The 228,112-nt window shown below is 39.9% G+C and overlaps 11 protein-coding genes across 14 annotated transcripts in view; 7 read left to right on the forward strand and 4 right to left on the reverse strand.

The window, feature by feature from the left end:
- Positions 1-1,122: 1,122 nt before the first annotated feature.
- Positions 1,123-20,322, reverse strand: bmal2 (basic helix-loop-helix ARNT like 2). Its single transcript, XM_023295979.3, has 17 exons — positions 19,909-20,322; positions 11,337-11,466; positions 11,186-11,239; positions 10,888-10,929; positions 10,575-10,732; positions 9,739-9,818; positions 9,278-9,370; positions 8,454-8,571; positions 8,225-8,374; positions 7,748-7,991; positions 6,571-6,677; positions 6,134-6,284; positions 5,974-6,044; positions 5,750-5,861; positions 5,487-5,577; positions 4,647-4,746; positions 1,123-4,516 (listed from the first exon to the last, which is right to left on the reverse strand). The coding sequence occupies exons 1-17, from the start codon at positions 19,964-19,966 to the stop codon at positions 4,359-4,361; spliced, it is 1,917 nt and encodes a 638-aa protein (XP_023151747.1). The 5' UTR covers positions 19,967-20,322; the 3' UTR covers positions 1,123-4,358.
- Positions 20,323-21,562: 1,240 nt separating this feature from the next.
- On the forward strand, positions 21,563-23,987 carry LOC118469311 (uncharacterized). Its single transcript, XM_035941863.2, has one exon. It carries the CDS (start codon positions 22,199-22,201, stop codon positions 23,207-23,209), a length of 1,011 nt encoding a protein of 336 aa, XP_035797756.1. The 5' UTR covers positions 21,563-22,198; the 3' UTR covers positions 23,210-23,987.
- A 3,089-nt stretch (positions 23,988-27,076) lies between these two features.
- On the forward strand, positions 27,077-39,425 carry slc17a8 (solute carrier family 17 member 8). Its single transcript, XM_023269964.3, has 12 exons — positions 27,077-27,648; positions 29,218-29,473; positions 29,621-29,739; positions 31,611-31,725; positions 32,557-32,644; positions 33,337-33,423; positions 34,521-34,663; positions 34,739-34,888; positions 34,985-35,117; positions 37,004-37,114; positions 37,485-37,612; positions 38,045-39,425. Exons 1-12 carry the CDS (start codon positions 27,551-27,553, stop codon positions 38,372-38,374), a joined length of 1,758 nt encoding a protein of 585 aa, XP_023125732.1. The 5' UTR covers positions 27,077-27,550; the 3' UTR covers positions 38,375-39,425.
- A 2,948-nt stretch (positions 39,426-42,373) lies between these two features.
- On the forward strand, positions 42,374-63,055 carry nr1h4 (nuclear receptor subfamily 1, group H, member 4). Of its 2 annotated transcripts, XM_023269957.3 has the most exons (10): positions 42,374-42,628; positions 43,367-43,540; positions 48,332-48,709; positions 53,750-53,890; positions 55,575-55,717; positions 55,831-55,929; positions 56,110-56,209; positions 57,026-57,172; positions 61,708-61,821; positions 61,956-63,055. In XM_023269957.3, the coding sequence occupies exons 2-10, from the start codon at positions 43,444-43,446 to the stop codon at positions 62,192-62,194; spliced, it is 1,458 nt and encodes a 485-aa protein (XP_023125725.1). In that variant the 5' UTR covers positions 42,374-42,628; positions 43,367-43,443; the 3' UTR covers positions 62,195-63,055. The 2 variants fall into 2 exon arrangements, with proteins under 2 accessions (XP_023125725.1, XP_023125727.1); XM_023269959.3 differs by lacking the exons at positions 42,374-42,628; positions 43,367-43,540 and adding an exon at positions 47,010-47,221.
- Positions 63,056-63,326: 271 nt separating this feature from the next.
- c1qtnf13 (C1q and TNF related 13) lies at positions 63,327-67,058 on the reverse strand. Its single transcript, XM_023269955.3, has 2 exons — positions 66,909-67,058; positions 63,327-64,987 (listed from the first exon to the last, which is right to left on the reverse strand). Exons 1-2 carry the CDS (start codon positions 66,937-66,939, stop codon positions 63,927-63,929), a joined length of 1,092 nt encoding a protein of 363 aa, XP_023125723.2. The 5' UTR covers positions 66,940-67,058; the 3' UTR covers positions 63,327-63,926.
- Positions 67,059-69,645: 2,587 nt separating this feature from the next.
- On the forward strand, positions 69,646-78,793 carry ube2na (ubiquitin-conjugating enzyme E2Na). The gene is made up of 4 exons (XM_023269956.3): positions 69,646-69,771; positions 75,194-75,440; positions 75,904-76,044; positions 77,540-78,793. The coding sequence occupies exons 1-4, from the start codon at positions 69,742-69,744 to the stop codon at positions 77,584-77,586; spliced, it is 465 nt and encodes a 154-aa protein (XP_023125724.1). The 5' UTR covers positions 69,646-69,741; the 3' UTR covers positions 77,587-78,793.
- A 5,651-nt stretch (positions 78,794-84,444) lies between these two features.
- Positions 84,445-103,387, forward strand: nudt4a (nudix (nucleoside diphosphate linked moiety X)-type motif 4a). The gene is made up of 5 exons (XM_023269960.3): positions 84,445-84,999; positions 90,870-90,980; positions 94,498-94,542; positions 94,689-94,776; positions 101,740-103,387. The coding sequence occupies exons 1-5, from the start codon at positions 84,901-84,903 to the stop codon at positions 101,952-101,954; spliced, it is 558 nt and encodes a 185-aa protein (XP_023125728.1). The 5' UTR covers positions 84,445-84,900; the 3' UTR covers positions 101,955-103,387.
- A 79-nt stretch (positions 103,388-103,466) lies between these two features.
- On the forward strand, positions 103,467-125,664 carry eea1 (early endosome antigen 1). Of its 2 annotated transcripts, XM_023269961.3 has the most exons (30): positions 103,467-103,626; positions 107,344-107,421; positions 107,545-107,657; positions 107,762-107,816; positions 107,909-107,974; positions 108,101-108,131; positions 108,216-108,320; positions 108,620-108,741; positions 109,901-110,056; positions 110,970-110,984; positions 111,255-111,371; positions 112,784-113,122; positions 114,212-114,361; positions 114,790-114,909; positions 115,109-115,312; positions 115,462-115,662; positions 115,803-115,916; positions 116,114-116,269; positions 116,376-116,515; positions 116,695-117,025; positions 117,176-117,277; positions 117,367-117,561; positions 117,734-117,916; positions 118,155-118,340; positions 118,431-118,562; positions 119,869-120,054; positions 120,136-120,374; positions 122,571-122,691; positions 122,782-122,880; positions 122,969-125,664. In XM_023269961.3, exons 1-30 carry the CDS (start codon positions 103,603-103,605, stop codon positions 123,089-123,091), a joined length of 4,203 nt encoding a protein of 1,400 aa, XP_023125729.1. In that variant the 5' UTR covers positions 103,467-103,602; the 3' UTR covers positions 123,092-125,664. The 2 variants fall into 2 exon arrangements, with proteins under 2 accessions (XP_023125729.1, XP_023125730.1); XM_023269962.3 differs by lacking the exon at positions 110,970-110,984.
- Positions 125,665-126,750: 1,086 nt separating this feature from the next.
- On the reverse strand, positions 126,751-142,104 carry plekhg7 (pleckstrin homology domain containing, family G (with RhoGef domain) member 7). The gene is made up of 17 exons (XM_023269965.3): positions 141,822-142,104; positions 140,521-141,285; positions 139,881-139,903; positions 137,509-137,627; positions 135,387-135,427; positions 134,979-135,080; positions 134,397-134,546; positions 134,067-134,162; positions 132,729-132,827; positions 131,064-131,177; positions 130,523-130,697; positions 128,815-128,930; positions 128,456-128,543; positions 128,282-128,361; positions 128,034-128,187; positions 127,143-127,240; positions 126,751-127,038 (listed from the first exon to the last, which is right to left on the reverse strand). Exons 2-17 carry the CDS (start codon positions 141,148-141,150, stop codon positions 126,928-126,930), a joined length of 2,196 nt encoding a protein of 731 aa, XP_023125733.1. The 5' UTR covers positions 141,151-141,285; positions 141,822-142,104; the 3' UTR covers positions 126,751-126,927.
- A 4,159-nt stretch (positions 142,105-146,263) lies between these two features.
- itpr2 (inositol 1,4,5-trisphosphate receptor, type 2) lies at positions 146,264-214,974 on the forward strand. Of its 2 annotated transcripts, none has more exons than XM_023269953.3 (57): positions 146,264-146,652; positions 151,128-151,198; positions 151,443-151,561; positions 151,652-151,738; positions 152,771-152,929; positions 153,687-153,785; positions 153,926-154,009; positions 154,125-154,271; positions 156,361-156,456; positions 156,749-156,793; positions 159,222-159,376; positions 161,812-161,911; positions 161,999-162,159; positions 162,244-162,385; positions 163,324-163,482; positions 164,747-164,919; positions 165,135-165,254; positions 165,485-165,667; positions 165,776-166,027; positions 166,114-166,261; positions 166,410-166,557; positions 167,763-167,950; positions 168,043-168,166; positions 168,267-168,324; positions 168,606-168,771; positions 169,101-169,268; positions 169,814-169,900; positions 169,993-170,118; positions 171,539-171,661; positions 171,828-172,028; positions 172,594-172,845; positions 172,976-173,101; positions 173,294-173,422; positions 174,327-174,447; positions 174,722-174,903; positions 175,783-175,925; positions 176,468-176,576; positions 189,339-189,459; positions 189,754-189,941; positions 190,023-190,203; positions 190,882-191,135; positions 191,209-191,409; positions 192,585-192,695; positions 193,057-193,152; positions 193,239-193,358; positions 194,569-194,697; positions 196,969-197,161; positions 197,337-197,462; positions 201,386-201,561; positions 201,649-201,813; positions 201,921-202,104; positions 203,664-203,750; positions 204,491-204,612; positions 204,798-204,963; positions 205,056-205,216; positions 211,773-211,934; positions 213,671-214,974. In XM_023269953.3, exons 1-57 carry the CDS (start codon positions 146,561-146,563, stop codon positions 213,749-213,751), a joined length of 8,067 nt encoding a protein of 2,688 aa, XP_023125721.2. In that variant the 5' UTR covers positions 146,264-146,560; the 3' UTR covers positions 213,752-214,974. The 2 variants fall into 2 exon arrangements, with proteins under 2 accessions (XP_023125721.2, XP_023125722.2); XM_023269954.3 differs by having other exon boundaries at positions 159,225-159,376.
- A 3,561-nt stretch (positions 214,975-218,535) lies between these two features.
- The window catches only part of sspn (sarcospan (Kras oncogene-associated gene)), a 13,238-nt gene continuing 3,661 nt past the window's right edge, over positions 218,536-228,112 (reverse strand). The window contains exon 3 of the mRNA XM_055008934.1: positions 218,536-219,058. Coding sequence (XP_054864909.1) covers positions 218,903-219,058 — 156 coding nt within the window. The 3' untranslated portion in view covers positions 218,536-218,902. The remainder of the gene's footprint in view (positions 219,059-228,112) is intronic.

Below are 228,112 nucleotides of genomic sequence, written 5' to 3' on the forward strand. Positions count from 1 at the left end.
CTTCTGGAGCCTAAAAGTCAAACATGTAATAACTGGTGGTACGACAGAGGCTCTTAACTGCCCAGTATACAGTGCATATGCAAAATAAAAGACTATAGTATCCTATTTACATAAGTATTAGACATTTCAATCAGTACTTGGTTAAAGCACCATTTGAGAGCAGCAGCTTGACCAATTTTGGAAGTTTCTCACATTTTTGCAGAATCATTCCAGCTGAACCAGTTTGGCTGGGGAGCATTGTTTCAGGTCTCTCCAAGTCTGCTCTTTCAGGCTCTGGCCTGGACTCCAGCTCACACCCATGTTGTGCTTCACTTTGTTGTCTTGTGTAATGCAAATCGATTCCAGAGCCTGAGATCATGAACACTCTAGAAAAGGCTTTCACTCAGGATTTCTCTATATTTTTCTATCTTGAATAGTCTCGCATTTATTGTCTCAGAAAAATGTCCTCACACCATGATGCTGCCACCATCGTGTTTGCTCCAGGAATGGTACAATGTGGTAATGCTCTGTGTCTGGTTTCTTTCACACACGCCAGTGGGATTTGTAGCCAAATAACTCAAGTTTTGATTCATCAGACCAGAGAATTTTGTTTCTCGTATTCTAAGAGACATTCAGAGGCCTTCTAGTGGACATCCATGTGTCTTTTAGTGATTAATTGCTTCAGTCACACTGGCCACTTTACTTCTAAAGACTAGATTAAAAGTCTGATGGGATGACATCAATGATTGTCTTTCTGTAAGATTGTCTTCCATCACAAAGGGACTGTGGAACATATTCAGTGACCATTGGGTTCTGGTTTACCTTGGTTGGACTGCCGATATAGGAGACCTGTTGAATGTTCCAAACTTCTTCTATTTGAGAATGGTTGTTTATGCAGTCGTGGGCATCTTCAGTGCAACAGAAGGGTCTACGCACAACTGTCTTCACCGCATGAGCTGGTTTTCAATCCGACATAGAGCATCAGTTATTATAGAGAGATATGTGACCTTGCTGATTCTCTTAAATCAATTCACTATACAAAGCTGGACTCCAAAGGAGTTGGCCAGAGATCTCAAGGACCACTGACAGAAAATGCACCGGTGTTAAATTGCAAGTAACAGAAATAACAAAGGGTCTGAATACTTTTGTAAATGGGATGTTTCAGTCTTTTTATTTTTAATAAATAAACACTCCAAAACCTGTTTTTGCTTTGTCATTGTGGAGCATTGTGTGCAGATTGATGAAAAAAAAAGAAAAAAGAATTGACTCCACCTTAAGATGAGCCTGAAATATAACAAAATGTGGAAAGCATTTAAAAAAAAAAAAAAAAAAATGTCTGAAAACTTTACTTATGAACTGTAATCCCTAAAGTTGAGGTCCTTCCTCTGGTGCAGTGACTGCTGGCTGTGCTGGTGCATGCACAAACACCAGTCTTAACTTCCCATGTCTAATAATGAAACAAATTTTAAAATACTAACAAACGAAACCAAAACAACATGCAACTATACGTATAAAAAAAGGGCATGAAATCAAAACACTATGTTCCCTAGCTTACAAAAACTACTTTTTTAAATTTCAAATGAAGACAGAAGCAAAATATATGACCTCTTAAGAAGGTTTATCCCTCAGTCACCACCAAATAAGCTGACATGAGAGTAATATTTTAGCTTTCTAGGGAAATGACTGCCACAACAGCGCAATGATTGACTGAGAAGAATGGGAACAAAAAAGTAATACAAAACTGACTTTTTGCCTTTTGAAGGACCAGCCTGTGTCTATGGCACAACTCCACAGTTCTGCTTGTTTGGTTAGGTAGTGAGTGCTGAAGCCAAAATATACAGCCCGTTTTATCTCAGAACAAGAATCCACTTCATTCATGATGTGCACAGTATGTCATGTTGCGTCAAGTTAATCCAATTACAGATTTTAGCCCTCCTTTCAGTCTGCAGAGGTGCCACTTGGGAGGCGTTCTCCGAAAGCAACACAGGTTCGTTGTGTGTCCGAGCAGGAATGTCCAAAGGCACATCGGACACAGGCAGGAAGGTTCCTTTTGAGTTCAGTTGCTCCAACTGGCTCCTCATAATTCAAGCATTACAGAGAAAAGACAGTATTCTTCGTAATTCACAACCTTTTCTGTTCTTGAAGCAAGAGTCCTTAGTGAAAAATCCTGAACAGTCCTCAAGAAACGACTATAAATCGTGGCCCAAGATACCAATATGAACAATGTCATGGCATTAAAACTACACTGTTACATGTAATGTTCAGGTGAGAGTGGTTCAGACACTAATCACTGAGGTTAAGATACAGGTACACAGCCTTTCTGAAAAAAACTTGATGTTATTATTATAAAAGAAAGAAAACAAATCAGTTAACATACAAATTTTGCCTTCCATTGCATTCCCTATGAGAGTCAGTGTACAGCACGTAAAATGAAACAGGAAAATGTAACTACAGTCACCAGGATACAAAAGAAGTTCAAAATCATGCCATGTGCCAAAATGATAATTTCACTGGATTTCAGTAGTTTATCATCTAATTTCCTTAAATCATTTATAGCTAATATATTTTGTATTCAGTACATGTTGAGAAATATTCCATTTTTTCAATAACTTCAAACAGGGAGAGTATACCAAAGTGCTTACATCTGATAAAACAGCCAATATAATATTTTTTTAAAAACTGAATCTATGAGGAAAAATAGGATATCTATAATATTAGGCATAAACAAGACCTATAACTGCTTTAGCAGTTTTATTTTAAATTTCACTGTGAGAATACTTTGATATACTTTGGTAATTTCATAATAAAAATGAACCCACATGACTCTAAGCAGTGGATCACATAATGGCTATTAATGGTTGTTTTATGTAGTTCTTTTTAAAGTAAAAGCTAAAATGTGCAACAGCAAGCATGGGCAAGACAAAACTCTAGATGAGGTAAATCCATACTGCTCAGTGACTTATTCAAGTTCTCACCAAATGTCATTATCACAAGTCAGCAAAAGTTCTTACATTTTTAGGAGTCATGCATGTTATTATTACATAAAGAAAATAAAGGAAGATGCCTTTAAGTTTAGAATTTATGGAATGATAGTTCTGCATAGCACAATCCCTTAATAAATGTATGTATGACAATGCTGTGTGCTCCTACAAGCACATAAAACATGAACATGTCGCTGCATAACAACACATGAAAAAAAGCTAAAGCTATGGCTTACCTGCATGACTATAAAGCTGACAGTAAGGACACAAAAGCACAAGTGAACATGTACAGACTCATTACGCCACATACCAATGCACAGTATGTAGGGAAGTATGAAAAACCTTAAAATGGATAACTCCCTGAGTTATCGCTTCTACCATCAGACTCAGATCTGCCTCAACCATGTACTGATAAAATGTCACAGATGTGGAAAACCTCCATTTCAGCACCTCTAAAGTGCTTTTTGCACTGCATGAAGTCAGACTGTAGTGCTCCTAAATCATAGGAGTAAACGGTCTCCAACAATTTATGAAGATGGACTTTTTCAGCCAAGAATTGTTAAATATTTGAACTTAGAACAAAATCCAGGGATACCGAAGCAAACTATCTGTTTAAGACACATGTGGCCTGAAGACATGGTGCTCGCAATAATACCAACTCCACACAGATACAGTATGTTTAAGTCAGTGTACAAGAGAAGAGGTTACTAAAGTGTTTCTGTGGAGAATGTTCAGATACTGACAGGTCAAGAGCAAATCTCTGAGTGCCACATGTTTAGGTGACTCTCAAAAGAGCAGAGGTTATGGAAGTGTGGTCTGCCGTGGTACACCATATACCTACGGTTTGGATCCTGAGCGGTTTCAGAGATGGGCCAGGTTGTCTGGGGGTCTTCGTCCCATTAGAATTACACATACAGTACCAAAGGAAATCACAACCTTGTTAAAAACATGAAATCAATTCAGTGCAACTTTTTTGCATCACCACTCCCAACCTTTGTTCCCGAGCCATCATGATGAAGGTCATATCGCTGTCACTTTGTGTTCATGAGGTCTTGAACTTTGTGAGGCTGACAGTAGATTTGAGGAAAGCAGTGAGGAACAGCGTTTCAGGGCAGGCAGACTGCTGTAAGGCTTTAGAGGCACATCCTCTTTCGGAAGAAGGAAATCAGGTGTGCCTTATTGTTGTCAGTCCTGCTCCTGTTAGAGCAGCCACCCAAACACTACACAGCTTATGTGGAAAAGGGAAACTAATAAATTAACTTTAAGAAAAAAAAAAAAAACAAAAAAAAAAACAACAGGATGCTTCTTCTTGGAGAAAACACTGAGCAGTTTTTGCCATCATCAAAATGACAGTCCAAGTGTTTTCAGCATACTGCTGGTCATACTGTAATGCAGATTCTATAAGGACCAGTGCATCTCTTCAAAGTCCACAGCCTCTCCTAAGTTTGTGTCGGTCTCCAGGAGACTCATGATCACTGCCATGGCTGCTTCATCATTGCTAAGACTACTAAGGCCTGGTCCAACCACACTGTCCAAATCCAGTTGGGAATTCTCCCCTAAGGTGAAGTGGAATGACAGAGAAAAGAAAAAATATATTAAAATTGATAGAGTTATAATAGGGGACCAGTAAATATAAAAGGTCAGGAAGTGTATACAGATGTTGTTTGACATGGTCAGAGAGAGTACCCATAAGCGTTTCTCCTCCTGAGAATGCAGCCCCTTGAGGTTCATCCTCTGAGCTGGACTTTCCTGGAATCTCCATATCAGATGTTTCTCCATTTGGCACCTAGAGACCAAAAGAGAGGCAAATATTAACACTTGCAGCAACATGGCAGGAGTTAACAAATTATCAAACAAATCCAGTCTTAAAATGATGTTATACTTTTAAAGCAAATTTATCAAACATTTTCTAACAAACACACAGCTGTGATTGATTCATATGGTCTAAACCTCTAAAAAAAAGTCCTTTGCATGAGATTTTGAAAGATGCAGCAAAGCATCTCAGTCAGATTGAGCATGTGTAAAATGTCAGCTTGAAAAATATTTCTCTGCAAACACTTCCTGAGTGAGGAAGGGCAGGTGATAGACTTAGGTATGAGCCTGAATCCTACCCAGACAAGGTAGTCATAATTAACAGCATGTTAAATGAACAACCGTCCATGAGTGGAGAGATTATTATTGCTGCATTTCATAAAATTACCTACACTTCTGAAAATATATTCTTAATTATTTTTCCTCATATTAATTTCTATCAAAATGGTGCCATGCTGTAACAAAATCTTCCCATTTGTCTACTACAAAACTAAATATTTTACATATAATCCACCTCTTATTTAGGTAATGATAGTTATAATATCCAAATCTGACCAAATATTTGGTATTATTTTAACTACTACAATGTAAACAGTGTGAACTTTATGTTATGATTACCACTAATTAAAAAAATACACACTGTAAATGTTAACAACTGAACAGTGAGAGTCTGCAAACTTTCATGCAGTTTTGTGGACATGTAGAAAGACTTACATTGTTGCTGAGTTGATTGTGAGTTTGTGGAGACTTATCCTGTGGTAGGCTAAACGGGCTGACGTTTCCACTGGAAGGTGATGAGTTCAATCTAAAGAAACCCACAAAGATCAACTTAAAACTACTCCATGTAACAGCTGGAACAACTGACAAGGATAGAAAATATTGTTGTAAAAACACTGCTACATGTTACATATAGGTTTATCTCAGCTGGCCAGACTAAAGAGGACCTGCTCTGTTGCTTTTTGTTTTGTTTGCCACACCTGTTGAAATCCAGCAGCTCATTGGCGATCTGGGTACCAATGCTTCCAGCATAAATCATAGTTCCTGATGCGGTGGAGATGCCAGGTATAATTGGAAGAGACTTCTTGCAATCTTTAAACAGAAAAAAAGTTACAAGTGAAAGAAGAAGAAAAACTGCTGATACAGGACATCGGCGATAACAATGATACAATAAATTTCTACACATTTTTTCATTTCAGCTGACCTTCAGAAGCCTTGGCGTTGCTCGACTGTTCAGACTTATTCGCAGGCCGACCTGTTCGACTGTGATCATGTCTTGTTATGGGATGAAAAGATGATGATCTGATTAACATACATCTATATAAACTGAGGTAATTTAAAAAGGGACTGAAAGATATACTCACGATATGACTGTGTTAGTTGACACGATGTATTCTACTTCTTTGGTCCAGGGATTTACAAAACTAAACCACTGACTTTGCAGAGTGACAAAAGAGCCATATTTTGTTTTGAACTTGTAGCAGTTGGTCTCTATTTTCTCTTTACTCCGGAGAACTGTGGAGGCAAAAACAGTGAGAGGATGAGCTAAAGAAAACACTGGAAAATAAAACTTTTTGAGATCACAGACAGCAGAGGGCTGACAAACATTAGCAGCATTGTGACCTACTTTAAAAAACATATTCAGAGGCACCGACTTAATTATGAGATTGATCTGAGCTTCAACACTATAATAGGCCTGCATAATTAAAGCATTCTGGTAGATAATGAAAGATGCTTTTAATGCATCCAAGACAATTAAAAAAATATAGGCAATATGTGGCCACTGAAAAAAGTAAATTACCTTTTCGATGTCTATCAGCTAAATGCGGTAAGTCGTCTTGATGGAAGTATTCATAGCATGATGTCCCAAGCAGTTCTTGGGGAAGATAGCCAAGAATGGTTGTTGCTCTGTTCAAGGAAATTCACACATTATTAAGATAATTAAATAATGGTTTCAGAAGTGTTATTACTATTTATATATTTTTTGGTTTCCAAAAGGCAAATTACACTACACTACATTACAAATAAAATCATGACATAGAAATTCATTTTCCTGTCATTGTTTTAAATCGGGCAATTCATGAAAAACTATTTCAGTGTTTACTGTAGTATCCAACTACCTTAAATTCTAAGCACGGCTAATGTGTGTAAAGTTCTGATTTTAATGTTGAGGTACTGGAGTTACAGGAGTTCACACTGCTAGTGCAGAGCAGGCTGGGCAGGAGCTGGACTTTGGGGATGCTCCTGATAGTGCCTCATGTTGTTCTGAGCATCAGTAGACCTCTAACGCCTTCACACCCAAAGTTTCTAATTTGTGCACCTTGTCATTTTTTTTTTTTTTTTTTTTGCACAAGGTGCAGTGGGGCATAAAATTAGTCATTTTAAACAGGCTCCATTTAATTACGACATTCGCTGTTCTCCAGCCACATGTGATTGACCTTTCACTTCCTCATCGTAGATTAAAGTAATGTTAACAAAAACACCCCATTCACCGCATCGTGGTAAACTAGACTGACTGGGCTTAGAGAGTTTGCATTAGTTATTGGTTCCATGTTGGTTTTGTTTTGTAGTTTTTTTGACAGTGTGATCAACACAAATTTTCCTCAGAAACCCATTTTAAACTGGGACTGAAATGAATGCAACTTCATAAATTGCATAAATAAAATTGTATAAATGTTGACTTCATAATTACCTTTCAAAACTTATGAAAAAGATGTTTAAAATATTTTAGGGCCTTTTTAAAATCCCTCAGAAACCCTGTTGTTACTAATGACACAGACTGCAAATCTAAACTATTACAATCTGTCTCATCAATTTCTTAAGCACATCTTCAGCATATCAATGAATACATTATTCTGCTCCTTGAGGAAGATAAACCCACACTGATTTGCAAACTAGAATCACCACATGTGCTGCCAAACGTCCAAGGACAAGAAACCCCAACCCTCCAACACCCCCTTCATGAAATTCAATTCTACCTTTGATCAACAAAGGTGAACTTGCCATCCATGGCATAGCGTGTGATGAACTCTGTAGGTTTAACTCGGACTTCTCCATTAGCCTGGGGAGACGAGTGGGAGTGGATGCGTCCCACCGCCACCAGGCAGCTGAAGTGGGAGCTGTCCTGCTTGTCTCCTTCCCCCTCCCCCTCTGCTCCCATCTGACTAGTTGGCCAGCTGCGCATGTAGCCTGTACAGTGGACTGTGCAGTACTTCTGCGACTCTATAAGCAAATGGAGACACAAAAGACATGCATACAGTAACACACACACAGAAAGACAATACAAATATATTTGTATATATGTTTGTTTGTTTATATTTGTTTTATTTGTTTTACAAATATATTTATAAATTTATAAATATATTTATTTTGAAACTTCTTGGGAATGAAAAAACAAACAAATTCAAACCAGAAGGCACACAGGTGATTTGTAGTCTATTGTATAATGTCCCCACCTTTCTTTTTAGAGGGGTTTCCCTGGGATTCCTTCTCTTCTACTTTGATAGAAATTTTGTTGTACTTCATACGGCAGAAAAAAGAGCGGCGTGCGCCTGGACACAACCGTGCAGCACCGACTGGAAGGTCAGCCTGGACCTGCAGACCAGCTGAAGACAAGAGTGTTAAAAGCATTCTATACACAAACACAGACCAACAGGCAAGCAGAGACAAAAATAAATGCTTTACTTTTAGCATCTATTAGCCGTTCACGCGGGTATAATTCAGAAGCCGACAGCTGCTCCTTCACTTTTCCCATGTCCTTAGGGTGTATGTAATCAAACAGGCTCTGTCCGATCAGCTCCGCCTGGAGGAAAACAAATAGCTCATCAAAGTGACCTGAACAAGATTCCCTTGCTGATAAAAAAAGGAACGTCAAAGCCATTCTGCATCTAAAGCAATTCTTGCTTACGGCAAATTTAACAAAGTACACTGACTGTGGGGACTGTTGTCCCCAAAACACGCCAGACACTGTGTGCAGTAGAGACGCTGTCAGGTTCAGATTTAAAGGTAAAACTATGACATTTCTACTCCAGTAATCAAAAATATGGTTTATTAAATTTCACTGTACTCAACAAAATAGTGTGTATGTATCAACATGTTATTTTTTTAATCACTAAAACAGCCATGAGTCTACTGTGGATTTCATTCCAGTAAATATCTGAACAGCAATTTGGTAGTTTTTGGAAAAACCTAAACAATCAATCAAGTGCACCATTAGTAGCGCTAGCCAATACATAGCATGACATTTATCTTGACATGAATTAACAAAGTGCACTGATGTACAGTTTTGATGACATAATGCAAAAAAAAATCATCAGTTTAGTATTTCTAAACTGTACTTCGATCAGAAGTGTGCACACCACGCCAAACAATTAACTGCTGAGCCACATGAGGCTTCTGATCGATTAACGTTGGTACCAAGACAACACAACTCATCTGGTGAGTCCAGAGTTTTCACATAAACAGAGACACCGCAGAAGCAGTAGAAAATATAAATGTACAAGTGTTACCCGACTGTAATTTAATATCTTCGTGACGGACTCTGAAACAAAAACTATTTTCCCACGATCGCAGCCCACAACAAACAGGAAACCATCTGCAGCCTGAAAACCAAAGAAACATGAAGGAGAACGGGGAGTCAATGAGATGACATGTTTTGTACAGAAATATGAGGCCACTGAGTATTTCTCCATTTTTAAAAAAAAAATATTATAAATATCTAGGCCCATAATTCATCTTTCTCTAAAAGTATTTATTTACTGTAATAACAGCAGAAAAGCACAAAATGAAAAGATGTGTTCCTCAGAAATGCTATATGTTGTATGAAATTTCTGAAAACCCAAATAGCATTCTCCTTGTATCAAATAGCTTGTGGTGCAGCTTTTAAATGAAAAGTCTAAGACATCCTCAAGTGGTTGACAAGATTATTTAGCATAGGATTGACTGGTGGCTTGGTCAATTCTATGTTTACCTTAAGGACAAGATGTTTAAGCTCCTCATCAGGAAGGAATGACGGTTTGTAGTTGGCTTCAGAGAAGGAGCTTCCCGAACCTGAAAACACAATAATATTAGTAACAATCATGTAACGGTGAACTTTCCCCACTGTAGGATCAATAAAAGCTTATCTTATCTTATCTTAATGAATTTGTATAGCATCGTTCAAAACAAGTTTAAAGTGCTACACAAACACAAAAATAGACAAGTTAAAAAATAGAAAAAAGAGTAATACATGGAAGAGATACATAAATGAAACAAAAAAGCATTATAAGGCATAAATTAATATTCAAAGTATAATACAGAAATATGAATTATAATTAAAAGCTACTTTACAAATAAAAGCTTGTAAAAGAGTTTTTAAAAAGGGCACTAAGGCAGCATGTCTGATCCTCAACATTTAGAAAACAATGTTACACAACCAGTCCCATGTCAAACTACTACGATTTAAAGAATGAGTTGTGTTTTCTCAAAACTGGATTTTAATTTTTAGAGGTATAATCATCAGTACTATTGGTAATAACATATTAGTCACTAAACTGACTTCTAGGAAAATCTCAAAATAACCAATAACGAGTCAGACGAGGTATGAAAAATGTTCAATCAAGTTATGAAAAAAAGGATTGGTGAAGCATGTTTGCAGTTTTGCCAACACAAATATTATAAAAATCTGTCTGGACTGTTGACTTGTTTATCAAAGCCAGTAAAAGCGATGGTCAAAGCAAAACCTAAGCTCATTCTTTAACTAACTGAATACATCTGAGTAAAATTTTTTTTTTTAAATAAACTACTGTTCATTGATTGATTTCATACCTTTGAGGGATTTCAGGTGCTGCACAGCCATTCTGAGCACGGTGAGTTTGTCCAGCTTGCGAGACATGGGGTTGCAGGTTGGGATCATGGCTGACAGCTTGTCAATGAGATTGTTCATTTTGTCCCGTCTCCTCTTCTCAATTTGGCTATGTGGTTCCCTGCAGAGGCAAGAACGAAGAAGTAGTATCAAAGTTTCAAAGGAGATTTCAGCTTTGACTTCACAGACCGTCTGCAAATAGTAGGGCAGTCACATTATCATCAATTAAGACTGATAATAACAGTACAAAGACACAGGGATGTTTAATACATTTACCTGAAGCATTTAATTTTGACATGTTGGTCGTCTCCATCAGACCTATAAAGGAGCAAAACACACATGTGAAATGGTTTATTGTTGCCGAGCAATAATAAACAAATGTATAGGAGCACAAAAGAGGTGTGTTTTTGATGATTATTTTTGTCAACAACTGCCATGAAAAGACAAAAATCAACAACACATTTGTCCAGCTGAGTAATATGTAAGTAATAAAAACAGCCTGATTTAGCTTATTTCTCTGTACCATAGAGTTCTCTTTTTGTCTAAAACTATCAACATAGAACAATCACAGTACCCGTTCTGGTCCTCTTCCATATCTGCGTCAAGCATTGAAACAGATTTTGAATCCCTAGGAAGAAAAACAACCATCAATATCACTGCCAGCACCAATTTCTGTCATTTAGATTTTCTTAAAACCAAACTAAAGCAGTCGCTCTCATACTTACTGGTTGTCTATGCTGCCCTTGCGCTTCCGGGGCATCTCCATGCTTAAGGACATACCAACAGCTGAGGATGGGGTCATCAGGCTAGACAGTGACACAGAACTGCTTTGTTTTTCCTCAACCAGCACATCCTCTGAAACACACAACACAGTAAACTGCAACTGGGCAGAAATGGTGGGGACTTGGTTTTATTTGCAAGTTCACTACGGCATCCCACGCACTACTGTATTTTAGACCACAAATCAGATCGCACCTTCACACATGCAAGTGATAAAGAACAGTTCTATTATCATAAGCAGGGGCTGCCCAAAAATGATCACCATGTTCTTATTAAGAGCTCACAGCCAGCACATATGAGCAGTTTGGAGAGGATAGCATCTGTCGCACCACTCCTACCAAAAGCCCCACATCAGTCTACTAACAGCAGGAACAGTGTTAATGAGGCAGCTGGGAAAATGCAAGATTATAAAAATTTTCAATTAATGTACTTGCAACAAAACTACTACACTACCATAGCAATCTATTTTTAAAGAAAAATACATTTTTAAGTTACATATTTTACACGTGCAGACACCTACGGTTGACGACATAAATGAGTGATTGATAGGGACGTATAAAGTTGATTTAAATGAGCTGTATTTTCCCTAACTTTCATGTAATACTGTCCTAGTTGGACAAGCCAACACACAGAGATGAGACGCTACTGCAATGATTTATGTGTCTGTGTTGTGTGCAGTACAGCGTTCGGTGTTATGTTTTTTGTATATTTTTCCTCAGATACATGCGTGTCTATTAAAAGTTCCTCCAGCTGGCAAGTAGTAGATATTCACTTGATTCATGATGGCCTTTAGTATTTAAAGTGAAGCTACCTTAAACATTAAATCTGCTGGTGTGAATGGTCAGCAGCTGAGGTCCACAGAGCATGAAATAAATTCTACTAGAAGTGAGTAAAAGCAACAATAACAAAGTCTTTTTCACCTTTTCAAGACAAAAAAAAAAAAAAACAACCTTGTGCCCCTGGAAGAGAGGACTCCAGAGGTGACACTCTTAGCCTCCCTTAGTTAACATCTGCCAAATATACACTCTCTAAATGTGTTTGTCATGGGTGTACCTTCACTGATGAAGAATCAGGAGTAATGAAAGGCTTGGTCGCAACAGGTGGACTTCATGAAGCATGAATCACACTCATGTTGTTCATAAAAGTACGTACATCAACACAGTCACTGCTTGCTGTAACTCACTGTCAGGAGCAGGGCTCAATGATTTATTGATTTCAGATCAAAACTGTAATTTAAAACAACACCATTCGTAAATCTCAAAAGTTGCAATTTAGGATCTACGTGATGAAGAGGTTCCATCCTAGTCATGCCAGCGGTATTAGAAATTCATGCTGTTCTTCTTGTGTGACAGTCAGGCTTTGGTGGAATCTTATGTGGTAATGCTCCATCATATTTTAAATCAATTACACAGTGTATACTGAACAGAAGCTTGACTTTAAAAAAATGAACAGAAAAACAGCGTAGATTTGCAATACAATTCAAATACAGTAACATAAAACTCATTTGTTTTACTCTACACAGACCAGTCATGCTTAATGTCATGAAGTCACCTCCTAAAAAAGCCAATTCTGATTCTGATTTGCTAGCATTTTTTTCTATTGGAGTATAAATATCACTTTAATGCACTTTTTTAAAAAACTTAAACGTTTTTCATACAATCTTACTGTAATGACAGTTCTTGAAAATAACAGCAATATGACCTGATACCCTCAGTAAAAGTGTTGCAGTCCTCACGCCTTCAAAAAGGTGAAGTACTGAATCTGAGTCCATGTGCGAATGATAAGCAACAGCCAACACTACAGAAATAACTGACTGTTCAGGTGGACCTGCTGGAACTTGTCTTGCAATAATCTTGGCCACTCTATATTCTCTTTAACCTAACAAGTGGTACCAGTACTGTTATTACAGAGGTTTCATTCGGGCCTTAATTCCTCATTCAGTTAGGACTGCAACAAAAAATTAACATCACTGTAATTTCTTGTTGTATTTATCATTTGATGCATAGATGGAACCTACAAAATAGTGAAAAATACTTACATAACTACAATTAATATTTTTAAAATAGCTTGCTTGTCAAAAATCTAGAGATGTTTATATTCATATGATAGAAAACAGAGAAAAGGTTACATTGGAGTGCAAATTTCCCCTTGCAGGACTAATAAAGGATATTCTCTTCTATTGTGACAATGGGTGTTTCTACATTTTGTCTAAGTTTTGGTGGAACCATTTGCTAGAATAATATAGTATAATAATATAAAGTGAAGGTTTACTATGAATGCTTTGAGATCTCCCTTCTGTCGTGTCCCTGTGTTCAAATGACATGTGATTTCCTTTTAAAATTGCTCACACAAAGAACACATCACAGGCAAATGGGCAAACGTTTCACACCAAAGAAGGTGTAGCCACTGGATTTCAGAGCATTCTTCTAGCTAATCTCCACAGACAGGAAAAATGATCACTCCCAAGGAGCTATTTAACTGCACACATTACGAACACCATTCTTCAGTCATGGTACCATTGCTGGCTTCATCAATCAGTTAAAGTGACAGCATTAGGGCATTTTTTTCCTTAATGCTCCTCACAGCATCATTCAGATGAATCCTTCACTCCAACAGAGAGCTACAGCATGCACACAATAGTTGTCATTTACACCAGCTTAGACAATACATCAAATGGTGAATAATGCATAACAATGCAAAAATAAACATAGGACTAAATCTAAAGTAATAGCAGTTTATCAAAGTGTCCAACTGACTACCAGCGTAGATTATTTATGATTTCATAAACACTGATTTTTTTCCTATGTGTGATAAAAGCCTAACTACTACATTACCAACAGTTAAAGAACTGTGACTTGCAGATAGATCTTGATCGATTCTGTCTCCATGTTGCGGATGATTTATAATTTAAACTAATTAATGAAGTCACTGCTGTTGCTCTGTGCTTACTCTCTCACTGGTCATAGGTATTTCATAAAAACTCCCCACTACATGGATGCATATAGGTACATGAAACACTAATGTCAATAGTTTTTTTTTGATAATAGTTTACACAAAAATACAAAAAAGTAGGTGTAACAGGCACCACAAAACCATATCCAAAAATTTGTTTGTTATTTAGTGACATAAATAAATTACATTTACAATCAACTGCTGTCAGCTTAGCCTGGTCTGTTTTTGTTCAATTAATCCAGAGTTCCTTTTTCACGTGCGCTGGAGACACAGGTATCCGTTCTACTACAAGAGTATTAGGCAGAGAAATCGCCTGCTGTCATCTCAGCTGCAGTGGAAACTGAGAGCAGAACCCTGGATAGAATAATCCTTTCAGCCAACATCGTATGATCAGCACACACCCAGATGTCTGCATAGTGAGAGGCTGCGTGACTCTGTGTCAGCATGCAGTTCAGACAGAGCTTTTTTTTGCATGTCACTCTAGTTACAACAATCCATCAGGGTTAGTCAGCCTTCAAACAGGCCTGCATGTTATAAGTGACTGAATGCAGTTCTTTGTGCACAAATCCATGTGAATGGATGCCAGCATGTATTAACAGAGACTATTAAAATCTAAACTGTTGTGGCAGCTCTACTGACATCCTCTCTTTACCTCCACAGCCCATTCTGGCACAACATGAGCTGCCAGGACTATGATTTAGCAATGCCCTCAGAGCTACGAGTGTGTGGATGAGGGAGGGAAACTCGAGAGAATGGCACGAAACAAACCAAATGTGGCCGATATCCATAACACCTATTTTTAACTGTGTTCTACAGACCCTGTGACCCAAATAGTCATTACCAGATCAGCACCAATCTGACTTTTAATCCTGCTCTCCCTGTTAAGATCTGTTGGCCTACAGCTTACAGAGAAGGCAAGTAGCTGACTAGACATCAGGCCGTACATACATCCCTCTGCCAGGTCCCACAATTCTTCTCTTAAGCTCATGCGTTCATTTACTCACCCATTCAGTAAATACCTGAATGGGCAACTGCTGCACTGAAATAACCCAGCTCCTTGTGCGTCCTGCTCACAGTGATAGCGCTGCAAGGAATGACTAGCTTTAGAATTCATTTCAAATCTCTAAGTGAATTTTTAAACAACACTGCAACAGCAGCTACAAAAATGCAACTGCAGGGTGTTTGTATTTATGCATAGGAATTATGCACAGGAAAAAAATGTCAGCACAAATGTGGAATTTTTTTTTTTTTAAAGGTGAATTGCGTGGCCAAAGTAGGTTGAGCTGCCTTGCGCCTGCCTACTTCACATAAATAAAATTAATCATTCACATACCAGGGATTTACCCAGTAAGTCCACATTCTTCAGTTGTTACCAGCTCCGCAGTTTAATGTGATAACACTCACGTTATTAAACATTTATGCCATTATGGCATGCAGTTAAATGCATGGTGATAGATAGAATAGTCAGTTAAGTAGATCTGTTGTTGTTTTACTCAAGTCAAAAACACAATTTACTATCACACAAGTTTTCCATCATATGAGAAAAGAAAAAGCAGCTAATCCACACATTTGACAAGTCTAGAGAATATTAGAAATTTTTGCTTGATAAATGAGTAAAATAACATAATCAATAAGCAGTAATTAAAAAAGGTTGCCAGTGTGGCACCTTTGATCACAGCCGTGCTACATAAAATAATTTAAGGCTGCTTTTCCCTGAAATGACTCATTACTTGGGAGTGTCCTTATTATTTGATCTTGTAGGGCAAAGGTGGTCAGTTCAGCTTGTGCACTGTGTTCTACAAACTGGTATGGATCACTCAGTTCAGACAGAATTCAGGACATACGTGACTGCATTCTCAGATTTTGTTCAGAGTTTACTTATTTTAAAGTCAGGCAAAACAATTTGGCTGGAGCGTATCAATTTCACCCTAAAAAGAAAAGCATAACAATATTTACAATTAAATGCTATCAGATCAGTCTAGTTTATTTCTGCTCAAGTAATCCAGAGTCCTTTTCTCACGTGAGCTGGAGACACAGGTCTCCTTTCTACTACAGGAGTATTAAGCAGGGAAATCACCTGCTGTCATCTCAGCTGCAATGAATCCCAGATCGAATAATCCTTTCAGCCAACATCGTATGGTCGGCACAGACCCAGCTGTCAGCATGGTTGGAGGCCAGGTGTTTTGACACTACGTGAGCATGCACTTCAGACAGAGCATAGAGCCTACTTGCAAACTAAATTCAGGAAAAATGTGGCTGCACCATTTTGTGAAGAATTTACTTATTTGGGACCCGAAACTAAGTTTGGCATATTATTTTGGCTGAATTTTGAGAACTGCATTTTGACCCTGAAAACACCCTTGTACCAGGGAAGCCATTTAAAAGCTCAATATCTCCAGAAATATAACTCCAACAGCCATGAAACTTGTTAATTGCACTGTTAATTACTTACCCTAGACGATGGAGTACCGAGCAACATTTTTAAATGAGGGTGGCAGTGGGGCCCCTAAAAGCTCCTGTAGGTGTACATATATGGGCTTATCCATATTACCGACTAAAAATACTGTCTTCAACATTTCTCCAACACCAAGGGCTCTGACATCGCTAGAATTTTACAGTGGCAAACACCTTAATCCATAGATCCATTTTTTTGCTATTTTGAAATGCCAAAATGGTGACGTGGACTTTTCTGTCTTACCAAACATTCCTATACATCTGGTTGAAAAACATCATAAATTTCAACATGAAGATGACATGGAAGGAACTTGTAGCTCTGCAGCGAGTATAAGCTTCCAAACCTCATTTCACTCAGCTTTGTCCTTGCTATGAGCATGTTGTTTGTTTTCAGGAAACAACTTTCAAAGAGCTACCTACCACACTGAAAATTTCAAGTAAGGTAGCCCTGTTCCTTTCTTTTTTTTTTGGTGGATTAGTGATTTTAATGACGTCACCTTGCAAATGTTCTACCAAATCACTTCTGCTTGTCAGTTTGAGGAAATACCAAGGACACAAACTGAATATTCTCTGATGAAGAATGCTCCAACTATGCAAGGCTACCTAGATAGGGGAAAAGCAATTGTATAATATTGTTGGGCTCAAGACAGACAGTTTTCACAATCTTACGTTGCCTTTACAGGGTAATTAACAGTGAATAAGCAGACATGGGGCATGAGGGTTGTATGACAGGCAACACTTGCCTCTAGCTAGAATTGAACAGGAAGCATTTATGGGGCATGCACTGTGCCCACTGGGTTACTGAGACGCTTTCTAAGGCTAGTATTATACTTCCTGTATTGTTCAGCATGCAAGTGTCCAAATTTACAATTTTGTCGTTAGAGAGTCAGATACCCTCCAATTTGTTTCGGCCGCATGGTTGTTCCACACAACCACTTGGCTACAAGAGTACTGACAGCCCATGTGGTGGAAAAACAAAATATGTCATTTTGATTTGATCCATACTGCAGATGCCTGTTCAAGAACTTTATTATCATACACACAGCAGAAACACACTGATTACCCTGAGTGATGAAACCAGGTTCCAAGAAATAAGAAAACTGAAGCAACAGTGTCAAAGATAAAATTTGTCTTCTCTTGCACATCCATGGTCCCTGTTATTAGACAATACAATTTGACTGCTAACTGCTCAGAAAGATTTGGTTGTGATACGCTATTAACGACTAACGTAGCCTCACGTTGCCTGGCTCAGATGCAGATGGACTGTTGCTGACTCAGGGACATAACCTGAAAACATCTACATGATCCGCAGCTCCCCCTAGAACCACAAATGTCATTACGCGACTGCATACATATACAAATATGACTGTACCTACATTGCAGTACGCTCCAAAACAGACTTTGATGTGTGAAAGTGCAGTTTCACTTCAACTGTAATAAAAGAACCTACGGGAGCAGACAGTAATATTTCTGACTCACATTTTAGGGTCAAAGAAGAAGACATGTTGTAACAGCAGCACTGAAAGCTCCAATGCTGTATTTGTTAATGGAGGAAAATACTACCAGCCAAAACACTTTGTTCTGTGATATATTATTTCACATTACTTTATACTTAGTTATAGCTGTTTGACAGTAATCTCTGAAAGGAAAATTGAGTGCAGTGACATACTCTGTAGTCTCTCGGTTTATAACAAATTTACAACACATATTTAATGAATAGCAAAATTTGCGTATCATTTACAAAAACCTATTCATCCCTTAACAATCAACTCATGCACAGTTGTTGTTCTCTTCAAAAACTTCCTCTGCGAATGATTGTAGCTTTATGATCCAGTCCCATAAAGATACGTGTTTTGTGCATACATCTGCAAGCAGTCCAATCCATACCAAACCATCAGTCTTTCATATTACTAATTCATCACTACCGCATTTTATTTCCGAATGCTGCAGAATTTGAGGAAATCAGCCTATCGGCAACAACTAAAGTTAATGATAGTGCTTGACCTACATTTTATGTAACTCTCTGGGCTACACAAGTGGCAAATGATATTGTGTTGACAGTTGAAGCTACGCAATCTTGTGTTTATAACGAGAAAAACACCTTTACATCGGCTCTACTGCATTATTAATCTGATTTCTATGTTATAGCTGCTGTTAATTATCTCAGGACAGACATTTATTGATTTAAAGTTAAATAGAGAACATGCATGTGTTCAGTATAAACACTGTTGACCAGAGTGCTCATCTTAATATATGCCTTGCAAAGATTTGAACGGTCCAGTCTCTTGGAGGAGCCGTGTTGTTGGACAACCTGAGGTCAATGCGTTCATCCATAGATTTTCATCGTGAATTTATCTCAGCAAATTACACGGCACTGTTTGACACGGGCGTGTTTTTTGTTTGTTTTTAGCGGACCTGAGCTTTAATAAAATGATTTCAGGTTAAATTAAAGGGCTATTGACTTTATTTTGACGTCGCAGTGCAAAAAGACCGTGACAACGGACCGACCAACTTGCTCCGTCCGGGCTAGCAGAACACAAAAAAAACGGCTAATTCAACCGTCGGTGCTAGCAACCGTAGGAGGGCCCACAAACCACAACCATTAATGTCGGTTTAACACCACTTCTGTCGGAAAACACTCACTATAAAAATGTGAGAAATTCGCCACAATAACAGGCTGTTGGAGGCTGTTAAAAACACCTTGTCTTAGCTGAGACCGTAGCTCCGGTAAACAGGCCTCGCTGCCGTTACTAAGCTAACATTTGCGAGGTTTGGTCGCTCGGCTGAACGTTAGCGGACATTAAACACCGTTCACGTGTAAATAATTTTAGAATTATTGACGAGAATTGTCTAACTCGGTGATATTGTGTACAAAACGATAGGCGGTGCGAGAAAACAACGACGTGCAGCGTTGCATAAACGGTGTAGCGTTAGAGGGCGAGCTTGCTCTACTGATCTACTGACCTAGTTTTGGAATAGCGCAAAGTTACGGTCAACCGGAGGGAAACTGCCAGAAACACCGCCGCTCTTCTGAACCCTTTTCTGGTAAATATCGACACACTTCACGCGTGGACACACAACCCGCTAATTGCTTTTGTGGCGTTTAATTACCTGCCGGTTCGCCTCCCACTCTGTCACCGCCGCCAGCCGCTGCATTCCTGGCCGACATGGCTAGAGCCGGAGCCGGTGCGCTGGGGCCCGGGACGACAATGCATGGATGAGGCGGTGGACTACTCCCGGATGTTGTTGTGTTAATAGGACAGGTTGGAGGGAGACGCCGAGTGTTGTTCGACCGCCTTGTTTTTTGCCAGATAGAGGGGGAAAAAACAGAGGGCGAGGACACAGAAACGTGCACAAAGGTACCGGAGTGCGGTGCAATTAGGACAGAGAGGAGAAGCGGGGGAAACGCGGAAGACAGAGCACAGTCTCCTCCTACCGGCTCACCGGAGTCACCGCCGCAGCTCCTCCGAGCTCCGGCTCCCAGAAAACCTCCGGGTCCGAGGCTGATGGACGTATTTCCATCTGGTAAAAATAATTACACAAATATCCCGGAAGATGTATCGTCAGAAAATTTAAAAAAAAAACCAAAAAAAAAAACCTATAATTTGTGGGATTAGAGGTGGTACAAACTCAAAGAAAAACCATCAAAATAAAATGAAGGCGATATAAATGGCGTAAATAAATGTTTTTTTTTCACATTTAAAAAAAATCTTAATTTTATCTCGGTTTTCTCTTGTGAAAGAAGAGTCGCATCGGGTATAATTTCTCTGGCATTCTTTGAGAAAGAAATAAAAACTAAAAAATTAAAAATGCCATTTTCATTTGAGGTTATTACATCATGTAATGTTGTTATTGTTATTACAGGACATAAGATAATTGATTGAGGGTGTTTTAATGTAGCCTGGTGCAGTGGCTGTTGTCTTTGTTTGAACTGTTCTGTGCCAACTGTGACCTCACAGTGATTAGAAGGGTTTTTGTAAGCTCATGAGAGAGGCAAGGAAATCAGACAGGAAGAGCAACAGAACAAACCAACTTTTGGTAATTTATATGTGACAGTAAACGCAAGATACATAGCAAGATAACTTCTTTCTGCGTGGTGGTGACTGCATGTGTCAGTGAAGGGGGAACTTTTTGAGCCACAGAAAATTCAAGACCTCAAGGTAGAATTGAATGGGGTAAAGGCCACAAAGGACTACTAGAAACAACAATGCTGAAGTTCAGAGGATGAGCTCCAGAGACATAAGGGCCTTCTGGAGATTACACCTGAGCAACTGAGACATGAGAGCTCCTTGGAGATTCCAGCTGCAGGACTTTAACGGTTGGACCATTGACATGAAATCCTCTTACAAAATCAGCAGCTGGAGACACCCACCACTGAAAGTTGTGGATTAAGTGTAGTCAAAGCCTACTTACAGTCTCTTTCAGTAATATGATGTGTATTCTGTTGGCAGCATTGATACTAAACCCAGCTGCTGCATCAGGGACAGTACTTATCTGCTACACTTGAAACTCACAGCACCTCTTCCACTTCTAAACAAGTACGGATGATGAACTCAGTCTGCAGACATGCAGGCTGAATGTGAGTGAAAATGAGTATGAATGATGACCTCTCACATAATACGGATTGTTCTCCAGCGTCCTCCCACAGTCCTAAGATATGGTGAGGTTAAAAATTGATTTTAAATTGTTTGTAGGTGTGAATTGTGTAGGTATTGTTATTACAGGACATAAGATAATGTGACAGTGCTTGGTTGTCTGCTCTCTATGAGGCCCTGTGATAGACTGGCAACCTGTCCAGGCTGAATCCTGCCTTCACCTTCAAGTCAGCTGGGACAGGGTCCAGCCCCCCACGAACCTACAGCAGATAAAGGGCTGTATAGATTGTTTAGAAGATGTTTTAGGAATTCTCTCTCTCTACATATATTTTATACTGGTATTTTAGGACAGAAGCAAGGGTAAGTATGGCATCATTTTCATCATCTATCCAAGTAAATGAGGGTCACTGTGGACTCCTCTGCAGTTGTCTACGTGATCGTTGCATAGAATGAGGACCCAAGGAAGGGCAATTTCCAGTTGGAAGTGGACTGGATGAAAGGTGGCCATTGTGTTCTACAGTGGATCTTGGATCCACTGAGGAGCCAAGGTCCACTGTGGGTGGAGCCTGACTGTGGGCGGAGCCTGTTGAAGTGGCAATCAAGTATGTGATGACATCAAGTATGACATCACAATGAAAAATCTATGATGTCAGAATGATGTCACATTCAGAGTGTATAAATAGGCCAGATCTCAGCTTCGCTTCATTCCAAGTTTGCTGTGCGGTGCTGTGCGGAAGCAACATTACAGTAGGAATATACAATTTCATCTCCACCACCACGAAACATTGAGAAGAAATCAATCTACCATGTCTGACCAGGCTCTCACTACTACCAGTCTCACTACTGAAGTGGCTCAATTTCAGTCTATGTATGCCAAAAAACAGGCTGAGATTGAACAGCTGAGGGAAAGAGTTTGTCAGCTTGAGTATCAACTGGAAGATGCTCAAGACCAAACTGAAAAAAATCAGCTGTTGCAAAAAGTTGCTGAACTTGAGCACGTGATCATAACACTGAGGCTCCAGAACCAAAACCTTTTGCATGAACTGGAGGATCTGCAGGAGGGTAAGGACTCTCTGACTGAAGAGAAAGACAGCATCAGTGCTGAGTTAAAACAAGCAAAATCTCAGAAGGACACAAAGAAAGCACTAATTGAACAGCTGCAGGAAGAAATTCAGGCTCTGGAAGAAAATGAAAAAGTCCTCACTGAGAAGAACAAAACCCTCAGTGCTCAAGCAGCCCAGCTTGAAGATCTGACAGAACAGAAACACAGACAGATCTCAAGTCTGGAAGAAGAAATATCTCTCTTCAAGGTGCAACTGAAAGAGGTTCAGCATGCACACAAAAGGCTGACCAAGGAGGAGTCACTGATGGAGGCAGAGCTGGAAAAGCTCAGAAGAACAGTGCATGACCTTCGTGAGAAGGAAGCCTTCCTGAGCGAGCAGAACAGTCGGCTTGCCGAGGAGTTGTCCGCAGTTGTGAGCCAGAGAGACAATCAGAAGGGAGAAAATCGACGTTTGAAGATGGCTGTTGAAAATCTTCAGCTCCAAGTGGCAGAAGCTAAGCATGTCATTCGGACTCATGAAGAAACTATAACACAGCTCAAAAAAAATATATTGACTGGTGCAGAGAATTTTACTCCTGCTCCAATTAAGGCTGGATTTTGGAAACGCTGTTGCCAAGGCCTTTTAAAAGTGGCCTGGCAGGTTGGCAGCACCTGTGTGGGCCTTCTGCTGGCATCAGCAGTTGTCAGTTACGCCACTGATTTATGTAGCTGTGCCTCCGCAGAGCTCCATTACATTGACATACCGCCATTTTAAATATTTCATATAATAATAATAATAATATATTATTTCATATATAATAATAATAATATAATAATATTTATAGTAATTAGCAATATAATCAATTCATATATAATATAAAAATATTTTACACTAAAATAATAAAATTTAAAAACAAAAATCCCAAATCTCTCCATGGTGTGTTTTCCAACAAAATCAATATTTGTACATGTGGCTTGTGAGAATTTAAGTTTGTCCAGCATGTTTGAGGAAATTCATAAACAATTTTTGCAGGACAGGAGGATAAAGGCCAATTTATGGTTTTCGAGTCCGTGTCTCTGAAAGAATGACATAAATTCTGTCCTTCACAAAGTTCTTGAGGGTCCTCATGGATCCTCCGTTCATGCAGAAGCCTAAAGCTTGTGGTAATCGTGCGCCTATTGTAGTATGAACACAACTGCATGCACGTCTGCTTTCAGACTCTACATTTGTCATGTGGAAACCATGAATTGGCTTTAATCATATTTAGCCAAAACTCTCCTCTGCTGTGAACTGAATTTCCTCTCACTTCATGTCAGAATTCTCTCTCCTACTGTTTGTTTGTTTTATTAAGATCCCCTATTAGCTTTTGCAAGGCAGCAGCTATTCTTCCTGGGGTCTTCATAATTTCATTTGTGACAACACCAAAACGCAACATGTACACATAATGCATACAAATCAGAATTACAGAATACATAAACAATACATACAAGAATACAGATATACAATACAAAAGACATACATGTACACAAGTCACACTAAACCAAAAAGCATACAACACACAGTACTCCCATACTGAATCATCATAAAAATAAATTTTGTTCTTCTTCAAAGATGCCATGACCCAACAATAATAATTATTAAAGAATAATCTACCTCAGAACTAACCATGATATCAGTCTCTCGAACAATGAAACACCGAACCTTGCATCCTTACTATTAATTACATTCACAATATATACAGTATAATTGGAATCTGTCTTGCTATTGTAACATTGCAGCCACTACATTTAAGTTTACAATTTAATTTTATTTAATTATTGCATTTTGCCAGCTTCTGCTCCCCCAAGCGACCAACCCATGGATATTAATAACGGAAATTTTGTGCTAAGTAATAATCTTTTAGTTTTATTTTAAAGTTTACTATGTTCCTCTGTTGAGTTACATAACTGGGGAGTGAATTCCATTCTTTCATTGCTCTGTACATTACTATATATTGAGAAACTGACTTAGATTTAGATATGGTAAAACGATTTCCAACAGCATGTCTTGTTGAGTAATTATGTGTTTCTGTACTGAAAGACAATTTATTATACAAAACATTTGGCATTTTTGTTGTGATTATATTCCTAATGAACACCATCAGCAAGTACAGCTATCTATTTTTCACATCTAACCAGTGGAGACTATCATGCATTTTAGAAACATTCGCCTTAATTCCACAGGAAAGAGTAACACGTGCTGCTTTACTGTGTACCAGCTGCAGTTTTCTGATGCTGCTTAGTGAAGCATTGGACCATACAACTGTACTGTAATTCAAGTGCGACAAAACCAAAGCTTGAATTACTTGTATAGTGTGGTTTGTGGTGTCAGATATTTGGCACATCTCCTAATCTTTGACAAAATATTTCCAATTTTAGTTACAATTCTCTGTATTTGTTTCTCCCAAGATAATATATGATCAATAATAACTCCCAACAGTTTAACTTCCCTCACTTGTTTGATAGATTCATTATTAATGGTTAGGTCAAGCTTTGGATTAGAGCACAATGTATGTTTTGTTCCAATAACCATACTATTGGTCTTCGACACATTCAAAATAAGTTTATTGCTACTAATCCACTTAAAGACTAACTTCATTTCCTCTCTTAAATTTGTATTTAAGTCCCAGATTGTTGGTTCTGCTAAATAAATTGTGGTATCATCGGCATACATAACCATGTGAGCTTTATTTTATACTAAGGGAAAATCATTTGTAAAAATAGAATAAAAGAGAGGCCCAAGGCAACTTCCTTGAGGCACTCCATGTTTCACAGATTTAAGGTCTGACTCACTTCCATTAAAACAAACCATGTGTTGTCTCTTGGTCAAATAACTGTTGATTGTTAATAAAGCAGAAGACGAAACTCCGTAGCGTTTTAATTTTTCCAACAATAACTCATGATCAAGAATATCAAAAGCTGCCGAAAAGTCTAAAAAAATGGCTCCAATCAGCTTCTTTTGTACACGATCATTATACCAATCATCAACCATTTGAATTTGGGCCATTGCTGTGGAGTATTTCTCTCTATAAGCATGCTGGAAGTCAGTAAATAAGTTATTATTTGAAAAGTATAACTGAATTTGTTCACACACAATCCTCTCCATTACTTTACTCAAAATTGGCAATAAACTTATTGGTCGGCTGTTAGATTCAGAAAACTGCAACTTTTAGTTTTTTGGTATTGGTAAAATTTTTTGCAACTTTCCATGCCTGTGGCCATTTATTTTTGGTAAAACATAAATTAACTATATGAGTGATCACTGGAGCAACAATAGCAACAATAGGTTTAAGCAGCCTTCCATCAAGAAAATCAACCCCTGGTGGCTTATTCTTACCAGTCATTAACATTAGCTTAACTCTTGGTACAGTAACAGTAGCTTCATTCCAAATTTGCAAAGTTTTACATCACATGCTGTGTGTGGAATCGACATGGTAAAAATAAACTGCAATTTATTAAATTTTATTTGTGTTTATTGAACACTTTTCTAAAAGTCATAAATAAGCAGCAATGTCTAACAGTTGTTTGACTTCCCTTATCTAGAAATGGAGCCAACCAAACCATACAACAACACACTTTAGATGAAGATTATGCTCAAGGACTGTATTTTGTTTAATTTGATTCACATGCACCTTCAATTTCTGTCCAAACGACTGGCTAGATGACATAATATAAAGCATAGTGGTTGTTGGTGTTTTTCTAGTATTAAATTATGAGAACATGTGTCACTTCCTCATTCAAACACTAGATGGTAGGCATGGCTTATTTGGAAATGGAAAGACTTCATTGTCTTGCTGTGTTTGGCTTCATAATCAGATATTACTTTCTTACTGCCAAGCTGACTGTCTAGCTGAAACAGATATTCTGGTTGAGATCTTAATATTAATTTAGACAGGTTTATTAATAACAGTGCATGTTCCTGAGCCTAACGATGCATAATGTAGAAACCAATAACGTCCAAATCACTCCAGTACAGACCTCAAACCATCTCGTTCATGCTTCATGTAACAAAGCTCTGATATTTCCGGTATGAAAAGAATCTTATTTATCAAAAGTGTCCATTAGAGACCAAACTCTGGAGAAGCAGTAGCACAAAGTCGCTGTACAGAAGCATGTCACTACACCAGGCTCTGAAGGCTCGAGGCCACACCATCCAGTCTGCTGTTTAAATTTTAAAATTTCAATTTCTGTGTTTTAAAATGCTGCATATTTAATGACCTGCAAAGAAAGATATTCCCTCCCTGCTGCCGAAATATTCAGGGAAATGTCCATCAAACGGTTGGAGGTGTGCTGTTATTGGCAGGTTTATGAATTTTGTCGCTCCTTCATAAATATACAAAGCAGATATGGAAAAGCTGTCAGAGAGCAGGAGTGTAAACCTGGAGCTCGATGGCTCTGTCTTGGGTTTCACCTGCTCCCATTTTACACCACAGCAGTCCAGTTACTCCTGTCTCTCCTCAATGCAACATGTCAAGCTCATCAATATTTAATGGTTGGTCCACTGGGGCTGCTATCAGATGAACCTAACTAGCTGAAGGGGTGGTGCCAGGGAGATGATGAAGATGATGATGTACAAAAGCGAGGGGCTGGGTTTTGGACAAACCAGCTCCACCTGCCCCTCCTCACCAGGAATGGAGGAGTTCTGAGATGTAGAGGGGATCTAAGGAGCTCTTTCAGTTCAGCTGCAGACAAAAAGGGGATCACAATGCCGAGAGACTAAGAAATGGATTCTGCGCTTTCATTTGTCGTCAGTCTTGGATGGATCTTTCAGAGATGAAACAAGTATCAGAGACTCTGACTACATGGTACTTTGCACATTGAGGAATACTTAAACATCATCCTCAGTTCCACTTCTTTACTGATCTGTCCCAAAAGTGGAGAAGAAAAGTCTTCATTACCTCTGAGGGACCCTTGGCACCACGGACAGGTGGAGCCAAACCCCAGTGCCACAAACTCAGGGAGGATGAGGAACAGCATCTAGTGGATATTTGTTTCCTCTCTCAGAACAAAGTGTGCTCGTGAGGTATCAAGACACTGTTTTGGGATAAAGGGGAGAAAAAAGACCAAAAGAAAGAAAATGCCTTTTGGCTTAGCAAGTTTGAAAGAGCAGGTGTTTAAACCTGGGAAGGAGGAAGTGAAGAACACAGTGGGAGACTCTATGGGAAAACTGCAAAGGTAAGAGGGTTTCTTTCACTCACTGTCCATGTTTTACATTCATTACATTGGTGGAGATTCATTTTGGAGCAACTTTGTAAGAATGCTCAGCTAAAACGCTGAAACATCTGCTGTCAGAGACCATGTGAGCACATTGAGCCCACTGTGTTCTCCGAAATGCTGACGATGAATAAATATTTGATTCTTGCGCTCGCCAAGCAATGCCAGTGATGTAATCACAGATTCTTTTTTAAGACATTGATACATATTTCATATCTGATACATATTTCACAGAAGGGTGTGTGTGTGTGTGTGTGTGTGTGTGTGTGTGTGTGTGTGTGTGTGTGTGTGTGTGTGTGTGTGTGTGTGTGTGTGTGTGTGTGTGTGGACAGGGAGCCTCCATATATAAGAGAGATTGTAGTCAATTCAGGAGATAAAGCACTGAGTAGGTAATTTCCTGGAAAATGACTAATGTGTGTGTTACAATAAAATATGTCATGTAAATTAGACTTACATTATGAACAAGTGGAGAATGGAAAATCTTTACAATTGTTGAATAATAATTCGAGAAATAGCCCACATTTGTAACACATTTCCAAGTTAATGTCATTTAATCTGAATCGACTGAAGACAAATTCATCAATTTGTGCTTTTGATTTTTTTCATTTTCATTTTCAACAGGCATAATATTTTTTTTTAAAAAAACAACGGCCCAATATGCAAAATACTTAAAAATAGCAAAATATATCAATGTTCAGATGCTGCAGATATTTTTGAACCATATTCTTAAACCTCAAACAATCTGATCAGAGCTGCTTAGCCCCATTTGGTTTATATATATATATGTATATATATATATATATAGAGAGAGAGAGAGAGAGTCTTGTAACATATTTTTGTAATTTATGATTAGTATAGCCTTGCCTTTACCTTGCATCAACTGCAATACGTATTATCCTGTCTTTAAAAAACACCATCTCTTACCCATCATGTGCTTTATTATTTAAAAAAAGAACTAAATTAAAGCTTAATTATTTTGCTTATATGAGCTTGTTTTGCTTGTGCTTCCTGAAGTGTATTATTTCACAATACATATTATGACAGGATGCACACTGTAAAGACACCTGTAGCTTCTCAGGTAGGAAAAAAGTCTGTATTTAAGCGCTTCGTAGCAAAAGCTGATCACTGTTTCTTTTAATGTTCTTGCTGGAGGAGAAGTGCAGTACGTCATAGATCTTCTGTAGGTGGATTAGAGCAGGGGCCAGTGAAAGAGGTGGATTCTGGGTGGTGGAACAGGTGTGGAGGGAGATGCACCTGAAGGCAAACAGCAGCCAATGACCTTTTTTCTCTTCTTTTCAAAGCAAGATGTTGCTTTGTTACTGTACTATTTTTGCCTAAATGCTTTGATAAAGTTATCGAAAAAAGTGATAGGATATTATAATGTGAATATAGACAAACCACAGTCTGTATGACTGACTGAAAATTCAGCTTTAAAAAAAGAATGTAGGCACACGGGACAATGAAAGTAAAGGGAGAATATGGATAAATATAAGCTCAACAGATGACTGTTCACTGCTGTTTGCTCTTTAGGAAAATAGATGGCAGTAACGTGGAGGAAGAAGACACCATTGAGCTGACGGAAGATGGTCGTCCGGTGGCATCGACGCAGCGCTCTCCCCCGCTGCTGGACTGCAGCTGTGGCGGCCTGCCCAAGCGGTACATCATCGCCATCCTCAGCGGTCTGGGCTTCTGCATCTCCTTCGGCATTCGATGTAATCTTGGTGTGGCCATTGTGGAGATGGTGAACAACAACACCGTCTATATTAATGGGACTCCGGTGCTTCAGGTAGATGGAGTTATCAGATAAGACTCCTGCATTGCTGACCTTCTAGGATTTTGTATAACTGTGTTTCTTTCAAACAGAAGAAAATTAGGCTTTACATGCAGGCTAGATTGACCTATTTTCGCGTCCGATCTTTTCCCCTTTTTCCAGAAAGCTCAGTTTAATTGGGACCCAGAGACAGTGGGGCTGATCCACGGCTCCTTCTTCTGGGGCTACATCGTCACTCAGATCCCTGGTGGTTTCATCTCCAATAAGCTGTTTGCCAACAGGTGAAATGCACTGAATGACTTTATGAGTGTACTTTCATGTTAACACTCTAATCTCTGTTTTGCATCGTCACCAGCTGTATTTTTTTGGGTCTTTGGACTGCTGTTTGGGGGAAAAAAAATGTTACGACGTTGCAGCATTTTCCACCTTGTCTGACATTTTATAGGCAGAATTAATAACAAGTATTGGAAATAATTGTTGGTTGCAGCCCTGAACACACTGTGGAGACAAACTGATGCTATTAATAGAAACAGTTTCAGGTTACATGTGAGGTGAGATGTGGTGACACACAACTTGGTTTTTGAGGGTTTTGTGTCCTGATTATGTGAAAGGTTCATAAGAGAGAAGAAAGTTAATAAATAAATAAAGGTTTTGGGGGTAGCGCCTCCTTAGCCCGTGTGGTTCTAAAGGGTTAAAGCTGTACGGCGTGGTGAGCGGTGCTGATGGAGCAGATAGCGGTCCTGTAATAAAAGCTTCACAGGAAAAGAGGACACGCCACTGACAGAGTTAATAATGAAAGATCCTGCCTCTGATTTCTTTCTGAAACACCAGCCGCTGGAATATTACAAGTGTCACTTACACACTGTTTTAGAAGAAGAGGAGGAAGGGGGGATGAGGTGAAGGAGAAAGGAGAAGGGGGGCTAAGCGGCACCGTGGTGATGAAGCAGAAACTTGGGGATTGAATGGGATGTCTTTATCTCAGCTGGTGAAAGGCAGAGGCGTGAGATGTGTCTCATTATAAGGCTGACTGTTGGCTTTGGCCAGCAGATATTTGGAGATATAACACCAGACAATATTAGACACCTGCAGTAGCTTTCAGAGTCTGGGTAGCATATGTTTGTTGTGGTTTTACCTGTCATGGACAGATTGGGACAATATGTAACAGTCAATGTCCTGAATTGTTAAATCAGGAGTCCATAATTTTCAAATATTTTATCATTTAAGTTTCCTAAAATTGAATGTGGGGCAGACGCAGAAGAAAAAATAAAATTTAATTGAAACAAGTTCATTCTTCGTGTTGAACTCTACGTTCAGCTAACCTGCTAATAGTGTCTGATTGATTATTTCACATTAATTCACATTTTTTGAACATTCTATCTATTTCTCCTAATTAGTATTTACCTTATAGGAACAGTTTGATGTTTTAGAAACAAAAATGGACATGTATTTGCTTTCTTGTATCTATTTTTTAATTATGTAGCTGGAAAAAACATGTTAGCGTAACTTAGCGTACAGAATAGAAATGGAGGGAAACAGCTAGCCTTGCTATGTGTGAAGATGGCACAATCCACCTGCCGCCACATATAGTTAGCAAGAAAGTTCACTATTTACCTAATTAATTTTAAAAAATAATCAAAAAAGATAATTTTCTGTTTTGCAGGAGGTTATGTGTGTGTGTTTTTTACACTGCAGTTTTAGTGGACATTAAACAAACATGATAATAAGTGACACACAGAGCTGTGGATTTTGTCACCATTTAACAAGACAAAATTGCAGTTTTTCCCCGTGTTTTCTGTTTTCTTACTAAGGTAAGCCAAAGGCCTTGTAGCATAAATAATAGATGCTTGTATGCTTTACTGTCAGGTTAGGTGAGACCATTTGCTGTGTCATATCTGTATGGTAATCATGTAGCTGAAAGAAAGTCAGTAGGGGCAAACAGCTAGCCCACCTTTGCACAAAGAAAGTTGGAATGTTCAGTAATTAACTAATTAATGTTTTTTTTTTTTTAAAGCTGTACTTAGAAAAAAGTCCCCTGTTTGCTGTCTTTATGCTAGGCTAAAGGCCTGGTGCTTGTGGTTAAGAAGTACTGGTATATTTCTCAAATGTTTCATCATATTAGTGATTCAGATGGACTCCTCTTGGATTTTTGCAGGGTGTTTGGTGCTGCCATCTTCCTGACATCAGTGCTGAATATGTTCATCCCATCAGCGGCGAGGGTCCACTACGGCTGTGTCATGTTTGTTCGCATCCTGCAGGGCTTAGTGGAGGTAAAAAAAAATTAAAAATTAAAAACTGTGGAGAAAACAAAGACTATAATCTGCTGACAGGAATAGTTTGACATTTGTGAAAATATGCATATTTGTTTTTGTTCTGAGAGGAACTGCAGGGGAGAAGATTTATGCTGGGGGGAAACAGCTAACTTGACTCTGAAGGAGACAAAATGCACCTGCCAGAATCTAGAAAAATCAGTATTAGTTTAATTTGTAGTGTAAAAAACACAGGTTGTGGATTTTTTTTTAGAGAACAATGATGGACTGATATTTTATGCTTCAGTTTGTATGCAGATTAATCTCATAGCAAAAATGAAACAAAGTCTTCATAATTACATTTTCATTTGTGTAAAATCACCTGTAACTAAAAGTCATTGTGTTTCTGTTAGCTTAGAAGCTTTTCATGTCTAATGTAGTGGTGGTACTCCACAGCTTTCATGGTGCCGCCTCCATGCTTCTACAGTAGCCCGGGATGGACAAATCAAGCACTTGCTCTAGATTGGTCCTTTTATGTTTTTAAGCTGAAGTGGCAGACATCATAACTTGTCCTACAAACTTGGAAAAAGAAAAAAAGGAGTTGGGGACCTGCAGCTTCACCAGTATATGCCACTCAATCCTACACACTGGACCTTTAAACAACCAAATAATAATGTGTTCATTATTGATCTTTAGAGGAGCCAGACTCGCAGTTTTTGGTTGTTGGAATGTATCAGTGTAATCATTCAACATATTTCCCAAAATGTCAAACTTTACCTTTTAAGCATTTCTATTCTGTCAGATTAATCCCCTTAAATCATTTTTTGACCTTGTACATCTTCTTCCTGCCAGGGTGTCACCTACCCAGCGTGTCATGGGATGTGGTCCAAATGGGCGCCACCTCTTGAACGGAGTCGACTGGCCACCACATCCTTCTGTGGTCAGTGGCGCCTCAGTTTTCCTTTTATCAGAATAATCTGCTAACTTTCCCATGTGATGACAACACAGAGTTTTTCACTGATGCAAACCTGTTTATTCACACCACCTTACAAGCCAAAGTGTGGCTGGTCGGCAAATGGACATGAGAGAGCGTATTTTGCTTTGCAGATCCAGTCCCCCGCTTGTCTCTGCAGAAATGAGAATATCCACGTTGCACTTTAAATTGGTACCATGACAACCCATGAATGAAAACCCTCTTGACATTGTCTGTAGATGAACAGAGCTCACCTGCACACATTGAAGGAGCTTCTCCTTCTATTTACCTAAATGAAGTGTCACGTTGTTCACTGTCCAAATGCACTCTCACACTCAGCTCTATTCAGTGCAACAAATCTGACAGATGCTAGTCAACACTATAAAACATCCTTCCTCTAATGGCAGTGCTAATGACTCATTTTGACAGCATTTATTCAATAAAACTAATGTGCTTCTTTGATGTGTTTAGTTCTGTTGCATTAAATGAAGTTGCACTGTAACCAAATAAAGATTTCAGTGGTAAAAAATACTCAAACTTGTAAAGAAAAAATAAACAAGAGGCAGCATATTTTGTGATAGTTAAATGTCACTGTAATCCAGTCTTACTGCTGGAAAAATAACGCACTGACACTGATGTCTGACTCCCATTTTTCCCAGGATCCTACGCAGGAGCAGTGATCGCCATGCCTTTAGCTGGAATCCTCGTACAGTACGTCGGCTGGTCTTCGGTCTTCTATATTTATGGTGAGACTGATTTTTGAAAGAACATCCAAGACATAAAATCACACACAGAAAATTACCAATAGTTTTCAGTTCTATGAGGACACATTATACCAGCAAGTTCATTTTACGTCAGTTTTGTTGTGGCCTCTGGAAAAAAAACATTGCTTGTATATGTTTGTCATGCAGGAAATCTAAAAGGAATTTCTGGTGACATTATCTTAAGAAAGGATTGTCTAATGAATTCATTTAGCACTGCTTCACTGTCTATACACAATTATTTGTTTATTTAAAAATAATGTTTCATTGATAGTTTATTTAAAAGTCAAATTTAAACCATTAATAACACAGTTTGGGCCTGCTTTTGAGAAATTGCTCTGGCTGTGCTTTGTCATCTGGAAGGACACTTTTAAAAATCTTTTAAAGTTTATCAGTTAATCAGGAAAACCCCCAAATGAACCACTTAACTTCTGGAGAAACCTGCAGAGAATCTGGAATGAAAATGGACTCATTAACAACTTATTAACACGTGTAACTGTTGATTATGTGTATTGACTGATTACCAACAGTATTAACTGCATTATTAGCAATGCAGAGAGTAAACAAAAAATTGGGAACCATTCATGAAGCTGTTTTAAAATAATGATGAATATATACATAAAGTGAACAGTTAGGTTCATCAAATACACAGTTTAGTGTCAGGAAAAGTGGCTTTCATCATCCGTGACAGACTTGCTGCTCTGTAGCTGTTGTACTTAGTATGCTTTAGCACAATAAGCATTATCTGAATTGCTTTGGAGTTTGATTAAAATGATTAACGCTCATATCACATAAAATTCATACCTTGGCAAACATGTTTTAATAAAAACCCACTCTGGTGCTGCCACGATACAATCTCATGATTTATTGATGTAAATTAGCATTTTCCTGTCTGGGCCCTGTGACTCATGCTGGTTTCATTTTTAATAATGAAAAATTGTTGTGGTCCAGAGAAGGTTTGGGTTTCTTTTAATTAATCTGTCCTGCACTCAAGCCACTCTTTCATACTTTACGAAGCCTTCACAACAGAGATAATCATCTATGAAGGAATGCACTCAGTTTTTGTTATCATTTAATGAAAGGTGTTTTTGGGATCATATGGTATGTCCTGTGGCTCCTGCTGGCATATGGAAGTCCTGCTGAACATCCCACAATCACGGACGAGGAGAGGATGTACATCGAGTCCACCATCGGTGAAACAATCAACCAGCTAAGTGCAACTGAGGTGTGTAACAAGCTGAGTATCCCACAGAGACATAAGCATGAACACCAAGGACTAACTTCTGTCTTCCACTTGCAGAAATTTAAGACTCCATGGCGACGTTTCTTCACCTCCATGCCCGTCTATGCGATCATTGTGGCCAACTTCTGCCGCAGCTGGACCTTCTACCTTCTGCTCATCAGCCAACCGGCGTATTTTGAGGAAGTGTTTGGTTTCCCCATCAGCAAGGTTGGCCTCAAATTTTCACTACAGCTGTTGAACTGATAATGACAGATGTCCTACAAAGACAGATTCTTCACTTTGGTGTTGTACTGCTGCTTACAGGTGGGGATCCTGTCTGCTGTCCCTCACATGGTGATGACAATTGTAGTTCCTATCGGCGGACAGCTGGCCGACTTTTTACGCAGCAACAAAATCATGTCAACCACAAATGTGAGGAAACTCATGAACTGTGGAGGTACGGCTGTGGAAACACATCTTGTTCAGTCTTGATCCTGACTTGTGCTGGGAGAATGAAAATTATATATGAGCTGATACACACCAATCAGCTACCTGCCTAATTTTGAGTAGGTGCCACCTAAAGAGAGTGACTCATCAGATCATAGACGCTCTTTGGGAGTCCTGTGGTGTCTGGTATTGGGATGTTAGCAGCAGATCCTTTGGGTCTTATGGGCTGCAGGTTGGGGCCTTAATCAGGGAGTTTCTTTTTAGACTTTGGGATCTTTGTGTGTTCCTCAAGCAGTTTTTGTAGAGTGGTAGGTTACATTGTCCTGCAAGGGGAGATGCTGTTACCACTGGCGTGTTTAATGTGGAACAATCTGTTTAGATTGCTGGTACTTGTCCAAGTGACAACACCGTGAATGCCTGGACCCAAGGTTTCCCAGCATAACATGAGATAATGAGATAGTGTAATTCTCTTAACCTGTCAGTGGTTTTATTGTTTTGGCTGATTGATGTAAATACTGAAATCTAAAGTGTTTTTGTACCTTTTTTGATATCCGTTGACACAGGTTAATATACCTGCCTGGTACTCGACTCTTGAAGGGTCACATGCGTGCTACATTTTCCAGACTGGATGACCAAACAAATAACTTAAACTTTCCAAATAAGTGTTATATTCACCTATTGGTACGTCTCTTTCTGTATTCATGTCTGATGGGTACACATAGTCCCTGATACAGACACCGATGAATCCTTAAACAAATGCTTAAAGCAAGTACTTTCCGTCATCCACACCTTGAAAATCAATAATTAAAAGAATGGTAATCGAAGTAGTGGCTGCTGGACCTTGGAGGTGCTTTGATCTGTACAAACCCAAACACAGTGGGAAGTCCCAAAATCACCGGAAACCCTGTGCTATGCCTATCCACCGGGCTAATCTCAGGAACAATCCCACCGACGCTGTGCTAAAGCCCAATCTGTAACCTAAAAGTGCTAAGTCACAGTCAGCCTTTCAGAAACATTGGTAGAAAACCTACAATATATTTGGAGCAATATGACTGTTCTGTGTAACATATGGAAAGCATGAATTGACAATAATCTAAGCTAAAGGTGAATTTGTACCATTAATTCAAACTGTTCAGAATGAAAAAGAACACAGACACCCCTGTTGGTACAACTAATTGTAGTGTAGTACTCTGGCACTAACATGGCGCCTGTTGAAGTAATGTCGTAGCCATGGAATCCTATAGTACTTACCAAGCTGATGTCTCAGATTTTATGATAATAATAATGGTACACAACATTTTAAGTCAACTATAGTGTGTGACTTTTTTTCTGGAATTAGAAATCAGCTCATACATGACCAGTTTTACCCCAAATCTTGTATTTCCTGTAAGATTACAGTTGCTATTTTGTTTCAGGAATCACAACATGTATTTTTCTTTCACCTTTCAGCCGCATTGTGGGAATCTTTTTCTGCTGTAATCACTTTCCTGACTTAGTTCTCTGTCTATTCATTATGAATGTTGCAAGCCTCCCAGCTAACTGATGTTCTGAAATGACATTAATACTTTATAGGTTTTGTGTATGACTCCAACCGCAACATTAAATCATAAAACATTTGGCATATTTGGCATATTGGATGCATACCTCTGTAAGCTACTGTAAATGGAAATGAATGATTTGTTTCTTAAAATCTGACTTAAGAAGCTGTTTTTTTTCTCAGCTAATATGTTGATTAGACTTTCCTTTGTAAGGCATGTTTATACAATTTTTGGAAATCAGGCTAGAATGGTTTTAAATGATTCAAAACATGACTTTACAGTGTTGGGAGAACACAAACACTTCATGACTATTGCATTTTGAGTAGATAACTGTTATATACATCCTGTTTTGTCACAGGATTTGGCATGGAGGCGACTCTGCTGTTGGTTGTTGGGTTTTCTCACACTCGAGGGGTCGCCATTTCCTTCCTTGTGCTGGCTGTAGGCTTCAGCGGATTTGCCATCTCAGGTATTTTACACAGAAACCGTCAGTAGTTTGGTAGATTCAGTTCTTTAAGCTTCACTGTACACAATGTGAAGGTTTCTTCCTCGAGGTGAAAACACTCAACTGCACACGATGAAGACTTTTTTTTCTATTGTGCCTTTTCCTCTGTTTTCTTTTGGACGTCTTCTAAAAAGTGAAACATCCTTCTCTTTTGGGTGTGATGCAGTATACATGTCCAAGCTTTCACAGAGGCACTTCTGCTGAATATTTTATAGACCGTTGTCAAGGCAACCAAAAACTTAGAGTGTGCATGTGGATCCGAAACAAAATATTTATTGTGTTTTTGTGTTAGAGCTGCAACAATCCAATGGCCTTGTGTGCACTGTGTCGTTAGGGTTCAACGTCAATCATCTGGATATTGCTCCTCGCTATGCCAGCATCCTGATGGGGATTTCTAACGGTGTGGGAACGCTGTCTGGAATGGTGTGTCCCCTAATTGTTGGAGCTTTGACTAAACACAAGGTACAACAGGTCGTTTTACATACAGTGTGTGTCAACATATATTGATTTGCTTTAGGTATTTGGCTCTTTTCTCAGCTGTAATTGAATATTCCTCGCTTAAGTACGCTGTTCGTCTCCTATTCTGAAATATATACAAAAAACATCACAGGCAGACACTCCCTCTGTGAGATTGTCTTCATCGCATGTATAAATTACATCAGGCATAGTTTTACTGTGTGTCATTGACTTGCTGTATGTAATCTTGCACCCATCAGAGACTATTATTAATAATTTATGGCACTCTAAAATTTATTATACACATTGAAACTGTAGTATTTCCAGTGCCATGAGTAAGGCAGTAGATTTACAGCGTTACCTCAGTGGTGCTTCACTGTAGGATCAGTAAGTCTGCTTCTGAGAGGAAATTCAGCGACTCTGTTCATCTCCCCACAGACTCGTCTGGAGTGGCAGAATGTCTTTGTTATCGCGGCCATGGTGCATTACTCAGGGGTCATCTTCTACGCTCTCTTTGCTTCGGGAGAGCAGCAGGATTGGGCCAACCCCGAAAGCACGAGCGAGGATAAATGTGGCATTATTGATGAGGACGAGCTGGCTGAGGAGTCAGAGCTCAACAGCGAGAGCATGATTGCTCCCAAGAAGAGCTACGGAACAACGGACAATTCATCCGGCCGAAACCAAGGCTGGAAACAGAAGAGAGGGGTGACCATGCAAGAGGAGGAGGAGCATTACGGGAATGGGGACTACCAGGATCGGTACCAGTGAGACGCCCAGCGGGCCAAAGGACTTTCTGCCTATTCAGACATGGTCAAAGCTGAAGGTTTGAATTCACTCCTGCGGAAAGTTCAGAAACAAAGAAATGACAGGAGCAGCAGCATCATATGTACCTCAAGATGGTCCTTTTTCATTTTTGGTCATTGCACACATTTAACTGTGATGTATGAAAAAAATCTATGTTTAGTTAAGCATAATTTTATTAGAATCCCAACAGAGAAAAACAAGAAAGAATGTACCGACAACAAGTAGACGATATAATCAGAAACAAGTGTAATCTATGCTCACGTGTACTGTATGCTAGTAGTAATCCAATGGAAACCACAGAACAACATTTATGGACCAACTAGTCTTGTATCACATATCAACTTCCAAACTAGACTTGACTTTTCCTGTAGATCATCCTGTTCTGTCCATCTGTACAAGCAAACAATGACTGAACTTTTGTTAGCTTACTGTGATCCGTGTGAACACTTCATGAACGTTTTGTGTCAGCTATGCAACGTGAAAAGAGACTGGAATGTAATAATGGGTTTGACAGCAGACCACAGTGTTAATGTAATGAGGTTTATTATGTTTTTTTTTTTTGCTTATAAGTATTTGCTGTTGCTGAATGATTGCATTCTGTCACCGCTTCACTCGCTCTCCTCGTCTGAGCAGGTCTTAGTTCACCATCTGTTTGTGCTACACCTCTTATATCAGCTTCATTATTTATAGAGCTTTGAGCTCATAATGGGACAAAATGGATAGTGAGTTCAGTTTTGGAGCATTTAGTGTAACTCTATTTATTCTCCTGGTGTTTGGCTTTATTGCAATTTCTCAGTGTTGGCTACATGGAGACCCAGTTTAATTCTTCAAATAAGGTGCAGTAAAGTTTCACTTTGATCATAAGATATCATAAGGAATCGACACTAACTGAGTATTACTGTGTAAAAAAGAGAACATCAATTTTGTACAGTAAATTATTATTGTTTGAAAGAGCATTGATTTGATTTGCAAATGAACACATTAGACATGTAATAAAATACATTTCTATTCAGTATTGAGACTGAAAATGCATAAATGACTTCAAGGTTCTGGATTTCTGAGCAACATGCATGAATTTATTCAACCTTTTATGTGTGTATTCAAACAGATTACATAAAAATTCAGCAAACTGCAAGTTGTTCAGTTGGACTTGGTAAGTGGGAACATTTTAGCAACAATTGCTAAAATGCTAATGTTTAGCAATATTAACCATATTCACTATTCACTGTGTATTTGGATTATATTATTCATGCTTTTATACAATCAACATAGACATCTCCGTTACACGTGCTTAAAGTGTCTACAACCTGCTGTTCTTATGCAATTCCAACGAAAGTGGCAGAAGTGAAATGTTACAACTTACCCCAAAGACAAAAGACAAATGATTAGTTGTAAAAGTTGCAGTAAAAATCAGTTTAAATGCAAATAATTCCAAATATATACTATATATTGATGTCATTTGTGGTTCTATTTGTGATAGATCCACACATCTATCATCGAAAGATTTGATACATAGATATATATATATATATGGGTAATATCTATTATATAGAATAGAATAGAATAGAATAGAATAGAATAGAATAGAATAGAATAGAATAGAATAGAATAGAATAGAATAGAATAGAATAGAATAGAAAAGAATAGAATAGAATATCTTTGATGTCATCATACATGGGGACTTGATGAAAATATCCGTAGCTGCCATTGGATGGTGCATTGAAACAAGCTAAATTAACAACAATAAATAATAAAATCGAATGTACATATACAACAAAACTATATTGAGAGTTCCAACATATGCAAAAGAGGCAAGATATACACAGTACAGTGAGGAGGTAATGAGATCAAATAAAAACCAAGAAAATAGAATAAATATGGGCAGGAGATTGCATGTAAGCAGCATTATTAAAAGTGACACTGTGAGTTGTTGTTTTGAGTTGAGAAGTCTGATGGACGATGAGTAAAACTGTTTCTCAGCCTGTTTGTCCTGCATTTTAAGGATCTGAGTTTCTTCCCTGATGGCAGCAGGATGAATAGCTGCTGTCTGCCCACATCTTATTTCCTCTACTGATGCAGCAGGAGGTCACGATGTCTATATCTGTTCATCTGTGATACATCGACGATACAAGATGGACCACTAGGTACAATACAGGTGTCCATGCAGATGTATTTATCCATCATCTGTTGGTCTATCATTAAAAGACGTTCAAATAGATGATATGATATGGAGATATGGAGGCTGATGAAGCATATTCACAATGTCCACACATGAAAGTATATATGTATGTATATATGTCACTAAATCTGGGTCTTGTCTCTGCTAGTGTTTCAGTTTGTCTTCTATGCAGGAGAAAACTATCTCTTTGCCTACCTGCTGTCCTTTTCTCTTTCTCTTTTACCCTCACCCCAACAGGTCCAGATGGATGTCTGCCCTCCCTGAACCTGGTTCTGCTGAAAGTTTCTTCTTGTTAAAGGGGAGTTTTTTCTTTCCACTGTCTCCAAACAGCTGCTCAAAGGGAATCTTTGGATGTTATGAGTCACGTGAACTGCCGTTAGATGATTTAAGTTGTGAAATGGAGCTGTATGAATAAAACTGAACTGAATTTAGCTGAAATTGAACATTTTTTTCTACCTCTCTTCTTGGATGATGTTCCCTTAAATTATCATAAGACAAAATGTGCCATCTATATGAGCCAGATTCTCATTATTGGTCAGAATGAGCTGTCCCTGCTTGTTTATGTCAGTGTGCTCACATGAGACATTTTTGGGTCTGTTTCCCATCACACTATAAACATCCTTTGTCTTATCTGTCTTTATGCGCCTGCTTCATTTTCAGCCGCAAAGATAATTACCGCGCAGGATATTCCTGGCCGGTCTTACGCTGTCTTGCATGAGCAAATTCCACTTGAAAAACGCTTAAATAACGCTTTGTGTGATTTGGCCATGAAAAGTCCACTGATTATTCGCTTTCACATAGTGATAAGACATTTCAAGGTTATGGACTTTGTTGCCGGTCGTCCTCGCAGCGCTCTAAAACTGTGGCAAACATGTGGCCCGTTGTGTCACTTTCCATGTTTTGTTTCTGGTTTTTCATGGGTTTGCCGCTCACAACAACACAACCTGACTGGAATAAGTAACAAAACACTAAGGTCAAAGGAAAGACCAACACCTAATATCTCTTCTAGTCGTCATGAGAGCAGATAGAAAAAGACAATAAAATGGCTTTAAATGCACTTGTAAAGAGCAGACTACTAGGTGTAACTTATAAATATGTTCGGAGGAGTTGTGGTTGTTGGAAAGAGGCCATCACTGCCAGCTCATTCCTCACATGCTCTCAAACACAGACCAGATAGTCCACAAACAGACAGCAGGCAATGGCAAAGGTTCTGTTTATTTCAGAGTCTGTCTGTTGACTCAGAAGGGCCTCTTTGGATGGAGCAACAACCCATCAATGATTAAACTATCGTTTTCAGCAAATTAAGGATTATAAAGAGACGAGGAATTGGATTTTCCGTGCATACGTGTTCATCTTAGAGAGCATAAAGACAACAGGGCAGGTACACCGAGGCCTGAAGGTGCCAACGTAAACAAATGTGGTGCAGACTGGCACAACACACTGCCATGGCACCGTTATACGGCTTTGATCAGTTCAAGGACGGATGGCCACTGTTGCCACACCGTCTGCTTTCAGATGTTTACTACGATAACCTCAATTTATTCTTGTAGTGATGATAATAAATGTACAGGAAAAAGACACACATTTCCCACAAAAAACACCACAATCGTCTGTTTTCATTCAAAGACAAAACCCTAAACTTTCGGACTGATAGTCGATTGTACTCGTAGCAGTTTTGTGTGTTATGCTTGTGGCTGGATGTATGTTCCATGTGTGTGATGTTTGTCAGTGTGGGTGGGAATTCATGAGGCAGCCCGTTGCCTTGTTAGAGATAAAGAATGGGGGTTTTTTTTTTTTTGGGTGGGGGAGAGAGCGTGTTTGGAGGGATGACATAGACACGAATGGACAGTTTAATTAATAACCACCATCCATTTCTCCCGGACCTCAACACATGCGCTCACTGGAGGCCAGACACAAGCAGCTTAATGCTCGTTAGCAGATATTGATGGAGCTGTAGCTCACACCGAAGGATATAAGAGGAAATTTGGAGGAGGATAAAAAAAAGTCAGCAGGCAGGAATTCAACACAACCAGGATAAGGTAAGAACTGTGAGATCCAGTCAAAACATATTTCACAGCTGGCTTTCTTATGAGGCCACGGTGTGCTGTTAATTTTTTTGACAGGTAGAGACGTATGTTTGGCTGCTGTGTTGGCTGGAGGTTTCTGAATCCTTGTGGGTGGCTTTTATATCTCAGGGGAAATTACACTGAGTTAATTAAAAACTGTGGCAGGTGAGGTTGTAGACTCACATGAGACTGTGGCCTTGGCAGAAAGGCCATGAACATGTTCACCAACTCTGTTATAGTACAAGATTCTCCAGTTTCATCTAGAGAGCAGGCTTTATGATATGATTGAATAAGCTGTTTTCAATCTAACTAACACTGAAGGCTTGCATATGTTGTAGTTAATGAAATTACATTTAGAAAGACAGCATTGATCTTGTTATACATCCTGTCGACTGAGTCCTAAAGACTCTTAAATATGTAATGGGACAGGACATAGAGGAGAATAACTGCTGTAAAACAGACGTCTTTCCATGCTTTGCTCTTCCCAAGGCCTTGTAGTCAACTGATCTTCATCCCCTCCTCCCTGGAAGCAGCTTCTGAACATTTCGTCTTTGTGTGGGTGAACAGACATGTCCGGCGGGTTGATGTGTGGGATGATGTTTAATTACATTAATGTGCAGGTGTCAGAGGATCCTGCAGATCTACAGTCTATGCGTGTTTAGCAGATCTTCACCATTGTGTACAAATCATATTTTCATCCTTGCTATACAGGTCAACAAAGGCTTACGGCTACTTTTCATCCCAGTCCAACCTGTGTTTTCTGAGTTGGTGCCCGACAACCATCCTGAATGAATGAGTGGGTGGGCCCCGACATCAATGTGGTGGGACCGCTACAAATCCCACCCAGCGATGAATTCTCCATCTCAGAGAACTCGCACTTGTTCGGTAAGTCTGCTTGGAATCAGTTTAGTGAAAGACAAGACAAGGTTGCAACCACCCTGCAGTGATTTGAACTAAATGCTAATGGCAGGATGCTAACATATGGTCACACTGATGATGGACAGCATGTTGATATTTTAGCACACATGCTAACATTAGCTCGTAAGTACAGTACCCATCTAAGACTGGAGGGAATGTTATTCATTTTGCTGGTATGTGATCATAAGCAAAAGTACAGGACAAATTGTAGTCCTGACATAAGATTGGAATTACATTTGAATGGAGCTGGGCAGTTAACCAGATGTGTTTGTAAAACAAAAGAAAATACTTCTCAACAGCACTTCCAATAAAGCATAATTCCCGCCTTTATGCCATTTGCTCGTGTAAGTTCTCTAGTGTGCCTTCTTCTTTTCTTAGTGTTGTGCACACAGTAGTCTTGGACATTTCTGCAGCATAGAATGGTCTGGTTGCACCTTAGTATCATTTTGCTGTCCAGGAAAAATGGTCTGGCTTGTTTGTATTTCTTTAAACCAATCACAATATTCTTGGTCGAAGCTAAGCCCAGGATGCAGCAATGGTGTCCCTTCAAAATAGTGAAGGAGGGTTGTTTCAGTGAAAACCTTACTGTACGATCCAAATCCTATGCAAAACATGACATTTTTAGTGTGTACGTTGCTGCCTGTTGTCATTGTTTCCCATACTGAAGGGGATTTTGAAAGTGGTGACACATAGCACAGATGGCAGGATTATAGACTATGCACATAATGGTTACTTGTGGTACTTGAACTAAACTGCCAAGGGGTCCTGTTGCATGTTTTTGTCCCCTCAAGTAAAAACTAACAAATTTGTTAATCACAGGCCCAAGAATGAGATCATAGTGTGTCACAATCACCCCTCTTCCTTGAAAACATAGGTCTGTTCTGTGTGCATTTTCAGGAAAACGGCCACTCAGGTCAGTTGGTTAATGTCATGTTTGTCCCACATGTCCTGTGTAATATCTTCTTTATAAGAGAGAGCTTTTTACCCTCTTTCTTTCTGTTTCATTCATCCCCAATTCCGCAGCATACAAACAACAATATAGTTTAGTCCTATAACTTCTGTTTCATGTGCTGTTTATAGTTGTGTGCCAGATATGTTCATTATTGGTTCATATTTGATCATTTGCATGTTTGTTTTAATTTTGATGGTAAAAATGTTGCTTAGATATAGAAACCAGCAATCATCTAAACATCTGGCAGTTATTGGGCGTTTTTTTGCTTGAATTGTGATTTTTATTTTATTCTATTTTACTTTTTTTTTTAAAAATCTAATTTATTTATTCATTAATTTTCTTTTTTTTTGCTGCTGTCACATTTTTACTCACTGTCAACTAATTTTTCACTGGAATTTAAAGTCCTGCTCCTCTGTAGAAACAGCAGAGCTGTGGCTAGAAGGAGAGAGAATTGTCTACTGTGCCGTATAACATAGTTCTAATGACATAAATATTCAGAAATCACAGTAATGATCATCAGAAATCCAAAAACTAAAGTTGAATTTCTCGCATAAATTTTTCCCAGGTGCCCTCTGATGTTACCATTACAGAAAAAAGGTGGCTCCAAATGCTATAGATCTGTATAACTATTGACTTTTCTGCAGTTTTCACAAACTACAAGTTTTTCAAATTACTCTGCACATCAGCTCTAGAAAGATATTAAATTAAGAAGTAAGTAGTAAGTATTAAGAAATTAGCCCTTTATCCATTTTTAAGGGTCAATAGTTATTCATTATGGCTATTTTGTGACAATTTTGAGCCGTTTGTGACAAGCTTCAAATCCTTTCTGACAACTTTTAGTAATTTTGGACAAGTTAATTTTCACTCCTAGGAAAGTAAAAAATCTGACATTTTTTTCCAGTTTAGTTTTTGGCTTAAAAAACGGTGTTATTTTGGTGATTGTTTTGATGATAGAGTTTTATGTGTAAAAAGGTAACATTTATTCTCATTTATATGTACAGTCTATGGCATATAATGCAGATTTGATGTGAATTTCATAGTGCTTGTAAATGGAAGAGGGCAACCCACAGTTGCTTCCCTGTTCATTTCTGTCTCCAGTGCCGTGGAGAAGACTCTCTAGTGGGTAAATCATCATCTGTGACTGGGTTAATTGAAGATATACTGACACAAGCTTGCGATACAAGGAGGTGTTTGTGTCTTAGCTGTGAATAGGGTGGACAAAATAATAGAAACAACTGTCAGTATGGCACAATGCAATTCAAGAGCTTCCAACAGAATCAGCACCTCTCTCAAACCGATTCAACAAAAAACGAACATTATAATGCATTAGACTGTATTAGTTTAGTGTACAAAATAAACAGGCCACTCAGTGTGTATATGCATTATATATTTGCATGTTTTTGTTAGGGAGACCTGCATACACATACATAAATAGCAATATACAGGGGTGTAAGCTAATCTTTGGGACATTTACAGTCGTAATACCCCATTAATTACCAAGGTTCAAGACGTCTCCAATTAGTTCAAGTTTGGTCTAGCACCTTAAAACCACATGTTGCAGGAATAAAAAGAAAATCAACAATTTCAAGATCACTGAACTTCAGGGGTGTCAAACTCTAAAGTTCAAGGCCACATTCAGCCCAAATTGATCTTAAGTAGGCCGGACCAGTAAAATCACAGCATAATAACCTATAAATAACCACAACTCCTAATTCTTCCTTTTGTTTTAGTGCAAAAAAGTACATTCTGAAAATGTTCACATTAAAGGAATTGTTTGTTTTTTTCAAAACATTATGAACAACCTGAAATTCTGAAGAAAATTAAGTTCAATTTCAATCATATTATGCCTCAGTTTATCATTTACACATTACAATTTACAGAACACAGAGGATCTACAAAGGAACACAACATTTAGTCATCTGGAACTGAACAATGTAGTACTTTACTTTTTGATCAAAACGACAAAAGTGAGACAAAAAACAAAAAAACAAGAGTCAAAAAACGAGACACAAAATGACAAAAGTGATAAACGAAATGACAAAAAATAGACAAACTACGCAAGCGAGACAAAAACGAAATACAAAACGACAAAACACGAGACAAGCAACAAACATCAGACAAAGAAAGACAGTGATTTTTACACTTTACAAAGTCGCCCTGCAGGCCGGATTGGACCCTCTGATGGGCCGGTTTTGGTCCATGGGACGCATATTTGACACCCCTGTTGTACGTCATCTATGGCATATTTTATAACTGGACACATTTAGATCAAAGTTAAACCAAGCAGGGAGCTAATTATCACCCAGCACCTGTAAAGAGTTCCTCTTAATACATTCATTAGGCAGCTTTTAACGTCTCCGTGCACACAGTACAGTAGCAATCAGTACCCAGACTAGGGAATGACTAAAGACAGCTACTTGTAATGATGTGAAGAAGTAACTGTGTGGTTAATGAGTAGCTGTGGCAACCTTTGCTCCTCTTTGGATTTGTCAAGCAAGTGCCAAGTAGCTGGGTGCTGTTCTCAGTCTTCAGAGAAAGAGAAATACATGGAACATGATTTCTTTTGGGCTAGATGCAAAGAAAAAGGACTGAGCTTCAAATCACAGCGGGACTGTGAGGTCCGGAGAGTAAAATCTCAGAATAGTCTGTGTTTGTTCACACGGAGATGGCCATGGTCCAGACCAAGTCTTCAAGAGGTCAGTGTGACGTTTAACTTTACAGATGTTGGGTTTGTTAAACTCCTGACAGTATTTCAGCTGAGAAATGAGTGTTCTAGATTACATGGACGTTGATCATCTGCTCTGTGTTGTTTTTAGAGGAAATGAAAGCTGATGAATATGACGCAGCTGCTCTGGTTATAAATAATCATGAAACAACGTTGGGACCCCGCTAATATCCTCATGTTCAACTTAGTATCAGTTTCAAAAGTGTCAGCTCGTCCGGCGTGGTGTTACATGTCATTCTAAAAGACACGGTGTTCTCTCTGCACGCAGGCTGTTAATCATTTATGGGTTTATAGTATACAGTAAGTTGTGCAGGTTGCTGACTACTGCAGAGGCATGTTTCAAGTCGAGTAAGATTCAGCAGCTTGATAATAGACCGTGTCATCTGTTGCAAAATCTTGACTGATATCGAGATAAAAGTGTCTTGACATGAGCCATTTAAGCTCCATCAGTCTGATTAACACAAACTATTAAATCTGCAATATGAGGTATTTTATATTCCCAATGGGTCCAGCGATGAATCCACAGATCGCTGTAACCAGCAGTTATTGAACATTGTTTAGATGTACAGAAACACAACTGGGTCATTCCACCTCAATTCACCAGTTTTTTAAAACGTTCAGGGTTGACCATCTCATATTAATCAGGTCTTTTTTCTGTGCAAGTTATTAAGTAAAGCATCTGTAAAATCTGAGATCATAGATGACATTAGATTTTGAGTTAAAATTTTTTAAAGAGGGGTGGAATCCACTGATGTTTGCGTTGTTTTCTTCGCACCAATCTGTAGAGCAATATTTGTAATATATTTATGTTTCTAAACTTAAGAAATAATGTCGCTAGAGCCCTGAAATTTCATCTTTGGTTTTTGTTATGTACAAATGGTCTTCAGTGGTGCAACCCTGCTTTAATTTTGCACAACTCAATCAATATTCACCACTTTGAAAAAAAAAAAATCTGTAAAATAGAAGATGTTTCTGCGTCGGGAATGACCCAACTGTAAATGAATGAAAATGTTCTGTCTAAATAATCAGTTGTCAGCTTATCCACATGTTGTTTCATCTTCTTTTTGCTCTCTCCTCTTAGATATCCTGGCAGATCAAGGCAGTCCTCTGCTGCAGGATCACGACATCCTGCCCTTCTCCGGCTACCCCAGCATGCAGTACCCGCCCATGGAGCCCAACATGTCTTCCACTCCGTACTACTCCACTCAGAACTACTACCCTCAGTACAATGGAGACGAGTGGTACTCGCACACGGGGATATACGAACTGAGGAAAGGACCCCTGGAGGGCAGCTATGAAGCCGAGATGGAGGACAGGTCCTCTGTTGTGCCGGTGGTGTGCAAGAGGACCCGGCACATGTCACAAGCTGGAAGGGTCAAAGGGGAGGAACTGTGTGTTGTGTGTGGAGACAAGGCCTCCGGATATCACTATAATGCTCTCACCTGTGAGGGATGTAAAGGTGAGAGGACAGAACACCGGTCATGTGATTTATAACTGTTTATTACAGCAGAACAGCTGGCATTCTTTACACGGAATTTAACAAAATTCTTTTTAAAAATGAAAAATTAGAATGTTCTTTCTTTACAAAAACATTATTAAATTATAATGAAACATGAACACTATGAAGTAATAATGATAAAAGTAGTAACTTGTAGAACAAAAAAAACTACATTCAGTTCACAATTTTAAGCTAAAGAACACAGAATAAAAGGATCAAAATATACATTTGTAAACTAATTAGCTGTCTCAATAAATACTTTCTGAAAATCATTGATATTACCAATGAATAGGGTTCTTATGGGAATTCTAAACAAGTTACAGAACAATATACATCGGTTAACTATTTTGCTTTCATGCAATGTGTAGTTCTAGTGAGAAAAGTCCCATGTGTGGACAGTGGGGTTACAGTATCAATTAGGCAACAACTGCAGTCTTTCCTTTTCTGTACAACTCCTCAAAAAACCAGACTCATTCCCAGATGTAACCTGAAGCCATATCAGAGTTTAGGCACTCCTGCAGCAGGGAGGAGACAAGGCAGCCATCAAGAAGATGTTTTAAATCCTCCTGCTTCCTCCTTGCACATTGCACAGGCCTTTTGGTGCTTTTTTCATACATTTGAATTCATTATCTGTTACTTTTATTATCAGTTCCTCAAAGTCCAAGTTAACAAACCCTATGCTGCTTGTTCTTTTCAATGAACCGTTCAAAACTCAAAGACATTTATGTAGATGTCACTCATCAAAATCAAATATAGCAAATATTCAGACATGAAAAGCTGCAACCAGGGAGGAATTGACTTTTTTTCCCTTAAAAATGACTTTAATTCTTCAGATAACCAATGTCAGGAAATAGCTGCTGATTTATTTTTGGTCATATTTTGTGCCGCTTTCAGATGAAATCTACTAAGTCCTGCATAAAAGGTGCTTCATTTCAGCTTGTGTATTCATGATCAGCTCAGTGTCCGTGCTTTTCCAGTGTATTTATCTGAGCCAGACTGAGTTTGTACTGTTTAAAGTACAAATCCAGACAGTCGTACTGAATAGCTGAATGACATTTGGCCCACTTACCAGGAATGATGTCTCTGTCTTTAGCTGTTGACTTTAAGGGGCCAGTCATGACAAGGATGAATATATCTACAGTCACACAGCAGGTGAAGAGTAACGTGAGCATGTGGCAATTAGGATGTTGTTAGCGACTAAGCTCTTCAACATCAGTTCCTGTTACGGTTTTTGTTGAAATTCTTCACAAAAGAGATAATTTTGTTAATTCTCTAATGCTACAACGGACTCCTTAATTTGATGCTGCTGAAAGAAAAAACATTTAGTTGTTTTTGTAATTGCACTTTCCGACTATTTATTACCACTGCTGTACACTGTGTACAGATGCTATTGATTTTATGTTTAATTACCTGCCATTATCAGGCAGTAAATCACACACACAGACAGGTCTGACTGCGTCTTCTGTAGCTTTAGGAAAGACTGAGTCTGATTTTAAGAGAAAAAGAACAATAAAACGAGGCCATACTATAGTAAGAGTATGAACTTTGCAACCCTTTCTCCATGAACAAATGATTAACTCTGTGACAGTGAAGCCTTCAGCAGCTCCTCCCAGGGCTTTTTTTTTTTTTTTTTTGATGCTGTGAATTTGGTGTGATTCCTGTCAATCCAACGGCTGAATGGATGTGAGTGTAATTCCACACGCTGAGTTTGGACAATGCCAGGAGAGCGGCAGCTGACCTGTGCTGCCATTTGACTGAGAATAGGCTCAGGTCTACCCGGTGCTGCTGCCAGATTGGGTTCCCTCTCAGCTTTCTGCAGCACAAAGCAGCGAGCAACCTGAGCTCAGTTAGCTTAATGCATGTCATTGTGCTTAATGATGTCAGAACGTCTACTAACTGTTCCAAAGTGTGTGTGTGTGTGTGTGTGTGTGTGTGTGTGTGTGTGTGTGTGTGTGTGTGTGTGTGTCTTCTCTGTTGTTGTCTGGATCAAAGCCAGCAGGGTTCACTGGTGTCTCTGCAACATTGTCAGAACAGTGTGTAAACTATAAGGCAGCAATTCTATTTAGAATTTTTAAGGCAAAATTAACGCGTTAGTGCAGATTAATCCATCGTCATAGTTAATCTGATTAAAATTTTTAATGCAGTTAAATCATCTACAGCGCAGAATCACTCAGAATCCCTGAAACGTCTCTGTCAACGCATTTCGGGCAGTTTGTCCAAGTAGACTTATGCTACGTGTCCACTAGATGTGTTTTTCCCGCATGTAAACGCGCTGCATCTGAAAATCGCCTGCTTGGTGGATGTGTACTAGAGGCCAGTAGCCAGTGCTCAGCTCCTGCCGGCCTTCTTCTCCAACTATCCTGCCCTTGATTGGACAAATGCATCAACTTGGGAGCTGTCTGCTCCTGGATTTCAAACCGGACCAACATGGTGGCTCGGTCGCAAACTTTCTCTTTTATTACAAAAACAGTTCACCCTCGTGTCCTGCGAGTCAAAATTGAGCCGTTTTAAAGTTTGAAAATGTGGGAAAAAAAAAATATTTTCACAGTGAAACTTCTGATGTCCGCATTTTCAACATTTTTGGGAAATCTCTGAACATTTTTTGGTGGAAAAAAAGAAATTTTAAAAATGTTTCTTTAAGAACATTCATGAAAAAATTAACCAAAATCCAGCAAAATTCTCTGGACTTTGGTTGATTTTTTTGTAAACGTTCTTAAAGAAAATATTAGAAGTTTTACTGATATATATGGAATCACGAGATATTTTTAGGATTTTTTTGGAAGATTTTTACAAATTTTTTAAAAATATTGACAAGAATTTTCTTGCCAAATTTAGGTGATTATTTAAAAATAAAACTTTTAAGGGAAACTTTTAAGGAATTATTGGAATTTTCTTCCTAAAGGTTTTGCAAATTTTCAGAAATTTGGGGAATTTTTTTGCTGAATTTTTGGACTTTTTTCAGACAAGGAAAAAATATTTTGTGGTGCCTGTAAATGAGGACAACAGGAGGGTTAAGCGAAAAGTATTTCTGAAGGCATTTGAGCTGTGCAGCAGCTGAATCTGTCCTCATTTTAGTTCAATGACGGCTAGTTTAGACATTTGACGAAAGTTTTGCGAAGCCTCAGATCTCCACACACCTCATCGAATTTACAGAAGTAGAAACTGAGTCTACTTTATGCAAATGAGCTGCAGCCCGATGCAGGAAGACGCACCGGAGCGCAGCTTGAAACGCACCGCAACTGGACCAGCATCTAGTGGACACATAGCGTTACTGTTGTGCACGCTGCCACACATACGCAAATGGGCAGTCGATCCAATCTAAGGAATATATACACACACACACACACACACACACACACATATATATATATATATATATATATATATATATATATATATATATATATATATATATATATATATATATATATATATATATATATACATATATATATATAAATATAAATAAATATAAATAAAAATATAAAATTTCGATCAATTAATTACAGCGAAAATAACGTGTTAAAAATAATAACGCAATTAATTGCACCTTCCTCAGTTCCCTCATTTCTGGCACACCGGTAGCTCTGATGAACACTCCAGCCCAGTAGGTGGCGGTAATGAACCTACAGTCTGTTTGTAGCCATGAAGAAGAAGCACAGGAAGCACTGAGGGAAGTCAGGCGCTGGTGAACAGTGAAGGAAGACGAGATTGAGCTTGTTGGGCAGAAAGTTTTCTTTTAAAAATCTTCCCGATGGCAGCTTGGATAAAAGCCTGGTTGTGTGCAAATTGTACAACAAAGAGTTTTCTGATCACTGCGTCACTTCAAGCTGACGGTATCACCTCAATGTAAAACATGTTGCTGTTAGCACCAGAGCTAACGTTAGCTACGAGTCATTCTAACGGTGTAGCCATCCCATAATAGACCACTTTTCTAGACAGTGCTTGAGTTTACAGAAAGTCTTAAAATGTTGAATAAAATCGCTATAATTGCACTTAGATTTGCAGTAATCTGTGAGTGTAGCAGACAGATGAAAAATGCAGATAAATAGAAATGAAACATTTTTGTGGTTTAAGTTTTTACTCCGTCAAGGCTCTGCCTCCTTGGAGGAGGAATAACCTAAACAACAAAAATATCTCTTTTAATAACTTAATCATAAACTTTCTGTTTATGAAAAAATTACATAAATAAAAATTGATATTCCTATAAAAAGAACCATCAAAATTACACCATTTATCAGACCCAGAAAAGATGAAAACAGAATGAATCTGTGGATTTTCAACTTTCTGAAGCTCCTTGAACTACTTATGCTGATTTTATGTGCCATACAGTGGAAAAAACAACTAAATTCAGGCTTTAAGTCATCAAAATCACTTTTTTCCATATGTCCCATTTTCCTTTTTTAAAATAAATTTTCTGTACTATATGGTGGCCCATAACAAAGCAGAAATAGTCTCAGAAGTCTGTGGGATATATCTTGCATACATTTTTATTAAAACTTAAAAAAAAAAAAAAATTAAAAATAAAAAATAGTGTTTTTTTGTATATTTTGATATATATATATATATTTTACAAATTCCATCATTATTTATTATGGAAACAAACACTTATTAATAAAAAATGACTGGATGTCACTAAAATGTCAGCTAAATAACTGTCCCAATTTAATAACAACCACCTTCTAATAGACTCCAAGGCTTTCTGAGTTACTTAATATAAAGTAGTGTGTGAGTCAAGTGTGGATTTATCGCGTGTCAACAGGTTTACTACAATATCTTTATAAAGAACTTTCAATTTTATTCAATTGTATATATAATATTTTAGAAGAATCTTTCTGTAAAAATGCCATGTGGTGTTTGGTTATAGGCGGCCATGTTGATTTTATTCCTGTAAACAGCAATAATGTCAGCTATGATACAAAAAATTTCGCAATTATATATTGAGCCGGCAGCGTTTTCTGTACCTCGCTCTTGATAATTCCATGTTCTTACCATTTTCAGGTTTCTTCAGACGGAGCATAACGAAGAACGCTGTGTACAAATGCAAGAGTGGCGGGAACTGTGAGATGGACATGTACATGCGCAGGAAATGCCAGGAGTGCCGGCTGAGAAAGTGCAAGGAGATGGGCATGCTGGCAGAATGTGAGTGTTACTTCTTGTTCAGAGATTCTGCTTCACACTGAGAGTAGATGTATTTTAACCTACTTGCACTGTCTGTTTAGTTGTATCAAGCGAAGCTGTCAAAGGTCAGCCCTCGTTTTCCATCCTGACACGGTGTGTTGGATTTTACTGTCACAGTGTATCGCCCCATACAAAAGGCCCAGCTTTTGTTACAGGAATAGAAGCAGTTAAACAGAAACCTTCAGCTCCATTTAGACAGAATCCACACCTTCAAAGTGGTTGTGGTCATGAAAATGAATTTTTTTGTGTCACCTCTGTTGTCTCTTATCTATTTTTTCTAACTAACTGTACATTAATGTGAGCACAGAAGCTATACTTTCTCTGACGGCGGGTCATTAGAGGATTATTAGTTATGTGGTCTATTATAAGCTGTCAGCTGAAAGGAGCAGGAGGAGAGACTGGACTCCTGTTGCTCATAAATAGTGCAGGGAGGTTGTGATGAATATTGCAGGGTGGAAGGCTTTCACGACTCTGCAACAAGAACTCAACAGGTTGGATGTTTTCAGTCATAATGTGAGTGTAGTTTCTCAGACATCCATGATATGCAGGCGAAGAATAAACGTCCGCTGACACCATCTTGTTTGCAGAATAATCATTTTATTACAAAGAAGACAGCATCTGATCAGGCACCGTGGACTGCCAGATGGAGAATTCTCAGCCAATATGGACTTCTCCGAACAACATTCTGAGCTCACTTAAAATTTAAGCAAATACATTTTCGAATCATGGAAATAAAAAATAAATCAAAAAATTGTCCAAAGTCAGGCTGCACCTCCCTAACACTACTTTATGCTAGGGAACGAGAAAAAAAACAAAACACCTGAGATCCCATTGTGTTTTCTTCATAGCAGAAAACATCATTCTCAAAGCAATCAGTATGTAATAAAAAAAAGTATCTATCAGTGTCACAGAGTACAATATAATCCAACAAAATGTATAGCATCCAAATGTACCAAACTGTTGCTCCTCAGCAGCAGCTTTGGTTGTAGACGTACTCCTTGATGGTATCCTAAATCAATAAGTAACACATGTCTCAAGTCAGATGCTACATGAGAAGACAGATGATGATTTAACAGAGAGATTTATTCATTTATATTCATTGATTACTGTACTTCCCTCCTCTGGCTGTTTTCTTCGGATGAAATTCTTTCACTATTTATTTAAATAGAGCAATACAAAGGTGAAGGAATGTCAGTGATGTGGATGTATTCTGTTGTTACTGAATAAAACAAGAGGAAACTCAACAATTAAAATTAACAAAGTGTTAGAATTATAAATATGTATATTTTTAATAGTAAAAACTGAATCACATGTTTGACAGAGTGGATGTGCTGTTAAAATATGAAGTCATATTATAATATAAAAGTCAAGTCACATTTATTTATGAAGCACATTTTAAACAAATAAAATAAAAAAGCAGTAAAATAGAGAAAAAATAAACACACAGGACAGTAAATGATGACGTCAGGGTGTCAAACTCTACTTGAAAAACACAATTATGACTGAAGTTGTACATTTCTTGTACAAAGATGGTTATTAATTTGATCAACAGCATCATCGATGAAATTTGACATTCAGAACTGTTGCTGTGTTGGATCTGTGAAGTATTTAACACACAAAGTAAAGCCTTCGTCAACGCCGACAGGCCTGCTGACGGAGATCCAGTGTAAATCGAAAAGACTGCGAAAGAACACCAAGGCCTCCCCCGGACAGTCACCTGGAGACGAAGCAGAGGGAGGCGACAATGCAGACAACAAACAGGTCACCTCAACCACCAAACTGTCAAAGGTAAACACAACCTCTGTGCTGTTTTCGATAAATTTATCCAAACTTTACTGATTCTGTCATTTAAACTGTGACCACTGAATAATGTGCTGTTTCTGTTTTCTTTCCAAATCAAGGAAAAGGTTGAAATCACCAAAGAGCAACGGGCGCTCATAAAGCTCATCGTAGATGCTTACAACAGACATCAAATTCCTCAAGATGTTGCCAAAAAACTGGTATGTACTTTACTTTTCTTTAAATCTGTTATGAATTATTGATAAGAAACGATCCAGCATGCTGTCTGTGGAGAGCAGCTCAGAACCAGCTCACACAGCCTCAGCCTACATCTGTCTGCTAACTGACATACATCACTACATGCTCAGACTGTTGCTGTTCTCGCTGTTCTTCCTCCACAGCTACAAGAACAGTACAGCGTCGAGGAAAACTTTCTCCTGTTGACTGAGATGGCAACAAGTCAAGTTCAAGTTTTGGTGGAGTTCACAAAAAGTATTCCAGGTATTATTTGCAGTTTTTGAAGAATACACTGTAGAGTTTTACCTAAAGAGCACAAAAAGTGTAAAATAAATTAAAGCTGCAAGCAGCGTTGAATGGGTCCTTGCATCTTTGTCAGCAAAAGTATGTCCACCAGGTGGCGCTGCAACTGAGAGCGTATTTCGGCCTGTGGATGTCATCAGGGCATGACTCTGATCATACATGTAAACTTTGAGACAGACTGAAGCATGTACAGGCCAGTTAAACACCATTTCCTGTTTCATGGCGTAAAGTTGAAATTCCAGGGGCCGCCATTTCCACGCCCTCAGACTTTTGCGGAGCATTTTGCTAACTTTTGATCACTCATGCCTGGAGTACATGCTTGCCAAATTTGAGCTCTGTGGAGTTACCCAACTTGAGTGTATAGCTTTTGGAAATGTGCAAACATTAGTCGAAAATCGTCCAAAATATGACACATAATTCAAAATGGCTGACTTCCTGTTGGGTTTTGGGCATGGTTGTCAATTACAATTTTTTGCATCTTGATGAGTTACATATGTGTCCCAAATTTCATAACTCTAGGTGACACGCACTGATCGTAGTAAATGTTTAAAATTTTCCAGGTGGCGCTATGGAGTGATTTTGGCTCACACCTATGAAATTCCCCTAAAATAGCAAATTTTTCGCCAATCCTGATGTGTGTGCAAAGTTTCACATGTTTTTGAGTGTTTTTAGGCTGCCAAATTTGAATTTCAAAAATCGTGAGAATAATTCACTATTCAGTGCTCAGACTCTACTTACAAGTAAACATTTTATTTCCTGTTTTTCCTCCTCTGGAAGGCTTTTTGTCTCTGGATCATGAGGATCAGATCGCTCTGCTGAAGGGCTCGGCTGTGGAGGCCATGTTTCTGCGCTCGGCTCAGGTTTTCAGCAGAAAGACGCCCAACGGACACTCAGAAGTTTTAGTGGAGAGGATACGCAAGAGTGGTGAGTCCACTGAAGCCGTTCCCCTAGATGTTTGTGTCTGTGCTGAAAATCAGGTGAAGCATCTTTGAAAAACTTCCAAAGCTTTCCTGCAGCAAAGTCTAGTGATGCTCTATATGTGTTTTAATTCCTGATTCATGACCTTCAGGAGATGCAGCAGCCAAGTGAGTGTAGTCAGATCCTCCTTTAATATTTGATCTGCGTGATGCGGCCGGGAGATGAGTGCTGACCTGCTGATCTCTGGTTGGGTGTAGGTTTCTCATCCACGCACGGCCTGACTGGGTCTAGTTTCACTCTCTTTACGTGGGTCAATATATAATTGAGGGACTTCTGAAGTCCATGGGATGTATCTTGCATACATTTTCATTAAAAGTTAAAAAAATGTAACTAAACTACTAAACTTTTGTGTTCATTATGATCATGTCTTTACAAATTCCATAATTATTTATTATGGAAACAATCACTTATTAATGAAAAATGACTGGATATCACTAAAATGTCAACTAAATAACCGTCCCAATTTAATAACAACCACCTTCTAATTAGCTAAACAATAATAAAATGAGCTCGTTTAAAAATAGTTTTGATTGTGTTCTTTTTATTTAGTTGAGATAATCATGACAGATATTTCTTTTTTGGCAATATATTAAATTTTACATGGAAAATAACAAATTGTATCAGTGTTTGAGAAATCACTTTCAACCCAGTTCAAACCCATTACAAAAACACCTCTCAAGGAAGTGTGTTAATTCCAGATCACATGACCTGCTCCACATGATGTCATTTCCTCCTGAAGAAAAGACTGTAGAGACTCCAAGGCTTTCTCACTTATTTAATATAAAGTAGTGTGTGATCAAGTGTGGATTTATGGCACGTCAACAGGTTTACTACAATATCTTTATAAATAACTTTCAATTTCAATTTTACTCAATTATATATATAATATTTAGAAGAATCTTTCTGTAAAAATGCCATGAGGTATTTGGTTTTAATTGATTTTAGACCTGAAAACAGCAAACATGTCAACTATGATATCGGTCAACTAAAAAGTCCTGCAATCATATATTGATGAAGGACAGCATTTCAGGATTCATGTATTAAAAACACATTAAAAACTCATATTTAATGCTGTTTTGCTGCTTTTCTATTTCCACATATATGAAAGCGTTTACCCGCTTGCTGGTTTAAAAACTGATTTGTATGTGTGTGAGGTGTCATTATGTCAAGCAGGCTGGACAGTTAGACGGACAGCAGGAGTGTGAGTGTGTCACCAAGTCCCTCAGTGCTGCTCTGCTGTGAATGCTGGGGATAAGAGATATTCAATACTAAAGGCCAGTCGGGGAGAAAAAGGGAGCAAAGCTGTCTGAGGAGACTATTGTTTCTTATCAAAACATCAAGAGTGCTATTGTCCACTTCTCTCCCTCTGAGCCCCACTGGCATTTCTGAATGCTTGATGATGTGTCCAATCAGACAGACACCCGCTGCTAGTTTTGAAGAGCAGCCAAAGTGTGGACTGTTGCCAAAGTGCCAAAGCAAACCGAATGAAAACACTTAAATTATATAGAGAAGATTTAAAATATTCACCTGCACTAAAAAGAAAAGCTTTGTTATGTTATGTGCTGGAGACCTCGGGAGAAAGATTCACAGTTTAGATTAGAATGAATGTGATCAAAGGGGAGTCAATGCAAATCTAAATATTTCAGTCGCAGTCATCTTATGAAATAATTCTGCAGATGCATTTCACAGTAATGACTCCATATTACAGCCCCAGAGCAGATTTTACATTTTAAGTGATTTTTATTTCCCTCAAGTTCAATTCCTTTCTTCTCTCATTCAGACTAGTAAATGGATTGATTTTGCAGTACAGTCATGAACGTCAGGAATAATTTGCTGCATGTTCCTTGTTCCTCTCACATTCCTTCCTCCTCTTTCCTCCTCCTTTTATCAATAACACTCACCTTAATACAGCAGAGCCACCTAAGACCCTCTAAAACCTTTAAAATTAGTGGCTTACAATTTTTAATTCAAGCCTTTTGCATCTGAGAGAGACTTTACCTTTAAAATGGCAAAAGCATTTTAGAAAAGTGTTGCTTCAGCCTGTATTTAGTGATCATTAACGATATACAAACATATATACATTTATATGATAGATAGATAGATAGATAGATAGATAGATAGATAGATAGATAGATAGATAGATAGATAGATAGATAGATAGATAGATAGATAGATAGATAGATAGATAGATAGATAGATAGAAACTTCCAGAAAATTCCTGTGTAAGTACATAGAGATCAATGAAACAATCGAGTCAAGTTCCTTATATGTGTGCAAATCCTTGCCCAAAAACGTCTGATTCTGCTACTAGCTGTGTTAAAACATAGAACATATTATAAATCAAACACTAGCTGTGCACTTTATGTATTATTTTAATTTCAGTTGGACATTTGCAGGCGAGGAACAGAACTGCAGACCACAATAATGCAGATGAGACAAGACTGCTGATTGAATGTCCTGGTGCAAAGTGCAGAGTGTTATGTAACACAGGTTCTCTCTGTACTTCTTACTTCTCCTGGTTTCCTCCTGCACCAAGTGGGGTAAAGGACACCTTACGTCTGTTGGGATTATTGTTATTATCATCATTAATATTACGCACAAATGATGGTTTTGAAGGGCTAAATATGCTGAGAAATTGAGGAAACTCAGTACACGACCCACAAAGTGGTGAAAATCTTTTATTTTTTGTGGTTATTTGCTATTCATGTGTTAAAGTTACAGCCCTCACAGTAGGTTTCGCCTGGTCTGACTCACAGGATATAGATTGTAGGTACACAGGGTTTATAAAACGTATTCACCCTCCTTTGGACATTTTTTTCCTGTTATTGCTTTTCAACATAGAATCATATTCAATTTAATTTAGCTTTATTTGACATGTATTTACAAAAAAGACTCTTTCTTGTCAAAATGAAAACAGATTTCTACAAAGTAGAAGTCTTTTTTGTAATTAAAAAGAAATAAAATTAAATAGAACATGGTGATGTTGAAAAGCAGTAAACGAGGAGAACTTTCACAGGTGGGAAATACTTTTTAAATGTACTGTGAGTTCGTCATGCTGCCTAATTTTACACAACTTTGTCCTTCCCAGCCACGATCTACATGTTCCTGCTTTCAAAATCCCATTCACTATTAGAAACAACAAAAGCAACATCCATGCTGCAAAATACAGGCTGAAAATTTAAATTTTACAGAAGATTTGGATCATGCAATAAAGCCTGCTAGTTTTTTTCTCTGAATTATCCATTTTAAAGAAGCAAAAGTTCTACCAAAACATTACCCCTGTCACCTCTTTGACTGAACATCATGACTGCATTCTGTTCTTAGACCCGCCCAAGACATTGTGATTGGTTTAAAGGAATACAAACAAGCCAGAGTGTTTTTTGACCCTGTAACAGAATGATAATGAGGTGCTGTCAGACCATTCTACACAGCGCTAGGAAATGGTTTGGCTATGTGAGACAAGGTTTCACCTTCATACATGACATTTTGTCACCTGTATCATGTCCAGGTGTATAAAAAAAGCATCCTGCAGCCATGTCTTCAGTGCCCCACAAAGTCAGCTGTATTAAATTCACTGTGCCATTTTTACATAGTTTTCTCAATTAGCAGCTCTGTACTAACAAAAAAACAAACAAAAAACTCTTGTAATCCTGGATGAATCACATTAATCTCAGATCTGGTTGGTATCATTTTAAGATATTTGGAAGCCAAAAATATCAAAGTGACTTGATTTGAATTTTGATGTTTTGCCATCCAAAGTTGTTGAAATATTTGAACCTTCACATGCTTGGTCAGAGTCCAAGTCTTAGCACACCTACATGTCAATATTGAGTTATAGTGATAGTGACACCTACTGGACAAAGCACAAGCAGAGAGTGATGGTCACAAAAGTGCGTATTTGCTTCAACCAGTATACCACCAAGACCCCTAATGTGTCCAATCATCTGTGCTTACAGCTTTAAACTTGTATTTGTGCATCTATAAACTATAAAACTACATTTTTTCTTAGCATTTTTGATGACTGACAGAGTTTTTGTTCCAGTTTTGCTCATTCATTCATCGGATTAGTTAATCTCATGAGGCAAGAATAACATCATCTGCATAATATCTAACCCTTTTATATTGGAGAAGGTCAGTTTTAACGTCCAAGTATAAATTTGCAATTTTAGTCGGCAAAGTAAGCGCCTCTTCGTGACTCTAAACTGTAACATTGAACCTTCAGCCAGAATTGCATGGTTGACATGAAAAGTTACTCTATAACTTCGGAGTTTTCTGTTTTCTGTTGCGTGACTTGTGACTATTTGTCTTTGATCTGAATTATGCATCATTAATTCATTAGATATATTATTGTACGTGCACTGAAACTACTATGAGGAATTAAACAAGAACTTCCCCACATTGTTCAGCATCTTTACTTGGCCTTGAGGAACCTGGTTGTGCCAATTCATTGTGTCAAACTATGTGACTGTGTTTTGCTGCAGGTATATCAGAAGAATTCATCACACCCATGTTCAACTTTTATAAAAGCATCGGTGAACTCCACATGGTGCCGGAGGAACAGGCTATCCTCACCGCAATAACCATCCTGACGCCAGGTAAGCTTTTATTGTGTTGATCCAGGAGTATGTGTTATGGCTTTATGTGAGGCGTATTTCCTAAATCAATGTCTGCAAGCTTTAATACCTTACAAGGCTAACGTGTAATCACTGTCCACTCCATTCTCCTCCAGACCGACCTTATGTGAAGGATCAGCAGGCTGTAGAGAGACTTCAGGAGCCGATGCTGGACGTACTGAGGAAGCTTTGCGTCCTGCAGCATCCACAGGAGCCGCAGTACTTTGCTCGTCTCCTGGGTCGCCTGACGGAGCTGCGGACTCTCAACCACTACCACGCAGAGATGCTCACGTCCTGGAGGATGAACGACCACAAATTCACCCCGTTGCTCTGTGAGATCTGGGACGTGCAGTGACTCAGCAGGACCAGAGAAGGAGGCGGTTAGATGGGGATGAGGAGCTGAACATTTCAACTTGCAAGACGACATCGTGGCCCAGCTTCAGTGCATATTTATACCTCAAGGAAGTGAGGACCTGGAATTAAAATCCTTGCCCCTGTTGTGCCTGACCTTGATGGTATCAGTCATTTCTGCCAACGGTTTAGAGTTTATGGTTTTTCTTCATGGCTCACACCATCATTATTGTCAATCAGAGCAGGGTTGTCAGGACAGCAGGGAATCTGTTTAAAGGTTGGATTTTTGTTTTCTAACTTCATGTAAAGCATTTTGATTAGTCAGACTAGTACAAACACTGGAACGTATTCAAGGCCAAGATGGGGCTCGTAAAAAAGATTTGTATATTATTAGTTAATCTTCTCCTATGTAGACCTTATCACATGCAGTACATGCTGAACACAAAAATGGTATTTCTCCCTCAATACACAACGTTTTCAGCTTCTCAGTTATGAGGTTTACATAGGAGCATTTCTACAGTTATTGATAGGAGACTAAACAGCTCAGATACAACATCTGGGAAATTATAATCGTCAACATTTTTTCAACTTCATCTCAATAAACTCAACAGAAGAGCATTCAAATTACTAAATGTTCAAATATTTATATCTAAGAGTTGTTTTGATGTGTATAATATACTGTATAATAGTCCAATGTATAATTTGCAACAACACCCCACAAAAACCATTGATTTTTTTATGCCGTGTCTATTTCCACAGTTAACTAAGAACAAAAGCACCTCAAATTATAGGACATAACTGTGTTTTTGCATGTTTTAGCCAATTTTCTAAAAGACAATAAAGAATATTTAACATTGCTGTTGAACTCGGTTTTTTTATTGCAGACCTTATGCTCATCTTTCTTTCTTTTTTTGTTGCTTTTTGTGATAAGTTGCATTCTAAAGTTATTGAAGTAGAACTATGAAGCAAAAGAAGCTTTAATACCTGCAGCAGCAACGCTACCTCGATTATTGGTGGGAGTAAGAGCTGGAATCCATATTTTGAGTAGAAAGAAGCATTTATCATAGTGAGAACTTTTACAGTGATGACTCATTTTGTATTTTAGTGCACATAACATAAACTCAACTGACACTGAGTTTTCATTTGACTTCTAAGAATTAATCATGTTTTAATAGATTTAAGTGAATGATTTATTAAATTTTTAACAAAATGCATGCAAAACATTACAACAGATCTATCTACAAAATGAAAGTTCCATACATAACATGTCCACAGGTCTTTTTTTTAATAGTAAGTACATTTTAGTAAACTTTACAGAATATACATTTTCATTTATTCTTACCATGCAATAGTGATGTAATAATCCACTTTTTAAAACCTTCAAATATAAAAGAATTCCCCCAAAATGTTGTTTAATCAAGAAGATATTATATAAACACATTTTTAAAAATTTATTTCTTGCAGTTGATTGCACTTTAAGGACAACACTAACCATCCTGCCTCCTGGTTAATGTCCATCATTGTGTTACAGCACCATCTTGTGGAGTACATCAGTAGCAAATGATACCTTTGGATTTACAATTATTATTTACTAAGAAAATAAAATATTAATAACAGAAAGAGGAAAAAAGCACTTATACTACACTGACCCCAGAGTGAAGATTCTTTCCCATCCATCCACATGGAAACAAGCTACAGATTTACTAGAAAACCAGTGATAATCAGAGTTAAGACATTTATAAGTGAGTTCTGTCCTGGTTGTTGGGAGGCGACTCTGCATCAGGATAAACCAGGAAGCCAGAAAAGGTGGTGTACCTCCCCTGGTTGCTGTAAACAGCGTAGCGCTCATCCTGCTGGCTGTACAGCCAAACACTGTCGCCCCTGTGGAGAGACAGCAACAAGCTCTGGCTCTGCATCTCCCTCCTCTTTGACGTGTCCTCATCGAACACCATCGCCTGCACCTCGCCTTTCCCGGTCATCAGCTTCACAGAAACGGCCTTACGAGGGTGTTTCCCCACAGTGTAGGCAAAGAAGTACGCTCCTGGGACGTGGCAGGTGAACAGGCCTGAGGTTCTGTTGAAATGGCCTCCAATGTTGACGTATTCCACGTCAAAGGTCAGAGGCGGCTTGTCCTGCTGCCTGCTGCTGTGACCCATTAACGTAGACGTCCGGGCCACTGAGAAGGCCGACCGCTCCATCGTCTGACCTCTGACCCCGGCATCGGCCTGAGGGGGGCAGTTTGGGTAGGACAGGGCCGGTGAGGACAGGTGGTTGCTGATGTAGCTGGTTGGGGGGATGTCAGGATAGACGAGATAACCGGAGAAGGTGATGTAAGGCCCGGCGTTGCTGTACAAAGCGTACTGGGGGCTCTGCTGTAAAAGCAGCCACACAGTGTCCATTTCCTTCAAACTGATCATCACACTTTGGCTTTGAACTTTCCTCCCTTTCTTGCGGTAGTCGTCGTAAGCGATGGCCTGAACCTCCTCTCCGTTCTTCACCAGTATGACTGAGAGCATTTTCTTGGGGAATTTCCCCACAGAGTAGGAGAAGTAGTAAGCCCCCGGGACGCGGCAGCGGAAGTGGCCACTGTCTGGGTTAAAATCCCCCCCGATGTTGACCATGAGCTTGTTGAAAGTCACTGCCTTCTGCTTGCCTCCCACTACGCTGCTGGTTCGGGTGGCAGAGAAAGCAGAGCGGAGGCCTGTGGTCACCGGAGGGACGTGAAGGGCTAAAACTGGTCCAGAGCAGCTGATCATGATGAACAAACATGCCAGGTAGTGCTGTGGGCTCCAGTGAGCTAAAAGCAAAAAAAGAAATCAGCAAAATTACATTTCGAGATAACAGATAAGTCACTTAAAGTGTCAGTGAGTTACATTTTTGAGTTGTTCCAAACCTGAGAGCCAAAACATAAATCTGAGAGGTCACAACAGTAAAGAAGTAGACTTTCTGAGAGTGCACTGATTTGTTTTCCTTTAGTGCAACAACTGGAAACAAGGGCACATAATCAATAATTTTTCTCCATATATTCTCTCTATAATTTCCCATCTGGATTCAAGTAGAATTACAAATATTTATTGTTGAAATTTTACAACATTTAAATGATAAAAGACTATCATTTTAGAGAAAAGTGTATTTATTTATTTATTACATTAAAAAGAGGTCAAAATGCTAAATAACAGCTACATAAAGTTTTTTTTTTTACAGTTTTTAAATATTTCTGTATTTCACCATTTGTAATGTATTTTTTCCTCACACCCTTGATTTGTGTTGGTTTGTATTTGTTGACTTATTAACTACTAAACTAATACTATGAACTGCGTTTTTAAGAAAATGTATAATGTTAGAAAAGGATGAATTCTCTGTCAGAAAATGAATAATTTCTGGATCTTTTGGTTTAAAGCAAAAAACAGCAAAAATCAAAAACAAAGCAACAACAAAATACTCAACTAACTAACAAGCAAAAACCTACTACTGTTACACAAAGTTGTCCATTTTCTCCGACCACATCGTGTTAAAATAACCTAAAAAAATCACCATTTGGCTGAATTGCTCACAACTCACATCCATCACAAGCTTCACCTTGTATTTGTTATACCAGCAGGGTTGTCATCCACTGTGAATATCAGTGTTGAATACACTTCCGTCAGATTGAGCTTAACGTATCAGACTAAGCTTAGCACTTACAGTAATTCCTCTATATGAAATTCACCAAGTTGATAAGGAAGTCTGGCTGCCGTGTGTTGAAATAAATCCAGCAGCTCAGTGTGAGCAGCAGCCCCTGTAATGTGGCTGATATTGTCTGTTCTCCCTGTGCACTGAGAGAAGAGGCTGCATTAGGCACCGGTTCATCTGTTCCTGTGTCTGCTGAACAGTGGAAAATTTCGGTGGGTTGGTGAGGTGGAGCAGGACAGAACGCTAAAAGATGCCTCTGCAAAGTAATAATCAATAATCCCTTTAAAGTGCGGATTAGTCACTGCTATCCAAAAACTATGACCACATTTTCATGGAAAATGAAGCTTCTTTTTTGTATGTTACACTCAATTTGTTGCACCTTTACACACATTTGATTACAACTTATTGCATCTAAGCCATCAAAAATATTTCATAGCGTTTTCATATACATAAAAAAAATAGATGAATTTTAAATCCCACAAGATCAGATTTGTCCGAACAGTTTCCTTGATCTCCACTAAATGAGCGGAAACTTTGCACCTGTAACAGCAGCAGACAGAGTAATTTGTAGGCTCAGGTTTTACAGCTGGCTGTTTCCCCTGTAATATGCATATTTTACAGAAGACTAATGATAGATATTTAGATGTAAGCTGAGCTGGAAAAGCTGAGGACAAGGGTAGGAAAAACATGAGATAACAACAGAATAGCTTTAAAGGATTCAAATCCTCTCACCTTCAGGTTGAAATAAACCTTTAAAAATAACATTTTACTATTTCAAAAGTGTATATGTACTGAAATTGTATTGATCAGAATTCACATTTGTGTAACAGTGGTGTAAAATAAGGCTTGAATACGATAAACTAAATTTTAGAATATACATGTTTTCAACAAAACTGCATCACAATTTCTATGAGAAAACAAATCAATAACATGTAATTTACTGTGGTGAAGCCAAATAAGGAAAATAAACATTCAATTCTTGTTCCATATTTGCTTCTATATGCAATTTCTTTTTGTAAAAACTGTTACAAAGATATTAAACCCACCTGTTGAGCTTCGTTGAGGCAGAACCTGCATGTTGTTTCTTCGTCAGGTTTTTCAAATGAAGTTCTTGTGAGTTTGCTGCACTGCTAATAACCTCATCACAGGCCTGACACCCAAAGGGACGAAGCTTTTGTCCATGCAGATACGTGAGGAGGAGGAGCTCCAAACCCTCTCTAATCTATAGCTACTATTCAGCCTGCAGTGCAAACACGTGTGAAAATGCAGCTGTACTGAGCAGCCTTATTGGTCCTCAGCGGTGTTAGGTCTAAGTCGTGAATTGTTTTGTCTGAAACAGGAAGGGAAGATGTGAAACTCTGTCAGCTTCAGAACAGCCTTTAAATGCTGCTTTAAAATGAAGCAGTCCTGATGCTAGAAGAGGTGCACGTGGAAAATGAACGGCAACGTCAAATAATAAACAAATGACCATGTTAGAATCAAAGTTTCTACTGCATCTCCTGTGGTGTAAAAACATGCAATTATTCAATGTGATATGATGCTACAATAAAAGGGTAAAAATACTACTTATGAAGAGGAATAATTCCAAATCTTTATTTAAATGAGTAATATAGCGATGTCAAAATAATCCTGAAAGGTCCTGCCTTCAAATTATACTTGAAAAATAAAGATTAGTTCTGATATTATTTTAAGAATTGCAAGAACAGGATCAGGATGAGAAACATTTTATTGTATTTGTAAGCTCTGCATGCAATAAAATTAGGATTGCTGCTCCTCTTGGTGGATACAAACAAAAATCCAAATATTAAAAACTCAAAACACACGACATTCTGTCCTCAAACAATTAACATAAACACTAAATATAAAGCTGACTGCAAAGATGAGGCACTCTAAGTAAATGGATGAAGGGAATGTAAATTATATTGCACCAGATAATAAGGCATTGCACCATAGTTAGGAACAATATTAATAAATATTGCAGATGAATGAATAAAGTGATAGAGATGAATAGTAGCATGAATGAGTGAGTTATAGTGTGTGGAAGAAGTGCATAAACAAGAAGTCCCTCAGTGCTTATTTGAGTTTGCAGAGCTCTGCATCTGGAGGTGGATGTTTTGTTGGAACTGTAGCGCCTCCAAGGAGGACAACAGTTTAAGCACATTGTGACCGAGATGTGTGGAGTCTTTAATGACGGTGGTGGTTCTGCTGAGGCAGCAGGAGGTGACGTGTCCTCCAGAGAGCTGATGTACTGTTCTCTGCAAAGTCTTTTTTTAAATTTTTTTTTAATTATATATATATTTATGCAGCTGAGCATCCTGGAAAAACGTTCTTAGATGCAGTGTGCCAGTTTGCCACCACATCATCTTACCCTCCTGTTGAAATTCTTTAATTATGTGCATATATGTGCATGTTAAATTGATGTCACCACTAGTTTAATGGAATGAAATTAATGTTTCACACAGTTTTACAAACCCATGAAAGATAAACAAGAGGTATACCAGTGCACATGCACCGCATTCTATGTGATTACATTGATGATGATTATTATTTTTTTTATCATCTTTTTTATTATTGTTAAACTGTATTTAGACTTTATATTACCAGCATGATTTTGCACCTTACTTCTTCTACCTGGGCCTGGGATCTTTCTGTGTGGAGTTTGTATGTTCTCCCTGTGCATTTGTATGTTCTCCTCAGGCTGAAAAAAAGGCTCTGGTGGTGACCCTGAGGGGGTCAGTTGGTGTCTTCATTTGCACAACTGACTTCCCCTTTCAATGTCCCGTAGTTCTGCCCCTAGTTCTGCTGCTGTAGGCCTAGGCTGCTGGGGGACCTCTCTGGATGCACTGAGCCCTTCTCTATCTACCTTTATATTTAATATATATACCGTTATTGCATTGCATTCACTCTGTGTCCCCCTGTGTCCTTTCTCTGAGTGTCCCTGGTCCCAGAGCTGGATGCTTCAGATCTGTGGTTGTTCTCCCACCAACTGGCCTAGTCTCCATCATGTCCACTGTGGGATGCTGCTGCTGACCTTCCTCCAGCCCACTGCTTCCAGCTGCCCATTTCCACCAGTTGACTCTGCATCACCCTCACCCTTTTACTACCAGCTATACATATAGTATATTTAATGCCAGAGCCGTACATCATAACAGTATACTATGAATCAATTTCAATGTTAGCTTGTACGTATCATCTATCTTATCATACATGTATCCAGTTGTGTTATATGTTCCTCGTTCCCCACCCCTCTCTTCTCCCACCCCTCCCCCTTTACCTCTCTACCTCTCTACCCCCCTACCTCTTCCCCTCTACCTCTACCTCTATCCCTCTACCTCTACCTCTCTACCTCTTCTGTCCCTCTCAACCCGCCCAGCCAGCAGGCAGATGAGTCCCCCCACATAAAGAGCCGGGTTCTGCTCAAGGTTTTTTTCCCTGTTAAAAGGGTGTTTTTCTTGCCACTGTCGCCTTAGGGCTGCTCTGGGGGTTCAGGCATATGGGTTCTGTAAAGCGTCTTGAGACAATTTGACTGTAATTGGCGCTATATAAATAAAATTGAATTGAATTGAATTGAATTGAATTGAATTGAATTGAATTGAATTGAATTGAATTGAATTGAATTGAATTGAATTGAATTGAAAATTGAATTGTTATACACGACAAGAGTTGTCAATAATTTCGTTTTACATTGTGTGTGTGTGTGTGTGTGTGTGTGTGTGTGTGTGTAACGGAAATTAAAGCATTCCATTCTATTCATTTCTATTCTATGTTTGACACCCCCTACACATTCATGACGTACAGAACCCGGAAGGCGTGTGTTTGCTGTCAATGCCATCGACAGAGAGGAGGCACTGAGAGCTAAAAACCCGCATTTAAGACAAGATGGCAGGACTGCCCCGCAGGATCATTAAGGTAAATCATTTCATACTTAAAACGGCCGCATGTTTTCTCCGTGAGGGCAGAAGCTCTGCGTCCGCAGGGAAAACTCCCTGCCGGTCTGCTGGCGCTGCCGGCGGACAGTTTTGTGTGCTAAGCGTTAGCATCCCGCAGGCTAACGGTAGTTTGGTAAAGTACCTTCCGCTTCATTCCAGACACACCGAGACACGGTGGGTTAAAAATACACCAACGCGATGTGAAGATGGCGGATAGATGCTGTGTCCCGAGCTTATCTTCTCTAAATATACTTTCCGAGCTCAGTCCTGCTCTCAAGTTGCCTGTGCTACTGACAGAGGGGCAGGCTAACCAGGCTAACTATGCTAACCCCGGCTAGCTGGTTAGCTTTGTTTGTGTTTGTGTGATAAAAACAGGGACCTTTAACGAGCTGGGTCTAGCCTGTAAGCCTCTTACTTTACAGTGTTACACGTTTATTGTTAGCATACACGAACTTAAAATTAAACACGTCGTATAATCTGTTATTTTTGCACTATTCCCCCCTTTCGTTTACTAAAGTTATTAAACTGTGTGGAGCTAGTAATATAACTAGAACGCTCAGGCTGCATGTGTCACTTAGGATGGTTGAAAGGTTTGACTCCTGATCAGAAATCACTTCCAAACACACTTTTGTCGCATGACTCCATTGATAAGCATCTGAAGATGATATTCTGAGGTGAGAGGGCAGTTTGGAGGTTTGCTCAGCATCCCTGCATCCTGTTCAAGGAGGTTCATCTCATGGTTTGAACTATTTATAATAATAATAAAAACTTTATTCATATAGCACCCTTAAGAACAACGTTCACAAAGTGCTTTGACAGTTAAAACAAGCAACACAGACAATCAAACAAGGTATAGGAGACAAGTCAGGGCAGTCAATTAAAATAAATAGTAAAAATTATAATAAATTAAATGAATAATTAGCTGGATTAGCAATCATAACAAAGGAACTAGGCAGTTTTAAAAATTAAGAATAAGTTTGAAGGTTAAAGTTAGAAATTAGAAATCAAAAAGCCAGTGAATTAAAAAATTAGAGAGATGACATTACATCAAGGAACCAGGCAGCTAAAGGTAAAATAAAGGAGAACATCTAAAATATACAGGGCATAACACAAAATAAAACACTAAAACTAAGTAAAGCTAAAAATAAACCTCACCTAAAAGCAAGTCTGTAAAAGTTGGTTTTCAGAAGTGATTTTAAAGAAATCTCTGACTCTGCAAGCCTTATCAATAATAATATGAATACAATATTTTGCTTTGGGGGAAATCACATCCTCTGTTCAATGCACAGCTCAAATGCGTACTTCCATTACTTAAAGGCTAATCTAAAATGAGCTACAAACAGGGGCGATTCCAGAAATTTTTCATAGAGTTGGCAAGAAAAATCTTGTGGTGGCAAACCAAAACCAGAGCTTAATTTTAGGATTTTTGTTTTGCTGTTGTAGCTTAAAGACTAGTTGAAAACTACAGCAGTATGAGTAAATAAGCCACATACTAATCAACTTTGTTTTTTATTTTTTTTTAGTCAAGGTTCCTAATTATCGCATATGCATAGACTAATATAGTTAGAATGTTGGTTGTTTTGGTGACTTCTGTTAAAAATAGTCTAGGAGAAAAGATACCGCAGTATATTCATGACTTCAATGTGAATATCCTGCCCATGTGTAATGATAATTTATCAAACTGCAGCCAATTATGTTACAGTAAAATGTGGTTTCAGTTTTACTAGGCCATCTGTTGCCATATTCCAGCCATTCATTGGTGGCTGTGGTTAGAGGGACTGTGTTATCTGTGTTGTTAGTCAGATTTAATTCAGAGATGCAAAAAGAATTCATTTGACCAGAGGGATTTGTTGTATTGTCCTTCCAGCAGCCACAAGTATTTCATTTGTAGTTATCAGACGAAGAGTGCAGATATAAATTAGTCATTGGCTGTGAATTTCACACAGCTTTCTCCTCTCCTTCTGCTATGTATTACTGTTTTCAAAATCCCTTTCACTCCGGGAAACAACAACAACCACCACCTCTGGGCTAGTAACCAACCACACTGGAAGTTTTCAAGCTTTGCAGAGGATTTGGATCATGCGGTAAGGCAGCCTGCTAGGTTTTTTCCCCCCTTATAGCAGAATGATAATGAGATTCAGCCAGATTATTATTATTATTATTTTTAATTCTTTATTTTACTAGGTAAGATCAGTTGAGAACAATTTCTCATTTACAATGATGACCTGGCAAGTGTACCCAGCAGGAAGAAAGATAACAAATAAACAATACATATACAAAAAAGGACACACAAGTGTTTATACAGAGATTAAAAACAGCCTAAATTAATGCTAGCAATTCATTGAAAACAGTCAGCATGTGCAGCTGTCAGCTAGGGCCTGCTGCACACTTTGTGAACCTAATAAATCTACTATGTAGCTGATTCCTCATTTTTGTTTCCTGCTAAACCTGTAATAGACGAGACCTTCTCCTTTTCTTAGCAACCCCCCCCCCCCCCCCCCCCCCCCCCCACACTGTAAAAGTCATGATGTTCCTTATTGGCAGTCATTCATTATATTTGATATATGTATACTGAGTTGTTTTTTTTTTTGGGGGGGGGGGGGGGGGGGGGGGGGGGGGGCAGGGGCAACATTATAGGAAGGAGACTAGTGTCCAGTACATAGAAAAGGTTTCACAGGTGTGCACGGCATGCAGTTTGTGGGAAAAGGTGGGAGGGCTGGGAACAGTACTTACTGGGCCGAGCCCTTGAGCCCTCAGAGCGTGTGACTGGGACTGGGAGCCCCTCTCCTGTCTGTGTTTTCACTGCATGGTTTTGTCTGTGGGTTATCTGAAACATTTCAGGAATCTCACTCCCAGTTGCATGGAGGAAGCAGAGTGTCAAAAACAAGGGTGGTGGGTGTTGGCCAGCTTTATTCTAAGATATTTATATACATAGTTATTGAGCGTTCCCTTGTTGTCGTGTGAGTATTTAAAACAGTCACCAGGCAGGGTTTTCTCTGCATAGAGGGATTTGTGGCACTCTCAAACCCAATCGCCAAAGCAAAATCATCAGTGTCAAATGATGAGAATTAAGAATAAATATAGCAATTCAAGTTTTTAAACAGTTTTGTTAATTTGACTCACATTTACTCACAATTTTGTTTAATAAATGGTCAGAAGTAACAGAAAAATGGCTAGATTTCTGTCAAATAAGGCAACATTGCATAGTCGATCTCCATTCAAAGCCAGGAAAAACCCTGCAAGAGGATAATAGATTTTTTTAGATTGTCAAAATAATCAAATGAGTTATGTCGCAGGAGGATTGAGTTGCATTGCCAGTCCTACTGATGGCTTAAACTCGAATGAGCATTGAATAATTGAGGGCATTGCATTTTATATAACGACATGCAGAGTAGTGCATCTGAATGTAGTTTCCTTGTTAAAGATGTGTGTTAAGTATGTCACTTACGCTGCTTCATGCATACCACAAACCATATCAGATACCTGCTCCTCTTTCACAGTAAAGGTATGTGTTTCCATCAGTTGCTGGACTGTCACTGAGCGAGGTGCAGTCCTGCTGCAGCAGCTGATGGCAATGGAAGCACTGGTCTCCTGTGGTCTGGCAGCTGAGTCGGTGTCACCTCAAAAAGACAGTTACATACTGCACAGAGTCTTCAGATTCACAGCAATGAGCCTCCATTGCAGTGAAAACCACCCTCCTGAAAGACAGGCATGCTCCAGTCTATCTTCTGGCTCCCATCTCTGTTGTTAGATTAAGAATGACGCACGACTGTTTCAACTCTGATGTTTAGGCTGATGCAGTTGGGTCAAAATATAATTGAGGGACTTTTTCTATCATAGTTGACGTTTTAGCTGTTTCCAGGCCTAAAATCAACATGGCCGCCTATAACCAAACACCACATGGCATTTTTACAGAAAGATTCTTCTCAATATTATATATACAATTGAGTAAAATTGAAATTGAAAGTTATTTATAAAGATATTGTATTAAATCTGTTGACATGCCATAAATCCACACTTGACTCACACACTACTTTATATTAAATAAGTCAGAAAGTCTTGGAGTCTGGCCAGTCTTTTCTTCAGGAGGAAATGACATCATGTGGAGCAGGTCATGTGATCTGGAATTAACACACTTCCTTGGGAGGTGTTTTTGTAATGAGTCATTTTGTTGAAAGTGATTTCTGGGACACAGATACAATTTGTTGTTTTCCATGTAAAATTTGATATATTGGCAAAAAAAGAAATATCTGTCATGATTATCTCAACTTAATGTAAAGAACACAATCAAAACTATTTTTGAATAAGGTCATTTTATTATTGTTTAGCTAATTAGAAGGTGGTTGTTATTAAATTGGGACGGTTATTTAGTTGCCATTTTAGTGTTATCCAGTCATTTTTTATTAATAAATGATTGTTTTCATAATAAATAATTATGGAATTTGTAAAAACATGATCATAATGAACATAAAAACCATTAATTTTTTTACTTAAAAAAAAATATATGCAAGACATATCACATGGACCTCTAAAGTCCCTCAATTATACATTGATCCAGTTATAAATCTTTCATATTAATGCATTTTACTTAAAGTTAACAAAAATCCTGGGACATTTCGCAAGATAAGTATTTTTTACCTTTACATTTAAACCAGATGTATCTCTTTGTTAGTAAGTGCTAATACATTTTACTTAGCAATGCAGTGTTTCCAGCTGTCAACCCAAAGGTATAAAATATGAAACGCTTATTGTTGTCACGACATCTCTATTGACATTTTTCTGCAGATGGTTGACCTGTTTTCTGTCACAGGCGCCTAAAATGCTTTTGTAACTATAAAAAGAGAAACATCTGCTACCTTCAGTCGTCACAGTTCATTTTTTGGATGCACAAAGAAAACCAGGCACTTGGCTTGATCCTTTAAAGAATTAGATAAAACATACACGTACCATTGTTTTTGTTTTTTTTGTTTGTTTGTTGTTGTTTTTTTTAACAAAAGAAACTGAGCTTGTTGTTGTAATATGCTGTATAGCAGAGTGCAAAATGTTGCAATGCGGGTTCCTGAAAATGCTGGGTATTTGAAGATGTACTGCAAGAGAGAGGGAGATGAGTTATGTCCATCTGCAAAGAAAAGTAAGACAGGAATGCAGATTGGTTGCTTTGGCTCCCTCCTAACTCATTTTTCTCTTGTGTGGTATGACAGCTACTCCCTGCTGTATCTCCTTTAAAAATCTGTTTTCAAGTTCACCTGCCCTGCATGAACACTGGGCAATTACGTCTCTGCACTGAAGTGCAGATTTGACAAGTGTTTTCCCAAACCCAGAATGTGGTTTTATGGTAGCAACAATGCTGGTTAAGCATGTAGATTATTTCTGAATTCCATTTTCTTCTTTCTGTTCACCAGGAAACTCAGCGCTTGCTTGCAGAGCCTGTCCCAGGCATCAAGGCAGAGCCAGATGAAGGCAATGCTCGCTACTTTCATGTAGTCATTGCTGGACCCCAGGACTCACCTTTTGAGGGAGGCACATTTAAACTTGAACTCTTTTTACCAGAGGAATATCCCATGGCAGCTCCTAAAGTACGTTTCATGACCAAAATATATCATCCCAATGTGGACAAGCTGGGAAGAATATGCCTAGACATTTTGAAAGGTAAGCCAGCACTCTGTGATTCTGTGTTTCATGATCCTTTGTTTGTTTGACCTTAAGAGACACGTATTCTTCCTCTGATGCGCTAAAACAACAACTGACAGAAAATATGTCTTTTCCCAAGCTGCCTTAACAGTAACTTTGCATCTGTCCGTCTGTCTTTGGGCTGTTGGGTCAGGCTTGTTACTGTAGGAACGCCTGTATGTTTTGTGTTCTGTGATGTTTGGGCTGTGAATGAAGTGAAGGGATTTGCCAATTTCTTCCTGCTCAAAAGATCAGAGGCCTCTTGTGTTACACTTTTGACCCTGACTGAAGCTTTGTGCCGTCGCTGCTGCACATCACCAGTCTCACCACTTCCTGCAGTGAGGTGTTGCATCATTCTTGAGCTGCTGTTTTACTTTTTAGAATTCTGTTTTCACCTGTTTTTCCTGCTCTCCATTGGTTTCTTTTGTCGTTTTTTCCCCAGATAAATGGTCACCAGCTCTGCAGATTCGCACAGTGCTGCTATCAATCCAGGCTTTACTAAGTGCACCCAACCCTGATGACCCTCTAGCAAATGATGTTGCAGAGAAGTGGAAGTCCAGTGAAGCTGAAGCCATAGAAACAGGTGAGAGCTGTGATGTAGCCTGGTTCTGCAGAGGCTTTATCACATTTCTCATGCAGCTCTTGCCCAGTGCACCGCTCACTTTCCCCTCTGTCATTTGGATTAAAGAAATACGCAGCATAAATATACCTATTCACACAAAAGTGCTGTGATTTGCTTTGCATTTTCAGGCAGATTTTTGTGTGTTCATCTTTTCTTTCCAGCCATCTTTATTCCACATCCTTATTGTATACTGGGATGTTTGGAGCATTGTTCACTGAACACTACCACTGTCTGTAGAGTATTTTCATTTTAAAAACTGCACTACCGCACCAAACCACGTTAAATACCTCCGAGGATGTTTCCCTGCTTGGAGCCTCACAGATCAAAAACCTATGATGTAGCGCCACCATCAGGGATATTTTTGGACAAACACAGTTCTGATCACTGTTAATCATACCATACGTAGTCATATACATATGCACCCCCTATTTCCCATACCTCAGCCACTTCATTTCTGTATATAAAGAACTAGGGCCCAACTGATACGGATTTTTTGACACCGATGCAGATTCCGATATTTGGCAGAAAAAAATTCTGATAACCAATTAATTGGCCAGTTTATTTAAAAAAACATTTTATGAATAAAACAACTTCTGTTTTGGTCTCTTAATGCTTACAACAACAAAGACATGAATTACAGGCATAACATTTTACTGTTTTATTACTTTGTCCTTTAGTACTTGTTTAACTTTACAACGGAGAGGAATTTTCAAGTACAAAAACATGCATCAAAGAATTAAACCTCTGGGAAATTATATAATCTTAAAAAAAGAGTCAATCTATAAATGAGTTATGAAATATATCTGGTCTTGTACTTCTTGTTGCTCCAAATTAGAGGTAGGTTATAGTCCAGGTGAATTTACTGGTAAAACATTATTTCTGCAGCCCTCTGATGCCCTTTAATGTTAAATCACATTTTCTCTACTTCATTATTTTCTTTGCCATGAAATCTGGACTCATATGAACCAAAATAAAAAACAGAGAAGCCTTTCTCAGATGTCTAAACATGTCATCTTTGACAGAGCTGCATTTTAAATCTGTAACGGTCACAAATAGTCCGACACTAACTTAGGCCTTTTTTAAGAACATCCACTGTCTGGGGAGCTCTCAGGTGGTCAGGGAGGGAGTTCCAGATGTGAGAAGCAGCTGAGGTGAAGGCTCAGTCTCCCATGGTCCAGAGCTTGGTTCTGAGCAGGCGGAGGAGGTGACAATTATTAGAAGTGCATTGCAGTAGTTCCCTCTGCGTTCACATCACTCCTCCATAAATGCTCCTCAACATGCAGCTGACAGAGTGATGAACAGTCTTTCTGCACTCTCAGATATTTTGTACACTTAGGTTATTTCTACAGTTCCTCGACAGTGAACACCTCTTAATGTATGCTTTGCTAAAAAACACATTTGAACATTTTGTGGTGATTTCTGTTCTGATTCATGTTTTTTGCTTTTCACTTTCCAGCCAAGTCATGGACCAGGCTTTATGCTGGAAACAAAAATGAAGTGTAAATCAGCCTAACAAGTGGACACACAAGTGCAAGTCAAGTGTGTGAACACAACTCATGTGCTGCCAAGACCTCCTCCTGCTTCATTCACATTTAAAGGACACAGTCTTTTATATATATATGTAAGTGTGTAAAGAATATAAATATATATATATAAACAACTGCTGACATTTGGTGATTTAAATGCACACTAGTAAAAACATTTAATTGTCTTCGTCCTAACCCACTACTATTCAGCTGCATGGGCAGAGGTTGTAGATCTACTCACCTGGCTTTCTTTGTCCATATGGGGGGGGGGGGTGACTTACACGCCACATTTTCATGGGAATGTGCGTTTGACGGGGGAGGCAGAGCAGTGGAATATGAGACGGGGATGCGAGACCTGCTAGATGTGGTCAATATGATAAACTTTTTATGTTTCTTTTAACTTTGTTTTGTCGTGTTGTCTGTTTATTAAAAGCAGCTAACTACTACTAGCCCACTGTATGTAGACACTCACCCGGCAAGGGCTTTGTCCCGCAGGACGCCTATACAATCATCGCCCTGCTTCTTCTTTAAGTCGCATCTGGCTGCAGTTATTACAAAGTGATATGACTAAAATCCAAACTGAGCCTGCCACTGTCACGTTAACTTCCTTCAACCACTCTCCGTGTAGACTTGGATGTACTGTGGACGCTGTGAGAGACTGCGGTGGGTGCGGTGGACACTGTGGACCTTTCCTTAGTTTTTAGCACATATGTGTTATTACCATATCTAGTCTTTTATATGTGAACGTCTCCTGCTATTGCCATACTAACTACTCTTGCTTTCCCCCTCCTTATGTCATCGGTCTAATTCTACAAGACTCGGTGGTTTACCTGCTGCCAATGGCGTTTATTTCACAAAGCAGATGTTACATTTGAGCCGTCATTCGTTTGATGATGTGAATGGGAACTAGGGGGGGTTTGGGTTGGAGGGATTGAAGGGACTGATGTGTGTGAGAAGAGATGCTGGATTGTCGAGGGATCAAACTCCAAAAGATCAATGATGGCTTTGACTCTCGACTGATGTGATTAGTGTTTGGCTGAGAAAAAGTCTGTATTCAGTTCACTGTGTATAAATTCATTCTTTATTGATCTGAAGAGGAAATGTCTTTCCTGCTCTCAGAATGCTATGAAACAGTCCACCTGCATACTTTCATGTTCTGTAAATAAATTCTGTTGATTAATAAATGGTTAGCTGAGTGCGATTCTTGAGGGGACGCATGTATGACATGTGCTAAATAACACAGCCACTCTATTAAATCTCAATTTACGGCGTTAACTCTCCGTCAGTCCACTGCCAGTAGCTCCTATTATCATTACTTTATTGCAAATCAAATTTATGTTGTTCTCTAAGCTGTAATTGCTGAAGGATTTCAGCTGGGGTCAAAAACGTTTCCATTAAAATATAGAAAATGTTGCCTAAACCTTCAGAACAAAGTTGCCTCCAGTCACATGAATCTGGTTCAGAGTCGTCCCTACTGACATGGAAAATTGTAGCCTACACGCTTCTGTGCCCCTGATATTTAAAGAACTGTCTTTGCAGAACATAGCACGGTCCTTTCACACCTTTTTAATCCTAGTGTGAGTCATCTTATTTTTAATCTAATCCTGTTCTTGATCTGGCTCCTTCCAGATATCAATGGCCAAAAGCAAAGGTCCTGAATTTGGAAACTATTCAATAAAATAATCATCCAACTTCACACTCAGTTTTGTCCACCAAAAAAAAGTCGCCACCTGGATTTAATTAAGCAGATAGGTAAGAGCCTTCCATTGGATAATTACTGCAGTTATTAATATGTTTCAGCTGCAACAACTTATTTACCCCTAGCTGATGCAGTGAGGAGCTTCTCATTTCTTACCCGTGTCAGAAGACATTTCCTGTGGTGGTAGAAAGGATGTTAATCTGACTCAGAAGGGTCAAATTATTGGCCTGCATCAAGCAAAGAAAACAACTAAGGAGATTTCTGAAACTACTAAAATCAGGTTAAGAACTGCCCAACGCATTATTAAAACCTGAAGGATAGTGGAGAACCATCATCTTCGAGGAGCAAATGTGGTCGGAACAAACTCTTAGATGATCATAGGAAATCAGTAGAACTCATGGCTGTTTAATAGTGAAAGTGAGAACATTTCCACATGCAGAATGTGAGGAGAACTCAAGGGATTGGGACTAAACAGTTGTAGCTCTAAGAAAACCACTGATCAATGAAGCTAATCAGAAAAAAGGCTTCTGTTTGCTAGGCAGCATAAAGATTGGACTCTGGAGCAATGGAAGAAGGTCATGTGGTCTGATGAGTCCAGATCTACCCTGTTCCAGAGTGATGGGGGCATCAGGGTAAGAAGAGAGGCAGATGAGGTGATGCCCTCATCATGGCTAGTGTCTACCAGTCTGTGGGGGTTATGGTTATGATCTGGGGTTGGTCAGGTTCAGTAACGTTATGTTCCCAAAGAATGAGGTCAGCTGATACCTGAAGATACTGAAGGACCAGGTCTTTACATCAATGGAGTTTTTCTTCTCTGATGGCACTGACATGTTCCAAGATGACAATGTCAGGATTCATGGGGCTCACATTTAGAATGAGTGGATCAGGGAGCATGAGATGTCATTTTCACACGTGGATTGACCTCTGTAGTGTCCAGACCTCAGACCCATTGAAAATCTCTGGGATGTTGCAGAGAAGACTTTCTCTGACTCTCCCATCTTCAGTATAAGATCTTGGTAAAACATTAATCCATCTCTGGACAGAAATGAATGCTGTGACTTTGCAGAAGCTTATGGAAATGATGCCATGGCGAATGAGTGCCATACTCAAAGCTAAAGGTGGTCCAACAAAATATTTGAGTGTGTGATTTATTTATTTTTTTGGCCGGGCAGTGTGAATCTCAATGTAACACACCTCCTCTACCACTAGAGGGAAGCCCTGAGCTCTGTAACTTTCAGATCAGGCTTCACCTCCTTCATTATGCTGCTGTAAATAGATCCACCAGGCTGCTGCACGGCATTGAAAGTTGTCATAAGCTTCATTTTTAGTTTATTTCATGCTAAAACAGCAGAGCTGCAGGCCTTCTTTAAACACTGGGGGAAACTGGGCCATCTGAATGCCCATTTTTCTTTCTAACATGTGCCTTGGTTGCCAAAATGTGAGTTTATGCAACAGAAACTGAGGGTCAGTGAATTGAGTAAAGCACCTGCTACAAGTATGCCCTCGTTTATTCCATTCATTCCACTACTGGACATCATGTACAGTGACATTTATGACAGTTTCTTTATATATAAATATAATGCAAAAGTTGCAAGTAGCTTTTACTTGTGCATTTATTTATCTATCTGGGCTGTGCTTGCTTTTCGTGTGTGTATCTGGCGCAGAAGTGAAAATGTTCCCTTTAGCCATTTTGCCTTTAAAAGTAGTTTTTATGTAACAGAAAACAAAAGCAGGGACTGAGTGTAGGAAATGGGAAGATCCTTCAATTTTTTTCATCACAAAGCTCAGTGTAGAGTCAAGCTGCAATGATTCATTTATTATTAAATCAATCACAAACTATTTTTGGAATTGATTATTTGATTTGAGTATATTTTTATGAAAAAATGTTTTCAAATTCCTGCTTCTTAAATGTGAATACTTTATGGCTTCTTTTCTATGACAGTAAGCTGAATATCTTTGCGTTGTGGACAAAACAAGACATTTGAGGATGCGATCTTGGGTTTTGAGAAACATTGACTGATGTTTTTCAGTATTTTGCTGACATTTAATAGACCAAACACCTAATGAAATAATCAAGAATATAATCAACAGGCTAACTGAGGATGAGAAGAATCTTTAGTTGCAGCACTTGTTTAAGGCACTTTTCTGATTTGTTTGTATCTGTCATGAAATTATCTTTAAAGCAGGAATGGAGCCAAGAAGCCACAGCCACCACAGACTCATCTGGTCACCCCATATAACCTCACAGAGTGTTACACATGTGCTCATAAAACTGGAATTACTTTCATCAACTGCAATTTTCCTGTCAGAGCTTTCTTTGCAGAACTATTTCTCTACAGATTCCCTACAGATGCATTTTAGTTCAAGCTCTTGTACAGACTCCTAAAGATTGTAGGATGAAAAGTGTGGTGAGGAACTCTGAAAACAAGAAGTACAAACTGCTGAATGATGCAAGACTGAACCAGAGCCTGCAGCCAAAAGAAAGAAATAAAAAGGCTGGATGAAGATAAAACTGAAAAAACTAAACAAAGCAAAAAGAACGGAAGCAGCCATAAAAAGTCTCATCTCTGAACACACGTTAACAACAAGAAAAAGATGATGCAGAAGTCAGTTAATGATATTTAATGAATAATATGCAGTTGCGTGTCACAATGCTACAAAACAAAACACTGCAAGAGATTCACAGAAAACATGTATTTTTCATTTAACTTTCATAAGTGAGCAGATACGACAAGCTGTATTATTAGATGACCATTTATAATTGGTTCACAACATATAACTAAGATTTTAGGAACTATTCTTGAAAAAAATGTGCTGAAAGTGTGTCGGCAGGCCATCAAAAAAAAAATACAAAAATTGTCGTGTAAAATGTTTCATATATCAAGCTAAAATTTCACAAATACCCAGTGGTGGAAAAAAAAAGTTTTCAGACACCCGTAAAATTTTACACAATCTCAAATATTATCATGAAATATTTTGTGTTTCAAAAGGTGTGGCTGCATTAGACAGACAAAACAAATACAAATTCTTTTTGTTTGTTTACAAGAAAAACTAATAAAACTAAATTCTACCAAAATTACCCAATATTCAAAATTTCTTATTTTTATGGAACCAATCGATTTTAAGTTTTTAGTTGGTATTATGGCTGTGATCATACTTAAAGAAATAAGAATGACTAAGAGTGATTCGTAATGTAATATACATACAAATGTATGGGGTGTCTGAGAACTTTTTTCTACCACTGTATGTACAAATATGAGGATGCTTTAAAAATGTATTAGTTTCACCTTCAAAAAAGCAGCATAATTCCTATTTTGGTGCATAATAACTATACTGTAGAGCCTTATCTCCCTGTCCACAAAAGCTTAAATATTTGAAGCAATTAAAGAAAAAAGTAGAGGAAAGCTCAGAGCTGGCGTGATGTTGCTCCAGGACAACATCTTCGTCTACAGATGTCAGAAACTACCAAATGTTGCTGTGAACTGTTGCCCCATGAATCTTACTCATCCAACCTGCACCATCTGACTTCGATGATGACTGTACTGAAGAATAATGTAAAAACAGTCTTTCTACTGTGACATTTTCATGAAGCAGGTACGTAAGAGAGGGATAAGTGAATTAAACAGACTCCCGCACATTGTCTAACTTGCAAAGACACACTTACTGGTGCAATGTTTGACTGCTAGACAACAGCCATGGGGAAAAATCTAGGGATCAAAATGGACATCTAAAAAAAAAGGATTGCATTCAACATTACAAAAGTAACTCTGCAAAAATTCTATGTAAAATGCATCATAAAAGAGCATTTCCTATTTCAGTGACAGAAGCATTGCACAAATGTTGACCAAACTGTCAAAAATGAACACTTAATCCCTCAGACTGGGATTTCATTGGCAACCCAGATTCTTCCTCGTCTGCACCACAGAAAACCTACCCAGGAATTAGCCTGATTCTTAAACCCTGAGAGCGTTTACAAATATATTTGCCAGCAAATGTATCTTTGCAATTAAGGCAGCATGCGAAAGTTGTGCCACAGAATCAAAAGTATTGGTCGACAGCTTAATCCACATTTCAAGTTCTCAAAATATAAATATATAAATTTTTTGGAACTGTTCTTGAATTAAAAAAACACAGAAAGTTGTTATATTAAGCTAAAACTTAACAAATATCTTTACACATTTCAATATTCCGTGCTAATGAAATGGTTGAGCAGAAAAAATGGTAGATTTGAGATGAAATGAACCATTTGACTTGTGGATCAGTATATAATTGAGGGACTTTTGAAGTCCATGGGATATAACTTGCATACATTTTTATTAAAAGTAAAAAATATATATATGTTTTTCATGCTCATTATGATCATGTCTTTACAAATTCCATAATTATTTATTATAGAAACAATCATTTATTAAGAAAAAAATGAAAGGATATCACTAAAATGTCAAATAAATAAATGTCCTAATTTAATAACAACTACCTTCTAATTAGCTAAACAATAATAAAATGAGCTAATTCAAAAAATTTTTTAAATTGTGTTCTTTTTATTAAGTTGAGATAATCATGAAAAATATTTCTTTTTTGGCAATATATTAAATTTTACATGTCCGAGAAATCACTTTCAGCTAAGTTATCCTTCACAAAAGCACCTCTCAAGGAAGTGTGTTAATTCCAGATCACATGACCTGCTCCACATGATGTCATTTCCTCCTGAAGAAAAGCCTGGCCAGACTCCAAGGCTTTCTGACTTATTTAATATAAATTAGTCAACAGGTTTACTACAATATCTTTATAAATAACTTTCAATTTCAATTTTACTCAATTGTATATATAATATTTAGAAGAATCTTTCTGTAAAAATGCCATGTGGTGTTTGGTTTTAGTTGATTTTAGGCCTGAAACCAGCAAAAATGTCAACTATGATACAGAAAGTCCCGCAATTATATAATGACCCTTCTAATGCTCTTCAAACGATAAGAGTGGGTGACCCTAGAAAAGACTATTTACCCTGCAGCAAATTACTTTAAAACAATAACTAAAAGGTAATTAAAGAAACTCTGAACCCCCCCTGGATGAGCCTTGGCCCCCCAATAACAAGCATGTAGCTCCGCCTCTGCTTCACACACTTTGGTTTGGAGTTGCGGATCTCAGAGCAGCACCTGAAAGCAGCATCACTCACCTCACACACGTTTTATTGCTGAGCAGAACCCGCAGCTCCAAAAGAGACTGTTAATGGGTGTTCATTTCTCCCGGTAACGATGAACCGGGAGCTCGGACGGTCGGTGAGCGTAACGTGGAGCAGCGGGCCGCTTGTTGCGCAGCTCCCAGATCAGCTGGCAGCAGATGTGAGCGAGTTTTGTTGAGGCAGGCGTGTTGACAGCAGCAGTAAAGCAGCAAGTGAAGGTAGGAAGCTGCAATATGCGACCAGATGCAGCCTGACACTGGAATGAATGAACCCGCAGCACGTTTTCTAACCGGGACCGAGTAAAGGAGCGAAGTTGGCTCTCGGAAACCACTTTCTCCGCTCGAATACGCCTTTTTTTGGGCAAGATATTTCCCTCCACTCTCCTGGAGAATCGACGATCAGGATCCTATATGATGAAGTTTAAGCCCAACCAGACCAGGACGTACGACGGTGAAGGGTTCAAGAGAAGAGCTGCGTGTTTGTGCTTCAGGAACGACTCGGAGGACGAGGTAAGGGCTTGAAGTTCAAGTGTTTGCAGGAGGAGAGGGCATTTATTAACGGGCTCTATTTTTGACACGTTGCACGCAGCTTGCTTTATCAGGTTCACTTTAATGGTGCGTTCACGTGTCCTGATGCCTTAGATCGAGGTTTCTAGCCAGAGATGAGCATAACTTGGCCGAGGGAGTGTTTCTGCAGCCTGAACCCAGCAGGAGACCATCCTCCTTTTCTATTATAGTCCAGGAGGACACCCAGATAACCCATAATTCATAGAGGCATCCTTATTGTGTCTGCATGAACCAGTGACACTCAAGAATTCATTTGATGACATGCGTCTGATATTGAATGTGATTATAAACTTTAGTGCTGTGACCCATAAATACCCTTCTGTCATTATTAAATGTTGCATCTTCATCCCTTGAAAGAGGTTGTTTGTTTCCTGACCTGCGCTGGCATCAGCTGATGTGTTCGCAGTCATTCAGGACTGTTGCTGCTGCATCTGCACTACTTTTTGCTTTTTGGAGGATGATTGCTGCAGTTTTTGTCGTGTTCATTCATATTTAGTTTGCATTTAGGTATGGGCCATGCAATAAGACACACACACACTCAGGGTATTTGTTTATTTTGTTATTAGAGCTTGAAATCTCCAGGCCAAGAATGCATATTATTATAAAGTCACAAAAGATTATAAAACCAAGCATGGCAATAGTAGACAGGATGAGAGTAACAAACAACTAAGGGGTTAAATACACAAAACTAAATTCCTCTTAGGAGGAGCAGTTGCACCCTTCAGTTTCACATCTTTAAATCAGGGCTTTGTGAGACAAAATCACAAAACTGTAGTCTTCCTGAATCTTATTCCAAGTTCAGAGCAAATCCTCAGTGCCCCGGATAGCAGCCATTTAGGTGAGTGAGAATTATAGCCGTAAGTGATGGAAAACTGCACAAATAAGATGACAAGTTTACCCAGAGTTGCTTTGTAAAATGAAATATACCAGTGCTGCTTCCTCCTTAGGCTTAATGAAGAGTATGAGACCAAATTATAATGAGCTGGATAACACACACATACACACACACACACACACACAAAATAAAGAGTCTCGGCAATGAGGAGTAGAAGCAGAGCCTTACATTTAGATAATGTCTCCACTGCCCATCATTAATAATCCCCCAGCTCAGCCTTTATTTATTTATTTATTTATTTTATTTTATTTTATTTATTTATTTTTTTTTTTTTACAAAGTCTGTCATTTGTTTAATGAAGTCACCACATGATGTCTGAATGCTAGTGATACATTAAATCTCTGAGCAAGCTCTAGAAAAGAGCATAAATTTGGTTTTCTTAGCACTATATGAGAAAATGTGGCTGGGTCAATATATAACTGAAGGACTTTTGAAGTCCATGGGATATATCTTGCATACATTATTATTTAAAGTAAAAAAAAAAAAAGATGTTTTTTATGTTAATGTTTTTACAAATTCCATAATTATTTATTATGGAAACAATCACTTATTAATAAAAAATGACTGGATATCACTAAAATGTCAACTAAATAACCACCTAAATTTAAAAACAACCACCTTCTAATTAGCTAAACAATAATAAAATCAGCATATTCAAAAATTGTCTTGATTGTGTTCTTTTCATTAAGTTGAGATAATCATGACAGATATTTCTTTTTTGGTAATATATCAAATTTTATATGGAAAATAACAAATTGTCTGTGTCTCAGCAATCACTTTCAACTAAGTTCCCCATTACAAAAACACCTCTGGTTATAGGCAGCCATGTTGATTTTAGGCCTGAAAACATCAAAAATGTCAACTATGTTAGAAAAAGTCCCACAATTACATATACAATTCTGACAGCACACATTAACACATTTGAATATGACTCATTCTTCAGCAGCTTACGTTGAGTCTTAAAATAACCTTCTAAAGAGCATATGGCATTATGTGTCAAACACTCACTGTTTTATTCTGATGCTCCCCCAGTTGACAGGATGTTTTATTGGGGCAATGATTAATACTTTGAGTTGGTTTTACACAGAGGGCAGGTGTCTCAGATCACAGCATGTCTGCCTAATGACGACAGTCCAGCTCAGGACCGCATGTGATAGGAGGAGTTGTGGGGCTGAGTGGCTGTTACACAGTGTGCTAAACACCAAGTGACCTGTCAGCTGCAATTTATAGAAACAAGGTGCAGGCACTTGCTGTCCCCTGACAGATTTGCTTTCCTGCTCCTTGTATCCTCTTCACTTCCTGCCGCTGCCGCCTTTCATCCTGGCCTCTGTGCTGCTCATGTGTGACACTGAATGAGCTAAAAGTCACTCTGATTGTTGGTGACGGTGCTGGAGGATGATGAAATGGTGTCATGCTCACATGCCTTATTCTCACCGTGTTTGTTTTTGACTTCATGTGGTAAACTATCCGTCCAGTCTGGCTGCCTGGTTGACAGTCACTTCCTCAGCATGTCAGCTGGAGGCCAGAATAACAGGAACAGGTAATGCTGGAGGTGAATGTAGGGTAAATGGTAGATATGATTATTTCACATCACAGAAAAAGCTTATACGGATTCCTTGTCATTACAACAAGAAAAAACATTATTATCTCTATTATCATCCTTCTGTAGCTGTCTTACAACATGTTGTAAATGTGCGGCTGGCTGTATGTAACAAATCTCTCAGATATTTCCAAATCTGTGACTTTTGCTGATTGATATGGTTCAAAATCAGGATCACAATAGTGAAAGATACAACAATTAACAGTAAATTAGGGATATCGAGGCCGATATTTGGCATTTTTCTGATTATCAGTACTGGTATTTTTATTGACCGATTATTGATAAATGAAATGTGCTACTTCAGGTCTAATGCAGCCTCCTCTCTCTGTCTGTGGTCACTCTGTGGTCTCCGAAATGTCTCTAAAGCTGAGACAAAACAAACAACACAAACCAGGAAATCCTCTCACAGTAACTAATGCTACGCTAATGGCTAGCAGCTAAACAGAAGACAGCCACAGATTCACCAGAAACAGAATCTAGAAAACAATAATTAATAATGCTTTAAGATATGGACCTTAGTGGGCAATAAAAGTGAAAAATCAAGAAAATGGAGAACAGCAGAAGTAACTGACGGAGACGAACTGATTAATCTCAGTCGATCCCACATAAACAGAGGAGAGCATCTTAATTTAATCACTTCTATTTCTATTTTACATATTCATTTATAGTCACCCTTATTAATTAAAAATTCTAATTATGAATGACAGGTTCTTTGCTACCACATGCTGTTAAAACATTACATTTAATGTATATCGGTTCCAAACATCAGTTATTGGCCTTTCTGGATTACCAATAATTGGCATCGGTATCGGCCCTAAAAAAAACCAAACCAAAACAAAACATATCGGTCAGTCAGTACAGTAGATACCCCAGTATGGCCAAATAATGCTGACAAGAGCCTGAGAAGTTGATTTAGTTAGTTTTTGATAACTCTTTGCTCAGATTTATTAATTTGTATAATATATTTTGTACAGTTACTCAGTATGTTCATGTCAACAGTATATTTTGACTGAATACTGAATTGTCACCCAAGACTCTTGAGATCCAGTCTGAACGCAGAGCTGAAAACTGTAACAATAGCAGAAATTCATATTATTTTGGCAAATCATTTGGCAAAAAAAATGCATATGAAGCTTTAAGTTCTTGCGTCAAGACAGATCCTTCATGTAGCACATTGTGACTATAATCTCAGTTCTCATTGAATCGTCTGGGTTGTGATCAGATTGTACTGATGTTGAGGATGTGCCCACTCCTCGTTCTGAACTCTCTCTGAGGTGTGTGTGCTGCCCGCTGAGGTCATTAACCTCCTCTGCTAAGCTCTTTTGTTTTCATATGGAGAAGCAAACGCTGATCCAGTGGTTTTTTTTGAAAAGCCCCTTTGGCTGCATGCGACTGGCTGTGTATGTGCGAGTGCCTACGTGTTTCTCATGATGTTTGTGTGAAATTGCGCATGCATGTGTGCGTGTTGTGTGTATTTGTGCCAGTGAGGCTACTGGCAGTGATCCTACAGTCCCCCGGGGGCCCTGCACAGATAGTTTAATGGGCAGGGATTCAGAGGAGACTCATCACTGCTCTCATCCTCTGCAGCTATTAATTTGCCACCTCGTCACCCACCACCGTGCAGAAAACTCTGCACAACGCTTTAGTGTGACACACCTTGTAACATTACTACTGGGTATTAAACACACTACTGCAGCCTTATATTTGTAAGAACTTTAGTTCACTGTAGAGATCTGTCTTTACTTTGAAACTGGTTAATAATTGTGGAAATATTTATCTATAATCTGCTCTGACTCAGTATATTGAGTCCCTTCCGAGAACATAAAAACTTGCGGTGAATACTTTTCATTTGCGCTGTATTGCAGCGTAATTGACAGAAATGTTTTCTTTAACATCGTATGAAATTGCATTTTTCTATCAGTCCAGTAGTTGCATGCAACAAAGCTAATGCCTTATTATGTCTTGGATTTAAAATTGCATTATAAGGAGCAGAAAAGTGCAACAAATGGGGTAAAGTTCTTGTTCTGCAGGTCTTGCTGAGCGTCTCCTGCAGATTCAGGTCACTGAATGAGATATCACATGACAGTGAAATTACTTGTACCTTCTAACTTAGCCTGTTATTCACACATAAATATTGACAGAGCTGCCAGTGATAAAAATAAGTCATGTGGTCTCCGGAGGGTTTGTAAATGCAGGAACGGAGAAAGAGTCACACCTACATGCATTTAAGCATTTATATCAATCATCCGAGACCTGTAAACAGGTGAACAGGACCTCTTTTCTGAGTTTTAGGTTGTAGTTTTATAGTGCGGTAATTCTTGATGAAGCTGATGACTATAAAAAGCTCTGCTTGCATTGAGACGCTGAATGAAGTTCTTTCTGAGTCTCTAAGGTTTCTTGTGGGTTTCGTCTTCCTGGTTTGACCTGGTTAGAGAATGAGTTACAGCAAAGTGTTGCACAGCATGAAGTTTCACTCATCGCAGTCATTTCTGTGCAATTGAGACCATCTTTGATTACAGTGAAGATGTTACCATTAGTGCTGTGCACAGATCTGCCATGCTCCCACTATCGGGTCTCAGCAGGAATGCAGACACATCTTAGCACTGTGTAACCTCAGCTGAGCCAGTTGTGTTTGACTGGAGTGTTAAGTATGCAAAGAGCTGATTTTGGGTGCCGGTTTTGAATCAGCCCATGAGAGGAGTGATCCACTGCTGGAGAATGAGAAAGCTGCACGTGTCTGGTTAGCTCAAGGCAGGATTCAGAAAGTCCTCCCACGTGGGCTTAATGTGGGTCAGTGTGATGCCAGATAGGGTTTAGGGTCAAGTGACTGCATCACTAAAGGGGCACCGTGCTCAAAAAACACCAAACTGCATGAGTGTGAGGTCAGTTAAATATAGCGTGTAGCTTTAGGTCGATTCTTTGGATTAGTCTGCTGATTTTTCAGTTATACTTCTTGATATTTTTAATGTTTTATCACTGGTAATCTAAAGGTGGCTGCACTGAATGAGTTTTTTTTCTTATTCCTGCATTAAAAGCACCTAAAAACATGCTGATGCATGAAATACACTGGTGACTCTCATTCCCTTCTTTTTATGATGTGTCAAAGAGTTTGACTTGCATAGCAGCCCATTGCATACTGCACTCATGTTACATTAAGAAAATGAAGTTAATGATTGGCATGATATGTGAGATGTTCGCTATACCAAAGAGCACCTCGCTTGACCATCACCAGGCAGCTAGGTGACCGTTGCCATTATCGTGTTTTTCGCGCCCTAAACTCGGCTGCAAACGCCTGACGGAGGCCTCTGTCTTTGGCAGGTGCTGCTGGTGAGCAGCAGTCGACATCCAGACCAATGGATTGTGCCTGGAGGAGGAATGGAGCCTAACGAGGAGCCCTGTGGAGCCGCCGTCAGGGAGGTGTATGAGGAGGTGAGCTTATCCTACAGACACACAAACTGTTTAATTATAGACGGCATACAACTTATGTCACTGCCTCACATTTTCCAAAGAATACTCTATGTAATGAGACTGATTTAACATGTTTCACAGTGTTGACAGCACATTGTGAAAAGCAACTTTCTGAGACTTGGTATTTGCTTGAGACTGGTCATTTTTCAAGGGCTCTATTCAACCAATGGCAATATTGATCGACTAAAACTGTACCTTCTCTTCAACCAATTGCCTGGAGAAGAACTAAATCTGCCACAGCACACTGAGTGCGCTCTACCTGCTAGTCAAATTACTGTGAACGAATTATAAATAAACATGCAAAGCTTGTATTTGTGGCATCTTAAATCGTTTTAACCTTGTTGGTTTATACTGACATGATAACAGACTCAGAGCAGCACCTGCCCATGTACATATGATTCCTGAATACAGAACTATATCAGCTGATGATCCTAGCACTAAAACTGTTGGAGGATATAAAACAGACAAGTTAGCCGACTGTCTCTTAGATGGTCTGGCATGCTGGTTGTTGAGCTGTGATATGCAAACTCATCGAAGATTATGATCAAGTTTTTGGGTGTCTTTTATTTTTCAAATAAAATGCAGCCACACCAATGACTTCTTTGACATGATGTCAATTAGTTTGGAGCCAAATCTAAGTAGGTGTTGAGTAAATGTTAAATAATTTAGATTTAGTAGCCTTCATTAGGTTGGGTGAGTTCAAATTTGTGAAAAAAGCAGGCAATCTAAAGTTGATGTAGCGCTTTTGTACTTACAAAGTATGACTCATGAGGGCAGAAAGACCAACCAGTCAGCCGGTCAACCTACAGACTACAGATCTATATTTTTCGAAGACTTGTTTATATTTGAAATAGGTGTAATACTGTCCTATGATAGTAAGGAAAAGGAACTTTATTGTTCGTGTGCTTGTTCAGTTGTGGGAATTTCATGTGAGCCGTTTAGATCAGTCGATGTTTTCACCAGCTATAATGTTGTGAAGTCAAAAAGTGTGGTGTGGAAGTTTATTTGCAAAAAAGCAGATGTTGGAATTTCCCACTAACACATGGATTTGTCGATACACACAACTCAGGGCTGCATTGCCAAGTCACTACAGCTCTTATATATATATAAAAAAATAGGCTAAGATTGCAATTACTGTGATTTACAATGCAGTAAAGCCTGCAGAACCACTGATGTGATCCTTTAACCTACATGACATCAGCAAAAATTGCTGTGTAATTGTAATTGCCAGGTCAGCCTTGCATACTCTGAAGATAATTTACGCAGCTGTATTTTCAGTTTGATAGGCTGCAGGCGCAAATCATCATAAACCGAGAGTGACCACAGTAAACCACTGACAGCAGTGTCGTCGCTGTTCACAGTTTGAAATACTCCTGCTGTTTTACATGTAAAATCTGGATGAGGCACAGAACTATTTGGCAATGGTGCATAAATGGCCAGTTAATTGTTCTGTGGCTTAGTAAAGTAGGTTGCTGGTTGCTGGCCAGAGTGTTTACAGCGGAGTGAGCTGTGAGCTTCTGCTGTGGATAGAAGTGTGCTGACAGCTTTGAAGTATGGCAGTGACATTTGGGAAGGGTTTCCAGTTACACACATCCTGCGCCTCACGTACCAGACGTGTACCTGGATATAGACGAGCTGCGAGCCGACCACTGTGCCAAGTTAACAATTAAAATCGTAATGTTTAATCCCCTGCTGTCAGGTGCAACACATCAGCCGCCATCAGTGACACGTCAGTGGTAGTTTTATTTTGTGGAAATGTGTGAAATTCATCAATCCTATTAGGCAGTTATGAGTTGTTTAATAAGTTATTTTTGAATAGGCACTTGTGCTTTCAAATACGACTGTTTCTGTCATCTTAGAAAACAAATCAAACAACATGTTTTTATGAGGCTTGCATTTTTTAAGTTTAAATCATGTTAATTTCTGAAATATTAGTACAATAGTTGTGTAAAACTGCATTTGTCTCTGTCTTTTGTTGGGGTTCCAGATATGATGGTTCTAAAATGAGAAGACAAGTCTGAAATATGCCTCACATACCATTAGTGTCCACTGACTTAGACCATGTTCCCATTCAATACCCCTCTTCCCACCCCACAGACACTCAAGAGACTCTAGCAGAAGAGTGTATGAGTCACTTCCTTCATTTTGATGCAGGAAGTGATATCTTAAACAGTTTTTTTCATAAAATGTAATATTTATTTTGCTAGATGAAGTTGCTGCAGGGTTCTAATCTTTTGTGTTTGTGAGTAAAAAGGTTGAGATGAAGCTCCTCTACTAATGACACATCGTCTCAGGGAGTTGTGTATTTATGAGCTTCACCTCCTGAACCCCCACTCACCTTCACTCACTGTGGGCTCATTTTTCCCTGCAATATAAAGTCCCACTCCTCTACGGAAACAACACAGCTGTGGCTAGAAGTAGAAGGAGCTCAAACATGTCTCCTGTGAATTATGACAAAGTTCGAATGCCATAAATTATATATATGTATATATGTATAAAAGATAATAAAGAAAGTTATTTGATTACTTTCTTTTGATAAAAAAATTGCAAACACCTGGAATCAACATGTAGATCTTTTTTCCAAGTACCCACAAGTGTTCCAATATTGAAAAAAAATGGGGGCTCCCGATAGTATAGATAATTTACCACTTACATTTTGATTTGGTGTAAGCACTGCCTGCACTTCAGCCCAGTTCAGCTGGAAAGTTGCAGAATTTTTGTCACATGACTGTTGGCTGCAGGTAAATCAGTAATAACTCCACGGCTATGTCAAGGAGCACAGAATTTTTGTTTTTTTACAGAATTTGGTTCCAGCAAATGCTTTGTTTTTTTCAAATTTTTAGATGAGACCTGTCTAATAAAGTGATTCGGATGAAATATCATGATTGTAAGTTCAAATTTGAATAATTTTATCTGTGAAACCAAAAGTCAGACATGGGAAGTTCAGGGACAGTTTGAAAGTTGAAAATCTGACGATTCTGAACCTATTTGCTGTAAGATTCTGTGCAGGTTAGGAACCAAAGCTGAAGATATTATTGAGCTGGTGATGTTTCTACAGCTAAGTTCAGTGGCGTCCCTCCCCTAAAGTAACTCTGTACCAAACTGTGCATAAGCAGAAATGGATCCAAACTCGTGCATCGTACTCAGGTTAAGCCCCTTTTGTCTCGTCACTCTGTCATTCGCACTATGTTTAGGCCTACCTGGTCATCTCTGCTATGCTGTCTCCTAGGCACGTGGTACTGAGCCACTGGGTTTCCTGCCCTAAATAAGAAAAATGTTGACCTGAGAATATCCAAGCACGTTAGGACAGAGACAAGCTGTTCTTACTACCAGGCCACAGGCTCTCACTGCGCTGTAGCTGTATGAGCCTTTAGTTTGGGGAATTTATCAGTCCTGATGTACTGAAGTAAATAAAATAACTTAATAAAACTCAAATGTTAGTACATTAAATAACTTTGTGTTCTCTTCATGTCTGCAGGCTGGTGTGAAGGGAAAGCTCGGCAGACTACTTGGGATTTTTGAGGTATGTTTATTAGAATATCATGGGAAAAAATATGGCTAGAAATATGGCAGTTGTGATTGTTTATATGGAAGTTTTGCCAGCATTGTGTTTGCCACAGCTTTTATCAGTGATTTAAAGTCGTAAACTCTCCATCTAAACCTTTGCAGCACAATCAAGACAGAAAGCACAGGACTTATGTCTATACCCTGATAGTAACAGAGATGCTGGAAGACTGGGAGGACTCTGTCAACATTGGTACGCCTCTTTTTTTTCCCTTTATTTTACCAGGTAAGATCAGTTGAAAACAATTTCTTATTCACAACGATGACCTGGCAAGAGGCCCCAGCAGGAAGAAAGATAACAAATAAACAATACATATACAAAAAAGGATGCACAAGTGTTTAATCAGAGATTAAAAACAACCTAGATTGATGCTAGCAATTGAGTGAAAACAGTCAGTATGTGCAACGGTCAGCTAGGGTCTGCTGCTTAAACATGTAAAGTGATGGAAGAGATGACAGTTTCAGAGATTTTTGGAGGGAATTCCAATCGATTGCTGCAGCAAAGCGAAAGGAATTCCGGCCAAAGACAGTGCGAACCTTGGGGATAGAGAGTGTTATGAAATCATTGGACCTCAGGGGTAGTTTTTATGGGAGGGGTGTAGGAGGTTGGAGAGGTACTGAGGTGTCTTCCCAGATAGGGTCTAGTAGATGAGTAAAGAGCATCTGTGTCCCTGTTTGTCATATTATTTAAAAAAAAACAAAAAAAAAAAACATGCTTCCATTTTTGAAGTACGTGACCTCAGAAGCTAATTTTGGCTCCTTCACCAGAAATAAGTTCTTGTAGGCATCTGGCGTAATTGTCCACCATCCTCTGAAGTCAGCTTTTTTGGCAATTTTGACCGCTTCAATGCAAAACTTAGTCAGCTGCAAGATGTTTGAGGGGTTTAATTTCTGTTCTGCCTGTTTGAAATCTCCCCACAACATTTTAACGGGATTCAAATCTGGGCTTTAACTAGACCATTCCATGACTCTCAAGCCATTCTTTGCTGGATTTGCAATCAAAGCAGCCCAAAACCAAAACATTTCCACCAATGTGCTTCGCAAGTGATGTGAGGTTCGTCTCCTATAAAGCTGTCTTTGGTCTGCACGAACATGGCAGCTGTTACTGTGACCAAACAACTGTCTTTGCTTCATCTGTACATTGTTCCAATTTATTCACAAACTGTAATTTTTCTGCAATGTTCTTTTTGGACAGCAAAGACTTTTTTCCTGGTACAACTTTCTCACAGGTCAAAGAATCGCTTGCAGATCTTGTGGTTAAAATTTTCAGGTCCCTGCTAACTTTTATCATTTTTTTAAATACGTTTTTTTCTTTACTCTGCTCTGCATTAGCTGAGGACTTCAGTACTTTAAAATTGACAATCACTTGAAATCTATGCCAATTGTAGATGATTTCTGTTCCAGTGGAGTGATTTGTTTCAAATTACTTGGAATTTTTTTAAATTTCTTGCCAGACTCATCAGCAACCACAGCTTTTTGTCTTAAACCTCTGAAAGTCATTTAGCTGCAAATCGTTACACACTAATCTCAAAGAATTTAGACACTGATCAGTCTACAGTTGGATAAATAGTCTATTCTCCCTAGAAGTGATGACTACAAAAACACAACACAGCATAAGAAGCATAAAAAACAAGAACCTAGAGTAACAGCTAAACAAGACAAGCTGATTGAGAATTTTATTTTGAATTTCCAAATCATGGTTACAACCTGCGTACTACTATCTAATGCTAATACTAATATCTTATTGTCAATGCGATGAAATGTTAATATCATGCTACAGAGAGACAGGAGCAGCAGCTTGTTGCAAATCAAACTTCTCTAAACTCCTATCTTTACAAAGTTCTTCATCCATTTTCACACTCCTACTTCTCAGGTGAATAAGTCATGAGGTCCCTATTATTTCATCACGTACGCAGTTATGAGAAGATACCTCTACAGCCAGCATTTTATTATGAGATACAAATAAAAACAATTTAATATTCTAGTTTTTTTCCTTCATATAAAGGACCAATCTGCAAGACCTGGATAGGTTACACTGCCATATAAAAAACACAAGATACAACATGGATAGTGAGCTCTTATAAGGGACAATGTCAGAGCTTAAAATTATAGGTAGTGAAATTACCTTGAAAACAGTCTCATGCTCATAAAGGTAAAGTCAGCGCTGAAACTGTGTTCATGAGTTTACCTTTTGCAAATCATACATCTGCATTTTTTTATGCCGAAAGTTTGTCAAAGAGCATCATTACACTCCACACAGCCTCTTTGAATATATTTTGTGAACTGGTTTTGAATTGTTTGAACACGCAGCGCAACATGTGGCATAAAACCGGGGGCTGCATACCAACATCATTCTGAAGGTGAAGAACAGAGGAGTCAGCATCATGGTGGTGCTTTGCTGCCTCTTGACCTTGACAGCAAAATGATTTGCCAAAGATATCTTACAGAATATTGTCAGGTTGACTGTCTGCCAGCAGAAGCTCATAAATGTTGAGTGATGTAGCCAGACAATGACCAAAAACATCAAAGTAAATCTACTACAGGATGACTTTAAATAAAGAAAATCTGCTGTTTTGTAGAGGCCCAGTCAGAGCGAAGAGTTTAAGTTTAAATAGAGAAACCGTGGTGCCCGTATAGCTCAACACGTTAAGCAGGTGACCCATGTACAAGGCTGGTCCCCAACGCAGCGGCCCGGGTTCGATTCCCGCTCGCGGCCCTTTGCTGCATGTCCTCCCCCAACTCTTCTCCCCTGTTTCCTGTCTCTCTATCACTGCACCTATGAAAATAAAGCCCAAAAAAATAACTTAAAAAAAAAATAGAGAAATCGTGGAATGACCTCAGAGGAGCCATTCACATCACAATGAATGGTCCAAAAAAGCCTCCTGAACGTTGTGTTGGTCTGATTTGCAGACCGTTTGATTTGATTACTGCTGTCAAAGAACCAGTTATTAAATCCCACAATTCCCCTAAAACAGTACGTTTGATAGGTGTATTCAACAAAAACAGTCAGATCACATTCAATTTTCAGTTAACGCGTAAAACCAGGTAGATCCCAAAGGTTCACACACAATTTCTTGCCATTATGTAGTCTGATCTTTACACTTTATAATACAGATATCACATCCCACTATTTGTCTAAGGGGCTTATTCAAAGCAGCTGAATGTGAGGATACGTTTATTTATGCTGTAAAGAGCCTTTGGAGCTCTTAGTCTCCTGAGATGTGGTGGACTTTTCTCTGTTTAGAATGTAATTAAGCCCCCTCAGCCTACTGCAGGAAGGTAAATTAAAGGATCTCCCTGTGGAGATTTCCTATACACAAAGTTTCTGTTTACGTCCAGAGTTTCTCACTGAAACACTTGGTGTGAATATTCTTGAGGTCTAAAAAAAGGCCCAAATTCAGACTATATCCTTCTTAATGAAACACCCGCAAAGCTACTTTATAGGATATGTATGTAAAGTGGTGAAATGTAAAACTTTTGGCGTGTTTTCCAACTTACAGTTGTCTTCTTCCTTGCCCTTGCTGATTCATTGCTGCGCTTCTTTGTGTGTTTCTGCCACCAGCTGTTGTTCAGTGGAACTGCGTGAAGTATGTGGCATGAATTTGTATAGTGTCCAACTGTATGCTTATATTCTCTACTGTTTATTCATTATGCAATCAAAATAGACCTATACCACTACTGGTGCTGAAAAACTCCATGCTGCACCTTTTCACATTTGTGCATATAACATATTGTTGCATATTACGACACACATCATAATATCTCTGTGCACGAGAATACTAGGGTTACTTGGACTGTTCAAACTAATTTAATTTATTTTCTTGTCTTTAAAAGGCTTATAGATTTTTTTTTTTAATTCTTAATTGCAAAACTACAGCACTACTCACAAGCAAATCACAGCAGAGGCTGCGAGCTCGTATTTAAAACTATGCTCAAAATGTCATTAAAACTAAAGCGAGGAAGAGCCCCAGTCATCACTTTGTAAACTGAGTAACTGGGACACAGACATTCATCAGTGAAGTCCAGACACTTGACCTGCAGTGTGCATAGTCCTAAAATACTGACAGAAAAAATGTGACAACAATTTGTTTCCTCTTTTAAATCCACATTAGTTAACCATCACTATATATGTGCACTATCAGAATATTCATATTTTGTCCTATTTTTCTCTCCCAAACATGAGAAACCTAATTTACATGTAAAATTTCATTAACAATAAAAATAGGAATTCCTTTTCTCCCCTTTGCTTGTTTTTGGCCTCATCGCTATACAGTAAAATGTCTGATACACCCTCTAACTTGGATTATAAAAAGGTATGTGATTGCTATTCAAGTGTTATATTTTAAATCCAATATTTCTCCGAGGATACACTAACTCATAACATAAACTATTTCTAACTGCTCTGGAAAATGTGGTTGTGATCATTTACTCCCTTCACCCACAGAAATAGAGTTCAGGCTGCTCAGAAGGGGGAGGAATGTTTACTGTGCCCAGTTGTTTTCCAGTTATCATCACTCAGCTCAGCCCCCCTCCTTATTTGTCCTCTCCTGCCCTGCACAAGGGCTGCGACTGAGCGGAAAGTGTTTGGCACGACTCGTCTAATTTACTCTCCCCTTCTGCTGCAAGGCTTCTGCTGGTGTCCTTCAGTGTGGTTGAACGTCCCCCTGACACCATCTTCTGATTGTCTAAGGTCATGCAGAATTCCTCAGTTTGGATTTGAATAAAGCATAAATAACTTCCAGCTGACAGTTTACTGGACACATCGTTTTTATGGAAGGGTTTGGTGACGTGGGGGCTTCATAAACACTAACTGAGGTATGTTCGTTTCCACTCTGACTTTGGTGCTGCGACGTGTGGTGTCTTATGTTATGCTTTAGCAAATTGTGCAGGTTGAGCAAACACTCACTGATTATTCAGGGATACAGAAACTTTAATTGATTGTGTCACTGGCAAATTAATCTCAATCATTTGTCAGATTAATTCAAATTAAATGCCATAAGGTAGCACAAGACCAGGATTTTTTTGAAACCATAATACATTACTCAGTGGTTTATCTGATACGTCCAAGAAAACTGAAAAATGATCAGCAGTTTCAAGGAACAATGTAGAGCTTACAGTACTTTAGCGAGCAATTTATCAACTGATACCAAGAAATTTCCCACAAATTTTGTGGCTGACTTTTCAGCATGAGAAACACCAGCCAGTAAATATTTGTAAAAGGAAACAATGACCAAGATCTGTTGTGTAGGACTAGATGAGACACCTAAGACTCTGTGGGATGGTCCAGTGAGTGAGTTCATCCTCTGGGTTATCAAGTGGGCGCCCTCCTTCCTCGGTGTTTCGCTGATAGGCCTATAACACCTCCAGAGGGTTCGGCAGTGAATCCCAGCATCCCAGGTTCACCCCTTAGATGCCATCTACTCACCTGAAGGCCCAGGTGGAGTCCTTTCTCTTCATCCACAGCCACTGACTTCCCTTTTCAGCAGCTCTGGAGAGGTCCTTGATCTCCTGCTGGTGGGCCTTCCCATATACGTACTCCCATCACCTGGAGAAGCCTGGATGTTGAGGTGGCTACGAATCCTCTGCAGCCTACTTCGACTGCTCGGATCCTCACCTTCCAGCCTCGCTGTTTTGCATCGGTGGCAAGCTCCATAGACCTCAGCTTCTTGTGCTCATAGACCTCCTTTACTGAGCTCTCCCAGGGCACTGTGAGCTCGATGATGTAAACGTGCCTAAGCAAAGCTGACCATAGCACCAGGTCTGGCTGCAGGCTGGTGGATGCGATATCAGGTGGGAAGCAGAGCTTTTGGTCCAGGCCTACCAGCGTCCACCAATCACAAGGCCCTCTCAACTTCCCAGGATCTGGTCTTGAGGTGGTGAGACAAGCTCGGCCCTCCCCCTCCCAGACATTGTTTCCTGCCCTCGGGTCGATGCGGGTGTAAGGGCGTTAACACTCATCCACTGCGTTTCCAGCACTAGTGCCAGACACTTTAGCAGCTGGTTGTGCCGCCAGATTTAACGGCCTTGAGCGTTACTAACCATAACCGGAGTGAAGGTCTCCAGGCTATCATTTCTGCTGTGCATTCTCCTCCCCTTTCGTTATCTCTGTATTGCTGTTTTCAAAATCCCCTTCACTTTTGCAAACGACAGTCTCCAAACTAGCTACACACTGAAAATGGCACGTTTTGACACATGGTTGGATTGCGCAATAAGGCAGGCTCCTTTGTTTCATCAATTAGCCATTTAATGGCTATGCTGACCTACCCATGACCAAATGTTCCACCAAAGCAAATTTGCCCTCGACACTATTCTACAGGGACACTGTTGCTGCATCCTGGTATTAATGCTCCTTTGAATCCCAATACCAAGCATGTTATCTTAAAAAAATAAATTTTTCAGAGCCAGAAAATGTAACAATTGAGTCATAGGATTTTTAACTTTCCAGCAATCTTTAAACTACCCATCTGTGATGTGCAATTCTGTCAGCAAAATTGACAAAATTGAACAACAAAATTGTATAGTGAATCAAAGTCACTTTATTCTACATGTCAACAAACTGTTTGCTCTGGCCAGACATTGTATTAAAAAACAAAAAACCCTGACTGATTGTAACTGACGCATTTATGACCAACAGTCATGTGACAAAAATTCTGAGGCTATTCAGCCAAACTGGGTTGAACTGCAGACTGTGTTTACACGAGGAGTTAGGATACAAGAAGGGAAACTAATTAAAAATGTATCAAGAGCATGTTGTGCTTGAAAAAATGCAGGACACGTTGATTCCAGGTTTTTTCAAATTTCACAATTAAATAATCAAGGAAATGTAATGATTGTGATGTGCTGTTTGCATAGAGGCATTGAACTATACATTGCAGTGAATAAAAATCATAGGAGCAAAAAATGTCAGAGTTCAGAAATAAAAACAAGTGAGAGCGTTTCTTTTTCCCTCCGTGCAGTGAAATGATATTGGGTGCAGTCAGACCGTTCTACAGCGCTGACAGAGTGCTATGGAGACAGATCTGACTATGAGACTATGAACACCATGTTTGTCATTAGCCATGGACTAAGTAGAGGTGTCATTGAACACAACAGTGAACCTCTACCTGTTTGCTAGTGTAAACCGCATGCCAACAACTTTTCTTGAATGTTCCCGCAGGAAGGAAGAGGAAGTGGTTCAAGGTTGACGAAGCCATCAGGGTGCTGCAGAGCCACAAGCCTGTCCACGCCGAGTATCTACGCAGACTCACGGACACCTGCAGTCCTGCGTGCAGCCCGACTAATGGCAACGCCCCGAGCTCCCAAGTGATGGACAACAACACACCTCACTGTGTTGTTTGCTCCACACAGAGCTCAGATCTGGTCAACAGATAGGAGCATCTTCACCAGCAGGCAGTTCTTCTGAGAGGACATATGATCTGAGATAGACTTTAATTACCAATGCAGCCTCTCCATATGTACAGAACGAACTCCTTGGAATCGAGCTGAACCCCATTTGAAGTGGGAGTGAAGAGTGCCAAAACGTTTTCCACATGTATTTGAGTTTTTACGGATGCTTTTTAACAACCATCACCAGCTAATAGAACAACGTGTCTCTTTAAAAGCTTTAGACGGATTCTCTCAGTGTGCTGCTTATGCAATCTTCTGGTCCTTTTTAGTCTTACATGCTGAATATTTGACTGGCAGTGCACACAGTGTGTTGGTGGTTTCCTGGAGGCCGATACTGGGAAATGTTGGCTCTAGGAGAAAACCGTTTTCCCGCAGTGACTCAGTGCCAAATAATGTCCTTCTGCAAGAAGAGTAGCTACAAGTGTGTGAATCCTTTTATTACGATTCAGTTTTTTGTGAATTATTTTTTTGGTGTAGGTTATGCCTTGTGGGGAATTTTGCGTAAAGAGAGTTGGGGTAGAGTCTACTTTGATGCAACATGTGTGAACAATGTTGTTCCGCCTGTAATTACCACCTTTAAAGTGCACACAGTATCATCTCTAATCATTGGTAACATTGAACTCTGTAATAAACATTAGGAGAATATGTGCACACTGCCCACCACACTGAGATGAAGCCTTAGATAGTCTGGCCTCAGACATCCCTTAATGTGTATTTATGTGATTATATTGTCAGTTCATAGTGTGAAAACTGTAAAACTGAGCAAGTTACAGAAGATTACTACCAATATAAGCTTTTCTATAGTGGAATCAAACCCCAGACAAAGACACTACAAACACACGCTGTATCCAAAACAAATAGTACAGAGACGTGTTATTTCTTAATAACACATCCTCAGACTATTAAGTGCATTTGGCAACTGTGCAGACAATAAGGAGGCCTTGGTTTTATGGGAGAGTTGGTATCGTGTTTTTGTCTGATTCTTTTAAGTGCCTTCACAAACACGACACTAAATTATGTTTAATTTTCAGCTTTCAGCACTGACTTGAAGCACTACAAATGGCCTTTTCTGAAACAAGCCTCTTATTTTTTCAGCTTGGTTAGGATTGGAATTATAGGATGTTCATGTAAATGTGGGTTTGTTGTTACATATGAATGTACAGTATTTAGAGTGCCCTAACTGAATTTATTTATGTTTCATCATGGTCGGTGTGTAGACCAGCCTTTTTCTTTTTTTGGGGGAGTAACAATCTTAAAAAGAGTGGTGCAAATTATGTGATCATTTCCCTAAATTTGACTGTCAGTGGCTAAATTGGAAAGATCACCATTTTTCTATTTGTGCGTGTTAGACTGGAATATTCTGCTGTGCACCATTATGTTGAATATAAAACATTTAAATAAAAAAATTATAATTCTTATTATCGCAGTTTTTCGATGAGAGCATGACAGCACTTGTGTTAAATGTTGACTATCGCCAGTCAGTGCGTCTTCCAGCCCAGCCATCCTCTCCATGACCCGCCCATCCGCCGCTGCTGCCTGAGCCCGGTCAGGTGTTCGTTGTTCACGGACGTAAACTTTGCATTTGGACCCCCAGATAAACGGATTTAGCGTCGGGACAAGCACAGTCGAGGCCATGCTCAGACGAATACTTCAAATGGTAAGTTTGCGGGACGAAAAACCCACCGGGTTTGCTAGTGTTTGGTTAAACCGAATCGTTTTCCTTGGGAGACGCAGGCCTGTGCATGTCTGGTTTCATGGTGTGGATGTATGTTTTGGAACACAACGTGCCGCTGTTGGGCGGGGTTTTTAGTTTTCAGCTCAATTTGGAACGGCGTCGCCCCTCTTGTTTGTCGGAGTGAACACATCAAGCGCTCCTTACGTTAGGTTGACACAGTTAGCCGCTAAATGCTAACTAGGTTCAGTTGATTGATGCCACTCTGGACCAGGGTAAAGCTAGAGTGTGTGTGTGTATTCAATGCACCCAACATGTACAGCTTTACACGGTTACTTCAATGCCAAAAAACTTTGTTAGCTAATGTATTTAGCCACCGAAACGATTTATTTTCATGGTTACCGTAAGCTAGCTGTAGTTCCAACAGTATGGTTAATTCATCGTCTATGCTAACGCTGACGTTAGCCACAGTCTGAGTGTGGGGAAACCCGTGTCATCTCGGCTGACCGCAATATGGACAGAAACACCCGTTTTAATTAACTGAGCGTATCCTGATGTCAATGGTGGCATGGTTTAATAAACTGCCTGCTTGTCATTAAAGTTTCAAGTGGGCGTAAAGAGCGCAGGTTAGCGTTTTAGCTAGCTTCTACGTAGGACTACATTTACCACAAGGCATTGCTGACCGCATCATTGTGTACACTTTGAAGTCAAGGCCTATTAGTCAGGAAAATCGTCCAATACACTATAATTATTATATAATAATTTCTGTACAGGTTTGTGAGCCCAGGACTTTATTGCAAACGACTACAATTTCTGTTAATAATTATAGGATTGGCCCATCACATATTCACAAAATCCAGTAGTCGGTTTTTAATTATTTACACCTTGAAGCTAAGGACGCATATCTTTTCATAAGTTTAGGGGCCTAAAAGAGACACAGTCTAACACTGTGTGCAAGTAATTCTTTTGTTCTTCCTTTTCTGACTTAAAGTAAAAGATAGAGATCAAATTCTCAATGGGTAGTTTGGAAATGGTGCACAAAAAGCTGTTATTAACATGTTCAACTGGTGGCAAAATCTGGAACACTGAGTTATTTGATACCCTAGTCAGGAGTGGCTTTAAAGCACAACGATCAGGCCAGTACACAGCAACTCCTTTGACCCGTAACTATCAAAGGATGCCTTAAAATGCAGCTTTTTTTAAATGACACAGTGCCACAGATGACAGGAGAATGATGAGAACCAGCTGTTGGCATGCTGGATACTGACAGGTCAGTCGGAGCTGTAGCCAGGTACTTGAATGTCCACAGCTCCACCATTTGTCATCAAAAAAGGAGTTGTTTCAGACAGGATTGTAGGACAGACAATTTGTCACGTGATGCTCTCGACGGACGTATCGGACAACACAATCCTGTCTCCCCAAATGTCCACCAACTTTGCCGAGCCCTTCAAGAAGAGTGAGACAACTTTCCACAAGCAGCATCAACAACCGCATTAACTCCATGCATTGCAAATGTGTGACTGACTTGTGCCAAAATGGTGCGTACTTTCATGACTTCCATTCTGTTGTAGAGATGCCATGTGCTGGAACAACAAAAGCTTATTCCCCTACATTAAAATGAATGGATTGAATTTAATAAAATATTACATGCTGCGTTCAGTATAGAAGGTCCATAACTCACATCTCTCCTGGTCTGAAACCACAGACTCATTTTATAATATGGTCTGACAACGGAGTCATTTTTTTGGGGACAAACATTCTTCAATCTGTAGACTGCTTTGCCAAGATAATGATTACAAATGTTATAACTGTAGAGCTACTCTACCACCTTTGACCAATATTTGTAGTTCTGATCAAGTAGGCTTCAACATGTTTTAAAATTTAAAAGGTTAAATTGTGTAGTAAAGAGGGGGGAAAATCATGTTAATGCGACAGGATAATTCTCATGCATCACACCCATGTAAAATTAAAGGCTGTCAATCATTTGTTTAGCTTTTTATCGCTAATAATATTATTTTTGATTTTCAGTGTAGTGCTGATTTATGTTCGTAGTATTTCTGACAAGAGTCAAAGGTTGCTCAGTGATGCAATGAGCCTTCGGTGTTTTGTTTGTCAGCCCTCCAGCCACCTCTGAGATGATTCTGTTCAAAGTGCTCAATCCCCAACTCCCATAAACCAACCCACACAAGCACACATTTCATTCATGCAGACCAACACCTGCCCAAACAAATCCTTTCTGTGAGTGGACCACTAATGTGTTTGTGCTTCAGTTCAGTGGACTGAAATCATTTCTGATGGTCATTCCTACTTTGGTGCTGTATTTTTTCATCCCTCTAACACATTGCGTTGAAATGAATTGTCTAATTTCCCATCGCATGAATGCATAGTATTTGGAGTGGTGCAGTGATGTGTGTGTAATCACTCTAAGCCAAATGTGACCCAGTGAACTATCGTATAGTAACTGTAAAATTCACATAATGTTCAACGGTCACAAAGCTGAACTGTAACATTGATCCCTGTATTAGATATAGTTGTCTGAAAGGTGTAACAGCTTCTTAGGTGTTGTCCTTCCTTAAACTGTCATAAAGAATATGGAAATTTCCAAACATGCACACAACATGGTTTTTGAAATGTGACACGGGGGCAAGTTAGGTCAAGGATGCAGTAAAATGTCTACAGCAGTCAAAAACCTTAATGTAAGGTCACTCATAAAAACTGTAATTACTGCTATAAATCTGTCCTGACCTCAAAAACCAGTGTATTTATGAGGAGAGCAGACCCCCACCATCCCTGCTGCAAAGCAGGATGGTGGCATCATCATACAGAGGCATGAAAGGTTTGTGAATGTACATGGAAAACATAATTACAGAAAAATATTGCAGTTGCAAGTGAACTGCAGCTTGGAAAAGAAATTACTTTCAAAGTTCCAAACAGAAACCCACAACCATAAAACAACAATCTTGGTGTCAAGTCCAGACCTTAATCCAGTCCAGAATATGTGGCTAGGCTTGAAACTGCTGCTGCTGTTTACTCATTATCTCAAAGCATCTTGACAAAGTTTAAGCAGTTTTGCATTGACAAATGGGTAAAAGCTGACACAGACATATCAACATACAGCTAAGGTTCAAATTCTACCAAAGGTGTCAGTGTATAATTATTTCAGTTTATCATTGCCAGTGAAATTTAATTACATCCATCGTACTGTACAGCTGTCAGGTAATTAAACATGGAAACATGAAATGTGTGATTTTACCGACCAATTACCACATACTACTTAAATAGGCAACAGGGGAACTCCGCAATATTGCAGGTTGGAACGTATTGTTCCCATAATATTTGTTTAAAGTCACACCAAGCCAGCATAGTTATTTTTGAGATGTTTATGTGCCTTTTTTTCTGGGAAGCCTCACTTTTCTGAAATGTTTCCCTAAATGTGAACAATATGAGTATAAAACACAAACATCAGATTCAGATATATACATATATAGACATTCTGTACATGTAACGATTGACTGTCTCTGTAATGTAGTATGCTTAATACACAAAACTGGCAATTGTGCTTCAAAATAATTGAAAAAACCCACTCCATGCTACTTTTTAATTGCCTCTATCAGCCAACACAGCCATTAAACAAATGCATATGATAAACTGAGTGCATCTGTTTACATTCCTGCTAATTATGCCTTATTTTCTGTTCTGCAGACTCCTGGGAAGGGAGGCTCCCAGAATGCAGAGTCAGAGCAGCCCAGCACAGACCTGAACCACGACCAGACGTCTGAGGTAACTTGGATGTTTGGTTTTTCATATCTGAGAGCTTTGTTTTACTTGTAACCTGTAAACTGAACTTCAACTAAACTTGAAGGTGTTGGGACTCTTTTTCTTATGATGTGTGTCTCTGTGCAGGGCTTCATCTGTCCTCAGTGCATGAAGTCTCACAACTCTGCCGAGGAGCTGTTCAAACACTATGAGCTGTTCCATGACACCGGAGACCTCCCCGCTCATGTGGCCCCCACCCGGTGAGATTAATATTTATGTTCAGAATTACGACTGAGAGACTGACCTCACTGTGCGGATTTTAATTTTGTGTATTTTCATGAATCCTCTCTTTCCTCCTTTTTAGGGAAGACCTTACAATGCTGCGGCAAGAGGTTCAGGACCTGCATGCTTCTCTTAAGGTACAGATGATCAACTGTGGCTGTTGCAAAGATGATGTAAATGTTTATATCCAAAGACTTTATAGCGTGTGCCTGTGTTTTCTCTTGATAAGGAGGAAAGATGGTTTTCTGGAGAGCTAAAGAAAGAATTAGATAAAGTCCAAGGACAACTGAAGCAAGTAAATCCTTCCAGATATTTAACATCTATTGTAGCGAAGAGGTGGATTTCTCAATATAATTATTAAAGAAAGATGCCAATGCTTACTCTTACTGTACATCTTCCTCTTTTTTACTAAATCCCACAGAACGATGGACCGGTGAGCTCAGAGGATGCAGGTAGGGGACATAAAAATAGAAAATACACGTCAAAATGTATCCCAAATCATCAGCCTCTAATATGTGGTGTTTTTTTTTCTACAGCACTTGAGAGGAAACTGAATGAAGCCGAGACAGAAAAGTTCAACATCAAACAAATGAAAGACCTGTTTGAGCAGAAGGCTGCCCAGCTGGCCACGGAGATAGTAGGTTAGTGTGGGGCCAAGAAACTGGGAGGTCTGTATCTGAGGGTCTGCATCATTTAACAAACTGAAGTGCTCTTCTACTAGACCACTGTTCCCCACAATCCGTCCATTGTGTTTTATCCAGTCTTACACAAGTTGTTGTTCACTGTTCAACACAGCCTAAAGAAAGGAATAGTCACATTTCAGACTGTGGTAATGTTTTTCCTTGAATCACTTTGGGTAAATACGATGACATAAACAAGTGATGTATTTGATATGTTGTTTTTAAATGTGATTTTATTTGTTTAATTTTTAATCTGACAGACTTGAAGTCCCGCTACGATGAGGAGAAAAGCCTGAGGGAAGCAGCTGACCAGAGGTTTGCCAAATTGAACGAACAACTGCAGAAAGACAAGCAGGAGAATGAGAGACTCCAAACAGAACTGGTACAGAAACGCACACTTCAACATTCAATTCAATTCAATTGAACATGAGATGTTATTTGAACTGTACAGTGCCCAAGTACGACGGCCTCCCCTCTCCACTGGCCTGTATTTACATTAATGTTGCATACCTGAGTATGCCTACGTCACTATCCAGGCGATGTTTATATACAGAGAAAAATATGTGACAATTTCAAGTGATAACTGCTGCTAATTTTACTATGAAGTACTTCTTTGAGTTGCTGATTTTGTTTTGGATACACAAACATGAAGGACAGAATTATTGTGACTTCTGTCTAATTGACTTTTGGATGGTTTAGTTGTAACAAATATGTTGTTGAATTTGATTGAGAGAGTGATTCTTTGGAGCTGGCCATATTTGGAAAAAAGTGACAGTAACGAAATGTTGACAGCAATATCAGCTGTAGATATTCTGATGTTTGTACAGTGAGCTTTCACACCCGATTTGTACCACACTTGAATCCACCTCTTCTAAACAGATTTAGAAATGGATTGTTGCACTGTGCCCAGGTGCCATACACAAGATTCACACTTATGGAACTGGATTTTCGGCTCAAATGTACTCGAGTTCATTATAAAGAAGAAAGCGTGGAAATGTCCTAAGTTTTTATTGATCTTTTTTTAATCTTTTAAGTAGTAAATGTTCTTCAGAGTCTGAAGGAACAATGATTTAAACAATGAAATCACATGTAGTGGAATATTTTAAAAATCTACACAGCTTCTGGCCACATAGATCCCCTCATCATTGTTATGGTGATGAGAAAAAGAGCTTAATCTATAATTTCTTTTTTTTTTAAATAAGCTAAACAAGCAGTGAGGTTTCTGTGGTGGCCACGATTATGTCAACTGAGACCTTCAGTTATGTTATCTGTTCAAAGAGGCTTCATGCAAATATCCGTTTACTTCTAAAACCTTCTGTTGATGTTTGCTGTACTATTGTTTGATAAATTAGTGGTGGACTTGTTGTGCAAGCATGCATGCCTGTTAACTTCTATAAACAACTGAGCAGCTGAACCATTTCTAAGCAAAAACTTTTGATTTTCTCAATACCAAAACATCTTTGGCTCGATTTTTTTTTTTTTTTTTTTTCCCCCACCCAGTCCCCACCTGATTAACACAGTGCCTCTGCTCTGCCCCCTAGCTGCAACGGCCAGGAGTTGAGGACGTGGAGGTTTTGCAGAAGGAGCTGGTGCAGGTGCAGACACTAATGGACTGTATGACTCGAGAGAGAGAGGAGGAGTCTGAACGCCTCAAAAACCATTACGAACAGCTGCAGGCTAATTACACTACCTCAGAGGTGAGGAGGCCAAAGCACCGGATGGGTTGCACCATAAGCTGCCACTCCCAGATTTCTCAAGCACATAAACATGCACACTAATTTCTACAGTTCACATAATTGTCCACAAAACTGTAGCGTCACTGTAAAATATAATAGGCGTCCTAATTTTCCCCTCTTTTCGTTTCACCTGTCAATTTCTCAGTCCACCAACTTCACTTTTCAGCAAAGGACAGATTTTTAGATTCATATTCAGAAACAACTCTGAAATAAGTTATGAAAAAGACCAGATGTTCAGTAGTTATGTCATAACAGATGGCTTTGTGCCTAATTCAGCCATTAATTAATGCCTGGTGAATAATTCAGTCTTATTTCCTGCATTATGATCTCAGAAGGAGAGGAGTATTTATAGGGCTCCATTCAGCCGCCTCAGGCCCTGAACCTCTCTGTATGCAAATGATCTTACAAGGAAAACTTCACATTTTTACACACTGAAGAACCACATTCTGGTTATATTTTAATGTCTGGTTTTTGATTACATAATGGTTCTCAGTTATAATTAACAAGTGGTGTTATTGCAGTTTGCAGGTTGTGTGAGACAGTAATGATAATTTACTGAGTTAAGATTATGTCTAAAAAATAAGAGTTAACATTATATTCAGGCTCATGCATCATCTGCCTCTGCAATAGTACAAAGAAAAAAAAACACATCAAGCCCTATTTTGTATAAAATATTCCGATTAATGCTGCCATGGCGAGATTTGTGACAATGAATGATAGTAAAATTCATTAGTCATTTGTTCTCTCAGTCCAGCGGCTCATGTTTTAGGCTGCTTGCTGCTGTTTCATGACTTACCTTTGTCCCTGTGTCTCTTTCCCTTCTTCTCTTGCTTCTTACATACTGTCTCCCTCTGCAACACTCACAATACTCAAGATTCGTAAACTGGAGGTAAACCGCGCCGTTTGAAGTTGGCCCCAGATTTAATTTCATCTTTTGGAGTTTTGCTTTGAGTTTCAGGATTATATATTCTTTCTCAAACCTCTGTTTTCATTTTTCTTGTTGAGTTTTTGTGCAAGTGAAGCCTGGTTGTTACTAATCAGTGTTGATTTTGCTTTTGGTTATGTCAGTCCTTCCCAGTGGTGCTTCAGTTTCTTGAATATACACTCAATCCCTTTTAGATGTTAGACCCGTTTAACCCGTGTGTCTAATGTATTACAGATGACCATATCCCAACTAAAAGCAGAGCTGGAGAAAGGCCCGCAGGAAGCAGCCGTCTACACGCAACAGATTCACCAGCTGCAGAGCGATCTGAATAATTTGCAGCAGCAAAGTCAGGTAACGCATCCACACCACCAGCACCAAGCAACTACACCTGTTAGAGCCACGTGACAGTTTTCTGATTCTGGACAAATTATTGTGGGCACAAACACGCTTTTCATGACACCTGTTGCATAGTAAGAATGCGTAGGATTTAATTTTACTACAGTAATGTTAACGAGCCTTACCAGCTGCTATGCAAGTACAGCGCACGCCATCTGAGTTTCTGTAAACCCCCCTCCGTTGCTCAGCATCAGGTCGCATCACAATGCCCTGCTGTCACCAACTGTCTTTGGCAACCGAGACATGTTGACAAAAAAATCACACGCAACACTATAATTAAACCAGCAGGGGCATCGCTGTGCTGCCAACTCCATCACTGGGGGTGAAATACAATCACAGGTAACAGCACTGGTGCAGTGGGAACTGGAGAATGTAGCACAAGAGGTCCTGCCAGGCATTAAATCTTCTCACATCAAATGCGCCAGTCGTCCTCTAGCCAAGTGGGTTTCCGGGTAAGAAGGGGATTACAGAAGTGGATCTCCAGTGTGCTGCCTCTGCCTGGCGCTTCTCCTCGAAACAGGATACCCTTAGAGCTGATACAGATACTCATCTCATGAGAATAGACACAGAAATGCAGGAACAGATAGTGAGACAAAAAGGATCAGGACTAAGGACAGACAGGTGAACAACCAAGAGGGGTTTCATTGGTCAGTAACTCCAGGATGAGAAGGGAGAGACACAGCATGGAGCTGTGACAATAACATAAGAGAGGAGCATAAACAACTCAGTGAGAAGGAGAGGGATGAACAAAAGATTACGGGGAAAACAGAAAGTCGCTACAGTCGGTTGTTAATGTTAGTCAGCTGTTACGGTGGTCTGCAGGGGTTTATTGGACGTCTGTGAAGTCCTGGTGCCCTGTCACAGTCTCTAGTTAGCAGCACGCTCCCCTATTAACAACATTTTGTTCTTTGTCACCCTGTTGCCAAGTTTACTGCTGGAGCTTAGACCAGGGCAAGTACTGTACAGTCCTGTGTCGTAAACTGTCCTCTGGAAGTGGCATACCACGCTTTATTCTTGACTTGACAGGCGACTGTTCTTTTCCATTGCTCGTATCTCATGGGTTGTGGGTGTTCGGGACTTGTTGCAGCTCCTATCACGCCAATAGTTTTAATTTAGAAATGACAAATGGTCCACGTTCTAGTGTGGTTTAATTAGTGAGTATAACAGTTTCTGATTAACCTTTCAGACATTGGTAATCTTTATCCTTTTTCATGAAAACCTACTGCTTCAAGAAGCAAATAACTTTTTCATAAAAGTCCTCCCTGGCTATCTCTTCCTATTCATGAACCGCTTTCATCCCCATAATACCTAAATTTCTGGCCAGCCGGAGCAAATCGACCTCATGTTTTCTTCTATTCTTCTCACAGAACCTGTCTGAAAAGCTTGCACGTAAGGAGAAGGAGTACCAAGAACTGGAGGAGCATTTGGGAGCTGAGAAAACTGCCAAGAAGGGAGTCCAAGACAGCCTGAGGGAGAGGGATTTGGAGGTTCAAGAGCTCCAGGCTCGGGCCACAGGGGCTGAGGCCTCTCTGCAGAAGGCCCAGACGGAGGTTACAGAGAGGGCTGAGGAAGTGGCGAGGTTGAAGAGTGAGATTGCAGAGCTGGAGGTGAAGCATGCAGAGCTGAAGGTTGAGAGGAAACAGTTGGAACACCAGAGAGAAGAAAAAGAAAGCCAAGGTGCTCAGCAGCAGACTGAGATCAGTCAGGTGAGTGAGGCAGAAAAAGTACTCACACAGTCTACTGTATGCAGAAACACAAAAGACCTGATATGCAGACGGATGACCAAAATAAACAATACCAAGTGTCCTAGAAAGATGAGTCTATGGGCTTCTAAACTCTACATGATGATTGATTTGGCACTTTATTTGGGTTTAGATGTGATGACAGTGAGGGTTGTATCATGTGATTTATGTGTTTTTCATATTATTGTACTATATATATACTATCAAATTATTCAGTGACTTCACAAGCCCCATGAATGAGGACGCACCTCTGGATCATCACAGGATAAAGGAGATTTAGAAAAGCCATCAACCTCCCCTGACCCTTCCCTGTAAGGGGACAAGTCACATGTCAGTGAACATGATACGCTGTTAATGGTTTTATAATATCCTGTTTTCATCTTTCTCTCCACTTAATGTGTCATCCATCTGCATGGTATTTTAACATGGCTCATAATGTTTTTCCAATTGAAGCAAAATAAATAAATAAAAATCTGCCAAGCACTGTAGGCTGTTGGTACCTCTTCAACAAAAAAATTTTAGATAGATTTTTGTAATATATTGTGTATGGCATTTGTCATGGAATATACTGAGTTTGTTTTCAAAAGGTATGAAATATTTATAGACAACAGCTATCACCATCTGAAATTCTCAGAAATGTACCAGATTTTTCCTTTTGTACACTGTAAATACATGGTGGTTGATATACTGATGGAGTTCATTGTAAAAGCAATGATTTGCTTGTATTATTTCTAATATTTATTACATTAAATGTATTTAATCATGACAAACACTGATAAAACATGATTCATGCTGTTTGGCATTTTACGCGGTTCAGCCATGAAAACATGTCTGGAGAACACACTGGCAGAAGCTCATACAACTTTTTTTAAAATATATTTTTAAGGACATTGATTTAGAATGAAGCATAAGTAAATTTCTGTAGCGTATGTACAAATGTTGTGTACTACTCTGTTACAAAAACAAAGTCAAAGTGATATGCAAACATCTGTCTTCCTCATGTAAGTAACATTTGTGTTTCTTGCCTTCACCACTGTCTCTGCACTCTTTTAGCTGCACACCAAACTGCTGGAGGCAGAGAGGCAGCTGGGCGAGGTGCAAGGTCGACTGAAAGAACAGAGGCAGCTGTCTGGGGAGAAACTAAAGGACCGCGAGCAGCAAGCTGCCGACCTGCAGCTCAAACTCTCCCGTGCAGAAGAACAGGTACGCATCCGCTGAAACTTTAATGATCACTGCAGGGGAAAAGAATTAATGTGATAAAACAGACATCAGAACATCTATACATAGATGTCTCTGATTATGAGTGTGTTGGGAGGTAGAACATACAGCGTGCACAGTTAAAGATGTAGTTTAGGTTTTTTATTAGGGAAAACTGAGAAGTAGAGTGATTCAAACACAGACAATGATGGGGAAAAAGAGATACTGAAATATCTGAAAAATGTAATAGACAAGATAAAAGCCTTGAAGAGATTCATGGCGCTGCTGTAGAACGATTGTATTCATTCATTCATATACGATTGTATGTCATTTCAGTTTCATTTGACGCTGAAACGGCAATGAAATTAGCAATGTGTGTGGTTAAAGGGGGAAATATAGAGTGAAATCGATAATAATTGTTCTGTTTTTATCAGTTGAAGGAAAACGCCAGTAAGAACACAGACCTGCAGCACCAGCTGGAGAAAGCCAAGCAGCAGCACCAGGAGCTGCAGGCACTGCAGCAAAACACCAACGGCAAACTCCGCGAGGCACAGGTACTACTCACCAGTAAACCCTTCCATCTGAGGCATTGATAGTAATGTTGGTGAGCATAGAGCCAAGAGACATAAGTTTTTGTTTTGGGAAAAATAACTGTGTCCACAGGTATATACGCAACATCACCTCAACAGAAGAATGCTTTCAAAATAAAGATACTGGGCAAAATACTACGTGTGATCTTTGTTGATGCCGTAGAATGACCTGGAGCAGGTGTTGCGTCAGATTGGGGATAAAGACCAGAAGATCCAGAACTTGGAGGCTCTGCTTCAGAAGAGTAAAGACATTGTGAGTCAGCTGGAAGCAGAGAGAGAGGATTTGTGTGCAAAGATCCAGGCCGGGGAGGGAGAGACGGCTGTCCTTAACCAGCTAAAAGAGAAAAACCACGCACTACAGGAACAGGTGGATGCACACACATATACCTTATTCCATTTTGCTGTATCTCACTTCCATACCTGCGGTGTGGATTATAAACTGGCAGCATATAGAACAGCTTTGTTGACTGTCAATGTCTGAGCTTATAACCTTTTCTTTATATGTGTGTCTTGAAGGTGACACAGTTGACAGACAAGCTGAAGAACCAATCGGAGAGCAACAAACAAGCACAGGATAACCTTCACAAGCAGGTCCAGGAGCAGAAGACTCTGCTGCGTTCAGCCCAGGACCGAGCTCACACCCTGGAGACCTCGGTCACTGAACTCACCGCCCAACTCACAGACAGCAAGGACAAAGTAGCCCAGCTGGATGCTCAGGTAAGCCTCTAAATAAGCATGTCAGTGTCACTGACAGTGTCTCATCGACTGTAATGGAAGGGCTGATTCAAACACAGGATATCCTATAGATTTTATTTTTCACTGAGCAAAATAACAGTTTTTGTTCTGTTTTCCTTTAGCTGAAGGCAAAGACAGAGTTGCTGTTGTCTGCAGAGGCCGCCAAGGCAGCACAGAAGGCCAACCTGGAGAACAACCTGGAGACTGCTCAACATGCACTGCAGGACAAACAGCAGGTTAGCCTCCCCTTTGCACCACAGCTAAAATCTGGAGGCCCTGATGTCTTCTTTGTAATACACTGGATTTCATTCCTTTGAAAACAGGAACAGTGGAGCAAGTCACTCCCTGACGTCTCTTGTGTTGTTTTCTCCCTTTACCTCCTCACCTTTTTTTATCACTGTTATCCTGCAACCTATCTTGCTGTCTTGTGTAGGAGCTGAATAAAGTTCAGAAGAAGCTGGAGGAGCAGGCCCAGAGACTCAAAGAGAGACAGGAGCAGTGCACTCAGCTGGAAACCAGTCTGAAGGAATGCAAAGACAAACTATTGGCCTCAGAACAGCGTATAGAGCAGCTGGAGGGCCTTAATAAGGTGTGTGTTGAGTGCGTGATTGACTGGCCTTTATTTTTACTGCCTCTCATGCTTTTAATGTCAAATAATGTGTTTTAATGAGTAAGCTTGATGTTTTATCTGACAGAAATTGGAGTCACAAGTAAGTGAGGTGCAGACTACACGAGACCAGGCACAACAGGAAGTACAGAAGCTGCAGAAAGAGAGTTCAGAGGTTAAAAAGAAAGCCAAGGAGCTACATCGCTCGCTTGAAACTGAGAAAGCAGGGTAAGACTAACTTTACTTATCTATTAGCTTTGATATATATGCTATAGATTTTTATGTGAGTGATACCCTTCAGTAACTGTATTTTGCCAAAGCTACAACCATGAGTGAGGACTTTGTTTTCTTTTTTCATTATATTTTATTGAATAACCCCTAATGGAACATTCATGTCTCTGCTAAAGGGCTGCAAATCTGCAAGATGAATTAAAGAAAAAGGCATCTGCTCTGAGTGACGTGCAGCAGCAACTGGAGCGCTGTGAGAAGGAGATAGTCACTCTGAAGGTCAACCTGGACAAGGTGACTCAGGAGGGAAAGACTCAGCATGCAGAGCTGGACAGAAAGGCTCAGAGTCTGGCTGCAGATCTACAAAAGGCCCAACAGGAGAAAGAGGCTCAAAGAAAGGAGCTTGTCTCTACACAGGAGAGTCTAGGAAAGGCTAATAAGGCACTGAAAGAAAGTCAGAGTCAGCTAGATACTGAGAAGAAGAATCATATATCAGCCATGGAGGAGAAGGTATGTTCATTAACTTGTGATGTGCATCAAATGCTGCTATTTTGCTGTTTTTCTACTTTGGAGATTTGTCTTGCAAGAAGGAATAAGAAGTAACCACTGGCTTACAATACCAAGGCATCAGTCACAACATTAATCTGTCTTAATCCCCAGGAAAAGTTAAATGAAAAAGGAAGACAGGAGCTTCTAAAAAATAATGAGACCACCACCAAGGCAATGAAGGAATCTAAAGAGCAGCTGGAGCAGATGAGAGAGGTAAGCCCCTGAGGAAAAAAAATGGAAGATCAAACATTACTGTGTAAAATCCAACACCTAAACGTCTGATGCGTGTCTTAAACTGTCAGGCAGAGAAAAAGTTGAAAGTGCAGCTGACCTCATTAGAACAGCAGCACTCCAAGACTCAGGGGAGCCTGAAGGAAAAGGAGAATGAGCTGGAGAAGCTGCGGGCACAACTGAAGACGACCCAGGGGTCCTTGGAGGAGGAAGTGAAGAAACTGAAGGGCCAAGTGACACAGCTGCAGGAAGTCGGTGTCAAGAAAGTAAGTAGTATTTCAACTAGAAGACGTGTGTTTTATGTTGTTACTAACTTTTCCCGCCACTGAGTTGTGAAGCAGTTTGAATACCGATGATGATCTTGAAATCTCATATATATATATATATATATATATATATATATATTAATGAATTTGTATGTTTGACTCTCATCTGCAGGCTGAAGAGGAGATTAAGCTGAAGGCCCAGGTGTCTGGACTCGGCCAGGAGTTGACCTCTGAGAAGAGCCGGACAGCAGAGCTACAGAAGGCCTTGGAGCAAAGCAAAGAAAATCTCACCAAGCTTCAGTCCGACTTCTACGGCAAGGAATCTGAGGTTTCTGCCCTGCGTCAAGACCTTAAGGTACGCTTAAACAGAACCAGTCACAGGAATAAGGGCAGATGGTACCTTAAATTAAGGAGGTCATGTTGATGGTGACAGAGAAGCTGTGATAGTGCATCAGTCTTATTCAATTCTCAGTTATGGATTAACATCTAGAAGCAGTATTGATCTCGGAAAAATGCAAACAAATGAATAAAATGTTCTGGTTTTAATCATTTCTCTCCTAAATAAGTGAGTTTTAAACTTTTTTTAACTGTAGACATCAGAGGAGAAACTGAGCCTGGCCCAGGAGGAGCTGGCTGCTAATCGAACCCATCAGACAGGTTTAGAGGCTCAGATCCAGGAACTGAAAACGGGCCGTGGCTCGTTGGAGCAGGAGCTCGCCAAGCGGGATCAGAAGCTCCAGCAGCAGGAACAAACTCTGAAGGAGCTACAGAAGCAAAAGGTTTGACAAGCTCTTAACTCATGAACATTCACAGTTATGCAACTTGATATTATTGCTCTGATATGTTCTACATTGTGCTTACTCATTTAGGCTCAAGTTAAGGAGGAACTGGAGAAGGAGAAGAGCAACGTGGAGGAGCTGAACAAAGCCAAGAGTGTTTTGGAAAAGAACAACACCAGACTGACTTCTGAGTTAAAAACACTAAAAGAGAAGAGTGAGAAGGTCAGATTTCATAACAACTTCCATGCAACAACTTTGAATGTCTGAAACTGTACCTTAGAAACAAGTTTAATCCCTGACCTGGATTTTATTTCCCACACTGGCTGACATGTCCGACTTCCCATGCTGGTGTCTTATGTAAACAGCTTAACTCAGGGATACGGCAGCGCCACATTCTTTAAAGTCATAACTGAGCATGCCTGAGTTGACATTTAGACATGAGCCTGGATTTTTGAGTTCTTCTAATCTGTCTTCAGGTTTGTCAGAATGATAACCGCTCAAGCATTCTACAAGTTAACCCCTTCTGTGAGGCTGTTTTCAGAAAGGAGTTACTGCTTTTTAGTTAGACTCTGTATGTGCCTTCAGAGGACAAAAGTTTTTTGTGTCTGTTAGAGATTGGCCAATACTAATTATTGGTAATCAATGGGGGCGGTATTTGACACCGATATACATTCATTGTAATGTTTTAGCAGTATATTATAACAGGGTCCTATCATTCATAACTAGGCTTCTTCAATAATAAGAGAGACTATACTTGAATATGTAAAATAGAATGAGGAGTGATTACATTAGGTGCTGTCCTCTGTTTATGTGGGATCAGCTGAGATTGATCAGTTTGTCTCCTGCAGTATTGTCTGCTATTCTTCTGTTTTCTTAATCTTCCCTCTTCTGTCACTTTTATTGTCCACTAAGGTTCATATCTTAAATCTGTTAATTATTTTTTTCCAGACTCTGTTTCAGGGTAATCTGTGGCTGCCTTCTAATTTAGCTGCTAGCCATTAGCACAGCTAAATGAGTTTAAGAATATCATAAAGAATACAGTGAAGGAGGAATGTCAATGTTTTTCTTGAGAGGTCACTGTCCTTGAATAGCTGTCAATCTGTTTTATTGTTTTATTCTTTATTAGTGTATCATGTATCTGTTTTATAGAACTTTTAAGATTTTGTGTGGCTGGCTAATCTCAATAGCTCTTCCTGGTTAAATAAAGGTCAATAAAATAAACTAAATAAATAAAATAACAGTTGTACCCACTGTGAGAGATGCTAATTTCCTGGTTTGTGGCAGCGGCTTGTGTGTCTTGTTCCATTTTTGCAGGCTGAGCTTTAGAGACATTTCTGAGACCACAGAGTGGTGACAGACAGACAGACAGACAGACAGACAGACAGAGAGATGGCTGTTTTAGACCTGAAATAGCACATAAAATTATGTAAAAATACCGATACAGATAATCGGAAAAATGCCATAATAATCGGCCTGGCTGATAATCGGTCTATTCCTAGTATTAATTCACATATTTGTTGGTTTTCAGGAGCTGGTTGAGTTGCGGGAAGCCAAACAGCTGTTGATCCAGCAGAAACTGGAGCTGCAGGGTCAGGTGGAGGCGGCGCAGGGAGCCCTGAAGCAGGAGCAGAAAGAACATCAGTCCACCAAGGACAGCAGGAGCCAGAGAGAGGAGCAGCTCCTTGGCCAAACCAAGGATGTGCAGGATCAGCTGGTAGGCTCACTTTGGGAATGTAATAATAGTAGCTGCTCTGATGGTTGATGTTCCTCTGATGGTCAATGCTTCCTTCTAAAGGCGGCAGAAAAACGAGCCAGAGAAGAGCAGGTGAAGCGTGGGGAGGAGGCAGAGGCTAAGTTGGGTGTGCAGGTGACGGCTCTGAATGAGAACGTGGCCACGTTGAAGAGGGAATGGCAGGGCAGCCAGAGGAGAGTAAGTGAACTGGAGAAACAGACGGATGAGCTGAGAGGAGAGATTGCTGTGCTGGAGGCCACCGTCCAGAACAACCAGGATGAGCGACGGGCTCTTTTGGAAAGGTTAGTGGATATGGTGTCCCTGCAGAAAATAACTCTTTGTTTCAAAAATATACAGTAAACCCTAAAAGGTTTTGTAATGTGCTTAAAATGCCTCAGTGCTCAGAGTCAGCTTTTGAAAAGAAAAGTAGATTAAGTAGGTTTTCACTGCACATGTGCTTCTCAGACGGCCGCAGACCTCCAAGGTCAACAGGATTTTATTATGTTGAACTTCACAAGAATGAGGTTGTTCCAGTGTGTCTGAGACTTGTGTTTAAAACAAGCACAGGCCTCCAGTTTCAAGAAAAAAGACAATCAGGCTGCATTAAATTAAATTTGGTTAATACACTGATTAAATTATTATAAGGCCTATTATAAGACTGTCTATATTATAACATTCTAATCCTGAGCTGCTGAAAATTGCTTCAGGGACATTTTTGCCCAAAGTTGAAATTCACTCATTTACAGTCTTAATTTTTTAAGAATCTCATTTTATTTTACTGTGCATAGCAAATGCTAATGAATGTTAAATTCATTATTTATTAAATGGCCCAGAAAGGCTGTTGCACAACCACAAAGGAAAAGGAAAATGCACGATAGCAATCATTTCAAAGCGCAGAGCAGAGCATGAAGGGCTGATTAGATAGATGAACAGACAGTCCATATCAGTCAGCAGGTTCAGGTCTAAATATGTCCAGTGTAAAACGCTCAACAAAGCATTTGTAGTGATTCTCCAAGTATTCTGTACTGTCAGCAGTTACTCCCCTAATCTGTCATCGTTGCATCAGAAACTATTCTAGACAATGCGTGAGACATGTTACATTGCCAACAAGTGTAAGAGAGTGGAACTGCATTGAATAAACACACCTGAGGACTGTACTATAGAGGTTAGAGTCAGAGTTTTAAATGTCACAAAGGTGGCTCTCTTTTAACCTGTTAGATCACCATAGTAACTGATGCTGTGGAGCTAACCTGATCTGGAGAAGGTTACGTTCAGAGTTTGGCATTTAAATTGACTGTAAGAAACATCTCCCTTTCGCAAATTGAGTGATTCAGATTCTCAACTCGCAGTGTGTTGTATTTACACACCTGTGGAGCCACGCATTAGCAATACCACCGAATGAAGCCGTGCAGTTACAGTAGCACAGACTGTCACAAGAACCTACAAGCATTCAGTTGGAAAGGCAGAAAATTCATAACCTTAATGTCCCTAGTACAGCTAGTAACGCTTCTTAGTGCCTCACTTTCTGTTGGTTGCACTGGTAGGTAAATGTGAAATTCATCTGCAAAACAGTGGAAAGACAGATTATGCTTTGCTATGACGGACCCAAGCAGCAGCTTATAAAGGAAGAACAGAGTAGGGTCAAGAACTGAACCTTGTGGCACTCCTCAAGAAAGAGCCACGCAAGAGGAGGACGGGTAAACAGTTTTCCATCAGCGTTTTGCTCTTACATCACATGCAATAACTGCGCTACTACATGTTTATTTTCCTCATAGTTCTCCACTTTAACAGCCTGTTCCTCTGGTTGAAGTTGGCAGCACATGATCTGTTCATTTTGTGTGGAAGAAGAGTAGAATGATGTCAAACACCTTGTTGTTTTTGTCAGCGTACAGACATCTGTAGGAATACTAAGTTGACAAAAAAAGATGCTGCTTTTAGGTTTTGTCAACCAGCTGACAGAAAAAAATCAGTCAAACTTACTTTGTAGTGCGCTCTTTTGCTTTCCAAATCTGAATGGTAGATAGGTGCTGACATATATCTGCTAGTCCACATACTGTGGATGTCAGAGTGGTGACAAAACCGTTAGAGAACTAGTGTGTTCCCACTCTATGTACGCCTTCACCTCTGCTTGTAATGTAGCACAGACAGGTGACACCTGAAAACATGTATTAGCTCAGACCTGTCAGTTACTCAATACTGAAGTAGAAAAGTTGAAACTGCTTAAAAGTCTGTATGGTTATTGGATGTGTGAGCAAATATGCATTGAAGTGATTCAAAATGAAATGAAATGAGCTTTACTCTGTCTATTTGAGCCTTATGGCAGACCAGAGCAATAGTCAATAAAAGTCCTCTAGAGGACATTAGTATTTTACATAAACTCTGTGCATTCTAGTATCAATTTATGTTGATTATGCAGCCAGCCAAGTAGTGACCGGAAATTATCCAGCTGAACAACACAAACACCCACAAGTCCTCAGTGCTCTGTGGTTGTGTTTCAGGTGTGTGAAGGGCGAAGGTGAGATTGAGAAACTGCAGGCCAAAGTGGTGGAACTGAGGAGGAAGCTGGATGACACGACAGCAGCCATGCAAGAGCTCGGCAGAGAGAACCAGTCGCTTCAGGTCAGCTGCAAACAGAATTCAAAATGTGTGCTTTATGGCTTCACGGCGCAAATAAGTTCTGATTGTCCCTCTTGTTGTTTGTACCTTTAGATCAAGCAGTCACAAAGTCTGACCAGAAAGTGGGCCGAGGATCACGAGGTGCAGAACTGCATGGCCTGTGGGAAAGGCTTTACCGTCACTGTCAGGAAGGTGAGTAGGAGGTTTTCTTGAAGGTTGTATCTCTCTTGTGAGTTGTGTATCGTTATAAGTTCCTACCTTGTCTGTATTTTCCTCTCAGCACCACTGCAGACATTGTGGAAACATCTTCTGTGCAGAGTGTTCGTCAAGGAACGCCCTCACGCCGTCCTCTAAAAAGCCAGTACGGGTGTGTGAGACGTGCTTTGAGGAGCTCCAAGGCTGATTTTTCTTTCCCACTCATCCCTTTAAGTCCCCCCTCACCCTCTTCCCCATCCCTTTCTACTCCAGTGGGCAGAAAAAGGCATGTCTTTGTCATTTTTAAATGTGCACTATAACGGGCAGACCCAGTGGAAAGACTCCCACCTGCACGCGACTTCCGGCTCTGGTGTGGAGGGAAATAACTGAAGGTATTTACTGAGGAGACGCTGGAGTCGTGTGATGGGACGGGGTGGGATCGGTTGGGATTGTCTGTATCTGTTTTTGTGCCTTTGCTACTCCTGTGGACTGCCAGAGAGCGGAGACAGAGATCATTTAAAAACGCCGCCCGTCTCTTTTAAGTTCATCTTCACATCTCCATTGTTGTTTGGCATCGTTAGCAGTTGTGAGGTGGTTGCTTTGCACGTTGTGAAAACTTTGGCATCAGCCGTCAGGAGGTGGAAGGTCAAGAGGGAATATTGTGAACAACTTCTGCCCTACAAAGGTAAATGCAAGTAACACATTGTTTGTATATAACTCGATCTGATCACAAACTAAGAGAATTAAATCTTGTTTTTTATAGCAACAAAGTTAAACTCGACTAATTGCTATTTTTGTGTAGTTTGTCAACTTAACTGATTAGTGTGTGTGATGCAGATTGTTTTTCAGCTGTTCATTTAGCCCAAACAAGCCTACTAAGATTAGTTAGTTTGTCAGCTGTTTATTTTGATGTTTGTGTACAGGATTTCATAAATACATAAAGAAGAGGTTTTAAATTGAGGAATATGCATTATGTTTTTTTATTCGCAAAGGTAAACAGCAGTAGGATGATTCCAGTAACTCTGTGCTGTGTAGTAAAGTGATTACATTCAGAGGTTTTAGGTGATTTTTGCTCTAAAGTAAACAATCCAGTCGATGTGTTCACCAGCTATTTTCTATACGGAAATGGACTTCAAATCAGTTACTGCGTGTTTCCTTTGTGCGGCAGAGTGTTTATGAATCTGTAGAAGTTAAGTATTCAGCCTATTTCATGACCAAAGAATGTCTGCAGCAGGAAAACAGCCAAGGTGAGAGCCTTGAGTTTGTTTCATATTTCAGTGTTTTTCTAAGTGTCGTCTGAAAAGCTTTTGAGTTTTAAATCACAGGGTCTGACATTTTTATCTTGAAAACAGCATTTATGGCGATCAGAGGCTTTTTATGTACAGTTTTGTTTTTCTGTGCCACATTTCTCTTTGTGTGTTATTTTCTACAAATTGTGGTGCTTTCCTCAGACTGGTAATGCAGTCATTGAAGGTGCCTGCATGTTTTGTTTTGTTTTTTCCTGCTGCTTGTCTCCACTTAACAGCACTGACTATACTGCTGTAGCTGAGTGTGTGTGTGTGTGTGTGTGTGTGTGTGTGTGTGTGTGTGTTGCGCTCTGCTTCGAAGCAATAACTGTGGCTGTGTGTGAAGTCGCTGTAACAGAGTGTGTGTTTTAGAGTTTAGGCCTGCTGCTGTACGAATGTCGGCTGCTCAGAACCTCAGTATCTCTCTGGCGCGTCGTTTGGGGACTTTGTTGCTGCTTTCAGGTACAGCGGTTACTGTCGGTTCTCTGTCCAACTGGCCTGCAGCTGAGAACACTGTAGAATTCGTTTTGTTTGTAATCGTCGACAGATACTGGTGAGATCTCTTGTGCAATTGTCAGTAGACCGGAGCAGGTGATGACACTGTAAACCAGGCGACAGTGCGCGCTAATTTGCAACAAGCAGCTTATTTCAGGCAAATTTGGTCTTTATGCTTGTGTGCTCATTACAAAGGAATGTCCATCTCAGTTGCAATCTCTCAAAAACACCTGTCTCTTATTTTATTTTTTTGCATTGCTTTGGTTTCGTTATGTCTACCTCAGATTGGCACAGGAAAAGCACTATTTCTAAACGATAGACATCACAAATGTGGTATCTTTGCCTGCATTTGATTAAGGATTTGTGACTGATCTATCATGTTGTACAGTCCCTGAAATCTAGAGAGATGATTTGCACCTTATTGTATTCTGGGCTCATCTGTATGAGGAGTCAGCCACAAACGTAGGACCACCAACTTTATACAGGCTTCAGCATTTCTAGCCCCAAAATGTACTTATCTGCTCATTAATATTAAGGCTGTCGTAATTATCTTTGTAAATGTTTGTAATGAAAGAGAAAGATGAACTATATAACACTTGTGGATGTAGAAACATGACAACAGTGAAACCGTGTGGATTCATCAGTGTCTTACTCATTTTTACAAAGCGGCACCACAGACGTGTACACACTGAATTGTGGCTTGCTTCGTGTTGCTGTCAGTTATCATGCATGATGACCTAACTGGCCTGTGGCTCACACGTTTTCTCCATGTTTAGTCATCAGTTTTCGGTGGTTGTGAAGGTGTGCCTTAGGCCGACATCCTGCACGTCACTGCTAACTGTTAGCGGTGGCTCTGCACCACGTTATCACCAGAGTCAGCATGACTTCAGTTCAGCTGAATGGATGAGAGAAGTGTAATGTAATTTATGTTCATATGCACCAGTTGATTTTCTAATTCATTGTCATGACAAACCTAAATAAAACCTACGGTATGTTTCTATTTTTTTGCGTTGTCTTTGTTTGGTTCTCTCTATGCATGCGTGGGTTTTCTCCAGGTTCCTCCGACAGTCCAAAAACGTGCTGAGGGTAATTGATGATTCTGAATTGCCTGTAGGTGTGAATGTGGGTGTGATTGTTTGTCTCTGTTTGTAGCCCTGTGACAGACTGGTGACCTGTCCAGTGTGTCCCAGTCAGCTGGGATAGACTCCAGCCCCCGTGACCCTAATGAGGATTGAGCACTGTATAGATGATGGATGGATGGATGGATGGATGGATGTATGGATGGATATTTTAACCCTCGTATGTCCTCCCAGTTGCCATACACCTTTTTTTCCCTCTGTGGTCAAAATGACCACAGAGGGAAAAATCAGATCTAAAATCAGTGTTAGATCTTTAGTCTGACTTCAGTCCAACCCATTGCCACAAATTTTTCCATTCGTTTTGGAATTTAATGCCAAATAGACCTTGTTTACATAAAAGTATACGACGGCAAAAGATTTTATTTGGGGTCAGAATGACGCAAGGACAACACAAGGGTTAAAAAAGCATGGAATCAACATGTACACATTTTAAGTGCACACAGGTGTTACTAATACTGGAAAAAAAATACTGACTCCCCATTTGGATGGATGTCTTTGTTTGCATGCAAAGGATGAGAATTTAAGTCCATAAAAGCTTGTCAAATGAAGACATCTGAAAATTAATCACCTGTTTTTGATAAATACAACAAATCAATCGATCTCTCATTTCTTTGCAGTGGATGTATTTTAATTTCGAGGCTGAAGCTAATTTTTTACCTTGGAAATAGTCGACCAAATGAATTCACCTAAAGCTCCATTTAGTAGCTGATCTGAAGCCTTCAGCCATATCACATGATGGAGTTTGCTCAGGTGTATTGTGGATGTTAAACACTTTTTGTCCATGTTGGCTCAAATATTGAGACAATTTGCTTGATAAAAATCATGTAATATGATCAAAGTCTCATGTACAGATTGTAAATGTAACTTAAAGATGGAGGAACCTGATATGATGGTATAAAAAGTAGATGGAAAAAAATGTGTCAAATGGATTAAAAAAACACTCGACCTTAACTACATAATCACATATTTATTGTACACTACTGCAGCAGCTGCCTTTAATGGCGAACACGGAGTTTACAAAACAATCCTAGCGCTAGTACAGTCATTTACAAGACTCGAGGGGACAGTGAAGTGCACATTGACAGTAGAAACATTTCAAATGGCTTCTAGTGCTGCTGGACGGCTCATATCTGTGAAGACTCCAGCCACAGTGAGGAGCTCTTGACTCGCGGCTGCTGAGAGTCCAGCTTCAGCAGCGCCGTCACTGCGCCCTCTATCTTTGACATCCACGCTCTCTGGAGAAAAGAAAACAATCACGCATGGAGGTGGTTAGAAACAGAATTACCAGATTTATCAGTCAACAGCTGCTTGATTGGACTCCATAGCTGAATTGATCTACCTTGGCCGACTCTGACGCAGCTTGCAGGATGAACGCGCTGATGCACTGCTGGTAGCGGTTCTGGTGCATTATTATGAATGAATGAGGCAACCCTGATGCTGGAAAGAAAGCAGAACATTTTTCCATAAAAGACAAATGTGACTGCAAACATGCACGTACTAGTAGACGGAGAGCTGACTTCATATTGTGATTCTGTTGTCTGCTCTGCTGAAATACACTCAACAAACTCTGTCTTTTAACCCCCTGAACGCCAAGCAGTTTCTGGGTGATTTTTTCCCCTCCTGTCACATATTTGCTTGCTGTGGGCGTATTTTTTTTTCCCTGCACCTCTATGGAACCAGCACGACCAGATCTCTTTCCAAGTGCCCACAGGTATTACCAGTATTGGAAAAACATCATGGTGGCTGTTCATACTATAAATATTTTACTACGTCCAGTTTGGATCTGCTTCCATACTTGTCCCCTGCCTACAGTTCAGCCCAGTTTAGCTAAAAAGTCCCATGAATTTTTGCAACGTGTGTGTTTGTCATAGCTGAGTCACTAATGGCTTCTTAGTTGTGCCAAATCACACAGAATTTTTTGTTTTTTACAGAATCTGATTAGCTAAAGCAACTTATTTTTAGCAAATGTTTAAATGAGACATTTAGAGCAAAGTGATTTTGATGAAATATCCTGATTTTCAGCTAAGTTTTGGTCAAGCTTTTGTAATGGAACTGCACACACGATTAGTTCTAATGGAAAGTTGACAACCTCTCTGAAAGAGGGTGTCATTTTGGAGATTTTTCAAACATGAAGTGCTTTTCAAGCAGGTTTTGAGGTCTAGAGGGTTAAATTGTGTCCAGAGCTGGAAAACCAAATGAGAGGAAACAATGCTTTAAAAACTATAATTACTGGATGCATTTAGTTGATCAATGTTCCTCAGCTGGAGTCGGTCCAGAGAGACGGGCTGGTCGATGACCGTGAAGGTGCATCCCTCCTTCAGCAGCTGATCCAGCTCCAGGTTCTGCGGCGGCCTCAGAGGATTCTGATCCGGACCGATGGACCTCTACACACACAGCGAGGGAACAAGAATAAGTCTTACACTGAGTATCTACCACTGGTCCAGATCAGAGAGACAGCAGGACGAGAGAGTGACAAACCTTCTTGTTTCTCTTTATCTTTGTAATCAACAGGAATTCGTCAAACAGGAACAGATAAACATCTATCAGCTTTGTGTTCTCTGGTGATGAACCAAAGAAAGATGGTGTAAGATTTGGCTCAGATCGAAGCACTTGTCACGTAAACTGTGTTGGATTTATGCCAACTACACGCACCTGTGAGCACCAGCTTCCCTTCGTGCAGCAGACTTCTGTGAGAAATCAGATTCTCCAGGGTGACAGCCTTCAGGAGATGTTTTAGATTCTGGAAGAGGAGCAGCCAGTCAGATGAGGAGAAAACATCTTCACCTTCTGACATGTAAGGTGACACTGAAAGATCTGGCTTTCTGATTCCAAAGTATGAGCTAACGACGGATTGGATTTCAATGATCGGATCATTTTATCTTCACAGAAAAGGTGTTAAGAGGATAAAGCATTGGAGCACATCTGTCACTTTAACGCTTTGATCTGTCAACACACTTCTTGCCGCCACACAAATATTAATATCTACACAAACGTAGACAAAGCAGACAGACCTCAGGGACGAAGGCACGCTTGTCTCTCTCCCATACAGGCAGCCACACCAGGGCATCTCTCAGCTGTTTCACCTTCTGGTAGTTATCCAGCCATTTCACCTTCCCCTCCAAATCACCTTTAAACAGAGAACACAGGTCACTAATGAATGTGGATCAAGCAGAGCCTCTGACTCGCAGAGCTAAAAGAAAAATCGTTTTACTAGGGCTTTCAAAATTAACGCATTAATGCAGATTAATCCATCATCATCATCATCATCACTGATCTGATAAAAAAAAATTTTATTGGAATGACTCAGAATCCCCCCCCCCCCCCCAAAAAAAAAAAAAAATCTATACACACATACAGTCATGGAAAAAAATTATTAGACCACCTTTGGTTTCTTCAATTTCTTGTTCATTTTAATGGCTGATACAACTAAAGGTATGTTTGTTTGGACAAATATAATGATAACAACAAAAATAGCTCATAAGAGTTTAAGAGCTGGTATCTAGACATTTTTCTTGATAACCAAAATCACTTAAGTTCTTCCATCAATAGCTATGGCATTGTACTGTCAAAAACAGCTTTTAGGCATTCCATGTTTTCTTTTCTGTCTATATCTGTCTTATACATACATACACACACACACACACACACACACACACACACACACACACACACACACATACACACACATACATTTATTCCCTTCTTTCTTGAGTCTGTTTGCCCATGCAAAATGAAACACAATATAGATTAAAAATATATGATATTTATTCGTGATTACTCTAAATGAATCCACAGCAACTCTGTGATTAATCTGATTAAAAATCTGAATCGTTTGACAGCACTACATTTTACATTAAGCAGGTAATACTGTACGTACTGTAAGGATCAATTTGTTGACCACAATTGAAACGATATGTAAACAGTTCCTCCCAGTGCTCTTAAACCTTATTATCTCATTGTATTTTCCTTTACGGTGATGCCAAACACGGGTGTGACCATGTCATGAGCGATTACAGCTCTCTCAGCTCTCTCCCCCCCCCACACCCACACCCACAGAGGACATTGGTCTGCACATCTCAGCTGTGATTACAATACTCCACGTCAGCTGCGCTTTACACAATCATAACCATTAAAAAGGTGTGGTAAAACACGCCTTGTGGTAAAAACACACCTTTTTAATGATTATGGGAAAGTGTGCAATTGAAGATGTGTTCGTGGCCCCGCACCGTGTTTGGTTTTGGGGAGGCTATTTGTTCAATACCACGAGATGACATTGAGGCGCAGTGCTGCAGCACATTTCTCACAGTCTGTGCATCTAGTTACACAGTAAACTGCCACAACAGGTCTGCAGGCAGAGGCATGCTGTGAAGAAGAAACAGTCAGGGCCTGCTGGCTGCCGTCCAACACATGTCACTTGTTTGTTCTGCAAGACACAAACTGGTCTTTTTGTGCTGCTGCTGCAGATAACCTCACTTGCATCTACTTAACGTGCTTGCAGACACCCTCACTAGCCACGCTGAAGGCATGCTTGAGTCATGATGGGCTGGATGACATCGCTGACACCCGAGGCTCAGTGAAACGTTCAATTTGTCATCCGAAAACATCTGTGTGAAGCTTGGAGTCACATAACTAGACCTGCAGCAACACACACTTCTGAGAGTCTACTAATAAGGACAAGAAATGAGAGAAAGGAAATATTAGAAGCCACATGCTGCTTACATATCGATGTGTCCACTTGCTCTGCTATAGCCTGCATGCCTCTGGTTTCTTCATCCATCTGACATCTCTTCGCGATATTCCGCAACAGCAGAGGGTATCGAGTTAGCCTCTGCAACGGCGCCACCAGCAGGTCACGCAGTTGCAGCCTCCGGCATTGTTCGTTCCTCTCACACCACTGAGGAGAAAAGGGGGGAGACGGAGGGTGAGAGTTAAAAAGAGAGGGGTCAGAGGGGTGAAAGAGCCGGTCAGAATGTTTGCTAGAACTGAAAGGAAAAGAAGGGGGGATGGGAGGTGAAATACATGTGAAGAGAAATGATATCTAAGAGCAGCAAACACATGATGGGAGGAAGGTTACACAGTTACACAAACGGTGGCATTCCTCTGTCACACTGAGCTGAGTGTTTGCTGTTTCAGTGTTACTGTGTCCTCTCCCACACTTGGCACTCATCGCCTGCTGCATTTTAAGGTACACGGCGTCCTCGTCACAGCTCCGACTGGCTCGCACATTTTAGCTGCAGCCAAGGAGGTTTTTTTTCTGTACCTTCACGTATGATCCAAAGTCGTCCCTGGACTTGAGGCTGTCCAGATAAAGCAGAGCCGTGGAGTAGTTGAGGCAGTACTTCTGCAGACAGTGGCATATGCTCTCCTGGAAAGCCTGTCAGCAGATTGGAGCGTTAGACAAACACATCAGCCGTTTAGCTGCAGATAAACAAATCACAGATGAAGATGCCAAATTGCATTCAAACGCACAAAATAACTTAACCTGTGTTTGAATTCTGCTCTCTGCTGCTTCCTGTGATGCATAATTTACCAATACAAGGAAGACGCTTCTATTATTTTCCTGTGATGATTTCTGCTTTTGGCTGAACTTTGTTGCTCAATATTACTTCATATCAAAGAACAAAACACTAGAATTGCTGTAGATGCGCTTTGTATTCTCAGTATTTCAGAAGAAATGTGACGCCTTTCCTTTTTATTATTGATATCTTATTTAACATAATCTCTTGTGGTTTGAGATAAAGGAGACAAGTAACAGATAATGATAGTGTTGCTGGTGCAACAAGCGCATGCCAACCTGTCAAACCACAATTTATCAGAAAGCAGTTATTGATAACAATTAGAAGAAGAAAAGCACTCAGAGACTGCAGTACTCCTCCAAGGCAGCTCAGTCGTTGTATGATTTCTAAGTCCTCATTATATTTTAGCAATGATGCAGCTTATAGTCTGGATCCACTGATTTGTTAAGGAGTTCTGAATCACTGCGAGATAGCGGCACTGTAACTATGACAACAAGTGAATGATGACATGATTACGATCCTACTGCAAATCCACCGGGACTTATCCGTTGGAATAAAGGATAAAAGAAACAATTGATTAAATTGTGGGGGTGTTTCCGAGTCCAATCAATTCCCGCTACATATTTAGGTCACGCAATTTGGTATCCGTACATAACATACACATGCATAACACATGCCTGTGCTCAGCGCAAGGCCATTTTTTATTAAAGATTTCATCTGTCAGAAATGATACAAAGACTGAGCAGCCTTGGTGGAGTACTGCGATCTGTGAGTGCTTTTCTTGTTTGATTTTTAACTAAAATTCTGCACTCCTCAGCGCTTTTAGTGACTCGGCTACAATCAACCGTCATGTGGCAAAAAATCTGAAACTTTTAAGGTGAATTAGGCTGAACTGCAGGGAGTGTTTACACAGAGCAGATAAGAGACAAATACAGAAACCATTTAAAATATCTAAGTTGTAGGATACGTATTGTATGTGGAGTCACTGTGTATGTTCCAGTATTGGTAAAAGCTGTGAGCACTTAGACAAATTGTTTTTTTTTTTTAGGATTTATGGCATTATAACTTTGTCATACTGCGCAGAAGACATTTATGACTTCTCTCTCCTTCTAGCCATGACTGTGCTGTTTCCATAGAGCTGCAGGACTTTACATTACAGTGAAAAAAAAGCCCACGGTGCAGAAAAATGTGGCACGAACAAAAACATAATAACGCCCAGAAACTGCTTTTAGTTCAAAGGGTTAATCCTTCCAGATGTAATGTGTGATCAGTAATTTGAAATTGCTTTTTGTATTTCCTTCTCTTCCATTTGTCTTATGACTGGACTTTGACAACCGAACAAATAAGTGCGGGAGGGCTGATGTGAGGCTCAGTGTGTGAAAGTGTGTCCACTGGTGAGTCACACTTGCCTTGCCCAGCAGCTCCAGCAGGGTGGGCCCGCCACCCTCACTGATCTCCAGCGTGTTCCTGATGACGCGAAGGAGGTTGTTCAGGAAACCGAAGCTCACCTGCAGCAGAAAACACTCAGTGTCCAGTATCACCACAAGGCAGAGAGACACTCACATGTGCAGTTATAACATGAAGTTGAGATAAAACGTACGACCCGCGGGTCGACTTTGCAAAGTGGAAAAATTACTGAGAAGACATTAACTGCTGATTGGAAATTTGTAAAACTGTAAATAACTTCTAGACCTTCACAAGCTGCTTTGATCATAAAGTAAAATACTAGATTGGTCATTGTTCTTTTGTCATTTTGTGTCTCATTTTTGTAATATTTTGCCTTGTTTTTTGTCTTATTTTGTCTGACTTTTTTCGTTTGTCTCATGTTTTTGTTGTTTTGTGTTTCCTCTTTGTCTTGCTTGTGTTTTTTGTCTTATTTTTGTCATACTGTGTTTCGCTTTATTTGTTGTTTTGTGAACCGTTTTTGTCGTTTTCTGTTTTTTTTGGTCTTGCTTGTGTCGTTTGTCCATTTTTTTTGTCCCTTTATCACTTTTTTGTCTAATTTTTTGTCTCCTTTTTGTTTCATGTCGTTTGTCTCATTTTTTGTCTAATTTTTGTAATATTTGTCTTGTTTTTGTTGTTTTTTGTGTCTGACTTTTGTCGTTTTGATCATACAGTAAAATATTATATCCTTGAGTTCCAGATACCAGTGACTGAATGTTTTGTTCCTTTGTAGACACTCGGTGATCTGTAAACTGTAATGTGTAAATGATAAACTGAGGCACAATGTTGTTGAAATTTCACTTATTTTTCTTCAGAAATTTCAGGTTGTTTATGATGTTTTGTAAAAAGATAGTTCATTAAAGGTAAACATTTTCATAACTTGCTTTTTTGCACTAAAACAAAGGGAAAATTAGGGGTTGTGGTTATTTATAGGTTATTACGCTGTGATTTTACTGGTTCGGCCCACTTGAGATGAAACTGGGCTGAATGCGACCCCTGAACTAAAACGAGTTTGACACCCCTGAGATTAACCATGCATTTGTTGCCACATTTGTAAAATCTGGTTGCCTTTTTGGGGATTTTGTAGAACTTTATCTCAAATTAATGATGCTTTCCTGGGTAAATAAAGGCTGAAAATAAAAAAGGGCACTTTATTAAGAGTTATACAGATCTATCATTGGCTCTCTTATGCTGCACCAAACAGTGTTATTTCAAGGCCATGAAGCCTCCTGTTATTTTAAATTATTTACATAGCAAATATAAAACTAGCGGCCCGCATGCAACATATTTGCATCACGTCTCACCAGGCAAAGCTCGTTGAGGTTTGCAAACAGCCTCCACGAGTCGACATCAGTGAGGCAGTTCCTCAACTGCAGGTTTGTGAGTGTAGCCAAAAACACCTGAAGGGAACAAAAGGACAACAAAACGAAAAGGTTCAGCCTATCTGTCGTGCTAGCATTAAATTTCTAATCCAATGCTGGAGAGAATGGAAAACCTGAACAGACTTTTACATAGAGATGATGAAAAACACAAAGCAGCAGGTGTTGGGTTTCGTTCAGGTTTGGTCTATTTATTTGTGGCGCTGTGTGTGTGTGTGTGTGTGTGTGTGAGTGAGGCTTTGTACAGACACTCACCTCTTTCAGAACCATGAGCTGATCCAGGAAGTAAATGCACTCGCTGGTGAGGAGTTCCCAGATGGCCTCTTGTCTTTTGAAGACCCGAGGGTCGGTGGAAGCGCCCCCCTGGGAGGACTGGTCCTGCAGGAACTGGGCCACAGAGTAATCCTGCACACACATGGACAGAAGGACGATGAACAAACAGGTATGCTGCATCTCCCTCAGACAGCTCAAAATCTAAAAAACTGTATATTCTATGACTGTAAAACTCCTACCGCCATTGTGACAGACTGTAGTGTCTGTCAGTGTTTGTTTATATTGGTGTGTAGGGTCGACCTGACTGGTTACTGCCTAGAAATTCTGGTTCTTGCACAACCTGTGCCAGTTAAACTTTGCAGGAGCTTCCCTTTAACTGCTGCCTTCTTATTTCTGAGTCATTTGGTAAACACAGAGCTGTATTTGGATTGGAAATCTGGATCTCTTAGTAGATCAAACTTTGCTCGGATGAGAAGTCACAGCACAGACAGAACCAACGTGATTTACATGACAAACAGGGTGGATCCTTGAGGACCTTTTCTGCTGACAGAGCTCATTTCTCACCTTATATTTCTGAAGCTCAGAGTTCCTCCAGGCTTGAATCTGTGCTGTTGAAAGATACTTTTCGATATCTGACACTGTGCCTGTCTGCGACTTCCCTTTAGTCTGAAAGGAAGCAACACGAAGAGAAATCATGCAGATTTTCAGCAGTCTGTTTGTTGTTTTGTTCTGGTTATTATGTCTCAAAAGCCAAAGTTTGCTTCAAGTTCTGCATTTCAAAGTGTTGACTAATTACATAAAACTGTGTGTGCCAAAAGGGATAAGAGGAAACACACTAATCTGCTTTGAGAAGTGGGTCAGAGAACAATGTCCAAACCAACTGCCCAACGCTGCAACAAGGTACATCAACACAAACCAGCACTGGCACCAGTCACACACTTCAACAGACTGACAGACAAACGACACACCTACCGTACTACGCCTCGAAAAAGGCCACTTTGACTTCTTAGTGTCTGTAGAAAACACAAACACAAAAGAATTATTATAAAAAAAGAAAAAATAATGAGTGTGTTGTGTTCAATAGATGGGATTAGAATTAAACAAACAAAACAGTGTGTTGGGATAAAACCTTGAGTACAGGAGTTACAGAAAATGCAAATAAATCTGGTATTTTTGCAAGAATAACTACATATAACCCTACCCTACATGTGAAGTAGAACAAAAGCAGCATCTTTGCATTGCCTTTTTGCTGTTGGATGTAATTGATGGGTGTGCACCACAAATGGACACAATGTGCTTTCTCTGAAGCACATTAAAAAGCTGTCTGCACCTTAACCCTTTCAATCCCAGCTCAGAAACTCTATTTTAATGCTAGTTCTACTTACCTGCTCCTTAAAGGCTCTAAATATGGATTTTGTTCAGCAAATTGACCAGGGTTATCATAAAATGCTGAAAATGTTGTGAATAACTTCTCATATTCAGGATTTAGGCTTTATCATGTTTATGAACATGAAAAAATATTCTACAAGATGCAATTTATTAAAACTCTGATACTGTTGATTTATAAACACTCATTCTAGGAGAGTAAATGAACAAATTAGTGAGCAGATCTTTTCTTCAGCTGACATTTAGCCTTGTCATATGACAGAAGCAGGTGTAAATTGTAACATTAAAACCAGCTGCATTCCATTTAGGTGAGCTTGTTGAGGAACCTTTGCATGTTGCACTCTTAATCTGTGTCACAGTTTACTGGGAAACTTCTGGGAACTGAGTCATTGTTAACAAAATTCATCTCTTGTGTTTTTCCTGGAATGACAAGTAAATTATTTGCTGTAAAAACACAAAGGTCTGTCCTGTCAGGATTGTGATGAAACTAATGGTAACTATAGACTCACAGCAGCTTTTTAACTCAAAATAATACGGGAGGAATTACAAAAATAAAAGTTCACTCAACTGAGTTAACCCTCTGAACCCCAAACACCGCAAGCAGATTTGAAAGGCATGTTGCTGTTTGACAAAATCATCAAAATTAGAGAATTCTTCAGAGCTAAAACAGTTAAAATTGAAATATTTGTGGGATTTTCACTTTTCCAATGGTCATTAAACCATGATCATTAGTCACATCTGAGCCTAAAATCATGATATTCATATTCATCAAAATCACTTAGTTCGCCAAAAATAAATCATGTGATTTGACAAGATGCTGTAAAAAATAAAAGAGATTCTGTGCTCCTCAGTGCAGCAGAGAAGCTACTACTGCGACCAGCCGTCACATGACAAAACTTCTGGGACTTTTAGCTACACTAGATTGAACTGCAGGCTGTGTTGACACTGAGCAGATAGGAGACAAGTAAGGAAGCAAATTAAAAATGTAAACAGTCAAATATTTATAGTTTTTTTGCCTCAGGATTCGTAACACCTGTGGGAACATGTTGTATATGTTGTTTCCATTATTTATTTATCAATTTTGGGTAAGTCAATAATTAATAAACAAAGAAATTCCGCTTTTTATTTTTAAAAAAAGATTTATGGTGTCGCACTGCAAAACATTTGCATGCATTTTTGAGTTCTTTCTACTTCTAGCCATGGTTGTTCTGTTTCCATAGCGGTGCAGGACTTCATATTGCAGTGAAAAAAGAGCCCACAGTGAATAAAAATGTGACATAGACACAAAAAATGCTCAGAAACTGGTTGGAGTTCAGAGAGCTAACAGCTGTACTGCCCTGAAAGACATCAAGGGTTACACCTAGCAACTCATTACTGTTTATATAAACCAATAAGCAATAGAGAAAATTATTTTGTACAGCCTCTTTAAATAATGTGGAAAGTGAGCCAAAACCAAAATGTGGTGCTTAGTTAACCACAACAGCAAGCAAGGACCGGTTACAGCAACCACGATCATTACTGGTAAATCATTTTCCTCGTAACAATTGAGGCGACTGATTTGTTCCTTGTAACCAGATACACTGTACAAGCATGACTCAAACAGAGGCCAGGTAGGTCAGAGAGGTTCTGCTGCAACCAACAGGGTTAACTTAGATCAGAGAATGACAAGTAAAAACAATAATATATATAATACGACAGAGAATATTACCAGAGTAGTTTGAGCCATTTAATATGTCAGCGGCTCCATTGGATACAAAAAGGTCTCCTGGTGAAACATCCAGTCCAGGCAAACTGACCACCACGGAGCTCCGCCTCCTTTCCTGAAGCCTGAGGACACCAAAACAGACAGATGAACATCTTCACATCCCCCCTCACTTAAAGCTCGGTTTGGCTAATATATAATCTTTTAACTGTAAAAAACTGGCTCACAGGGCACCTGAGAATTACAGTCACAAGGCCTATTATTTTACTGTAAATGTACTGTATTCTACAGAGAACAGACTCAGTGCAAGCTACAGGAAATAACTGAATTCCTTTTGTCATTTTACATGGTTGAAATACCTCTGAAATACCATCTGCATTGTGCAACCAACGGCAGATTAACACGAGAAGCAGAAATTATAAAGGATAAGTGTTATTTGTCTGGCTTATGCGTGGATAGCAGCTGATTAATGGATCGGCCTATTTGTGTGGAAGGCGGCGAGCTGTCAGTGTGTGCCGGTTATAATCCTCTCGGTCTCCTTTTCATAGTTAGTAACTGAGGCATGGCTGGAAAAACATGGGCCTGCCTTTTAGCCCCAGGCAAAGCTCACACAGCCACTGTTCTCAAGTGTCTTGACTTATCCCCGGCTGTTGTGCTTCATTGATTACTGCCAAGAGTAAAAACGGATATTCACAAGACAAAATTAAAACACCCAGACCTTGATAAATGTGCTCATGTCATGAAGCAGACATTAAACATGCAGGTGAGGGCACGGCCACGCCAATGTTTTCATTTCTTTGTAAAACCTAAAAGAGTCTAATCCTAGAAGAACTTGATGGGTGACAGTGTGACTCCAACAATAACAATACAAACTGCTGAATCGGTGCAGAAATAAGGTGCCCAACAACCAGACAGTCTGGTTTAGTTGAAAGGAAAGGTTCACTTTCAGCACGCTGACGCTGATCGACAACTGGCCAGTGACCCACGTCAGCACTCTGCGGTTTCACTTCTAAATATTTCAGGGTCTTGGCTTCAAAAGGAAGAGTTTAAAGTTCAGAAGAGAGGAGACAAAAACACAAAGAGCGAGTAAACACATCATCTGAGTAGATCAAACACTTTCTGACTAATAAAGGCTATCAGGACATAATGAGAGCAGAGGGAAGCTTGGCTCACAGATGACGGCTAATGTCCCTGTTTATAACAACAATAAACTGAAGCAGAAGTACAAACAAGAGGAACAATGCTGGTGCTGGTTTGTTTCTGTCCACTATGTAAAAACAGCTTCATTAGACTGACTGAACAGACTTTCTTCCTCTTCCAGCACATCCCATCCTCTCATACAGTGGCTGTATTCTAGTGGCATATGAGACTAAGTCGAGTGCACATGTAGGCCACATGGCTGCAGGGCCAACTTGTACACTTGGAGGATCGGCTAGTTTGCAAGTGAACGGGAGAAACCTGGTACATTTGTCCTCCAGGACACTTTTTGTTTAACCGTGAAAGCACCGACTGTTTCCTCGCTCGTACTGGCAGCGGCTGAGTTCCTCCCGGTAAACTGATCCAACCCCCCCACCTAGGATCGATGTATAGGCAGGCACAGCGCTGAACCAACAGCACGACAGATAGCAGTGGGCGGCAGCACCTGAGCGAGGATCTGTGGCTGATGGGACGGTAAGAAAGGCACGATTGCTCCTCTAAACCAGGTCAGTGCCTCCTGGCAGTCCATTCCAGAGCATCCCCACAATGACATCCTGTTGCTTTGAGAGCGCTCAGAAAGCTTCCTCTGTCAGCCTCTCTGCCACCGAGAGCACTTGTAAAAATGGGTGCTTTGTTCCTCTACAACAAGAGAAATAATGATGCCCCAAAACAAAACTGTCCCGACCAATGGCTTCGCAAGGCCCGGTCACTGTAAGAGGCACAGTGCCAGGGTGTAATTACAGAGACAATAGCTGCCTAATTATCCAGTGAGGGGAAGAGCCTGGCCGCCCATTAGGAGGGGTGTGGGCGGCAGTAAGGGGAAAACAGCCTTAATGAGGGTTTGTCTAGCCCATACATAACCATGGGACTCTCAAAACTTAACCCACCAAGCTTATGAACCATTAACAAAGACCTGAATGACAATGAATGAACAATGGGGCTCCTTAAACCAGAAGGTCCAATCATCCCCGCTTGCTCACGAGCACATAAGTCACTCGTTGTGGCTCAGATTTTTCATTTAGGAAACTGGAAGCGGAAAAAACAAACAAATGTGAATCGTGTATCTGTTACAGGGAGATTTGTTTTACCACTTTCCAGATAAGCAAATATAGATTTTCCACGCTTGGAAGTGGCGTTGTGGTGACAACATGCAAAAAAAGTCCAGGTCAGAGCACACCTACCTGTTATGACAGTGCTCCTTCTCCTGCAAAACAAAAAGAACTGCATTAGTGGGCTCAGCTTTTACACGATTTACACATCAGCACCGTCCTACCGCAGCATCAAAGTGAGGGTGTGGAGACCTCCTACCGCTACCAACAGCACTAGATCACTTTCAAAGACAGTCAAATTTGAATCGGTGTTTTAAGTGGTCGCTCGGACTCAAAAGCCTCTGATATTGGGGGAGAATGTCGGCACTCTATTGAGAATGTGCCGGTCTGAAAGCGGTGAGCTGATGAATAGATCTCCCCATTATCTTTTTCCATCGCTCACTGACCCCTCCATTATTGGGTGACTGCTGACTGCGGTGAACGGGGGCCCGAGGAGAGCACTTCCCAGGGCTCTGCAGGCAGTGGGTTTGGTCAGAGCTGTCAGTGCATGTAACTGCTGATTCATTTGCTGTCAAAAGCTCGCATTGTGAGTGACCACTGCAGGAGGCAAGGCCGGGCGAGGGAGCGAAAGGTTTCCGCAAGGAAGGAATGTGTAACCATCTAATTTATAGGCTTTTGGGAAGGCCGTGACTTGAGGGGACGGTGGGAAGATTGTGCGAAGATTAGGAAAACAAATTATTTGCTGCCCGATTGTGTGCCCAGAAGGCCTCACCTGCACTTCAGCATCAGGAAATCCAAACTCTTTAACAGGAGCAGGGTGAGCGCTGTGACATTCCTGCCTCGTGGAAGTGATACCGTTGTCAAACGTCTTTGATCTGTGTGATCTGGTTCTCTGTCGGCCCGAGGATGAACAGATCTCGTGACAGATCTCTCCATCGGAGAGGGGGCTCGGGGCTAGGGGAGATTTGACCCTGTGAGCGGGGGACAGGGGGCTCATGGGGGACGGCGAGGGCTCCTCCTGGGTGCTCCCCATCCTGGCTGGATCCCGGGAGTCACCCAGAGGACGCCTCGTGCTCCTCATCCTCCTCAAGGTGGGAGATGTGGAGATGCGTCCCGGAGCCTGGCGGTCAAACTGGAAGAAAGGCGGCACCAAGCTGTCGCCGTCCACCAGGGACAAATGTCTGAGCTTGGAGTGCGTCCGTGTGAGGTCGATGTGCATGATGACCGGGCTGCTGGTCTGGCTCTCCTTGTGCTCCACTTGCCCCGAGTCCGTCTGCGTCTGGGCGTCCGCCACACCTGCACCGACCTCCTCATTCTCGGCCCACTTGATGTAACTCCAGTCCAGCTTCTTCTCGATGTCCTCGTCCTTCTCCTGCAGAATAACGTGCTTCAGCGTCGACATGGCAGCCTCACAGGCATCGTAGTGCGGCACAGATCAGTTGTAATCTCGTGGTCCGGGTGCTTCGCCTCCTTCGAGTTAACGTCAGATGATAATCCCGTTGCATTCCAGCAGCGTTCACACCATTTTGTCCAGCTTCTGGGGAAGGAAGGAAAGAAAAAAGAGGGGGAGGAAAGTAGAAAATATGTCAATACACACAGCCTGCAAATGAAGCAAGGCACAAAATTACCTCCTAATCTTGTGAGAAGGGGATTGGAAATGGGCAGTTGGCAGCAAAGAAGCCTTGAAAAGACACAGTGTGCTTAGAATTGAGTGTGCATTAATACATGTGTGTCTGGGGATAATAGGAAAGCAGGTGGATGCTACAGATTACAGTGTAGAGAAGCAGTAAAACACACACTGTTGCCTCACAGTGCTGTCTGACGTGTGTTTCTACTGATGTAAACTTTATTTTCCACTAAAACTAAACCCTGCTGCTCTGATCAGGTGAATTTCATTGTTTATTCCAAGCAGCGCAGCTCGTTTCATCCACGAGGCGACAAAAGGTGAGAAGAAACAAAGTAAAAAAGAGCGAATCCGCAACTTCTACAGCCCAAAACCGACTAAACACGTGTTTTATAAAAGTGCGAATGATTTTAAAAAGAGTTTAGATGAACGAAGTCTGGTTTACTTACATCCACCGGCGCCTCGCGTCGACTCTGGCGGCGAGAGTCCAACCGGAGAGAGAATCCAGGAAAGTGAGGACAAAAGTCGCAGGAATGAAGGTTTAAAAGCGGAGAAAGTCGAAGGTTGTTTTTAGTTTTTGACACGAGTGAAAAAGAAGAAGCAGCAGCAGCAGGTCTGAGTGGAGAGAAGGAGGCAGCGTCCAGAGTTAGTCGATGCAAAGGTGCGACTGACTGACTGACTGCTGCTGTATGGGAACCACACACACACACACACACACACACAAACACACACACACACACACACACACACACACACACACACACACACACACACACACACACACACACACACACACACACACACACACACACACACACTCTCTCTCTCTCTCTCTCTCTCTCTCTTTTCTCTACGTCACACTGCAACAATAAAGTAATAAAGTTATCAGTTTATTTCGTTTCATATAAAACGCCAATTACACATTTATTTTTTTTAAAGAAAGGAATATTTAACCTCCTAAGACCCGAGTTTTGGGTGGCCTTGCATTTTAGTTTTTTTTTCTAGCTATTTGGGATAAGGACTAACCAATAAATATAATAACTGGATGATATCTAATATCTGATTATTATGTTTATTTTATTTATATTATATTTTTACTAGATTTATATTGTTATTGCCATGATTATTATTATTATTTGTAGTAGTAGTAGTAGAAGTAGTAATATTAGTATTATTATTAGTATTAACAATACGTTCTTTTGGAAAAAAACAACAACAACAAAAAATGTCCACATATCTGGACGGCAGGTTAATATTTTTCTTTTCTATACTGTATAAAAACATTTTAAGAACACTTTGAATAATTTCTTACACAACATTTTTTGCTAACAATTTACTTTATTTTTTAAATATCATTTTACAGATTTTTCCTGTTTTGTTAAAATTTCAGAATATAACTACACTGTGTTGCTGCCAGAAAAAACACAGCAAAACAGTGGAGTATTATAATAATGGAAAATATCTGTTAAAATGTTTTTGAATATGGGGATTTTATAGTTACACATTGTAAAAGAACAAATTGTAAAAAAAAAAAATGCAGATTTTTGACGTGGACATTATATACAGACTTTTTTTAGTTATTTATTTTACAGTCAAGATGTAAATTCACATTTTGTGCTATGGTCTTACTGGATTTTACCTGAAATTTAGAAAAACAGGTAAAATTTGTAAAATAACATATTAAAAGTAATTTATACTACTGTTACTCAATTCTAAAAATAAAGATTTTTCTTCTAAATAACTGTAAATATCCTTAAAATAATGAATATTTATTGTCATTTTCCTTACATGTGCCATTATTTTAACAATTTCTACAATGTTTGAATGTTGATTGTATGTTTCTGGCACCCTTACTGCATATTTTTTATAAGATGAGTCCTCAGTTTATTACTTTTAAATCTCAGCTGTCTTCTTCAGACTTATTTTTTCCCTAAAGCTTATTTGATTATATTTATTTTATCTTGTGATATTTAATGTTTTAGATCTTAAAGGGGAGTGCGTCTCCTCTGATGCGTATTTCAATTACGGCCCTGTTTTGTTTTTTAAAGTTTGTTGATTGAATTATTTAATATTGAATCTCATCTAATCAGTGGCATTCAAGCTTATTTATTTTTAATATAACATGTCTTCCTGTTTTTTTTTGTTTTTTTTTTTGGAAGATATACAATTAGACCTTTCTTAAGTAAAAGTACCACACTGTAAAAAGACAAAAAACAAATAAAAGTTGCAAAACTTTTATTGGCAAATAAACAACAAAAAATTACATATTTCAGATGTCCAAAGCTATTGTAGTTTGTGTGTGGATCATAATTTGTATATGTCTATGTAAAAGGTCAAGTAATAAATAATTAAAGCTGTCCAACAGATGCTGCATTATAATAGTCCTACACAATATATATAAATGAAAATAGTTGAGATACACGCAGAACTTCAGTAAACATACTTGGGCTGCAGTGTACATGGCACAGAGTTTATATATGGGACTATAATGTAAAATGTCATTGTCATTACAACATGTTCACATTGCACTACATGCACATTAGTCAATGCAGTCATGAACAGAGAGGAAGTTTGAAGCAGTTTCTTGTCAGTGGATGGGATAAAAATTCTGACTATAAAGTACTTCAACATATGCTTAATTTTTAATTTATTTTTTTCCCAAATCTCCTCTGTGTGCCAACATTTAATCAGTGATAAGCATTAAAGCAAGAGAGCCTTCTGCCAGTGAGTCTTTATGAAATGAGACTGAAATGTGTGTCACTGTGTCTCACCAGCTCACCGTGAAGAACCAGTCACTGGTACCAGTAAACAGTTAGTGGTGTTTGTATTTGACACAGATGAAGCAGCCGAACCACCTGCTGATTCAGAGAAGTGAACACTGTGGGGCGACACAGGTCAGAAAATAAGACATCTGAGTCTGAGGTTTGATCTCCAGCGCCCCCTGCTGTACGAGTGTAGCTGGTACTCTATAATGTTCAAAACCCACATCAGTCTGTGATTTTTATGAGACTAAAGGTCATTTAAATGCAGGGAAAAGGTTTCCAATCAAGTAGGTAAATGACAGGATAAACAGCTAAAAGTCATAAATGTTCACATCTTTTTAAAAAAGTTTTAAGACAGAAGCAAAACACTATCATCACCACCACCACCACCACCACCATCATCATCATCACTATTATTGTAACAATCATTATAGTCACTGTCTTTGTTGAACAAAAAGGTACTCAGATCCTTTATTAAAGTAAAAATAGAGACATATTATCAGCTAAATGTGCTCATTCGGTCTCCCTTTGACATATTCTGTTGTATATTATTGGAATACTGATATGTTAATACTGATGCATCAACATGTAAGCAGCTGCACCTGCAAAGAGTCAGAAGAAGACAAATGTGAAGGGTCGTAACATGGTTAATGAGAGGGGAAAAAATAAAAACAATAATTCTAATACACCCTTTTTCATTAGTTTTTTTGAATATATGTCTAATTTCTGTGTCTTTGTAAAATATTAAATAACCTTTGAGCCTCCAACTGCAGGTTAAATGACAAATTAGGAGAACTTTTCTCATAGATGGAACTGCTGACAGCTGAAACATGACAAGAGGCTTCAACTAGATTCTGTTTTTAATTGGGTCACAAGCCAAAAAGGTTGGAAACAGTTGGTTTAATCTCTGACAATGCAGATTTTGGATTCAGTGCTATGAGTTTATTGATTTTAATGGGAAAAAACTACAAAGAAACTAACTAGAAGATATGAAAGGAGATGTGGATCCTGGAGAAAACATTTCACAAAACAAATCGATAAAAAAAAAGAAAGACAAAAAAAGAGAGAGAAAACAACTGAAAGACATCAGACCCGCCCTTCTGGGAATTCAGTTGCACCACCATGTGCATGTGGAGTTTTGTAACGAACACACTGAGAACCAGACTCTCACTCTGGCTTCAGTTGTTGCCACATTTCTGTGACTATTCTGGTGAGACTAATGGGAAATAATTACACACAGCCTAATCATGTCGATGAAGATCAAAGAAATATCTGTCTATCCATCCATCCATCCATCTAATACTTTTTCTGTGATGTTACTAGTTATTATCTGTAATTTCACAAAACAGGAAAATCTGTAAAATAACGGTAAATTGTTCAAAGAATTACAGTTAAACAGTTTATTTTTTTTTACAGCGTACTAAAAATCACACGAAAAAAAGGATTTATTTACGTTCACGAAACGTCATGATCATTGAAATCTGTAAAAAAACAATAGTTGTTCAAAAAATCTGTATTTTTACAAATGGTGATTTGTTCTTTTACAGTGTTTGTAAAATTATGCTACTTTTTTATAATCGCATTTAAAACAGCAAAAAATGTTGTCATTTTAGAGTTATTTTATTTTAGAGTTGAAAGTGCATTAGCAATTTGTTATTATATAAGACTTGACTGTAAATTTACACTACTTTTATTAAAATGTACCAAGTATATTATCATTTTACAGATATTTGTGAGATATATATAAATTGTTATTGCTAATTTTTTTTCTACATTTGGGTCTTACAAGGTTAAGAAAATGACACAGTTTAACTGTATGAATTTGAAATATTATTTTACACACACGCTACAATTCTCAGTTTTAGCAGTTTTTTAAAGTTACAGAATTTCACCATTTTGCATGTTTTTTTTTTTATATTGTACGTGTGAGAACTGTTAACTGATCCACCTAAATATCTGTCTAACTATATATCTATCCATCTATCTGTCTATCTCTCTCCATGTCCATTTATCTCCATGTCTGTCATGGTCTGTGTGTTGCAGTGCGCCTGCTCTGAATAAAAACAAAAACATGTCATTGAACGGAATTTGCTCACAGGCTGACAGCAGCAGTCTCCTCCCCCTGAAGTGGATGTGAAGGAGACTGTCCGGTCTGTCTGACATACAGGAAGAAGTTGAAGAAGTGTGTAAAAAAACAGCGCTTTCTCACAAAATCCTGCAGTTTTTTTCTTTTTTTTTTTTTGCACTTTTTTCTCCTTGGACTTGCTGACACTGGAAGGAATGGAGCAGAATGTGAGAGCTGCTGCCAAACTGGAGGCGCAGTAACGTGTTGAGGATCCACTTGAGCCGAGCTGAGCCGAGCAGAGCCACTTGGTCCTAAATGGAAGAGGAGCAGAACAAATCTGAAACGCGTCTTCGGTGAAAAAATGTCAGAACACAGATCGAGTTTTCTCCACATCGGAGACATTGTGTCTCTGTACGCGGAAGGCTCGGTGAATGGCTTCATCAGTACTTTGGGGTATGTTCCTGCTCCTGTTCTCTTTCTGCTTCACCACGAGTCCACATAGATCAATCCTCTCACCTGTCACCCTCTAAACTCACTCTCACTTCACTTCTCACACCAGCTGCTTGTGTTTTTTGGGGTTTTTTTGCCTCCACTGTGACCCGCTGAAAGTCAGAAACTGTAACGTGCGACTTGTGGCCAAGGCCTGTCAGCGCGCAAACTGCTGCTTCTCAGGGAATTCTTCACGTTTACGCAAATGTATCAGGAATGCAAAGCAGCGTGTTTCCCAGGTACACAAGTGGCAAGGACTGCAAGGACTGCAGGCGAGATCTTTTTATTTCCTCCCTGTGGGTTCCAAAGTAAGGTTTGGGGACCCAGAGAAGGACATATAGAAGCTTAGAAGGGCCCCCTATGCAAAATATGTGAGGAATAAAATGCCACTTCATTTTATGTTTGGATAAGAATGCATCTTACTTTTGTGGTCATGCAGATTAGCTCTAGTAAGATATTGGAGTCATTTCCTCTGACAGTCCTGCAAATAGTATGTATATGAGTAGAGAAACGTCACTTTATGATCTTCTATATTGTGCCATGATGTCTCAATGAGATCTAAGCTGCATTTTGGAATTCAAAATATTAAGAATCTGTCCAAAATCAGCCACTACAGGTCCTTATTTCAAGCCCGAGGCTGAGGGAGAAGATTGATCTAAGAAGCTAGAAGATAATTGAGGGGAGAGAAAATGAGAAATATCAAAAGTTGCATAAAATACTCTCTAGTCAGTAACATTTAATCAGTGCAGTGATCTATGAACAGATGACGATCTACACTGCGTCATTTTAAAGTGCCACTGCCTAATAAAAAGGGAACTCTCTCAGAGCTCGTGCACTCCAGCCAGTCATTTTTTAGTATGGCTTCATATTTAAGGTTGTGTTTTGGTGCGATGGAAACTGCTTTTCTCTGTGTCAAGAAAAATATTCGCCACAAGCCGTGTGTTTTCCTGTATTTCCCCCTGAGCTGGGAGCTTCATCGCCAGGTGAAATGCCTCTCTGGTTCCAGGTGCACTCTGGCCTCTGAGCCTGCAGAGCAAGTGTGGAAATATTGACTGGCCCTGAGGAATGAATCTGCCCCGCCCACGTCCTCTCACTTTTTCCTCACTCTCTTTCATTCCTGTCTTTCTTCCTCAAATTCCTCCTGCAAATGTTAACTTCACACAAGCAGGTCAAAGAACTGTGCAGCTTGAATACAGGGACTGAAAAAGGCTCCGTTAGACTGCAAAGGCCTGTGATAATGCAAATGTAAGCAGCAGCAGCTTACACAGGGCCTGTAAATTTCAAAATGCAAAAGTGCACAGCAGCGATTGTTCACACCTCCTGTTGTTGTGAAGCAAAGCAGTGGAATTCTTATCAGCTATTCCATAACTCATGTAGTTTGACGGGAGCCCTGAGTGTTTTATCTAAAGCTGTGCTGTGCCAGAACGAGCGTTAAAAGCAAAGAGCCTGCAGGAACCTCCTCCGGGCCGCCAGTAACCTCGACTGCAAGGCTGCCCATGCCCATGTTTGCTTAGGATAATATCAAATCAGTGAGTTCCTAAACACACCTTCCGCTGCAAACACTCCAAAGCCATCTGACCTTTGAGTTTCTTAAAAGGTCGTGTGGTTGATCCAGATGCATCCGTTTGCATTCACACGTTGTCTGTTAACATTTTAGTGCTCTTACATGCTAATCAGCTCACTTTATTGTTGCTCTATAGAGAAAGAAAAGCAATTCCCTATAACTTAAGAGGAGTTTTTGTGTGTGATTATTACCCCATTGTTTTAAACCTGTCAGTGATACGTGATGAAATGTGTGACTCAGTCAGACTACCAGGCTGCTTCATCAGCAGGTTAAAACATGCTATTACACACTCTGATGGCAACACACATCCACTTTTCCCACACATGAGTCATTCCTCTGCTGCCTTTTCTTGTTTCTTCACTAAACACTTAGCAGAGGCGGCATGTCAGGCTTGCCGCTCTGCTTTTTAAATGCTGTATGTTTTCCTTGTGTTGTCGTCTCAGTCCACTCAACACAAGCAACAAGTTATAATTAGCTTGTCTGTCTGTGTCCGGCCTGCTGGATTTATCTTTGGTTCATGTTTAACTGAGTTACAGAGCGTCAGGCGCTGTCAAAGCCACTCTGTTTGTGCTTGTGTCCAGCTCCTCACCGACTTGTAGTTACTTATTTATGAGCTCCGGGGACTTTTCCAAAGAGCCTTCCTGTTTAGCCATTTAGCACTTGATAATGCTTCCTGTTGGCCTCTGTTGTTTCTCATTTAGATGTAACTTTGATACAGAGTTGGAGGAAATAATACGTGGCCCGTGGATCGACGTTGATCAAGTGCCGCGGCATAAATAGGAAACGGCTCAGCTCACTTCAGCAGGCGCTGCCAGCTTTGTATGAATTGGAGGAATTGTGCTTTGCATTATGCTGCTCCTCATTGGATGGATGAATGGATGTGCTTGTGCACCGCAGACTGTGTTACAAAGGGGATAAACAGAATGGGATGATACGGAGCCTTTTGTACAGAAATTTAGCATTTAAACAGCTTGAAACTGTAGCATCCTATAAAACAGTAATAAGGTACCAAAAATCCTCCTCAGATCTGGTGATTTCTCAACTTAAATGCCTTTTTACTCAGATTACCTCAAATTTGCTTTTCCAAAATGGTCTCGTTGACTCTGCCCTTGTCTCAACTTATCCTCAGTGATTTCCAGGTGGCAGCTCAGAGTTCTTCCAGGATGAAATGATGTTTTAATTAAAAGTTTTACTGCAGGTGTAACTTCAGACTGTTGTGTTATTTGGTCTCTTGAAAGGAGAACCAGCAAACAACTTAGATAAGAGTTTAGATACAAACCACCGGTTCCGTTGTTTTGATACAATCAGAGAGTTTTCTCACAAAGAACAAGCAGTAAAGACAATTCACTGCTGGAGCCCAGACCTGCGTTTTTAGTCGTAAAAAAAAAAGAAAGCTAAACCTGTTTTTTTCCCCTTCTGCATTGTTTTGCCTGCTTTTTCTTCTCCGATTCCACTAAATATTGGGTTCCCTGCCACTCCAGCTTCTCTGAGCACTTTCAGTTCACTCAATGCTGGCTGCTAACATAGAATGACGAAATGAGTATGGTTTAGCTTGGAGCAGAACTCAAAAATTAAGATGTTTTGCAGAACAACACTGTTTAACCAGGGATAAATAAAATGAAAAAAGATCCTGTCTGGTATACCAGCATATAATGACATGCTCTTCTTGTCCCCACATATCACTTCTCTTCAGCTGATCTATATGTGTAGTGATGTGAAGGTAATTCAGGTACCTGCTTTAAATAGTTGCTCATAAGTTTGTGCACGGTGCCTGCTTAATTACCTTTCCTTCGCCAGGCTGACAGCAGAAGTATGTTTTCAGTGCTGTTTTTCTGTCAGCAAGATCATGCAGAAACTACCAGGTGGAATTTTGTGAAATATGGAGGAGCATGAGGAAGGAAGAACCCATTAAATTTTGGTGCGTATCGGCATCACTTTCACCGTGAGATGAGTTATTAGTCTGCACACTCGCAGTGCCCTTCAGTTCTGCAATATAAATATATGGCTGTTTAAGATCTTATGAACCACAGCTTGTCTTTGGTTGTCCTGTCACCATCAGCTTTGTGGTCTTGTGCTTGTTCAGTGTTTCAAATGCTCATCCAAAGTGTCTGATATGTAAGTTTCACTGAATTCTTCCACCTGTCAGTGAAACTAATGTGCAGGAACTCGCAAATAAAGTCTAGTCTGTTAGAAACAACGCAGAAAGAAACTGGATGACATCTTCTGAATGCACTCCAATCAGCCCTGCACAGAAACCACACTTGGTTTCATCTGGTGGCAGAACTGTTTGCTGCAGAGAACCTGACAGGGAGGCCTTCTCTTCAATGCCCAACTCAATGTTCACTCTCAAAGCTTTGTTTTACATTTTGCACACACCACGCTGACATCCAGTTTTCATCTGTAAATGAAAGCCATAGCAGCTCGAAGGTCAGTTTAGTCCAGGTCCTTTATCTCGATACAAACCAGAAGACGGAGCGGATCTCCTCGTGTTGCACTGGAAGGCAGAGATCAAAGCGCTGTTAAAGTGGATGAGCTCCGTCTGGAAATATTCAGCATCACTCCAGATACTGGGAGAGCTCTGAGGATAATGGAGATTATGGTGAACAGAGACTCTTTCTGGTGTTTCCAGCTCAGCTTTTCATCCTGCAGGTGGCTGGTCACTGTGGTTTTGAATCGAGTATTTAAATGACAGGTTTTGGTTTCAGATTCCACTTCATATATTTGCGTTTGTGATATCGCAATTAGAATACAGTTTGTTCTGTGCAAATCTCTGTTTCCAGTGTGAGTGACATGTTGGTTAATGGAGTGATTGCATTAAAGGCAGTAACAATAATGCACTCAATACTAATTACTCTGATGGATTTCTTGTCTGCAGGCTTGTTGATGACAGGTGTGTGGTCCAGCCTGATGCTGGAGATCTCGCCAACCCGCCCAAAAAGTTCAGAGGTGTGGAGGATTGACCAGACACACACACACACTAACACACACTTGTTCATACTGAGTGTTGTTCAACACAACACTGTGGTCTCAGTGAAGCTTTTATGTGTTTAAGTGACTCCGGAGGCCTCTGATGGGCAAATAACTGTTAACCTCAATATGTGGCTTCACCTCATTGAGACCCTCGAGTGATACTTGACCTCCCTCATAGAGACGGACTCCTGTGAGCCTGAATGCTTTTCCTCCTCTGCAGATTGCCTCTTTAAGGTGTGTCCCATGAACAGATACTCTGCCCAGAAGCAGTTCTGGAAGGCAAAACAAGGAAAACAAGGAAATAACAACACACAAGGAGACCTGTTTAAGAAATTACAGGTACAGCCTCATTTTTTTTAACACAGTCTGCATCCTGATCTTCATTTTATTTGTTTTTAAGCATTAACGGTTGCATGTTTCATTACTTAGCATGCAGCAGAACTGGAACAGAAGCAGAACGAGTCTGAGAACAAGAAGCTCCTTGGAGAAGTTGTCAAATACAGTAATGTCATCCAGGTAGGGCCCATCTCTTCAGCAAACACACTTCAGATTGTTTGGAGTTTGTCTTGTTTACCAAGGTTGTGTTTCAGTCCTCCAATCACTGATACCTCAGGCAGGTTTTAAAAAAAGAGGAGTCGTATTTGGTTTCACTCTTTTTTTAAAGGTTGAACTGAGAAACTACATGTTTAACTGCTGTTGCAGAATGTGTTGGAGCCACCGGCCATTGTTCCATAGAAAATAGGCAATTTGTTAGGGTTGACTTAAAACACGGGAATAATTGAAGACCTTGTTTGTTCAGTGGAATTAGGAAATGTGTTGTGTGGTACTACAGACACCTCTGCAAATGAGGTCAGATTGAATGAAATAGTAGAGCATCTCTTATCTTCAAGTAAGACTCCATGTAGTCGTATAGTTTAGCCGTTATGTTCTCCAACAAAAATGGGAAATATACTTTTTAAGTCATCATGTTTATTTAACAGTTTAAGTACTGATGAAGATTTTGGCATACAAATGTATATGTTGAGTATATAAAATATGAAACCTTGTTGGTTAATTATGTTAATTTTTGTCATTTTCTTATGTTAGATTAGCAATTCTTTTTTTCTGACAAGTTAGTAAGGTAAAAAACTCACCCTTACTAACTTGTCGGAAAAAAAGAATTGCTAATCAAATGAAACCTGTTTGCAGATTAAACTACTGTAGTATATTAAAGCAGTTAAAATAATTATTTAATGGGGATTTTCTCAGATGTGAATATTTGCTGCTTTTTCTTCTGATTACTTGACTAATTTAATTTTCAACAATTTACTAGTCCTTTATGTCCATCTGTTAGTTGGACAAAACCAGCATCGACTCTGCGTAATTGTGTTACTAAAAACCAAATAATCAAATGAGTAATTAAGAAAAATAACCAGGAGCTTAATCCATCCAAATATACTTCCATATATTTTCAAAGTAGGACTTTGTGACTGCATTATATTATATATTTTTATTAAAGGATCTGAATTTGATCTCGCAGTACTAATCATTCTGATTCTTTTGTCTCAGCTCCTGCACATAAAGAGCAATAAGTATCTGACGGTGAACAAGCGTCTCCCCGCTTTGCTTGAGAAAAACGCCATGCGGGTGTCTTTGGACCCGGCTGGTAACGAAGGCTCCTGGTTCTACATTCAGCCCTTCTGGAAGCTCCGCAGCGAAGGAGATAATGTAGGTTTCCCCTCCGCCTGGCATCACCATGACGTACTGTACTGTAACTCCTCTCTATCTTAGACTGACGGTTCATTGTTTGTCCTGTTCCAGTAACATTTCTGATTTTGTCCCTCTCCTTTGGCTTTAGCATCCTATGGTTAAAGGTATTGCTCTTGATTGTGCATGGTGTTTGTGCGTTAGGTCAGACACAGAGTTTCATGGAAAAAGCATGGATGCAACACCCTTTCAAGTGCATGTAGACTTTGAGGTTGAGCTTTAAAATGTAGCCAGTTGTTGCTGTTCTATCTGCTGTTTGTCACTGACACTGCTTCGGTATATTTAGACTTTTTTTTAAATACACAGCATTGGAAGAAGTGTGATGAGCCACGTATTTCTGGAGCCACAGTGTGCTTGTGTGTGGCTGCTTAAGATGAGAAGCAAGTGACTGTAGAGTCTATTATAACTTACATTGGACTGTGTTAGAGAGCATGTATTATGTAAGCAACAATACATTAATAGATGTTATACTCTTCAGTTGTCATATGCTGCATTCATGCGCTCTGACCGTGTTATGAATAAACCTGTTTGCCGTGAACAGCTCATCCACTCTCCCCTATGAAGCCCAGCCTGTTGCTGCACCCCCGAAAAAAGAGATGTTTCATACATTTCTTGCATGGATGCACTCTTACTTTCCGTTTCAACCGTTTGAAAGCTGCTAGAAGTTTAGGGACTTGTGTCTCCTGCTGCAATGTGACTGTCTGTAATTGGCCTCAAGGTGGTGGTTGGAGACAAGGTGGTGCTGATGCCAGTGAACGCCGGACAGCCGCTTCACGCCAGCAACATCGAACTGCTGGACAACCCCGGCTGCAAAGAGGTGAGTCCATTTGTGTCGTTTCAAACAAAGATCAAAGCGTCACAGGGAGGAAAAGATATTGCCAGGATTTCAGACACACAGTGTGAAGCAAATCTTTCATTTCTTGTTGCGTTTGTCCTTGACTCTGCTTCATGCTGCAGGTTAACGCTGTCAACTGTAACACCAGCTGGAAGGTCACCTTGTTCATGAAGTTTAGTGACTACAGGGAAGATGTGCTGAAAGGAGTACGTATTTTTTATGTCCATTTCTTCTAATTCTGCATGATTTTACCGGAATTACATGTAGTCCAACGTGCAGTGTTTCTGCAGCTCAGGCCTCATGTTCTCTGTCCTCCATCAGGGAGATGTTGTGAGGCTGTTTCATGCTGAGCAGGAGAAGTTTCTGACCGGCGATGAATACAAGAAGCAGCAGCATGTCTTTCTCAGGACCACACTGCGGCAGTCTGCCACCTCCGCCACCAGCTCCAAGGCTCTCTGGGAGATTGAGGTAAAACTTACACCGCAATGAACAATTTGTCTTTTTACATTAGCATCCCTGATGCTGTTTTATCAAAATACCTGATTTAAACAAGAAGCCATCGTCATTTATCGTGTTCAGGAGCCATAAACATCTGGATGTAGAAACTGGGACATAATGAAACACAGGTTGAAACATACAAGACATTAGATAGCATAGAGCTGATTATTATTGTCCTTTAACAAACTCTGTGCCTGATTGTGAGCAAGTCTTAGTGATGTAGAAGTTCTCTGTCCACCTCTTAGCTTTGTGTGACTTAGGAGCTACTTTTAGGATTTTTTTATTTTTTTTTAATTTTTTTTGAATAGACCACCTGGTAGCTTCATGGATTTGGAGCAGCCAAAAAGTAGACAAAGTGAAACTAAGATGAATGCATTGACATTTTTAGTAACAACCAGCCATTCATCGATAAAATACAGGTAGCTGAATCAGTCTGAACAAAAGTACGACATTTAAATTTTCAGTTTTGTCACTTTCAACCCTCTAAACTGCCAGATTATTCAACTTTCTGACCTTGGACTACTCATTGGGAAACGTAACCAAGTCCAAGCTGAAAACTATGATATTTCACTGTGTTCTGTCATGTCTTTCAAATTGTTTGCTTGATTCTGTAAAAATAAAAAATACAAAATCTGCACTGTTCAGCACAACATGAAGTCATCACTGTGAGAAAAAGTCAAAAATTCAAGAACTTTTTTGCTCAACTGGGTTGAACTGTAGGATGTGTTAAGCAGAGCAGACATGAGAAAGGTTTGGAAAAAACTAAACTGAGTAAAATATCTATAGTGTGTAGAGTTAACTTTTTTTTCCCCCAATGTTAGTAACACCTGTGTGCACTTAAATGTTATACATGTTGATTCCAGGCTTTTTTCATATATCCATCCATCCATTATCTATACACCGCTTAATCCTCATTAGAGTCGTGGGGGGGCTGGAGTCTATCTGAGTCCAGCTGACTGAGGGCGAAGACAGGGGACACCTGGACAGGTCACCAATCTATCACAGGGCTGCATATAGAGACAAACAATCACATTAACACCTACAGACAATTTAGAATCACCAATTAACCTCAGCATGTTTTTGGACTGTGGGAGGAAGCTGGAGAACCTGGAGAAAACTCACTCATACACAAAGAGAACATGCAAACTCCATGCAGAAAGATCCCAGACACAGACTGGGATATGAACCGGGGATCTTCTAGCTGCAAAGCGACAGTACTAACCACCAAGCCACTGTGCAGCCCTTTTTCAAATGTTGTGAAAATGAATAATCCAAGACACTGAACTTTGGTTATTTTCTTTTGTTAATGGCATTATATCTTTGTTATCCTGCATAGAAGTCATTTCTGAGTTCTCGCTACTTCTAGTTAAAGTTGTGCAGGACTTTGCATTGTAGTGAAAAATGAGCCCACAGTGAATAAAACTATGACAGCAACACAAAAACATACAGAGGAACTGCTCGGCTTTGAGACAATTAAGGACCATGCCTCACTCATTTAGGACATAATTTCCCCTTAATGAATATTTCCTTTACCCTTTAGTTCCTCATAATCGCATCCATTGTACTGCTTGTTCCTCTTTATCAGCTAAATTAAAGTTCCTGTTGTCCCTCGACTGTTTGTGCCAGAATGTACTTATGTTGCCATATCAGCTGTTGACATGTTGCTACACCAGTATGGCAAACTCACATTTCTGTTGTGACTACGTGTCCGTGAGAGATGATTCTCTTTCTGACTCATTCTGACGCTGCAGTGATGAGGGAAATGGCACTGGTTTACCAGGTGGTTACAAAGGAAGACTTGCATCCTTGTTGCATTTGCTTTGTGATCTAATTCTCTTTTAAACCAGGATAAAATAAATAAGAAGCCAAAAGTATGTGCAGTGTTGAAATTCCTACACAGACGTAAACAGTGTAAGAAAAGTTCCTCCCCATGATATCAAACCAGCTGGAGGCAAACATTATACTACATTCTTGCAAGAGACTGAAAACACCATAAAAAGTGGATAGAAAGTGATGTTTCTGTGTGTTGAATGCTTCTTATGTTGTGTTTTTATGGCAGGTTGTGCACTATGACCCCTGCAGAGGTGGAGCCGGTCAGTGGAACAGTCTGTTCCGCTTCAAACACCTGGCGACAGGAAACTACCTCGCAGCTGAGGTGAGTCTCACTCCTCTTTCATTTTTGCAGCAGCTCACGTTTCATTGCTCAGAGCAGCTTGCATTTCTAATCAGGTTTTTTTCTGTTTATTTTTTGAGTATCTACTTTACAGTGTGTGAGTGAGCACAGTTGAAGAGGATTTTAGATGATGTGCTGTAGGTGGCAGTATTCCCATTGTTATGGCCACTATCAGCGTCCTTGTTGAATACTTTGGACTGGGTGATGATAATAGCAGGACTGTCATCAGAGCTTTCCTGATCTGAAGGCCACTGACTGGTTGATTTCTCTGCAGGTGAATCCTGAATTCAAAGACAACACGGTGGAGTCCAAAGGAGATGTAAGTCAGTCAAACAGGAACATTTACTTGCAAAGTCACACACCTGAGCTCAGACTGGGGCTTCACAGTAACTAAAGACAGATTTTGCACGCTGTCTTTCATACTAAGATGATTATTTAAAGCATGTTTACATCTAAACCATACATGAACCAGATTTATTTTGACTGAAAGAAAAAAATAATTTAATAAACAGGAGGAAAAAAAAAGATGATATTCTAAGTGTTTTAGGAAAAACAACATTTATCTTCGTAGTTAGAAATTCAAACTTCAGGCCCTTCTCTGTCTCCTCATCTTTTGGTTATGCAACGCTACCAGTTCACTTCTCCTGCACTCACAACACACTTGTGTACACACAAACTCTGCCAAACTCTGAATCTATATCTAGACATTTCTTTCAGCTCTCAGCTACCTTGCACATTTGTATTCTGGCAATGCAAAGAGCGCGTGCACACAAACTCTCCCAGCCTCGCACACTTTCTCATGCACATGCTGAATTTCAGACACACAGGGGGCTCCTTACATAACGTCTGGGTGTGGGGGTGCCCTGCGAGAGGGGATGGAGGGGAGGCAGACGTGCTGTCTGCTCTGCTCCACTCGCCTGTGCTAAGCTGGTGGGGTGAGTCACCAGCAGAGGGGAGGGGAGGAGAGGGGAGGAGTGGGAGGTATAGAGAAGCCGAGGCATGGAGGCAGCTCTGGGGAGCTTCCCATTGACATGCAGGGAACAGTGGGAGAAATTAACCCTCGCCATTATCTGCTGCATCTGCACACTGTAGCTGCCTACGTACTGCAGAGCCCAACGCGGCGCTCCGAGAAGTCACGGCTCTCCGGCTACATTTCTGTGCGATTTGATGCATCATTAGTGTTGGAAGCAGTGGCGGTGTAGTTTAGCTCACATCCGGCTGTGGTGAATTATACAACAGTGTTTATCAACAGTATGGCTCATTTATTCGTATTTACATGAATATGCATGGAACAATAAGGCAACCAGACACGAAGCAAGTCTGTGTTTAGCTTTTTGGTCACATGGACTTAATAATACTTAATAAGATTACCATTTGAACAATTCTCATTCAGTTAACTGTGGCTGAATTTTTAGAATGTAGTAAAATTTCTGTGTATCCCTGTGGAGTGTGTGAGTTAAAACCGTGGCCTTGAGGTCTTGGATGGATTGTTAAAGTGAGAAGAGAAAAGGTTTAGTATTGTGCTCGCTGCCTTTGGTGCTCAACTACGTGTCAGTTTATTAATTAGCAGACAGAAAAACTATCTAGAAAGTTACTCTAACCCTTGATCTATCCTGTGTAATGTCACACACCATAACAAATGTTTTGTAGTTTCCCTTACAATATACAAATGAGAGAATCTACCCATTTTTTTCTGTTGATAGAAAGATAAATAAATACTTCAATGACTGAAAGAGTCTTTGTTAAAGCCGCAACAATCACAGTCAAGGACACACATCTTACTCTGAACTCTTACTCTTAAAACATTTCTGCCACAAAACAATTCACAAAATGCAAAACTGTACTGAAGGTTTTGAGTAAAGTAACAAAAGTATCTGTATTCTGTAACAATGTGCAGTACAGAGAATATGTTGTGTGTAAAGATGCTGACACATCTATACAATGTACAAAAAGAACTTACCTTCATAGCTGAAATTTCTAGTGTCAGAATATCTGTAACATGGATAGAAATAAACATTTGTACTCGTACATTGCACAACCTTTTCCTGTACATCTATAATCTGTAATGTATCTCATTAGTCAAAATTATTGTAGAATTACCCTGAATTACTGCCATTATCTATTTGTCTGATGGTAATTTTCATAATTAATCAGTTTGTATGTAAAATATCAGAAAACAATAAAAAAAAGAATGCTCATTGTAATTCCTCATGTGACTCTATTGCCTCTTTTGGCCAACCAGTAGTCCAAAACCCGAATATTTAATCATTACAAAAGCACTTATCAGCACATTTAAGAAATTTGAACCAGTGAATGCTTTGAATATCAGCTTGAAATATGGTTTAAATTAAGCATCACTTATCAGTTCTATAATATTAGTGTTTTGCTTTATTCTTTTTTGACAAAATAAGCAAGTTCCAGTGTAGAAAGATAATTCTCTGAATAATAATAGTTACATCCTCTACCTGTCCACGTTTGGTTGGTCAACACCTGAAGCTCTGCAAACATCTTCCCTGTATAAACTTGAATGTGTACTGAACAACTAGTGTTGTGTGCTATGTGTTTAAAGATGGTTGGGAAAGAATACACTCCACTCTGTGAGTATTGATAAATGACTTATCTGTCTGCACCACATAAGCCTTCATACCGCACGCTCTCATTCCTGTTTCCTCTCTCTATGTGTGTGTGTGTGTGTGTGTGTGTGTGTGTGTGTGTGTGTGTGTGTGTGTGTGTGCGTGTGTGTGCAGCAGAATGACACGGACGTGGTGTTCTCCAAGAGGAAGCATCAAGCAGCAGAGAAGATTGCTTTCACCCTGGTTTCTGTTCCCCATGGGAATGACATTGCCTCTCTGTTTGAGCTGGATGCCACCACTCTGCAGCGGGCCGACTGCCTCGTGCCCAGGTCAGTCGCTCACCCTGGGAGGCACTAACAAAAGCTAGTCACACCCGCTGCACTTGTATCCACTTATTTTTGTTTTTCACGAGAGTTCACAGCACAGAGCTTAGCAGTTATTTTCAGGAAATCTGCCCATAGTATGAGCTTCTAAACCAAGGGTGTCAAACATACGGCCCGCGGGCCAAGATCGGCCCACCACAGGGTCCAATCCGGCCCAAGGGATGACTTTGCAAAGTGTAAAAATTACAAAGATGACCTTAACTGCAATTTTTCAATAAAAGTAACTGCTATTTTAAATTTGTCCACAACTTTTATGTATTTTTTTATGTATAAATTAGGGCTGGGACTTTAACGTGTTAGTTTTGATTAATTAATTCATTACAGCCGAAATAACGCATTAAATAAATTTACGCGTTTAATCGCACCTTTCTCAGTTCCCTAATTTCTGGCACACCGGTAACACTGATGAACACTCCAGCCCAGTGGGTGGCGGTAATGAACCTAAAGTCTGTTTGCAGCATGCAGTCTATGGTGTGCAGTGAAGAAGATACACAGGCATGACGTCAGCGCTAGGAGGTTTGATGAACAGTGAAGGAAGATGGGAACACATTGTGCTTGTTGGGCAGAAAGTTTCCTTTTAGAAATCTTTCCGATGTCAGCTTCAATAAAAGCCTGGTTGCGTACAAATTGTGCAACAAAGAGTTTTCTGATCACTGCAGCACTTCAAGCCAATGGTATCACCTCAATGTAAAACATGTTGCTGTTAGCACCAGAATTACAACTTTCTGAAGGTCCTTGAACTACTTATGCTGATGTTATGTGGAAAAAAAAAAACACTATATCCAGACTTTAAATCATCCAAATCACTTTTTTCTATATGTCCCATTTTAAAATTGTATTAATTTTACAAATTTTAAATTATTAACACGTATATGTCTATTCATTGATTCAACTGTCAACTAAAATTTATTTGAATTGAAAATAATTACTTATTGTGTCAAATATTGCCGTTTGACAAAAGATGGGATTAATTAATTACAAAGCCTGTAATTAATTAGATTAATTTTTTAAATCGCATCCCACCACTAGTATAAATTTTATACATTTCCAAAGCAGGAGGACAAATTAACCTTCTTTCTTTATGGTTCCCACTTTAGTTTGTGTGGTGTGGTGCTCAGGATTACAACACACATGTTTACATGAATGCATATTTAAAATAATTTCTGGTCCTGGCAAGTTGTTTTGATCACAAGATAAAATACTAGATTACTACTACTACTACTGTGATCTGTAAGTTGTAATGTGTACATGACAAACTGAGGCATAATATTGTTGAAATTGCACTTACTTTTCTTAAGAAATTTCAGTTTGTTCATAATGTTTTGGAAAAAGATAGTTCATTAACTGTGAACATTTTCAGAATTTTTTTACAAAGGGAAATATTTAGAATTGTTATTTATTGGTTATTATGTTATGATTTTACTGATCTTGTCTGCTTGAGATCAAATTGGGCGGTATGTGGCCCCTGAACTACAGTGAGTGTGACTGCCCTGCTCTAAACCATCCGCTTTTGTGAATTTTCTTCAAGTTGGTCTTTTTGGGTTTAGTCACAGAACAATCTGAAATACAAGAATCAGCCACAACATCAAAACCAGTGACAGGTGAAGGACATTGATCACCTCATTACCACTCGTTCTACTGGGAAACCTTAATTGGGTTCTTGCATTCATGTGGATGTAAATGAGAACAGCCTCGTCCAACAGTACAGTGCATCCTGCCACACAACAAAAACTGCTTAGTAACAGCTCGAGGAAGAGCCCAAGGCCTTGAATCAGTGTCCAAACTCCTCATATCCCAATCCAGTTGAGCAGGTGGCACAAGGATCATTTTCCAACATCCATGTACCAAACACCACAGGACACCCCCAGAGGTCCTGTGTCCAGGCCCTGACTAGCCGTGTAAGGCAGCATGAGGAGGACCTATCCAATATTAAGCAGGTGGTTTTAATGTTGTGTCCGAATCTGTGTATACTTACTCTTTATACGGGGTAATTTCTCAAGCAGGTGAAGCTCAGATATGACAAGTTATTTCATTTTACCTTGAGTGGGACGTGAAGTAGGCTACATGTCTGCAAGTTACAGAATTTAATGGCAATCCATGGGATAGCTCTCAGACACCCCCAGAGGAGTTGTCAGGGAATCACCAATGTGGGTGGGCTTTATTCTCCGGGGACCATGAATTTCTTTGAAAAATTTCATGGCATCCCTAAAGCTGCCTAATGCTGCTAGTGTGGCTAAAAGTATCTTAAGATTGGATCTGAGGTTAATTGATCCACCCAGATCAATTAACCTCAGATCAGCATATTTATAGGTGCAATAACAGATCACATAATCTATTTAAAATCGTATCTGCTCTAAATAAGTTGTCCCGTCTTTTTTCAGAAACTCCTATGTGAGACTCAGACACCTGTGCACCAACACCTGGGTGACCAGCACCAACGTTCCCATCGATATAGAGGAGGAGCGCCCAGTTATGCTCAAGGTTCTCACTGACTCCCACATATAAATACTCACACAGTAAGGTGAAACAAACATGGAAAACATAATTTTTTTTGGTTCATCACACTAGATTGGTACGTGTCCCACCAAAGAGGACAAAGAGGCTTTTGCCATCGTGTCTGTTCCCCTGTCGGAGGTCCGAGACTTGGACTTTGCCAACGATGCCAGTAAAGTCTTGGAGTCGACCGTGAGAAAGCTTCAATATGCCAACATCGCTCAGAATGAGAGGAGGTACAGAACACGACTCTGGTGGCACAGGATGGTGTTGCATATGCTGTGGCTTCATGTTATGCTTTGCCTTGGTGTGTTTTTCAGATTTGTGACTAAGCTGCTGGAGGACCTGGTTTTCTTTGTGTGTGTAGTTCCAAACAACGGACAAGATGTTCTGTCTGTGGTCACCTCTAAACCCAACCGAGAGCGGCAGAAACTCATGAGGGAGCAAAACATTCTGGCTCAGGTCGGCACGAGTAGAAAACCCACACAGGCTTCTGTTTGTTTGTTTATTTTGGAAAGGATCTTATTTCCAGTAGTAGCACACCTTACAGTAACTACAGATTAACCTTTAAGATGCGTATTTATTCAAGCATTTCCCTCCCATAGTCAGTAGGGTCAATATATAGTTGAGGGACTTTTGAAGTCCATGGGATATATCTTGCATACATTTTTATTAAAAATAAAAAAGAATGTTTTTTATGTTCATTATGATCATGTCTTTACAAATTCCATAATTATTTACTATGGAAACAATCAATTATTAATTAAAAAAATGACTGGGTATCACTAAAATGTCAACTAAATAACCATCCCAATTTAATAACAGCCACCTTCTAATTAGCTAAACAATAATAAAATGAGCTGATTCAGAAATAGTTTTTATTGTGATCTTTTAAGTTGAGATAATCATGACAGATATTTCTTTTTTGGCAATATATCAAATTTTATATGGAAAATAACTAATTGTATCTGTGTCTGAGAAATCACTTTCAACTAACCCATTACAAAAACATCTCTGAAGGAAGTGTGTTAATTCCAGATCACATGACCTGCTCCATATGATGTTATTTCCTCCCAGAGAAAAGACTGGCCAGACTCCAAGGCTTTCTGACTTATTTAATATAAAGTAGTGTGTGAGTCAAGTGTGGATTTATGGCATGTCAACAGGTTTACTACAATATCTTTATAAATAACTTTTAATTTCAATTTTACTCATTTGTGTATATAATATTTAGAAGAATCTTTCTGTAAAAATGCTATGTGGTGTTTGGTTATAGGCGACCATGTTGATTTTAGACCTGAAAAGAGCAAAAATGTCAAGTATGTTACAAAAAGTCCCGTAATTCCATATTGAGATGCTCGTCTGAGTGGCATCATTTCATGTGGGTTTCTGCTCTCCAGATATTTGGCATCCTGCAGGCTCCGTTTGCAGATCACGGCGATGGTCCGATGCTGCGGCTGGAGGATCTGGGAGACCAGCGCTATGCTCACTTCAAGTACATGTTGAGACTCTGCTACAGGGTGCTGCGACACTCCCAGCAGGACTATCGCAAGAACCAGGCAAGCTACCAGCCTCCACACAAGTCTGGTATCGAGTGCTCACTGAGTTGTCATCAGGCTCATTAACGTGCTCATTAGCAACAAGATGTGAGGTAATTAAGGACACAGGTGGCTTTTGACTGGAATCCGTATAGATCCTGCCAGCCGGTCTGGAAAAATCTATTGGGGGCCCAACTGCTGTAATCATGCTTGTAATGGAGACGCTAAAGTGGTGCTCAAACAGACTTTTAATTGACTTAGTGGATCAGCAGAAATATTTCATGACAAGTGCAGTAATTAAAGAGTGCTCTTGTGATGTTTAATGAACAAATAGCATATTTTCGTGTATAAATGAACAAGTTTTATTGTTAACAACTAGAATGCACTTACTGTCAGCTCTATACAATATGCACTCACAGCTTCTGCTTCTACCGTCTTCTTGATCAGTAATACATCAATTATATTTGTTAAAAACTATTAAATTATTCAGCAACTATTTTGATAATTGAGTAATCAATTTGAGTTCAAGGCACAAATACCACTTACAGAAAACTAGCAGAGCCATATAGTGGAGATAAAAAAAGACACACACTCTCGTAACCACAATTATTTGCATGTCCAGTTCCATAAAGAAGACAGCATCTAAAGACAGAAAGCATTTTGATCCGTCACTGTAGGAAAAGTTAATGATCACGCTGGGACTAAATCAAAATTCTGTTGCAAGAGGAAGAAATACACTAACTAAAGAAAATCCCAAATGCATGAAGGCGTTTAATTCATCATCATCCCACATTTACCACTCGTGGCCACAGTGAAATCCATTTTTATTGAGTAAAATGCCTCAAAAACTTGCTTGTTCCACCTGTAAAAATATGTAAACGGGTCGCTTTTCTAGTTTTCATTTCATTGTAAATCCGAAAAATGTTGAGGTTGTCGAGAGATGGTCAAGTCAGCTGTGCAGATGTACAACCTCACTTGGGCTTTGATAAGTTTTAAGTGTGCCTGTCATAATTTTTGACAGTTTAATTACTAGAATATAATTCACACAATTCCTTGATGACGATATCCAACAGCTGCAGCTCTTGAATAACCAAAACTAGCTTAAAAATAGCAGTGGCTTAGAGGCAGTGGATGTGACGGGCAACTCTGAGGGGTAGCTTTGGAAAATTTAATATTTTCTTGCTCAACAAGTCCTCCCTCACTAGTGGTTACACTGCATTGCTGTTTATCACAACTTCACCTCACTACCATGTGTTTTTTAACCTTTGTTTTCTCTGCCACGCAGGAATATATCGCCAAAAACTTCTCAATCATGCAGTCTCAGATTGGGTATGAGATTCTGGCTGAGGACACAATCACCGCTCTGCTGCACAACAACCGCAAGCTGCTGGAAAAACACATCACAGCCAAAGAGATCGAGACCTTTGTCAGCCTGCTGAGGCGCAACAGAGAGCCCAGGTCAGACAAGCAAACACAGAAAAAAACCTGATGTCATGCATGAACAGTACACGTGTATTAATCTTCTTTGACACTGCCTCCGAATAATCCATTTCTTATCAACTGTTTGCACTTTGATGCCACATTTTTCATTGGAAAGCATTACAAAAAACATACGTGTATATTTTTCTACAAGCTTTGTTTGTTAAATGTTGTTAATTCATGTCGACTTTTAGGTTCCTGGATTATCTGTCTGATCTCTGCGTGTCCAACAAGACCGCCATCCCCGTCACACAGGAGCTTATCTGTAAATTTATGCTGAATCCCACCAACGCCGACATCCTCATCCAGACCAAGTGAGTCACACCCTGTGTTATCTATATTTAAAACACCCTGACTGATCCCGTCATATTTCACTTGTTCATTTTTAAACATGTTTAAACATGCACATACTCCCCACGGCATGCCAGAGCGCCACTTTCCTCCAGCCTCTTGTGAAATAGATATTTTCAGCAGCTCTACATCAGAATGTAATGTGAGCAATTTGTCGAGTAGCTGCTTTAGGTCACGCTCTCTCCCCTCCTAGACTTATCTCCAACACGGAGACCACCCTGGAGTCCTCCCTGCTTCAGGAAGAAGTGGAGGAGGAGGAGGTTTGGCTCTACTGGATTGACAGCCACAAGGAGCCTCATGGCAAATCCATCCGGCACCTGGCCCAGGACGCAAAGGGCAACCACAAGATGGATGCAGACATGATCACGTATTACAGGTGATGGAGCCACACTTATTTTTAGCTTCTCCAATGTGCTCAATCTCCCCTGTCAGATGAAAAAGCACCCGAGCCAACATGTCCCCCCCTCGTTCATCTCGTCTGTAGGTACCAGCTCAACCTGTTTGCTAAAATGTGTCTGGATCGTCAGTACCTCGCCATCAACCAGATCACCAGTCAGCTGCCAGTGGACCTGATCCTGCGCTGCATGTTCGACGACTGCCTGCCCTACAACCTGCGAGCCTCCTTCTGCCGCCTCATGCTGCACATGCATGTGGACCGCGACCCCCAGGAGTCCGTGGTTCCCGTTCGATACGCCCGCCTCTGGACCGAGATCCCCTCCAAGATCACCATCAACGAGTGAGCATCTGCACGTGAGATTATGTGCATTACGTACAAGCAGATTTTGTGAGTCTAACACATGCAGGTTTTGTTCGTTTCCTCAGGTTTGAGTATGAGTCAACCGACAGCTCAAGAGAGGAGATGAAGAGGAAGTTTGCTGCCACCATGGAGTTTGTTGAAGAATACCTCAAGGATGTGGTCAGCCAACCTTTTCCATTCGGAGATAAAGATAAGAATGAGCTCACACTAGAGGTAAAATAAACTCAAAATGATGGGCGCTCACATTTTCCAGTCATGACTTTAACACCTTTTTGGTCTTTTCATACATTGGGCTTCATCTATGTTTTTCTAAATTGACTGCTTCAGAGTTTTTAGTAATGATAAATTGCGTGTCTTCCAGGTGGTGAATCTGGCTCGAAACCTGGTTTACTTTGGTTTCTATAGGTTTAGTGAGTTGCTGCGTCTCACACGCACCCTGCTGGCCATCCTGGATATCGTCCAGCACCCACTCACTTTCATGAACAAGCTCAACAAGAGCCCAGAGGCTGGTCAGTGCACTTACAAATCATACTGTGCTGTTAGCCTTCAAACAATAACAGAAAACTGATCATGAAATAATTCATCTGTATTTTTGCGTAGGTGGGAAATGTGGATGCAGGGGTAAGGCAATGCAGACAAGTGTTTCGGTTTACTTAAACTGTGAGAGTAATGGAGACTTTTTATGAAAAGAATTATTTTCTGAAGAACATTTTGAATCGGATCAAGACAACGGGCTCATTCTACCTCAGTTCACCATTTTTTTTAAAAAGTTCACGTCTAACCATCTCATATTTGTCAGATTTTTTTCTATGTTCAGTAAAATGTATACAACCTTTGTTACGTGCTGCAACTTTTCTCTAGAGTCCTGAATTTTTGTAGGCTCATTGATATGTACATGTGGTCTTCAACACTAAAATTATTTGAAACACCATCAGCTGGAAAACCATGATTTTTCTTTCAGTCCTCTAACAATATTCTGTAACCCTTCCAGTTAAGACCACTCATCATACCTGCTCAATAATTGTCATAATAGTGGCCAGAAACGCCAAAAAAAATGGAACTCCAGTCATTTTTTTGTCATAATGTATGCCTCTGACTGGCACCAGACTCGACATATCTGAAAGGTAATATCACAGGGAAAAAAAAAAATCTGAATCAAAAATCAACATGACCACACCTTCTTTAAGAATTTTAACTCAAAAATGAACGTTACCTATGACCCCTGATTTTACACATGATCAACTCAATCTATATTCACCACATCAAACAAAAAAATCTGCTAAAATGAAGATAGTCAGACATGGGGCATTCAGTGACTTGAGGGAAAATGACCTAAAGTCAACTGAACCAAAATAAGAGCTTTGAGTAATGTAGATACTTAGATGTGAGGTAATAAATGGTTTTCTGCAGATCAAAGAAAGAAAAGGCAGATCGATCTCCTCTTTCATTGCAAATGGATTAAAAACCAGTTCTGGAAATGTTTAATCTTAGTGGACAAAGTAGTAAATGAAAAGGCTATATATGTTTAGTGGACTGAAAACAATAAGTGATTTATTTTTGTTTAGCTGGAAAAAGTTCTGTTGCATTCAGTGTTTGATTTCCTCGGGGCATTTCTTTTGGCTTGTAGTCGAGCTGAAACTGCAGACGGATACAAATGATGTGTTTACACACAGAAACATTGAAAAATGGATGAATATGAATGTTTCCTTTCTAGGCAACAACGTCCTGCGAACCATCCACGGTGTTGGAGAAATGATGACTCAGATGGTGATGAGTCGAGGTGTGCCACACAGCCTCCCTGACACGCCTCCGTCCCTGCGCTACGGGAAAGGACACTTCCTGCCGGACAACGAGGACGTCATGGTGATGGACACCAAGCTGAAGATCATCGAGATCCTCCAGGTGTGCACCGCCGCTGGATGCTCTAGTTGTCATTTACAGTTTTTTGTTGCCTGTTTGATTTATTTTTGTTTACTCTCCGTTTTACCTGCCAGTTCATCCTGAGTGTGAGGTTGGATTACAGGATCACATACTTATTGTCCATCTACAAAAAAGAGTTTGGAGAAAAATCCATAAATGACAGCTCTGCTTCTCTGGCTGATATGCCTCTGATGACATGTGAGACGCTTTTCTGACATGATGCAACTGTTGCAAATTTATGAATAACTGCAGCCTGCGATACTGAGCTGACCTGTTGTTTGTTTTATTTTGTCTTCAGCTCCTGAACCAGACATCGATGAGATTACAACCAAAGCGGAGAGCATGTTTGCAGGAAGGTAGTTGAAGACGAACTCTAAATTGTCCATGGGTGTGAATGCGAGCGTGATTGTTTGTCTGTCTATGTAGCCCTGCAATAGACTGGTGACCTGTCCTGGTGTCCCCTGCCTTCACCCTAAGTCAGCTGGGATAGACTCCAGCCCCACCGTGACCCTAATGAGGACTAAGCGGTGTATAGATAGTGGATGGATGGATGGATGGATAGTTGAAGATGTTCAATTTTACTCCAGGTGTCTTAAAACACTTTCAAATATTCACACAAAGAAACGTCTGATTTCAGCTCTGAGTTAAGCGCGGTGGAGCTAGACGACGAGGGCGGCCGGACGTTTTTGCGGGTTCTGATCCATCTCATCATGCAAGATTACCCCCCGCTGGTGTCTGGCTCATTGCAGCTCATCTTCAAACACTTCAGCCAGAGAGCCGAGGTGCTGCAGGCCTTTAAACAGGTAGCGACGCCGCACTTACACTTGACACTTGATGAGCCGGAACACTGTGGCATTAGACACTTCCGGAGTTAAGTGATTTTTGTCTTGTTTGATGTAATCAGTTTGGATTAGGAGGATTTCTCCAAAGGGCCAACTGTTGTAAAAACACCTCACTAAGAGATTCCTCAGCTGGAATGAAAACCTGCATAAGTTCTCATTTTAGCAGCGGGCTGACTTTCCCAAAGTGGTGCACAGAGACTTCTTGGCAGCGAATTTCTTTCACATGCATTTGTTCTTTTAATAAATCTACATCTGGTTTCTATTTCATCCACCGTGTTTGTCTGCTTCAGGTCCAGCTGCTGGTGTCAGAGCAGGATGTAGAGAACTACAAGCAGATCAAGGCCGACCTGGACCAGCTGCGTCTGACTGTGGAGAAGTCGGAGCTGTGGGTGGAGAAGAGTGGAGTCTACAACAGCGAAGACCTGGGAGTCAGACAGGCCAAAGAGCCCAACATGGAGGTGCTGCACTGTCATTTAAAAACAACATAAATCGTGTCAAAAAGCAGCATGTAAATGCAAAGTTTCACATTTGAGTTTTTTAGTACGGTATCTACAGCTCTGCAGGCAGTTGCTATGTTTGTGTGAAACATCCCATCAGTCATTCTGCTGCTCTGTAAATGGCTTCTTTGTTTGTTGTTATTGTTCATCAAAGCTGATTGAAAGCACTCACTGCAAACTGGTTTGTTAGTTTAGCACTTAGGAATAATGAATAATAATGTCTGACAGAATGAGAACCCGCATCGTTTTTTTGTTTATCGGGGCTGTAACATGAAAAGTCTTTGTTTCGTAACTCAAAGATGAGGATCAGTGCAGGAGCTCCTCTCACCACACTTTAATGCCTCAGAATTACAGCCTTAATGCACAGATTGAAACACAGTTTTGAGGAATTGTGCAGCTGTAGTTGAAATAAATCAAAACCTGTTCATTTTCTGGCCTAAATCACAATTTTTAAGTGGATTTAAAGAGTAAACATTTGGTTTTTCATTATGCGTGTGTTTTCCCAGGAGGTTGTTCTGAGCCCAGTGCAGGATGGTGATAGTAAACCTCAGATTGACAGTAACAAGGCAAACAACTATAACATTGTCAAAGAGGTGAGCTACATGTCTTCATTTCCAGGCTTTTCTTGTTAAATGTCTTTTTCATCGTTGTGTGTCCGTATAAGAGCTTTGTGTTGCGTCTTTAGATCCTGCTGAGGCTCAGTAAGCTGTGTTATCCCAGTAAGAAGAGTCGAGTGCAGCAGCAGAGGCTGCTGAAGAACATGGGAGCTCATACTGTGGTGCTGGACCTGCTGCAGATCCCCTATGAGACCGTAAGTAACACACAACTATGAACTGAATGACCTTTAATCCATAGGCTTTAAAAAACATACAAAAACAATCTGAAAATCAACATCTCTAAATTCAGTCAGTAACAGCTCCTCAGCTATGGGGCCACAATGAACAACCTCAGGTATGAATTAGAGATGCTTTGGAGAATTTTAATTCAATAAATTGTCGCGTCTCCATCATCAGACTGGACGACAGTCTACTCTGCATCACCCTCACTATACCTGATATGCTCATCTACACACTGTTTGCATCTTACTACCAGCTATATATGTAGTATATTTAATGCCAGAGCCGTACATCATGACAGTAAACTATGAATCAGTTTCAGTGTTGGCTTCTACTTTGTATGTATCATTTATGTTACTCTGATCATGCATGTATCCCAATGCGTTACATGTTTCCTTGACCCCCATCCCCCTCTACCTCTTCTGTCCCTCTCAACCCATCAAGCTTTCTTCCTGTTAAAAGGGTGTTTTTCTTGCCACTGTCACCTTAGGGCTGCTCTGGGGGTTCAGGGATATGGGTTCTGGAAAGCATCTTGAGACAATTTGAATTGTAATTGGTGCTTTATAAATAAAATTAAAGTGAATATTTGAAAATCTCCACTAAAAACTGCCATTTTTACTCCTGCCTTGTCTGACTCACCAGATGCAGAGAGGCTTTATCCTCCCCCTTCACTATGTACATGTTACTGTTTTCAAAATCTCCTTCACTACGGGAAAGAACAACAACCTCTGAGCAGTACCTGACAATTTCAAGTTTTGCAGAGGATTTGGATTCTGCTGGTCAACAGTCCTGCTAGTATTTTTTTTTTGGAAAATGTGCATTTTTAATGATACTCCTCACTTCTCTGTGTGCAAATGTTCCACCAATTCAATCTACCTGTCACTATTTCAGGAGAGCATTGTTGAAGCATTCATTGGTTAACTTCACCCAGTATGATTTTGATTGGTTTAATGAGAGACAAACAAACTAGAGTGTTTTTATTCTCCTGTAGCAGAATGACAGTGAGGTGCACTCAGACCATTCTGTGCTGCAGAATAGTCTGACTATGTAAGACGAACTTCCACCTAATTAAGTATAAATTAGAGAGTAAATAACAACATGATAACAATAAGTCATTACGCAGTGATTTGAATAAACCTGTTTTAGAAGTTCTCATCTGTGACTCTCTGATGGAGCAGAAAAAAAAAAACCTCAACAATGCTGCATCCATGTAATTCATAATAGTAGCAGACTGATCTTCACTGAATGTGTCACGCTCTGTAAACTGATCCTGGTCTTGTTAATGAGAACTCCAGGGTGACTGAAGTCTTAAATTTGTATGCAGCACAGTAACTGGATGTCTGTCTGTCTGGTGCTCTAATCGTCTTTTATTTGTTTGGTTGTGTCCTTCCACAGAGTGATGAGAAGATGAATGAAATCATGACCCTGGCACATACGTTTCTGCAGAACTTCTGCAGAGGAAACTCTCAGAATCAAGTCCTGCTACATAAACACCTGAACCTCTTCCTCACTCCAGGGGTGTGTTGATGTGTTTGCTTACTTCTGTCCCTTGCTTACATGTCTCCATGTCTCCACTTTTTAAAGATGTCCTCTTTCTAGTAGAGCATGTAGTAACACCTGACCACAGTTTCCTTTGTTTCAGTTTTAATTTTTGTGAAGATTCCTGCTTCTTGTTTTTCACCAGTTGCTAGAAGCGGAGACGATGCGTCACATCTTCATGAACAACTACCAGCTTTGCAACGAGATCAGCGATCGCGTCGTCCATCATTTCGTCCATTGCATTGAAACACACGGGAGACACGTCCAGTACCTCAGGTTCTTGCAGACCATTGTGAAAGCTGACGGGAAGTATGTGAAGAAATGTCAGGACAAAGTTATGACAGAGGTGAGACTTTTCTGCTCATTTTATGCTGTACAGCAGTGATACTGATTTTGAAGGTGAAAGAACAGATAATGTAAGAACGGGTAATGAATATGAAACACATGGAAGGTCTTCCTGATGGTGTCCAGGTTTACTAAGATCCAATCCTAGTGGCTAGAAGTCTCCTTCAGCTGTTATTTTCACATATTGCAGTCATTCATGTGACTTTTTACCTGAAAAGTCTGTCTGAGAGATTGCTATTATTCTAAACATAATGCTTTTAGTTTGCAGTGCGAGGAGATGACTAAAAGAATAAATACGTGAAAATGAAAATGTGTTCATCCTTTATACAACATGGAGACCACCTTCAATGATTCCTAAATTCAAACTTCATCTCTTTGAGTCTTTATTGTCTCAGTTTCCTTCTTCATCTTAATGTAAATCCAAGTTAGAGTCTCATTATTCTGTGAAGTGCAGCCAAAATACAGTATAAATCTACTGTATTTAAAATGATGCCATTGTTGTTGTGCTCTTGTTAACATCGCTCCCCTCGAACCTCATATCTTTGGGTGTCTGTCCATGTGTCCAGCTGGTGAATGGCGGTGAGGACGTGCTGGTTTTCTACAACGACCGCTCGTCGTTCTCGGTGCTGCTGCAGATGATGGGCTCTGAACGGGAGCGGACGGACGAAGACGGAGCTCTGGCGTATCACAACACGCTGGTGGAGCTGCTGGCCGCCTGCACTGAGGGAAAGAACGTCTACACTGAGCTGAAGTGCAACTCTCTGCTGCCGCTGGACGACATCGTCAAAGTCGTCACTGACATGAACTGCATACCAGAGGTAGCGGTCCAGACAGTTTTGCTACTTTTTTCACTATTTTGCTGTTTTTAAATTGCTTTGCCAACAATTTAGCTCACACTGTATCTGTAAGTTATCTGGCCTCTCATTTTGAATTTTTTTCGTCCCCCAGGTGAAAACCGCATATGTGAACTTTGTGAACCACTGCTATGTGGACACAGAGGTAGAAATGAAGGAGATTTACACCTCCCCCCATATTTGGAGGCTCTTTGACAACTTCCTGGTGGACATGTCCAGTGTAAGCCTCTGTCACATTCAAAGGTCACACATGCAGCCCTTATTCTCTCCTAATGAGGGAGTGTAGGTGTCAAGATTTCTATGAAGGCTTACTTCAAAGCTCAATCTGTATGTGCAGAGAAAATGATACAGCTGTGGTGTGAAAATGAGCTTGTTCAGAGCTTTTCCCCTAATTTTATTTTTTATATTTAAGGTGTGCAACAGTACCACCGACCGTAACCATGCCGATCTGGCTCTGGAGAAGTATGTGACCGAGACGGTGATGGCCATTGTGAAGGGTTTCTTCAGCTCACCGTTCTCCGTCAACCACTCCAACCTGCAGGTATTTATTTTTCACCTCTAACAAGCAGGCAAAATGTACCACAATGCGGAAATGTGTTCAACTCCTTTGCCAACTTTTACCTGCTTTACAGAACAAACACTCAACAACAGATTGCCTCCTTCACTGGGACCTTGATGTTTCTTTGCACATGTTTGAACCAGGAGCAGCTGCTTGATGTGTTTTCTATCAGACACAGAACTGAACTGTCCCATCAGCCTTTTCTGTTTCTCTGTACTTCTGCTCTTTAAAAAATATCCTTTGGGTCAATATATAATTGTGGGACTTTTTGAATTTGAATAATTGAGATATCATAGTTGACATTTTTTCTGTTTTCAGATCTAAAATCATCATTGCGCCCTGTAACCAAACACCACATTTTCAGAGAAAGGTTCTTCTAAATATTATATATACAGTTGAGTAACATTGTGGAGCAGGTCATGTGATTTGTAATTAACACACTTCCCTGAGAGGTGTTTTTGTAATGGGGAACTTAGTTGAAAGTGATTTCTCAAACACTGATACAATTAGTTATTTTCCATAGAAAATTTGATACATTGCTAAAAAAGAAATATCTGTCAAGATTATCTCAACTTAATAAAAAGAACACAATCAAAACTATCTTTGAATAAACTTATTTTATTATTGTTTAGCTAATTAGAAGGTGGTTGTTATGAAATTCAGATGGTTATTTAGTTGACATTTTAGTGATATCCAGTCATTATTTATTAATAAGTGATTGTTTCCATAATAAATAACTATGGAATTTGTAAAGACATGATCATAATGAACATAAAAAACATTTTGTTTTACTTTAATTAAAATGTATGCGAGATATATCCCATGGACTTCAACAGTCTCTCAATTATATATTGACCCCCCTGCTCTCTCCCTTCTCTTTCTACAGACAAACCAGTCTGTCTTCATCAAGCTGCTCCAGTCGGCTTTCAGGATCTACAACTGCACCTGGATCATCTCGGCTCAGAAAGCTAATATTGAAAGCTGTATTAAAACACTGGCTGATGTGGGTGAGTCCTCCTACTCTGCTGTCCAGCCTTAATGAAGACAGAGTCTTTTAAATACGTGTGAATTACTTTGTAAGTACATATTGATTGTGCCAAATGTGTGCCAGTATATATTCAGTTAAGTGCTGTCTTTTAATGGTTTGTATTCAGAAACTGATGATCTTCACTCTGCTGTTGACCACTGAGAAGCTCTACTGGATCAGTTGGGGTTGAGATGTCTGTGTTACATAGGAAATTACCTCACAGCGACATCTAACTCTCCATGTTCTTTCCCCAGCTAAGGCCCGGGCCATAGCCATCCCAGTCGACCTGGACAGTCAGGTGAACACTTTGTCTCTGAAGGTCCACAGCCACATGGTGCAGCGAGCAGCCAAAGACTGGAGGACCTCAGCTCGGACACGACCTCGCAAGGAGCCGCTGGGTGGCCCCGACTACAAGAACATCATTGAGAAGCTGCAGGTGCACTTTCTCGAATTCACTACAGCATAGCATTTAGCACGGTAGCATCTCAGACATTGCTGCTACACGCTGCAGTGGTTTGAGGGTAATTGCTAAAATGCTCTCCATCCCTCTCAGTCATTGTTGAAACTCCTTAAAGCTCATCTCTGTTTATCACATTTTCCTATTCAGATTTTTTCCATTGAGATAATTCATTCTGACCTAGAAATGGTTTAATGTGAAACTATGACATCTCGGCCTCTTTCTTCACCCAGCCCTCCGTTGTACATTGTAACTCAAATGCTCACTAATGATTTTGCTCAAACGCTGTAAAGCTACTCTACAATATACAGCGGCAAGTTGTCATTCTGGAGTAATTCAACCATACATGTTCACCTCAGAAACCAGTTCTGTAGAAGAATAATGATACGAAAAGCCCCACCATTGCCTCATTAGGTTTGTGACATATGAAATCCCGGCTGTATGAATCCACTTTTTGAGGCAGTCATTGGTAAACTACAGTTGTTGCCCCCCACCCCTCACCTTGTGGTATCAGTGAGTCACATATTAACAAGGTTAAAAAAAAAAGCTGATTTTCATCAAAAGGAAAAAAATTGAAATTTGACTTGATGGTGCTACATAAAGAATTAAGGCATGATCACATTTATTGCAATTTATCTCTAGGACAGCATGAATACCTGCATAAAAATTGATGGCAAGCCTGCCAAAATTTATTGAGATATTTCAGTTTAGACGGAAAAAGGCAGTGGGCTGAGCAACTGAGACTAGCTTGTCTTGAAACTACATGAACGGGAGATTCAAGATGACGGCTTCATGACAGCTTTATGTATGTTCATCAGTCCTCACACAGCATTTGCTTTGTGTGTCTGTGATGTTCAGGGGGTTGTGTCCTGTCTGGAGGAGCAGTTCAGTCCGAAGGTTCAAGCAGAATTCTCTGTGCTGGTGGATGTTCTTCACAGCCCTGAGCTGCTATTTCCAGAGGCTGCTCGCTTACGCTGTGAGAGCGGAGCTTTCATGTCCAAGTAAGTATCTGTCTATAACTGTATATAGAACAAAGAACACATCTCTCATTCTGAAGGCCTGGAGGCCACTTTTTAAAGAGCCAGTGTGGCTACAGGGAGGACTAGCAGCATGGTGAATGTTGTGGTTGGGGGTTAGATAAGTTAGGATTTTAAACAGAAGTTGCTGTTATTTTTTGAGGATATTCAATATGTGCTGAGGTAAAGGCTGGCATGTCAAAAATACAAGTATTTTTATGGGGGTGAAAAAGTATAACCCACGCTATCTCCTGTAAAGTATTAATACTGTTACTCAGTAGATGGAAAGACTCTGGAAAAACACTTACCTGTATTATAAATGTAAGTATTTTATGAAAGTATTGATACAACATCAAGCCTCCAGGGCTGCAGTTACTTTGCTGCTCCTGTCAGAAATCTGTGAGGGAACAGAAAAGGAGATTTTACCTCTGGTGGTCAATAAAGCACGGCTTTGTTTTGTCATCCCGGCACTGCATTAGCAGCAAACATCTGTAAGTGATACGTCACCTCTCTTGTCACTCTGCCAGACTAATCAAACACACCAAGAAGCTCATGGACAAAGAGGAAAAGCTGTGCATCAAGATCCTGCAGACACTCAGAGAGATGCTGGACAAGAAGGAGTGCTTTCAGGAATCTGTGAGTGCTTCGTTTTTTTCCAGTTTAGAGGTAAAATTTGACAAGAAATGGTTTTATCGTCTCATACTGTTGTATTCAAATCACTTTAACGAGGTGAAAATATCTCAAAGTTTGCTGTGGATTTATGCTTGTCTTCATGTGCCAGCGGTGCTGTACTCCTACCAGCAGTGCAGCGTAGTCCTTGTTTTCTCCCAGGTCTGTCGGCCCGGAGCCCAGACTCCCCTTCATCAGTATGCTGTGGGGCTCTCGGTGTTACGTAAGGCAGGGAGGCACTTGAGGACACACTCACACTGAGAGGGAGAATAGGAGTGAGGAAGTTAGGGAAGGAGGAGGAGGGGGCAAGCACTGAACAAACAAATCAATACTGCAGCGAGTGGGGGGTACAGGAGTCCATGTCCTGCTGCACCCCGACTCTGCCAGAGGCCTAAAAGTGACTGACAAGAGTTTGTTAAAGGAGGCTTAAGGAGAAGGATGCATGTGAGGTGAAGGCGGGAGCACAAAAAGTCAGGTTTGTTATCACCTTTGGGAGGTTTTAGGAGAGTTTGAACCTGCTGTGTGGTGAGAGGAAGTGTCGCTGTGAAATTCACATAGAATGTGCTGCTCCGGTCGAGACTTCAATCAGTTTGCACAAAAGAAAAAGACAACAACGCCCCGAAGAGATATCTGTTGTTTTGCATCACTTGAAACCCAGTTTATTGTACTAATCACCTTGAAAGCATCTGTTGCTGTCCTCTGACTATGTGGGATTTCATGCAGATATGATTATTCTTGTCTCACAGTGTCATCCTACTATAAGGCTGCTTTTGTTGCACCAGAGTACGACTTATTAAAATAGAATCTCTGCACAGGTACTTGCCTTTGCCCTCTCTTTCAGTGTAATTGCATTAGTAATACAATCAAGACTGCCTCTCTCAATATAGTGCACGGCAACCAGCGTCTCATACAGCTGCTTGAGGAGTCAGAGTTTTGTTTTCCCTAGTTGTGTTTGCATCTTGTGTAAGTCAGCCAAGGTGTTTTTTTTTCTCTCTTTCGAAAGGCAAATGATTCAACAGTTGTGTGGAAGGAGATCAGAGGAATTCAAAATGGGAGAAAAAAACCCAGAAACAGTCACTTTTTAAAAGCAGCGTGGCGCATTCGAGAAGCCAGACAGTGCGGTAACGATATGTGAAATGTCAGTTTGTGTAGGTGTGCATGAGTGTGCTCAAGCATGTATTTGTGGCCTCTCTTTTGTCATTTCCCTGTAGCCCTGAGTGTGGAGCTGCAGCCTCACTGCACGAGAGAGAGAGAGAGAGAGAGGGAAGAAAACGATTGATGGAAATAATGAGAGAGGGAGAGGCAGACAGACAAAAACAGAGGGAGAGAGACAGAGTGACAGCACAGGCAGCAGAGGTTGGTGGCTCCCCTGGGCTGCAATGAGTGGGTGGAGGAGAGTGAGAGAAAGAGATGGAGGGAGAGTCATTGAGGGAGAGGGAGGCAGCCATGTGAGGAGCCATGTGAGTGGAAGGGAAAAAAAAAGTGGGCAGCGGCTGCAGGGTGAGGGATTGGAGAGAAGCAGAGTCTGCTCAGTCCATGAGGAGACAGGGCAGGGGGTGCGCTTACGTAACAGCCTGCAGTGGCTGAGCCAGCGTCACGTGGACTATCACGTTCTCCCTCCTCCCTCCCTCCCTCCTTTACTCTCACTCTTCTGTACGCTCGCTGCCTCCCTCTTCCTCCTTTGTCTCAGTCTATATCGCATTCTGTCTGCCCGCCCAAGTTACATTCTCTGTCTCGCTGCCCTCTCGTCCCACCCAGGCCTCGCGCCGTGGTTCGCCCAGATCTCGCTGGGAGCGCTGGTTGGGCAGCGAGGGCGAGATCTGCAGTCACAGTACAGAGGTGGTGCTGGGCTCTTGGTGCTGCACTTCACTGGTTTTGGCTGTCAGTTATGGGCTGCTTTGTTGGTTCTGAAGATCTGAAGAAGTTGCAGAAAATTTCATTATTGTAAACTTAGTCTCGGTTTCAGGTGGCATTACTCTATATTTTTCTTTTTCTTTCAAGTAAATCCCTGGAAGGCCTAGAACAAACAATGTGTAGCTGCTTAGCTGCAAATCTAGTTTGTCGCTACTGAACATGACTGTCTGAAGATGGGTCACAAGTAGCAGTTTTGATAACAAGTGAAGTGTGTTTGAATAACCACTGGGCAGTTTTTTAACATCACTCAAACTACAGATGATTCCAGCGATCGTTTTCCAGCAGCAGGATGGCTGTTTATGTAAGATTGACTTAAAACGAACCACAGTGCCTGTGCTCTTTGTAATGAAGGACTGTGTCAGCCAGTTCAGCAGTCGGGCTCATTTAGGTGCTTTTTTTGGACAACAATAGAGATCTGTTTACAGAGGAAGATATACACGGCTTTGGCCTCACAGACAATACCTGTTAATAGGATCAGTTCACTGTTGGTTTTAGTGCTTTCATGGGATTTGTTGACAGTAACAAAACATAAAAACATCCTTATCCTTGAACACAATTGCAACTGACAGCAAGTTGGATTGAATGCTCTAATGTCTGTGTTTTGTGTGTTCTTTCTCTGGAACACACGTGTGCCCATGTATGTAATGTGCTGTCATATGTACGTACATGTCTCCTCGTTCACAGAGGGCTGAAAAAGCCAGTTATGTAATATAAACCGCTCTCACACGGTTTCTTTTTTTTCCTCCCTCTCTTTCACACTCATCCCTGTCATTCACACGCTGTCTGTCTTTCTGTCCGTCTGTCTCTCCCCTTTTTTCTTTCTTGCTCGCCAAGTTTCACACCACCTGCCCAAGGCAAAGCAGATTTACAGATTACCACCCTCTGGATGCTAAGCGCATGACACGCACACATGTAGACGGAGAGCCTCGCACACACACACACACACACACACACACACACACACACACACACACACACACTCTTTCTCCCAGGCATGCAGTGCCATGCTGGCTGTCCCCGTGTGAGCTCATCCTGCAGGCTTTTCCCTGTTACTCTGTCTACAGTGGGAGTCATGGTGGAGGTCCGTGGCTCTCAGGTTTTTAGGTCCAGAGCTCTTAGGCACCTTGTTCAGTTTGACCTCTGGCTGACTTGACTCAGCATGAGTGGGAAAGTTGGGAATATTGCACCAAAATCCCAAATTATCTGTAAAGTTTCTGAACTTTTTCCCCAAAAAACACAAACAGTTTGCATGTTTAGTGTGTTCTTCAGGTGAGGTTCTCCTTTCTTGCCCTCACATCCCTCCATCCATCAGTGGGGTGTCCGTGTGTCTGAGCGTTATGCTTTGGTTTCCATGGCAATGAGGGATTAGCACATGTTGTTTGTCTGGTCTGGACGTGAGTGGGCACAGGACGTCTGTGTAACCCCTGTGAAGAAATGCCTTCAGACCTGGAGCACGGTGCCTGCTGAACTCTATAAACTCCAAGCAGCAGAGGACATCTTGTAAAAAAACAACAAAAAAAAACAAACTCCCCTTCTTGAAAACAACACAAAATATTCTGTGTTCTGGTGAAAGTTGCTTGAGGTTAAACAAATCCGCCAATGGGGTAAACAAATATTGACTTGTTGAGTTTTCTTGAGACTGACAGAACGTTAAAACTAGTAACCGATTGCTGAGATTGAAGCATGTGTAGCTTTGTTTCAGCAGCAACTTGTCCGAATTCAAGGTTAAGATGCTTAAAGCTGGACAATTACATGCATTAGGCAGATTTCTTTCCCGTCAGGTTCAGCTGAGAAACAGACTGAATACCTTACTAAGACAAATCAATACCAGTTACCTTGAATCCACTCAAATAACCAAGTGCATTTGGAGCGTTACAAGATTTATTGTCTTTGATAAGAAAAGAGCGATTAGTATCTTGAAATAAAAAGCTTTCTTGAATTTCCCTTTGGACAAATCGTGAGGTCTTGAGTTTCATGCATCTGAAGGCCACGATGAATGGATGAATTGTCACAGCGAACAGTGTTTCGACACAGTTCATAGTGTGTTATTTGAATCTGATTGCGTGTGAGTTGGAGTGTTTGTGCTCAGGGAGGCACATGACAGGCGAGAGGATGAATGATATGAATTGCAATTTGTGTTCGGACTGATTGCTTCCAGCTTACAATTTGACAAATGCACACAGCTGGTGGACACAATAACTGAAACACTTTAGAATAACATCCCATAGTCCTGCAGTGACTTTTGATTTATTTTCGGTGAGACTGTATTTTAACTGAGCTTCAGGTAGTGATGTTGAACATCCTGTCTTTCAGTCATGTGAGTCTCGGTGTGGAAACTGTTTTGCAGACAACGACTCTTCCTTTATGTTATGGGGACTCGTGAAAATAGAGGTCACACATTTGTTAAAGCTATAAAACTGCATTAACTGTTCCTCCACAAACTCTCTAAAGTAAAGGGTCAAAAATAACCATTGAGCAGAACATGTTGATAGTCGGTTTAGCATGTTGGCATGCTAACACTTGCTAATTAGCACGAAAAATGCTCCGTTTTGTCATAAACCATATTTTTTTATTTCAGCAATGATTTTCACAGAATCTCAAAAATTGAAAGGCAGGGGATCATCAGCATTACTAGCTGTTCATCTTTTGAATATCTTGACCAAATTTTATGGTAATCCATCTGGGTCAATATACAATTGAGGGACTTTTGATGTCCATGGGATATATCTTGCACACGTTTTTATTAAAAGTACAAAAACTAATGGTTTTTATGTTCATTATGATCATGTCTTTACATTTTCCATAATTATTATGGAAACAATCATTTATTAATAAAAAAAAATGACTGGATATCACTAAAATGTCAACTGAATAACAATCCCAATTTAATAACAACCACTTTCTAATTGGCTAAATAATAATAAAATGAGCTTAGTCAAAAAATAGTTTTGATTGTGTTCTTTTTATTAAGTTGAGATAATCATGACAGATATTTCTTTTTTTTGGCAATATATCAAATTTTACATGGAAAATAACAAGTATCAGTGTTTGAGAAATCACTTCCAACTAAGTTCCTCATTACAAAAACACCTCTCCAGGAAGTGTGGTAATTCCAGATCACATGACCTGCTCCACATGATGTCATTTCCTCCTGAAGAAAAGACTGGCCAGACTCCAAGGCTTTCTGAGTTATTTAATATAAAGTAGTCAACAGGTTTACTATAATATCTTTATGAAGAACTTTCAATTTCAATTTTACTCAATTGTATATATAATATTTAGAAGAATCTTTCTGTAAAAGTGCCATGTGGTGTTTGGTTATAGGCAGCCATGTTGATTTTCAGGCCTGAAAAGAGCAAAAATGTCAAGTATGTTACAAAAAGTCCCGCAATTATATATTGACCCATCTAACATTTTCTATCACTCACAACTATAAATACCAGCCTCATGGTGGCAACAATACTGTTCATCCACTGAGAACCATAAATATCTGTGCAATTTTGTTTTTAACAATTCATCTAGTAGATGTTGAGATACCTCAGAGAATAGGTGAAGATTGTGATCAGTCAGTAGTGCTTCATAAAAAGTCAGGGGATCACCAAAGTCAGATGGCCTCTCTGGGGACCATGAGCCTTTGTACAAATTAAGTTAAGATTCATTTAACCCCCTGAACCCAAAACCTGTTGGCAGGTTTAAGTCATGTTATCTCTAAAGGAAAAAATCGCCCAAATTACACCAGAAATTAGTATTATTATTAATCAGTTTATTTAAAAACGGACCATGTATTAATATTAAACATAAATGTTTCCATTTGATGTATTGCACCGGAGTTAGTTTTGAACTAATTTACATCTGCAGTCCCTTGGCAGGTCACAATGAAAACATCACGTTACTAAAGTGTCAAAAAAAAAGCTGGACTATAAAATACATGACACAGTGAAACAAAACAATGCACACACTCTGAATAGCACACACGGACACACACACACACACACACACACACAAATACAAATTAAAAAGGACATTAGTGGTTGCAGTTGTGAGTGTCCTTAATACAATACAATAACTTTATTAATCCCTGAAGGGAAATTCAATTGTCTTAAGTAGGTTTTTCAGTTTGTTTTTAAAACTGCCGATAGAAACACAGTTCATAATGTCATCAGGCAGGGCGTTCCACTGAGTCGCAGCTTTTCCAGAAAAAGCTGACTGCCCAAAGGTGGTGCGTCGAAAAGCTATTGAACAGTCACTGGTGGAAGGTATCCTCGTGGATTTTATGGATTGTGCCGAGCGATGCTGAATAAACTGCCGCAGCGGAGGAGGGGCCAGACCATTTAAAATTTTAAAAACAAGACACATATTTGAAAATAACTTAAAACTTTCAAAGCTCAGAAGATGATGCTTGTCTAAAATCCTGAAATGGTGGTATTGCATTGATTTTTTTTGTCCAGGATTTTCAGTTTGTTTGTAAAGAGACTCCAGCGGTTTGATGACTGCCTGCCCAGCTTGTTCCCAACATGTGATTGAATACGACATGTGGGACAGGATCATAGCGTGCATGAAGGTCTTTGCTGTATCCATAGATGGACAGCCTCCAATGTGCTGAAGGTTTACCAGATTATATTATATGGTTTTTTACCAGGTTTTTGATGTGTGACTTAAAATTTAGATTTGAATCAAGCATCACACCGAGATATTTAAACTCACTCACAATTTCCATTTTTTCAGTGCTAATTAAAATGTCAGCACGGACAGATTGCTTTGTTTTGGAGAAAAACACACCTTTTGTTTTGATAACATTGAGGTTGAGACATGATAGATGAGAAATGAGTCAGAACCTGTAAAAACAGAAAGAATCATTAGATTATCAACTTTCTGACGGTCCCTGAACTACTCACCTGTGATGTGAGGCTCCATCAGGAAATATAACAGGTTTACATTTTTAAAAAACAGCCAAAAATAGACTGTTTGCACAATCAGACTCTGTTGAAACCCCCCAAAATGTGCGTTTCTTAGAAAATATGTCAAACCATTAGTGACTCAGCTGCAACCAACAGTTGTGACAAAAATTCAGGGACTTTTTGGCTGAACTGCTGGCCGTGTTTATGCAGAGCAGATAGAAGAGAAGTATGGAAACAAATTAAAACTGTAAGAAGCAAAAAAAAAAAAAATCTATCAGCAGCATTAGAAACACCTGCGAACTCTTACAAATGTTGCACATGCTTATTGCAGGTTTTTCAAAAAAAAATGTAAAAATAAATAATTAAAGAATTGTAACATTCATTTTTTTTGTTTTTAAAAATAATTTATGCTGTTAGAACTTGCACAGAGTACTTTTTTTTACCTTCTTTATTGTTGTTTTTTTATTTGTATTCTTTTTTTTAAACTTTTATTCAGAACAGTGGGGTATGACATCTAGGCATACACAAAACAATAATCAGTATATATAAGCCCTGGAAGCACCCACCTAAACCCAAAACCCGAACAGACACACACACTCTCTGTGCCTCACTGTGAAACGGTAGATTCCATTAGATATAGGATGAAACCTAAACTATCTACTCTGGTAGTGCTCTGATTAGTCGGAAGGTAAGCGGTGTGTGGCATTAAAATGGAATATAAAGGGTTGCCATGTATGAAAAAATTCCCCCCTGGAGCCCCTGATAGTGTACTTTATTTTCTCCAATTTAAGAAAAAACATGACCTCTCTAAGCCGCTGGGAAAAGGACGGACTCTTAGGAGAGTTCCAACGTAACAGTATAGTATGTCGAGCTATAAGAGATGTAAATGCAATTATTTGTTTCTGCTTCGCATTTAGAGCATTTAGAACTGTTTCAGCAGGGACACCAAAGATGGCAACATGAGAACATGGTTGCACATTTAAACCAAGCAGTGTGGATAAAGTTTTGAAGTATCCATTCCAATAGCCATGTAACTCTGGACATAGGAAGAACATATGGCTGAGATTGCAGGGAGTATTGTGGCACCTGCTACAGATGTCTGAAACGTGAATATATAACTGAAAGCCTAGATTTGGAGAGATGAGCCCTGTGCAGTACTTTAAGTTGTATCAGGCTAAGCCTAGCACATGTAGTGGTAGCACAGAGTACATTTTTGAGTTCTCTTTACTTCTAGCCTTGGTTGTGCTGGTTCCATAGAGGTGCAGGACTTAATATTGCAGTAAAAAAATTAGCTCACTGAGTAAAAACATGACAGCAGCAAAAAGCAGAATGTTAACTTCCAGTGAGATATTTCAGTGACTGGACTTGAGGCCAACGTCAGCAGCCATCATGCCTCAACACTCACATTGTTAAAAACTAAACCTTGGGAAAAAAACGATTTCTATTATATTAAAATGTTTCCCGTATTGTGTCTGCTTCATATAAAGTGTTTACATGTTGCTCTGCAGAGTTCGGTTGCAGACAAAACAGACAAGCTTGCTTGCCAACGAATCTCTCTTCAGCGTCATAGCCTTTTTAATAAACACAATTAGTGCTTAATAATGTTAGTGAATAACACATAACACCTCCACAGTGAATCCTCCAGTTAACAGCCAGGCCTTCTCCTAGCAGGCCGTTTGCTGAATACTTGTTTACACTGCTGGTCTTGTATTTCCCTGAACTGGTCTCACCAATTGCTCTCACATGTGGGCTTAATTTGTTTTGCTCATGTGCTTGTTTGTTGGGTAAAACCGTTTCATGTGCTGTGGAATCGCAGCATGAAAACGCTGGACATGGCAGCACGTGATGCTCGTGTCTCTGCAGGATTTCACCAGATGCACGTTTGCAGACCTTTGGCCCTGCATACAGAGCTGCAGAGCTCCATGTAAACGTCTCATATCCTACAGAGGGAACGGTAGCTTGATTTAGCGTTGCCTAACATGAGTTAGCACAGCCTGGCAATCAAATGCTTTTACAGTAACTCACCCTGTAATCGGCAGTCACCACTTATAATGCTAACTCAAAGCCGTGTTTAGTCACCCTATATCTATGGAAATGCTGAGATCATGAGTCAACAAATTCAAGGAATAAAAAAAGAAATACAGATGACATGATCTCAGTATCACCACTGGTACTTATAGACTTGCCTGTATCTCTTTAAGTCGCAGCCTTTCAATGTTCCCGTTGTGTTTGTTCTGCAACTGTAGGATAATGTGACTGTATATGTATTTTTTTTTTTTTTTTTATTCTATTCATGGAGTCAGCCCCTTGATCAGGAAACCTTACGAAACATATTTATGGATATGTATGATAATACAGAAGGATCCAACTTTTCATTTTCCTTCCTGTTCCAATCTCATTTAAAGACAATTGAAGTTTTCATTGGATGACATTCAGCTCACACTTTTATATTGTGCATGATCAGATTGAATTTCAGTCTGAGTTTTAGTATCATGCCCTAATGACAGCAGCAATAGAACGCAGAGTTTCAATTTGAGACTGTGTCCTGACCGAAGTTTCTGCAGGGAGTGAATGTTCCTCTGTGACGGTGAAGTTGTTGGACTCACATGGCCTGTGAGGAAACTGCTGTACCACGGTGTGCTTGATCCCGACTGTTTACAAAAGATAAACCCAGTCCTCTGTTGTGGGAGAAAGTAACACAGAAAAGAAAACTATTAGCCCCTCAACCCACCTCTCCTATCTCAGCCTTGTTTGGGGAACATTGTCCTCCTTTGTGGCCTCAGTTGCCACAGTCAACCTTAAATGACCTGAGCAGCTGGAAGCTCTCCGTCTCATTCCTGTCACTTTCTGTCCTGAGTTACAGCTACTGCCCTCCGCTGCCTGCGTCGAGGCTTCAGACCACCTAAAGAAGTGCGGGGCATGCAGCGCCTTTGTCTTTTTATTATCCGTGCTCCTCGCCGGAGTCAGAGAGATCTTCTGCAGGCAGCAGAACTGCGAGAGGTCTGGGAGAGGGAGGGGAGGATAGAAAAGGGGGTGCTGGATGCCGGAGGTAGGGATCGGCAGCTCATCCCCAGCTTGGACACCAGAGCCGCAGTGTGGCGTGCCGGTGCACATTTTAAAACACCACCACTGTCTGCTCCTCGCTAGGTTTTGTTTGTTCCTCTCCTCCTCCTGCCGCCCTCCCTCCTTCCTCTCACTTCTGTCAGTTGTTCTACCTCTATTTCTATCTGTCTTTTTTCCTGTGGCTCTTACATCACCTGACTGGAGTTTTTCTCGTCAATGCAGCAGCAAGCAGATGAGTCAGGCTGGGCTGACTCCTCTACCGCCATCCTGCCTCTCCTCTCTGTCTCTCTCTCTGCAGACTTAGCCAGCAGACTGCATCACCCAAAAGGGAGGCGAACAAGAGAGGAAAAAAAACCCTGTCACTCCCCCACTCACCCCTTTTCAACTTCCCCCTGCTGGAGACGTTTCTTTCACTGGGATTTGAGAGTAGCAAAACCAGCACGTCCTCTGTCAGAAAAAGGGGAAATGTTAAGTCAAACATCATTCAATCTCCAATCAGTCAGAGAGGGTGCATAGGGGACATGTTGCCTTATGGAGCGCAGTGCTGAGTTCGTAGCTGCACCGAGAGTGTGTCTGTGTGGAAATGAGAGAAGCTGGCTCAATGGATCTTCACCTTCAGTTCAAGAAGTGTGTTTATGTGTGTCTGTGAGACGGCTCAGCCAGACAGTGCAGGCAGACAAGTGTCTCTGCTGACTGCAGATGAGATGGAGTGTTTACTGACACAGGGAGCATCAACTACACGTGCTCCTCCACATTTTTGCTCTTCGATGCGCTTAGTTTGAGGATTTTCAGCCGGACTCTACCTGGTCGGCTGTCATGTAGAGGCGAGGAGGTGCTTGATTTGTCTGATCTCTTTTTTTTTTTTTTTTTTTTTTTAACAATTTTACAGTTTGAAGCATTTGAAAAAATATGTATATATGGCACCACCAGTGATCATTTTTTCTCTTTGATAATTCAGTTTCAGGTACTTTTCTCTGTCCCATGTTGCAGTTTTTCTAAGTGTAGTTTACTACAGGAAAGCCACCACTATAAATGACAAATTGTACAAAGACAGCAGCTCCGCAAATGAGTCAGACAAAACTGAATAGCAATTAGCGGTATGTCTCAGCTTTAGTGGAGGTGCGACAGTCACAATAAAATTGTAAAATATAATCAAGAGTAAATCTCAAAACATATAGTATATTATTGTATTTATTAATGTTTAAAGTGACCAATAAGTTTTTGTTTTGATCTTAAATTTTGTAGAAAAGGCCCATCACAAGTTCCTAATTAACAGCTAAAGCCAAGAAATAATTAATTGATGGTCCTATGGTCCTCTTTTGTGTGTTTTTGATGTTTTCACCTGATAAACAACTAACTGATTAAAAGATGAATCACTTAGGCAGTTGATTAATTGACTGATATTTTCAGCTGTAAATTTTGCAACATCACAAACTGCAGCTTCAAATATTACCATCAGGTTGGACCAGCACCTCCGCACAGTCTCACAGCCTGCATAAGCGTCATCTAAACTGTATTTACTGCCAAGCGGTAGTATGTTCAGAGGCTGTTATGACGGTCACCTGTATCTCAAGGGAGATGCATGGCCTACTAACATGTTTCCATGGAAACTACAGGTGGCTCCTTCAAATCCATTCATTTTTAGTTCCACCCTTCTATCAATCTGTTTGTCCCTTCAGCCATCCATCCAGTCTGCTGATCAATAACGGCAGTGAAGTTTCATCAAAACAAGGCTGTTTTGACTTGTTAGGTTGCCATAGAAACTAATGCTGACCACCCTGAATGTTCACATGACTTCTATATGCCATCCATCCATCCATCCATCCATCCATCCATCCATCCATCCATCCATCCATGGCTCCCCCTGTTGCACAACAACAATGAGTGCTGATGAGCACATTACAATGTCATCCACCTGTCAATCACTTCCACTCAGGTTAGACAACCGCTGTAGGGAGATTATCTCCATGAATCTTTTCATCTCATTTCTGCTCATCTGCGTCAAATGTCAGAGGAGGAGAAGAGAGATGCTTATTAGAGATACAAAGACAATGAATGCAGTCTTGAAATAAACGTTGTTGCTAGAGGCAACATATATGTGATATGGATGATTTCCTGCTTGAACGGCAACCATTTTCACACAAAAATGACTCTGTATGTGATTCTATATGGCCTTCCTCATTTTAACTTCAGTGTTGGTGTGTATGTGGGGACTGAAAGTGGCATTTTAGCATCAAAGAGTGTTCTTGTAAAGTTAAATAAGACAAGGAAAACTTTTTGATCTCAAAAGTTTACATTGATACCAACATTCAAGGTCTGTTAAGAATAGATAAAGAAAACAGCAGTGTAGATGATTTTCTAATCATAAAAATCTAAATATAACCTCTCTAATCGTTTATGATGGTTAGTCTCAAAACACTTGGTTCCCTTCTGAGAATCGCTCATAAATTCTCAGTTAAGATCAAGTTATTGGACAACAGCGTTACTGTCACCCTCTCTCAAGCTCCAATTTCTTTGTTGATAAGAGCATTGGCATCCTGCAAGCCATCGCTCCCATCAGGACTGAAATGTATCATGGGATGATGGCGATCACTCCTATTAGGTGAAATGAGATGAAATCTGCTGAACCCTCTTAGGGATGATTGGGTGGATTTCATGCCAGTGAATACACGAGGATGTTCTCTGGATGGAACATTTGGTAACATTTGTCCTTCGTTTTGATATCACTTTCACGGTTATTGCTCACAAAAATGCAGCTTTTCTAAAATGTGCTAAAATGTGAATTTTCCTAGTTTAAGGCTCGTATCTGTCAGACTGTGATATGGATTTAACATTATGATTTCTGTCTCCACAGGGAAACGAGTTAAGAAAGATTCTCCTCACACGCTACTTTGGAAATCAAAAGCTTCTTTCCAAGTCAGAACTTGGGAGTGGAAGCAGCTCATCTGGCGGCTTTGTCAAGCCGTCATCCGGAGGTACTGAGAGCCCCAAATAAACCCAGTAGACTCTGCAATAACCACTGACTGCAGAGGAAACAACAGTACCTAACATGACAGCACCACGCTTCTTAGGAGATGTGCTTTTTGACAATCGCTGGCAGGCTTTGAGTCTAGCTAAAGCGAGTCCCAAAGCACCACATAAATCTACTCAAGTATTAAGTCCAGACAGTTGTGGAATATAGTAGATTATATTAAAAAAATCAATAATGTGTGTAGCTGTTTTTGGTCAGAGGGCATTTTTTATGAATATTTATTTTAAAAACATTGCAGGAGGTTCTCAAATGCTGGACTCTGACAAACTAGGCAGCAGTGTGGTGGAGATCCAGTGTCTGTTGGACAACGTTGGGACATCGGAGCTGGTAATCGACCTCATTGTCAACACCAAGAATGACCGAGTGTTTGAGGAAAGCATCCTTCTGGGTATCGCACTTCTCCAAGGTGGAAACACACAGATACAGGTGAGCTACACAGTCGCTAATGCTGTATTTTCCTCCACATTTTGGAGATTTAAACTCATCGCTTCTCTCCCTCCCATCCAGAACTCGTTCTACAGCCAACTGTACAAGCAGAAGAAGTCTGAGAGGTTCTTCAAGGTCTTCTACGATCGCATGCGTTTGGCCCAGCAAGAGATTCGAGCCACTGTGTCTGTCAACATGTTTGAGCTCAGCTGCAGGAAAAGAGACGATGACGGTGACGTCAGTAGCATCAGGTTCAAGAAAGGTGCAGTTCAGTAATGATGTATTATAACCTTTCTGCACTTTATCTATTTAACACACACACACACATATGGCCGCTTGGCTTAACTCCCAAGTGTGGCCAGAACACATTTGTTACCTCGGCTGTCTGGAGCATGCAGCAAGCTGCTGTGTCAAAATGCCAAAACGGAGCTGAAAGTAAGTAAGTAAAGTTCATTTGAAGTGAATCAACTTGCTAATAATGTCAGACGTTTTTTTTAGAGACGAGCATTTAAAAGTGACACACTGAGTCATGCAGGTCATGTCCTGAGCACAGTCAGATATATCCATAGAAACAGACAAGGAAGGAGTGAACAGGTACAAACCCAGTCCTGACTGGAAACCTCAGTGCTTTTACAGTATGTGAGGTGCTGAGGTTCAGCTCAATCTCCAAAATCCTAAATGATGCCGACCTCTGTGCAGACTGTTCTTCCCGGTTCCTGTAGTCACATGTCAGAAAGCCATGTGATGGCCCACATCACAAGTCTGTCAAAAGGCCATTGTGTCAAGATTGGGTGCTTTCATGCTGCAGAACCCCACTCAGTAGTGGGTGAAGTGTCAAAGGTGGTCTCTGATTTTCATTGTTTTTAACCTGTCTATAATGCTCAAGTCCAGTGAACAGGTTCATCTGTATTATTTTGTCTGCCTGCATGCTACTGTATAGGAAAAGACTCAGGGCTTCATATGAGGGAGGACATGCGAGGACAGCTGAAGGAGGCCTCCTCAGTGACCTCTAAGGCCTTCTGCGCCTTCAGAAAGGAGCTGGACCCCGACCTGGAAGGCCTGGGCCAGAACAGTGAGATCATCGGGGCTGAGGAGGCTTTAGAAGAAACTCAGATGAGCCCAGCCATCACCATCATGAAACCGATCCTCCGTTACCTACAGCTGCTCTGCGAGAACCACAATTCGGACCTGCAGGTACTGAAACACTTCAAGAATCATGAAGCAATGTTAAACTGACCGCTGACTGACTCCTGTTTCTCTGCTCCAGAACTTTCTGCGCAACCAGAACAACAAGACAAACTACAATCTGGTGTGTGAGACTCTTCAGTTCTTGGACTGCATATGCGGGAGCACCACTGGAGGCTTAGGGCTGCTGGGACTTTATATAAATGAGAGTAATGTAGATCTGGTCCGACAAACCCTGGAAACCATCACAGAGTACTGCCAGGGACCCTGCCATGAAAACCAGGTAAGAGGACGAGGGGTTAGAATGTAGACGCTCAGGTTAGCATATTTAATATCAATAGCAGGATATAAGTGACTGTATTTGTTGATATATTGTTCTATATTGGTGCGTACCACCAATCTGATGTCCATCATCAATGCCCATTGTGTAAAGTATTGCGTTCATTAGCTGAGTTGTCAGTTGTTTAAACTCAGCAGAAATAAATAGTGAGCAATCACGTATGTTGTGATACAAGTCATTTAATCCTCTGAACACCAATCAGTTTCTGGGATTTTATTTGCTCTTGTCACATTTTCACAACACATTGATGGCCAAAAGTAGACAAAACTCAAAAATGTCTTTTGTCCAGTAGCAGTAACTCTTAATGCCATAAATCATTAAAAAAGAAAAAAAATGAAGTTGAATTTCTTTGATTATGTGTTTTACAAATATGGAAAAAAACTGGTTGCGCAACATTTTCCCAAGACTCTGCATGTGTTCCCAAATACTGCAAAAATAAATAGTGATTCTGCATATTAGAGACATTTAACCACCTATATTTTTATTTGTTTTCATACTTGTGTCCTCACTGCTCTGTGTGTAAACAGCCTGCAGTTCAGCCGAGTTGTGTCAAAAAGTCCCTTAATTTTTGTCACGTCACTGTTTGTTGTAGCCAGGCCACTTTTCAGTTGTACTAAAGAAAGCAGAAATTTTAGTTTTTTGAGAATCAGATTAGAAGAAACTGTTTATTTATCTAAATAAATAAATGGGACATTTAGAATAAAGACTTTATCTCTAACTTGAGATTTGGTGAATGAACTGTGCTTCACAGACAAGTATTTCAAGGTACTTCATCAGAAAGTTAAAATTCTCTGTTTTTACGGTTTCTGGTTTTGATAAATTGTATAATTTTGGTGACTTTCAGACACACTGGCAGGGTTTTGATATTCAGAGGGTTAAATCAGGTCTTTACTTGCATTTAAAATACAGTATATGCTAGTAATACAGCCAGTTTTTCCCTTTGTCTTCACAAGTCTTCAATAAAGAGTACAACAATAATAATGTTTGTGATTAAATTCTTCTTTCTTGCACCATTTTTGCTCTTTGTATGCAAGACATATTAAGCACAACCTTTTCTACTGATGAATTAATTCCAACTTTTTTTCTCCTCACTAACTACATCTCCTGTTCTTTTCCAGACCTGTATAGCCAAGCATGAGTCAAATGGCATTGACATTATTATAGCACTGATTGTCAACTCCATCAACCCCCTGGGGAAGCATCGGCTGGACCTGGTGCTGGAGCTCAAGGTGAGCAGCAGGCGTCTCTCAGAAAGCCCAGAGAATCCTCTCGCTATGACGCACAGACATTATTATAGCAGTGCTTATAATCTGCTGGAGAGAATCATTGTCTGTAATGCTGGAGACTGAGTGCAAGATAACTGGAAGCAATTTTAGCAATTCTGCAATGTTTTAAAGAGCAATGTGGCAATTGCACAGTTTGAATAAATAAATGGAGCTATATTTCTCTGTTGAGGTTTTCTGTGTTCACCGGCTGCCCCTTATGTGGTTTAGTCTTTCAACCTGTCGAGTCATTGATTCCTAAAGTGCTCAGCTCTTCAGTTTCAAGTCAATAAGTATGCAAAAGGTTATGTTGTGCCTTGTGTTTCAGAACAATGCCTCCAAGCTCCTATTGGCTATCATGGAGAGCCGCCATGACAGCGAGAACGCAGAGAAGATTCTCTACAAGATGAGACCCATCGAACTAGTAAGTGTGTGTTAACATTTACAGACTGCTGTACATAGGTAGGTCCTGTGTAAAGTGTGCTGCATTTCATGACTTTTGTGCTTCAGGTGGATGTAATGAAGGAAGCGTACGCCCAGGGCCTGGAGAATGAGGAGGATGAAGACAGCGCTGGGGACCTGATCAAACCCAGAGACGTCGGACACAACATTTACATCCTGGCCCACCAGGTAACACAAAAGCCTGTATTCCACTGCGACAGACGCCTTAAATCTGTTTCCTGTGTCTGTCTGACCTTCTGCCGACCTCGAGGCCATGCACTGCAGAAGTGTTAAATGATGGAAGACTGTTCCTCTGTGGATGGAGGGCTCTGACAGATTTCTAAAATTAGTTTTCATGATGTAACACTGAATCTACAGACAGGTGGGCTTTAGGTGTTTTCACTGAGCCAGGTAAACACTGCACTACTAAACAAATGTGCTTTGCTTTGCTTCATCCAAAGTATCGACATTGAGCTCTTTAGAAAATAGATGTTTTACGAATGTTTGTGTTCATCTCGTGTCTCGTCTAACAGTTGGAGAGAGAAGTCGAGCTGCTTTTCACTTCCTCTTTAGGAGCCAAGTGTCAGACGGGGTATTTTTGTCCACCTACCAGACTAGTTTCACCATTACAAGACAGGTTTTATTATGTTTTGACATGACTGTTTGACCCAATGTCATAAAAAATGCTACTATACATTGGTGACACACAATCTGAGCTTATCAAGTAGCTTTTTCAAGATATTATGTAATGTTATTGTCTTCAGGGCAACTGATAATGAATAAATAATAAGTAAGTAAATTAATAAAATAAACAGTAGATTGCGGGGGATTAAAGAAGGAGAATTATATAATACATCTATGTCTTTGCGTCCCCATTTTCTACAGTTATATATTTAAATAAACATAAGTGAAAAGGTTAAATATAGGTTTAAAAAACAAGCCAACTTCGTAGCAGAGTTTCCATTATGTTGCACTGTTACAAGCATCTTTATTGCCACATAGGATTTGTTAAAATTTTCTTCATTCTGTGCTGTGGAACACATTTAGTGTGAACTTGGAGCAATCAAACAGAAGCAGTTGAAAAAGAAAAGAGAAGAGCCTTCTGAATTGTTAACTTTAGTTGGAGGTTAAGTCACTTCATCTGTCAAATGTACAAAAAAGAAGAACAAAACACAAAAAGGAGACAGACTAGAATCTAGTAAAACCAAAAAATCCTTCTTAGTACCAGCCTACAATATAACTAAAAGAACTACAGAGCTGGAACTGGGAGGAAAGGCATACATATAAACTGCATAATTGTCTCCATGTAATGCAGTATAGTCCATGGATTAACCAAGTCTTTTCCTCATGTTGTGTTTTATAAGTGAAGTAAACAAGGTGCTTTCTTTTTGATTTTTAGCTGGCCAGACACAACAAGATCTTGCAGCAGAGCTTGAAGCCTGGTTTGGCCCCAGGTTCAGGAGGCGACCCGGATAATGAGAAGGATGACGCCCTTCGTTACTACGCAAATCACACAGCTCAAATCGAGGTAAACCTCATCATCATTTAATCCATTTATCCTCACAATCTCTGTAACTTTTACCCCTTTGAACCTGAAATCGTCTGGCAAGTTTGACAGGCGTGTTGTCTTTATTAAAAAAAATCACCAAAATTACACTATTTATCATAAACAGGAAATGTAGAAATTGACAAATTCTCAACTTTCCAATGGTCCTTGAACTAATTATTGGTGATTTAGTTGGGAAACGTGAACAAATCCAAGCTTAAAATTGTGATATTTCATTAAAATCACTTTATTCTACATGCCTCATTGAGGTGTAATATTTCACCAAAATTGCTTTATTATACATATTTCATTTTAAAAATTGCTTAAAAAAAAAAAAAAAAGAGGCTCTTTGCTCTAACAAGACAAAAAAAAGTGCTTCTCTCCTCAACTGATGAGCCAAGACTGTTTCAGCTGTGACCGACTGTTATGTGGCAAGAATTCTGAGACTGTTGGACTGAACTGCCAGCTGTGTTTATACAGAGCAGATACTAGACAAATATGGAAGCAAATTAAAAATCTAAAACATTAAATGCCTACATTATGTGCAGCCACCATTTTTTCCCAATACTGGGAACACCTGTGGGCGTTATTGCTACATGTGTCGTTTCCAAGTCTTTACATTTTTTGTAAATGGCATTATACACTGCATGCACAGTTATTAAGCAAGTTGTATTACCAAGGACTGATTTTATTTTTGAAGTAATACAGTGCTCTCAGTCAATCCAAAAATGTTAATAAACCTCAAACCCGAGAATTTAACAAAGAAAAAAGTAAGTTTTGGCTTTCTCAGGAGAATATCTATGTGTGCACAATCAATATCCAATTATTAGTGTGCAGAATTATTATGCAACTAAATGAAAAACGTTTAAGAATCATTTATCCTTTTCTCATTTTCATTTTATAGTAAGAAGAACAAGTACTCTAAATTTACAAATAAACACTTTCAACATTTCAGCAAATATTCAGTGACCAACATAGCCATCCTTCTGTTCAGTAACTGTCATGAGCCTTCCAGTCATGGAGTCTGTTAGTTTCTTGGTCTGTTGATGATCAGCTTTTCCTGCAGCAGCAACCGCAGCCTCCCAAATGCTGTTCAAAGAGGTGTATTGTCTTCCCTCACTGTAAATATCACATTAAAGAAGGGCCTGAAATTCTCTGTAGGATTTAGATGGGTGAGGATGTCATTGTTCTGTCATCTTTAAGGTCTTTGCCACACAGTGGAGGATTTAGATGCATGTGATGAAGCATTGTCCAACATAAACATCATGGCCTTCTTGAATGAAGAAAGTATCTTCTAAAAACTGGCAGTAGGTTTGGGAGTTGATTTTAGGTCCATCTTCAACCGGAAAAGGTCCAACTAGCTTATCCTTAATAATAGCAGCCCATACCAGAACCCCACCTCCAGCTGTGGAGCTCTGTGCCCAGTAGTGATCCATCCATCCATCCATCCATCCATCTGGTCTGTCAAGAGTCACTCTCATTTCATCCATCCGTAAAACTTTAGAAAAATCTGTCTTCAGAAGTCTCTTGGCCCAGTGTTGACATTTTAGTTTTACTTCTGGACACTCCATGTAGGTTGCATTTCTGGAATATGGCAGCACTGGAGGTTAATGAGTTCCTGGTAGCTTCACGTTTAGTACTTCTCAATCCTTTAGCAGTTACTTTGCATCTTTTTTTCTTGCGACCCTGTTGACTATTTGCAACAAAACGCTGACTTGTTTGGTGATCACGTCCCAATAGCTTAGCTACGTCAAGATACCTGCATCCCTCTGAAAGGCCTTTTACAATCTTTGACTTTTCAGAGTCTGTTAAATTTCTTTTTGGGCCCATTTTGTCTTAGGTAAAGAAGCTGTCTACTAATTATGCACACCTTGATATAGGGTGTTGATCACCTTAGGCCACACCCTCCCTCATTACAAAAATACATATAATGCTTAAAACCAATTAGCATTCAAGTTTATATAGCTTGTAGTTAGAAAATATGCATGAAAATGAAGATAAGGTTAAAATACTCACTTGCCTAATAATTGTGCACGCAGTGTAGTTTTGCGATACTCACAAAAAAAAAAAAACATTTGAGTTCAATCTACTGCTAGCCACAGTTGTTAAAGGAGCATGACTTGATATAGCAATAAAAAAAATTAGCCCACGGTGAGTAAAACCACCCAGAATCTGCTAGGGCTTCAGGGGCTTAAACCAGCTCCTCTCCAGCCATAAAAAACTCAACCTGTAATGAGGAATATTTGTTGTCAGATCGTACGTCACGACCGTACCATGGAACAGATAGTGTTTCCAGTCCCGAATATCTGCGAGTATCTCACTGAGGAGTCCAAAACTCGTGTGTTCACCACGACCGAGCGGGACGACCAAGGCAGCAAGGTCAACGACTTCTTCCAGCAGTTTGACAACCTCTACAACGAAATGAGGTGGCAGAAGAAGATCCGCAGTGAGTCTTCACACTTTCATTCCTCGGCTTGGAAAATAATGACGGTGGCAACAGAGGCAGGCTGATGTCTGCTAATGTGATTTCCAGAGTGAAACGAAGGACCTGCAAACCATGTTGTGTGAGCTCAACTTGTGTGTGTGGCTGCTTGTGACGTAACGCTGATTTGTTTGCACAGGAAATAAGGCTCTGTTCTGGTTCTCACGCCACATCTCTCTCTGGGGAAGCATCTCCTTCTACCTGGCCTGTCTGCTCAACATCGCTGTGGCTGTTTTCTATCCATTTGGAGACGACGGAGATGAAGGTGACAGTTTTTGGATTTTTTACCTGCTCATCTGCGATCTCTAATTGCTTTTCTTATTTCAGCCTGATAAATGGTCAGATGGGTTAAGATCGTGGTCAGCAAAAAGCAGCATGTGAGCCAGGAAATTAGACATTTTATCATTGAGCTACATGAAAACTTATATGTTTTTTGTAATCTACCGTAATGTACAATATAAAAAACAATATTCGGCTTCTTTTTCATTGTATATAAGGTGTTGTAGGTCATAATATGGACAGCTTCTGGTGCTGTAAAAAACTCACATAAACTCACCTGAGGAAATTCACCACTTAATTTCAGTTAAACGCTGGTTTACACTCCTCACTAACAGTACCACTTCACCATTTCTACACAGGTCCTGCCATTTCTCAGTAAAATTCAGATTCTGGCTGGGTCGCTCCAAAATACTGATACTGGTTTCTTTTCCCAGTGTCTTGACCACTTTGGCTCTATCTTTCACATTACTGTCTCGTTGGAGTGTCCAATGCTGTCCAAGGACAAGTCTTCCTCCAGATTCCAAATGTTTTTTTTCTTTTTTTCTTGATGCTGTGCACAACGTTGCCTAGCCCACTCACACCCCGAAGCATTACATTCCTAGCACTATGCTTGACCATAAGGAGGAGATTTTTGAGGTTGAATGTCTCTCCTGTCTTTCACCAAATGAAAGCCACATTCCTGTCTCCAAACAACATTTTCATCTCATGCAACTACAGAATTAACAAGAAAAGTACTCAGAGTGCAGTACTCTGCCAAGACTGCTCAGGCTTTGTATCATTTCCAACAGATGAAATCTTTAATAAAAAATGACCTTGTGCTGATCACAGGTGTGTGTTCTACATGTGTACGTTATGTACGGATACCGAATGGCATGACCTAAATGTGTAGCGGGCGGCGGGAATTGATGGGACTCAGAAACACCCCCACAATTTAATCAATTGTTCCTCATATGATTTCAGACGGGTAAGTCCTGCTGGATTTGTCGTAGGATCGCAATCATGTGATCGTCAGCTGACGTGGCGTTCACTCGTTGTCATAGTTACAGTGACGCCGTGCCGCTATCTTGCAATGATACAGAAATCTTTAACAAATCCTTGGATCCAGACTATAAGCCGCATCGTTGCCAAAATCACATCAGATGGTCCTTGTGTTATTTCTGACCTTCTCTGAAAATTTCATCCAAATCTGTTTTTGAGTAATGTTGTGCACAGACAGACGGATTCACAGATTCACAGATGGACAAACATACGCCGATCGTCACATAACTCCGCCGCATTCCTTAGCAGAGTAATAAACAAAATTTGTCTTCTTTGTCTAAAGTAATTTTGCAAAGGCTAGCTGTGTTTTTGTCCTCATTTCTTAGAAATGTGGAGATCTCCTTGATCAGCTTTCATGGAGATCAGTCTTTTTTGCAGTGTCCACTCAACTGTCTATTTGATGTATTTCTACCAGAATTGCTCAGATTCTTCAGTAAGGTCTTGGTAGTGATCCTTGCATTGTTTTCTGGCCTCTTGCACTACTGTTTTTGTCAGCACAGGGGTCACTTTTGGCTTCTTATCATGCCCTTTAAGATTTTTCACAGCGTGTACTCTCTGATTATGCTTTTCAGTGTGGTCACCAGCACTTGAAAGCACTTAAATATGGCTAAATAGAATTTCCCGTCTCATGAGCGGCTACAACAAGCAGCTGTGTCCTAACAGCAAGCTGATTAAGCTCTTTGGTTTTAGCGATAACTTACAGTTTACCAGTAACTGGTTATAGAGCTGCTGCATCAGCTGTCATAAGTTTATAGTGTATTAGAATGCTCTGGAACATTGCAGGAATTACCCAGGAATATTTGGAATGATATTTTCATGCAGAGCATTATGAGCAAAAGTTTAAGAAAACACAGAAACAGTTCTTTAGCACGATCAGTAACACAATATCTTTCCATCTTTTGTCACAAGTTCATGCCATTTCCTGCATGGATCAAACTAAAATTCACCGTAAATCAAAATTTGGTGTGTGTGTGAATAATTTTTGGCTCAATTGTAACTGTAAACTGCAGCGTCCATTCAGTATGCCTGAGATAATCTGATATTAAACCAGCCACAAGCTGTGGTGCAGCTCATTTCAGCATTGACTAATTGAATAAATCTAAATAAATCTAATAAAGCTGTATTGGTTCCAAACAAATTTAACAAAAATGAATAAAATGAAAATAAATGAAAATGATATGAATGAAAGAATTACAGGTCTGTGTCTTCACTGCACTGAGCAGCCTCAGAGTTTTACATTAAATAACTGCAAATCTCCTGACTGTTAAAATGATAAAGATTACTGTGGCTCAGTTTTGTATTTATTCATTTAAAGAATTCAGTAAGTGTCTCTTATACAACAACAGTATTTTTTATGGACTGTTAATTATTAATTATTATTACTGTGTGTTCGCATTTGAAAAAGTCAGCTGTAAGTCACCTGAGGTTGTATTTATTTAAAGGCCTCACACACCTTTAGTCCGCCCACACTGGTGTTTTCTCTCATGTGCGTAATCAGACTTGTGTTCAGGACACTGTAGGCGTGAACAAAATGTGCTTCAAAGAAATCCTCCTTCCAAGTGTCCAGCTGCACCTTTCGCAGTGCCACAACTTGGACTTCAATCATTTTTTATGGTGTTCTTAGATCTCTGGCTCCATGTTATTCCCAGTTCAGCTCTACCCAGCTACACACTGAGATATAATCAGTCAGGTTAAAGGTGTGAAAACATCTGTGTGGAAGCCTTTCGGCACTTTTTCTTACTTTACATGACGTTCATCTGCAGTGTTAGACTTCCTGACTTCTTAAAGGTGTACACTGTTGTCAGTTGCAGCAGCCACCAATGTGAGCAAAATGACAGGGTCAATATATATAATTACGGGACTTTTTGTAACATAGTTGACATTTTTGCTGTTTTCAGGCCTAAAATCAACATGACCACCTATAACCAAACACCACATGGCATTTTTACAGAAAGATTCTTCTAAATATTATATATACAATTGAGTAAAATTGAAATTGAAAGTTATTTATAAAGATATTGTAGTAAACCTGTTGACTACTTTATATTAAATAACTCAGAAAGCCTTGGAGTCTGGCCAGTCTTTTCTTCAGGAGGAAATGACATCATGTGGAGCAGGTCATGTGATCTGGAATTAACACACTTCCTTGAGAGGTGTTTTTGTAATGGGTAACTTAGTTGAAAGTGATTTCTGGGACACAGATACAACTTGTTATTTTCCATATAAAATTTGATATATTGCCAAAAAAGAAATATCTGTCATGATTATCTCAACTTAATAAAAAGAACACAATCAAAACAATTTTTGAATCAGCTCATTTTATTATTGTTTAGCTAATTAGAAGGTGGTTGTTTGTTGACATTTTAGTGATATCCAGTCATTTTTTATTAATAAGTTGTCGTTTCCACAATCAATAATTATGGAATTTGTAAAGACATGATCATAATGAACATTAAAAACATGATTTTTTTTTACTTTAAATAAAAATGTCTACAAGATATATCCACTGGACTTCAAAAGTCCCTCAGTTATATATCGACCCAACTATTGTTAGTGTGTCATTGTGTGATCAAGTGGCTGAATGAAATGTTATATTGTACAGAAAATTTAACCCCCGAAAACCACTTTTCACAACAAATTGTCAACACATTTTAGCTTCCTAAAGAATGTTGAGCTTCACTTTACTCTGCCAGCTGAGGAGGAAATGGCTGTTTTGAGTGATGAGGTCCCCATGGAGAGTTGTTTGACATTTTAGAGTGTTGCCTTTGACGGTGTGCGCTAAGTTAAGCTCTTTGCTTAGGTGAATAATTCATTAGAGAAACGCCATGTTTCAAAGCTTTAATGTGTTGTGCCTTGTATTCTTCCATCCAGGCACCTTGTCCCCGTTCTGGAATATCTCACTGTGGGTGGCGTTGGGGGTCTTCACCGCCTTACTTCCTGTGTTACCCAAACCGTGGGGCATCCTTTTCTTCCTGGTCTCCCTCATTCTGCGAGCCATCTACACCATGGGCCTCGGCCCGGCTCTGCTGCTGCTGGGCACCATCAATGTGAGTAAATGAAGGTTTGTGCAGGTGCAGTCGAGGGACATTTCCAAAGATTTGACTTTTTCTGAGGCATAATTGCTCTCTTTTCAGCTCTTCAACAAGTTGGTCTTTCTCGTGAGCTTTGTGGGCAACCAGGGGACGTTAACTCGAGGCTACAAAGCGGTGGTGATGGACATGCTCTTCATCTACCATCTGGGCTACGCCATCATCTGCGTGTTAGGGCTCTTGGTCCACGAGTTCTTCTACAGCTTCCTGGTAAGAAATCTCATTTTTCCGCTGTTACTGATTGATCATCAGCGCTGCTCTTTTGAGAAATAATTGCTCTGAATAATTGCTGATGACTCACTGATCTCCCTTGGCAGCTGTTCGACCTGGTGATCCGAGAGGAGACGCTGCTCAACGTGATAAAGAGCGTGACGCGAAATGGACGCTCCATTATCTTGACAGCTGTCCTGGCCATCTTTCTCGTCTACTTTTTCTCCATCATCGGCTTCCTCTTCCTCAAGGACGACTTCCGCATGGAGGTGGATCGCCTTCCTGCACCAGGTCAGAACACTATTGAGTCATGATAATGCCTTCATGCAACCATCTACGTTACTGATCGACAAAGTGAGCAATTTCTGCAGTGCAAAAAAACTAGAATTATTCAAGCAGCTCATGTGATTGCAGTATCTCCTGTGTTTAAGTCATCATCTATCTCAAGCCTATACTATATTAAAGGGCCAGAAATATATAGAGAGAATTAAAATACAGAGTTGTGCCTTGTATGTTACATGTGTGCATTTTTCTGCCCTGCTCCTGCTAACCCATTGCTCTTTTACAGTGTTACAGCACTGTCTGCATTGTTTCTGTGCTATGATCTGTGTAGCCTGTCAGTCCACATGTCATGGAAAAAGTGTTTTAGTAAAAAGCAACCAGACTTCTCTTGTTGCTTCTTGAACCTCTCATTCAGGAGGCTTCCTCAGAGGTGAAACTTCTTTAAGAAGCAAAATAGAAGTCCAGTTGCTCTCCGCTGAAGCACTTAGGGTTGCTTGTGTGCTGTTTTTCTTATTTTTCTGATCTTGTAAATAACTGCTTTCGAGAAATAAAAAAAGCAAAGAAAGTGAGGCATTTTAGACAGTAACTTCTGAACTATCAAGACAGTTATCAAAGTCTCAGAATAACAGCAGCACAACTTGGGTTTCACTGCAATCCATCAACTTCAATGAGCTCTGAAGTTTTGTCTGCATAATTTTACGTTTACATTTTCATCATAAAAGCTGTCAAATCAGTGTTTGAATATATACAATCGCTGCATAAGTAATTGTCAAACATGTACAATATACTGTATATACACGTCCCCAGACACATGTTTTGAAAACACTGTGCAGAGTGTGGGTGTGTTAATGAGCTCCGGCACCGACGGTCAGGAAGACATCCTGCTAGCACATGTGCACCTGTTGCATAACCTGGTGGCCGCGCCATCCTGTGTTTTGCTGAATAGAGCGCAGCAGACATAGCAGAGCAGTGGTGGGTTATGTAACCAGCTGGGCTCACGCCTGTCTGTATGTTAGCCCAGGGCTGACTGGAGGTTCAGCCGTCAAACCTGAGGAGCACCCTCTCCACACTGCTGCCACCTCGGGGCTCTGACCCCTACATCGATGCTCACACTCCCCACGTCACACCCACTCTTCTTCTTCCTCTTCCTCCACCTCCTGTCTCCCAGCCCTGCCCTCTGTGCTTCAGGATGTCAGGGAAGAAGGGCCTTTTGGTGACACCGGTCCAGGTGTACAGCTGCCTCCTTCTGCCTGTCTGTCTGTCTGCCTGAGCCGATCACACTCAGGCGGTGCAGTTCCTCTGCTGCTCAGGGCTTTACCGATGTGCAAATGATTTGTTCAGGTTTTTTCAGCAACACTTCACCGCCCACCCAGCAGCTGCTGCCTCAGTTTACATAATGTCTGACTATATCTTTCTTGCTGATTTCACCGGTACTGATGAGAATTAGCGGGAAAGAAGTTTTTGATGCAGAAGCGAGATTTGATCATTTTTCTTTCGTTTTGGAAACTCTCAATGCTGTTGTCATAACATGCATATAAATCTCCCCATTTTTCCCTCATCTTTTGTAGGGAAAAGGGATTTATTGAGTAGCAGCGGAGTTGGAGACTCCTGTATGAGAGACAGCTGCCCTGATTCAACACCCAAATCACTTTCTGGTAAGTTTTGTGGTTAAATAAAATATATTCCCCTCCCTATTGTGAAAATCTCTGTTGAATAGACAAATCTGAAGATTTTGTGGTTTGACCGGGGTGGTGGGTGTGTATGTGACCTTTCTGGCAGTAGTCAGTTCCTGAAAGGTTACTCACACACACACACACACACACACACACACACACACACACACACACAGTCATACACTGTTGCACACACACACATACACACACAAAGAAAGTTGATGAGGCAGAGGGGGTGACTCACGCTCCTGTTTGTTCTCCTGCGTCTCCATGGATCACCTGCACTATAGGGGCACACACGTGATCTCATCCACATCCTTCACCTCCTCTTTTTCCTCTGCACTCATACTATGCGTGACTTCACCATTTATATTGTATATTGTATAAATAGCATTTCTTCATATTTTATAGAGCTTTACTTCCTTTTCTGCTTTTTTCTGTTTATTCACACATTCGACGCAACAAAAGAGGTGGTGTGCAGTAACTGATAGCTCATCCTCTTGTATATAATCTTCTACATGATATTTATGAGAAAAAAAGAAAAAAAATCATCTGTATATAATGTTTTTTCTGCAATTTTTGCACTGTTTCTTTTTTAGCAGCCAATACTGTAAATTTCACCTTAATTTTTTTCTAATATTTTCTCTTAACAATATATTCTTTGAGGCTCTCTATGAACTCTTGACCTTCTCTTGTTGTTTCGTGTGTTTGTCTTGTTCTAGATGAAGATGATGGGACAGAGCGGGTGTGCGACACTCTGCTCATGTGTATAATCACTGTGCTGAACCAGGGACTTCGTAATGGAGGAGGTGTGGGAGACATCCTCAGGAGACCCTCCAAAGAGGTGACACAAATGCAATAGTCCCTTATTAGAGCCTTTTTTTCTATAGATAAGCTCCATTTATGTTGATTTGAACATCAAAAAATGTAATTTTTGTTGTGTGTTCTGTGTAAGATCCATATAAAATGTGATGGTGAAGTTAAAACGATGCATTTTCTCCATGTTTTACCTTTAACCCGGCCATCCAGGAACCTCTCTTTGCCGCTCGAGTGGTTTACGACCTTCTGTTCTTCTTCGTCGTCATCATCATCGTTCTCAACCTCATCTTTGGTGTCATCATCGACACGTTTGCAGACTTGAGGAGTGAGAAGCAGAGGAAGGAGGAGATCCTCAAAACCACCTGTTTCATCTGTGGTGTGTACAGCCGTGTGGTAGCGAGGATGCAAATGACAGATAAAAGTGCATATTTGGAGGAATTCATAGTAAACGGAGCTCATGTCTTGCAGGGTTGGAGAGGGACAAATTCGACAACAAGACGGTGTCCTTTGAGGAGCACATCAAGTACGAACACAGCATGTGGCACTACCTTTACTTCCTGGTTCTGGTGCGGGTGAAGGATCCGACGGAGTACACCGGCCCTGAGAGCTACGTGGCCCAGATGATTGCAGTCAGTACACAAAACACACACTACTGTCTTTGTAATGCAGTTTCATGAACCTCAAAGGCTGCTTCACACAGGCTGTTATGATATCAGAACACTGTAGCATAAGTTATATTATGTGTTCCGTGTTTACAAGGCATACAGCAATGAGATGATGAAGAAATGTGAGACTGCACTGCAATATTCTGGAGGTGGCACATAAACACACCCAAGTGTCTGTTTATTATTCCGAGAACATATGGACAAACAGACACATTCATTTCACCCCCTAATTCATATTTTGTAGGCAAGCTGTACCAAGCAGATGAGCATACAGAATGTCTTCTTGCAGTAGTCTTCAAGTTGCACAGCCTTCCCCAGTTAGCAGACTTACACAGTGTGCTACGGAAGCGTGATCCTCTACAGCAGACAAGCGATCGAAAAATGAGACTGAGCCTCTAGGCCTGTGCCAGGCATCCCAATTTATTCTCCGTCTCCGTCTCTGCTGGAGAGAGATGGCTCTCTGTGCTCAGGTAGTCTTCACTATGCTGAGCTCCTAACCTGCTGCGACACAGTGTGGTTAAATAGTAATTAAACCCAGTCCAGCTCTATTATCATCAATGCGCCAACTTGCTGCACTGACACACAGACAAGAAGTTGAAGGATGTAAGGGCAACTAAAGGTGTTGCTGTTAGGTTAATGGATTCAAATGAAGGCTCGGAGCACAATGGCACATTTAGTGATTAACATTCGGCCGTGATGGGCATAAAAATGGTGGCATTATAATGAACAATTTGCATAACAAACAGGTGATAGACGCTGAATTAATATGCATCAGCAGTTCTTCCAACAGGTCGGCTCTCGGATGCCGGGCCAAGGTATTGCCAGGTGATGAGGTACTGATGAGTCAGGAATTTATACTAACACCTCCTAATATACGGCAGAAAGGTAACACAAACACAGGAGGGTAACAGGCAACAACTTGTCCAGTTTGTTTGTTCATGCAGTTCTTATGTGTTTTAGAAAGCTATAATCGTTCATGATATAATCCTGCAACAATAATAAAATGAAAATGAAGACGCCGTCTTGCAGTCAGATTGCACTGATTGTTTCTTACTTGTGAAGATGTGAAAGTTTAATGTGTCAGCTCCAGCAACACCTGCTGTACTAAAAACAACTTTACTGTCAGACTGATGCATTTGAGCATCAACGCACAACACTTAAAAATATCATCAGAAGCTCCAATGAATAGCTTCAGGTCTAACGTTTTCATCTGTAATAAATATTCATGAGTAAATGAGAAAAAAAACGATTTAAATTTTATTAAAAAAAACATCCAACCATCTAATTAATGTTATTATTAAGGGTTAACACGAAATACAAACCTAATCTGTTTTGTCAGTGCACGAAAGGATGGAAGAACAAAACATGTCAGATTTTTTTGCCTTTTTTTCCAGGGTCAATAGCGATTTATCAGTAATAAAGAAACCAGTGGATATTCATGATCAATACATATGGAATGGAGAGTTTGGATTACAAGCATTTACCAGGCAGGGATTGTTTAATGAAAAGAGGCTTGTAGTTGCCCTCAGGATGCCCTACTAGGGAATAAAAGTCTTGGTATGTCAGACTTTGCTGCTTCAGTTATGACCATTCTTTTGTGAGTCCCCCAGCTTAATAAAATTGCATGACTAAAACACCAGCCTGCTAGTCAGATATTCTTGATGAAAATGCAGTTGCATTGACATAAGCTGCATTAGAAAGTAGTAAAAGTTCACGATGCTGATCTCTGCAGCAGTTTGCTCCAGTTGTCTTCTCTACACCGCAGCCCAGAGTAGTAGGCTTTGACTTGATGCTTAGGTGTGAACACTTTAAAGTCTCAGTCTGCAGTTTGGAGCTCCGCTTATTAAACTCCATCTTTATTGTTGCAGCACTGCGATTTTAGCGCAACACTGACAACGGCTACTATACAAATTAAAACTCTGCCTTCCCTGTGTTGGAAAAGAACTGAAACCTGATGACCTCAAACACACACACACACACTTACAGACAGACACACACACACACACACACACACACACACACACACACACACACACACACACACACACACACACACACACACACACGGCTCCAGTCTCTCATAATGACTGCATCTGGCCGGGTTGGATAAAGCGATGCGGTGCCAAGCAAAAGAATAGGATCTTGTTTCACCAAGTCTCTGTTGTGTCGGTGTGCCGTGCATGCGGATGTGAATCGGTGTGCGGTTGTTTGTGTGTAAAATTATGACAGCGACTACAGGCCTAGCAGGTACTGCAGCAGCCACAACGCGGTTACATAACCCATCTCAAGTGACCTGCTAATAGCTCAGCCCTGCCTGGCACGTGCTCTCCTGTCCCTTTCTCTCTCCGTCTCACACACACACACACACACACACACACACACACACACACACACACACACACACACTGTCACTATTACACGGTGAACCCTCCATTTACTGTACAACACGCATGTGACGCCTCGTCTGTGATAAAAGCAGCAGCAGGAGTGGACGAAAGGGCCCGACGTTTTATGATGTAAAGTGAGGGCAGAGGTCAGGTTTTCTTAATGAGATGTAGTGGCTCTTTATAACCTGCTCTGCTTAAGAACTTTGCTGTCTGTGTGTGTGTGTGTGTGTGTGTGTGTGTGTGTGTGTGTGTGTACGTACGTACTAATATCTGTATACTTGTGTGGTTTGCTCTCTGTGTACTGTGTCATTGTATCTCCTGACACTGCATCTTTGTAGCTGTTGATTACAAGTGTTGTGCAGCTACATTATTCAACAAGCCTGAGTTTCTGCTATTTTTAACCGAAATTCTCGACTCAAGCGCTATCAGACGGCATAGGTATCATCATAGGCGCTAAAAAAACCTCATTTATAGTAAATAAATGCTATTTTTCCCATAATTAATGGCTAATTAAGTGTTCAAATTAACAATATTTACTACAAAGGCATTAATAAAAAGACAACTTGTATGTGAAGAGTGCTCACATTTTAGAATCTGTAACCATCAGATGTTGAGTTTAAAATGATTATTTTCTATTCAACAACATGCGCTCATTCATTTTACTGAGTTCCATTGTGAGAAATTTTGAAAAATACAGTGCTAAAAATAACATGTTAAAAGATTTTAGAGCATTAATGTTTTGTTTCTCAGGAAATATGTTATTATGCTATGATAGTTTGGTAATATTTTAAACACGTACTGAATGAATAGAAATCTGGATACTTCCTAACGTGGCTAAAGGCAGATAAGAATATAGTCTTGCTTGTATTTGACTACACTATCAGACTTTAGTGACATCTGCGGTCGTTCCCACCCTGTGTTACCTCACGTTAAAGGTTTGTTTTGTTTCGGTACAGTATGTACACATGCATTGCGCAACACACCAGCGATAAGGTGACGGCAGCAGAGCGAGAAGCACACGAATGTCTGTAAAATCACGCTGACTGATGTGTTCAAATGGATCAATGAAGCAACACTAAAGCCTGACTCATTCAGACAGAGCAGCACAGCACACAGTGGAAGCACTGCAGAGTTTAATGAAGAGCACCAACAGTTCACATTCTGTACAGTCACTGTTTAACTGTATCTCTTTAGTGAAGCCATGATGCTTTTACCAACATGAGTCAAATTCACATCTTTGAGGTTATTCAATCCATTGGTTACGGACGGCCATCCGATAGCCATCAGTTCCGGTGATGTTGAAGCTTTGTCTTTGAGCTCACAGAGCCTTCGCTGTGTTTTTGAAACTGTGATAAAGGAAACTATTCTTTATATATTTTGTCATCCTCTTTATGCCAGAGGCCCAAATTAGCCACAGATTTTCAGCTCTTGCAGAATGATTCAATTCAAACTGTACAGCTGAAGCAGCCGGGCTGCTTCCCCTGCAGTCATCAGGGGAAAAAATATTCTAGTCAGAAGGGAAAATTAGGGAGCAGAAAACAACCAAAATAAAATTACACTAAGTAATAGGCGTACATGTAATCAGTTTTCCCACAGTCCTGTCTTGCCTGATTTAAAGGGCCCTTTTCTCTCTTTCTGCATCTCTGACTCTTAGTTGAACTATGATTGTTAAAAGTACTATGAGATGTTTAATGTTTGCCTTCCTAATGCTACAGTTAGACTCAGAGCCCAGCTTTTATGAACTATTGGTGTTAGAATACAGCTTTTAATGAAGGAAGACTGAGACAGTGTGACAGAGTAGAGCCTGAAAAGCTCAAAGGTGTCCTGAAATGACAGCAGCAGGCAAGGTAAAATGTTGATTTAGGAAACAAAAAGACTTCCCATTCCTCCCATGCAGAGAGATGGGTGACAAATTACAGGAAAAAACAACATAATAGGTCTTGAGCCACCACATGTGGTGATTTTTCAAGTTCTTGCGACACTCCTGCAAGGATGAACACCATTTTTCCAATAGGTTTTCCCTGATTTGTTGTTTTGATGATGATGGTAGAGGAGAGTGCTGTTTAACACGTTGGCCTAAAATCTCCCACAGGAATTCAGGTGGGTTGAGATCTGATGTTTATGAAAGCCACGGAATAGAATTCACATGATTTTTCATCATGACCCCTCATGCCCTGTAGATGGGGGCACTGTCACCCTGGAAGAGATCACTTCCGTCAGGGTAGAAATGTCTTATCATAGGATAAAGTTTTTCACTGATTTGCAGTGACCCTTTACCTCTGAAGAGACAAGTAGATCCAAACCATGCTAGAAAATTCCCCCCTCAGTATAAACAAGCCTTTATTCTTGTTTTTCTGCAACCTCATATTGCATGAGAAACAAGATTGCCGTGCCTTCCTGTTCTCATCTGCAGTGTTTTTTCATATTTTCTAGCCAAAAGCATAACGCGTCACAACAATTTTCTGGATTTGCAATGACTTTAATTTTAGAATTAAGGAAGGGTTTGTCAGTGGTTATTATGTAATAGTGATTTGAATTCCATCCATCCATCCATTATCTATACACCGCTTAATCCTCACTAGGGTCGCGGGGGGTGCTGGAGTCTATCCCAGCTGACTCGGGCGAAGGCAGGGGACACCCTAGACAGGTCGCCAGTCTGTCGCAGGGCTACATACAAAGACAAACAAGCACTCACACATTCACACCTACGGGCAATTTAGAATAATCAATTAACCTCAGCATATTTTTGGACTGTGGGAGGAAGCCGGAGTACCCGGAGAAAACCCACGCATGCACAGGGAGAACATGCAAACTCCATGCAGAAAGATCCCGGGAAAGCCGGGACGCGAACCAGGGATCTTCTCGCTGCAAGGCGAAAGTGCTAACCACTACGCCACTGTGCAGCCCCGTGATTTGAATTTTTTTAAAAATAGTTTTTCATTTAGTTTTTAATAATTATTCCTTGTCCCTGTTGATGAATGGCTGAGTTCATATTGGAAGCAGCAGTCTGGCGATATGTCACAGCTATTAATGTCTCACTTAGCAAAGTGTGGTAAACTCATTAATTAAAGCAAACAAAAACAACAAGTCCACACTCTCCACATCCCCTGTCCACCCTCAGACTACACTCCCCCTCACGTCCTCGTCTTTGTCCTCAGCGTCTCACACTCTGATCAGTCTTTCTCTCCCTGCAGTCTATTCTTATATAAGAGTAGGTGGGAGAATACCTCACTCCTCCTACTGGACTTAATGTGGTGCCAGTCAAATCCCACTCTCTCAAATCCCACCTTTTTAAGTAATTTTTATCAGAAGAACTGGCAAAGGAATATTACATAAGATCAGCTGATGGCAGTCTGTCTCTGTGAAACCTATCTCACTCAGAGGGATGCACAAGAGCTCGCATGTCGTAAAACACACACACACACACACACACACACACTCCCCGCCGCCGTACACTATGTACATGTCCATGCAGAGGCACGCCACCAGCACACACACCCACACATAGCCAAACCCAGACACACTTAAGTCCATTACATAATTCTATAGGTTTGTTTTGCTCACTGTTTTCTCATTGCTGCAGATGGTTTTCTCTGTCCACAGCCCTGTTGGAGAAACAGATAACAAACTAAACATCTATGTTTTGCATGGGAGCATCCGCACACATACACATACGCAACACTATACTCCCAGTTGTGTTCTTGATAGACGACAGTGACTCATCCCTACATCAACAGTGTGTTTATGGAGTGGGTGAGAATTGAAATGCCAGTTATTGTTCATTTAGTGTATTATTGCTATGTGCAGTATCCAAGAGACAGCAGTGCTGCTTAAAAAAAAAAAAAATTACACTGTCGAGCGCAAAACAGAGAGCAGCTTTCATCCTGATGAGATGATTAATATTAAACCTCCACGCCCGTCTCCAGTTAGCACTACCACACTGTTTACTCTCCTCCTGCAGTCTGGCTTTAGCGCTGTAATGCTCCCTGTGTGTTTATGCAAATCTTCATTGTCGGTTTCTGTGCCAAAGTACTGTTGCTGCCGTGTCTCTGACCCATTGAGTCAGCTTTATTTTAACCTTTCACCTTTCTAACTCTTTCCCCTGTGTCCCATCTCTTCCTTTTCACGCCCAGGAGAAGAACTTGGAGTGGTTCCCTCGTATGAGAGCCATGTCTCTGGTGAGCAGCGAGGGAGACAACGAGCAGAATGAGATGCGATCTCTGCAGGAGAAGCTGGACAACACCGTCACCCTGGTGGCTCAGCTCTCAGGCCAGCTGGCTGAGCTCAAGGAGCAGGTAGAATATCACTTCAGGTCGTTTTTCATGCTGCTCTGAGCCTTGTGCTAGTCTGAAGTTTGTGCAACTGACTCGTTAGAGCTATATTTCATAAAAGCACCTTGTTCAGTAGCTGCTCAGTTGACTGTAGCACATGGACTGTGAACTCCACGTGCCACCTGACCTTGAGTCTTCTTTCACCTAAAAACACCTGCAGGGGCAGAGATCACACCAAACAGGAAGCTTCAGCAATCTTGTTTTGCGGTTCGTCTCTGTACTGAGTTCACTTATCTAGATGGTTTCCGCTACTGAACGCATCACGACAGGTGACTGTAACGTCAGCAATCAACGTAACTAATAGCCGCCAGTGAGCCTCTGGCTGTTTGGATGACTAGCTGTGTTGCTACAGTGTGACTGATCACTCTCATCACCTGCCTCGCCTGCATGTGATCCCAGTCACAGGCCTGTCCTTGTTCCCCTTCGGCCAGATGTGCAAAAACAGCTCCTACCAGGAGAGGATCACACTTTAATAAACAAAACAACAGCTCCCGATGACCTCAGCATTCAGTAAAGTTGGTAACATCTCCCTGCTGGCTGCAATCCTCATGCAACCATTTCTAATAACAACCGTTGTGTGCTGCTGAAGCACCCAAAGACACCAAAGCGTTATCTCTGAGTCTGTTTTGAGTCAACTGCATGAAGTCATATTCTTATCTAGGTTTACTGTAGCCTATACTGACTAATAAGAAGTCACAGGGTTACCAAAGATGTTGCTCCACCTTTACAGTAAACATACAAGAGGTGAGTGTTTATGCAGAACTAAGTGGGACCCAACAATAGCCATGCAGTCACGAGCATTGGCCTACAGGTCTCACACCAGACTCTCTCTGACTGGAGGGAAAATTCTCCTGCAGCTCCTCCCTCATCAGAACCTCAGCTGACCACAGCACTCTGCTCCGTCACAGCTGAGGTTGTGTGCATGTGTGCTGCTCTTTGGTTGTGTGGGTTTTAGGGTTCTGCACAGCCTCTGTGACTTCGTATGCATTACAGTTTATAGAACCGATGGACACCACTTATGACGTCAACAATGAAACCACTGCAAATGTGATAGTCACCTCTGATTCATGAAATCCCTCCCCCCGACACACACACACACACACACACACACACACACACACACACACACACACACACACACACACACACACACACACACACACACACACACACACACACATCATCAGGTCATAGTTCTGCACACAAACACTCCCACACATGACTCCGTCCTCTAATGAAGTTTCCAAGAGACATTACAGTTTCCAGTCACAACAACAACAGTGCTGAATGCAGTTATTTGAAAATTTATTTCTTGTAATGTTTCAGGAAATTTCAAATGAACACCCAACCGTTACAGAGTAACTGATTGAAATGACAAATTCAAGAGCTCTTGTGGTTCCATCTAGTACATTTAGGAACAAATGTCAGCTAATCCTGATTCATTTCCTAAAGAAATGAGCGAAAGATAAATTTTAATTAATCTAAAAAAAATCCACTTCCTGTTAAAGCAGAGATTTACAGCATCATTTTACCTGCAGTGCCAGTTCAAATAGATAAATACTATAATTATGTGTCAGCCACTTGTAGTGTTGTATCTTGCATAATAAACTTCCCACTGAGACGGCAGTACATGTTTGTGCATCATGTGTATGGTACAGTCCAGCCCAGGTTGATGTGTTTTTTCTCTGTCGCCTCCACAGATGACAGAACAGAGGAAGAACAAGCAGAGGCTTGGATTCCTGGGTCCTCCTCAGCCCAACCACCACATCCCGGCCCACTGAAGGGAGTAAAGCTCCAACAGGACACGGTGACTGCAGCCTCGCTATAAAACCAGACAGAGACGCAGCCACACAAACTCCAGCCTTAAGAACAATACAAACTTACACGGACAATTACTGATGCCAAGCTGCAAGAGGCAAGTGTTGATTCGTATTTTTGACATAGTGCCTTATGTGTGACACAAACACTGTTTTACTGGATACAAAATGTGCGTTATGTGCCCACTCAGTCACAAGCAGCACACTCTGCAGGCCGTCAGCACACACCATCGTACACAAACGTCTGGGTGAATGATTGGCCAGGAACGGCACACATCTGCCAGTGTAGTGTCAGTGGGCCAGACAGAGGTCGAGGCCAATGTTAGCGTAAGGTTAATGGTTAAGTGCTTTCAAGTTGTGGACAGCCATGTCTTGGCCTGAGTTCCACCACTGTCATAGTGCCGATCAGCCAGACCTGCAAAGGTCAGTGATTGGCTAACAGGCCCAAAGGGGAAAAGCATGCATGCTGACATCAGGTACTGTCCCTTTTACCTGTTCTGTTGGTGTTTTTGAGAACGTTTCTGGTTCATAACTGGAGTAATATTTTTGAAAAAGAAAAAAAAAAGAGGAATCATGCTGCCTTACTCATTAACTTTTATGAACAGCTCATTGCAATTGCTGAAAGTGCACTTTTAAAAAAGTACAACCAGTAACTGGAAACATTTGGGGGATTACTGTTTGAATGCTTTGTGTTGGTGTTTATATATGCATTCACTGCATCACTTCAGTTGCCTTTTTACAGATTTCTACATAGTATATAACAGAAATGTGAATAAAAATAATGATTACCTGTGCAAAACTTACTTGAAAACTCTTTTAAGTCTTAAATCTTATACTGGTACCTAAAGTAGTACTGACTGAATATGGAAAGCTCACGGTTCTGTGTTACAATATGAACATCTTTGTGTCTATCGAGATATTAGCTAATACCGTAATATTTACCGTATCTGCTCATGTCATCTTCTACTGTGTCTTAAAGCTTGTTTTTAGTGTAAATCATCTCCACCATTCTCTCTTGGACTGCATTTGATTGTTGAGTCTGTGTTTTAAACTTATACAAATGAATGACAGATTACGAGTGCGTGCGCTTGATGGTGACTGTCCTGTGACACTTTCTGTTGAAACAAAGTGTATAGAAAAATGTATTTTATGTGGTCAGATGTTCTAATAATAAATTTGTAACAAGATTTATGTGTGTGTCTTGAGTCAGCAGCTTTCGAGCAGTTTGTCTTAGTTGTTGTTGTTGTTGTTGTTGTTGTTGTTGTTGTTGTTGTTGTTGTTGTTGGGGATGAATGAGTGTACTTCCCCCCCCTCAGATTTACCCTGACCCCCTCTGCACCAAACCACCCACACACTCACAGTTGGCTTACTTACACTTGTACGTGTCCATGATGGGAACCCGGGACCTAGGAAAAGACCTGCCCGCATTCAGATGAGATCATATTTCAGCTCATGCAGCACCGGCCAGTCATCTAATATTAACAGCAAAGTCAACAGATGCATTGTGCATGCTGTCACTGTGCTGCTTTTATTGAGACACTCTTGTTATTTCATTGCTCCTAAATAGCTGATGTGATGCACAGAGTGAATATTTTCTCCATATAGGACTTCTTCATGAGATTTGCAATTATTCTGAGTATCTTTTAGAATCAAAATTAAGTTATTAACTTACAAAACAAGAAATTGGACTTGTTTTATAGACTCTCAGGCAGAGAAACAGCTGCGGTTTCTAGGAGGCTTAGACCAACTGATTTTACAGAATGCAGATGAGGATTTGTTGAAACAAAAATACACATCTAACTATAATAAGGGTCTATCAGCTTAAAGTTATAGCTGCCTAAATGGCTGATGGAGCTAAAAGTAATGAGGAAACTGTCGACATACGGATGGATGAATAAAAAAATTAGTGGTTAAAACTGATTTAGAAATAGTAATGCATAAACTATTTAAATGGTCAGTTAGTACTTTTAAGTGGTAGCAGTAAAGTGCAAAATTGACCAATGTATCCCAAACACTGACAGTTCAACTGCGAAAAGAAATCAAATCGGCCTATATGTCCGAAGCTTTGCTTATAGTGAGGCCCGTCATCCACATTAGTTTTTCAGCACTCATTCCTTATGGAAGAGGATCATTTAAAACTGTGGCTGCTCGATTATCTGCATGTTTGCATACCCTATTTGAGATGATAAACGAATCGCAGAAAGTAAACTGGTCTTTTATCCGGTCCTGTCATTTACCCTCTACAGAGAGGACCATCCTTCTTGGCTTCAGTTCAGTGTTTACGCTGGCAGGCCTGCATTTGCTCCTGCTGCCTGTGACAGCCATTAAAATTAGTTCACGCAGTGCCATAATGGTGAGCAGCTGTCACTGCATAGACAAGAAGGGTAAAGTGCAGCATTACTGGAATGTATTGCACTCAGACAGGGAAGGGAGGGAGAGGGTGAGATCAGGACTGTCATTACTGTCTGGCAAAAGTCTCACGGCCATATTGTGAAGCCATCTCTTCTCACAAAACAGATCATTTTATCTGCTGAAATGTGTGCCTTGATCATGAAGAGAAAACATTTGACTTTGATGTCTACTTAGCCAAATATTAAATTACTTAAAGGAATACACATGGAGGTCTGCTTTATTTCACACTCTCAGTACACACTGGACCTATTTTTATTTTTTTTTTACTGCACGTGACCACTGTATTATTTACTTTATCAACACAACCTTAGACACATTTGGATCACTTCTGAATCTCTTTGCAAACAGCAGTTAAGAGTCACATGCTTAGCCTGTGTGTATTCAGTAGAGAGAGTGAGAAAACACCCAGAGAAGGTCAATAAATACAGGGCAACGTCCCAAACACCTCTGTGGCTGGAAGCAGTTTGACTGAGGCAGGCGTTTTGACTGGAATGCACTCAAAGAAACCAACACAACATATTGTAGGCACTGTTCCCTCTAAGCTGCGCGCGTGCGCAATTGCGCACTGCTGACACGGTCTCCGCGCACAGAAAATCTGCGCTGCGCACACACAAAAAAATATCCAACCTAAATTGTAAATAAAATAAACATGTAGCAATTCATTCTGTGCTATTTTTCAGTGTGAGTCAGTGAGTGACCGGTGACTGGCTGTTGCAGCCAGTGATGCGATTTACATACGTATTTACCATAGACTGTATATAATGGTATTTACGCAGCTAATCAACGTCAGGCGTCCTTATGTGCAGCCACATATGAATGAGTACATAGGACACGCCCCTTTGAGCTGCGTGCTACAGCGAGGCTAAGCTAGTGGGGGAAAAGTTTCAGTGCATTCCGTTGATGTCGACGGTGTGAAAACGGAAGCAAGTATGCCGGCTCACTGTGCTGCATACAGTTACACACTGCGTCGTACGATTGAGACAAGGAAACTTGGAATGACTTTTCATAGGTAAGAATAGTTTTTGGCTCTTTTTTCATTATGAAATCTTGTTGAGAGCTTCCAGTCTATGAGAGCTAACGAGTTAGCCACTAGCAAAACACTAAGGCGAGCTAGCAGCTTGACAACCAAATACCAGACGATTAATAGTAGCTGTAGTATAGTTGTACAAGCAGTAGTAGTAATACTAAAAGTACAAACAGCAGTAGTAGTATAAACAGCTGTTAGAGTCGTAGAAGTAGTATCAGCATTTGTAATAGTACAGTAGTTATAAAGCCTAACTCATGTATATCCACATTACCATCTATGTTCTTCCTCCAAACCCATTTTATGATTGGGATTACAGGCAGTTCTTTAGGACTGCTCTCAAATAATTCAAATGTTACTAAACAAGGTTATACTTATCAAATTAAATAGCTCTGGTCTCCAGTATATTGGCAAATTCGGTTCTTTGTACTTAATTTATTAGCATGATTTCTTTTTAATATGTTGTGTACAGACTTAATTACTTCTCTGTCTACTTCTCTTACTCCATGTAGGTTTCCCAGAGACTATGGGTTGAGGAGGAATTGGAAGTTTGTCGGCTTAGACCTGGTGTCATTCCATCATTGTTAAACTTCCCGGCTCATCTTGGAAGAGTACGTGCCAGAAAGACCACAACCAAGCAGCCTTGAGATCTTAGACAGCGTCTCCCTGAGGTGGGTGTTAACGGTGTTCACAGTCAGGTCTGTGGTAATCCCGTCAAAAAACAAAACAGAAAAAAAATCTAGATTATAAATCAACATGTAACCAAAGCACTCTGTGTATAACGCCATAGTATAGGATGTAGTTCAGAAAATGTCAAAGTACAGTATACTTTCAAGAATAACATAGTATGGCCTGTAGTTCATAGTACAGCATGTTGGCAAGAAAAAAAAACAAAACATAGATTATTATGTGGTTCAAAAAGCACAAAATGATAGGATGTTGCTAAAACTGTCATGTATGATATGTGGTTCAAAAAATGTCAGTGCAGTATATTGTCAAAATAGTATGTTATTCAAGAAAACATCAGAGTATAATATGTTGTCTAAAAAATGCCATAGAATAATATTTCATTGCACAAATAAAAGTATAGTAAATTTTAAAACTGTTCAAATTCTTATATGTTGTTAAAAAACAACAAAAAAAACTAAAACAAAAAAAGGTCAGTAATATGTCAATTAAAAAAGCCTATAGTATAGCGTGTCGCCCAACAAACATCATAGTATAGCATGTCGCTCTAAAAACGTCACAGTATAGCCTTTAGTCCACAGCTGTCAGTAGGTGAGGAGCAACACAAAAACAGTCCAAACGCTGGTTTCCAGAGGGTTAGACGAGAATTTATTTGAAAGAGTAAGTTTACAACAACATATGTGAGGAGGTTAAAAACAAATGCGTGTTAGTAAAATAAAAATAAATAAACAGAACTAAAAGTGAACTTCATGTTGACATTGATGGGCATTCCAACCAGGAACAAAGTAAAAGATAATCAATACGAAAAAAAACTCTTCCTGTTCACCTCTTCAAGCCCAAAAACACACCGTAGTAGCACCCTCAACTAAAACTACCAATGGGTTCCCTGTTTTCCTTTCTGAACAATTCAAAGGTCCCTCTCTTTCTCCCCACACAGCCACCAACCACTGGAACACATCTCCAAAGTTCTGCTGGGCCAGCTCAGCTTCCCCTCAGAAGAAGTGGCGCCACCTGCCAGATGAAGGAGCCTTTTGAGAGGCAGCTGGCATCGTGATTGGACTGTACTTTGGTCTGTTCCAATCCAGCTTCAGCTCCAAAGACGGCAGGCGGGACGAGTCAACGGATGCCGGGTGGACGAAGGCATGCAGCTGAGTACAATCCAGAAAACAACAGAGGAAGAAACAAACTTAGTGTATACATCATATACTGTATAAAAGACACATCCACTGTAGAATTGTAGTAATTGTGGGCTGACTGATTTACTGATTAGCAGTATTTTATTTTTTACTGATTTACGGAAATAAATACATTTAAAAATGGCGCTACTTTGGCTCTGAACCTTTATCTACCTGTGGTCGCTCTGTCTTCTGGAGTGATTTGATTGGTTATATATCACAAATAAAACTCCTTTAACTTAACATCTGTAAACAAAACAAAAACGTATCAACAAAGTTTTCTGTTAGAGTTTGTGTTCTTCTAAATTTAACTCAAGATTTTAAATACTTTCATTTACTGCAAATGAATATCTACTCCAAATGTCTCACTAATAATCATTATCAGCCTTAAAAACCCACAAAACACCCCTCTATATGACGACACTTAGTACAGTCCGGTTCCCCCTTCTATAAATCTGCTTGGAATCCTTCACTTCCTGTTTGTCAAAGTGGCCTTCTACCTGGACAGGTTTTGTTGGAGCTCATGCAACAAACATTTTGGGTAACTGCACTTTAATATGGATGGATGACACTGAATTAGAGTCTGTTTTAATGAGACTGAGTTACGATGTGTAGCTCTGTCATTAAGTAGTAAATTATTTCTCTCAATTCACAGAGAAAAGTCTGAAATGTTTGCTAGGTTAGCATCCCACATGTTCTCTGGCTCAGCTAAAGCTAACTCTCTCCAACTTCTGGATCTCTTGAGTTGCTTGTTGTTAAAATATCTTGCTAGAGGTGCTGAAGCTCAGAAAGTGTGAGATGTTTGTTCAAAATAAGGTCATTCTCAAGTCTTATCTGAACTGTCCTCTTTTGTTTGAACTTTCCCTAAACTTAGGAGTTAATGACAGAGCAGCACATCCAGACTCAGTCTCATTTATGTAGAGATTAAACTTCAGTGTCATTCATTGATGTTAAAGTGCAGTTTTTCAAATGTTTGTTGCACATGCTCCCGACCAAAGCAGTCCAGGTGGAAGACGATGTGAAGAGAAAGCTCCAGAGGATGAATATCACACATTTACGTTGGAAATAAATGTCCTTTAATTAGACATTGTCATGCAAAAGTTGGATTTCCCTTTAATGATGTTCAAATCTTTGTTGAGTGTTTTGTTGATGTTGGTTTCTAAATGTTTTCTGACACTCGGCCCCAAAGATTAAAACCTTTTCCGGCTCACAAGCTGCAACAATTCACAAATTATCAACTATCTTTATGACTAAACTAAGATAAAAAGTGAAGAACTGCCTGATTCCTGCATCATGAATGTAAATCTTTTTGGTTTTTATGACCGTAAACTGAATATATTTGGGCTTGACATTTTATAAACCAAAACGAGAAATGAATTACTGGAGAAAACGACAGATTAATAGACAAAGAAAATGTGTTTTCTAACATATATGGCTGAATTACTCCAACATTACAAGATACATACAATTTTAATTCAATTGTATTTATATAATGCCAATTACAGGTCAAATTGTCTCAAGATGCTTTATTTTTATATTTTTTTGTCATATTTAAAATATGACAAAGTAAGAAATTTAAACCTCTTGACTAATCCAATTTATTATTTAGTTTTTAAGAGACTAATTGACAATTCAAACTTTCTCCACTAAAACTAATAAACATGAGGTCAAATAGAAGGAAGAGTTTTAAATACTGCAGTCCCATGATGACAAGAATAAAGTTTGTCAACAAAAAGTCCTAATAAATGATAATAAAGTGTGATACTAAAGGTTTGTGGTGCTAAAAATCTCCAAGATATCAAGTTGAACATCTGGATGGAGGTTGATAGAAGTTGACCTCCCTTCATTTCTCTGGAGCGACTCCATGGATTTTATGGATGGTGGTTAAAGACCTGCTCTTCTAGTGGTCTTCCTTCTAGTCGCTGTAAAAAGTCACTCCATCCTTGCCGACTTCAACACCTCTTCATGACAACTTGTTCTGCCTCCGACCTCGTGGAAACTCAAGAAACTCGGGAAAACCTGTCGAGACTCGAGGAACTCATCGAGACTCGAGGAACTTGTCGGGCGGGGGAAGGTGTGGTGGGTGGTGGGGGAGTAGAGGGGGGAGGCCGCCACCCACCTCCCCGCCTACTCTCCGCCCAGACTCCACCCAGACTCCGCCTTGGCTCTGCCCATGTGGTCACTTGGAAACTACGATGCCAAAGGGACGACGAATTTATTTCTTTGTATCTGATCTGTAGCTCAGTGAGTTAAGGATTTGCCTATGGAGCTGCAGGTCGCTGGTTCAAGACCAGACACTTCTTAAATTTTCTCAAAATCCTGACAAAGACAAAGAAAGAAAACTGCCAGTGGCGGGTCTTGAACCTGCGACCCTCCACTTGGTAGTCCTCTTCTTATCCTCCTGAGCTACTCGCTCAGATACTAATTCTTCTTTTTTTTGCGCATTTATCATCTATTTTTTGTCATTTTCGAGTTTTTTTTTTAACTTGAGTCTCGTCTTGACCATTTTTCTCAGGAGGTTGGACTTCAGCCTTTGTGCTGGAGGGTGGAACCCTCAGTTCCAAGACTTTCCAAAGCCCCCACACCTCCCGAGTCCTCAGGACCTGAGCTTTCATACAGTCTGAGGGCTGAAATTTTCTAAGTCCCACAGTAGTTCTCTGTTAGATTGAACCTTCAGACTGTCTGAGGACTGAAATCTTCTAAGTTCCTGAGTAGTTCTCTGTTAGTTTGAACCTTTAGACAGTCTGAGGACTGAAATTGTAAAAGTTCCTGAGTAGTTCTCTGTTAGTTTGAACCTTTAGACAGTCTGAGGACTGAAATTGTGGAAGTTCTTGAGTAGTTCTCTGTTAGTTTGAACCTTTAGACAGTCTGAGGACTGAAATCTTAAAAGTTTCTCAGTACTTCTCTGTTAGTTTGAACCTTCAGACAGTCTGAGGACTGAAATCTTAAAAGTTTCTCAGTACTTCTCTGTTAGTTTGAACTTTCTGGTTAACAGAAGCCTTAAAACTTGTGACCATGAGTCTTGATTTCATATTTAGATCATCCATCTGAGTTCTTCTCAGACCTTCACCTGTGGGTTTTTTAGAAATCCTTAACAAACTTTGATTCTCTTCACTGAACAGTAAAGTTTGTGGAGATCAGAAAGTAACATTAGTTTGATCGATGCCTTCAACTACTTGTAGACTTTATCTGGAAATCAGTTTTCTGAAATGAGTTTTTAGTAAATCTGTCCACAATCAAACCAAGAACATAGAAAGAGGAAATGTTTGAAGAAACAATTTGATGTTTTAATTTCAGACTAGAAAACACTTTAAGGTCTTTATCTGTTTTTGCTCGTTTGATCATTTTATTGTCTCCTCTGTTTAATTTGATCTTCTAAAGTTTAACTGGTGCCCTTTCAAAGGTTTTATCTTTAGTTTGATTCTTCTTAAATGTTTAGTTTTGCTCTTTTCTCACCTTTTATTCTGTTCTAATGTCTGATCTGATTTTGAAATGTTTTGTCTTTTTAATGTTTAATTGTTGTTTTTTCAAATGTTTTATCGGCTTGTTTGAAAAATTTTCTTTCCCAATGTTTAATTTTTCGATTAAATCTTTAAGGTTTTTCTTTTTAAATGTTTTACCACCTTTTAATGTTTAATTTTCTTTTTTAATGCTTCATTGTATTTTCTGTTTAATTCCTATTTAAAGTTTTATTGTCTTTAAGATTTAATTTTCTAATTAAACATTTAATTTTTTAATTAAATGTTTTGACTTTTAAAGGTGTAATAATCTAATTAAATATTTTGTATTTCTCTAAATGTGTAATATTCTTGTTTAATTGTATTTTTTGAATGTTTAATTAACTAAAATATTTCATCTTTAATGTTTAATATTTTTGTTTAAAAAATTTTGTTTAATTTCGTAATTACGTTTTGTATCTTCCATTTAATTATCTAATTAAATATATTGTCTAATATAATTGTATTTAATGTTTAATTTTCTTTTTAAAAGTTTTATTATATAAAATGTTTTTTTCCTTTGATTTAATTGTTTTTTTTTACTGTAGTTTATTTCTTTAATCTTTTTTTCTGTCAAGATTTAACCCCAACCTTGAAAATGAAACAAACCCTTAAATCACAATGAAAATACTTCTGTTGTCACAATCATGAGTTAGTCAATTATTCAGTTTATCAATTCAACTTTATTTGTTTAGCACCTTTCACACAGATGACAAAACTAAACAAAGAGAAATTACTATACTAAAACTATGATCAAAACTCAAACATATTTTAAAAAAAGATTTAACATGGTAATAAAATATGTTGTGTCCAGGGGATGGAGAGAGTTTATTGAAGTCTTCTTGGGCTCACATGGCAAATCATTTAAAATATAAACTTGATATTCAGTCTAAGGAAACTGCAGAGCGACAGAAGAACCAACAATATCTCCTGTTTTCTCCTTTAATGAGTCGACTCTTCTTGTGCTTTCAGACCAAAGAACTACAGACTCTTCACAACCTGCTCAAACTTTTGGTACAGGACCTCACCACACGGGTCAAGAAGGTTTCCTTCTCCTCATTTCTACTCTGAAGCTCACCTTCTCCTGCTCAAACTGCTGACAAATGTTTCTGCTGCTCTAAAGTCTGCTCTCCAGAACTTCCTAAAAACTCTCAAAGTCTCTTCTGCTGCAGGTTGCTTTGTAGAACTGTTCCAGAAAACCTCATTAAACCACATGGAGGGGCCTCAAGATAGTCGTCCAAATGAAATCTTACAAAAACCAAACTAGCACAAACCAAACGCTAAAGTCTCCTGCATCCTACCAGAGAACCTCTGAGAACAGAGAATCAGGACAGGAACTCTTACCTTCTGGACAACCAGCGTTGGTTCACAAACAAGAATACAGAATGTGTCTGACCAAAAACCTCTGAAGACTCACTACAGCCAAGATAAAGACACAACTCAGCTGCACCAAATCCACTAATCACTGCACACATTAGCACCATGTGCTAACTGTGGCTAAAGAACCACATTTACCAAGACAACTATCCAGTACAAAGCCCTAAAACACACCAAGAAACACATTAAAGATGATTTTACTGCTGGAAGCTGCAAGCCAACGCCTAAAGAACAAACTAAAGCAATGGAGCCAAACCAGGTTCAGTGGTGAAGAGAAACAGAGGAAATGTTTGTCTGCAGCTAAACAAAGCAGGAAGACACTGAGCTGCTCAGGTGTTCCTGATAACACCAAGCTGCTCAGGTGTTCCTGATAACACCAAGCAGCCACCTGGACAGCCAATAGGAACACAGCTTCCTGGAAGTCCAGAGGGCTGGGTTAGTGAAGTAAATTTAATTTAAAGTTGAAGCAGAAAGTTAACAAAGAAAGTTGAAAACCACCTTCTGATCCCTGAAATCTCTGAGTTTTCACACAAAGAACACCTGAACATGTCAAACTGGTTCCATAGTAGAACCATCATTGTAAAAACGTCATAGTATGGTGTGTTGCTCAAAAAACATTAGGACCCGGCTGTCAGGGGACAAACATGTAAGAAACATGAGAACAGAGAGAACCCAACCAGTAGGTCACAGTTTATCATCCCCCAGTCATCTCCTGAAGTCCATATGGTGAGAGACATCAGTATCTGGTTGTTAATTTACCAGAGGATGCTTATAATCATGCTGATGTGGTCTGTACTCTACAGTATTTTAGTGACTCAATAAATGCCTAAGTTGTTTTTTTAAATGCTTTTTAGTTTTTAATAAATATCTAAAAGCCTATAATGTAATCAATAAATGGCCTTTGCCTGTCTTAAGAAAAACTCACTCAGAACTCTGATATGTTAACAGTACTAAATAAATCAATAAATACATGCATACACACAAAAATAAGTTAATACATTAACTGTGTTAAGATAAGATTTAGATTTTTTAAAAAAGTTGTTTATGTTTTTGCAGAACCCAGTATTACTCACTGGTTGGTCATTACATTTTATTAGTCTGATTTCACTGTTTAAAATGATGCCACCTCTTTTCAGACAGAACCTGTGATAATAAAACAATACGAAATTTTTAGTTCCGTGTTAATAAAATTAAATATATCACTCCTTAGGTGGTAGTGGCCCCAAGTTCAGTAAAGTTGGAAAGATATTCACAGATTGGGACTTCCAGCATCAATAACTCATTAGATATAGGTTGTCAAAACATAAACGGTGCCTCTTTCCCATTGTTGCAAGGCAGACAATGTGCTACAAGCCCAGTTTTATCAAAAGTAGCTGTCTTTCAAGCTACAGGAATAACATTGGTGTCTATGGAGTGAACAGGGTCCGTCTGCAATTTGCAAAACCGCTGCAACAGTAAAGAGAGAAAAATATTCAATAACTTCACTCTTATACATTGTAGTGTCACTAAAATCACTGCAGCCTTCAACTGGCTCCTGTTGACAAAGTGTTTTAACAGAAATGTAAATGCTGTAATTTGATTCTTTTAATGAACCATGTAACTTGAATGGATGTGATGCTGGTGTGACCACAGTGCACACGTCTGATGTTGCTCACAGTGGTCCAAGGAACGCTCAGGGAGTTTGTGTGTTTGCTCAGACTCATGAAAAATTACAGGGAACATTGATTGTAGGTGCGTTCATTTACATTTAAACAATATATTTAGCTGAAAATACTCAAATTCTAATAGATGTACATGTGTAAAAGTAATAATTAAAATGCTTGCAGGGTATTCAGTCTGTTTTTTATACTGAAGTGAAAGTTGCAGTGTTTCATGTCAGTAGAAGCATTGATTTGTCTTTGCACTTTCCTCCAAAGACTCACAGCTGCAGGAGTTGCCACCAGAATTAGATATTATTCAGGGTGTTTTTTTTTTCTTGCCTTGGAAGCTCAACTGACCACACAGAAAGCTGTTACTTCGCGAGTAGGAAGATGGAAGGTCCCTTGTCATCGTCATTTTATAAATAAACATGCCCCCCATCGTGACTGGCATGTGACTTCCTGCGTCTGGCTGTGAGATGGAGCCCTTGTAGTCACATGACGCATCAACATCACAACACAAAACAAACACATGGAAAAAAACTGTGCAAACAGGTCCACATGCTTGCACATGGTGCAGTACGTGCAGCGTGAGCTTATGCAGAGAGTGAATCATTAAACAGAGATAATGAATAATTCCAGCAATATATAGATTGAGCTGCATCAACACTGAAGGACTGGTTGCTGTTTGTTAAGTCATGTTTAGAACGTGTTAAATGTACTGCCATGAGAAAGTCTTTCCGTTTCTCGAGCAGCCTCCAGTTAACGATTGCCGTAAAGCACAATCACACCCCGACAGAGACACCTTTGTCTCTTGATGTCACACATTAATCATAGATTTGCACCCTAGCTTTACTTAGAGAACAACTTCATTGGTTCTGTTGAAATATGTACTTTCCATCAGTTCTGCTAATATGTTCACCTGAAAATGCGTATCCTGCACTTATACAAGCTTAAAAGATGGCCTGGCTTGTAGGATGCCAAGTTAAAGATGCCCAATCTCAACCCAGTCATTGATATTAATAAAAATGAAACAATCAGTTGCAAAAGTCAATTTATTGATGTGAATATATTTGATATTTTGACCTTGAATTTATGTGTGTTGACAAAATAGGAAAAAGGAAACAGTAAATAACTGATTGAGAAGAAACCTTGTATTTCTAACCACAAACAGTATGACAGTCTTGAAAGAGGAAATGCATGTACTGGCGTCTTTTTTTTAACCACGATGCACTCTCAGATATCACACTTCAGGCTTCTGCAAGAAATAATTTCCATATTACCTTCAGTCAATCAAATGTCATCGACTAAGCAGATGAAGCATTGCACTAGTTACACAGTACCTGCAGGTGCATTTTCCATCCAATTTGCTATGGAAACAGTGTCACGTTTTCCATCCCCTGCTCAGCAGGTGTAGATTGTAGGTGATAGTTGTCAGTACTTCAGGTAAAGCTAATAATGAAACAAACATCAACCTGTATTTTTTAAACACAAAGCTCTCTCCGTTTGCTCCTAGATGAAAAGAGCTCAAACACAGAGAAATCATGCAGTTACTTCAGTCCAGCTGCCTGTCTGAGTCCCCCTTTCCTCACCCCAGCTCCTTCCTCCCTCCCTTTGTGGCTGCCTACAGGCTGTTTGAGTCATGCTGGCTACTGGCCTGGCATCCACCTTCACAAGCCACAGCCCAGTTCAGTCTGGTTCCAGTCTCATGAAGTGTAGTCTGCCCAGGTTGTGTTACTGCTGTCAGGATCAGTTTTTAGCTCACTGGAACGTCTGGGCTTTATTTCTATCAGATGAAAAGTCATCTTCTATTGTTTTTCTTCATGGATTCTACACAATGTCTGTTTATATAGTAACAATTGAGTCAAAACAGAGATTAAGCATGAAATGAATCCACCAAATTGCATTTTAGCAAGAAAAAGAATACGGTGATTTTTTTCTTGCTTCCAGAAGTCTGTAAATGGGCTGTAAACAATGCAGAACAAAAACTTCAACATAAAGTGATTTTATGAGCACAAAGCAATAAAGTAATGAAGTATTTCATTAAAGTAAGATTATGAAATATATCTTACAAATATGTTTGAATGCATTTAGTTTAATATTTGACCTTTTCATTGAATGAAAGCTGCTTTCTAAAGCTTGAGGCGGCATCATGCAACCTTTACAAATCATAAATTAAGAACACAGTGATTCAGTGCGATGCCTAAAGCGCCACGGAAACAACTAATCATTATCGATAAGTGTCACTAATTAAAACTGAAGGAAATTTTTGCAAGAATGTTCAGATTTTTTGGAGATATTGAACAAAACAGCTGTTTGGTTGCAGCACTGTGGTTATATTCTCTCTCTCACTATATGCAAGCTGCATGTCAGGAGGGCAAATGTTAAGGTCATTTAAAACATGGTGAAAAATCCATTATTGTGACACACAAATGGGTCAATATATAACTGAGGGACTTTTGAAGTCCATGGGATATATCTTGCATACATTTTATTAAAAGTAAAAAAAAAAAAAA

Source organism: Amphiprion ocellaris, chromosome 3 (genome assembly GCF_022539595.1).
Source record: "Amphiprion ocellaris isolate individual 3 ecotype Okinawa chromosome 3, ASM2253959v1, whole genome shotgun sequence".
Lineage (NCBI taxonomy): Eukaryota > Metazoa > Chordata > Actinopteri > Pomacentridae > Amphiprion > Amphiprion ocellaris.

Bases quoted from the DNA above. Each gene is read 5' to 3' on its own strand.
- ube2na (XM_023269956.3), top strand. From the start codon at position 69,742: ATGGCAGGACTGCCCCGCAGGATCATTAAG. The intron at 69,772-75,193 runs GTAAATCATTTC...TCTGTTCACCAG, and splicing joins TGCCCCGCAGGATCATTAAG to GAAACTCAGCGCTTGCTTGC. The intron at 76,045-77,539 runs GTGAGAGCTGTG...TTCACTTTCCAG, and splicing joins AGCTGAAGCCATAGAAACAG to CCAAGTCATGGACCAGGCTT.
- nudt4a (XM_023269960.3), top strand. From the start codon at position 84,901: ATGATGAAGTTTAAGCCCAACCAGACCAGGACGTACGACGGTGAAGGG. The intron at 85,000-90,869 runs GTAAGGGCTTGA...TGTCTTTGGCAG, and splicing joins GGAACGACTCGGAGGACGAG to GTGCTGCTGGTGAGCAGCAG. The intron at 94,777-101,739 runs GTACGCCTCTTT...ATGTTCCCGCAG, and splicing joins GGAGGACTCTGTCAACATTG to GAAGGAAGAGGAAGTGGTTC.
- nr1h4 (XM_023269957.3), top strand. From the start codon at position 43,444: ATGAATGAGTGGGTGGGCCCCGACATCAATGTGGTGGGACCGCTACAA. The intron at 53,891-55,574 runs GTGAGTGTTACT...CAACGCCGACAG, and splicing joins GATGGGCATGCTGGCAGAAT to GCCTGCTGACGGAGATCCAG. The intron at 57,173-61,707 runs GTGAGTCCACTG...GTTTTGCTGCAG, and splicing joins GGAGAGGATACGCAAGAGTG to GTATATCAGAAGAATTCATC.
- itpr2 (XM_023269953.3), top strand. From the start codon at position 146,561: ATGTCAGAACACAGATCGAGTTTTCTCCACATCGGAGACATTGTGTCT. The intron at 191,410-192,584 runs GTAAGAGGACGA...GTTCTTTTCCAG, and splicing joins GACCCTGCCATGAAAACCAG to ACCTGTATAGCCAAGCATGA. The intron at 202,105-203,663 runs GTCAGAACACTA...CATCTTTTGTAG, and splicing joins GGATCGCCTTCCTGCACCAG to GGAAAAGGGATTTATTGAGT.
- c1qtnf13 (XM_023269955.3), bottom strand. From the start codon at position 66,939: ATGCAGGTTCTGCCTCAACGAAGCTCAACAG. The intron at 64,988-66,908 runs GTGGGTTTAATA...TTTTGCTTTTAG, and splicing joins GCCTCAACGAAGCTCAACAG to CTCACTGGAGCCCACAGCAC.
- slc17a8 (XM_023269964.3), top strand. From the start codon at position 27,551: ATGCCTTTTGGCTTAGCAAGTTTGAAAGAGCAGGTGTTTAAACCTGGG. The intron at 33,424-34,520 runs GTGAGACTGATT...ATTTAATGAAAG, and splicing joins TTCGGTCTTCTATATTTATG to GTGTTTTTGGGATCATATGG. The intron at 37,613-38,044 runs GTACAACAGGTC...ATCTCCCCACAG, and splicing joins GAGCTTTGACTAAACACAAG to ACTCGTCTGGAGTGGCAGAA.
- bmal2 (XM_023295979.3), bottom strand. From the start codon at position 19,966: ATGTCGGCCAGGAATGCAGCGGCTGGCGGCGGTGACAGAGTGGGAGGC. The intron at 10,930-11,185 runs GTACTGTGATTG...GCTCCTTTATAG, and splicing joins ATGGAAGAGGACCAGAACGG to GTCTGATGGAGACGACCAAC. The intron at 7,992-8,224 runs GTGGGGACATTA...ATTTGCTTATAG, and splicing joins AAACCCCTCTAAAAAGAAAG to AGTCGCAGAAGTACTGCACA.
- plekhg7 (XM_023269965.3), bottom strand. From the start codon at position 141,150: ATGTCGACGCTGAAGCACGTTATTCTGCAGGAGAAGGACGAGGACATC. The intron at 135,081-135,386 runs GTAGGTGTGTCG...GCTTCCTTTCAG, and splicing joins CTTTTTCGAGGCGTAGTACG to ACTAAAGGGAAGTCGCAGAC. The intron at 128,362-128,455 runs GTGCGTGTAGTT...GTTCATCACCAG, and splicing joins AGGGAAGCTGGTGCTCACAG to AGAACACAAAGCTGATAGAT.
- LOC118469311 (XM_035941863.2), top strand. From the start codon at position 22,199: ATGTCTGACCAGGCTCTCACTACTACCAGTCTCACTACTGAAGTGGCT.
- eea1 (XM_023269961.3), top strand. From the start codon at position 103,603: ATGCTCAGACGAATACTTCAAATG. The intron at 107,817-107,908 runs GTACAGATGATC...TCTCTTGATAAG, and splicing joins ACCTGCATGCTTCTCTTAAG to GAGGAAAGATGGTTTTCTGG. The intron at 117,026-117,175 runs GTATGTTCATTA...CTTAATCCCCAG, and splicing joins TATCAGCCATGGAGGAGAAG to GAAAAGTTAAATGAAAAAGG.